Source organism: Trichosurus vulpecula, chromosome 2 (genome assembly GCF_011100635.1).
Source record: "Trichosurus vulpecula isolate mTriVul1 chromosome 2, mTriVul1.pri, whole genome shotgun sequence".
NCBI classification, from domain to species: domain Eukaryota; kingdom Metazoa; phylum Chordata; class Mammalia; order Diprotodontia; family Phalangeridae; genus Trichosurus; species Trichosurus vulpecula.
In genome coordinates this window covers 96,441,169-96,681,851 of record NC_050574.1, presented here as the reverse complement: position 1 = coordinate 96,681,851, position 240,683 = coordinate 96,441,169, and the positions used below count along the sequence as shown (strand labels likewise).

At 39.2% G+C, this 240,683-nt stretch overlaps 2 protein-coding genes across 3 annotated transcripts; one reads left to right on the top strand and one right to left on the bottom strand.

The window, feature by feature from the left end:
* Nucleotides 1-73,175: 73,175 nt before the first annotated feature.
* Nucleotides 73,176-111,488, top strand: SERPINE3 (serpin family E member 3). Its single transcript, XM_036746759.1, has 7 exons — nt 73,176-73,434; nt 76,925-77,158; nt 79,023-79,220; nt 83,922-84,120; nt 88,714-88,814; nt 110,524-110,610; nt 111,352-111,488. Exons 1-7 carry the CDS (start codon nt 73,176-73,178, stop codon nt 111,486-111,488), a joined length of 1,215 nt encoding a protein of 404 aa, XP_036602654.1.
* Nucleotides 111,489-115,401: 3,913 nt separating this feature from the next.
* INTS6 (integrator complex subunit 6) lies at nt 115,402-198,930 on the bottom strand. Of its 2 annotated transcripts, XM_036746757.1 has the most exons (18): nt 198,475-198,930; nt 198,028-198,105; nt 196,981-197,130; nt 174,063-174,152; nt 145,707-145,890; nt 137,455-137,580; nt 136,836-136,990; nt 129,816-129,968; nt 129,568-129,700; nt 128,617-128,711; nt 124,863-124,973; nt 123,412-123,627; nt 122,702-122,828; nt 122,038-122,180; nt 120,672-120,906; nt 119,051-119,425; nt 117,571-117,664; nt 115,402-116,080 (listed from the first exon to the last, which is right to left on the bottom strand). In XM_036746757.1, the coding sequence occupies exons 1-18, from the start codon at nt 198,583-198,585 to the stop codon at nt 115,987-115,989; spliced, it is 2,670 nt and encodes an 889-aa protein (XP_036602652.1). In that variant the 5' UTR covers nt 198,586-198,930; the 3' UTR covers nt 115,402-115,986. The 2 variants fall into 2 exon arrangements, with proteins under 2 accessions (XP_036602652.1, XP_036602653.1); XM_036746758.1 differs by lacking the exons at nt 174,063-174,152; nt 196,981-197,130; nt 198,028-198,105; nt 198,475-198,930 and adding an exon at nt 164,505-164,677.
* Nucleotides 198,931-240,683: the final 41,753 nt, after the last annotated feature.

Sequence of the window (240,683 nt, the reverse complement as noted above, 5' to 3'; positions counted from 1 at the left end):
GTTTCTGATGTTGAAACATTTGAGAGTGCCAGGGACTTTGGCTGCAAGAACTGTTCTTTCTGGGTCCTCAGGAGCTGTGGCTACAGCAGCTAAAAGAAGAAATTTCAGGCCACATCTCCATGATGCCTATGGGACCTGGGCTGGAAACAAGACACATTAAAAATTCTGGCTATCTAGTTCAGTGGGTGGGGGATGGTGCTGCCATTCTCAAGGCCTGTGATTTCAAATTCTGAGCTATCTCCTTCCAAGTCTAAAAAAAAAGATGTTAGTTGGAGGGGTTGGTGGTGTTTCATTTTGTCTGGCACAGGCCACCTTGTGTCTCCCTCAGGATGCCTTGTTGCTCCAGCTAGGCTGACTTGTCTGACCCAAAGGTGATGACTGGTCAGTAGTTGGTGGGGATGGCTGGCCACAGGAGTCATGTCTCCAGATGATGGCTGGCTAGGGTGGGGTGGGGTAGGTTGGGGCGAGGTGGGGGCACAAAGTAGGCAAACACAATTCAGTTGCAAAAACCAATGGGACACAAATGAACCAAATGCCAGGCTATCTTCCCTCCCATTTTCCTGCTCAATTTGTACCAACACGCAACATCAAAAGTGGCTTTCCCACCATCTGCCACACACGGGTCCTACCCTTCACAGAGCACCAATACCAACCTTCTGATACCCCCAGAGTTGCTTAAAGCCAAAGATCCCTAAGTATGAGATCATAGGATTGTAAATATTAAGCAGGAAAGGACCTCAGAGGTCATTTAGTCTAATTTTACAGGTAAGAAAACTGAAAACCAGGGGAGCTAATTGACTCGTCTAATACCCCATGGACAGCTAGTAGATAGAGTGATGGGCTTGGAGTCAGGAAGACTCATCTTCCTGATTTCAAATCTGGCCTCAGACACTTACTAGCTGTGTGACCCTGGGCATGTCACTTAATCCTGTTTGCCTCAGTTTCCTCATCTACAAAAATGAACTGGAGAAGAAAGTGCGAACTACTTCAGTTTCTTTGCCAAGAAAACCCCAAATGGGGTTACGAAGAGTCAGACACGAAAGAAATAACTGAACAACAAAAATATCCCATAGGTAATAAGTATCAGAGGTGGGATTTTAACCCAAGTCTGACTTTAGAACCCCTTCTGCCCACTACTTGCCAAAGGTCTGTCTTTTGCTGGAAAAAAAATCTAGGTTATATACCATAGAACCATGGAATCCCAAGAGACGAACTGGAGCTCAAAGGTCACCTGGTCCTGCCCAAATCCAACAGAGGCCATTCATTCTTTCTTTGTGTTTAATGGAGCTTTACTAGCCCAGGGTCACATAGCTCGTGCATAGCAGACCTTAAGACTGAATAGGATTCTTCTGACTCCCAGCCCAGGGCTCATTCCCAAAAGAGGTCACCGAGAGTCTGCTCACAGACTTAACAATGACTAGGAGCTTGGGACCTCCCCAGTAGCTCATCCCACTTTGGGACACCTGCCTGAATTGTTAGGAAAATTTTCAGGATCACAGACTCTGCCAGGTGATCCGAGCTGCATTCTCTGGGACTTTCTCTTGAACAGCCTGACCAGTTAGGTTCATCGTCAAAGCCCAATGTCATGTGTACGGTCCTCACGAGGGTTAATATTCTAGAAATTCTGCAAATGTGGTCAGAGGCAGCAGACGTTTCATTAAAATCACCGAAGATATAAATATGAACAAAATACATGGATATTCTCAAGTGGAAATTGTTTTATAAGTACAAAGAATACTTAACAATGTATTATGTGTTTATGGCTCCGAAAACCGTATTTACTGATTAAGTACTATGTAAATTCATCTGCCTTCTTTAGCGGCTTATTATCACAGATTTAGAGTCATGATTACAAAATGCATTTTAAAAGCTATAATTTCTGACTATAACAACTGAAGCATTAAAAATTTATAGGTATAAAAATTTGGTTGTCATGAAGGAGTACTTGGAATGGGAGTCATGACATAGGTTAAATTCTAGATTTAGCACCAGCTACGTGATCTTGGGCAAGTCATTCACCTCTCCAGGCCTCAATTTTCCCAACTATAAAATGAGGGGGTTGAATTAAATTATTTTAAAGGTTCTTTTCAGCTCCAATATCCTATGATTTTATAAACATAAATAACATTTTTAAGTTTCTATTTTAGCAATAGTAAAAGCTACTGTGGAATGAAAGCTGCTGACCTGAGGGTTAATTCACTATTTAAGAGGAAAATGAAAAGAAATAACTGGAAAAAATTATTTCTAAAGTCCCTTCAGACTCTTAAGAACCTATATTCCTATGCTCTAGTGTGTTAGCAGAGTGGGAAACCTAATCTCCCTTGTATTGCTATATTTTACTGTCTGGTTGTTTTGTTTTTCTTATTATAATAATTTGTATAGTAGTTTAGGGTTTATAAAGGACTTTATATACATTATATATTATTTGATATATTGAAAATTATTACATGTATAAATAATATATATTCTATTATTTATATGCTTATAAATAATATATGTTCTGCTATTTATATGTAAATGTTATATTATTTATATGCATATAAATAATGTGTATTATTTATATGTATGTAATTTGTTATATATCAAATATATTACATATGTGTATGTACACATATAATGGATTTGTGTGTGTATATATATATTTTTAAATCTTCACAGCAATCCTGAAAGATAAGTGGCATATTATTCCTATTTTAAAGATGAGAAAACTGAGGTTTAGGCAAAGTGACTTGGCCAAGGTCATACAGCTATTAAGTATTTGAGGATTTGAACTCACATCTTCCTAATTCCAGTCCAATGCTCTATCCATTGTACCCCTAGCTGCTTTTTCCAGGGAAATTCCTGCTCGGGCTGCTACATTGCCTTAGAAGACCTTAGAAGGCACAGGAAATATAATATGTAGACTGTTCTCCAGCCCACTTACTACTATTCCTTCCTGCTGTTCTTTGCATTATTTTCATTTAAATCACTGATGCTCTGAATCTGAGTGACTGATAGTGGGAGGCAACCACCCTTGTTCCCTTCTGCCCAAAGCCTAGAACTAAGCTGAGGTCAGTTCTGCTGGTGACCATGTGAAGTTTTGATGGTGACTATGTGTGTGATGTGGTGTGGTATGAAATTCTGGCCCACGGAGAAGCGTCTCTTGAGATAATTTCATCCCCACAAATGAAACTGACGGAGGTCACAAGGAGACTGAGTCTAGGAATGGAGAATTATAGCCAATTGTTCTGAAGCCCTGGAGGGGCCTGGGGCAGCAGGTCCAAGGGCCAGCTCTAGACCCTCTGCTATGATGTCTCTGCTCCTATGCGCAGGTGGCCTATGGCCCAGTGCTCTCAGCCACCCCCTACATGTGATGTGTGGTTCTTTCTTGCCTCAAGAGCAAACTTGGCAGCTGACGCCATGAAAGCTCTTGGTGCCATCTGGTGGCTACTGTTCTTATAGAGAAGGTTCTATTTTCGTTAATTAATGTTGAGAGCCAGCAGTCTGGGAGAGTGCTTAACCTGGGAGGCAGAGAGTAAATTATGTTTGTCTTTTCACTGTCCAGGAGTCCCCCAACTCTAGGGCTTGGGAGGCAAAGGAAAGAATACTGTGTTCAGAGGTTTGTAGGCATAGAGCTGGAAGATCCATTAGAGGTCAATGATTCCATCCCCCTTGTTTTTCATATAAGAAGATTCTAGAGTTGGAGTCACTGGAGGTCAGGCTGGACATCTAAGAGGTGATACCACTGTTGAAGTGGCCAAGGCACAAATCAACTAGTGTCCTCCAAGGGGAGGTGATTTACCCAAAGTCACACAGTCAGGAGCAGAGCTAAGATGTGAACTTCTAATGACAAGTCCAGCATCTTTCTCTCTGTGCTACAGTGTGTCCCTCCCACCCTTAGCAATGGAAGATGGATGTCCTCAATCCACCTTTCCACTGCACCTAGAGGACACCAAGTTATATTGGTCCTACCTAAATACTCATGGGAAGAAGCAGGCAGATCTGCTCAGATTCTTCTCTCTCTCTCTCTCTCTCTCTCTCTCTCTCTCTCTCTCTCTCTCTCTCTCTCTCTCCTGTTGCCTACCTCCCCCCCACCCCGTATGTGTGTGTGTGTGTGTGTGTGTGTGTGTATATATACATATATATAATTGACTCTCTCTATATTTATATATTTATAAATTATTGAGGTGGTTCATGGAAATCTCTCACCTACCTCTCTATGCCATGGAGGACACAGGTGGTAGGTGGTGGCAAACATGGCCCTGTTCTATTCTGTGAGCTCCTGAAGAACAGAGACTGTTTTGTTTTGGTCTTTCTTTTGTATCCCCAGCACTTAGCACTGACCTGGCACACAGTAGGTACCTAATTAATGCTGGATGACAGACATTGATTCAACTGAGGTTTTCAGTCTGACATAGTGACTAGGATGATGGGCTTGGAATCAGGAAGACGTGAATTCAGATCCATTTTTAGACATTTACTATCTGCATGGTCCTAGGCAAATGATTTGACCTCCACATGCCTCAAGTACAGGGATTAATTTATTGGGTTTTCCCATGCCTAGAGTTCTCCAAGCTGATAAAATTACACATCCTTTGCATATTCGAGTATTTCTCATCATCCAATAAAACAGATAGTGCCTTCAGCAACATACCCATTGTAGAGATGTAGAAACAAAGGCTTCAGAGAAGATAGTGACCTCAGGAGAAGGTCTCCAGTCTCTGCTCTAGCTGCCAGGGGTTTTTAATAGGTGAGCCTGGAGCCTTATCTTGCTGGGAACCAGGCCTCCATGACACTTTCTGCAGTTTCCTCACCATGCCCCATGGGAACCCACACCCTCCCCTCCCTTTCCATATATGTTATCTCACTCCATTAGAATGTAAGGTCCATCACAACTGGGAATGATTTGCTTGTATTGGAATTCTCAATGCTTCGTATGGTGCCTGGAGCATAGTAAGTACTTAATAAATGCAGAGTCTAGATTTGAACCCAGCTTTTGTGACTCCCAGTCCAGTGCTCATTTCAACACACTATGCTATACACATAGTAGGTACTCAATAAATCCTCGCCTGACTGATGCTGTTTCCAAGGCACTTTGTTGGGCTGGTGGTTGGGGAGACCTTAAGAATGCCATCTCAATTCTTAGATCTTCAGAGGGAGGTTATAGGAATCCCAACCTTGTATCTCTAACCCAGAAATGCATGGGTAGGCCTGTGCCCTGTTAAAGGAGCTGTACTTCTACCCTCAGACTAAAGAAAAGGGCTTTAGGATACACCGAGCTTCCATCATTGATACCTTATGTTCAGTTGTTTTTCAGTTGTGTCTGACTCTTTGTGAGTCCATTAGGAGTTTTCTTGGCAAAGATACTGGACTGGTTTGCCATTTCCATCTCCAGCTCATTTTACAGATGCGGAAACTGAGGCAAACAGGATGAAGCGACTTACCTAGGATCACACAGCTAGTATGTGTCTGAGGCCAGATCTGAACTCACAACGATTAGTCTTCCTGACTCTAATCCCAGTTCTCTATCCACTGCACTATCTAGCTACCCATCTTCTAAGGCTAACCCTTTATAACTACTCTTTATCCATGTTTTCCTTTCTCTTCAAGGCCCTTGATCCATTAACTATTCCCTGTCTTGAATCATTAGTCTCTTCCTTTTCGGTGTCTGCTTCTCTACTGTGTCAGTGAGGCTTTCCCCTATCTAGCCTTCTCTGAATCATCCTGTGACTTGCTCCAAGCTAACAGCTGTCTTTCTCTTTCCTTTCACTGCCTAATTTCTGAAAAGATACTCTCTAAAAATACACCCACATTCGCTCTCAATTTCTCCTGGTCATCTTGAGCCTCCTGACCTCCATTTCCCACTGTCCCCCCAAGCATTTCCTACCTCTCCCTCCAAATACTATAATCAGATTGCCCTTATGATTGCCTCTGGAGAAGGTATACGAATGAACTGCCTTATTATTCCACTCCCCATCCGTATGACTTGCCAGACCATAGTTCCCTTCTGTGGTCACCACTCACACTCACACACACACACACACACACACGCACACACACTATGTATATACTGCATATATCTATGTATTCACTGTACATATACACTATATATATATATACTCAGTGTGCATACATATGTGCCTGTTATAGACATTATGTAGGTATATGCATAGATGATATGTCTATATACATGTATATATGTGTGTATACATTTACAGACACACACATTATATGCCTATACATATGTATATACTTATACATTATGTGTGTATATGCTATATGTATATATACATATGTGTAAATGCATGTATATATATATTGTATGTGTATATGTGTGTGTACATATATATATTTATATATGGTATCCAACATTAGAATGTAAGCTCCTTGTGGGCAGGGTCTCTCTGATTTTTGTACTCATCTCTCTGGCACTTAGAAGAGTACTTGGCACATAATAAACACTTCATAAATGCCTTTTCATTCACTCATTCACTTGTTTTTTGTTCCAGTTGAGTCCTCCTGGACTAGCACTCCATGGAAGGCAGGGACAACATCTTATTCATTGTTGTAACCCTTACAGTATAGCTTATCCACAAATATTTGTTAAATATTGTCCCCATGACAACACCACTCAGTTGGCCTGAATGGAGCCTTAGGTAAGACGCTTTTAATCTTCCAAAGCCTAGTGCCATGAAACTGGCCAGGTTAAACATTCAATGTTGACAATGCAAATGCATTAAAAGGTCAGTCAAAGAAGTGACCAAAAGGAAACATTCTGTGCCTTCCTCCCCTCCCAACAAGTTCATGTTCGCCCTCTCCATGACCAATCACAATCTTTAAAATTTTGATCAAAACGGCCTTCTTATTTCCATATTATCAAAAACTCTCCTCGTACCAGGAAATGAATAAATGCACAGACTGGCTTCCAGGAGCATGTAATCTTGGTCATGGTGTTTCCTACTGTAAATTTCAAAGGTGATATTTTTGAATAACTGATGAATTCTATTCCCCATGATCACGTTCAATGGCTTTTCCCAGACCTTCATCAATTTATATATTCTGGAACACGGTGACAGAAACTCTATGCCATATTCCTAGGGCAAATATACCATGGTTCCATACAAACAGAAGATGATGATGCCTGTAATGTTTCCAAACCCTCCTAGCATTTTCTATTTGCTCTTTAGGTTTTTTTTTTTTTTTGGTTTGGTTTGTTTTTGTTTTTGGCTTACGGACAAAGGCTTGCAAAACCTGTTTTCTCAGCTAGACCTTATGCTTACCCCACACAGCTACATTCCCTGCAGCTTTGGGCAGGGTTGCCACGCTGCTTGGGTAATGCCATTTTTCTTGACCTTCACCTATAAAGCTATTGGCAAAGAGCACAAGCTGACTTGGGTCCAAAGAAAACCAGCTTGATTCCACTTGTTTGAAACAGAACATAAAAATCACCTACATGCACTAATTTGCTCTTAATTCATTGAAAATGTTAGATTTGCAGAATTTTACAGCTTTTATGGTACCCTGGAAAGGACATTGGGGTCAGTAGAACTGGGGTCAAACCCAGTTTGCCCACTGACTAGCTATGTGAACTTTGGGCCAATTGTTTAATCTCTTTGAGCTGCAGGGAAAAGTCTGGATTAAATTCTCTTTAAAGGTCCCTCACAACTCCAAAATTCCATGATTTTATGGTTCATCCTGTTTCCAAGTACCAGGACAGGAAATCAATTTTCATCATCACCTTCAGCATTTTCTCTACAGGCTCTCTTTTTCTTAACCTCCAAAGCCATCTATAAAACTTAGAACAACATTAAGTTGACATGTATTTTGATGTGGTTACACGGAAGAATCTCGCTCTTGGAGCACAGTGACTTCATAGAGGAAATAGGCAAAGTTTATATTAACAAGACCCTTTGGTCTAAGTGATTCCTATCATATTTGTAGCACTCTGGCTTTGCCCACAGAGCCCTGGGGACCTCACAGGCAGTGAGTGTGAATAACGAAAAGGCAGATGGGACAGGACTTTTCAAAGGGACCTGTTTTGAATATATAGGGGAGAAAGAGCAAAGAGCTAATCTTGCCATAGTCCCTGTCTTGCTGCCTGGGCAAGCCTGTGATACACGGTCAGTTTTCACCCTGTGGGAGACAACCTCCCATCTGTAACATGTTGGAAAGATTCACTTGTTAGGAAATACACTGCCCTTTTTAGTGGTGATGTGATGAAAAGATGACGGGGTGGAGACACTGGCAAATGACTTATTAACATCCTTCCCCCTTCTCTATTGAGATCCCCTTGTGTTCAGATTTCTCAAGCTTCTCCGGTTGACCTTTCCTATATGCTAATGTAAACCATCATGATAGTTTCTTTGTGTACATGCCTGGACTCCCTACTAGATTGCATGATTTTTAGGACGGAGACTTTATCATATTTTCATCTTCATAAACCTTCTCCCGCCTTACCAGCCCCAGCAGAGAGGAAGCAAATCCTGCCTTAGACACTGAGCTACGTGACCCTGGGCAAGTCATGTAACTTCTCTGTCTCTCAGTTTCTTCATATTTAGAATGAAGGGGTTGGATTCAATGGTTTCTAAGGTCCCTTGCAACTTTAAATCTCTGACTATGGCTTGTACCTAGTCTAGTGTCTAGGGTCTTACATATGAGTTCAAATCCAACCTCAGATTCTTGGTAGGTGTGTGACCCTTGACAAGTCACTTAACCTCTGTTTGCCTCAGTTACTTCAACTGCAAAGTGGGGATAATAACAGTACTTACTTCATAGTGTTATTGTGAGAATGAAATGAGACAATATTTGTAAAATGTCGGCTCATAGTAGGTGCTTTATGAAGGCTTATTCCTTTTCTCTCTCTTCCCTAATGATTTAGGAAATGTTTTAAACAAAATTTTGGTCTTACATTTTACTGTCATGTCTCTATACTCTTGGGACTAATTTTTCAGGCCCCCAATGTTGAGATCAGCTCACTCAAGGGTAATCAGGCTTCAGAGATAACTATTCTACCTGCGCCATCTTAGGGGAGAGATAGTCAAGACCTACCATGGGCTATGACTCAGTGACTGTTTAGCATTGCCTGAAACTTTCCCACTTTGGGGCAGGGGGAAATGTTGTAATCCAGAAAGATTCTCTGCAGATCCAGAGGCCAGAGGGATCTTGGAGGAAATGCCAAGGTCAGTTTCTGGGATCTAGGTTCAGAGTCAAAAAAGCTATATCAGGAGTCAGATCAAATCTGGATCTCATTTTGTAGATAATCTCTATTCTTTGGGCACATACATGGCTGATTTGCCTTCTAGCTTCCTTTAAATTCACTATACACTTAAGGCTCTTGTTGTTGGCCTAATTGGTCCCCATATGGATGGCAATGTCTGTCTATAAGTGGCTGCAGGCAGGAACAAAACTGAGTTATGCTGCTCAAACGTAAGAGAGTTCTACCTGAAGACCATTTTTTTCAAACTTATAATAAGAAATAGGGCTGTCAAGCACACTGGATACCCTCAGCAGCCAGTGCATTCCATTCATTTCTCAGTAAGGGAACTGAATTAAGAGAAGTTGAACTGATAGGAGAAAATACACAAAGGTAAAGGGGAGAAATGTTGGGTCAGCTTTTACATTTAAAAATATTTTTCAACCAAAGAAATGTCATCATCTTCAACACCAACAAAAAAATTATAAAGTATCTACCAGTTGGATTTTGGATATTTCTTTTTGCTACAGGGAAATCTATCAAGGGAAAATGATGGTGTCAGTTCAAACTTGCCGGACAGCTTTTTCGAGAGCTCTAGGCCATCCACATCCTTTTATGTATTGCAGGTACTCTTTATGGTTCATTGGGTTCCCTTGTATATATAACTGGCGTGTACAGTATATTTATGCCCATTTTATAATACTTGGAGCACAATTTTACAAGCATTTGGAGAATAGTGGGAAAGCAAGTTGGTTGGGTATGAAGGGAGGAGATCAAATTATGAAGGGCCTTGAATATTTGTTAAGGCTAAGGATTTTGCACTTTCATTTCTTTGGAAATGGGGAGCCTTTGAAGGTGCAAATTAAAAGAGTTCATTACAACAAAGTAGATTGCATTGATGGTTTTAGGTGGTATGGGTCAGATATGATGAACAGAAGGCAGGGAAACCCCATAGCAGGATATGACAATAGTCTAGGTATGAGGTGAGAAGGATACAAATTAGGCCGGTGGCAGTGGGGGCAGGAAGGAATGGATGGTTTCCAGGAATACATTAGAGGAAAATGTGAGGATTGCCTGGCCACTGGACCCAGAGGATTCCAGAGAAGGCAACGGAAGCCCTGGCGAATGCATTAGCTGGGAATGAGTACTGGATAGGTTTTCATTTATTTGCTCCCATCTTTGTAAACCATAAAGTGCTATATAAACGTGAGTTATTATACTCCAGGCAGCAGGTTATAGAGGAAAGAAGAGGAGATGGAGAACTGGGAAGCCAGGGGGTTTTGAGTCACTGTTTTGTCACTCGTTGTTGTATGACCCTAGACAAGTCACTCTTTTTTGCCTCAATTTCCTTAACTGTAGATGGAGATAATAACAGCCCCTAGCTTGCAGGATCAATTGAGATAATATTTGTGAAGTATATGAAGCAGTTAGGACAGTGCCTGGGACATTGTAGGTGCTAGATAAATGTTTGTTCCCTTCCCCCTGTATCAGGAAATCTCCCTTTAATCTGGTAGCCAAAGTCTCAGACTTGGGAAATCTTGAATGTGAAGTTACCCACAAGGCAGATCTCAAAGCTGTTGCTGCCTGGGAAATGGTTCTTTGCTTCAAGGCTGGATTCTGGAATCACACGGCTTGAAGAATGTAAGAGCTTCCCTCCTCTACAAAGAGCTCGGGGTTCAGGAGCAACAACGCCCTCGATTTCCTTTCTCCCACTTCCATGTTGGGGTGGGGTGGGGAGGAAACAGAAAGATAGACAGAAATGGGGAATGAGGGGTGGATCAGGGAGAGAGGGACACAGAGAGAGATCAATGCTCCAAGGCCTCAGAGAATATTGACAGTTTGGTTTTACAGGCCAGAGGAAGGGTAGCTGATGGTCTTATGAGTTGCCTCCAAATAATGGTTCTTCTCCTCAAGGTGACGGGGGTGGAGGTATGGAGGGGTCACACTGCCCTCCTACATAAGCAACAGTTCGGAGATCGGGGCAAGACTCATTTGTTAGTTTTTAGCAACACCTGCCACCAAATGAGTGGGTAGGTTCAACTCCCCCTCAGAACTCTGCGGATAGACAGAGCCACCCTACAGGCCCTGATAGTCCTGCAATCCACCCCACCCCCACCCCCTTAGCCCATCCCACCTTCCAAAGCCATAACAGCAAGTAGGAATCGGTCAATCTATGTACTTAATGTTATCACCCAACACACAGGCAGGAAGGAGGTTTAGCATGCTGGAAAAGCCTAGTGGAGGAGACCACGCATACGGTCAGTAAAAGAGTTAGGTCTAGGACCCAGGTTTCAATATTTTCAATTATTTCCAGGGTGTCATAAAATTCTCCCTCCAAAATTACATTTAACTCACTTTAAAAAACAAAAGGGGGGGGCAGCTAGGTGGTGCAGTGGGTAGAGTCTTAGAGTCAGGAGGACCTGAGTTCAAATCTGCCCTCAGACACTTGACACACTTACTAGCTGTCACTAGTCACTTAACCACAATTGCCCCGCCTTCCCCCCCCAAAAAAAACAAAACAAAAAATTAATAACAATAAAAGGGGGAATCTAAATCATGTGACACTTTGATGAGTATCAGGTGTTGGTAGTGAAGGTGACAGCTGGCAGCTCATCCCATTGATCACCACCCCATGGATTTCACACTTTAGGGAAGGATGTCTTAGACAGATCAGTGCCAGATGCAGGGTTCCCTTCCATCATGGAAGTCTGACATCCCTCTAATTCATCAAGTGCAATCAATAAGAACATGAGAATTTGATTTTGTATAACCTGAGTACAATCTTTCAAAACACAAATTCACATCTGTCTGAATATCTTTATCGTTTAATTATGCTGTCTGAGATTCTTTCTTGCCGTGCGTCACCTCACATCATAAAGGACAGCGTACCTATTGGCATCAAGAGCTGTGACAGTGTCACTGATCTGTAAACGTCTTTCCTTCCATCTGACAGGTGTTTCTACAGCAGAATGCACTATGAGCCGTCTTGGCTCACCTGAAGGGAGTAAGAGGTAGGGAAAGGGACGATTATAAAGAAGATTTGGAAGAAATGGAAAAGGCCAGGCCAGATGCAAGATATGAGTTGTGCAAAAAAAAAAAAAAAAAAAAAGGAGGCTGGGCAGAATGAGATACAAGAACAAGAAGAATAAAGGTTTTTTCTACATCTCTGAAATGTGGTGAAGGGCAGTTAGGTGGCACAGTGCATGGAGCACATGGCCTGGAGTCAAGAAGACCCACCTTCTTGAGTTCAAATCCAGCCTCAGATACTTACTGAGCTGTGGGACCCTTGGGCAAGTCACTTAACCCTGTTTGCCTCAGTTTCCTCATCTGTAAAATGAGCTGGAGAAGGAAATGACAAATCACTCCAGTATCTTTGCTAAGAAAACCCCAAATGGGGTCACAAAGAGTGGACACGACTGAAAAATGCCTAAGCAACAACTGAAGGGAGGCGAGGAGCAGCACAGAATTTAATGCCCACCTATCCTTCTCTGTTACATCTGCTCCCAGTAGTTACAACACAACAGTACGAGGCAGGAAGCTGAGTGGTAGTAAGCAAAGCATTGCCCCCAGAAATATTGCCCTGGCCTCTCAAGAGACCCGGCATTTCTGTTTGCTGCCAGAGAATTTCCTGAGGCTAATTTAGAGAAGTTAGTGCTCAGGTTGGCCCCGGCATGGAATAAGTCAAGGCCCACCTGGTGGGATGACAGAGGTACCACTCTTTCAAACAATTGTGTTGGTAAGCAAAATGGGCTCTTAAGCACTTAGTTGGCCTTTGTTTCCTTTGAGTAATTCAGTGTATTTCATTGAGCCTTATTAGGTGCTAAGCCCCAGGCCCAAACCCCTATTAGGTGTGGAACCTATGTGGGTGTGGATTGGTGACTGGGATGGGGCCCAAGGTGGGGCTGGCTGAGGGGAAGTGCTAACTCCAGAGCCATGCCCGTCTTGAGTCTTACTAAGTGCTAAGCCGTAGGCTCTAACCCCTATTAGGTATTAACCTAACCTATGTGGATGTGAACCTCCCAGAGTCCTGAGGGGAGGGGCTAACTCAAAAGCCAGTCATAGCAGCCTAAGTTCTGGTCATTCAGATGATGTTTGATGACATCTGAAGCCCTATAAGAAGAGACGACAGGGCCACTTGTGCAAGGGCTCTCACTCGAGATGGTGTTGATGTGGAGACTCCAGGCAGCTGTAGCTAGGGGCCCTCCAGCTTGTAACCTGGATGCTGGGACTTTGTGAAACTCTGGTAACTATGCATTGGGATTTGAATCAGACAAGGTCTGTCTGTCGATGTTTGTACTTTGTTTGTATTTGTTATGAAGTTCAGGGTACTGGTCTTTTCCCCTGAACTAAATGAATGATTTTTGTATGCTGAATTAAAGTAAGCTTGTCAACCCCTTCACGTAGCTTTCCTTAGTTAAGCAGATCAAAAGAACCTGTGCTTTTGCAGTGTGTTGGCAGCTTTCTGGGTGCTGGTTGTTGGTGGATCTTGCACCCCCACAGAAGCTGCTAGCTGGATTGTTGAAACAACAATGTAAAAAATTCTCCACCTCCTACTGACCAAACAGGAAGCAGCAGGCACCATTTTTTTTTTCTCTAGGCATTTGCAAGCCGTGCCTTGGCTTCTTCTGCATAGAAGTACTCTGAAATCAGAGTAAAGCTAGACAAATATGCATGACCCCATTTACCTATGGCTGGCACATTTTTTTCCCTCCTGTAACTAAATTGGATTGGGGAACTCTCAGTGTAGAAACTCCCTCCACCCCTGCAAACTAAGTTTTAGAGAATTGCCTGGGGCGTTGAAATGCAGAATAACCAGCTCAGGATTGATTTGTGTCAGGCCAGGATGTGTCAGGGATACACACTTGGAACCCGGATCTTCCTGCCTAGGACTATTTCACAATGTCTCTCAGCTAGAACACACAAATATATTGTAGGGCCTATTACACTATGACTACTGAGATTCATTTCATGATTTCTGGCTTGTGGGTTCAATGACCTTTCCTGTGATGAGTGTAAGGAAATGTTTCCTTCTTAGACTTGTAACTGCAAGGGCAGTTACCTATCTCCTTTCTCTGGAGACTGCAAATGAATTGATATTGCTTACTAGAGAATGTGTGCATGCATACAAATTAAACGTGCAATGCTGTATTTATCACCGAGGCCCTTTCTGCCATATTGGGATCAGTTTGTACTCAGATTTCATTTCCCCCATCTCTAAAGAGTATGAGTTAGCATTCGTGTGCAGAGACTCAAGGCGGAAAGGTGTATTAAGCACCTTCCACATCATCGTCGCAGCCAACATTTCATGACGCTTTCTATATGCCAAGCACTATGCTAAGTGCTTTATGATTATCGTTTCATCAGATCCTCGTGACCGCCTTCTTATTAGTCCCATTTTATAGATGGGGAAATTGAGGCCAAAAGAGAGTAAGTGACTCGCCCAAGGTCACACAGCTAATAAGTGTTTGAGGCTGGATTTGAATTCACGTTTTCCTGACTCTAAGCTTGGTGCTCTATCCACTGGGCCACCTGGCTGTCTTAATCGTCACATGAGAGAAATATCCAAGGACACCATCCTCCTGGAACTCACTGTGCACTTTAAAGTCAGGGATTCCCCGGGAAGACATTCATATATTAATTGACTCCAATCTTTATTTTTTTATCAATTCAGTTGTATTTGTTTCCCACTTTCTTTTGTTTTTACCAGACCAGATGATCTCCTTGTCTTCCGAACTCTGACATCATGAATAAGGGTCCACCTGGGCCTAAATGACCCCATAGCGTCTGGATCATAAACAAGATCTTCCGTAGCTGCCTTGTTAACTAACCTGTAGTAGATGGGTGGGACATTCCAATTCCATGATTCTTGCCCTCCCTCAAGCAAATATAACATTTAAAGATCACAAAGTGGGACGCTGAAAGTATAGGTCATGGGATAGTACCTTATTCTTCATCGATCACTGCCCTGGAATTCTAGATAAGGAGAGAGCGGGTCTTTTCTGGTACAAAAAGAGAAGTCCAGAAAGCCATGGGGCGAGGCGGGGGTGGGGGGGGGGAGGGGGGCAGGTCATACCACAGGTGGATCTGAAGGACCATAGTGACCACCACCCACCCCTACCACCTCTACCACCTCCCTGCTCCAGCCCGCCTGAGGCCTCCATCAGCTCTCCACAACCTCCTTTCCTAACAATACTTCTGGTGAGGCTCGGGCTGGCCACCAGCAAGGGTGCTTACCTTGCTAATGACACTGGGAGACTAATTTCTCCCCAGCTTGGGAAGAGAGGAGAGAGGAAGCAAATGTGAGATCGGGACTGGAGGGTGGGGTCTCCCCTCCCTCCTACAGCAAGAGTTTTTGGAGGATCTCTCAAAAGGAAGAGGAAAGAGGACAGGAAGAAAGAAGGGAAGTGCTGGGACTTTCCAACCCACATACACAAATACATGTACATAGCAGCAATATTTGCAGCACCATTCCTCAAACCCAAGCCTGCAAGGAAAACCACAAGAAAATTAAAAGGGCAAGTGACAAAGTATAAGGCTGTTTTTTATCATAGCACTATCTCAGGTGGCCAGAGTACGGATTAAAAAAAAATACAGAGGAACTGGTGATCCTTACCTTCTTCTTTCTCTTACCTCAGAGGGATGTGTCTTTTAATTATGTCCTTATATATTCAATTGAAGACTGCATCTGATTAATCCCCTCTTATTTCTGATAAATGCCTACAGTTATCTCCTGTCCTTGCATTTCACTGTGTTCCTTTTTGCCAGACATCTCTTGGAACCACACAAGAGAGAATGACCTTTCCTAGCCCAGGGCTGGGATCCCAATTCCTCCAGCCCATTGCTAGTTTTTGCTCTGCAGCTGGGGGCCTTATCATGGAACTATTCATATTTCATAACAACTTTTTTTAGGTTTAATGCCATCATTTTATTTTTTTAATTAATTAATTAATTAATTTTTAGTTTTCAACATTCACTTTTATAAGATTTTGAGTTCTAAATTTTTCCACCTCCCTTCCCTCCCCTCTCCCCAACACAGCATGCAATCTGATAAAGGCTGTACCTGTACAATCATATTAAACATATTTCCACATTAGTGGTGTATAACAACCATTTCAAGAGCAGAACTACTATGAAGTTAGGATCTTTAAATTTTCCTTCAGATCAGGAGCCTAATCTTATTGTAACCTCTAGTGGTTACACCTTAATAAATCTCATTTGGACATGAAAGACGGGCATAGATTTTCTCCTTTTGCCTTCCCTGGGGCAACCTCTGATTTTATCACATCATCACTCACTTGGAGAGGCCTTTGATGGCAAATGAAGGGAGAGGAGAAACTGACCAGGTATCTTCATTTTTGTAAGGACCACAGATTTAACGATCAAAGGAATTTTAGCGGCCATCAAATCCAACACGTTTATTTGACAGATGAGGAAACTGAGGCTGAGAGAAGTCACATAACCGGTAAGCATCAAAGGTGGGTCTTCTTAACCTCCAGGCCAAAGATCTCTTCACCATACCACCTAACTCCTGGAATTTACAGAGTCCTCATTTGAACCGTTGCCTACTCGCCCTAATTCATATTCATTTGCTGAACTCCTACTTGCTGAAAAGAAAGGGCCTCGATATAAAAGATTAATAACAAAGTACCATATGGCATCAAATGAATGCTTCAGAGCAGGAGTGTGCAGGAACCAGCTGCAGGGCTCGAGAGAGACCGTTGTTAAAGTTCCAGTGTGAACATTTATACCTCAGGAAATTAGGAAATGCTACAAATCAAGGCCTGATTTAAATCATTTAGACTGAAGAAAATGTTCATAATACAAATTAAATTTAAAAGTGCATCTATTTACATCACAGCTTTCCTTTCTAGCTCTTCTGTCACTTTGGCATGCCTTCTGTTTCTTGCCCCTGCCTCCCTTGGTTTAGTTAACTAAAAGCCTGTCAGCTCCTTCCCCCATCACAGGACATCACTGTTGCTGTTTGAGGTCAGGATGTAGTGATTGTCCATTAACTCTCCACCCTGGCAGGAGGAGTTAGCCAGGCATTCTCAAGAGGTGATAATTGAAACCACAAGTGTAGATGAGATCTCCCAAGGCAAGAGTGCACGGTATTGTATCACTTATGTGACCTTGGACAAGTGCTAAGAGCTAGTCTTTCTATGGCACCTACTATGTGCAGGGCACGGTGCTAAGTAAGCACTTTGTTGTTGTCGTTCAATCATTCCATTGTGTCTGATTCTTTGTGACCCCGAGGACCCTAGTACACCAGTACTGTCCCTGGGGTTTCCTTGGCTGGAGTGGTTTGCCATTTCTTTCTCCAGAGGCAAATGGAGATTAAGTGACTTGCCCAGGGTCACACAACTAGTAAGTGTCTGACACTGGATTTGAACTCAGGTCTTCCTAACTCCAGGCCCAGCACTCCATCCATAGAGCCATTTAACTGCCTCACAAAGCACTTCACAAGTATTATAACTATGGGGCAGTTAGGTGGCGCAGTGAGTAGAACACCGGCCCTGGAGTCAGGAGGACCTGAGTTCAATTCCAGCCTCAGATATTTGACACACTTACTAGCTGTGTGACCTTGGGCAAGTCACTTAACCTCAATTGCCTTGCCTTCCCTCCTCCAAAAATAAAAAAACAAATATCATAATTGTATTTGTATTATATTGTGTATACAACTACAAATATTATTTCAATTAATCCTCATAACAACCCTAGGAGGCAAGTGGTATTATTATCAGATGAAGAAACTGAGGCAAACAGGGTTAAGTAACTTGCCCAAGGTCACACAGCTAGTATGTGTCTGAGGTTAGATTTGAACTCAGGTCTTCCTGACTTGGGGCCCAGCCCTTTCTCCACTGCACCGCCTCCAGGCCCAGCACCCTATTCACTGTACCACCTAGCAGCTCACGTTTCCTCTCTGAGCCTCAGTCTCCTCGTCTGTAAAGTAAAGGCTTTGGACTGGATGTTCCCTTAAATCCCTCAAAGGTTCACTTACAGCTTTAAATAGAGGTTCCCTCATAGCTTTAAATCTACAGGAACAGAAGGTTGGAAACTCGGCCCTTGAGTATGCCCACAAGGATGGAGACGTAATACCAGCAGTGAAGATGAAGAAGGAACGGCTCAGGGGTTGGTTTAAAAGAAAGAAAACTGAGGAGAATGCAGGCTTGTGGATGTCGACTCCTTGGCATTCGGGACACTGAGGATGAAGTTAAGTGAATGAGGGACAGGCAGGAGAGTCAGATGCTGCAGAGAGGCCGGAGAGGACAGCTCACAAGATGCTGCTGACTTGGGAGACTCAAAAGCACAGCCGACTTTGGAAAAAGCACTTTCAGCAGAGCGGTGGGCGTGCGGGCCAGGTTGTGAGGAGCTAAGGAAGAAATGGTGGCGGAGGTGAAGACCACTCTCTTCAGAAGCAGGGAAATCCTCTGTAACAAGGCCCTCTGCCTCATTCCAGTTACAGGATGTAGGACATTCTCCAAAGAAAAATGGGATTTTTGGGATTTGAAGTTTTAAAAACGAGTGTTAAAAATTGTTTTAACATGCAACTGGGAAATAAGATATACAGGCAATGGGGTAGAGAAATCTACCTTGCCCTACAAGAAAGTAAGGGGAAAGGGTATGGGGGAAGGGGGGTGACGGAAGGGAGGGCAGATTGGGGGAAGGGGCAATCTCAATACATGCCATCTTGGGGTGGGGGAGGGGAGAGATGGGGAGAAAACGTGGAACTGAAAAGCTTGTGGAAATGAATGTTGAAAACTAAATAAATAAATAAATAAAATTTTTAGAACCTTAAAACAAAAATGTGATCTTTGAGAAATTTGCTGAAAAGAGAATCTGCCTATGAGGCGATGAATCTCCATGCAAACCACCCCCTCACACACACACACACACACACACACACACACACACACACACTTTCTCTGCACCATCAGCACTGGTCTCTAATGCTTAGTTAATTTATTTATTTATAAGTGCTTAATAAAGGTTCAGGAAAACGTCTCCAGGAAAAATTTTATTAAAGGAAGAAAAAAATTTTCTTTTAAAAAATATTTGTAAGAGGCTTTAAATGGCTAGTGTTGGGGGAGGTCGTCCAGTCCAACCCCTTCGTTTTACAGACGAGGAGACTGAGGCCCAGAGAGGAAACGTGAGCTGGGGTGCTGGGCCTGGAATCAGGAAGACCCGAGTTCAAATCTGACCTTTGACACCTACTAGCCCTGTGACCCTGGGTGAGTCATTTTAACTTCTGTCTGCCTCAGTTTTCTTCTGAGGTAAAATGAAGATAATGATAGCACCTACCTCTGAGACTTGTTTGCTGTGGGGCAAGAAAAGACTAGAGAGTTCTGCAAGCCTATCGAGGCAAACAAAGGATGCTCCAACAACACCAGCCTCGCCTTTCCTCTCTTTGTGACACAACTCCAACCTGTGGATCAATAAGCACTCTGTGCTCCCTATGTGCCAAGGCCTATTGCCAGAAGTCTGAATGCCTTCATATTCTCCCCAAAATCCTTCTATCCCCTGCTGTCAGGTCCTCACCCTGAATTAGGAGTCACTGATAAGGCTTAATGTGTAGTGTTTCCCAGGGAGAGTTTGCAGTTTTATGGAAAACAAAGTCTTGAGCCAAAAGAATGAATCTCTAATTGTGGAATTTCAGGTATTTCTTAGCATCTAAGAGGCAAGTTATGGAGGGGGGTGAAGAATTAAGGGGAAGGTGAGAAGTTCTTGACACTATAAAAGCTAGGATATCTCAGCTGCCCTTGAGGCCCACCCACTATCCCCACAATGGCTGAGTTACAGGTTTGTAAAGACGGGAAGGCAAGAGATACAGGTGAGACATTCTTCACAGCAGTTCACCTCCAGGGGCCTAGTGTTCCCGAGTGACTTTTCCTGTGTGTCTGTGACCTCACGTTGTGTGTCCCTCTTGGGAAGGCCTAAGCACTGAATTGTATGGTAAACTTCCATTTCTTGGTCTCGGACACAGGGAACACAGAAGAGTTTGGTAATGATAACTGACATGGCACAAAGTTAGTGATAAAGCAGACCCCATCCCCTATTCTCTCCTTCGTGCCCCTGTTAGAAGTTTAGGCACCTTTGGGATCAGAGGTCATAGGACTGTGTCAATGACTGTTGGAAAAGTGGGGGAAGGGGTCTAGAACAGAGGACTTTCCCAGCATCCCTGAAATCCCCCCAAACAGGTATCTGTCTACCTGCCGTTGAGTCTCACCCTCTGTATATATTACACCATCGCTTCTAAAATTTTTTCATCTTTGGAATTCCTTCAATATGCCTGTTCCGTGCCCAATTTAAGAACCTCCAGGGCTCTGAGACTCAGATCGGGCACCTTTTTTGCATTCTGGTTTTTTCAGCGTGACCCCCTGAGGAGAGGGAAAATGCATTTCCAGCTGTAATGATGGGGAGGGGAAGGAGGAGCTCCAGCCTTTTCCTTCCCCATTAAAGCCCTGATTGGGAGCATAAAATGCCATCTGTAATTCGGTACCTGCTGTGTAGAAGATGTGCATTCAGAGCAGGGAATCCATTTGCTTTTATGAGAGAGAGAATTTTCCCCCCTGAAAGTCCTATTATAAAAGCAATTAGTCTCGTTGAAGAATCCTCCTCTCAAAAAGAACTAATTCTGAACACAGCTGCTCAGCTGTATGAGATGCCTAAATGTTGCGGTGGTGGATGGGTCCTGTCTGTGAAGCTTCTCTGCCAAAGGACCAGCCCTGGCTTTACCCTGGGCTGGACAAGGGAAGGGAGGTCCATTTCTCTGCCCCTTGTCCCCTACTACCCTCGCCGATACACCCATATTAAAGTGCCTAGTACTGGTAGAAGAAAGGGGCCCTCAACAAAATCTAATCAGTATTTTATTAAGCACCTACTATGCGCTGAGTGTGGAGGCAGCTAGGTGGCTCAGTGGATAGACCGTTGTACCTGGAGTCAGGAAGACCTGAATTCAAATTCAGTCTCAAACACTTATTAGCTGTGTGACCTGGGCAAGTCACTTAACCTCTGTTTGCCTTACTCCACTGGAGAAAGAAATGCAAACTACTCCAGTGTCACCAAGAAAACCCTGTGGACAGTATGGTCTACAGGGTCATGATGAGTCAGACACAATTGAATGAAGTGCTGGGGATGCTGGGAAAGAAATGGAAAAACATTTTCTTCCTTCAAGGAACTTACAGTCTAGTAGAGTTGGGGCAGGGCTCACCTATACATAGAGAAGCAAATAGAAGAGAGCACCCTAACTACTGGGCCATCCAGCAGGAGGTGAGGCCTGAGCTTAGCCTTAAAGAGGCAGAGATGAGGAAGGAAGGCCTTCCAAACATGCGGCACACCCTGGGGAAAAGCATGGAGGTGGGAGATGGAGCGGAAAGGGGAAGTGTAGGATCATCAATTTTGCTGAACTATAGGGTGTGTGGGGGGAATAACGTGGGATCCGTTTGGAAAGATGAGTCAGACTGATTGTGAAGGGCTTTTCAGACAAGTCTATATTTTATCCCAGAGGAGCCGCTACATCTTCTTGGCCAGGGGAGGGATATGGTCAGACCTATGCTTTAGAACGTCAATGTGGAAGTTGTGTGAAGGACAGTTTAGCCAGGGAGATCAATTAGGAGGCTACAGCAGTAGCCCACAAGTAAGAGGTGAGGAGAGCTTGGCCTAGGGTGGTGGCTGTGTGAGTAGAGGGGAGGAAAGGTATAGAAGCGATGCTGTGCAAACAGAATCAGAGAATGTGGAAACTGATTGGATAGGAGAGTGATAGTTTGCAGAGCTCATTGACTGGAAAGATGATGGTACCTTTCCCAGAAATAGGTAGGTCTGGTGTAAGAGGGAGGGGAGGGGAGTTCAGGAGAGAGATGAAGGACATATATGCAGATTTGAGTCATCTACATAGAGATTATAACTGAATACATGGGAGCTGGTAATATCACTGGGAGAGTATGCCCAGAGACACCTCACTTCTCTTCTCTGACACTGCTACTACCTTGGTCCAGGTTTCATCACCTCACACCTGAACTATTTTGATAGCGCTCTGGCTGGTTACCCTGCCTTAAGTCTTTCCCTATTTCAATTCATCATACTCAGCTGCCGAAGTGACCTTCTTCTAAAGCAATAGACATGACCATCTTCCTACTTAATAAACTCCAGTGGCTCCCTATTACCTCTAGGATCAAATACAAAATCCTAGAAGCTCTTCATAATCTGGCCCTTTCCTACCTTTCCAGTCTTCTTACCCTTCACTCTCTCTTCTACGTCCTCTAATATCCAGTGACATTGGTCTCCTTGCTGTTCCACACCCAAGACATTCCACTGCATGCATTTTTACTGGCTGTCTCCCACACCTGGAGTACCAGGAGATTGCAAGAACTCATCCAAGAATACTTCCTGTAATAAATACTTGCTGAATTGAATTGGAGACCCTGGAATCTCATGGCCTTACCTTTTTCAGCCAAGAGAATCTCACTTCATTCCCTTCCCTCCCTTCCCCGCTTCTTTATCCTGCATTGGCAGCATTGCAAAGAGGTGGTGGGTTTACAAATCAAAGCAGAACCATTGGCTGCTTCCCAACCAGCTGGCTATTCATTGTCTCGGCCCTGCTGGAGGTACATTACCTCTTCTTATGCTGCTAACAAAGTTGGCATATAAAACAAAGTTTTACAGATTCTTGGTTAACTTGCTCCTAGCTTGGCCTAGGTAGCTCATTTGTAAGAATAAGGAAACATCATTAAGAAGGAGTTTTTCTGATGAAAACATCCAAGATCACTATGGCCCATCATCCGTGCTCTCAAATATTTTCCTCAACTGATACAGATTCTCACGAGAGAATGAAGACATAATGTTGTAGATTTAGAGCTGGAAAGGACCTTAGAGTCCACCAAGTCTAACACCTCCATTCTGCACACGAGGAAAGTGAGGTTTTCTTGGCCCAAGTCATACAGCTAATAAATGCCTCAGGGAGGATTTGAACCAAGGTCCTCATGATTCAAAGTCCAGAGTCCAATCCACCATACCAAATTGCCTCTAAATGTTTTTCGTTCCTTTTCCGGGTAGTTCAGATAGCTGCATTTCATTACTAGCGATTCCATGAATTTGGAGACATTACACATCTCTGTAACCTCTATTCACATACTTAATGTCACAGAAATTGTTCAAAAATGATGAGAGGCCTATCTGGAAACTTCTACCAGCTGCTATTTTCTTTTAAGGCTGAAGTACAAATCAAACTTACATTTGTCTCTTGATTGGTGCCCTTTAGAAGGGTACCATATTTGGCCCAAATCAATCAATCCCTTCAAAACTTTACCTGATGATGTGAAACACCTAGTGATAGAATTGAAGCAAGTCTAATTGCAATCAGTCAAGTGCTGTCTTCTCAGCTTCAATTAAACACATTGTATTGGTCACCAAAAGTGGAACTGACATCAAGACAAATAGAGAAAACCGAGTAGCCTGGCATCCTTAATAAACAACACGAGGGTAGAAATAGGAAGTCAGGTCCTTGAGTAGATTGGGAGTTCGCTCTGCTCCCTTAATTCCTTTTAGGACACTAAAAGGAAAGACCTGGAAAAGATAGAACTCACAATTAAGGAAAAATCAATGTGGCCCAAAGAAGTGGTGCCTTTGGGTGTAAGACAAGAAGAGCAGAGACCCTGATGGCAAATTCATGTACCTTGGCCTACACGACCCTCGATGGTATCCAAAATGAATTGTATTTCACTTTACTTGGGAAGGGAAAGAGAGGCAAGGCAGGTAGAACAGTACTGGGGTTTATAAGATGGTATCATTTTAAATTCTGTTATTCCAGCTGGTGGAGATTCTAAATACAACACAACAGGCCCATGGAGAGAGAACACTGAAAGAAATGACTACTTGCATTATAAAAGCTACAAAGCTCTGCTTTCTAGGTACAGGGAGGAAAACCCTCAACTCCGAGTCAAGACTCCTAGCTCCATTACTATACCCATGTGACCTTTGGCAAGTTGCTTAACCTCACTGGGACTTCATCTGTAAAATGAAGGTGTTGGACTAGGAGTGGGGAGCCTGCAGCCTCAAGGCCACATGTGGCCCACTAGGTCCTCAAGTGTGGCCTTTTGACTGAATCCAAACTTCACAGAACAAATCCCCTTAATAAAAAGATTCATTCTGTAAAACTTGGACTCAGTCAAAACGTCATACCCGAGGACCTAGAAGGCCACATGTGGCCATGAGACCACTCCTGGGATGGTCACCGAGGTCTCCTCTAGCTCTAGATAAATAATCCTACCTGATCACATGTGTATGACCCTATACTGCTCCCAAAAACATCCCATGGTACTTTGGACCTAGTTTCCCTTGCAGCAAGCAGCTTCTGGTCTGGACATGGTCCCCACATCCTACCCTTTTCTGGAAATTTCTGGAAGGAGACACAGAATATAGTGGCTAGAGTGCTAAGCATGTACACAGGAAGGCCTGGTTTCAAAACCTACTTTGATTGAAGAATTCTGATCAATGAAGTGACCAATTAAAATTCCAGAGGACCCATGAGGGAACATGCCACCCAGATCCTGACAGAGAGCGGATGCCTATGAGGCCAGTCTGCCGAGGGTACAGATTGAGATATGCGTTTTTGGAATGTTGCCAATGTGGAAATTTGTTTGCTTTTAATTAATTAATTATTGGTTTTAATTAATTTTTAAATTAATATAAAATTTTATTTTTCTCCAATTATATGTTAAAACAATCTTTTTAAACTTTTTTTTTTAAGTTTTGAGTCCCAAATTCTGTCTCTCCCTAGTCTCCCACCTCCCTGAGATGGTAAACAATCTGATATAGTTTATACATGTGCAATAATGGAAAACAGTTCCATTATAGTCTTTTTGTACAAGAAGACTTGAATGAGGAAGAAAGAAAGAAAGAAAGAAAGAAGAAAGGGAGGAAGGAAGGAAGGAAAGGAAGGAAGGAAAGGAGGGAGAGAGGGAGGGAGGGAGGGAGGGGAAAAGAAGGTGAAAAAGAAAAAAAGAAAGAAAGATAAAAATAGCATGCTTCAGTCTGCATTCAGACAGCCTCAGTTCTTTCTCTGGAGGCAGATAGCATGCTTCATCATGGGTCCTTTGGGTTTGCCTTGGATCATTGTATTATTGAGAATAACTAAATCAATCATATTCTTCACTGTAAAATATTGCTATAGTGTATACAATGTTCTCCTGGGTCTATTTACTTCACTTTACATTGGTTCATGTAAGTCTTTCTAGGTTTTTCTAAAAGGATAGTGCTCGTTATTTCTTATAGCATAATAATATTCCATCACAATCATATACCACAGCTTGTTTAGTATTAAGGGGGACATTGATTGTATTAATCGGGACGTGGGGAAGTCCCTAATTGATGAGCATCCTCTCAATTTTGTTTTGTTTTGTCAATGGAGAGTAAGGTGGGAATGAGAGAATATAGATTTTTGTTCAGTTTAATAAATTAAATTTAACTTAAAAATCCTACTTCCAACACTAACTGTGAGGCCTTGGGCAACTCACGTAACCACTTTTAGCATCGGTTCCCTCATCTGTAAAATGGAGTGTGTGTGTGTATGTGTGTGAATTAAATGACTTCTAAGGGCCCCTCCATCTCCAAATGTATCATCCTATAATCCCAGGCTTATAGAGGGAGGGTTTCCCCTGGCCAGTCCAAAGTACCACCTTGGAGTGAAGGGAAAGGAGTCAGGGGCCACCACTCTGTGACTTCAGAGAAGAAAACCAATTAAGATTTGCCTGAGTGAGAACCTGCCACCTCCCCACCAAACCCATTGTCCTTGTCTGCATCATTGAGATGTCCTAGTCTAGGAGCTACAAAAGAATCCCCTCTTCCCCAAACCCCTGATTGATTAAGAGGAAGGATAAGATCTTGGTGGAACCCATGTAGACCAAATCTGAAGTTAAACACTCATAAGATCATCCCTGACCCCCTTCCTCCTCAAGGGGAGGGAGGGAGGGAGGGAGAAAGAAAATAGACATTTATTAAGTGCCTACTATGTGCCAGGCACTTCCATCTAATTCGTATGACAACGTCATGGGGAAAGTACCATTACTATTATTTCCATTTTACAGCTGAGGAAACTGAGGCAGACGGAAGTTAAATGTCTTGGCCAGGGTCACTCAACTATTGCCAGCACCTGACTTCACCTCTAGGATCTGATGTCCTTTGCCCTCATCCCCTCCTCCCTTTCCTCTGCTTGCCCAGGTTCCAATTAATACAATTACTGTTCCCCTTAATGCTAGTGCCTTTCCTCTGTTGAACAGTTTCTGATTTATCCAGCATATAGGTTGTTTGTACATAGTTTGTATGTTAAACCCTCCCCCTCATTAGAGTGTGAGCTCCTGGAGAACAGAGGTTGCCTTTTGCTTTTCTTGTATCCCCAGCCCTTAGCACAGTGCCTGGCATGTAGTAGGTACTTAGTAAATATTTATTGTCTGACTCTGCTCACCCCTGGGTGGATGGAGGGGTTGGGGACATCTTATGTTGAACCTTAAAGCAGGAATTAAAACACAACGTATTACTGGCCTGTCCAGATTTTCTGTGAACCTCCTCCGAGACCTCAAGCTAGTGTTAACAGACCAGAATAGCTACCATCTTGAAAGTGGGGAAGGCAACAAGATGATCCTCACCCTCACATAGCTCACAGTCCCAGAGAGGATAAGACAGGCCCACAAATAACTACAACACCAGATAGACTTGAAAGAAATAAAGTGGTTAGAGGAAGAATAGATCTTTCCATCTGTGAGGATCCGAAGTGAATTCAGGACATAAGGCAGTCACACTCAACAAAACTGAGTGTCTGCTGTGGTCCATATTTTGAATAAAGACCTAACTTGACAGAGAAAACATCCCTGTTGCTGTGAAATCCAGGGTGGCAGAGTAAAAAGAGAGCCGGGTTTGGAATCAAGGACACTGAGGTTCAGATACCACCTCAGCCTCCCACTAGCTTTGGGACTGGTCCTCAGTTTCCTCATCTGTAAACTGAAAGGGTTGGACCTGAAAACCTCTAAGATCCATTCCAGCGCTAAGTCAATGATCCTATGATAATATTTGGTGAGCACCCACGTGGGACTTTGGCAAAGAACAGAGTTTCTTCTGCAACGTTTTTTTAATCCCCTAAAGAAGTATTTGTTTCTGTACCACAATGGCCCATTGACTCAGAATGCCCAGTTCTGTGTCTCTTGAGCAGAGGGGGGGAAATGTCCTTGCTCTTGGTGCCCATTCAAGCCTAGAGAGAACTGTGGTGTCACCTTACTGGTGGAGGTGAATCGAAGTAGGTGTCAGTGGGTGTAAATACACATAAAAACACGGCTGTCGGGAGGTCTGTATGGACAGAGGGTAAAGATATTTTAGGCTCTAAGGCATAAACCTCTTGGGAACTGACTAAGAAGCTATAATCGGTTCTTTCTTGTACTTTGACGGGCCTTAAGGAAAGGCTATCACATCTTTCCTTATTTCTCAGTTTAATGAGGTGTTGGGTTTACCTAAGGAATTCAAACGAACATTGATAAAGCATTTAAAATTCTTCGAGCTCCTAAAGAGCAAAGGCAAAGTGAGCAGTCCAGAGATAATTGAGTTTGACAATGTCCTGACTCTTATTGTTTCTTGCCTTGGGAGTCCAGGAAGACTAAACTGTGAAATAAATAGAAAAAAAATCTTCAACATCAAGTAATAGAATAGAAATAATAGAATATATCGGCTCCTGGGGGCTTGCGAATTAAGAAAAATACCTGAGTGAAAAGAAAGAAGCTTGAGCTCAAGGCTTCCTTGGAAATGGCCATTTCTATGTGGTGGAATAAGGAAATCAGGAGGCCATGAGCCCAGAGGCAAATTGCTTTACTTATGTGAATTTATATGAGCTTATCCTTATAGAGTGCCAGGATTGGAGTCATGAAGTCCTGAGTTCAAATCCAGCCTCAGACACTTACTAGCTACGTGACCCTGGGCAAGTCCCTTAACCTTTGTCTCTCTTTTCCTCAACTGTAAAATGAAGATAACAACGTGTACCTGAAGGATTGTTAATGTGAAGATCAAATGAGATGATACTTGTAAAATTTTTTTGCATAATGCTTGGCACATAGTAAATGCTTAATAAATACTTGTTTCCTTCCTTCCTTTCTTCCTTAACATGAAAGCACAATGCAAATGTGAATTATTTCCTGAATACATTATGTTATTTCCTCCACTAAAATAAAAATCTCTGAATTAAATGAAAAGATATGTAAACACCAAACAATGATCCATGTATTTCTGGTAAAAGTCAACAGAAAATCTATTACAACAAAATAATTTAGATTGTAAATGGATGTTTTGATATATTTATTAGTTCACCGATGGGTACTCTCCTCCATGTTTGAATACTGCCTTGGACACGTATTAGCTGTGTGACCCTGGACAAGTCACTTAAACCCCCCTGTTTGCCTCAGTTTCCTCATCTGTAAAATGAGCCAGAGAAGAAAAGGACAAGCTACTCTAGTATCTTTGCCAAAAAAAAAAAAACAAATGGGGACTCAAAGAGTTGGACCAACTGAAACAATTAAACACCAAAAATGGGAATAATAGTAGCGTCTGCCTCACGGGGTGGTTGTGAGGGTTGAATGAGTTAATGTACATAAAACACTTTGCAAAGGAGTTGTTATTCGTATCTTAAGAAATTCTTTCCTTTGTTTTTTCCCAAAAATTCTCTATAGATCATCCACCTGGAGTAGCAACATACAGCTCTGGCCATCCATGTGTTACCCATCATTCTCACTAAATGACTGGCCTGCTTCCTCTTCCAGTCACCCCCATCCTCAAGAGTATTATTTTATGCCCCTTCCTGAATGCAAGTCAGTGTTAGTAACATGCCAACACCTAATTAGACTCATCATGCATCTTTCTGTTGCCTTTCGGTTGACTTATAATTTTAATTTTTCCAAGCTCATAGTGTTTCATGACTTACATTTGGTTAAACGGTCAGTTGGTCAATGATCATTAAGCTCCTCCTATGTTCCAGACACTGCAAAGCTCTAGAGATACAAAGAAAGGCAAAAGACTGTCGTGATTCATAGGACCATCACTTTAGAGCTATCAGAGACCATCTAGTCTAACCCTTCCTTTCACAGATGAGAAATTCGAAACCCTGGTTGATGAAGAGACTTGCCTAATATCACCCAGGTAATAGGATCCTACCTAATCTATTACTATCATGAGCCCAACTTGCTGTCCTTCTGCTTCGACTACCCAAGATATACCCCCCACCATTTAGCACAGGACCTAGAATATAGCAAAAGATTAATAAATCCTTACTGATAAACTGAGTAACTGAAGAATGGATTTGATGACTGACCACCCCATTGCATGGTAATCTGGGAAATAGGTGGTTTTTATCCACTTTCTTTTTCCAGGGCAGACAGCTAGACCAGTTTCTTTTCACTGAGGTTTTGTAGTAGCCTGTGGCTTGGTGCAATTAGTACAAAGCTAGCTTTGAATTTATCTCTGTATTCTCCATAGCACCTTGAATTGTGCCTTACGTGAAAGCATTTAACGAATGTTTGTTGAATGAATGAATGAAAACTGGCCAAATTTTATTAGGAAAAAATTTAAATGGAGTAGGCTGTCCCTTGACAATTTCTCTAATGAATTTTGAGCTATATTCATTCTTTTATTCATCAATTATGTATTCTATGCCTTAATAATGTTATTTTAAAAAACCAGTTCCTCTCTAATCAAAAAATTAATAAAAGGAAATATAAAATTCCCATAACAATAAAAGGCATCATCCCAGATTCTTAGAGTGATTCAAGGATGAATGAGACAGGGCATAACTCTGCATTGGTGAGGTGGGATTTTCCTTACTGTTTTAGAATGATAAGTTAATTAGGTGTCTTTGATTGAGCCTTACTAGGTGCAAAGCCCCAGGCCCAAACCCGTATGTACCAGGTACTAAGCTGATGTGGATGTGAAGCCTTCAGGGCCCTAAGGGGAGTGCTAAGACCAGAGCCAATTGTATGTGCCTAAGTTGTGGTTGTACAGATGATGTTTGATGACATCCAAAAACTGTATAAAAAGAGAAGAAAAAAGAGGTATTTGCTTGGGGCTCAGAGCCACAGGAGGAGTGTTGATGTGGAGACTCTGGGCAGCTGTAGTTAAGAGCCCTCCAGCTTGTGAACCCAGATGTTGATGCCTTCTTGGTAACTATGAATTGTATTTGGTCTGTTTATAATGTATCTTTGTAATTTGTTTGTATTTGCTCCGAAGTTCAAGGTGCTGGCTTTTTTCCCCGAAGTAAGTGAATGATATTTGTATGTTGGATTGAAATAAGATTGTTAACCCCTTAACGTTGCTTTCCTTAGTACTGACAGCAGATCAGAAGAACCTGTGCTGGCAGCATTCTTATTGTTGGGCTTGTGTTGGTCTTTCACCCCCACAGCAGCTGCTAGCCAAATTGTTGAAACAAGCTCTCATGGTGCTCAGCCTTATAGAGAAAATAATGATAGTTGTCATAATAATAATAACACTTACGTAGCACCTACTATGTGCCATATATACACAGTGCTAAGAACTTTACTCTCGCCTTATCTCATTTGATCCTTACTGCAGCCCTGAGAGGTAGGTGCTATTATATCTCCATTTTACAAATGAGGAAATTGAGGCTGAGAGATTAAAAGTGACTTGTCCAGGATTACACAGCTAGTAAGTGTCTGAAGCCAGATTTGAACTCGGGAAGATGCATCTTTCTGACTCCAGATAAGACTTCCTGACTCTATGCACTGCGCCACCTAGAGGCCCAGTAGCATTTAACCCCTTCTCTTCTCCATATGGAAATGGGTCTGTTCAGCAGGGCAGGATACACTGACTTGGGTACTTGGGTGGTCTTCAGTCTTCTACCAAGTTGGAGCACCCCCTCTCCACCTTCCTCTCCATCCTCCCTCCTCCGTCCCCCATGCACAAATGCATCTATGTGACCAAGAAGCTTCAGGGAAGGGAGGCAAGAACCAATCAGCTCCTGGGGACAGTCAGTCAAAAAGCATCTATTAAATGGCTACTATCTGCCAGAAACTGTGCTTCAGGCTGGGGAGACAAAGAAAGACAACATATCTATGCTCTTAAGGAACTTATCGTCTAATAGAGGGAGACAACATGCAAACAACTATCTACAATCAATCTATACACAGGATGAATTGGAGATAGTAGAGGGAAGGCACTAGACTTAAGGGGGTTCAGGAAAGGTTTCTGGTAGAAGGTGGTATCTTTGCTGAGAACTGAAGGAAGCCAGGGAAGCCAGGGGGTACAGATAAGAAGGAAGAGAATTCCAGGCTTGGGAGACAGATGGAATAGCAAAGCACCCAGTGTCAATGGATTTCAGAGTACTTGAGCAGTGAGTAAGGTGTAAGAAGACTGGAAATGCAGAAACAGGACAGGTTAGGAAGGGCTTTGAATGCCAAATAGAGGATTTTATATTTGATAGGGATCCATTGGAGTTTATTGAATAAGGTGATGATATGATCATACCTATGATTTAGGAAGATCAATTTGACATGTGAGTGGAGAATGTACTGAAATAGGGAGAGACTTGGGTTTTCCATTAATTCTAGTAGCCTCTTGGCTTGTCCTTCATAATCTGTCTTGACTACAGTCATATGCATGCCAAGTATGTGTAAGGCATGGGGGATGATTTTGTTGCCTTTTACAAAATACTAATCCCTATTGTGGATAAACAGGGAAACTTTGGACCTGTCCCAACTGGGTATTCAGGATAATTATTTGTATTTATGTTATTGTACCTGCCAATTAATAATTATGATGCATAAGCCACACACTGTACCTGTGCATTGGGTATTATTTGCCTGGAGTCATTAGGAAAGAATGTAGGGGGTACAGGAATTTGTTGGCAAGGGGAGGTGGGAGGACAAAAGTCACTAGATGCATGGTAATGGTTTGTAGAGAGGGAAGGACAAAGGTCACCAGCTCCACTCAACCTCTGAAAGTCTTGCTTCTAAAATAATTAGCAGGGACTCAGGCTAATGATCTGGTATATTAAAAGAATAGAAATTAAAAGATTTTTTGACCATTATTTAAAAAAAGAATTTACACTAAAGTCAGTTCAAAAGTCAGATTTAATGCCTAAGGACAAATTACAAAAAGCTGAAATAGCCCCTAAGGCTATGAACTAAAAGAGTTTAACATCTCTTCTGCTCTAGGAAAGAAGGGGCCTAACCTCTAAAGACTCGTGTAGTCCTAGAGAATAGCTGGTAGAGATAGACAACAGTAGATAATAAAACCAACCGAGAGACTCATGCTTAGTGGAGAAAGCAGCAGTTTACCCTTTACAGACCAATGATATCTTCAAGGTCATCCTGTGGATATCCCACAGGGCATTGTCCCTGCCCACTTCTATTCTCCTTCTATAGTGTTTCACTTACTGATCTCATCATCTTCCATGGGTTCAAGTATCATCTTGAAGATGGTTCTCAAATCCAACTTTAACCTCTCTTCTGACCTAACCTTTCATATGTGGCTTTGGATGATGGAAGTGAGCAAATAATTATAGACAAACAACATCTTGAGCCAAAAAATGCCTCCTTAGAGAAGCCATAGAGAAGCTCCCTACTGTAATCTTAAACTTTCTCCTACTTCCAGAACTTTGGGTGGCGATCACCCTGGGCCAGTCACCAAAAAAAGACATATCAGAACTGGAATTAACTTAATTCTTAGAACACTTGCCAAATAAAGGTGGATGCCATGCTTTCTGTTGGCTAAAATGTAACACTCTCTCCCTCTCTCTCTCTCTCTCTCTCTCTCTCTCTCTCTCTCTCTCTGTCTCTCTGTCTCACACTCACATTCACACTCTGTACTTTCCTCCCATTCTTGGCAAAATCTGCAAGTGACATAAGGGGACAGAATACAACCCAACCCAATACAACCATTGTTTGAGAGGACTACTGTAGCTGGTGAAAACAGGAACAGATGCTGTAATTCCACCTGAGTTATAGACATGTAAGTCTGTGGTTTTCTGTTTGGAATATTGATGTTTAGAGGGCAGACACAGGTTAACAACATCTCCTTCTATGTACAGAATTGTTTGATTTAGAAAAAAAAATTTGCTGGGATGAGCAATGAAATATTGAGGTTGTAATGTGGCAATATAAACCTTGGATTTGGGGGGTCAGAGGGCCTATATTCAAAATACAGCTCTGCTCTGTCCTATCTGGGTTACTTTGGGCATCTTGCCAACTTAAGCCTCCGTTTCCACAATTATAAAAGGGGAGGGAAGGTTGGACTAGATGTCTTCTGAGGTCCCTTCCAGTTTTAAATCCATGATCCTATGAATTACTTGGAGAAGGAAATCCCCGATGGGGTCATGAAGGGTTGGACATGACTGAAAGGACTGAAAAACAATAAATCAATACAACAGATATTTATTAAATATACATTTTGTAGACTATACTAGCCATTAGGAAGAATTTTGCTTCATTCACATACTCTGTATATTATGTGAGATAATTTTCAGGAGAAGCTATAAGTGACATATTAAAATAGACTCTCATGAGCCCCTTCCCAACACAGGAGTGGGAGGAGGGGGAATAAATAAATGTGCAGGTATAAGACTGTGTAGGTGACTAAGAGAGGACTGGAAGGCCTGTCCTTTAATAGGGCAAAAGGGAAGAGGACTTTCCGGAGTTTGAGAAAGAGGATGGGAAGATGTGGCCAAGGAATGGCAGAAAAGACAAGGCCTGTATTCCTGAAAGAAGCAAATATAGTAGAGAGTAAGGGAAGATGTGTGGATAGAAGACAGCCTTTGCAGCAACATAACGAAAAGGTCATTCACAGCACAGTCAGGAAGGTTGATGTGTCCCCTACAAGCTGAAACTCATCCAGAACTATGAAACCAAGGTTCAGGTTGTTACCTGAACAGCCAGTTACCAAGCACAACTGCTTCTAAAATACTCCCCAGCATTGCTCATTAGGAATAGGCCTATTTACTATTTAGTAACAAAGAACTAAAAAAACAAAATATATGTCCATTATGTTGTTCAGTTGTCTCCAACTCTTTGTGACCTTCATTTTGGGGTTTTCTTGTCAAAGATACTGGAATGGTTTGACATTTCTTCCTCCTCTAGCTCATTTTACAGATGAAGAAACTGAGGCACACAGGGTTAAGTGACTTGCTCAAGGGTCACACAGCCACTAAGAGTCTGAGACCAAATTTGAACTCAGTGCTGGGCCTGGCACTCTATCCATTGTGCCACCTAGCTGCCCATATGACTATTGGGGAATGGCTAAACAAGTTACGGTCTAGCCAGGGGTGGGGAACCTTTGGCCTCGAGGCCACATGTGGCCCTGTAGGTTCTCAAGTGTGGCCCTTTGACTAAATCCAAACTTCACAGAACAAATTCTTTTATTAAGGGGGCTAGACCCTAGACTCTGATTTTCACTGGCTGTCCCCCATGTCTGAAATTCTCTCCCTCTTCATCTCCTCCTCATGGCTTCCTTTAAATCTCAGCTAAAGTCTCATCTTCAAGAAGTCTTTTTCATTTCTCCTTTGTCTTAATTGGTACCTTCCCTCTGAGACTACCCCCAGTTTGTCCTGGCTGCATCTTGTTTGCAGCAATATACTATATATACAATATACAGCAATACCTCATTTTATTGTGCTTTGCTTTATTGCACTTCATAGGATTGCATTTTTTTTTACATATTGAAGGTTTGTGGCAACCCTGCATCCAGCAAGTGTATTGGCTCCATTTTTCCAACAGCCTGTGCTCACTTTGTGTCTCTATGTCATGTTTTGATAATTCTCACAATATTTCAAACTTTTTCATTATGGTTATATCTGCTATAGTGATCTATGATCAGTGATCTTTGATGTTATTATTGTAATTGTTTGGGGGCATCATGACCTGCACCCATATAAAGTGGGAAACTTAATTGGTAAATGTTATGTGTGTTCTGGTTGCTCCACCAACCTGTTGTTCTGAGTCACTCTTCCTCTGCTTGGGCCTCCCTGAGACACAGCAATATTGAAATTAAGCCAATTAATAACCCTACTTAGGCCAATTAATAACCTAGCTTCTAGGTGTTCAAGTGAATGGAAGTATCAGTCGATATAGCAAACTTCATTCTTGTCCTATTCTAAGAAATTGCTGCAACCACCCCAACCTTCACCAATCACCACCCTGATCAGTCAAATAGCCATCAATATGGAGGCAAGACCTTCTGCCAGCAAAAGGATTACAACTTGCTGAAGGCTCAGATGATGGTTAATATTTTTAGTAATAAAATATTTTAAATTAGGGTATATACATGGGGGGTTAGACATAATACTATTGCATACTTAATACACTACTACAGTATAGTGTGAACATAATTTTCATATGCTGGGAAAATAAAAATTCATGTGACTCACTTTATTGTGACATTCACTTTATTGCAGGGACCTGGAACTGAACCCACAATATTTCCAAGGTATGACTGTAATTGTTTGCATGGTGTGTCCCCCATTAGATTCTGAGGTCCTTGGGAGCAGGTGTTGTTTTTGCCTTTCTTTGTATCCCTAGCACTTAGCACAATGCCTGAAACAAAATAGGAAGCTCGATAAATGCCTGTTGACTTAGTACATAAAAGTAATGGGACATTGCTCTGCCACAAGAACAATGACTATGATAACTACAGAGAAGTATGAGAAGAATTATATGAACTGATGCAAAGTGAAGTAAGCAGAATCAGAAAATGATATGCACGATAACTACAACAAAGTAAATGGAGAGGAAAGTAGAAATAGAATGGAATGGAATTATTCTGACCACATCTGACCCTTCTTTTAGGAGATCAGAGAAAGGTCTATGGATGAGGAGCCCTGAATATACTGCCAGATACTGTGGATGTGGTTGTTAGTTTTCCTTAACTGATTTTTAATAAGGTTTGCTCTCTGAATGGGGGAGTGGGGGGAGAGAGGTATTAAGAAATAAAGGTGATTTTAAAAAGCAATAAATATTAATAAAAGTTTTCTAAAGAAATAAAGATATTTAAGACAGAGTTGGAGGTAGACTTGATGATGGGAAAAACAAATCAATTTATAGATCAGGGTACCTAGGCAGGGTAACAGATGCAGGGAACACAAACAACCCGATGTGTGAGTTGCTGTAATGCCCTAGGGATTCCTTTCATAGCACTCAGAAAGTATGGGGGGAGAGGGGAGGAGAACATCCTTATGCATCTTTCTTGGGGGGTAGAGAATAGAAATCATAGGGAAAGCAAATTATATTCTCAGACTTCTCTTCTTATAGATGGAAACATCCTCTGATATGAAATGGACCACGGTTCTTCAAAGTGCTCTGAAGGGACTAAGCTGAGGTATTTCTGGCTATTACCAGTAGAGGCAATGTCGAGCTAAATAAGCAGTACAGAAAAGTGTAAGGTATGGTACAACAAAATGCTCTGACTTTTGTAAATGCTCAGCACATGTCACTGTCAAGATAACAAATGGTTTTTAGTACTTGAACTTCGCATGAACTTGGGGTAGTCTGATCCTATGCCCGTGGGCAGTGTGTGTGTAGCATGGGGACTCCCAAATCTAACCTCTATGTCATTTGTATCACATATAGAAACCTGGCTATCACTGTAAAACATAAGCATCTCTCTTACACAAAGCCATCCACTTTAGGTCTGTGCTATCTTTTAAAATTAAATTCATTTATCTTCTTTTTTTGCCTTAAACCACGCAGATTATGTTTTTATCCATTTTTCAGACATGGAAACTGAAGTGGCTAGGGTTAACGAAAGCTCTGTCACTGACTGTGATCTTGGACAGGTCAAGTGACCAATTAATCAACCAGCAAACATTTCTAAAGCATTTACTACAGATCAAGTACTGTGCTAGGTACAGAGATTCAGATATAATCAAGAAAGAATCCCCACTCTCAAAGATCTTGTCCCCTAATGGGAAAGACAACTAATGCATATATAAGCATAAACAAAATAAATACAAATGAATAGAAAGTAGTTACATACAAGAGACTTTGGACAGAAGGCATTAATAGGAGGTTTTTGGGGGGGATAATCAGGAAAGGCTTCATATAAAAGGTGATGCTTAACTACATCGTTGAGGAATAGAGAAATTCGTGAAGTAGAAATGAGGAGGGAGCAAACAGAGATGGGAGATAGTTTGTCATTTGTGAGGAACAGAAAAGGACAATTTGGTTACATAGCAAGGTATACAATGAAGATGGAAAGATAGATCAGATTCAGATTATGAAGGACTTCAAAAGCTAAACAAAGTTTATCATTTATTGTAGATATAATAGGAAGCCAATGAAGCTAATTGAGTAAGAGAATCACCTGGTTAGATCTGTGCTTAAGGAAAATCAGTTTGGTGGCATTGGGTGGACTGGAGGGTTGAGCGACTTGAGGAAGAGAGACCAATCAGGAGACTTTTGCAGTGATCTAGGTGGGAGATGATGAGGGCCTGAATGAAGGTGGTAGTTTTGTGATGGAAGAGAAGGGGTTAGATGTGAGAGATATGCGAGAGAAACCTCTGGTACCTGATTAAATATAAAGAGTGAGGGAGAGTGAGGAGGTGAAAATGATGTTGAGATTACAAACCTGGGAAACTGGAAGGACAGTGGTGCCTTTAACGGAAATGGTTTGGAGAAGGGCCAAGTTTGGGAAGAAAGATGTTAAGTGTAGTTTTGGACATGCTAAGTTTGAGGTATCTCTGGGACATCCAGTTTGATGCGTCCAATAGGCAACTGGCGATGTGGGACTGAAGCTCAGGAGACTAGGGCTGGTGAAACATATGGAACTGTGAGTCCCCTACAAAGGGATGATAGTTAAACTCATAGGAGCTGAGGAGAGAGAAGAAAAAGAAGAGGAAGAAGAAGAAGAAGAAGAAGAAGAAGAAGAAGAAGAAGAAGAAGAAGAAGAAGAAGAAGAAGAAGAAGAAGAAGGAGGAGGAGGAGGAGGAGGAGGAGGAGGAGGAGGAGGAGGAGGAGGAGGAGGAGGAGGAGGAGGAGGAGGAGGAGGAGGAGGAGGAGGAGGAGGAGGAGGAGAAAGAAAAAGAAGAAAAAGGAGGAGGAGAAAAAAGAGAGAGGGAAAGAAAGAAATAGAGAGAAAGGAAGGAAGGAAGGAAGGAAGGAAGGAAGGAAGGAAGGAAGGAAGGAAGGAAGGAAGGAAGGAAGGAAGGAAGGAAGGAAGGAAGGAAAAGAAAGAAAGAAAGAAAGAAAGAAAGAAAGAAAGAAAGAAAGAAAGAAAGAAAGAAAGGAGACAAAGAGAGGAAAAATTGAAGGAGAAGAGGGCTTAGGACAGAACCTTGATATAAACAAATAATTAGGGGTGTGATATCAATAAGGAGCCAGCAAAAGAGACAGAGAAGATAGGTAGAGAGAATAACCAGAAAAGAGTAGTATCCCAAATGCCCAGAGAAGAGAAAGTATCAAGGAAAAGAGGGTGGTGAACAATATCACATGCAGCAGAAAAGTTGAAAAGGATGAGGACTGAGAAAAGACTGTCAGATTTGACAATTGAGGGATCATTGGTTACTTTGGAGGGAGGCAGTTTCAGATGAGTGATAAGGTGGGAAGTCAAAATGCAAATGGTTGAGTAAAGAGGGAAAGGAGATGAAGTGTAGGGAGTGAGTGTAGATGGCTTTTTCCATGAGTTTAACTGGGAAGGGAGGAGAAATGTAGTATGATAGCTTGAGAGAATGGTAGAATATAGTGAAGAATTTTTTTGTTGTTATTTTTGCTTTGTTTTTAAGCATGGGGCAGGGGGAGCGAGGATGAAGACATGCATGAAGACAAAACAAATTAGTTCAAGTTAAATTTTACACAACAGCATGCAAAATGTGATTGTTCACAAGTCTGGCATTTTCTCCCTGGGGCCAAGCTCTCCCTCTAATAGGAATTGTTTTTAAGTATGGGGAAGATTTGGCAGTGTGCATACTGAACATGAGTCAGAAGACCTTAAGTTCCCTGGGTTAAAATTTCCTCATTTGTAAAATGAGAATAATAATACTTGTAGCCCCTATTTGGCAGGGTTGTGAAGAAACTGCTTTGTAGACATTACAGTGCTATGTAAACAGGAATTATTACTATCAGTCACTTCTCCGGGGCCCCATTAACTTCTCCATAAAAAGAGTGCTGGACTCTAGTCCATAAGCTTCCATAAGGAAACTTCCAGCTAGGACTATGAAGAGTTCTGGATGATGTTGTCCGCCAGCAAGAGCAACTAACGCACATGAATCATCTCTCAGCGATCCTTCTGCAATTTGGGATTTCCTTGGGATCTTCTCTATGATGGTGGCAAGCACTTTGGACATAAACTCTTAGGGAAACTTGATGTTAATGAACACATGGCCATCAAACAAGTTTATCTCAATTGCTCTTTTAAAAAGTACCTTTATGGTTATATTCTCTTTCTACATCACTTCATTTTCAGCCCCACCCCCATTCCTTTCCTTCCCCTCTCCCCAAGAAACATCCCTTAGTACAAAGCTTTTTTTTTAAAAGAAGAGGAAAAAAGAGCCAGCAAAACAAATCAATATATCCAAAAAAAATTTGACATTATATACAATTGCTGCATCAAAGGAGTAGGGGAGATATCTTCTCATATCTCTTCTTTGGGGCCAACTTTGTTCTTTGTAATCTTTTATCATTGGGTTTGTGTGTGTGTGTGTGTGTGTGTGTGTGTTGTTCTTTCCATTTGTGTTGTGTATATTGTTTTATTGGTTCTACTTACTTTCACTCTGCATCAGTTCATGTAAGTTTTTCCATGCTTCTCTGTATTCATCATGTTTGTCATTTCTTATACCTTACTAACAGTCTATTATATTTGTGTGTCATGATTTGTTTAGCCATTCAATGGGTCTCTTCTTTGTTCCCAATACTTAAATACCATAAAAAGTGCTGCTATGAATATTTTGGCACATATAGAGCTTTTCTTTTCTCAGTGATCTTCTTGAGGCAGAATATTGGTGGTGAATCTCATTAAATTGTGAGCTTCTCTAGCACAGGGACTTTTTTTTACCTCTCTTTGCATTTCCAGCACTTAGCGCAGGGCCTAGCACATAATGACTTAGTAAATGATTGCTAATTGATTGACTATGTCAAAATGTTGTAATGGTAATGTAAATTTGAAGATCTCCCCATCCATTAACAGGCTCATGTGACACACTTATATCACAGGAAGCCTAAGTCATATGTGGTAGGAGGAGCTTGCTGAATGAGACGAACAGGAAAGGGTGGAACAGGAAATGCTCAGAGCAGTTGGAGCTGAGGGACAGAGCAGATGCAGGTGAGCTAGCTGTGCTGTGAGTGTGTTTGTGGGAAGGGCCCACCACGGGGGAAGGTTATGGGATGGAGTGGCTCTCTGCTGTGATATTGTATATTAACCTCTATGCTACTTAGATAGATTGGACTTACTGGTTTGGGGACTGGGTTTTCTGGTGTCTGAATAAATGTTTTGCTTCTGTCTTCCATATGGAGAGTCCGTTATATTTTGCGATTCAGAACCATTCTGGCACACTCATAACAGTCACAACCATTGTGAATATTGCCTCGGTGATATAACTGTATGGGAAGTTTATCCATTTAGTTGCATAATTTTAAATAGCTTTCCAGAATGGTTATAATAATTCACAGCTCCACCAAAAAGGTGCTACTATGACTCTCTTTCTACAAGCCTTCTGACAGGGACATTCCTAGGTTTTGTTGACCATCGCTAATTTGCAGGGTTTGGGGTGAAACTTCAGCATTGCTTTGATTTGTGTTTCTTTGCAGCATTCTTTCATATGGTTGCTAATTGTTTGCAATTTTTTTGAGAACTATTCAAGACTACTGCTGCTATATCATTAAAGGAATCTCATATGCAAAAGAAAATGGATTGGTTATGCATCAAGAGCAAGAAATCACTAATTGACTGAGCCCATTTGCTCCACTGGCATCATGTGATGTTGAAAGGACGAGAAGGAGGCTTTGGCACGTTGGTTGGGAATACTGAGGTGAAATAATAAAATGACATGGACACTTTCTACCTATGTGAACCTGGGCAAGTCACTTAACCCTCTTTGCTTCAGTTTCCTCATATGCAAAATGAGTTGGAGAAGGAAATGGCAAACCACTCCAGTGTCTTTGTCAAGAAAACACCAAATGGGGCAGAAGAGTCAGATACAACAGCAATGGACAAGAGAGTTGGTCATATGGCCCAAACCCAGGCCCAAATGAGTTGCAATCAGCATCCGTGGAGGAATTGTCCCTGTTGAAGGGACCTCTTTGAGTTTAAAGAGTTAGGAACAAAATTCCCCATTAGCTCCTCTGACTACAACCCCTCAACCCTCTTCCCTGGAAAATAAAAATAGGTTTGCTAAAGAGACTCCTTAAGCTTCGGCTGGCTAAGCCATAAGTGCTATCATGCTCACACCAGGCACAGGTTCTCACGGCACTTCTCATCCCCAATCTTAAAAGCAGAGAATTAATTACCGAGATTTAATTTGCTTTGCGAGATCACCCACTCAGTTCTGCTGCTGAGTGACACACTCTGAAGCTTTATCTAAAAGAATGAAAATTAGTCCAGGCTGGCAGAATTGACCCTGAGGATCTTGGGTGAAACTGCCACTTTCCTTTTTTAATCATGTGGGGGTTTCTTCCCACCTACTGGCTAATTTGCAAAATCCAATCATTCTTAGCAAGTCTTTCCACCAACTCTCTGTTCAGTAGTTGGCCTTTTGAATTTAGTATAAACCCAAGATCTCTGATGGAGGCCAGGAATACAGAAATCATTAACCTTCTTTTCTGCAGATTTCAGGAAACCACATCACAAAAAAAGAGACAGATGCAGAAATATGTCAGGATGACTACCAATATATTTGCCAGGGGGTCAGTAAGTAGTCCAGAGATATCTGGGGGCATAGCATGAAGTTGCTTCTTTCCAGATCAAGATAAAAAGAGAAGGGCTGCACAAATTGGGGGATCTTTTATTTGATTGCTGCTTCTGCTAAAAGGCTACTACTAATAGAAATGGATTTATATTTTTCATTTATTTGGGTTCTACATTTATCAAGTCTTTTTTCCCCACTATAGGATTTAAGCATAAGATCTTGAATATTGAGCACAAAAGAATCATAGAGATCATCTAATACAATCACATTTTACTGAGGAGGAAACAGACCTAGAGAGGTCATGAATTACCCAGGGTCACAAAGATACTCACAAGAGACAGGATTCCCAAATTCTTTTCCTTCAGCAACCTGAAGTTTGCTTAGTGTCTTCCATCTTGAAGGTAGAAGCCAGAAGCACCTGAAGTCATTCCAGAACCTGAAAAAACCTAAAGCAGCTCCAAAGACTTAAAAACACTGAAGGGATTCCTTTCTCTCTTTCTCTCTCCCCTCTCTCTCTCTCTTTCTCTCTGTCTCTCTCTCCCCCCCTCTCTTTTCTCTCTCTCCCTATCTCCTCTCCTCTCTTCTTCTCTTCCCTTCCTTTCCCTTCCCTTCCCTTCCTCTCCCATCACTTTCCTTCTCTTCTCTTCTCTTCGTTTCTCTGTTTCTGTCTCTGTCTCTCTATCTCTTTCTCTCCCCCACTTTCTCCCCCCCCCATCTCTGTCTCTCTGTCTCTCTCCATCTCCCCCACCCTTTCCAGCTCTACCCCACTCCTTATGCAGGTAAGGGACATTGATTTCCACTAATGAAGACAGAGTCCCATACCAATGGGTTTGGGGGCTAAGGTTACACACAAGATTTTTCAGGTACACATACAACACAAAAAGAACACATAGAGTCTCAGGGAAAACAAGTCAGTTTACCAGATGCCACAGAGTTGCCCTGCTTTGCCTCAAAAAGCTTTCACTGGGCTTCATTCTTTTCTTTTCTTCTTTCTAACCTAATTTGCTCTGTAGTCAGAATATAAGAGACAATTTGGGGGGTACAGCCAAGGGGTCTGGGCCCTCTTTGATTTTATTTGCTCCTTAGAGGAAACCTCCAATTTGAAGAGAGACGTTAATGTTGTCATTAGGGTTATTGGCAGTTATTGGCAGTGCCTTCCCTTTCCTATATTTCAAGTTAGTTCTCTGTCCCCCTGATTGTTAACAATTTGGGTGACATCGATGAACTGAACAGAGCTTTGATGACAGTTTTGATCAATTAATTACTACAGAATGGTCTTAACATATTTATATCGATTCACATATATATATACACCTATATATCAAAAATATATAGGGATCTAAAGGCAGATAAAATTTTATCAAAGATATTTGCCCAAATAGCAAAAGGATCTTTTATCAAAGGTAAAAGATAATTTCTCTTTTCATTATAACAACAGATAATAGATAATGTAATTTCAATATAATAGTTGTTCATGCAAAAGCTTTTAAAATCTTGTGTTATCAAATTGTCTTTCATATTTTGTAGTTTCCTGTATCCTTTGTTTGAGTAAATGTAATTCTCTTTCCAATATGCCAAACTGCCCCCCAAAATTTTGTATGGGCATATCAACCACAACATTATGTTCTGTTCTAAAGCAAAAATTTATAGCAAGGACCTGATGGGGCTTTTCACAGCTATGGATACCCAAGATGGAGTGATAATAGTACCATACTGTGTTCCAATTGATTTCTCAGGAGGTCATCAATGAAACACAAGAAAGATGAATTTGATGGATATAAAACTCCAAAACAGTCAGTTACTAACTAAGCAAAAATATTGGGAAATTAGTGAGGGGTAGAGGGACAAAGAGGAAGAAAGGAATATGACATGGAACTTTAGTGTTTGTCTCCCAGAATGATATTGTGAAGATTCCTCTAAGAATCATTACTTGAAGTAATTCCAAACCCAATTTGATGTCAATCTTATTTATTTTACTAGGCACTAAGTCGCAAATTGGTCAGTATGAAGCAGGACAGTGGGCCAGCGCTAGATTCCTTCTGCCTGGATACTCCCTTTTTCTAAAAATCCTTTTGGAAGCTGTTTCTATACTCATGGTAGCAGAACCATTATGGTTAGATTTTTGTCATATTGATTTAAAGACAACGCTATTGGAAGAGGGAAGTATAATGGCGGACTAGACAATGAGGGCTCAGTCCTGACAGATTGACAAGTCTATTTCTGAAAGTACCTTATGATGAGGAATCGAGGGACCCAGTTCTGCACTTTAGAGCATATATAGTTGTTCTACGAGTGTGTCCGGTCTGGTGAAGAAATGGCCTTTTGATTAACTTCTGAGCTAAAACTGAGCCTTCATACAAAAAGCACTAATGACTTGGCATTGTTCTATTCCCCACCTGGTTACATTTGAGTCAGGAGGCAAGGGCTGCTAGTACAAGTGTCCTGCATTTCCCACCAATGTCAACAGGAAGCCAAGGGCATGTGGCACTGCTATTGCTTCTGTCCCTGATGTGTCTATTCTCTTCTGCCTTAGGTGAAAAGGTATTAGAGACAGAACAGACTAGGTGTGATCTTGAAAGCTTCAAAAGGTCAGGAGAGCACCAGGGATCCAGGGATGGGTATCTATGCCAGAGTGTGTGGGCATCCCAACCCATGGAGGAGTAAAGCCTTGTTTGATCCATTGTAGCAGTAGATTGAAAGGAGCCAGGAAGAAGCGACTCAGCCCTCATCTATGCTGCAATCCAAAGGGAACTTGGTAGGGGTGAATGCTTTGTAAGCAACTATTTTAAATTGGAGTCTACTTTCCCTAGGAACTGAAGTGGCATAAGGAAGATTGTGCCCCCGGGTGTTGGGGGAAAGTATACTTGTGATCTTACTCCATCTTCTCATTAAATATCACCTGGTAAAAACTAATGCATGTTAATTGGTTAAAAGACAGTGGGGTGCCAATAAAGGGCAATTGCCACTTGGAAGAACAACTAGAATGGGAGCTTAAGCCAACAGCATCAGAGAAAGATGCCCCTTAACCCCGCCCCGCATGGCCTAGAACTCTGAAGGGACCTTGTGGTCAGCAGCCTTCGGGGGACCTGATTCATTAGGGAGAGTGAAAGTTGGGTTGAGAACCCCCAGAGCTGATATAAGGGTTACCTATGTAAGGCTTCTGGTTATCTGGCAATCTCACTGCTGTGTAGATAGACCACAGATGATAAATCTGATCCAACATTACATTTGGCACAATTCTGCAGTAGCAGATCGATCACTAAATATGTGGGCAGTCTTAGTAATAGTGGTTACTGTGGACAGCTGAAGCCAGTTTTAGATAATGAGCTCCCTGAGGACAAAAACCACGTTCCTTCTTTTTGTTAGGCTGAACGCTCATCACAGTGACATATTCTTCAGTCTGGAGTGAGTTGAACAGAAGTCTACCTCCTTGGAATACTTGGATACTTGGTATGACATCCTTAAGATGGAATAGGTGGGAGCAGGTCAAAAGAACTTAGATCCATAGTACATTGGGAAGAGTGTTGGGTTTGGAGCCCACAAACTTGAGTTTTACTCCTTGTAAGTCATTTCGCCTCTCATCTGTGAGATGAAGGATTTGGACACTATGACCTCAGGTCACTGCCAACTCTAAATTATTGACCCCATGACTGGGGAAACAGGGCACATATATGAAGAGCCAAGATCATGGCCGTATTGGTTTAAAGACCACATAGATAAACCAGAATCAGGCAAGCTCAGCTAACAGAGGGAGGAAGACAAGTCCTGGGAATTGATGAAGCAAAATAAGTTTGATGTTCAAAATTCCAGGAAGGTGGTGGTAAATGAGGGAAGCAAAGACATTGATAGAATGGAACAAACCAGGTTGAACTCCTGTGTAACAACAACAGCGACTGTTGATTCAGAGGCACGTGATGAGGGGTCAGTTCCTAGCTCTGCCACTCGCTAACTAGACATCTTGTGACAAGTCACCTAACTACTCTTACTTTCAGCCTCCTCACCTGTAAAATGAGAAAATTCAACTAAATGACCCCAAAGTCCCTTGCAACTTTAAACTTGTTTTTTGTTCTGTCGTTTTAGTCATGTTCAACTCTTTGTGACCCCATTTTGGGGTTTTCTTGGCAAAGATACTGGAGTGGTTTGCCATTTCCTTCTCTAGTTCATTTTACAGATGGGGAAACTGAGGCAAACAGGGTTAAGTGCTTCGCCCAGTATCACAAAACTGGTAAGTATCTGAGGCCAGATTTGAACTCAGGAAGACCCACCTTCCTGATTTCAGGGCAGATACTCCATCCACTGAACCACCTGACTCCCCTAGCTTTAAACTTATGATCCTCTGAACAAAGAAAAGACATCATCACAAAAATCCCAGAGTTGGAAGGGGCCTCAAGGCCCTTCAATCCAACTCCTACCCAAACAAAAATCATTAGTTAGTGTTCATCCAGTCTCTCTTTGCTTTAGATCTCTAATAAGGGAGAACCTACTACTTGTCAAGGCAGCCCATCAGGGCCTCAGGACAATCTAATCACAAGGGAGTTTTTCTTCATATCAAACCTAAATCTACAATAGGCATCCATTGTTTCTAGTTACAATGTCTGGGTCCAAGTAGAATATATGGCAACTTTTCAAATTCTGGAAGAGAACTATTATTTCATTTCCTCCCCGTTCTCCCCAGGCCTTCTCTCTCTCTCTCTCTCTCTCTCTCTCTCTCTCTCTCTCTCTCTCTCTCTCTCTCTCCCTCTCTCTCTCTCTCTCTCTCTCTCCCTCTATCTCTCTCTCTCTCTCTCTCTCTATCTCTCTCTCTCTCTCTCTCTGTCTCTCTCTCTCTCTCTGTCTCTCTGTCTGTCTGTCTCTGTCTCTCTCTCTCTGTCTCTCTCTGTCTGTCTCTCTGTCTGTCTCTCTCTCTCTCTCTCTCTCTGTCTCTCTCTCTCTCTCTCTCTGTCTCTCTCTCTGTCTCTCTCTCTCTCTCTCTCTCTCTCTCTCTCTCCTCTCTGGGTTAAGCGATTTGCCCAGCTAGTAAGTGTCTGAGGTAAGATCTGAACTCAGGTCCTCCTGACTCTAGAACCAGCACTCTATCCATTGTGCCACCTAGCTGCCCCAGGCCTTCTCTTCTTGAGTATGAACATCCTTATTTCCTTTAAGAGATCTTTCTATGACATAATCTCGAGGTCTATTCCCATTCTAAGCATGTTTCAAGATCATTAATGTTCCTTCTAAAGTGCAGCACCCAGAATTAAAAAATAATTCTCCAGATGTTGTCTGAACACAGGATCAGATGTGGACCAGCAGGACTACTGCCCTCTCCGTCCCCACCCTAGAACTGAACATTATACTTCTCTCAATGTAGCCTAAGAGCTCATCTCGTTAGCTTCCTTGTCCACTGTACCACACTGATGACTTACTGAGCTCAAGGTTCCTCCTGGCTTCTGTATGCCAATTACCACCTGGCCTTGCCTCTCTCTCTGATCCTCCTGAAGTCTATTTTCAAAAGAGAGAAGAGAATGGAATCGGTCAAGTATAGGTCAGTTAGGAAGGGGAAGAAAAGCCTCCATCAGTCATTCTCAAAGTGAGGTCTGCAGACCCCTAGGAGTCCCAGAGGCCCCTTTGGGATGTCTGCAAGGTCAAAACTCTTTTCATAATAAATAGCCATTTTGTGCCTGTTAAAATACTACTTTCCCTTTTCCAACTGCATAGGTGCATGACATCAGTTTTCTTCAACCAAAACAATATATAGCCACAAACCGAGTGCAGAAGCAGACACGAGAATCTAGCTGTCTTCTATTAAGCTAAGCATTAAAGAGATTTGCAAAAATAAGTAAAACAGGGTCACTCTTCTCACAAATTTTTTTGGTTTGGAATATACATTTTTAAAAATATGTGTTATTTGTGTTAACATGTAATAGTATATTATTGTAATTTCATGAATTAATAAATTTTTAAAAATTAGTTTTAATTTCAATATAGTAAATATCAATAGATCTCACCCACATAAACAAAAGCCCTTTGGGGGAGGTCCTCAATGATTTTTAAGAGTGTAAACAGAACCTGAGGCCAATAAGTTTGAGAACTGCTTGTCTACATGATTCCTAAAGCCTCTTCTCTGATTTTCCGTGTTATTTTCTTTCTTCGCTTTTTTTTTTTTTGAAAAAGGTAAATTTTAACAAGAGTCTCCATTTAATAATGAGGCTTCTCCTCTGGGTGAAGATGACCTGGACATTGCTCTCTCTCAAATCTGACGATAATGATCTGCAGAAGCAGCACTAGATGCAGGTGGTGACTTAGTTTTCTCCTTAAAGTCTGTAATAATGACCCTCGGATCTCTAATTGTCACTTCCTAATGCTGAGCGCTACTCCGATCCACATTTTTCAGTCATGCCCTGATTTTCTTATGACTGTTCTTTTTGCTAGTTGTTTTTTTTTTCCTTTTCTAATTTATCTTTTTCTCTCTTTCTTTGATTGTAGGGGAAAGGGGCACAAATTGCTGGGTAACCCTGTGCAACCAACTGGGACCCAGGTCGAGGTTTCCCACACATCATGCATGTTTCGCAATATATAGAGTTGACTGAGGCACTGGGAGGTTAGGTAATTTGCCTTGGGTTTCACAATTCATATGAGTCAGAAGAGAGACTGGAACCTAGGCCTTCCTATTGAGACTTGAAGACCACCTTCCTATCTAAGACAATACTCAAATCTCTCTCTCTCTCTCTCTCTCTCTCTCTCTCTCTCCCTCTCTCTCTCTCTCTCTCTCTCTCTCTCTGTCTTTCTCTCTCTCCTCTCTCTCTCCTTCCCTCCCTCCCTCTCCCTCTTCCTCTCTCCTCTCTTCTTTCTGTTCTCTCTGTCTCTGTCTGTGTGTGTCTCTCTCTCCACTGTCTCTCTCATCTCTCTTCACCCCCTTCTGCCTCTCTCTGTTTCTCCCTCTCTCCTCTCTTCTCTCTCTGTCTTCTCTGTCTCTGTCCCTCTGTCTCTTTCTCTCTCTTTCTTTCTCTCTTTCTCTGTGTCTGTCTCTCTGTGTCTGTCTGTCTGCCTCTGTCTGTCTGTCTGTCTCTCTCCCTCTCTCCGTTTCCGTTAAAATTTCAGTGTTAAAGAATGTCAATGTTAGACTGGCAGCACTAGCTGATATTTACATCACATGCCTAGGTTGGCAAAGCACATGAGATATATTTTCTCTGAATCCTCACAACAACCCTGCTTGGTTACTGCTACAGGCATTATTATTACCTTATTATCCCCATTTTACAGAAAGCTAAAGGTCAGTGAATTCAACTGACTTGCCCCAGGTCAAAGTTCAAGAGTAGAAGAACAAGGCAAAGATTAACAGAAGCCCCTAAAGGCCTTTAGAGATCCAGAAGACTCTGACACACTCCTGAAATATCTTGTTATCTGGCTTTGTGCTAGTATAAATCCGTTTGCTTTATTTTTAGCATCTGAAGTCCAAAAATAAATGAGCACAGTCAAAAATGTGTCTTCCACCCCCGAAGCACAAGGAAAGTCCATAATTAGCTGTTGAATTAATTAATTGATATATGAACAGAGGAAAAGTGCTAAGGAACTGAAAAGAAAATGTTGTGAATTTCTTCTATGTGGAAGAAAAACAAGGGAAACAACATTGACACAAAAACTAATGAAACTTTTGGGAGGTTTGGAGAAGCAGTGGATAGAGGGCCAGCTTTGGAGTAGGAAGGACCTGGATTTAGAAAGGCCTGGATTCAAGTTCTGCCTTTCATTCGCAGTAGCTTCGGCATCCCCAGGTACCTCTCTAAGGCTGTAAGTTACAGGTGAGTTGTTCAGAGGTGGGGAGAAATTCAATCTACACCGATGAAATGACTGGTCTGGACTGGGAAAAAACGGAAGGACCTAGAAACTAGGTATGGCTCTGATTTCTTCTACACCCCAAGGACAGGTTAACTTTGGCAGTGTGTCAGTGAGAGAGGGTGATATATCTATTGATCGATGATACATTTTAGAATCAGAGTCAAAAGAATGAATTGCTAGCCCACCAGGGTGCTGTGGCATCAATCCATTTGAAGATGCCTACCTATGAGATACGCACCCCAGTTACTTATGAGACAAGGACAATAAGTAGAAACTAAGCAGAAATTAGAGAATTTGGCTTTATTTAGGATTTCTGGGGCAGTCATGTCAACTTTGTGTCTTTAGAACATTCCTCTTGCGTTAAATCAGGAGCAGAGAGGGGGAAGAGGAAGAGAAAGAGGAGGAGATATTTAGCCTCCCTAGAGGGAAAGAAAGGGGGAGAAAGAAAGAGAAAAGAAGGAAGGAAGCAAGGAAGAAAGGAAGGAAGAAGAGAAAGAGAGAAAGAAAGAAAGAAAGAAAGAAAGAAAGAAAGAAAGAAAGAAAGAACGAAAGGAAGGAAGGAAGGAAGGAAGGAAGGAAGGAAGGAAGGAAGGAAGGAAGGAAGGAAGGAAGGAAGGAAGGAAAGAAAGTCATCAGATCTCAGAAGTGGGCTTGAAGAAAATCTGTCATCTAATTGGAATCCAGATGATAAAATCAAAGATGAGCAATGCTACTCTAAAAGTCTCATTCCCTGTGATACCAAATGCAATCAAATGATATGATATTTGTAGAGCACTTAGCTCAGTGCCTGGCACATAGTAGGCCTTAATAAATTTATTCTTTCCTTTCCCTCCCCCGTTCAATAGTTCCTTGGTGGGAACTTGTCATAGCATCTTCTTTTGTCTCCTCAGACTGCCTATTCTCACTGAACCCACATAACAAATGACCTTATACCCCCAACTCCAGGTTACTCTATAGCTCCACAGAGTAAATGATTAGTAGTGGAGATTTTGACCATTTTGGTAGGCTAGAGTACCAGAAACTTTTTGAATGGGGTAAAAAAGGCCTTTAGGGTCCTTTCTGCTCACACCACAAAAATAGCTTTCTCCTCTGCCTATGCATAGGATTAGCCCTGTATCTCAGCTTTACAGGTGACCCTGAAAAAAATATCTAACCTCAAGGTCACTGGCAAGGGCATGAGAAAGGAAATTCCATTTGGGTATGTGGGCTAAAGAAAGCCGTACCAAGAAAATACTATATCCAGTGCCTCCAATACTGTAAATAACACTAAAAAGCAACTGAACTCAGATTAAATGCAATGACCATTCTTAGTCCCAGTGAATGGATGGAGAAAAATATTTCCCTTCTCTCTATAGAGAGGTGAGAGACTATGAATGTAGAATGCTATAGATGACATCAAAATGAGAGTTTAACAACTTTTTTCTTTGTTAGAAAGGAAGTTTCTTCAGGAAAATGATAAATGTTGGAGAAGATGTGGGAAAATTGGAACACTAATGCATTGTTGGTGGAGTTGGAGAACAATTTGGAACTACGCTCAAAGGGCTATAAAATTGTGTATACCCTTTGATCCAGCAATACCACTACTAGGTTTGTATCCTAAAGAGATCAGAAAAAAGGAAAAAGGACCCATATGTACAAAAATATTTATAACAGCTCTTTTTGTGGTGGCAAAGAATTGGAAATTAAAGGAATGCCCATCAATTGGGGAATGGCTGAACAAGTTGTGGTATATGAATGTAATGGAATACTATTGTTCCATAGGAAATAATGAGCAGGCAGATTTCAGAAAAACCTGGAAAGACTTACATGAACTGATGCTGAGTGAAGTGAGCAGAACCAGGAGAACATTGGACACAGTAACAGCAACATTGTGAGATGACTAACTTTGATAGACTTAGCTCTTTTCGGTAATGCAATGATCTAAGACAATTCCAAAAGAGTCTTGATGGAAAATGCCATCCACGTCCAGAGAAAGAACTATGGAGTCTAAATGCAGATTGAAGCATACTATTTTCTTTTTTTTTGTTTGTTTTTTCTTTCTTGTGGTTTTTCCCTTTTGTTCTGATTCTTCTTTCACAACATGACTAATGTGGTAATACGTTTAATATGATTGTACATGTATAGTCTATATCAGATTGCATGCTGTTTTGGGAAGGGAGGAGGGGGAAAATATAGAACTCAAAATCTCATAAAAGTAAATATCAAAAACTAAAAATAAATAAACAAATTTAATAATTAACAAAAAGAAGGGAAATTTCTTCTTCTCCTCCTCCTCTTCCTCTTCCTCTTTCTCCTCCTCCTCCTCCTTCTTCTTGGCAAGGCAATCCAGATTAAGTGACTTGCCCAGGGTCACCCAGCTAGTAAGTATAAAGTGCCTGATGCTGGATTTGAATTTAGGTCCTCCTGACTCCAGGGCTGGTACTCTATCCACTTCGAGAAAGAAAGTGTCTATAGGGAGGGGAAGTAATCAGAAAATTGCCATAGTGCAAAAAAAAAATCAATAAAACTTTAAAACTTGAGATCAATTCGATTTGGTTAGATCTACCTCCTGACAAGATCACCAAGGTATGTGAAAAGAGCATTGTTTCCACTTTTCAATTGACCTCAGCCAGCAGGTGTGTGGGACTTCCAAGCTGAATACCCTCTTTCATGACTGCTGCAGACATGGCACTGGGCCTGGGAGTGGGTTTCCCCAGCCAAGTCAGATGAGGAGGCCATGCTTCAGTGTGCGAGCCAAGCAGCTGTTGAGCACTCAGCTCATCCTGAGGAGGTCCATCAGCAGGAAGCCCCCAGAATTGTGGCCGCCACCGTGATCCAACCTAAGCTCCCTTAGGGACAGGGGCGAGTCAAGTGCTCTAGAAAACAATCCCTCCTGATTCCCTGCTGCCGAGTCACCCTTCTCTCCCGTGCCCTTCCATGCCCCGGGCGTGCTCTCTCTTCTCATTTTTCAGTCTCGCTATTGTAGACCCCTTTACTAGGAAGGGGTTCTGGCTTGGTGAAGCTGGTCATGCAGACCCACTTCCCTCAGCAAATCTGTTCAAATTCTTTAGCCTCCATCTGCGTGTAACCTCAGCTGTCTCTGCTAATTAGATAGAATGAATATTCTGCACAGGCCTGCAGAGGAGACCATGTTTCCTGTGTAGAGAGAAATCTCACTGAAGAGTCCACTGGGAAAGTAGAACAATGTTGTATTTGTGAAGGAGAGGGGTGTGTGGGGGGGGGGGGGATTCTGGGACTCACAGGTCCACCTGCTCGTTTGCATAAATTTGCATAGCCTGCTGAGGAGGTCTTAACTCTCAAGTACATAAAGTGAAATTAATAAAAGCTAACACAATTAGGTACATTTTGCCTGCATGTTTCTTTGGCCTCATATGCGGGCATTTCAGATCAGAAAGATCTGAGAATTAATCTTCAGGAGCCCAGCTGGACCCCGCAGAGAGCTTTAGGGAGTTTATCAGCTGGCCTTTGCCAGGAAGTGCCCGGGGAGCTCCAGGAAGAAAGCCTTAAAGGGATTTGCTCCCACTGCCGCACTGAATTAGCCAGTGCATAGTAAAGGTGCTATCCTAAGTAACTGAGTCACACAGTTTTCCATTCACCAGAGAAGACAGCTGGAGCCCTGATATTCCAAAACAGAACTGAGTATTCAGAAATTATCATTCTATGACTTTTCTTAAGGAAACCGACCTTCCTAATTATATTATTTTTCTTACGTTCTTTTTCAGACTGGTTCAAGTCTGCAAGTTGGGAGAAGATACCCAAAAACATAGTGGCATAGGAAGTCATCTTGGAACTTCAGATTTTCCACAGGGAACCCACCATTCACTCAACAAATATTTATTTTAAGCACCTACTATGTACATAGTGGGCAGCTAGGTGGCACAGTGGATAGAGCGCTGGCCCTGGAGTCAGAAAGACCAGAATTCAAATCTAGCCTCAGATATGTATTAGCTGTGTGAACCTGGGCAAGTCACTTAACCCTGTTTACTTCTGTTTCCTCATCTGTAAAATGAGCTGGAAAAGGGAATAGCGACCCACTCCAGTATCTTTGCCAAGAAAACCCCAAATGGGGTCACAATGAGTCAGATACTACTGAAAGGACTCAGCAACAATGTTACCTTGGTCCTTTACTGAGCAATACCAGAGGGGCAAAGTAGAACTAAAGACCTTTATCCTGAATTCTTGCAGCAACAAACAAATCACTGCCTCGCCACCCCTCATACTTATATTAATTACAATTGTTTTCTCTATGATACTTTGAGAGGCAGTACATTACTGAAGCAATGCTGGACTCGGTATTGGGGAGAGACTTGGGTTCAAATCCTTCTTCTGGTACTTATTGCTTATACAAAGCCCAGAAGATAAATCTATAATTGCAGAATTCCCAAAGATGGTGAGTTTTTTTTTAATAGGCAGATTTCCCAAGCCACTAAAATCTCACCACGTAATTCAATAAGCATCTATTAAGTCCCTGTTATGCATCAGACATTGAAGATATAAATAAGAAAAAGACAGCCCCTGCCCTCAAGGAGCTTATAATCTAATGGAAAAGGAAGCTGAAAAGAAGCGGCCACCAGGGGGCACCCTGTACCTTAGTGGAAACCAAACAGAGGTGCTAATGGGAGATGGAGAGAAAATGCCTTGTCATGAGCCCAACCCCTCCGGCTATTGAGGATTTGTATAGTAAGTTGTTGTGATAACCTTAACTTTTTGACTTTGGATTCCATGTTAAGGAAGGAAATGAGAAAAAGAAAGCAGTGATAGTCTGTTATCATCAGCAAAACGACCCAGTAGTCTTGTTCTGTGGAAATGTACCTCAGTCAGAGATAAAGGTTTGTTTTTGTTTTATCCCCCCAAGTCTGGTACCTTTCCTCCAAAAAAGTGAAACCTAGATTACACAATTATGAAAGCAAACATACCTAGAACTACACCCCCAGACAAATGCCAATTCTGGGGGAGGAGCAAAAGGCAAAGGAATAAATGTGCATTTATGCAAAGGGTGGGGAGGGAACAGCAATTCTGATCTCCTAGTAGGAATGAAGGACAAATGTCATCAGCTTCACCCGTTGTCCTTCTAATATTACGAAACAGGAACTCTTGCTGTGCTAGCTGAATTGCAGCTGCTGGGCAGCCTGTTTCTGGAAGAGCAATGTTAACTAATACCTCCTTGGTGAGTGAGCCCATTGTCTGAAGGGTTATTCAAGCTATTTTGTGAGTTAGATTCACAGCCTCACCTAGCCAGCACAGCAAGAATGACTCAGACCAAATCGGTCTTTTTAATGGATTCTGCTTCCTCACCTAAAAAATGAGAACCGTTAAAGTTCTGTCTGGAGGAGCCTATGCTTCCTTCATCCCACTTGATGTTTTAGTGGGAATTAGTAAATTCATTTTAATCCCCATCATGCCCCTAGTAGCTTGCACCATGTTACCTTGGTACTTTAGGGAGCAATACAATGCTGGAGGGGCAAAGTAGAACTAATGACCTTTATCCTGAATTCTTGCAGCAACAAACAAATCGCTGCCTCGCCACCCCTTGTACTTGTATTAACTACAGTTGTTTTTTCTATGATACATTGAGAGGCAGTTCATTATTAAAGCAATGCTGGACTCGGTATTGGGGAGAAACCTAGGTTCAAATCCTTCTTCTGGTACTTATTGCTTATACAATCCTGGAAAAGCCACTTAAACCCAGTGAGTTTCTTGATCTTTGAAATAGAGATAATAAACTACCTACTTCACAGGGCTGTGTGAGCAGCAAATGAGAAGACTTATGCAGAGCTTTGTATAAACCTGAAAACGCTATAGAAATCCTCCTGTTATTATTATTATCGTAACCAGTGTGATTGCAAGATCTGCCGGTGTAGCCAGACACAGCGTAGCATCTGCCTTGTTCTAGAGACAGTCTTATTCACAATTGGGCAGTCAATGGGACAGACCTGGAGAAGTTCCTAAGTCTCCATAGCTACATCAACCCTACATGCTGGATTTTATCAGGAAATCATTTCAAGAAAGGGAAGTATAAATTTAACAAGGGTATACTAAGGCAATATTCTTGTTAATAAACTTGTGTCCCATATTTTCTTTTGGAAAGTCTGGTCTAGAGTAGATTCAGGATGGCAGAGTGGCAGGAAGAAGTACAGGATGCTTCTTTCCCTGTCTCTCTCTTCCCTACCCCACCTCCTTCCCAGATGCCTCCAAACAGATCTAGAAAAAACACCAGACCATAGCCTGATGGGGAAATCCAAGAAAAAAATCACAGTGAGCTATGGAAGAAAGAACTGGAAAGCCAATTAACACCTTGGCACAAGAGCTGCAAAACCTTTCTCTTCCCCTTTCTCAGTGCCTAGTTCAGTGACTTGAAGATGGTGGACATTTAATAGATAATGCTTATCAAAATGGAATACATATACCTAGATGGTCCCATTCAGTGGAGTATGTATAATGTATACTTGGCATGAAAATCCAGCATGTGATGGTTTGTATATTTCCATGTGGCCCCTTTGGTCTACTGTATACAACTCCGCCTTATGCTGCTGGATATTATGCATTTATAAGGGACATATATATTTGATCAAGTGTATGCCTCTTTAAATAGAATGTTATGAACTTTACACCTATAGGATAGTTAGGTGGCTCAGTGGATAGAGCTTTCAGCCTGGAGTCAAGAAGATCTGAGTTCAAATCCGACCTCAAGCACATAATAGCTGTTTGACCCTAGGCAAGTCATTTAACTTTGCCTCAATTTCCTCATCTGTAAAATGAGCTGGAGAAAAGAAACAGCAAACCACTCCAGTATCTTTGCTAAAAAAAAAAAAAAAAACAAACGGAGTCATGAAGAGTTGGACACAACTAAAAACAACTCAACAACAACATATACCTATAAGCTATCTATGCATCTGGGAAAATTGCCCATACATAAGCTGTATGTGAATTACTGTATATTTTATATGGACCTATGGCCAAGAGGTAGGGTAACAACTAGACAGAATGTTTAACTTGGAGACAAGAAGACTTGGGTTGAAATTCTACCTCTGACACTTACTGGCTCTGGGGCCATGAACAAATCACCTATTGCCTAATGTCCCCGTTAACCCTCTAAGATTAGAAACTGCAAACAGTAGTTGATCTGCTTCGTGTGGAAAGGAGTTTCCATACAAAGAGTTCCAAGGACTATACGAAATTACAGTCCAGATGTCTGGCCATAGATGGACACTCAGGGTGATTTGTTGGGATGATAGTTTTTTTTTTTTTATTGGAAGGGGGAAAGGATATAAGTATATATCCCAAAGAAAAGATTACATTTCCCATGATGCTCTTGGCCTCAAGGACAAGCTTGGCTGAAACTCCCAAGACTTATGTTCGGTTCAACAAACATTAAATAGATATTAAGTACCCACTATGTACGAGGCACTGTGCTAGATGCTAGAGAGACAAAGGGGATGAAGGAAAACATGAGGAGGAGAGTGGCACAGAAACAGATGAGAAGGGCAACAATTTCACAAGTTGCAAAAAATCTTAAAATTTAATCCTTCTCTTCTGTACCAAATACAGAATATTCAACCTTTTCTTCTTATCTGCCTTCCATTAACCCTCAACCCATTTTTGGTTTAGATATTAACTCAATTCTATTTCTCTTCCATGGTTTTAACAGACCTGGTTGTTACTTCTCTAGCCCTCACCTAGGTATGCTGGAGTCTAGATTTTAGACACATCCTTTCTTCCTTCAGCCTCCTAGCTCAGTCATTCTACAGTGACCCTGACTTATCCATTGGCCACAGCCTGAGAAATTACTTTAATTTAATTCAAGTTAAAAAATTAATCACCTACAATGTACAGAATGCTATATGAGACACTGGGGATATATACAGTTTAGATAAGATGAAATTCCAAGCCTTAGGGAGTTTACAATCCAGTAACCATCTTTATTCCTACTGAAAAAAGGAACTTCCTTCTATAAGCTCGAAAATTATCTTCTACCGTAGACTTCAGACCTGGGCACTTCCCCCATCCTGGCTTGGGGCCATCTCATTCCCCGCCTCCCCAACCTCCCCTCCCTCCCTCCAAGTTGGTCTTTTTTGCCCTTTCATACGCTCTATGTTCTCTGGCTGGTTCACCAGAGGCAAATCCTCTTAGGCAGATCTTTCCTGGCTTGCTTAGCCCTTGATGGTGAAATAATTTCTTCCACCTCCACCATGCCTTAGGCCCCAGAGCGTTGGCCTGGATCCCCCTGCTGCTCATAGCACAGCTTTTCACTCTTGATTCATTGGCTAGGAAGAATAAAATGAAAATAATTAAGGTGGAATTGAAGCATAAGATAGGTAGGGAAATAATAAGAGTAACATACTAATGAGTCCATATTTCCTAGCCAGAACAAATTACATCCCAGGGTTAAGAAAGAACTTGCAGATGTGAAAATAATAATAGCTGAAATATATAACCTTTGAATTTTACAAAGTAATTACAAACAGTGTCTCATTTGATACAAAAAACATCCTGTGAGGTAGGTTCTTCAAGTTTTATTATTTTCGTTCTACAGGTGAAGAAATTGAGTCTCAGAAAGATTAAATAACTTACCCATGGTTACCAAGCTAGTAAACAGCAGAAGTGTGAGTCATTTTTTTAGGATCTGAACTTACACTAAAAAAAAAAGAGTATTTTCATAAACACAACAGAATAAAAAGAGAGGATTTTATATGAAAACACGAATTTTATTTTTTTAAAGATTGCTTTTTTTAAAAAAAGTATATAATAATTGCCCATATTATTTTCAAAATTGTTCTGCCTGTCTTTACTTCCTTTTGAATTTCTTCTGTTCCCTTCTGTGCATTTCAAAAAAAAAGTTTCAAGGGTTATTTCTTGACATCACTATTACTACCCTCCCTCAGGTTTCTCCAACCCCACTTCCAGTTAAAACCAAGAAAAACAAAGGGGAAAAATCCTTGCAACAAATAAGTATAGCCGAGTCAAACAAATCCACATGGTGGCCATGTCCAAAAATATAAGTCTTTGAGTCTATCACCTCTCTGTAAGGAGTTAAGTAAGATCATCTGTCCTCTAGAGAAACAGCTACATTTCAAGAGCAGAGTTCTTTCGAAACTATTTTTTCTTTACAATGTCGCTGTCTTTATATCAATTGCTTTTCTGTTTCAGCTCAATTCACTCTGTATCAGTTCAATTACTCAGGCTTCCCTGAAAACATCTTTTATCATTTCTTATGGCTTGACAATATTCCATTCCATTCCTATGCTACAATTTGTTCAGCCATTCCCCAACTGATGGATATTCCCTTAGTTTCCAATTCTTTTCTTTTTTTTTCTCTTTTAATCTCCTCTTCAAGATCATGAAGTTTGTTTTGCTTGTAGCTATTCTTTCCCCAGTATTATTCTTCCTCTTAGCACCCCTTCATCCCTACCCAGTGAAATTTATACTGATTTATACTGATCCAACCATTCTGGAGAGCCATTTGAAACTATGTTCAAAGGGCTATAAAATTGTGCATATCCTTTGACCCAGCAATACTACCACTGCTAGGTACTAGCCCAAAGAGAGCAAAGAAAAGGGGAAAGGTCCCACGTGTACAAAAATATTTATAGCAGCTCTTTTTGTGGTGGCAAAGAATTCAAAATTGAAGGGATGCCCATCAACTGTGGAATGGCTGAACAAGGTGTGGTACATGAATTTAATGGAACGATGAGCAGGCAGATTTCAGAAAAACCTGGAAAGATTTACATGAACTGATGCTGAGTGATGTGAGCAGAAGCAGGAGAACATCATACACAGTAACAGCAACATTGTACGATGACTGACTTGGATAAACTTAACTCTTCTAAGTCATGCAAGGTTCTAAGCTCCAAAAGACTCATGATGGAAAATGCTGTCCACAACCAGAAAAAGAACTATGGAGTCTGAATGCAGATTGAAACATACTATTTGCGCTCTCTCTCACTTTTTTTTTTGTTTCTTCTTTCTCATGGTTTCTCTCATTGGTTCTAATTTTTCTTTACAATATGACTAATGTGAAAATATGTTTTTCTAAAAAAAAAAAAAGGAAACTAACCCCCCCTCAAAAAAACAAGTTCACAGACTCCAGGTTAAGAACTCTTATTCTATGGTGTCTCAGGACAGAGTTTTAGGGCCCTTGTAGATCCTGGACCTTGAGCGTCCTTATCTTAACACTATTTGTCACAGAACCTCCCAAGTCCCCTCCCTGGGCCTCTCTGATCTCCTAGAGTCTTTTCTGGGAAGCTCTCTTCTTTTGTGGCTTTCTGACACAGAACTTCCAAACTACACATCTCTGGATTCTGGCCTGTCCTAGTTGATCTATAAAGCTAGGTTTGCTTGCCCACACTGGTACTGGCTTTTGCAGGTAACCCACTTTCCTATTGCCTGCCAACTTCTGGCTAACTTTTTGTTCAGTTTTGGGGGTGGAAGGAGTCACTTATTGTAGTTTCTAATTGATTTCTTGATCATTATTTGATTTGGTATGAATTTCAGGTTTCTACTATCATAGTCATGTGGAAATTGGATGGTTGGCCTCTATGCTACTTAGCTTTTGTTGGTAGTCCTTAAAGGAGAATAGCAAAGATGCCATAGGTTCATAGAGGACAAATACAGTCTTAATTTTCCCAAAGGGAAATAAAAAGATGAATTCCATAAAGTTCAGGCTGGTTAGCATGATATTGATCCTTGGCAAAATTTTAGAAAAGATTATTAACTTCCTAAGTTAGTGTACATTTAGAAAAGGAAGTGACAATAAATAAGAACCAAGAAGGATGATTCCCTAGGGCTAAGTCATGCCAGACTAGCCATTCTCTTCTTTGCTGGAATGCTTACCTAATGGAAAAGAAAGACCCAGCAGGAGGCTACTGACACAGGATATCTGGGTTACAGCAAAGCTTTGGCACCCTCTGTAACAACAATGTTCTAGCAGCTACTGTGGCTGTGTAAGACCAATAACACCAGTGTGCAGAAGGACTGCCAACACAGGTTCTTTGATCTGCTTTTCTAAGGAAAGCAACTTTAAGGGGTTAACAATCTCAGTTTAATTAAACATACATATATCATTCACTTAATTCAGGGGGGAAAGATCAGCCCCCTAAACTTCAGGGCAAATACAAACAGAAATTACACACAGATTATAAACAGAGTACATAACACAAACCGGTCTATCCATAGCAGTACGTAGTTACCAGAGAAGCACCAACATCTGGGTTATCTATCAAAGCCAGGGAGCAGGGGCACTGTTGCAATGGCTTGCCCAGAGTTTCATCACTCTTTCAATGAGTGTGCCCCCCAAAGTGAAGTAAGGAAACTCAAAACTTTGTCATCTAATTTAAAGAAACTGGGAATTTTTTAGCATGAGGAAGACCAGCTATATGGGAGTACATGATGGCTCACTTCAAACATCTGAGGAGCTGTCACGTAGAAGATGAGATTTGTTCTTCATAGATATAGAAATCAGAACTGGGACCAAGTGGTAAACATCACAGAAAGGCAAATTTCAGCTTAAAATAGGAAAGAACTTCCTTCAATACAGTTGTCCAGAGCAACTTTGTGATATGGGTCCCTGTTGTGTGGAATGTAAGACCCTCACCAATTAAAAGTTAATAAGGAGCCATCTCAGGGTGGAAACAGAAATAAATTTTATTCAATTCTGGAGAATTGGGTATCCCCCGCTAGAATGAATCCATCAAGGGAGGTGCTTTACAAGAGGCAAGGCAACCATAATTATACCTAACACAAGAGAATTCCAGCCCACCTCTGACCATTCTCACCATTGGCTGGGAGGTGGGCTTACAATCTGAACACAAAAGCTAGACAAAGAACCAGGAAATTGAGGCACAGAAACTCCAATTCCCATTCCCTTAGTTAATGTTTACAACTGAGGTGACATCTATAAATCTAAAGAAGGAGAATAAGATTAGGGGAGGGGGGGACCCTCTCCATTCTTTACAGTAGAGAAAAACAGGTCATTATGACCCTGTTCTCATTGAGCAAATCTTTAAACCAGAACCAGAAGAAAGAACAAAAAGTTTCAGGGTAAACTTTCCCAGAGGCTGAGCCATCAGACTCTCACGGCCTCAGAATCTCCCCCTTCCCTATATCTTGATTTTTAAACACTCCTGTATATATATATATATATATATATATATATATATATATATATACACACACACATATCCTCCCTGTGGTCTTCACATTTTATTTACCTCACGCGCTATCCTTAGAAGTGTACTACCTGTCAGTTAACAAAGATTTATTAAACACCTACTATGTTCCAGGCACTGTGCTAAGCACTTGAGATACAAATACAAATAAAAAGAAAGATGGCCCCTCAAAGAGCTTACAAACTAACAGGGGAATATAATACATGAAAAGAAGCTGGAAAGGATGGAATCAAATGAAGGGGAAGAAAAGAAGGGAGAGGGCAGGGAAGAAGGTAATAGGCACAAGGGCATAATAGGGAAGTCCAAAAGCAGTGTAGCTGGTGGCAAACAGGGAGAAGACTGTGCTGAGCCAACTCCATCAAATAGAGACCCTAAAGCCCATGGTCCTGCTTTCCAGTCAGAGGGTCCAATCAGAGGGGGAAAGGATACTGAAGAGATGTGAGTACCTGTTTGATTCAAGCAGAGATTCAATTCAGCAGAGGCTGGATGGCTATTTGGAGGGAAGTATTGTAGAAGGAATTGATGAATTGAAGAGGAAGGTGGACTAGATAAATTGTAAGGTTCTTCCAACTCTGACACTCTAAGATTCTATGAATTGTAGTCAAGCTTCTAAGACAAGGTTCAATGAATGAATGAAATGCAAAAGTAGTTATTAAGTAAGTGCCTACTATATTCAAAGAATTGGGGATACCAATAGAGAAGCAAGATAGTCTCCAGTGTCAAGGAGTTTATATCTTATTTAAGGAAGACAACACATATGGGAGGTTTCAGTTGCAAGTCAAATGAAAAGACAAGATGGTCCTTAGGGTACAGAGGCAAAGCACACAGTGATGCATCTTCTTTAGTGTCATCTTGTCTTTTCCACTGATATAACTCCATTCATTGTTGATGTTGAGCCACTTGACAATGCCAAGGACCTGGATGCTAAGAACTTTCTTTTTCAGACTCCTGAGGAAATGTGGGATGCAGTACCACAGAAACAGTTGCTAGGTTGTACTTCCACAATGGTTGCTCTCTTGAATGATGGCTGTAAAGCTTACTTGCCAATGGCAGTTGTTTGGTGGTTGGTATTGGTAAGGATGTCAGGCTCCTTTAACCATAAAATGGGAGTAATAATGAGATTTACCTCACAGGGTTGTTGTGAGGATCCAATGAGGTATTGGCAAAATGCTTAGCACGGTGCCTGGAACACAGTAGGTGCATAATAAATGCTTGTTCTCCATTCCCCACCCTCCATCTCCATCAGAGTTTGAGGGAACATGGTAGTTAAATTAGTGCTGGTGGTGGTTTGGTCCACCTGACAACTTTCGCCTCCTGTTTCTCCCTCAGGATGCTTTACCACGTCAGCTTCGGAAGTTGATGGTGATCAGAGCAGATAGGTAGAGCAACCCATTGCTGGCCTAAACCATCATAATGATCTCTTCATGTTACTTATGGGCTTGTGTCAATCCACCAACACTCTCCTAACCCCCTTGTGACCAACAGCCTGCATTTCTGATATGTCTAGCCAAGGTTAGGCATCTATAGCCAAGGGATACAGTAAAGCTTGAGAGAGGTGAGGAAGATTTCAAAATAAACCCTCCTTCTATCCTACTCAGCCAGGAACCCTGACTCTCCTTTTCCCCAACCCATTAATTCTCTACACTCTCTACAACTCAGTGCTAGCTGGAGAGCTCTTTGGGATATTTAGTGCTAGGGCTCACACTTTAACTAAATCCTTCAATTCTTGGGGATTGTACTGCTGGCTTTCTGCTGAGAAAATCTGTTTCTAACTCAGAGTACTCTTAAAAGCCCATTTTTTTTTGCTTCCTAGACATTTTAAAACAGCTTTTATGTAACAGAATAGTTTTAAAACATTTAAGGAATGATCCTTCAGTTACTTTGAAAAGAGATCTAGTTACATGATGGAGACTCAGTGGAAATTTCCTTTTCATTGCTATTATTTTTATTTATTTTGTTGAATATTTCCCAATCACACATGAAAAATTTTTAACATTTTTAAAAATTCTGAGTTCCAAATTCTCTCCCTCCTTCCTTCTCTCCCCTCCTTGAGAAGGCAAGCAATTTGATATACATGTGAAGTCATACTAAACATCTTTCCATATTAGCCATGTTGCAAAAGAAAACAAACAAAATAAAACAATAAAAATAAAGTTTGAAAAAGTATGCTTCAATCTGCATTCAGAGTTCATTAATTCTCTCTTTGGATGTGGATAGCATTTTTCATCATGGTTTCTTTGGAATTATCTTGGGTCATTGTCTTGATCAAAGTAGCTAAGTCTTTCAGAGTTGATCATCCTTACAATATTGCTTTTACTGTGTACAGTGTTCCTCTGGTTCTGTTCACTTCACTTTGCATGAATTCATATAAATCTTCCCAGGCTTTTCTGAAATCATCCCGCTTATCATTTCCTTTTTTTATTACTAATTTGCTTATTTTTAGTTTTCAACATTCATTTCCATAAGATTTTGAGTTTTACATTTTCTCCCTCTCCCTCCCTTCCCCTCTCCCCAAGACACCATGCATTCTGATATAGGCTCTACATGTACATTCATATTAAACATATTTTCACATTAGTCATGTTGTAAAGAAGAATTAGAACCAATGGGAGGAACCACAAGAAAGAAGAAACAAAACAAAACAATAATAACAAAAAGAGAGGGCAAATAGTATGCTTCAATCTGCATTCAGACTCCACAATTCTTTCTCTAGATATGGATAGCATTTTCCATCATGAGTCTTTTGGAGTTGTCGTTGATCCTTGCCTTGCTGAGAAGAGCTAAGTCTATCAAAATTTATCATTGCACAATGTGGCTGTCACTGTGTACAATGTTCTCCTGGTTCTGCTCACTTCACTCAGCATCAGTTCATGTAAATCTTTCCAGGTTTCTCTGAAGTCTGTCTGCTCATCATTTCTTATAGCACAATAAGATTCCATTACATTCATATACTACAACTTGTTCAGCCATTCCCCAATTGATGGACATCCCCTCAATTTCCAATTCTTTGCCACCATGAAAAGAGTTGCTACAAACATTTTTGTACAGGTATGTCTTTTCCCCATTTCTTTGATCTCTTTGGGCTAGTACCTAGTTGTGGTGGTATTGTTGGGTCAAAGAGTACATATAGTTTTGTAACCCTTTGAGCATAGTTCCAAATTGTTCTCTAGAATGGTTGGACTAATTCACAACTCCACCTACAATACATTTGTGTTCCAATTTTTCCACATCTTCTCCAGCATCTTTCATTTTACTTTTCTGTCATGTTAGCCAATCTGATAGGTGTGAGGTGTTATCTCAGAGTTGTTTTAATTTGCACTTCTCTAATCAGTAGAGATTTAGAGCATTTTTATGTGACTTGATAGCATTGACTTCTTCTTCTGAAAACTGCCTATTCATATCCTTTGACCATTTATCAATTGGGGAATGGATCTTATTTTTATAAATTTGACTCAATTCTCTATATATTTGAGAAATGAGGCCTTTATCAGAGAAACTTCCTGTAAATTTCCCCCCATTTTTCTGTTTTCCTTCTAATCTTGGCTGCATTAGTTTTATTTGTACAAAAGATTTTTAATTTCATGTAATCAAAATTATCGATTTTATATCCTTGTGATGCTCTCTGTCTCTTTTTGGTCATAAACTTTCCCCTTATCTATAAATCTTACAGGTACATTTTTCCATGCTCCCATCACTCACTTATGATATCACCCTTTATGTCTAAATCACTTGTCATTTTGACCTTATCTTGGTATGTAGTGTGAAATGTTGATCTTTGCCCAGTTTCTGCCAAACTGCTTTCTAGTTTTCCCAGAAATTTTTGCCAAGTTTTGAGTTCCTACTCCAAAATCTTGGATCTTTGAGTTTACCAAACACTAGATTATCATGGTCATTTGCTACTGAATATTGTATACCTAGTCTGTGTTACTGATCCACCATTCTATTTCTTAGCCAGTACTGGATTTTTTTTTATGATCACCACTGTGTAATTTAGTTTGAAATCTGGAACTGCTAGGCCACTTTCTTTAATTCTTTTTCATTGATTCCCGTGATATTCTTGATCTTTAATATTCTTGACGATTTGTTCTTCCTGATGAATTTTATTCCTATTTTTTTCTAGTTCTATAAAATAATTCTTTGATAGTTTGACTGGTATGGCACTGAATAAAAAATTAGCTTAGGTAAAAAATATCATTTTTATTATCCAACAGTAATTTCTTAAGATGAATGATGGCGAATAGAGGGGAAAATGTAAGAATTCAATTCTACAGTGTACCTTAGTTGTTAGTAAGGAATAGTTTGAAGATCATAGATAGAATAGATGTGATGGAATGAGATTAAAGCAGTCTTCAAAGTAAAGCATTCCTCTCTATTTCTAAAGTAAATCAATTAATCAGTAGGTATTTATTAAGTACCTACTATGTGCCAGGCACTGTGCTAGGTGCTAGGTATAGAAATACAAAGCATGAAATAATCCTTACTGCCAAGGAGCTCATATCCTATTGAGGAAGCTGACATATACATACATAATGGGGGAGTGGCCAATGAGATCAATCCTTATGAGCATGTGGAAAGTTGCTCAGGAGATGCAATCACTTTATGGATTTGGAGCAGGTTCTGGTCCAGTTCCATTATATCTGGTTCCATTCTGCTAGCTGTGTAATAAAGAGGAGTCTTTTTAATTGGCTTCAAAGCTGAGACTGTGGGCATTTGAAAGCTTCTAGTCCACCAGCATCAAGGGATGGCCCCTTTAATTAGAAAAAAAGAAGAAAAAATCAAGCTGGGAGGGGAAGGCCCTCCTTTAACTCACTTCATAAAGAGGCCTATTCACTGAATAGGCATTACCTCACTCTAAGATCTTAGCCTGAAAGGGGCAGGGTCTCCCATTGTATCCTGGGCCATCTCCAGTCATCCTGATGAATATCAGGCCACTGGATCCAGATGGCTCTGGAGGAGAAAGTGAGGCTGGTGACCTTGCACAGCCCTCCCTCACTCAAATCAAAGTCAATTGCAAGTCATGTCATCATCTCCCTGATATCATGGTCCTCTTTGAAAACGAAGGACAAACACAACAGCAACAAGTCCACCAGAACTGGTTCTCTTTCAGGGGACTGCTTCCTACTTGGTGGCATATTCCAAATAGAGAGAAGAAACAATGAGAGGAAAGGCCTTGAACTGGCCCCATCTGAGGCCAACATGTGGCTTGTGAATCTAGGCCTCTGTTTTTTTCTTTTTTCTTTTTCTTTTTCTTTTTTTTTTCCTTACTTTCATTTTACATGAGGAAGATTGGATTCTATGACTGTGAGTTTTGAAATAGCCAACAGGGAGCCTAATGGAGTCTGTGTCATATCTGAGGAACAGAGAAAAGGCTGGTTTGGCTAGATGCTAGAGTGCCAGAAGGAGAATAACACATAATATGTCTGTAGATAGGTTGAAGTCCAATAGTTCACAATGAGTTGGTCTGGCTTCAAGACTCCCAAAAAGCAAGCCTGAGGACATAATTCAACTACAGCTGAGTCAAGGGATCATCCAAACAGAGATGCCATATGAAGATGTGAACTTAGTGGGACTCAAAGCTGTGTTAAATCTGAGCACACTGTCCTCAGAGACCGAGGTGGTATGGAGGAGAGCAGGGCCTTCGGGAGTTGTGGGGTAAATGTTTGTATTTCTGTTTTTGATATATCTTTATCTCTTAATAAGGGTTAATTGATTCTAATTGTTTATGTGGAACCAGAGTGCTAGTCACCAGAGGTGAGTAGTTGGGGTAATACATTGTAATGGGGTGTTAAGTCAATAGCACTAGAGAAGAACCCACAATCCATTGGTGATAGTTCCACAGCCCTGAAGGGAAAATGTAGCTGGTCTCACCTGGAGGGAGTGAGGCCAGAGTACTCACTAGATGTATATAAGTACACACAGAATAAATCCAAGATGGTTAGAGAAGCTAGGAAATTGGGAGAATCAGAAAAGACATGTAGAAAATAGTGCTTGAGCTGTTTATTAGAGGAAATGAGGGATTCTATGAGGTGGGCATGAGGAGAAGCTTCATTCCAGGCATAAGTGATGACCAGCACAAAAGTGTGGGCAGGAGATGGCGTGCCACATGAGAGGGACAGAGAAAAGGCCATTTTGGCTAGATCAGAAAGAGAATAACGCATAAGAAAATTGGAAAGATGAACGCACCTCCAATAGTGTCCCAGAGTTGAAAAGGAACCAATTGTCTCAGTTCACTCATTTTACAAATAAGGAAACTGAAACCTACAGGGAGGTCAAGTGACTTGGCCAGGGTCATATACCTAGAATGTGTCTGAGGCCAGATCTGAATTCGAGAAGATGAGTCTTCCAGACTTGAAGCCCTGAACTCTCTCCACCGCATCCCCTAGCTCCCTTTATGGGTAGTCTCCCCCATTAGAATTAGAGCACCTGGATAGCAAGGATTGTTTTATTTTTCTTTTTGTATATCATACTTAGCACAGTACTTTACACATAGAAAACCTTTAATAAATGCTTTATTTATTTATTCATTCATTCCAAGTTTAGCGCTCTATTTATCACCAAACTCTCCCAATATAGTATTATTGTATCCTAAGCAACAATGAATATGAGGAATACCGAAAAGTATGAGGAGACTTATCTGAACTGATACAGAGAGGATAAAGAAACCAGAGCAAAAGTTATAGGACCATAGATTTAGAGCTGAAATGGTTTTAAAATAAAAAATTAGAAACTAATTTAAATTGTGAATCAGAGTACTCAATACAGAATTAGTAAACATAAGTAGCATAGTAGGAAGAAAATAGATAAGAGATGAAAGAGTTCCCATAGCCACGCCCTTCTTCAGGGTCTCAGGAGCACTGAGTGAGTTGGGAGGAGAGACACTGAATAGGACCTCTAAAATATTCATGATTTTTTAAAACCTTAGGTCTTCTTGTGGAGTCAGCTGTAATTATTCTATAGCAAATAATACTTTTTGACATTTTGGATTGTTGGTGTTGGGGTAACTTTGGGATCTTGGGTATCTGATGCTGTATACTTCATTTCCATCTCATTAGCATCCCAATGGCTACCACCAATTACCTGGGAGCATTTTTTTAAAAGTTTTTGCTCCCCATGACTATCATCATCAACAATGAAAATGGTCTGTGTTCGCTTTTAGTTGTTGTTAGATGGAGTTTACAGCCTAAGGCTGACTCCTGAGGAGTCAGGGCTCACAGTGAACTTACACACACATTGAGAAATAAAAGGGACTCTAGTAATATTTACTATAGAAACGTAATTCATAGGATCCTAGGCTTCGAATTAGAAGGAAACTCAGAGATCATCTGGATCAGGGGTGGGGAACCGGAGGCCTTGTGGCCTAGAGGCCACAGATTCCCCACCCCTGATCTAGACCATTCCACTTATTTATGGATAATGAAACTAAGGTGCAGAGAGGTTCCTTGACAGGTAGTAATAGAACCAGGACTTGAACCCAGCTCTCTAACTTCAAATCTAACATTCTACTATTCTGGTAATCCCAAGACCTATACCAGTCAGAAAGCAGAAACTGTGTGCCTTTAAAAACAAAAGCAAATTAGTCCATATCTTTGGTTCCTCAGATATATTTTCTATTTTACTTGAACTAGGTGAAGGAGTGAAAGTTTAAGCCTAAGGAAACAAGAGACTTTAATTTATCCTCACTTCCATGTCACACAGTTGAATGATGTATTATCTTCTCTAGCCTGGGGATGGGGAGGAGGGGGAGGGGAATCATTAGGTGCCTGGTACCCAGAAACCTTGGTGACAGGAATCAACGGAATTCATGAAAAAAACACAACCAGAGAGAGATAGGGGTTCCTTGCTGGGTACAACTGGGTCACAAGTCTAAGAAGGCTTGAGCAGGGCTTGAACAGGAGTTGTCGGCTCCATCCCCGGATGTACCTTTTGGTTCCTGCTCTTGGCTTTCCCGGTCAAAGCCATGTCCCTCTGCTCGGTTCTCTGCAGAACCTCCAGCCTCCAGGAATTTGGGCAGAGTGGCACCGACATCACCAGCAGAGACTGCAGTCACTGACGCTTCCTTCCTAGGCAATCTTGTGACTCGGAGCAGACCCTGCTCCACTTTTTAAAAGGAAGCAACACTGGAGACCCACAGGAGCACAGCAGCTGGAACATAGCAGTAGGTGAGTAAAGGCAAGGGGTATGAATGAGCTCTCCCTTCAAAGAAAGGGAACAGAGACTCAAGATGGGCTTAAGGACAGGAGGGGAGGAGGGTAAGCCAACAAAAACCTAATTCTGAAAGACTGAGGGCAGGATCATGTGCAAGGTCATACAACATTATGACTTAGGGAGTTCCTGAGAGAGACCCTGGGCCCAAGGGGGCCACTGGTTTCCTAATCCCCTGAATACACACAGGCAGGTCTAATGCCATCCCAGAATCAGGTGCTCCACGTGGTATTTGGGTTGGACTGCCAGGAAGGAGAAGCGGCTTAACATCCTATGGTCTGGGCACAAATAGCAGACACCACAGTGCCAAGTGGTTGTACGTAGGAAGACTCCTCGGCACATGGCATTTCCCTGTACCCCTTTTATATCAACTGAGATCAAAGAAACAACAACTGGGGGAATCTGATTTTGGCCATTTATATAGTTTGGGGAAACCCACTTAGGTTTGTCTTGCTTTTCATTGCACTGTAGTAAAGGAGTTTGTTACAGAGAAAAGAGCCGGAGACTTGGGGTCAGAAGATCTAGGTTTCAGTTTTGCCTTCTCTGTTCACTAACTCTGTGACTTTGGAAAAGTCACCTAACCTTTTACCATCATATTGTGGCTGTTCTTGCTCGGTCATTTCGATTGTGTCTGACTCTGTGACCCCATTTGGGGTTTGCTTGGCAGAGATACAGGAGTGATTTGCCATTTCCTTCTCCAGCTTAATCTACAAATGAGGAAACTGAGGCAAACAGGGTTAAATGATTTGCTTGGGGTCACACGGCTAGTAAGTGTCTAAGGCCAGATTTGAACTCAGTTCTTCCTGACCCCACACCCAGTGCTCTATCCACTGAGCCACCTAGCTATCTTCTTTACCATTTTAGTATGTACTAATATAAGATGGCATTTATATAGTATTTTAAGGTTTGTTAAGCATTTTACATATATTATCTTATTTGATCCTCAGAATAACCTTATGAAATATCATCTAACACTAATATCATCCTTATTTACAGATGAGGAAACAGAGGCAGAGAGTGGTTAAGTGACTTGGTCAGAGTCACACAGCTAATAAGTGTCTGAGGTCACATTTGAACTCAGGTCCTCCCGACTCCAAAACCAGTACCCTAGCTACTACACCACTTACCTACCAACTATGGGCCAAGACCGGCTGGAATAAAGGTTAAGGAAAGGGAAGCTCTGAGAAGAGGTGACAAGATCATAACGGTGGCAGCGATAGGGAAATCAGCAAAAGGAGTTGGTTTGGGAGGGAAGATGTCAGGTTCCATTCTGTAGCACATCCAGGCCGACGTGGCTGGCTGGGAGTAGGAAATGTAGGCCGTGTGCCCAGACCGAGGTGCAGGTACCTCCTATAGACTAAGGATTCATCCAGGTAGGAGAGGGGATTGTTGAAGTCATGGGGCTGAATGAGCTCGTCAACAGAGACAACAGAGAGAAAGAAAAGAACAGGATTAAGGACACTTTGGGGAATTACCCATATTACCACTTTGTAGGAAGGAGCCAGGGAAGGAGCAACTGCTAACGTCCACAATCAGCAAATTAGGTTTGGGCACATTCTACCTACAGTAGCATTTCTGTTCTTAATCTCACAGCTCATTCCAGGGAGGGCTGCTGTCCTCATCTACGTCTGCGTCCCATCAGAGTTTGCCATTGGACCCCCAAAAAGTAAAACCTTATACTTGCATGTATTTTATTATCCCTAAGATGAACTCTTGGGTTGTTCCATCATCTCTAATTCTTAAAAATCAGATCGAGACAAGTGTGAGTTCTTAAGACCCTGTAATAGGCTAGTAAATATTAATTAGTTGCAGTCATATATAGTACAAATGTGTGTGTGTGTGTGTGTATGGTGCTGTTTTTTATCTCCATTTATCAGACAAAAAAGAAATGTTTCTAGTTAATTATGAAGTGAACTGTGCTATTTTTCAACCACATGGCTAAGTATTAGTTGGGGAGGGGAGGTACTTATGAAGTATACACAGACACAGACACCACACACACACACACATGCACACACACATGCACACACATATGCACACACACACACAGTACTCAGAATAAATAATTTGACCAAGGAATAGAAAATGAAAAGGAGTAATTTTTTTTTTGTAAGAGGAAGAATTTGAAGGCCAAATAAATCACCTTCTTTCCTACTATGGTATAAAAGGTGATAATAGTTCATTACTTATTTTATCAAGCTAGTCTACAGTGTTCAGGGTACTTTCATATAAATCGTACTGTTTAATCCTCACAGTATTCCAGCTTGGTAGGTCAGCAGGTAGGATAGGATTTATTCAAATTTAACAGATGAAGAAACTGAGACCCAGAGAGGTTATGACTCAACATAAGCGGCTGAGCAAGAACAAGAAACCAGGTCTCCTGACTCTTCACCCACTTCCATTCTCTCTATATTCCATTACTTCTTTGTGTGTTTTCAGTGAGTCTCCACGAGGCATGTGTGTGGCGGCTAGAGGGCCCAGTGGTTAGGGCACTGGGCCTGGAGTCAGGAAGACCCGAGTTCAAATACATCCTCAAAAACTTATGAGCTCTGTGACCCATTTAACATCTGCCTGACTCAGTTTCCTCATGTATAAAACCGGAGTAATCATAGTACCTCACTCTCAACATGGTTGTGAGCATGAAAAGTGCTTTGCAAACCTTTGTGTTATATAAATGCTAGCTATTATTATCATATGTAAAAACAGGCACAAGAATTGTGTGAACAAATATATTGTGAAGCAAAAAATAAGTATGAAATGAAGGATTCATGTGAGAAGTAGTGTGGGGAGGGGAGGTTCGGTGGGAGGGCATGGGGAAGGGAGGCCCATCTGGCAGGACCTGGAGAGGCACTCTTCCCATTCATTTCTGCACAAGCGCTTTGGTGTCCAACTCGACCCTCTATGTTCCCATCAGCAGGCTGCAGAGCCTCTTCCTGCTTCACTGAGGCTGGCCCCCTCCGCCACCATGCTGCCTCTCACCTTCATCCTCTTCCTCCTCCACTCTGGCCACCTCCGGGGAGGGAACAGTGACCTCCGAAAGGAACTGAAGGGGTTCAAGACTGGATTTGCTATCCGCCTCTACCGGAGCTTGACGGGAAGTGGAAATGGCACAAACCTGGTCATCTCGCCAGCCAGCGTGTCTATCCCTCTGGAGTTACTCCAGTTTGGAGCCCGAGGAAACACCTGTTTGCAACTCGAAAGGGCCCTGGGCTATACAGTTCATGGCAAGTACTGCTTGAGGCCTTACTATATTTATTTCCATAATTTCCTTCATTACATTTTCTCCCTTATCCCCTGATGAAAAGAAGCACATTGTGTCCCCCCTCCCCCTCCTCAGATTCCTAACTTTGGCAGTGGGCAGAAGGCACTAGGCCTTTGAGTTCACACTTCAGCACTTTAAGATCCTCAAGAGATGATTCTCAAACTACGCAGAGTTCTTGAACCTTGTTTTGCCCCAGAACAGTCCCAACAGTGGCTTAATCGAGGACCATGTTTATGCTTTCTTAATGCTAAGCTCCTTTAGCTTTTATACTAATCCACTATTTGTTGAAAAAGTCAGTAAGGACCGAAAGAACACACTCATAAAGTCATGAGCCGGAGTCTTAGGACAGTCTTGTTGTTTAATTAGGACAATTAGCCGGTGTGATAGCTCCTGGGTAAGTCACTTAACCTCTCATAGTGGAGCCTCACTTTCCTCTTCTGGAAAATGGGATAATAATAGCACCTGCCTCACAGAGTTGTTATGAGGGTCAAATGAGATAACATGTGTGTGAAGTGCTTTGTAAGACTTAGTGCTAGGGGCAGCTAGATGGCTCACCGGCCCTGGAGTCAGGAGGACCTGAGTTTAAATCCAGCCTCAGACACTTGACACTTACTAGCTGTATGACCCTGGGCAAGTCACTTAAGACTTAGTGCTATAGAAATTCTAGCTGTTTCATCATTTAATATTATTATTTATTATATATTATTCATATTATAATATATTATTATATTTATATGCCATTATAATACATTTTATATATTATTATAATATTATATGCTATTATATTATATATATATTTAGATACTATTATATATATTTAGATACTATTTATTATTTAATATTATTATTTTAAAAAAAGACCTATCCTGACGCAAACTGCAGTTCGTCTGCATTATTTTGTTCTTGGCTTCCTGTCAGCATGGAAACCAGATCTCTTGAGGGTCCCTCATGTAAATACAGAATGAGTCCTTGGGCACACAGCAGCATTCCAGAGCAATATAGCTAATACAGGGGTTCTTAACCAAAGGTCAGCAGATTCCCCCCCAAGGGGTCCATGGAAAGATTTCAGGACATCTCTGAATTTGCATGAGGAGAACAAAGTACATCTCATTCTGATCTCAAAGAAGTCTCAATTTCCCAAAGTTTCAAGTTCCAGAGACTCTTTTTATTTTTTTCTTCACCCAAATTTGTCCTTATTATGAATCATTTGGTAAATGGTGATTCTTTAAAATTGATATTCTGGCCCAGCCTTCAGGTCATTAATCCAGCTGCTGTGTCACTCATCTTCTGGGCAGACATGTATTTACCCTCTGTTCCTCCATCAGCCACTGACTGATTTGCCTTTTCGCCTCAACCACAAACCTGGCAAATAACATTAACATAACTGTCTGCTCCCGTTGCTTCCCAAGCAAGTATGATAGTGGTATACTGGAATGGTTTTACCTATTATATGGACATCTTCCATATGCTACTAAGAAGGACCTCAAAGCTCTGTAAGATCTTGGACTCCGGCCACCCTTTCATGTGCAAGCAGTACTGTCTTTGCATTTTCCTGAACACAGAGAAAAAATCTTCCCTATCTCCCTTCCTTTACTGTGCTGTCATCTTGATCTCCAAGGAGTAACAGAGAAAAGTCTAGCTATGCACAATCAGTTCATGTCTATACTCCCACCAAAAATTCTGGGAAAGAGTTAATTGATGAAAATATAAACAAGGGTACTCAGGGAGTTTCTTAATCAGAAGACCAGCATGGAAGGAAGGGAAACAGAATAAGCATGTATAAAGTGCCTGCTCTGTGCCAGGCACTGTACTAAGCATTTTACAAATACTATCTCTCAGAAGAAAATATCCTGCCCAAAATTTGCTTTGAAGCAATTTATGCATCGGTTTTAGGCTCAATAATTGTTGGCTGTCTGGTAAATAATCAGGTGACATAAAGACAAGAAATTTAGAGTTGCAAAAGACCTTAGAGATCACGGAGTCCCACACTCTCATTTTATAAATGAGGAAACCGAGATCTTGAAGCCCTGTTACAAGATTGGAGGCCTATCTTGGCTGTGATGTACTGGCAAGGTATTCACAACCACTCCACAGGGTGCTTGGGAGAGAATTAAGCTGATCACGTCTACTGAATAAACATGGTGAGAGGAGTGCAATATTGATTTTGGGAATAGGGATGCAATCTTCTACGACGAGTGTTCCAAAAATCAGTGAGGTTTTAAGCTATTAAAGCTTAAAATCCTACCCTGTTTAAATACTAGTAACTAGAAACCGAAATTTAAAGATGCAAGAAAATAGAAACTATTGACTTTTAAAAATCCTTATTTTGTCAGCATTTTTCCAAACTGTTACTGATATTAATAACATGAACTATCTCTAGTTAGAAGTAAAGGCTCTCTTTTTTCCTGGCATTTCTAAAACTGGAGATTTTCATTGGAAAACTTGAGGCATCCAATGTCAGGTAGACTTACACCATGAAATAATCTGTATAAGTTGACAATCCAATGGAATGTGTAAAGAGAGACTACTACATCAGCATCCCAGCTACCTGCCTGTCATAACTGTTTATGTGATTTGGAATAATTTTCAGAACATCTCAATTTTAGAAAGTCACTAGCCTACCCTGAAATTTTCCCCAGCCTTGCTCACACTTGCCACTAGTATACTTTTGAGATAAAGAGTATGTGTAATCTGGGGCAGCTAGGTGGTGCAGTGAGTAGAGCACCAGCCCTGGAGTCAAGAGGACCTGAGTTCAAATCTAACTTCAGACACTTGACACACTAGCTGTGTGACCTTGGGCAAGTCATTTAACCCCAATTGCCCTGCTTTTCCCCCCTCCAAAAAAAATGAGAATATGTGTAATTTTAAGGAGGACCTAGTCGTGCAGATGACACTTTCTACCTGACTTGGCCATAGCTTGATTTGTTTTTTTAATTCTGGATTTCTGGGTTTACGCTAATTTTCTGTCTAGTTTGGGTATAATTTTGAAAAACAATCTCATTAGTGAAACGAGGTGTCAGAGTAGATAGAGGCCTGACCTTTGGATCAGGAACACCTGGGGTCAAACCTGCCTTTAGTGCTCTATGGTCTATGAGGAAGTTACTTAATTTCTCCATGCCATAGGCATCTGTGGAAGACTATAAATTAGAGGCACCTTATAGAGCAAATTTCCATACTTGGTGTTTCTACATCAATGAAATTGAAAGTCTAGATTAAACAGCAACAAAAAAGAAGTTTTAATGACTTTTCTTCAAATCAACAGGATGAGGCAGCTCTCCCAGGAAACAAACATGGAGAATGTTGAGTCCTATTTCAACATTAGGCTTTGCTCTAAAATGATGCTTCCTCCCCAGTCCAGGGGTTTGCATAAGTTAAAACCTGAATCCACCTTTTTTCTGCTCAGCTACTTTGTTTATGTATGATCTTTCCCCTCCCTCTCCTTCCTCCAACAGACAGAAGAGTGCATGATTTCCTTCGAACTGCTCAGGCAGCAGCTACTACTTCTGGCCCAGGAACCACGATTCAGCTGGCATGTGCCTTTTTTGTACAAACTGGAACACATCTCTCCTCTCATTTCACTGAGCACATCTCCCTGTGGGCCAACAGCAGCCTGGAGACAACCAACTTCAGTGAGCCTAACAGGACGACAGCTCAGATCAATAGATGGATCTCTTGGTTTGTTGCAGGTAAAACAAAACAAAACAAAAACAAGGACTCGACCAACTAAAATTAATAACAGACAGCTGTTAACACAGCATCTCAAAGGGCAAGGTGTGACTTAGTGCCTGCATACGTGTTAACACTTAACTAAAAAAAAGCAACTGATCAGCACTCTGGCTTCTCTCTTCACTGTCTTGTTACCCATTGCTGTAGCCAAGGTCTGCCATTTTGATTTAGTGATCTCTAGTCATGGGTCTGTTTTGTAGGTAGGAATGGAGCCAACCACAGGTCAGATTGTAAGGTGATGTGCCTACAACAAGTCATTCTTCGGGGCCAATCCTTATCATCTTCCCAACTTTTCAGGGCCCTAAAACTAGAACTTAGCCTCTTTGTTTCATGCCTCCTTCCTCCCATTCAGACTGACCTGTCTCATTCACTTAGGCATTGGGTTACTGACCTTTAGGGTTAAGAGGTGTTAATTAAAGAATGTTAAGAGGGTCTGAAGAAGAGCTCACTTTGGGAAGGGTGGGAAGGGCTGGGGAGGAAGGCAAAGCCCATGTTCCTCAGAGCTGGAGACCATTAGAATAGTAAGTCCAAAGGAAGCAGGAGGCAGGATAATTTAGGTGAGGATTCTTAAGCTGGGGAGTCAGCAAGCAGTTTGTCAGAACAAAGGGACAACAAAGAGATATGGTACTGTTGGAGAAATAGCACCAGACTTGGAGGCAGGAGACCTCTACGTCCACTTCTGATACCTAATGCTTGTGTTACTCTAAGCAAGTCATGTAACCTCTCTGAGCCCCAGTTTTGTCTGCTGAAAAATATAGATAATGATACTGGTGGCACGTAGTCAGTGGCTATTGGGAGGGTCACATGGAACGATGTTCATAAAGCCTCTTGCCAGTCTTAAGATTTCAGACATGTCAGAGTCTGATCATCTAAGCCAGGGCTTCTTAACTTTTTTTGTGTCCTGGGTCCCTTTGGCAGTCAAGGGAAGCCTGTGGACTCCTTCTTATGATCATGTTTTAAATATCTGAAGGAAATGCTCAATTCTACCTAGAAGTTAGTGAAAATAAAAATAGAATTGTATTCCCATCCTGTGGACTCCAGGTTAAGCTCTAAGCTAAAGTACTAATAAAAACCAGAGTTAAAGACTGATACCCTGCCCAGGATAGTCCTAGATAACATTTAACAGTGGCCTTTTAGAGACAATATTCCCCTTTCTTGTCCAATCAGTAGAAATGACTCTCAGGGAATTTCAGGCCTGGTAGGGAGGGCTTGGGATACTTTTGTTGGCTAGTAGGACTTGGCAGCATCCTACAAATAAGACCATCTAAGTGGCTATTAGTTGCACCCATATGTAGAACTAACCCTGGAAAGAACATTACTGAAAATAAAATAAAATAGAATTTTTAAAAATCCCGTTTCCCTAGACTCTTTAAAAGGAATATAAAGGGGGAAAATTAGTTATTGGGATAAGACTAGAGACTGGAGCTCTGATTTCATTGGCTTAGAAAGCTGTGGGATAAGGAAAATCCTTCTGCTGCTTCTTGACTTACAATCTTAGAAAATTGGCTAGACTAGGGATGAGAATTAACACACAGCTGGTATATGTCAGAGGCACTACTTGAATTCAAGTCTTGCTAGCTCTTAGGTCAGCTCTGTATTCATTATACCATATTGCCTCTCACTAGTTAGTAATCATACTTAATTATGAGCATATACTGATTTGTTAGCTCCCCTGGTTCTTATGAGGTTATAGATCTTACCCCCTTGATCTCCTATGGAATTCCCCAAAACCCAAACACATATGCGAGATTTCACTGGACAAGTTAGGTCTGTTTGTTTTCGTTTCCTATTGCCTGACCTCCTTACGGTTCTCCCTCTGTGCAGATGAAAAACCCGGAAATGTCTCCTTGAAAAGGATCCATTCAGCACTTGCGCAGATTGCTCTGGTGAGCACCATGTCCTTCCGAAGCATTTGGCAAAAGAGATTCTCCTTTGCAGACACCCAAGTGTTGTCCTTTACCAGCACAGAAGGCCTCATACTCAGAGTGCCCATGATGTACCAAACTGCTGCTGTCAACTATGGTGAGTATTTTCCACATATGAATGTCCAGGTGGAACAATGGATAGAGTGCCAAGCCTGGAGTCAGGAAGACCTAAGTTCAAATCCAGCCTCAGATGCTTAATAGCTGGGTGGCCCTGAGCAAGTCATATAACCTCTGTTTGCCTGTCTCCTCATCTGTAAAACGGGGATAATAACAGCACTTACCTCTCAGGGTTCTTGTAAGGATCAAATGAGATAATAGTTACAAAACATTTAGCACAGTGCCTGAAACATAATAGGCACTATGGAAATGTTAGTAACTATTATTAGGAATAGTAGTAGCAAAATTTCCCTTTATTTTTTTTGCCTCCCACTCACTAAGCAATCCCACTGGAAAGAAGAAAAGCAAAACTTTTGTAACAAATGTACATGAACAAGTGGAACGAATTCTCCAATTGGTCATATTGAAAAAAAATTTGTCTTACTCTTAACTCTTTGTCAAGAGGTGGGTAGCATTCTTTATCTCGAGTCCTCTGGAATTGTAATAGGTCATTGTGTTGATCAGAATCCTTAAGTCTTTCAAAGTTATTGGTTTTTACAGTACTGTTGTTATTATAAAAATTGTTCTCCTGGTTCTGCTCTCTTTCCTTGGCTTCGGTTCATACAAGTCCTCCTAGATTTCTCAGATATTGACCCTGTCATCATTTATTATAGCACAACATTAGCATCACAGAATTGTAAAGGAACCGTTACTTAGGTCTCTGGAAAAATCATGTTCTCTCACTATTGCATGAAAATGCTTTTGTTCTTCCTAGATTGACTTTGTACCTCAACAAAGGCTGTCCTAAATCTTTCCCTTAAGCCCCCGTGGTCAGTTTCTCATTATCAATTGTCCACTGGACATCTCCCCAGATGTCTCTTAGGTATCTCAAAGGCAACATGTCCATAATGGAAACAATCATCCTTTCCTCTAAATTCTGTCTTTCTCCCAGCTTTCCATTTCTGTTGAAATAAGTGATTTTTTTAAGGTTCATATCCTCTTCCCTTTCCCATGTTACCTCCCTTCCATGTCCAATCAGCGACCAAGTCTTGTCAGTTCTACCTCTAAAACTTCTTTAGCATTCGCCTCCTATTTCGTCCTAACACAGACTTTGCTCTAGCATGGAAACTGATTTCTACACTTATCTATTGTAGCGTCTTCCTAATTGATTACCCTGCTTCCACTCTCCCTTCTTCAATCCACTTTCCACACAGCTGCCAAAATAATCATCCTAAAATATAGATCTGACTGTGCTCAAAAATCTGCATTTACTCTCTATTACTTCTAGATGAGATACAATCTCTTTTACCTGCCATTTGAAGCCATCTACCTTCCAGCTCCAGTCTGACTTTTAAGCTTTATTTCACATCAGTCCTCTTTATATTCCAGCCAAACTGGACTACGTCTATTCTCTAAAGTCAATGCTCCGTATCTCACCTTCATGTACTTCCACAAGATGTCCCCTATGTTTGGAAGCCTTCCTTATTTCTACTTCTAAGGGTCTTTTTTTTCCTTCAAGATTGATTTCCAATGCCATGTTTTCCCCCATCACCTAGAAAGTCTTCCCTGATTCCCTCCAGTTAGTAACTCTCTCTCTCTCTCTCTCTCTCCCTCTCTCTCTCTCTCTCTCTCTCTCTCTCTCTCTCTCTCTCTCTCTCTCCTCTCTCCTCTCTCTCTCTCTCTCTCTCTCTCTCTCTCTCTCTCTCTCTCTCTCTCTCTCTCTCTCCCTCTCTCTCTCTCTCTCTCTCTCTCCATCTCTCTCTGTTTCTATCTCTCTGTCTCTCCCTTCTCATCGCCCTCCCTCTCTCTCCCCCTTTCCAATTATATTACTACTTATACATATTGTATCTTACCACTAGAATGTAAGCTCCTTGAGAAGAGGAACTATTTCATTTTGTTTTTGTATATTTGGTTCCTAACTCAGCGTCCGGCACATATTAGATGCTTAATAAGTGTTTAATGAATAAAGCTGAATAGGGATCATTCAGTCTTTTGTCCTCTTAGTTTGCAGGTGAGACAATTAAGCCCCAAAGAGATTCAGTTATTTGCCCAAGGTTACACTGCACCTTAGCAACAAAACTAGGAATAGAATCCAGGTTTCTTGACTCCCAAGCAAATGTTTTTAATCCAGCGTGAAGAATTTAAATCAACCCTTCATTTTATCTAGTGAGTTAAGTCAAATTACCACCATGCATAAAAATGTTCTAAACACAACAAAGAAAAAAGTAAATCTCTTGCCAGCAAAATCAAACACTTTTTTAATGAATTTTCCTTCAGTTACATTAGAATATAGGCAATCTTACTTGATAACTACAAAATTTTCTTTGCTGACAAATCTCATATCAAAAAAAGTAGTGTGTCAGCACCATAACATGAGTTTTCATGACCACAGTTTAAAAATGATTCAGTTGAGGGAACTAAGTCTGTCTCTTGACAAGTCGCAACAGCAAAAACTATTCTGCCTAAAGGTAGGTCAGACTCATTTGGGTTGCCTACCAGCACAGTAGCAAGACCTGCGGCAAAGATCCTCTTTGTTTCATCAATCCAGAAATCATCAGCTGAAGGTGACACAGGGACATTGTTCTACCCCATGGCATGCCATTTCCTAAGCAGTCCAGAGGGATAGAAAGCATATTCTTATCAAAATATTGACAACGGATTGTGAAAAACCCTGTCAAGCTCTGTCTGACATAACTGAATAAAACACAAACCTAACAGCTGGGAATTATCCTCATTTGACAATTTTATAATACTAGCTATAGCTCACGACATTTTTTGCAATGCTAGTCACAAAAATTTATTAAGCATCCACAGCGTTTGCAACCCTGGCCTAGGTGCTGGGAAAGCTACAAAGTCCTTGCCCTCATGGAGCTCCCAGTCTCACAGAAGTATAAGATACTAAACACAGACAGTGATGCTAATGGACATGGTCACATCACAGTGGGCGACGCATGCTGAGTACATGAGAGAGCAGCCAGACCAATTGCTCTTAGCTATCCAAGGATAAAGTCTATTGTCTTTTTCTGTTGCTTCACATGCTTTACAATCTGTGAGACATCCTCAAAGTTCAGACTGTCACTATTTAATGCCTCCTGAGAAAGGCCTCTATGTACATTCCACCAAAGGGCAGACTTGTAAAGCAGAGCAGAGGATGAGGTCTCACGCTCTTTCAGGTTTGACATTTCCCATTGCACTTTCAAAAGTAAGGAGATATTTAATAGGATGCCCAGAACCATTGGACCAAGTCAATCCTCATGGACTTCCATAACTTTTTAAAGGGATCAATTTCACTGATAAACTATTTACCATAATGGAGGGTGAGAGAGCTGAGACCTTGGGTCATTCTCTTGACAGAACATTCCTAGATTGAAATCCTAGTGACTGTATTGGAATTCTAACACTCTCTAACTGACATAGCTGGCAATGATTCATCTTCTGTCTTGTGCCATTAATCACCTTCACTTTCATATTATCTTCAGTTATGGAATAGGCAGCCCCAAAGGTTAAGTCCAGAACGATTGTGCTTGGGGATGCACATTCTCCCTAGTAAATCACTGAAATATTGGAACATCTGCTGTCCATTCTAATCCTATGAAGCAACCTTTTCCTAAGGACAAACAGCCCACACTCCTTGTTCCTCAATGCATCAGCAATGTAACAAGAAGAGTGGTCTGTTTGGAAATCAATCAAACGACAACCAGTTTTAGAACACATACTATGTGTTAGGCACTGTGCTATATGTAGGGAATCTAACTCTAATCTAAAGTTAAACAATCCATGTCCTCAAGGAACTTACAGTCTAGCTAGGATAGACAATATTTGCAGTATTTTGTATATGTGGACAAAAAATAGATGGGAGGTAATTTTGGGGGGAAAGCTCTAGAAGCTAGGGGGTACTCTGTTTGAAGTGAGCTTTGAAAGAAACTAAAGATTCTAAAATATAGAGGAAAGGAGATAAATAATAAAAGCAATTATTAATAACAATTATAATTTTATTTATTATAATTAATATACTATAGTCAATAACACTTTAGGATTTGCAAAATGCCTTACATATGCTAAGGCACTGTGCTAAGCACCAGGGATACAAAAAGAGGCAAAAGACAGTCCCTGCCCTCAAGGAGTTACAATCTAACGGGTGAGGCAACATGCAAACAAAATATATACAAAGCAAGCTTATATACAGGGAAACAAAAAATACTTAACAGAGGGAAGGCACAACAACCCCATGAGATAGGTGCTATTTTTATCCCTGTTTTACAGATGAAACTGAGGCTGAGAGAGGGTGAGTGACCTACTTGCCAAAGGTTATGTAGCTAGAAAGTATCTGAGGCAACATCTGAACTCAGTTTTGCTTGACTCCAACTGCAGTATTCTTACCTACGTGTCAGACATGGAGGGAGATCATAAAGTGTCTTACACGAGGACATTGTGAAGACTAGTTTGCTGGACTATCGTGTGCCTGAAAGAGAAGAGTGTGTAAAAGTTGAGAAAAATAGGTTAGGATTACATTGTAAAGAACTTTAAATATCAGGCGGAGGAGTTTATATTTAAACCTAGAGGTAATAGTGAGCCACTAGAATTTACAGAGTAAGAGAATGACAAGGTCAGACCTGTACTTTAGGAAAAGTATTTTGACTTTTGGGAGAAACTAACTCAAATGTCTGGAATGGACAGTAACCTGATTCAATGAATCTCTCAGGCCAGTTCCAAGTCACAGATAAGCAACCAGTTGGGGTACTTGAACTACCTTATCAAGGAAGCTCAGTGAGCCTATTCCTGGTACTGCCTCGGAACAAAGCAACCCCTCTGGCCTTTCTGGAGCCATACCTCACAGCCAGTGCCATTCACATCTGGACAAATAACCTGAAGAGAATAAAGATGGATATTTTTCTACCCAGGTAAGTGATATTGTTCTAAAAAGGGGTTGGGGGAGGGAGTGGGGAATCTATAACAGACCCTGTCCATCTGAGCCCTGTGGGAAATTTGATGCTTTCTAAAGCCTAGTCACACATTTCCAACTCCCCAGGGCACCATCTAAGCTTCTGCCAGGGAAGTAACCCATATGTTAGAACCACCATGGCAGGAGGGGAGAGACTTCATGTCTTTCTTTTGATGTTTTCATTAATCACCTTCACCTTCATATTATCTTCAGTTATGGAATAGGCAGCCCCAAAGGTTAAGTCTAGAACGGTTGTGTTTTTCTTGTTGCTGTTTTGAAAGAGAGCAACCAAAATTATAATGACGAAGCTTGGCCCAATGAAAAGATAATAAGAATTCACCTTTTTCCCTTCTTTGCGGAGGTGGGGAAGCTATAAGGGTAGGATGCTGCACATAATATCAGACTTGGATAGTGGGTTGCTTAGTTTTACTGAACTGTTTTATTTTCCTTTTTTTTAAAAGTCTTTGTTTTAAGGGCTGGCCCTCTGGGAAGAGAAGGGGACAGACATTAGGAGATGAAGATGATGTCGAAATAAAAGATAGCAATACTGCTATGTGTTCATATAGTTTGGTATAGACACAAAACCTGATTTTAAAAAATTTGTCAATATTTTCAGCTTTATATATATGAATAGATCAGCAAGAGGAAGGTTCACCTGGGAAACCTAGAGATTTTTAGAGCTAGAAGGGACCTAAGATTGTAAAATCTTTCTCATTTCGCAGATGGGAAAATTATGGATCAAGGAACTTACTTGACTTGCCAATAGACTATAGATTCCTTGACCTTGAGGACAGAGAACGTTTTTACTTTTGTTTTTGTATCCCTACAGTCTAGCACAGTGTCTAGTGTTTAATAAATGCTTGAGGAATTGAATTGATATGCTCAGTAACAGATAATGAGTTAACAGAAGAGCAAGTTTCCTGAGTTCTAGAAGTCCAGTTCTCTTTCTACTATGTCATACAAAGACATACTGGAAGTAACTTATTATATGCCTTCATTCTTACCAGAGGCCAATGTGAGTCAAAAAAAAAAGTCAGTCAATTAATCTTTATTAAGCACCTACTATGTGCTAGCCACTTCTAAGCACTGGGAATATAAAGAAAGGAAAATAAAGAAAGGAAAAAAAAGTAGCTCACAGCCTAATGGGAGAGACAACAGGAAAACACCTACATGCACACAAGTTATGTGTGGGATAAATTGGAAGAAATCAACAGAGGGAAGGCGCTAGCATTAAGAGAGACAGAGAAGGTCTTGCAGAAGGTGAGATATTAGCTGGGACTTGAAGGGAGCTAGGGAAGCCAAGAGGCAGAGATGAGGAGGAAAGATAGGGGGTCACTGGAGTTGATTGAGTAGGGAGGTGACATGGTCACATCTGTGCCTCAGGAGGCTCAGTCTGAAGGCTAAAATAGAAAATGGACGGGAGTGGGGAGGGACCTGAGGCAGGAACTAGTCAGTGAACACTTTCTAATGCCAACTATGTGCTAAGGCTATGTTCAGGCCTGAGGTGATGAGGGCCTACTCCGGGCTAGGGTCTGGACTTGAACCCAAGTCATTCTGTTTTCAAGGCCAGCTCTCTGTCCAAATCATAGAAGAATAAAAGAGGTTAAACAAATAAAAATAATTTATAAATACAAAAATAATTTAAAAGTACCTTCCTTCTGTGGATTTTTTATCCTTTTATCCTGTATATAGATTAACTGTACCTAGTTGTTTGCATTAGCTGTCTTCCCCATTAGACCATGAGAGCAGGGACTTTTACCTTTTTTTGTATCCCCAGCATTTAGCAGAGTGCCTGAAACAGAGAAGCTGCTTAATAATTGCTTCTTAAATGACTTAGTATTCTCCACTGCAGCCCTCCTCTGACGACTGTGTGTTCTTCTCCTTTAGGGGAAAGCAGAATCTTTTGGGGCCTTGGCAGTAATCTCTTAGAAGCTAAAAATAAGACCATGAACTATTGCAAAAACATACAGACACATAGGGAGTTAAGCCTTAAGGTCTAATGTTGAGTTAGGCACTATTGGTACAAAGGGTAAGCCTAGCTCTGAAATAAAGCTTTCACTTGCCTCTCAAAACCAAATGTACATGCCACAAAATCAAAGCAAAAACCCTGGTATTTTGGTAAATCTCTCAAGAGGTCCTCTTGAATGGAACATAAAGGAGTTTTGTCCTACATGTGACAGGGAATCAGAGCAGTTGGTAGAAAAGATTTTGATGCCAGAAACTAAGAGAAAATGTCCCCCTCTGTCCAGAATCTTCCATAGTAAATTGAATACCAGAAATGGAAACAAAGCAGAAGGCCTTCAATTGGGGAATGGCTAAACAAATTGTGGTACTGAATATAATGGATTATTACTGTACTGTAAGAAATGATGAATACAGAGAAGCTTGGAAGGATTTATACTATCTGATACAGAGTGAAGTAAGCAGAGATCAGAAAAAAATACACAATGATTACAAAATGTAAATGGAAAGAATAACCACAAAGCAATCTAAGGTGAATAATGCATTAAAATTACAAATAAGCATGGCTCCAAAGAAGAGATATGAGCTAACACTCCTAACCTATGCCTTTGCAGAGGTGGGAGGAGAACAGCTGTGATACATTACACCTATTTTCAGAGTTTTTAAACATATTGATCAGTTTTGCTAATTTTCTCTTCTTTTTCTTTGGTTTTTAAAAAAATATTATTGTATGAGATGGCTCGGGGAGGAGGGCACTGGAGGAAATTTTGGTGATAAAATAAACAAAAGACATCAGTAAAATTTATTTTTAAAAAAGTAAGTTGAATTTGAAATTGGCGATGGGAATGAGCCTGTAACCACTAAGCATAGGGAGGAACCCCAGGGGAATGTAAAGTTCCAAAGAGCCCACTGGCTTGACCTGATTTTGGTGCAGCTTCAGCAAAGCTGTACTGAAGACTCTTCTAATACTTCTAGAGCAATCCTGATAGATAGGAAAGGAAACCTGAGGTACTGGTGTTCTGGGTTTGGATCAGCAATCTCTCTATTTCATCTTAATGAGTTACTCTTCAAAACAGCATTTTCCTCAGAGACCAGGACCTTTAGCACAAGAGCAGGAACAAAACATGCTCATCAATTTTTTTAAAGCAAAATGGGTCTACTTCTCACACAAAAATCAACCAAGTATAAATATTAACTCTAAAGTGGGGGAGAAAGAGGATAGTTTTATTCAAAGCTATGCTCAACTCCATGTCTCAGGCTAGTCCTAGCCCTGAAGATTTTGGGAGAAAAATTGCAAATGTATATGTCCCATTCAAAATTTGGGTACCCCTGAATCTAGGGAAAGAAATGATTGCTGTGAGAATTCAGAGAAACATAGGAAGATTTGTATCAAGATTCAAAATGAAACAAGCAGAATCAAGAGAACAATATACACTAGTACTGTAACATTGTACATGAATAGAACAGTAAAAAGAATGTGAGCCCTGAGCAATGGAAAAACCACTGGAGATAGGAGAGGAGCAAAAACAAAGCATCCCTTCTCCCTCATGGTGGAGAGGTGGTTGGTGACTGGGAAAGAATACTGTATATATTATCATTTTTCTTTGTAACAGTGTGGGGGTCCATCTGGACAGGGCGTGGAACATGAAGAATGTGATAGAGAAGTGACAGTCTGGTTAAGACAAAGGATAACAATCAGACATATTTTTTTAAAAAGTAGGAAAAAAGTCAATCATGATTCCAGAGGAACAATGATGCAATATGCGGTTACCCATCTCCTGACAGAGAGGAGACATTCTGGGAGTATATGTTGAGACATATTTTTTGGCCATGGCCAATAAAGTGTTTTTCTGCACCCTGCATATGTCACAAGTGTTTTGTTATGTTTTCTTCACTGTGGGTGGTGGAGTAGTGGAAGAGAGAAAAAATAGATTTTTATTAATTGAAAAAAAAATTTAAGTTAAAAAAACACTATATGAAAAGCCCTAAGAATTACAAAGACAAAAAAAAGACAGCTGGCCAAAGAAGTGAGATTTATTGAATATAAATAGGCAAACAAAATTGAGCATTCCGTCATTTATTCATTCAGCAAACATTTATTGAACATCTACTCTGTGTTGGGTACTGAGGGAGATGGAAATGTAAATAAGACACTGTTCCAAGCAGGATACGATTCACCTAGAACTCACAGTAACACAAAGCAGAATGTGATCAGTACTGGAAGACAGGTACAAAACATTATGTGAATTCAGAGGAAGGAGAAGACATCCAGTTGGATTGACCAGGTCTCATGACGTAAGTAACACTTGCGGTGAGCCCTGAAGGATAGGTGGAATTTCAAAAGCTAGAGATTCAGGCAATGTCAAGGGGAACAGCATGAGCAAAGATGTAGAGGTAGGAAAGAACAAGAGAATGACAAATATTTGAGCCTGGCTAGAACACAAAATGAATTCATGTAGAGAAGGCTGTAAAGGTAGTTTGGGGCCAGATCATGGATAGCCTTGAAAGCCTGGCTAAGGAGCTTGATTTGGTAGGCTATTTGGGATGTAAGATGAGAATATTTTTAAATAAAAGTTGCACTTTGTTTTAGGTTCAGGATCCAAAACCACTTCAATCTGAAAGAAGTCTTAAGTTCTTTGGGGATCACAGATCTGTTTGATCCATTCAAAGCTAACTTGAAAGGAATTTCAGGTAAGAAATATTCTTTCTTCTGTCACTCCTAGGTTCTGAATAAGTTTCAGAATATTTTGATTTGGGGTTAGCACTGTGTTATAGCAGAGCCTTCTATGTTAACCAGATATTGTATAACTGGAAGAAATGTGTCCTATGGGTTGTCACAACCTACTGATAATATGCTGCCCATCCTATGCAAAAATTGTGTTTATTGCTTACAAATTTGGGGTTTCATTTGAGGGGTTAAATGTAGCTCTACTGATCTTCACCCTCCTCCTGGAAGGATTTTTGGAGGCTTCTTCCTTTTCTAGGTCAATGGCCTTAGGTACCACTATAATTCACCTCTATATAATTGAAGTCATACAACAGAAGCACTTGTAAAATACCAGATGATTTTTAATGCTTTTTTCCCTGATATCACCCAGCTCTCACAGTCTTTCTTTGTTCCTGTCCCTTATCCCCTCCCTGCTGCAGCTATTCAATCCCCTTAATACTGTAGGCTTGAAACTTTCATTTATCTGTTAACCTTCTCTCTCAACACAATAATTGTAGTTCTTGTGACCTTTCCCTAAAAGATTCTGTTTCCCAACTAAATAAGTGGATTTCCTTATTCATCTACATCACCATAACTTGATCAATAGATTCTTGTCATTTGGTGAGGCCTCATTCTCTGCCATCTCAAGATGGCGCTAGACTACCAAGACCTAGTCAACTAGGACCTTAATTCCTCCCTTATGAACCTGATGACCAAACTAATTCTCACTTTTAAGAAGCCGTGTTGTTGTTCAGTCATTTCGGTCATGTCCAACTCTTCATGACTTCATCTGGGGTTTTCTTGGCAAAGATACTGGAGAGGTTTGCCATTTCCTTTTCTGGCTCATTTTACATATGAGGAAACTGAAGCAAACAGGGTTAAGTGATTTGCCCAGGGTCACATAGCTAGGAAGTATCTAAGGCCAGATTTGAATTTAGGAAGATGTTTTCCTGACTCCAGGCCTGGCACTTTATTTACTATGCCACCTAGCTGCCCCTTTTAAGAAGCTTTAGAATCAGAGTATGTTAGATCTGGAAGGGACTTTACAATTTCTATATTGAAGTCCACCTCATTTTACAGATGAAGAAACTGAGGAAGATAAATGACAATTTAGGCAACTCAGTGGTGGAGCCAAGAATATAAGTTTGGCTTCCTGTCTCCCAGTATATGGTGCTTTCCACAATACCACAATGCATCTGGAGAATATATTTTCTACGGAAAGAAGTCACAATTACAGGCGTTTCCTTTGTCTTTGATGCTAACCGTTCCCAGTGAAATTTAGACTAGCTGGACATCAGCATATCTGAGAGAAGTTCTCCCAAACTTTGAAAACCAGTCTTCAAGTAATTTAAAGACAAAATGCTATACTCTCCTAGGATAACTTAAGAAGGGTCTTTAAAATCAGTACCCAAGGTAAACGAAAGCAATAGATAATAGCAGAGAGTGTAGAGAAAAGACTGGACTTAATGCACTTGGCACACAGTGAGTTGTTTAATATTGTTGACTAACTGACCAATCTAACCAGTGGTTTGGTTTTGTTTTAGTCCGGGTGAGGCAAGTCCAATCGTCTGACAGCAGAGAAAGAGAGGCAGAAAGGGAAGAATGGTCTATGGCTAGAATCAGACAAGGGAAAAAAATTTCTCATTTGTAAAATGAAGGGGTTGAATAAGATCATGTAAGGTCCCCTCTGAGTCTAAGATATTAAAAGTCTCTGAATCCCAGTACATTCTGACATTAAATTAATGACATGCAAATGATATTCAAAGGTCGGACAAGTAATTTATTCTAAGTCAAGAGCTTCTATATAAATGCTGTCCTCAGACTCAGCTACTTATGTCATATGGGACCAAGCAATCATATTCCGTCAGCAGAATGTAATCTCCTTGAGGACAAAGGCTGTCTCACTTTTATACTTGTTTTCCGAGCACCTCTAGTACAATGTCTGCTAACAAAAGACCCATGTTCAAAGTTTTGGAGACCTACACTGGGGTTTTTTATTCTGGAGATTTAATCTGGGATTTATTAAGCAGGTATTTAATAAATGCTTAATAATTTGAAATTGGTCAGTCTCTGTATTTATTGAACAGTCACAATAGATGAGGGTCTGAAGCTTTCAATTCTGACTTTTTTTTTCAGCCTTTAGTTCTAACAAAGGGCTTCCATAGAATAGATGGCTAAATGACCAATAGGGCACCATGTTCTAACAAAACAATCTTAAGCCCTATAGCTCATCCCTAATAAAATAAAATCTTCTTCCCTAATTCTTTTTTAATATCCCCTCTTTAAATGTAAGTAATCGATCAACAGGATTCAACTTTTGTGTCCCCCAATGACAGTTAGTTACCTTAAGTCCAGAATCCTCTGCACTCCCACTATGACATACCTACCCTTCCCTCTGGCCAGGATCTCATAAAAATCAGTAGCCCTAAATAACCAGGGCCTGTACAGTATGATGGTTATGACAAACACTAATCCTCAGTTCTTTGGGGTTTGGTCCTGCGGAGGATTGTTTCTCTTCATTTTCTCTATCACCCCAACATGTTCTTACAGCTCAGTTACCCCTGGAGAGGCCTCAGTTGTTGGTCACAGGAGCTCAGGTCTCAGGTGCCTCCCTCAGTTTCAAAGAAGTGCCAGTTCCAACTTCAAGCTGCCCCTGCCTCCCTGATGCTCTCCAGCATTGCCTGAGGGAGGCAGCTGAGGTAGTTAAAACAGCAGCAGGTGTGGGGGACGGACCCATGACAGCTAAGGCCCCTTGGGAACTAATCCAACCATCGCCTCTGCTGGAGAAGCTATCATCTCAAAGCCCATTGTTCCTACTGAGACATGAGAACACAGCAGGTGCATCTTTGAGCATGGAAAGAGCTCACTCTTTTTAAGAAAACAAAACTCTCTGGTTCCTTGCATACTCTGAGATTTCAAATAATCCCCAATGACAGCAGTTTCCCAATGCTTTTAGATTATGGGTCATTCTGGGGTGAAAGACCTCAGAGACTACTTGTTGCTTACCACCACATACAAAAACAGGGGAGGTTCGGATAGCAAGTCCTGACATTTCTACCTTTATAACTAACATCTCTCATATACTCCCCCTTCTCTCTTCTGACATTGCAGCCCTCCTGGTGCAGGCCCCTATCACCTCACACCTGGATACTGCAGTAGCTTTCAGGCTGATCTCCCTTTCTCAGGTTTCTCCCCGCTTGAATCAGCTGTCAAACTGATCTTCCCAAAGTGCAAGTCTGACCATATCACTTCCCTGTTCAGTAAACTCCAGTGGCTCCCTATTGCCTCCAAGTTCAAAAATTAATTCCTCTGTTTGACTTTTAAGGTGCTTCATAACCCGGCCCCTTCTTACTTTTCCAGGCTTTCAAAACCTTATAACCCCCCCACATATTATATCACCTAGTGACACCGACCTCCTTGTTATTCCTCACATACAACACGTCAGCTCCCAGTCTCGAGTATTTTCTCTGACTACTTCTCATGCCCAGAAGGTTCTTCCTACTTCTCTCCTCCTAGCTTCCTTTGGGTCTCAAACAAAGTCTCACATTTTGCAAGAGGTCTTTCCCAGTCTTCTATCATCTTGATGTCTTCCCTCCAAGACTACCTTCAAATTATCCTGTATATATCATGTTTATACATAGCTGTTTGCCTGTTGTCTTCCCCATAGACTGTGAGCAACTTGAGAGCAGAGGCTGTTTTTTGCCTCTTTCTGTGTCTCCAGAGTTTAGAATAGTGCTTGGCATTTAGTAGGTACTAAATAAACGCTTTTTGACTTGACTTCTAGTCACATAGCATTACTAGAAGGATATTCGGGCTAAAAAGATGGTTTTTGGCAATAGCAAGAAGGTTGGAATCACTAAAGGAACTGCATATATTATTAAATATAGCAAATAAGTAACTCCTACCAGAGATAAAATATAGATAATAATATATTAATATTAGAAATGACCAGCACCTGGAAAAAATGGATGATTCTTAGAGCTCACTGCTTGTCCCAGGATCACACACTGAAAATCGCTTTCATAGAACATACGGCTAAATTATCTGTGGGGGAACCATGACAGCCTTTTTGAGTAAGCAGCAGCAAAATGTATACTAACTGTGGTAGTACCACTGGCCTCAGAACCCCAGTCACTATAGAGACTACTTGACTATTTCCTTTCAAGAAGGTTTCATTTGGGATTTCCTTTCTCATTTACAACTGGATCATTCATTTCTTTTCTTTCCTTTGTTCTGCCCCAAAGACCTCACTCAATATTACTTTGAAACTCCACAAGGCACTGGTGTGTCATTTTGCCCTAAATTGCCTTTAAACCCTTGAATTATTGTGTTCTCAAACATACTATCCTAATACATACATGCATACAAACACACATACATACCTTCATTTTCCTAGGTGTCCTCCAAGTCTAAGAAATCATTACATCTAAACATGCTTGAATCTCCCAAGAGACAATATCAAATGTTTAAATTTAAAAGTGCATGATTAATTTCTAATTCCTACCCACTGAGGAAATGTTCAAAACTTCATCTCTGTTTCCTATAACTTCAATAAACAGCCCATCCACAGTTGGTTGTCTGGATTGTTGAGGGAGTTAACAACACTACTGTTCGCACGTCTGATGGCTTTTGAAATGGGCGGTGGTGGGAAAGGAAAGGACTATGGCCTGCCTTTAGACAACCATGTTCTATGCTTTCTTAGCAGTTCATCTCAGTGTTATGGTCTGGGTGGTACATGATTCCCTTTCAGGGAATAAGTGACAGGGTAAAGACAGGAAGGATAAACTAGAAGCTAGTTTTGGCACTTACTTAAAACACACACATATCTTTGAAAATTTAAAAATAATTTAAGGAAATTGAAAGATAAAAGTGACATCCAGTTCTGACTTTATCCTTCTCCTGGAGATAGTTGAAGATTACATGAAAGGACTGTTATGGACACAGGATCCAAATGTTAAAAATCTTGTGTTTACATGCTATTTCATCTGAAACTCTCTTATACATTATGCAATAATAGATGACAGGGTTGGAGTCTTCCATTGACAAAGGAAAAAAGAAGCATTGAGACAATTATCTGGAGAAGAGCCAGTAGAGACATATTCTCTGTGTTGCTCAGCTACAGCCAATTCCAGAATAGGAACAGCTACACAGCATAAATTGTATAAGTGAAATAAGGTCACCTATAGGTAAAATCAGGCTGAAAGGAGCATTAAAAATGTAGGGGTTTGGGGTGGAGGTCTGTTTTTAATTTTTGTTTTATCATAATTGAAGGTAGAAAGAAGGAATATAGGAGCAACATCAGGAAAGGTGTGGAAGGGAGAGGGAAGATTCTACCCTTTTGCTTCAGTGATGATGCAGCATTATGGGTTGGTTGGATACATATGTGCCCAGGAAGGTGTAATAGAAGAATGCTGAACTCCAAGAGAGGAGGAGATCTGGGTTCAGGTCCCTATTCTGGTGCTCCTTAGCTTTGTAACTTTGGGGCAGGCTGGTATAGCAGAAAGAACATTGAGTTTGAGTAAAGAGGACCTCAGTTCAAATTCTAGTTCAGCCACTAACTGTGATTTTGAGTGAGTCGTTTCATTTCTCTGGGTTTTAGTTTCTTTATATATAAAATGAGGGGATTAGATGAGATCACTGTAAACCTCTCTGGTCTTACCACAATTTATACTGTTGACCTCCTTTTCTTGGGAGGAGAATGCTTTATAAACCGGCTCGCCAAATAAATGGGAGCCATTACCATTATTTATCACCAACTAATGGAGCCACCACTTCCCCAGCTCGGTGGCTGACTATCCTCTTCCACTAGGTTAGTGGACAAAAATGGCCAGGCTGGGTCTTACCCCCTTTAAGCCATAGACTTTTCCCTTTTCTAGACTAGGGGCATTTGGGTTGGAGCATGAGAACCAGATCAGAGCCAAATCAGTTCTGTGCCTCCACCTAGCCTTGGAGTCCAAGCTCACTTTGGGACTTACCATGAGAGCCAGGAGCGAGATGACTGAGCAATGGGTTTATGGGGCACAGTTAACAAGCAAACTTCAGTCTTCTGCAATGTTCACAAAAGGCAAGACTAGGAAGAAAAAGGTGAAATGCAGACCAAAAAGTCACATTTCCTTGTTTCTCATGAGATACTTTCGATAACTAAGAATCAAGAGGTGAGATGCAGCCAAAATGCTGGGATAGGAGGAAGCAGTAAAGGAGAAGCTACAGCAGGTAATCTTTTCAGCCCAAGATCACCAACTTAACCTACAGGCAAGCGGCCAGGGCAGGAACTGTGTAACAAGTGTGGGCTAAGATCAAGGACTATATCCAGAAAGCCTATCTAAGCTCCTAGCACAGGACATCCAGAGCAGATTTTTAGATTTTAAACACAGACCTAGCCCAAGGCAGAAGTTTAGGCCCTGGAGCATGAACTCAGTACCCAGAGCACCCAGTATGTGGTCACCTAGATGACCCCAGAGCAGATCATGGATGCAGTTCCCTCCCCTGGAAAGTAGCACAGTGTTCTACCAAAGAGGCCAGGATCACAGATAGCGCCAAATGAGCTCCTATCTCTGGGCCATCTCTGGAAGAATGAATAAACAACAGTGAAGAGATAAAGGATTATTATAAGGGCAGGACTATCCAAAAGCACAAACCCAGAACATGAGAATAACTCCAAAACACTCATAAAACCTAAAACACACACACACACAGAGCTTGACCACAAGATCAAATAGAATTTCTAGAAGAAATAATGCGAGAGTTAAAAATGGGTTTTAAAATGGTACTATAAATTAAATGAAAGCCACAGAAGAAAGAATTTGAAAATAAATGAAAGCTATGGAGAAGAGACTTGGACAATTAACAGCTTGGCACAAGAGATAGAAAACCTTTCCCAAGTAACAGACTCCTTGAAAATTAGAATGGAACAGAATCCAATAACTCTATGAGCCCATAAGAAATATAAAACAAAATTAAAAGATTGAAAAAATAGAAGAAAATGTAAGACATCTCACTGAAAACAACTGACCTAGAAAACAGATCAAGAAGCGATAATTTAAGAATCATTGCACTAACTAAAAGTAATGGAGAGAGAGAGAGACAGAGAGACAGAGTGACAGAGACAGAGAGAAAGAGACAGAGAGAGAGACAGAGACAGAGAGAGAGAGAGCCTGTATTTTATATTTCAAGAAATCATAGGGGGAGAAAAACCCTGCTCAGTACTCTGAGAATCAGAGGGCAAATTAAAAATAGAAAGAATACAGGTATCACCTTCTGAAAGAAAACCCAAAATGAAAACTCCTAGGAATATCAAAGCCAAAATCCAGAGTTCCCAGGTCAAGGAGGGAAAAATGCAAACTTTCAGAAATAAAGAATTTTAAGTACCGAAGAACTGCAGAGACGATCAAACAAGAATTAGCAGCTATCTTTATAAAGAAAGGAAACTATGTGATATAAAATTCTAAAAGACAAAAAAAGCCTAGATGTTTACAACCAAGAATAATGTCCTCAGCAAAACCAAGTATAATCCTACAGGGCTAAAAATCGAGCTTTAATGAAATAGAGAACTTCTAAGCATTCCTGATGAAAAGACCAGAACTTAGTAAAAATTTGAAATATAAACATGGGAATAAAGAGAAACATAAAAAGGTAAATACAAGCAAGTAATTAAAAAGGACTTTGTAAGCATGAGGTGTTTGAATTTTAATGGGTAAGGAGGAGGATGATACAGCATCCTCTAAGAACCATGAAGTCAGCATAGAAGAAGTCAAATAAAATAGAAAGCCTGGGCATGATTTTTGTGATGTTTGATTGTCTTAAAAGGAGGATTTAAAGGGAAAGAAAGAAAAGATACATTATGGAAGAAAATTAGAGGAAGGAAAGGATTTATATCTCATATTATCAGGTCGGGATATGAATAAAAATCTATACAAACAAAAAAAGGGGTAAGAAAAGTTGGTATCACTTGAATATCACTTTGAAATGTTGCAGAAGTGAGCAGAATCAGGAAAGCAATTTATACTATAAAAACACTATACATTTTTGAAAGACTTAAGAACTCTAATCAATATAATGATCAACCATGATTCCAGAGGTCCAGTGATTTAGAGTACTGCCCATCTCCAGAGAGAGGGGGGTGATGGACTAGATATGAAGAGTGAGACATACATCTTTGGGCAGAGTCAATGTGAGAACGTGTTTTGTTTGACTGTGGTTTTTGTTACAGAGGTTTACTTTTTTCTACAATAGAGAGGAAGGAAGGTGGGAGGTGAGAAGAAGAGAGGGCAGATACTTATTGATGAAAACAAATAAAATTTAATGTGTGAAAAAAAAGACTCGAGAGAAGGATTCCATCTTTCTGTCTAGTTATAGCAGCAAGTACATGATTCAGTGAAAACAGGGATTGAGAAATGGAGCCTTTATCCTGGTTCTAACTGTACCAAATAAGCTAAAGCTTACTCTCCCAAAGCAAGACTGGTTCCATCTCTTCCTCAGGGTGCTAGGGTATCCTGAGGAGTTTGCAGGGTCATCTCTTTCTTTATTGACACCGGCTTAAACTCCCACCAGCTGTGTCACCATTCCCCCATTCTACCCCCACTCTTAGGGGCCAGTGATTTGCAGCCTACTTCCATTTAACCATTTAACGTTGATCAGCTTTTACAAATGGATATTTACTTCATAGACAGAGCAAGAACAAACATACAGACATTTTCCCAATACCTCAAGGGTATCCTCTTCCCACACCACCTTGGTCTCTGAGGGGAAATGGGCTCAAAACCTAGTCCAGTTCCTACATAACACTGGTCCCCATCAAAGTTCATGTCCAAAAGTGGCATCTCTGCTGGAGGAGTTCTTGTCTCAGCTATCACTGGGCTGGGCTCCCAAAGGTCATTCCTTGCTTCTTGGGGCATCAGTGTTGCCCTGGCCCTGGACCCCAGACTCTGGATGCCAGAGCCCTTTTCTGACCTTTTAAACTCACATGGTCAGAAGCTCCAATCTCCTTCTCCTAAAAGGAAAAACAAAAACAAATGCAGAGGTCAAAGACCAAAGCACTTTCATAGGGCCCCATAGCCACAGAAAGGAGAAGGCTCCATAGCTTCCCCTACCCACCCCATACAGCCTTGTTTCACTGGCTGCTATGAAAGGCGTCACTGGATGAGGTAAACAAAAGGTAGGTGAAGCAGGGAGGCCGTCCTTTTTGAATAACTCTAAGATTCATCAAAGAACCTCTTCTTAGACAGGTGCCCACCTGCACCAGTTAAACAATGTCTCTGAATGCTCTGAAATCTATCCAAGGTACTTTCCTTACGTGTTATTATGACTATCCCAGAAGCAGTCTCCCAGCCTCTCCATGTGAAGAGATGACATCCAAAGCATGCTGTATATGTGTCAGAGCCCAATGGCCCAATACCCACTGGGTCCAGTTAGTATTTCAGAGGAGAATGAGACCTTGTATTTTTTTGATTCAAAACATGACAGAACAAAACTGGTAGCAGGGGCAGTTGGATTCTTGAAAGGACCTTGTAAAATTAAGGTACCTCTTTTCAACCCAGAATCTGTTCCTTATGCAAGATTATCTTAAATTCCTATCTAAATACAAATATTCACTAGAGTTAGAAGAAAATGGAGAGATTGTCTGGGGTCTTATTACTCCCCTCTGATAATTTTTTTCTGTACTCGGCAGTCAAAATGATTTTTCTTAAAATGCAGGTCTGATCATACATATTATTCCCCTTCCCCCAACTTAATAGATTCTAGCGGTTCCTTATTACTTCAGAGATGAAATAAAAAAAAAATCTTCTCTTTGGTATTTAAAGCACTTCACAACCCGGTCCTTCCTACCTTTCCAGGCTCCTTGTACTTTATTCCCCTCCATTAACTCTACAATTCAGCAACACTGGTCTTCACCTGTGGCATTCCATTTCCTAGCTATGTGTATTTTCACTGACTGTCCCCCATACCCAGAATGGTCTCCCTCTTCACCTCCATCTATTGGCCTCCTTGATTTTCTTCAAGACTCAAATCCTACCTTCTGCAAAAGGTCTTTCCCACCCTCCTTCTACAGCTAGTGCCTTCCCTTTGAGATCACCTTCCATTTGCACAGTACATAGCATGTTTTTATAATCTTTTGCACATTGACTCTCACATTAGAATAGGAGCTCCTTGAAGGCAAGGACTGTGCTTTTTTGTCTTTCTTTTTATCTCAAGTGCATAGTACAATGCCTTACACACAGTAAGTGATCAGTAATCTCTTGCTGACTGAGACCGCAGGGCTAGAAAACGGAACCCAGATCCGGGTGGAGAATTTTGAGGCCATGTAGGTCTTAATTTGACACTTCCTCATTTAGCTGACTCCCTGCATTGCTGCCTAGTCACTCATAGTTATTGAAAGGGGAGGATGAGACAGCTACATGGGCAACTTCCTGTAGGTGGAGACCAAGAAACTAGGTAAAAATAACCACAGAGGTGCTGGGTAGTACTAACTTGTACTACATAAGATAATGAGGAAAGCCGGGGATAATTGAAAACCATAGTAAATGAAGCAATCCTCATTTTAAACATAAATTTCAGCTGGCAAGGAAGGTTCTCAATGAAGGGAATGTAGGAGGAATTGTTCATAAGGAGATTATCTTGTCAATACCCTCAAGTGCAGGACCTTAGTGGTCCCCTGTTCAACATCGAGGCATCACAAAGGATAAAGCAATCCTGATTGGCTTTGTCCAAAAAGTTGACTTTCATCAGTATTGTTGACTTTTCGGTTATTTAGAGATGCAAAATAATCACTTCTGCCTTCCATGGGAAGAGGTTGTGGCAGAAGAACCAAAGGCTGGAGCAAGAGCAGGAGAAGGCTTGGGGTAAAATAGGGAAGGAATTGCAAAGGTGATTTGGAAGCCTTCTAAACTGTAGCTGAGGCTAGACACTGAATGTAAGGAAAGGAAATGTGAGTAGACTTGAGAAGTTGAAGGATAACAGCTAGAGCTGAAGCAGGAAACAGAACTGAGCCGCTGGAGCCACAATCATTACATCAACATTTATTAAACACCTACTATGTGTCAGCATTGTGCTAAGCACTGAAGAATTCAAGGAGAAAGAAAAAAGAAATTTAAGCAAAAGGATCTAAGGAGAAAGAACAGAAGAGCTGAAGGACCTGTGGAGAAAGAGAAACAGAGGAGAATGAGAAGAACTTGATTGGAAAGAGATGTGATCAGTGAGACTTAATAAGACTCATGCCCAGACTTTCTCTGGAACAATAGACCTTATTCAAAAAGGGACAGTGCAGATGGGAGTGAGGAGGCGTGAGGGAGCGATTGTATCTTAAGGAGATATGCTTATTCGAGGAAATCCAGGAATCGATGGTAAGATCAGATGGGTGAAGACCTTCAGAGAGACAGAAATAGAAGCAATATCATCATCTAAATATCAAGCAGACCACTTGGATAGACAGAAGAAATAGACAAGTTTGGGAAACAGAGGGAAAATCTGGCATGGAGGCATGTTTTAGTAGTGATGGAGGGCTTCTGTTACCTAGACAGCTGCAGAAAGCAGAGCACTTAATCATTTCTTGTATTGCCTTAATGAAAATTTTATCCTTCCAAAATTAAAGGAACCAAGAAAGGGAAATTCTACTCTGGATCTGATTCTGTACAACAAGGAGGAACTGCTTGCTAGGGTGGAAATGATAGGAACCTTCAGAGGAAGTGACAACACAATCTTAGAATGTGTGGCAGAGAAGCAAGAAACAGTCTGATTTACACCGTAAATATGGGGAGAGCAAATTTAAAAGGATTAAGAGAAAAGATAGGTAGAAATTCCATGTCTCAAAGTTCTACAAGATATTAGCTCAGGAGGTATGGGAAGCTCTCGAGAATGAAATGCTGAAGACACAACTTATTTATTTCCCCTGACCTACCCCTCCACCCACCTCGGCTACTCACAGAGATGGTTGAACCCTTGATCTTGCCGTCACCCACAAATGCACCACTTCCATGTTTACCTGACCACAATCTGTTGTTATTCCACCTCTCCCTTAACCCTGTCTTCATTCTCACTGTGACCTTCAATCCCTTGACCCCTCAGTCCTTTCCCACGCCATCACTCCTGTACTGGCTTCATTCTCTTCCCTTCCCCATCTTGACCCTTTAGTAAGCCAGTTCAATTTTATGCTCTCTACTTCTCAAGTCCCTTGCCCCTTATCTCACCATTGATTTTGCCTTGGCAAACTTTAGGCTTAGATCACTCCCACCTGCTGATGGACACAAATAGAGCAAATCATGAAACTGTGATGACTGGTTCCACTGAGCTCTCACTGCAACAAGACAATCCTTTTACGACTCCCTAATTGACTCACTATCCCACTTGCCACAGCAGCTTTTCCAAATCTTCTCATCCTTCCTCAAACTTCTCATAACTCCCCTCCCCTACTCTCTCAGCCAAGAGCTTTGCCTTATATTTCATCGAAAAAAATTGAGGCCATTTGCCAAGAGCTCCCTCTTCTCCCTGCCTCCTTATCGGTCTCAGATGCCTTCTGCAACTATGTCCTTCACTGTTGTCTCACATGAAGAGGTGGTCCCTCTCCTTGCCAAAACTAACCCTTCTACCAGCACATGTGACCTTACTCTATCTCATCTTCTCCAGCAGACTGCCTTGTCATCCCTACTCTCTGACTTATCTTCAGTCTTTCCCTGTCTCCTGGCTGCTTCCTGACTGCAAATGAACATGTCCATGTCTATGTTATTCCAAAGAAACAAAAACAAAAACCAAAACCAACTTGATCTGTTCATCCCCACTAGCTATCCCATATCTCCTCCTTTCCGGGCTAAAGTCTTTAAATGGGCCATCTACAACCAGTGTTTCCGTATCTTTTCCTCTCCATAAACTCTCTGTGATCTGCTTTCTAACCCTATCATTCAATTGAAACTGCTCTCCCCAAAATTACCAATGATCTCCTAAATGCTAAATCACATCCCCATTTCTCAACTCTCATCCTATTGGTCACCTTCTTCTTGATACTCTCTTCTCTCTAGGATTCCGTGATATTCCTCTCTCCTGGTTTTTTCTCCTATCTGACCTTTTCTTCTCAGTCTTTTTTGTCAGGGTCACGTTCTCTAATGATAGATGTCCCCTACGGTTACGTGCTGAACCTTCTCTCACTTTATATGGTTTCACTTGGTGATCTCGACAAATACCGTGGATTCAATTATTATCTCTATAATGATGATTCTTTGCCCCTAACTTTTCTTTCAGCCTTCAGACTTGCATCTCCAGCTGCCTATTGGACACCTTGAACTGGATGTCCTATAGACATCCTAAACCTAACAGGTCCAAAACGATACTCATCTTTCCAGTTAAACCTTTTACTCTTCCAATCTTCCCTATTACCATCAAGAGCACCACCATCCTCATAGGCTCATAGACTAGGTGCTATAATCATTCCCCTCCTCTCATCCTCCACTCCTTCCCCATAATCCAATTTGTTGTCAAGTCCTGTTGATTTTGCCTTTGTGATCTCTTGTATATGCCCTGTTCTCTCCTCTGACACTGCCACCACTCTGGTTCAGGCTCTCATCACCTCACACCTGGAGTCTTGCAAAAGCCTTCAGTTTGATCTCCCTGACTCAAGTTGTTCCCCACTCCGTTCCATCCTACACTCACCCATCAAACTGACCTCCACAAAATGCAAGTCTGACCATGTTACCCCTTCCCCAGGGTAATAAATTTAATATCATAATTTAATAAATCTCAGTAGCTTCCTATTGTCTCCAGGATCAAATATGAAACCCCCTGGCGCTCAATGCTCTTTATAACCTATCCCCCTCCCACCTTTCAAGTCTTCTCACACCCTACTTACCCCCCACATACTCCACCATCCAGGGATACTGGACTCCGTGCTGTTCCGTGAACACCACACTCCATCTCCTGACTCCCAGTCTTTTCACTGGCTGTCTCCCAGGCCTGGAATTCTCTCCCTCCTTCTTTCTGTCTTCTGGCTTTCCTGGCTTCCCTCAAGTCTCACTTTCTGCAAGATGCCTTTCCTGGTCTTGTTTGATCTTAGTTTCTTCCTTCTGAGAGTATCTCCGGTTTATCTTGTGTACATCTTGTTTATACATAGTTGCCATTAGACAGTGAGCTACTCGAGAGCAGGGACTGTCTTTTGCCTTTCTTTGTATCCCCAGCACTTGGCACAGTGCCTGGAATGTAATAAGAGCTCGTTGACTGACACAAAGAGAAATTTTCAGTAAGAAGGAAAAAAGGAAGCTACCTAGAGAATCCAAAATGGCTGGACAGGGAACAAACAAACTTATATTTTTGAATATGTAGGCAATAGAATCAAGGGCAGGTCATGATAATAATAGCTAATAGCTAACATGTATAGAGTGCTTACTATGTGTCAGGGACAGTGCTAAGCGCTTTACATTTATTATTTCTTCTGATCCTCACAAGAACTCTGGGAGGTAGGAGCTCTTATCATCCCCATTTCACAGATAAGGAAACTGAGGTAAATAAAAATTAGATGACTTGCCCAGGATCACACAGCTAGGAAGCATCTGAGGCTGGATTCTGAACTCAGATCTTCCTGACCCCAGGCCTGGCACTCTAACCACTGTGCCAACCAGCTGCCCCTAAGAAGTACGACCTTGGGACATAATTCTGTAAGAATAGTGTCAGAACTACTAAAGCTCAGAATGAGTTGAGATTGGTGAGGCGAGACAAACAAAAAGGCTGGTGTTTTTTTTTGTTTGTTTTTATGCTACTTGGGTGTGGGTGGGAAGGGGATCAAAGAAAGAATAAGACCAGTGTTTGGGGAGAATAGGATATCATAAAATAACCACTGTTGAAAAGTCCTATTTACCCTGCCAAGGAGAATGATCTTTGGACAGGACAGGAAAAAAAATGTGTAATAGGAAATTAGGAAATAGAAATGTTGACAGGAAAGATTGATGCAATTACGTATACCTGAGTTGGCATAAATTTGGTCAGAGAAAAAGACAGTGATCCAGCCTAACAGACCATGTTTGGCTGGAGCCATTTTGAATTATACATTATATTCATTTTACTTTTAAAAAATGCTGTAGTAATAGATCACTGGTCATTTTCAGTCATGTCTGACTCTTCATGACCCCATTTGAGGTTTTCTTGGCAGAGATACTGAAGCAGTTTCCCATTATCTTCAGCTCATTTTACAGATGAGGGAACTGAGGCAAACAGGGTGAAATGACTTGCCCAGGGTCACACAGCAACCGTCTGAGGCCGAATTTGAACTCAGGTCCTCCTCACTCCAGGCCCAGTGTTTTATCCATTGCACCACCTAGCTGCCCCTATAGAGCATATACTACCCCTGAAGAGTTCTGAAAGTGTTCTAGATGAACTACTTCCTAGAACACTGAAAGAGCTAATAAACGTGATGGTTGAGCCGGTGTAAGTGATATTCAAAAGGTCATGGACAAATGCGAAATGTACCTCCGAAGGTTTGGAAAAAGGTATCTGCTTTCCCAGTTGTCAAAAGAAACTACAAACTATAGCCCCGTGAGCTTGATTTGATTTCTGGGGGAAATTCTAGAACAGGGTACTAAAGAGACGAACAAGGAAGCTGTAACACAAAAGGCTAGTATGGCTTCATCAAGAACACATCATGTTAGACTAACCTTATTCCCCTCTTTTGATAGGATTTTTATCTGGAAGAAAAGGGGAATACTGTAGCGATCACCCTTATTTTAGCAAAACATTCAATATTTGTGCTGTACTTGAGGAAGACATGAAGAGATGTGAACTACACGCTCGTACAATTAGGTAAATTTGGAACTGAACCCAAAAGTTAATCATTCACAGTTTGGCATCACCTTGGAAGGATAGCTCCAAGGGAGAATACTTGGGTCTGTGTTGTTTTATTAGTGACTTGGATAAAGGGATGTATATAGCATGATGACACACAAGGGTAGGATAGCTACCACAAAATGAAAGAGCCAGGATTCAAAAAGATCCTGACACATTAGAACCTTAGGCCAAATCAAATAAATTGAAATTTGATCGAGATAATGTCTTTATTAGTTTTGTTTTTTTTTTTAAATCAGCTTCGGGGCAGCTAGTGGCACAGTGGGTAGAGCCCTAATCCTAATCAGGAGGACCTGGGTTCAAATAGGCCTCAGACACTTGACACTTACTAGCTGTGTGACCCTGGGCAAGTCACTTAATCGACTGCCTCACCCCCCCAAAAATCAATTTCACAAGAAAAAGCAAAGAAGGTATAGACAGTTGTTCATTTGAAAGAACAGACTAGAAATTTTATTAGACTGCAAACTCAATCTCAGTCATTAGTGTGATATGGCAGCCAAAAACCCCAACACCCTAATATAATTTTATGTTGTATTAAGAGGTAAACTATGGAGCAAAACCATGGAGCTAACAGGCCTGCTTTTCTGTATCTTGGTTTAGACCACTTCTGGAGGTACTGAACTCAGTCCTGGGCCCCACATATTCAGAAGGGCATTAATAACCAAGTGAATGTCCAAATTAATGCAGAGAATGGTAAACAGAATTTGTTTAGTTGTTTCAGTTGTATCTGACTCTTCAAGACTCCATATACGGTTTTCTTGGCAAAGTAGTTTAGTGTTTTGTTTTTTTCCTGGAGTGGTTTGCCATTTCCTTCTCCAGCTCATTTTACAAATGAGGAAACTGAGGCAAAGAGGTTTAAGTGACTTGTGCAGAGTCAGAGTCAGTAAATTTCTGATACCAGATTTGAACTCAAGTCTTTCTGACTCCAAAACCCAGTACTTTATCCACTGTGCCACCTAGTTCATGCCAAATGAGGATCATGGGGAGTAAATAAGAATATTTAGTCTGGAGGACAGAAGGCTTAAAAGAGAATGTGATTGTCAAGCATGTCAAAAGCTTTCAAGTGGAATAAATCTAATTTTGTTCCGATCGGCCCAAGTGGGCAGAGCTAGGAATAGTGGGTGGAAACTGTAAGGAGAAATGAGGCTTGTTGTAAGGAAAAACTCCCTAATGATTAAAATCCATAGAACTGCCCAGGAAGACAGTGGGTTTATCCTGATTGGGTATCTCAAGCAAAAGCTGGATAGCCACTTGTAAGCTAAGTGGGAGAGTGGGTGTTTGTTCAAAAGTAATCTGGTTGGACTAGACGGTCTCAGTTCTCTATGCTCAGGTTGCTTATTATTAGCCTATGATAATTCCAACCTTCTCCTCCCCCGAAGTTGTACATGGTAAAGGCCTCAACTGGTAGAATAAATCGCAGAATCTTTGGTGTAGGGGAAAGTAAAGGATTACTTCAGATACAGATGGGAAGAATGAAATTGGGAACAACCTATGTGGGAGCTGGATATCTCTTAACAGTGAAGATAAATCTGGAAGAATGACTCCTGGGAGCCATTATATAAGATAGAGGTGTCAAACTGAAGGCCCACAGCCACAAACAAGTCACCTACAAAATTCCCAAGCGCCGTGAGAACCAGATTAAAATGTAATTGGGAAGTGTTTAACAAAATAAATAAAAATACAATGCAACATAACATTTGTGGGTTTTTTCCAAGTCAAGCTATGACCCTGTTTCTGAGTTTGACACTATTGACAAAAGGAAATGAAGGGTTCTGTTTTATATATCATCATTTAGATTTCCACTTCAGTGGCAATTTCCTTAATCTGTACTCTTGCATTTACCAGACTAGGACTGATTTAAAAAGATAGTACTCTAACTTGTCTATTAATATTCCATTTCTCGTCAAACACTCTAAGTTCCCTTTTTTTTATTTCTAAACTGAAGTCATTTTCCTGGTGATATAAAATAGTTGTTATGAGATAAGAGTCATCTCTCAAATGCCTATGGATCTACAACATGGATTATATGTAATATATGTTAAATTCTAGGTTATCAGCTTATTGTTCACTCTTACTTCTGTCTCCTCATGCCATGCACAGGAAATACATAAACAAAATATTAGCCAAAGAAAAACCTAAAGAAGTAAAACAGCTCTCTTCCCCTAAACCAAATAGTGGGTTCACATCTTGAACCTGGCACTTAATACTTGTGTGACAAGTCACTTTACTGGTTCTCAGCTTTTCCATCTGTAAAATGAAGTGATTGGATGGGACAGAAGTGCCTTAGCAACTCAAATCTATTATTCTAATGCAAACTAAAGCCAAATACATTTGGGATTATCCTGGTTTACCTTATCAGTGCTACAGTTTCTCTTTAATAGCATGGATTGGGTTAACTAAAATCACATTTTAGTGGTTTCCTAATATTGTATGACATTTGAAATTCCACAGAGTATCTGCTGTTTAGCTAAATCATCAAGAATAGGATTTATTTCATTTTAGCTACAACTGGAAAATGAAAACCCAAACAGCTAATTCTGGAGGGGGAGGCAGGGGTGGAGGAACTTTGATACTCCCCTCAGATACTTCCCTTTCAGCATATTCCCAAGGGTAAAAGTCTCTCCCTAGGACACTTCTGGTATACCAGATCTGGTCCATGTGAGACCAACATGGTATTCAAGTCTTCTTTAATAGGGGCCAACATTAAATCCAAACCCATATTTAAGTTTCTAGTCTCCCAAGAGAATTGAAATGACATAGCTTTTGGACTAAAAATGACATATTGAGCTAGTCCCTCTCTCAACTAGATTGTCATGGTTTCGAATTCAACCCATTCCAGATTCACACCTTCTGGGCTTTGTCAGATTCAAAATGACCCTTAAGGATGGAGGAGATAGCTTGCTACTGGCTTCAACATTTAGCCCAACATTGTATTACTAAAATTAACATGTAGTATAGCTCCATTAAGTAGCCTTACTGTTTACTACACTCTTCCCTCTAAAAAAAAACCAACCTTTCATATTTCTACTTTTACTGTTTCCCTTATCCATTTGAGAGGATCAGATCACAGAATTCAGCAACTTTACGAAGATTCCCAACAAGTCTGTCCTTTGACTTTGAATCATTCCTTGCCCGTCCTGCTTTTCTTACTTCCTTGATACTTAATTCTATCTTGTTTCTCTCGCCCTCTATCCAATCTGTTCTACTCCTATTGATTCTACCTTCACACCTCACACCTGTTGGCTTTCTTAAATTCCAATAATCACACTTAGTTCAGATCCTCATAACTTCCTTGCCTGGACTATGTTAATAACCTCTTTTATTTTCCATGCTCCCAGATTCTCTCAATGAACTGATCTATCAACAAACATTTATTAAGCTCTGCGCCAGGCAGCTTGGTAAAGTCTGGAGACAGAAAAGCAAAATCAGTCCCTGCCCTAAAGAAGTCTACATTCTAGTTTAAGAGACATGTAAATAATTAGGTAAATGTAAGGTACACAGAGTACATGTAAAGTAACCTTGAGAGGAAATGGCTCTGTAAGTTGGGGCGGGGAAGGATGGTGATGGGGAGGAGGGCCTGATATTAGGAAAGACCTCATACAGAAGGTAGGAGTTGAGTTGAATCTTGAAGGAGGTGAAGTAAGAGACATTGCAGGCAGGGAGGACAGCCAGGGCAAATGCACAAAGGAGTTATCGCATGTAAGGAAGAGCAATTTGGACTGTGTGCCCGGAATATAGTGTGGAGGGGAGTTAAGTGGAAAAGTAGAAAGGGGCCAGGTTGTGGAGAGCTTAAAATACTAAACAAAGAACTTTTTATCAGATCCTGGTGGTAATAGGAAGCTACTGGAGTTTCCTGAATAGAGATTGTTAGATCCATACTTTAAGAAAATCACCTTGTCACCTATGTGGATGATGGCAGGGAGAACAATAGTCATTGCTAAGGTTCAGGAGAGAAATGATAGAGGAAGGGTGGCTATGTACTCACACAGCCAAGGGACATAAGATAGATATTGTGAATACAGTCAAAAATAGCACTTAGATGACTGACAAAATGGTGGTGCCTTTAACAATAACAGGGAAGCTTAGAAGGACGAAGAGAGAAGAAATGAGTTCTGGTCGTTTTAGACACATTACAGATGCCTACAGGACATCCAGTTCAAATGTCCAATAATGTTAGTGATGCAAGGCTGGAGCTCAGGAGACAGACTAGGGGTGGTTTGGGAATCATCTGCAAAGGATGATAATTAAACACATGGGAGCTAATGAGATCATTAAGTGAGATGGCATAGAGAGAAATGGGAAGAGGGCCCAGGACAGAGCCTTAGGGGGATATCCACAGTTAATAGTCCCGATATGGATGAAATTCCAGCAAATGAGATTAAAGAGCAGTAAAGCAGGTTGAACCAAGAGCACCCTCATGAAAACTCAAGAGAAGAAACCCCTCTCTAATCCTTCATATAGCTACCAAAATAATCTTCCTGATGCATAACTCTGACCATGACTCCTATTTTATTGGTTCCCTATTGTCTATAACGTGAAATATAAACTTCCTTGACTAATATTTAAACCCCTGTAATCCAACTGTTATCTACCTTTTCAGCCTTATTTCATATTGATCTCCACATGCATTCCAGTTTCCTGCAAAACAATACTACCATTTACTGAATTTAATAGATGTTCACACAAGGCATCTCCCAATTGGAAATTTACTTCTCTTTCCATCAAGGAATGCTTTTCAGAATCCCACGCTCAGCTCAGGTGCTAGCTTCTCCATGAAGTCTTCCCTGATGGCTCCTGAGGGTTCTTTTCCCTGCTTCCATCATATTCTACCTTAAGTAACACCTTGTCTAGGTCATAACCATCCCCAGACCCAGGAGAATTTTACAATTCTTTGTCTTTGTATGGCTAGACCCTAGTATAATGTCTTACACGTAGCAGACTCTAAATTTTGTTGTATAACATAGTCATACCCTGATACATAACATCTTTAGATGTTTGTAAACTAATTGGATTATATTTTGAGGCCTACAGTGTCAACTCATGGGCTTTCCTCTCATAGGATTCATAATATTCCGAATGGATATTCAAGGTTTAGGGAGAGAACACTATCATTGGCTAATATTCAAAGCTTTTTGGCAAAAGGCTATAGAACAATGGATCCTTGTTTTCTTGAAATGATTTTGGTAACGAATTCAATCAAGCCAAGGGTATGATACTGTCCAATCCCTATCCATCCACTGAAAGCTTAACTTAAAAAAATGTATCTCCATGAAACCTTCACTGATCACCTCTCTTAAATACACTTATGTGATACTCACCTTATAGGGTTATTGTGATAAAAGCCCTTGGTAAATCTCAGAGCACTATATAAATGTGAACTATTAGAATTCTGTATTAGTGTTCTGTGTGCATCATGTTTCTATGTTAAATTAAGCTCCATGACAAGGGACCACGTCTAATCTCAACTATTTCTTCTCCTAGAATCTTGCCCAGTTGCACAGAATTGGTACTTAATGTGTTAAACTGAATTATATTCATGATCATTAAACATCTTTTACTGAAATTACATAAATTGCTTTATGCAGCGGATCTACTTACTGCTGGGGGAAATGCAGGAACCATTTTTTCAGTGCCTAGTACTTTTAGTTCATCATATAAAATCTCAACCTCAGCAAATGGTAATAGTCTACATTTGCTGAAAACTGAGGTCACCTTTCAAAAAACAAGCTCTAAATGAAAATCCCATGACAGAGCCAAGACATGTGTGCACCAGACAGCCCAAACAGATTATTTCATACACTTTTAAATATTAAAACCCTTATACCAAACTTAGCCACAACACAATAGGTAACCCACAGCTTTGTCTTTTCCTGCAAGTAGGCCGAGATGACCTTTATGTTTCTGAAGCAATCCACAATGCCAGGATTGAAGTTCTGGAGGATGGTACCAAGGCATCTGGGACAACAGGTATGTTTGCATGAGGTATAGAAAACTGAGAATTTGCTAGTGGCACATCTACTTTTGTAAAAGACACCAAAGTTCAGATTATTATGCCTTTTTTGAACTTTAAACTTTATTTGAACTGTCAGTGTGGTAGTCTATGTTCTCTCAATGCTGGCTATCCATACGTAGGGATAATTGCAATGCAACTCAGTGCCACAAGCAATGAGTTTTCAAAAATGAAAATGAAGTTAGGAAGATATAGGACCATCTTTTTAAAAAACTTTATGATTATTACTACCTAAGAAGAGTGCGTATTGATCCATTTGGAATTTAGTTTCAGCATAAAGCAACTTCCCACTGGGAATCTATTACTAGAGCTAGGAGACCTTAGCTCTCTTATCACATTCCTGATACCGACTTACTGGCTGGTCTTCTCCAAGTATTAGGTTAATTTCAACTTTTGTAAATATCACGAAATTAATGTCATTAGAATGTGTCTTATCTTTAAAGAACTAAAGATGTATTTTATTTATTCAATTTAAATGTAGCCTTTCTCCTGAGATGCTTTGGGAGATAGCAAGTTTTCATTCATTGGACATCTCCAGTTGAGGCTTAGACCTGTTAAGGGTATTACATTGCAAAGATTTCTATACTGGGCAAGTGGAATACCTAGATGACCATCAGCTTATCTTCCACCTAGTTCCAATAAAATCATAAGAACAGATTGTCACATTAATTTCTCTATTTTCCCCCATTTTTCTGTAGCTCTAGTGTTACTGAGAAGATCTAGGACTCCAATTTTTAAGGCAGATAGACCATTCATCTTTTTCCTGAGAGAATCCAATACAGGTATTTCAATAATTTCTTTGGTGGGACTCATGAGGCAAATTACACACAAATGACTGGGCTCTCCTATCTAAATAACGGCTCACCTGGTTTTATTGTTAGATTTAACCTGTCACACAATTAAAATGACATCTCCTATAGTTTATGAAATAAGATAACCCATCAACATTCACTCTTATTAGTCAACAGTGAGGCTTTGACTGTGCTGTGATTGTGGTTCTGAGGAACCTCAACTACATCTGCTCTCAACGGCTATGCTTACAAATTACTGTAGGCACTAACCCTGACGATGACTGTGTGATCAAAACAGTTCAGTGGCGTACTGACTGTAGCTTATACTTTTAGAATGAAAAACATAGGAAAGTATGTTAAGAAAATTTGCTCACTCCATTGGTGGTTTGCCAATACTAAGTTGAACGCCTTAGGAACTGAGGCTGCTTTTAGCCCACTAGAGTGCACCACAGTAATTCTTGACTGACTGAAGGGGACCCCTAACATCATGAAAAGAAAAGTATTAACCCAAGGAAGGCACTTTGTGAGGTGCATTTAAGATCATTATTTATTTATTTTCCTGAATTTTCTATACTGAGTTTCAGCCAAAGAGCTGGACCACCCAATCTTACATTTTCCATACTCTTGTTGAAATTGCACAGGAAACAAATAATCTTTCCCCTAAGCACTTTTGGGCACCACATAGCTTTACACAGGCAAATTTACAATATAAGGCCTTGGCAAGTCAGAAATAAGAGGTAGAACCTCTCGGATTTGGCAAAATTGAACAGTGTTTTGTTTCTCTTTGCATGCATAGCTTACTGTTTGCTTTTTCCCTCCTTTGGCAATCTTTAACATCCCAAGAAGGAAAAGGTATTTTCAGCAAAGATTGGCATTGGCAAGTAAAAAGGAACAGAATGGACTAAGACTTTAATAAGTCAGGCAACTGATTTAATAAATCTAACTGGACTAAACAATAGGCATGATTTTTATCAAAAAGGAAAATAATATCTAAGAGTTAAAAAAAATCAAATAGGTATACTTAGGGAAATGTTTACTACACAAATCTGCTAGGGAAATTCTGTCAACAGCATTTTCTCTGAGAATTAACTGTATATTGTACCTCAGACTGAAAGTAAAAGGAATATTTTCTAATAAAATAATGAAGCTAATCCTTCAGTAGAAGACAATATCTGTAAGAAGAGATTCCTAAATATAGTTTTGGAGAGTGGGGTGGTAACATGGAAGGTTAAGGAAAGATCATTAATTCCTCATAGGCAAGCATTTAATGAACCCTCCATTCATCCCAAAGACCATAAAGCTAAAGTAATTTTAGGCTCTCTCTCTCAAACAGCAAAATATAATAGGGCAGAAATTGATCAGAATTATCCTGGCCAGAGCACAGCTGGCTATCAGGGTATGTTTAAAGCCAGAGGTTCCCTTTGGAGGAATGTAACCTCTTTGGAAAATGACTCCTAAACTCAGATCCAGAGGACAGACTGTTGCCTCAAGTGTCTGATGAGCTGCCAGAATCACTACCTTAGTCAGGAATTGGCATGTGAAACATAAAAGTCTAATCAAAGACAATTTCCCTTCAGAGTTTAAATGGTCATTTCAAAATCCCAAATAACTATGAATACATACTGAAGCACTTTTAGGTTCAATTTCCCTCTGCCCCTAACAATGGCCTCTAAAAAACTAAATATGAAGGTCTTTGCTAGTGCCTCAAATTGGTAGGTAAATGTTCTCATGAACAAGGTAACGAAGGTGGTAGAGAATTTGCCCTGGCTGCATTGTTTTAGGTTAAAAAGAACAACATTCTAGATAGAAGTACACTAAGCTGATCTTTTTTATCAGGGCTGTCAAAACTGAATTCCAAAAGGAGGCAACGGGCAAGATGGCAAATGGAATATAACAAAAAGGACTCAGGCGTTGGGGTAATTTAACTTGAGAACAATAAAATCTTTGGGGCCGGTCTTACAAATAGATTTGAGGGGCCAAAATTACTTCTCTACTGTTCCATTTGCTGACAATTAAAATTGCACAATTAAGAATCTACTCCTTTGGCTTAAAGGATTCCAGCTTGTTAAAATACAAATATCCCTTCAGGAATATCTTCAGTCTTGTAAGACAGAACACAGTATAAATGAATTTATTCAGTTCTCTCCTGATGCCATTGAGAGACACAACAGAAAGGCATTGAGACAGCAGTATGAACACTGGAAGCAGGAGGACACACTGACTGCACTGACCTCGAGGGACAAGCAGATGACAAGGAGAGTACGGGGGACTGGGAAAGAGAAAGAGGACCTTTTGCTAGAGACAGTCCTGGGGAGCTAGCTAGTCTAATTTAAATTGAGTGTGGTGACCCACGGATCTTCCAACAGATAATACAAAAGCAGAACTGATGTGTTAAATATATGGAAAAAAAATGTTTTGATGATCAGTTATTGAATACCAAAATGAAGTGAATCTGTTCCCCAGGTATTCTGATTAGGTGTAGTCCTACCTAGAAGGACTGTTAACTAAAAAACCTCACTTAGTCTATCCACCTCACAGTCTGCACTTACAATTGAGACTTACACAGCAAGTCAACTACTCTATATGCTTAGTTTTCATTTTGCAAATAGAATTTTAAATGACTAACTTCTCAGCCTACTGAATGAGATGCTACTTTACTGATAGGCATTTTGCATAGGCCAAGGGTTTTTAAATGCCTAGAAAGACAGTAAGTAGCATTGTATTAAGTATTGTGTTTTTATTCACAGGTTCTGTCCTCTGTATTGGAAGAGTTACAAATCCCCTAGAATAATAGGTCTCAAAGGTGGTTTCTTCACTTCCTTCTGTGCATTGAGCTTTCTCCTCAACAAAACCGTGACTGTACTTTTATTACACCTCAATCTCCTAGGGTTAAAGGCATGTGATTTATATGAAGAACCAAAACACACTTACAAAAACTGCTTACATGTTATCATGCACTGATTTTTTTTTTTTTACCATCAATATCTTTTTTTCTTTCAGTTTATTAAATACACATGGGGACCATTAGCAGTGAACCACAGTTTTAGTGGCCACCAAACTTGAGTGTAGAGAAGAAGTAATAAGACTGAGGCCAGAGCAGTGCAACACAAAGTCATGTTAAGGCCCCAGGAGTCGAGCATACTCTACCTCCAGTTAGCCTTGACTAATTCATCAACTGTTGACTTCTACTACTTATTAGTAGCCTAGAAACTTTATGCAAGTTACTGAATTCGGCAAGGATATGAGCCAAAACTATGATCCAGAAAACCAAGTTCCATTCTTCACTTTGTCATTAAGATCTTGAAACATGGAAAAGTAATCTTAAAATCTGTCTCAATTCCTCTAGCATTCAAGCTTGGTATTTAATAGGCTGGTAGGAAGACTAGATCCCTTTCTTGACTACACCAATCTTTGAAGCTCTTGTCTAACAAACAGTTGGAACCTCCAGTCTTCAATTCAAAGGATTGCCTAGATATCTGAACCAACATATGGTGTGTGATACATCCCAAATACGTGCTTCCCAGCCTCTAATATCATCAGTTTAGTTATTATTGCCAAACTCAGAGGAAAAGTAGCTGAGGGGAAGGAAGTACAGGAGCTAGAAATTAACGCTCTACACTTTTTATTCCTTGAATGCCTTCAGACATTCTTTCCAGTGCTACATCTCTCTGGTCCTATCTAGCTTTCTGCCTGTGGGCCACAGATATAGTTTTTTCCTGTAATCTGGAGATGGAGTAATATGGAAATATGTTTAGGCCAATATCCTAATGAAATAATCAGATTATGTAAATATGTTGCAAGGATTTTGATAAGACTATGTTGAACTCTAACAAACACAAACTTCAAAGAGTATAATATTTCTAATACTAAAAAGGTGATGCCTTAAAAATTATGCTGTTCAAGAATTTTCCTTGAAAGGATTATTTTAAATTTGACTACTTCCTAAAACACACAAGATTAAAATAGAGCATTTATTGATGGAATAACAAAAGTGCTTTTCTTAAATATTCTTCAAAATACATTTGTACAACTTACAATAATATATCCAAAATAACTGTATATACAAAACATTACCTTGTTTTTTATGTATGTGCTTTTTCCCCAAAAAATTACAAAGTAACTTTTTTCTTTTTTGTCTTTTTCTTTTCTTTTTTTCTTTTTTTTCCTTTTTTGGCAAAATTCAACCTTAACAGAGGTGACAATTTTGAAGGTTGGATTAAGAAAATAGAACCTGAGGGAAATTGACACGCAAGAGTCAATGACAAGCAAGAATTTCTATGAGATTTTTTGTGTTGTAGTTTGTTAAATAAAAATGTTCTTGAGTGATACTTTTCACATTACAAAAATAAACCGAAATGAAGAAAGGTCACTGTAAAATGATGGAAACAGGATCTGTAGACTTGCTGCTTTTAGTATTTCAAATAGCCAACAGTGCTTGTCAAAAACGAATGCAAAGATCACAGCAGTGTACTCCTTCAGTCATATTTTTACTTTGTGTTTGGGGGAAGGGAGGGAAAGAGGTGGCCACATTCTAGTTTCTTTTTAATTGCTATTAATATGGTTTATCTGATTGGATCTGCGATGAATTTCTTCCAAGAAGCCCTCCAATTGCTCTATTAGCATTCGCTTTTTAAACCTGTATGGAAAAAGTAACAATTAGAAAAATATTTTTCAAAATGGCCCATTTTAGGATTTCAGAGGCATGAATTATAAAAATAAATCTGACAAACTACTGTGAAGATAAGACATACTTTGCAATGACCAAATGATCATCTAAACCTGGACACTACCTTAACAAAAAACAGATAAAATTAGATAAATGTTATTTCTAAGAGTATGGCATAATTTAGGTCCCAAAGCAATTACTGAAACATCAATCTTTTCGGCATACTTCAATGACATGAACATAAACAAAACAACAGCATTAGTATTTTAAAAAAAAAAAACCTGTTTCTAAAGACAGCAAAGTTAATCTAATTAGATCAAACTACAACAAATTCAAATTTTCCAAACCATAAGGGACCCATTATCATCTTTGTCTTAAATGATCTATAAGCCTGGGATCACAGCTGCTGTAAGGAATCAGATCATCTCATCTGCAGATGAGCAAAAATGAGGCCAAGTGAGATCCTTGACTTGCCCAAGGTCTCAAAGGGAGCAGGGAGCATAAGAGTCAGAATGTGAATATAGGTACTTCAGCTCCAAATCCAGTGTAAACTCCAAGTCCAGTTCCCTCATTTTCTAGATAAGGAAAAAGTGAAGAAACTTGGCCACAACCAGAGTGAGAAAGCTGGAACCAGAGCCAGGGCTCTTGGACTCCTAGGTCCAGTGCTGTGGCAAAACATGACCTATGCCCCTGACTCTACAAGTAAGCTATCTTCCAACAAAGAAAAGATGGTCTATTCACTCTAAAATCATTGTCTGGGCAGCACAGAGGTTGCTGTGAAACTAGCTAAAGTTTATTTGTATTATTGAGGAAACTGTACTAAATTATCTCTAAGGTTCCTTTCAGCTTTGAAATGCAAAGATTTTTAAGATTAAGTCAACAGCTCTACTTTATTCCATTCATACAAAGTTATCACAACAGCCTGATCTAGATTTTTCTCACCCCTGTTTTTAGGCATATAGATCAGCCAGAATTTTAGCTATACCACTATTGGTCCACTTAATTTTGAGAGGTTCCTCCCACCTAAAAACATATTCCATTCAATGTCTTATTTCTAATCACTAGCATTTATCATGATCTAACTACAATGACTAAGAAAAATCAAAGGCTGGAGAAACAAAGATAACAAACAAAGCAACAGATTGGGAGAGATGAGACAGTCCAAATTCCTCATGTTTGCTTACATAAAAACATTTATCCCATGGCTTCTGAGTATGAAGGTTTTTTTTTTTTTTAACTAGTGAAATGTTTATTAAAAGCAAAAAGATGTACATAAATGGGGGTCTATGTGTAGGGTGGGACATGCATATGCCTAAGTCAATACTCCACATAGAATACTGATTACATGCACTAGGTTAGGGGGTGGGAAACCTGTGGCCTCAAGGCTGCAGGTTCACTACCCCTGTACTAGACAGTCATTTTATAACGTTTGACAGTTTTGTTGTTCCAAGATTACATACCTTGATGCTTCTTTAATGACATTCTGTAAAAATATTAATCTTGTTTGCAAACTGCCTTGCACATGCTTCAGTAATGTGAAGATTCTTTCATATTCTTTAAAAAAAAAAGATGAAAAGCAGCATTTAAGTAAGTGGTTTTCATGAAGGTAACCCTTTTGCTAAATTATCTTTTGTAGGTGCTTGTTATAAAAAGAAATATTGACATGTTAAAATATGAAGATAATTCTGTATAAGTTTAACACTTTGATTTGTGATTTATAATGCATGCCAAATATATATGGTTAAAGAAAATAAATGTGAAGAAGAAAGTAATTTATACAACACTAATACTTTGAGACAGCTCCTATATCAAAGTAACAAATATAAAGCCATCAATTTTGTAGATAGTTTTATATAAGTCCAACCAAAACAAGATGTAAATAAATTTCTTTACTCAAGAATTTCTTGATCGTTAAGAAAAATTTTTAAGTAAAATTGACTGTTTATGAGAGAGGGGTAGAGAACTGATTTTTAAAACTCCACTTCGAGCTTTATGTGTTAAGATTTAGAGGATTTCAAATGGTTATATTATACATTATAAGTGTCTTGAGGGCAAGAATTATATTTTATTCATTTTTGTACTTCCCAAAGTTTTAGAAATAGCAGGTTACTCAATAAATGTTTACTAAATAAGTGAATAAAGTTATTATAGTGAATTGAAAGTTAAAATAATTTCCAATAAATAGCTATGTACTGTCTTTGGTGTGGTGGATAGAGCTGTGGGCCTTGAGTGAAGAAGACAGAAGTTCAAATCTGGCCTCAAACATTTACATGTGAACCTGAGTAGGTCACTTTACCTCTTTGCCTCAGTTTTCTCAACTATAAAAATGGGGATCACAACATCACCTACCTCTCAGAGTTATCAAGGGGATCAAGTAAGACAGTAATTGTAAAGTGCATAATACAGTGCCTGGCACAGGGTAGGCATGTAATAAATGCCTCCTTCCTTCCCCGCACATAACTGTTGTTAAGCTCATAACACTAAATACATCCCTATGCTCATGCTTAATCATGGTATTCAACTTCAAGAGACATTTATTAAATGGCTACAATGTTATACAGCATTATGCTATGGGAGACAAAAGGATTAAATAACATAGGATCTTGGACCTAATGGAGGTGATAAGCATATGAAACACTATCCTAGGCACAGTTAACCCTCAGTAAATGCTTGCTCATTAACTGAAATTAAAAGTATATACAGTGCAAAATCACAATCTTGCTACGGTTATATCTGCACGCTGTGAGAGGAATTTCAACTCCTGGAGAGCTGACTGTAGTCAAAATGGAACTGAGAGGGCAACGAAGGTCACTAAGCTCTGACTCAAAAATTGTCCAACGCTGAGACAGATTTAGGTCTGTATCACCAGTAGATTATACTCCCTCTATGGCCATGTAAAACAATCAATCGAATTTAAGGTATATCTGTACTAGCACGTACTTCTTCCTGGCTTTCGAATTTCCTTCATTATTTGTGCTTTTAATTCAATGTTGACCTCCTCGTGGCTTCTGCAATGCATCAATTTTTTCCCTTTATTGAGTGAAGATGCTGGTATGTTATCCTCAGCACATTGTTCTTTATCTCTTGGTTCCTCATGATTTTCTAAAAATCCACCCACAGTAAGGTCATTAGTTCCTAAATGATCATGGCCAAGAGCCTCTGTGTGATTGGTTGGTCGCTCCAGTAAACTGACTGGAGAAGAGGATGTTGAAAACTCCGAATCCATCGCATTCGGTGCAATGTCTGATGACAGTTGGTCTGCAACATGATTCTCAACCACGTCATCCACTGCCATATCATTAGTGGTTTCTGAAGCTAAAAACAAAGATGAGATAAGAGATCATAAAGACGGGGCCAAATGGGATGCATTTAATCAGAGACTATAGGAACATCATCTAAGACATATCGAATGATACAACTACAAAGCAACAAGGGTTGTGGTGATTATGTTTTCTTTAAAATAAATGTACAGGCAGTGGTTTTTAATTTCTATCATGTCCTGTACCTTTTAGATAAGGTACATTCCCTCATGTTAAAGAGAAATAACCCACATAATTTGTTTTCACGTTCAGCCCTTTGATTATTTTAACTTAGTGGAATACATGTTTACTCCTGGCATCTACCTCACTCAAGGGGATGGGCCATACCTGCCTCTCTCATTCCATCCTCCCTCAGGCATGCTAAGGAAGAACAATTAGACTTTACTAGCTATTATGATTTGCAAATGAGAGGTGATATTATGAGGCTTGGAAACTAAGAAGGTTCATTGTCCCCAAGTGTGAATCTCAGCCCTGGCTCATACTACCTGCCTGACTCTGGGGCAAATTCCTTGACTTCTCTCAACTTCAAAGGGTTTGGAAGAAATAGTCTCTGAGGTCACTGCCACCTAACAGTTCAGGCCTTGAATTCCGATTTAATAGAATCTATGCCACCCCACACACTGTCTGGTTCGAGATAATATTGTTCTGTGGACCAGTGGATAAAATGCTGGACCTGGAGTCAAGTAGATTTGAGTTTAAATCTTGCCTCACGAACACATTACTGAGGTTCCAGGCCTGTCTTGTCACTTCTCTGGGGCTCCAGCTGTCTCTTCTCTAAAATCCTTACCTCAAAGCTAAAGCTATAATGTGTGTAAAATGCACTGCAAACCTTACAGTGCTATGTAAATGTTAGCTACTATTCTTCCCAAATTTAAAATAGTAAATTCCCAAATTTAAACTGTACTACACCACAAGAATCACTTTCTCACATGTATAGGTTTAGATACTGTCATATTTTATAGACCTATGATTACAACCCTTGATAAATTTACGAGTCACAAATGACATTTTGAAAATGTCAAATCCCCTAAAACAGTAGCATGAATATACAAATGCTCAGTAGAGTTTATCCTTGAGGAAATGAAAAAAGAATTAATATGTACATGTAGACAAGTAAAATCATCTTTAGAAATATCTGATTCCTAATCAAATCACTATATCCAATATACAATAAGAAATAACTGAAGAGTAATCAAAAAGACAAAAAAAAGGTAGAAAAAAGATCAAAAAGTGTAACAAACTTTTGTGAAGAGGAAGAGGCTTAATAAGATCTGGCTGTGCTTGTGCAGTAGGTACAGGAGGCCCTTTTCCTCCAATATGATTGTTTGCAATTGGAGGACTCTGCTGCCTTCCTCTTAGAAGTGGAGACATACAACGCCGTCTTTTGGGGATCCCTTGCATATTTGGTTCTCCGGGTCGTTTGTGTTTATTCTGAGGTCCAGATACAAATTCATCTGCTTCATCTATCATCATACCCTATGAGTAAAATTGATTAGTCAGTCACAGTCAACAAGCACTCATTAAGCACCTACTCTATGCCAAACACTGTGCTAAATGCTAGCGACACAAAGAAAAGGCAAAAGACAGTTCCTTCCTTAAGAAACTCACAGTCTAATGGGGAAGACAACATGCAAACAAGACTATTTCATAATTTATAATAGATCACATCTGGCAAAATCAAGGTTCCAATTAAAAACACACATTATACACCTATAAGACCACTTACTACATATTCAATAATACAGCCAGGAAAAAAATCTGTTTAGTCCTCGGATGAACAAACTGAGATAACGTACAAAACGGAAAATTGAATACCTTTAAATTCATTTTAGTTTAAGACAATGGATGCCAGTAACTCTCAGTCTATTGCTTAGAAACATCCTAATCTTCATAAGCTTTAGAAAATATTAGTCCAGATTGGACAAAATGCCAAATAAGGAAATGAGGAAGGCAGAAAGATATGGAAGCTTTTTATGCCTAGTTTATGGGAAGGTATTGAGAAACAACTAAAGAAAACTGAATACAAAATCAATTTTTAAAAACTTCCCAAATGAAAGTTAAAAAAATAAATTGGAGAGAAGCCACCATAATGGTACTGAGGTTGATTTATTCCTGGAAAAACATATAGAACTCCTAATTACTTAAAGAATTCATGCTAAAAATACATGAAACACGCACGGCTTCTTAGTTTTGTTTTATAAAGCAAAAGTTGTTGAGTGTGGGGAGGCAGAGGAGGTAGAAGTGGGATTTTCCCTTCATGCTGAAGTCAGTACTAAATACACTCACTATATTGCAGTCTGTGGGGTTTTTTCCCTTCTTTTAGACAAAAATATCTTCAGTGTCAGATTTTGTCCCAGTTGCTATGCTAAACCCTGGTTCCTTTTATTTAAAAAGGAAGAGAATGAGGGGAATCAAACACAATTTTCATTCTGCCTAAAAGGTATGCACTGCTATTACTTCATTACTATTGCTGTTTTAACTTCTGTAATAAAAAATTACTGACTTTTTTGGTTCATGTTCCAGAAATTAGTTATTTTTAAATTATGCTGAATTTACTTTTGAAAAGGACTCTCAGTCATATTAAGAAAGACTTAAAAAAACAGTTACCTTCTTGTCTAGCTTGAAGGGGTTCCCAAATGTATGTAGCCTTCGAGGCTGGTCAGGGTCAAGCTCTCTAAGAGGAGAGGGTATCTGCTTGAGGTACTCTTGGTAGTTCCCCATTTGTGCTATAGGAACACTGTGCACTTGATCTAACAAAACAGAACCAAAATAAGAAATTCTGCAAAATTAATTTCATCAGACTGTATAGATAATCAGTTATCAAACTTTCATCAGGATAAATTCCAACTGAAATTATTAGTGTGGAAATAAAGTCTTTAAAATGTAAAATATGTTGGCATAATTTCTATTATAGTGATTTTGCTCCAACTTTTCAGAATACTATAAATATTCACTGGCATAGATTGAAGTCCAATGAGAAATCCTACTATGAAAATTCATGTTTCTTCCACTACACCTGCTATCAACACAACCTTCTAGAAACAAGCAACAAATGTTACTTAGTAAAAGGAGAGAATGCCTTGGATCCACGAGTAGAACTTCCTGTAAACACTGGTGTTCTATGGTATCAATGGTACCTTAGCAGCATCACTTAAAGTGCAAGTCTTTAATTCAGAGAAAATGTACTAAAACTTCATGTAAGCTTGGTAGTAATGGTATCATGTTTATACGAACCACAAAGAAAATACAAATAATTAATCAGTAGTCTAACCTTCATCTTGACCTTTAAGATATTTACGGGTTGTCTTCAAAAGATTAGATCTCATCCTTGTTAAGTGATCCAAAAGATTTCGTCTGGGTATATCATAAGCATTTCTAAAGGTCTGCGGCTTCAAATCCTAAGGTTAAAGTATTAAGAGGGAAAATTTAAATCAATACTTTCACAACTGGAATAGAAATACAGTAAACTCTCTTATCTGTGAAATGGTTAGAGAACAGAATATTCTACTTAGCCAGTTTAGCCTGCAAAAAGGGGAAGAATGTTCTAATAATCAGAAGTATACAATAATGGAATGGGTTGTCTAAAGTAGTAAACTTCCACCACTGGAACCGCTTGAGCAGAGTCTGGGTGACCACTGGTCAGAGGCCTTTATAGCACACCTTTAAGGTCTTTTCTATTGGTACACCTTATGAAATATATGGTTAATGGAACTCTATGGTATACACAAATTATCAGTTTTCAAAGAATCAGAATAATTTATTTCAAACACAAATGATACTAATCTTGAATAATTGAGGAAATATTTCAGAACTGTGCAGTGCCTCGGGTCACCATTATGAACACCAGTGACTACCATACTGTAAACATGTGGAAGTGTTCTTAAAGAGTTCTGATAGGCAGAACATCAGATAACAGAGAGTTTCTTGTATTGAACAACAAAGGAGCATATTGGAGGTGGTACTATTATGTACAACAATTACCTTATTCAGCAAAGCAACTTGGAACCCAGTGTATTCCTTCATGTTGAGGTCTAGAAGTCTGTGAGGAACTTCCTCATTAATTCCCTGTAGCAGATGTTGAAAATCTTTCCTATATGCCATTGACAGATTGTGTGATCGGCTTCGGACCTTAATTCCAGTTTCCTGCACTACTTTTTTGCCTACAGATCCGATGACTCTATCAGATTCTATTTTGGCCTTAATTCAAAATAAATAGAAGTTGACATGATATATTCTAAACATTTTAATCAGATTATAAAAATAAAAAAGTTTTAAATCTTATGTAAAAGATTCAGTAAAAATGTGATACACTATGAAAAATCATATATAAGAAACAAAAATCTCATTCACATGGTTATGGATTACCACAATTCTAAGTCATCTGAGCATGGTAAAATTTCACATAGAGGAGCTGAATTCACTACGTAAAAATTTTTTTTTATTTCTTAAGACTCCCATGTTAACAGCTACTATACTACACTATGGCAGCTACAGAATGTCACTGAACCATACATGATAATATATAATCACACTCCGGAGTGAAGAGAAGGCAGGGGGAAAAAACCTCACCAATATTTACCCATAATGACTTCTTATCCCACACAATGAAGTTTTTAGACAAATACCAAAAAGCAGAGTGATATAGTTTTATAAAGATTATTAGAGAGAGAAAAAAGGCATTAAACAGAGGAATTTTTTTAAAATAGAAGTAAATAGTCTTTTGACTTTTCCTACTGGTCCATTAGCATTTTAGTCAACAGCCAATTTCCAATGGGAAAATGTCCAGTTCCCAACTGTCAGAAGTCCTAAGCATGTACTATACGTCATAGCACACTAATAATTTGGTAAGATAAAGCATCATTTGTTGACTGTTTTCAGTCCCTACTTCACTGACACAATATCTTCATTTACTTTGAATTATGGCCATTATGATAGAACTTGTTGCTTTTTGGGTTTTTTTTTTTTTTAGTGTGCCCAAGAAACTTTAAAAAAGAAAAAAGAAAACCCACATATTTTAATATATACAAAAGAAAATAACGCTACTTCCAATAAAAACAACCTCCAACAAAAACTTCAAATCAAATATGCAATGTCTACCTCAAAGAAACTAGCATGAGATCACAAATAAGGAATTATAAAACCTTAAGACTATAAATTCAGTGCATACAGACCACATGTACATCATCTTATCTAAGATTTATTCCATGAATGATTTCTCATTTTCTTATCAATTTTAAAATTACTAAAATATAAAAACTTTTAATATCAATTTGGGATCTAAGTACTGAGCCATCCTAATGATAACTGAGTTTAAGTGAAGCCAAACTGTCTGAATCAGTAAGACTGGCTCCAGTCTTATTCACTGTCTTAAATCCCAGTTCAAAATTTTTAGTAGTTTCCTATCTAATGATACTTCTACTTATTAACATTACCTGTTGACTCAATTTTTTGAGGTATGAAATGACACTATAACTAAGTCCATATTCCACACTGTCTGCTATAAGGTTAGGTGCTCCCATCATTCTAACAGCTTTCTTCAGGGGCTAAGAAGAAAAAAGAGAGAAACCATTTTTCAGTATTGAATCTTGACTTACCATTAAAATATTAAAAGGACTTTTATGCATGAGTTACTGGATGAGAAAAAGTCATGTCTGAAAACGTAAAGCAGTTTCTTTCTCACCTCAAATATTACAGTAAGAAAATGGAACTGCAGTAGCACAAATAAAAGGTAAAATAATCAGCCATTTAACTATTTAAAAAACATAACACTGGAGATATTATAAAGGATAAAATCAATCCTATTTTCATCTTTTCAGTTATGTTTCACTTATATACTGAATAACCATTATTAGTATCTGAAAACAAGAGACATCATTACATCAAAGCCCAAGGGAAAAAACTGTTGAGTCATGCCCGACTCTTCATGAGTGGTCTGCATTTCCTTCTTCGGTTCATTTTTACAGAAGGGAAAACTAAGGCAAACAAGGTTAAGTGATTTGTCCAGGGTCATACAGTTAGTAAGAGTCTGAGGCCACATTTGAACTCAGGTCTTCCTGTCTCCAGGCCTGCACTCTATTCACTGTGCCACTTAGCTACCTGCAGGAACTCATTTGAATTAGATACTTTTGAGAAATCCACCACTACTACTACTAGGGAGTTTGTAGATCAGTGCTCTTCCCACACCATTCAAATTATCCTGTATTTACCTATAGAAATGTTGCATTCCCTCTCCCTCTCACCCACCCATGGAAACAGACTCATTACTTTTTTTTTCCAAACTTTTCTCTTCTCTGAGCCTTAGCACAATAACTTGTATTATTCATTATAAGTACATATAAGTATATATATATATATATATATATATATATATATATATATTATGTAAGTGTATATATAAGTCGTATAAGCAGGCGCTGAATAAATGCTGGTTGAAGGACAGAATATTACCAATAATAAAAACTGTTAAGCTCACAAAACTTGTTAAATATAATCCTTTTTATTCATCTCTCTTTGCCTCTCAAGCACACTCCTTTACAATCCTCCCCTAGATGGGATGTCCTAGGATTCACCAGGGTGCAGTGGAAAGAATAACACTCCTCGGGTCATAAGATGTAGGTACGAATCACGACTCTGATACTTACTAGTTCACTGTAACCTGGAATAAGTCACTGGACTCGTCTAAGCTTGTTTCCTCATCTATAAAACAAGATGAACAGTGGCACTACCTACTTCAAAGGGCTGTTTGGATGGTCAAGGGAGACAATACGTAAAGCATTTTCTACCTTTAAATGACCATATACAGGTAAGCCATCATTATTACCATGTCACCTTCTTCACAGAAAACAAAGACAGCTAGCCAGCTCCAGCAAGTATTCCTGTCATCGTCGCCTCAATGTATCTTTTGCCCTTCTTTGTGTCACTAGCATTTGAGTTCCTAGCACACAGTAGAGTGTGTTTAATAAAATGGTTGTTGATTCACTCTCCAGTGAAAAATTCATCCTTCCTTTAGGGCTGTTAGATGACAGTTGTGCTGACTCCTAAATCTCTATCTTTAATTCTGACCTCTCACCTGCACACAATTTCTCTCCAACTATCGACAAGATGCCTACACCTGGACGTCACGTCAACTCAAAATAAACACATCAAAAGTTAATTCATTACCATATGTACAAGTGCTCTCATCCCCAATGACTATTTCTGATGATAAAACTCCTATTCATTTAGCTTCCCTATCTCTCAACCTTTTAATATCTGATTCTTCCCATTCCCTGATTCCCTATTACCCAATCTTTCAAGAAATCTCATTGTTCGTTCCTTAAGAATGTCTCTCACATCGATACGTTCTTCACTATTTCTCAGACTCATTTGTTCCTTTCCATTTCTGAAATTCATTCAATCCTCACATTTCACTTTAGACAGGTCCTTCATTACACTTATTTCTAGACAACTGCAACAACATATTAGCTGAATTCTCTTACTCAGGCTCTCTACTCTTCAAATGAAGCTAATTTTAAGACATTATTTTCAACATTTCATTTCTTTGCTGCGATCTGGTCCAACTGCTCTGGAAGATAGTTTGGAATGATGCACTCCTAGGTATGCGTATATGTACACACACACACACACACACACACACACACACACACACACACACAGAAATGAAAAGTCCTATACATAACAAAATATTCAACTGTGGTATGTGAATGTGACACAATTACTGGGTGAAGAATTCAGAGAAACATGGGAAGATTTTGTGAACTGACACATTGTGTGTATAAAGAACCAGGAAAATAACATACACGATGACTATGACGATGTGCAGCCCAACCCCCGACTGTTGCTATGGAGAGTTGGTGGGACTGGTGGTATCTGCTGCATCTATGCATTATCAAGAGAGCCTCGAATCTCTAAAGGCTTCTTTCCAAGGTCAAAATCAAATTGCCTCTGGAGACTGAAAACTTGGGTTTCGAATATTAATTCTGTCATATACTCCTACTTCTGTCACTTTGGCCAAACCACAACTTCTTCAGAACTGGTATTCTCTATGATACAGCCCAGATGAACCCTTTGGTCTCTGCTATCTCTGGAGCTATGGTCTTATGATTCTAAGTTACAGATTTTCATGTAACTGGGAGTGTTATCAGAAGAAAAGATAAACTGGCATCAGAAAAGGTTAATTTTAGTTGCCAAGTGGAAGCATAAAATCACTGGCATTACACAGTAGCATTCTGGCTATCTATGTTGCTGTTTTTAAATGACATCTAGCAATGTTTAATATCAATTTGGGGAGATTCCTGATCACCTAAAGCTTTGGAGTGGAATTCTCTTCATCCATGTTTTAAATAACCTGAACAAAACTTAACTGAACCACTCACTTGAGCAGTTATCCAAGGCTCTGTGACAGTATTACTGAAATTTTTTCAATACAAATGAACTATCTGCCAACTCCATAGAAGGATCAGTGGAATGACCACATATCCTTTGAGTATGCTATGCCCAAATTTCCTAATTTGCATAGGCTATTGAGCAGTTCCAACACTCATTTTCAAAGCTCTGATAAAATATTTAGTATTTTAGATTAGTGTTCATTTAGGTACAACTTTTAACACATCTAAAATTATCTATAATAGAATTCCAGCTAAGAAGAATTTAAGTTCCCATTCTACATAAATCTACAAGTTCCTATTTGCCATAAGTGGACCCTTATTTATTCTACTCAAGAGACCTAGTTCAACTTATTGCCTTCCATTCTCATTTCACCAATCCTAGTATGGAATTTCCTAGATAACCAAGGCAATTTTGTATAAATATAGTCTGCTTTATGAAAACTCACACTCATTCACCTGAGAGATATTCTAAAAGTATTAGCCAACTGTCTTTTCTTACTGTGGAAAGTAGGACAAATTCTGAGGCTCAGAGCTGAGCGACGTGTTCATGCATGGTAGCATAGCTAGGAAGTATAAGAGCTGAGAGCTGAACTCAAGCATCATAACCCCAAGTCGAACATATCGATTCGCTGCAAATTTCTGAATACTCTCCTTTGCAGTAACTACACAATGGCCATCTAAATATATGATAGTACAAAGTGATGAACTCAAAAGGACAAACTTTCATTATAACAAATGAAACAAATATTAACTATATGACTGATCCTCTATTTTTAAAAAAAAGTGTTCACAATCTTACCCCAAGATAGTAGGGAGGCATGGTCTTCAAATAACTTTCAAATGACTGTCTCCATTTTATTGTTGGCTTTGCTTTATGCACCTTGAACAAGTCATCTAAAAATATATAATATGCAGAAACCACCACAATTCAGTATTCAGAAACAGAAAAGTCAGTTTCAAATTTATTAAAGTCATGTACCTTTAGATTTGTAAAAAGGTAAATCAGATGTAAGCCTGAACCAGTTACCAGTCAATGAAATTTCTGATTTCTAGTCTTTTCTCTTAGAAAGACATTTCAAATGCAGACTGAAATATGGGAGAAAATTCTGAATAACTATAAGCTAAGGTTTCAAATGAAATTTCGTAAAAAGAAAGGTAGGGTTATAAAAATACAGTGAAAACCCATTATAATACATCACCTAAATACTGAAGATCTAGATATAACAGATCCCAGGAGTTACCAACATGAGAGAGAGGGTTCGCCACAAAATATAGAGATAACAGTGCTGTAACCACCATTATTTAGCCTGAGATGATTGTAGGGGTAGTAGGGGGTCATCTCTAATAGTTGTGCTGCTTAGCATCAATATTAGAGGTGTCTAGAAGCCAACAATTTTGAATGTTTACTATATCATTATTTTGGGTGAAATAACACTTTGACTTTTAATATCTGTCAGAGAGAAAATAAGGCAGTTAAATTCATGCAAAGAAAAAACATTTCCAAATTAAAGTACATACACATATGTATACATACATATATATATAAACCTTTTCATTTTATAAAGATACAAGCAACTGTTCTGGACTCCCTTTGATTAACACATTTTCAGTAATGTACACACTTCCAAAACATGATCAAACATTAATGTTAGAAAAAAAAATTACTACCAAAAATAACTCTCAAAATTTGTTTTTCTAAAATTATTTTTTCATACACTGAACTACAGGAAATTTTACAAGTATTACTTACCTAAAAGAGGAAGGAGGACTGGATAATTATAAGGCATCACAAATAAATTGACACAATTCAATGCTGTACTAGCTTTCAAGTAACCAAAAGGATGACCAAGTTCACTATATTTTGCACTATTGCTCACATATACCTGTTAAAAGAGTCATAAAAGCTTGGTAAAACTGATAATTGCTACTAATGATTCATCAATTAAAAATTTCGTAAATTTATAATTTATTTCTAAATCACTATAATGTTTAGCTTACCTGCCAACAGGTTTGAGGGGATTTCCTTTCCAGGATAAACTGAGTCAATGGTGAAGGTTCTAACTCATATTTGTCAAAAGGCAGTTTATCAATAACCATTGGTTCACAGTCAGTACAAGAAAACTTCACCACAGGGTGTGATGTCCGAGGTGGCTAAACAGAAAGATATGATGATCATCATCAAAATGCTTCAACAACTCTTATCCATTCTTAATGAAAAGACACCAAGAACAAGAAGGCCCCATCAACTACAAAATAATGAGGTTGGAGTGGATAACCACTAATGGTCCCTTCTAGCTCTAAATTTACGATCGATCTTATAATTTATTTATGACATTTAAGAATGCAATCAAAAGGCATATCCAGAGTAATAAAGATAATATTCCTTTCCTTTTTCAAACATTTAAGCTTCTCTCCTTTCACTATTATTAATCCCTGTCCCCTAAAAATCCTGGTATGAGAAAACTTAAATTTCACAGAAAACTTTTTTTTAAATTTGCATGGGGGCAGGAGGAGAGGTGGGCAGGGAAGGAATCCTTCAGGATACTTAGGCTGGCTTTATTATATTAAAGAAATCACTATGATAATTTCTCTGGAATTGCAGTCACAAAGCTGACTACAATTAAGGGCTATATTATAGTATATAATAAATGCTTATTAACGATGGACAATTTAGTTGGACAACAACATGGTAAATAAAAATCAACCATATCCTGAGGAATATTCCCCTGTAAGGTAATGAAAACCACAAAGCAAAATTCCTACTGTTTGTGTGGTGGCAACAGTGACCTAATCAGGAAAGTGGAATCTAAGGGGTAACTTATTACAAAGTATTTGTTCCTGATAAATTCAAAACACTGACTTATGGACAAAGCAGGATCTATTCATTATCTCATTGTTAAAGATCACTTTTCAACTACTATCAAAACCCATGAAATCTCTCACTGTGATTAGGAGGCATGAAATGATCAAGAAAGCACTTGCTTTACTAACAACCAGGAACAATGGAAGTTAAGACATGGACGATCATTGTCAAAGGCAGTAAATACACACTTGTTATCTAAACCAAAATTATTTTCCTGAGGCACATAAAGGCATTGACTTTTCCTTGGGGCATACTCTTATAAAACAGACTAAATAGTGCACTTTCTATTTTAATGCCTAAGTGTCTTCAGCGACATTACTGAAATCTGTAAATGACTTAACTGCAATCTTTTTTCCATGTCTAATAAACCTGACACAACTGTACACTTCTGGAGGGCACCTAGTACATAGCAAGTGCTGAATAAATTTATTTCTAATACAGAAACAGAAAACAGCTTCTTGCCTCAACTCCCCTCCTTACTCTGCCAATCACATCTCTCAGTTCTTGTAGTGCCTAAGAATGTATAGGGTGTCCCTAAAGTCTGGACACATAAGCAAAAATATATGTTTTCATTTAATTGGAATATAACAGACCTTAGCTCCCTTGACTTCTTTTTCTGGGGAAAGCTAAAGGAGAAGGTGTAATCAATGAAAATCACAGATGCGACATGCTTGATTGAACGCATAAAGAGTGAATGTGCTAAAATTGACAGCAATGTGGAGTTATTGCATTGAGTTCATGTGAATCTTGCAAAGCGCATCAATCTTTGCATCACAAATGAATTGAAGATGTTATCTGTTAATATTGCAATTAAGTAAAATGTTGTTGAAAATTTCATTCATTTCATTTCTTGAAAATATGCATTTCTGCTTGTGTCCAGACTTTAGGGACACCCTGTAGTTCACCTGGACCAAGCAAAGAGCAGCAAGTTGCTCTCATTAGAGCTCCTTGTTTATCTTGAGTAGCCTATCTCCCTTTATCAGCCATATTTATTCTATCCTTCCCTGTCCTCCCTCTCAATAATTAACATATAAAATCCTCCAGCTTAAAAAAGAGGTTTTCTCTTTTTACTCTCTAACTAAAAAATAAACTTAAATGGCTTCTCAGTACCTACCAAATAAAGTCCAAACTCCTTAGCCTTTCACATTGGGTGTCCATATTAACTTTCCATCATAATGCCTCACCAACACCTCCATACCAACATAAAACCCATTCACCTACCAAACTGGTCTCACCATTCCTAGAAATAACAGTTTTCTCTTTCCAGACCTTTGCCCACACTGTTGCTTCTACTTGGATATTTTGCCTGAATTCTGCCTGAGGAAATAGTAATTCAAGTAATTCAAGACCCAACTTAAATATAATTTGATTTACAGTCATCCCTGATCAACTCCAACAGAAATGCTCTCTTCTCCTTCTTCTTGCCTCCCACTGTATTTTGTACTACTCTTATGGTACAAGCTAACTCAAAACTATGGTTGTGTTTTATCTGGAAAGAATATTGAGTGTAGGTCTAGGCTGTGCCACTAACTTGCTATGTGACCTTAGGCAAAATGATTTATTTCTATGAATCATAGTTTTCCTCATCTAAAAATGAGATTATGATAGCTCTTAAAATTCCCTTCTCTCCTTTCAACTTTGAGATTATATGACTTTACTAAATTATATGCTTCTTGAGCACAAAGACCTTCATTATCTACTCCCTAAGCACAGATCTGCCTTTGATAAGATTTGGTATCCCTGTTGTTACCCTCCATATATGAACTCAACAAATATGCCAGTTACGACTGACTTTGTAAAACACTATAATGCAACCAAAATACAATAGTGCATATATTTCTGGTTATACCACATGAAAAATGCAATAGATTCATAAAAGGTCTAGAAAGCACTTAACATAAAATAATCAAGGGCAACTGAGGGACTTTCCTTTTGAGAACTAAAATAATTTGGAAGCTTAAATGTTAGCAATGCTGGGAACGGACTGTACTGAAGTCACCTGTGATCTTATAATGACCAATACAGTCCCTCCCAGGGAGACTAAGTAGTGTACTGGAGAGGGCTGGTCTCAAAATTAGGAAGAGCAAGTGTTCAAATCCTGCCCCTGACACATACTAGATTTGTAGGCATGAGCAAGCTACTTAGAATTTCAGAACTGCAAGCAACTCTCTAAGGATATACATTGTAGATCTGTGTTTGGTAGTTTCCACACTGAGATCCCAATGGGAAAATTTCAGGTCCGGATCTACCCCCAAATTAACCAGACATCCCCAAATCTAGTTTGCACATCCCTATATTCAAGATAAGAGACTATGCAGAATTATTTCTTAGCTATTCACAGTCTTGTTCCATGCTAACTTTCTATCTTCTCATCCCACTCTCTCAACACATAACCATCTTCCTACCAAACAGGTTAATAAATGAATATGTAATACAATAATATATATAAAAACCTCTCTACACATCGAAGATATTTCTAAAGCAATGTAAAAACATGTCTTCATTTCGGTTTACTTATTACCCATTCATTTTATGGTGGTATCAATTAAAAAGCAGAGCTCTATGACAAATTCACACCTACGCACTTTTTCAAACACTAATCAGACTTACATATTAATCACTAATACTATTATATGCTCATTTGGGGATGTCATGGAGGGAATTCTCAGTTGAGGACTGAAGTATCCTGTTGCACTAGGTGAACTGTAAGGTTCCTTCCAACTTTTTTTAAATTAAACATTCTAGATTAAGAGTGAATTCCTGACAGAAACTGAAGCCTAAATACTGTCACATTATAAATGCCACAAAAGAAGAAGAGAAAAATAGGATGGGCACAGAAGGATAATGATACTATAAAAGAGGATAGAACTTGGGAGTTAGAGGAGAACCTACATTCAAATATAGGCTCTGCTACTTTTTTTTTTTATTAATGTGAACACGGAGAAGGCCAACCTCCCTGGTCTCAGTTTCTCCATTAAAAAAAAATAAAAAAAGAGGGCGTTCAACTCAAGGTTTCTTCCAGAGCCATATCCTCCATCTTACAGACGTCAACTCCATAATCTTAGGGAACTTAACTCCTCCCACAATTTCTCTGTCTCAAGCTGCCCATTAATAACTACCACTAACATTTGTTAAGCTGTCACTGTAATAAGCACGATGAATCAAGGAGATCTGGCTGGGTTAGATGGCCTCTAACATCATTTTCAACACTAAATATGCTTCTATGATGTTCCAAACAGTGACTCTGTTCCTCCATCTTGAAAGATTTAACTATTCCATTCATACATCAGTTATGTGAAAAGAAAATGTTAGGAAATGGGAGGGATCATCTAACCTCATAATTTTATAAATGAGAAAAATGAAGCCCAGAAAGACCAGCAGAAAAGGAACTTGACTAAGATCATACAGTTAAGTGAATTAAAAAAGGGGGGGAAGGGGGAGAGAGAGAGAGGAGGGACCAGACTTCCAATTCCCAATCCTGGAATATTTCATTATACTGGTTCCACTAATACAATGACAAGGAAACCTTTTCCTGCTACGGGAACCTAAACAATGGGTAAAGAAAATGATGGCGTCTTTCCACTAAGTATAACTTTTAAATCACACAACTTCTCATTTGATGAACAAGAGTTCTCATTCAAATATTCTCCCTTACTCACATACAATGCTTATAAAGAAGTGGTCACCTGTGCTCAGGATGGTATAATGGAATGAATACTATACTGAAGGAATGAAGTTTTAGTGCCAAATAGAATTTTCTGGTGCTAGTAGCTCTGCTACGAGTTACTATGTAATCTTGGGTAAATCACTGAACCTCCATAAAGTGAGGCAGCAGGTTTCTCTTTCAGTTCTGATAGTCTATCATAGGTGGTACATAGACTATACAAGACTGAAAGGTGAAAAGTGCAGAACTAAGACAATAAAAAAGAGGGTATTCAATTCAAAGTTTCTTCCAGAGCCACATCCTCCATCTTAGAACATAGAATACAGACTAGCTATAGAATAAGAAACCACATATGATAGGAAAGTGCCTGCAACATTGTATTTGTAAGACATAACCTTTATTCTGGACCTTTTAGTTTTGATTTACTTACATTTTCTTTCAAGTAAAAAAGTATTTGAAAATTTGAACCAAGTAATTCTTCCCAAATAATGTCTTTTCTTTTTTAACATTCCTTTTTTAAAATAATTTTTGAGTTCCAAATGCCCTCCCTTTTCCCGTCCTTGGGAAGGCAAACACCTTTATATGATTTGGTTTGGGCTTCATACAGACCAAATCATATAAATCTCAACCTCTACACATAAAGCAAAAAGAAAAAAGGCAGCAGCAGCTAAATGCAAGGCTAGCTTGCAGGTTTCCTTGAAGAGGCACATTTATGAGTTGATGGAGATGGTTTCATTAGGTACCCCCAGGTAAAAATAAACATCATTTCACAGGACACTTGGTCATCTCCTATTACATTATTCATGATAAACATCTGCAAAATAACCACTAGGAAAATAATTGCAGCTTATGTAGCAACATCTATTGCAGTATCCACATTTGGACTCTAAAATTACGGTCCCTGATGTGCTATACAAGGAAGTATAAACAGAACTAAAAAGAAGGATGGGAAGATGACAAACTGGTCTAGACCAGATCTTCAAGGGTCCAAGCTGGAGGCAATACAATTGAGAGCATCAAGATAACTGAAAAAATGGGAGTATAACAAATTCTTGGAACTATCACAGACCTTTCCTCAAACAAGGTACATGAGAAAATATCATAACTATTAACTCATATGCTTATCTTCCAATTTCTACATAATGATCAGTGCCTGGTCACCAGCTTCAAACTGGGCGGTCTACACTCTACCCACCACATCCTCCCCGCCCCCTATACTATATACTGCTAATGAAAATGGAAATTGTACCTGCGTTGCCTATTTATATTATATTTATACTATACTATTCAGCTGGGGGAGGAGTGGAGATTATTTTGGATTTAATTGAATCAATAATAAGTTAATAGAATTTCTAAGGTACTAGAGAATACTCAGAATTATTTCTTTATTCTTCTTTAACTTACTACGTCAAACACAGGTTCACACCCATACACGTGTCCCCAAACGACGTGTCTCTGAAGAGTATATATGTGAGTAGACAGAGATATATATATCTACATATGTTTGTTGTTCAGTCATATCCAAATCTTTGTGATCCTCTTTTTGGGTTTTCTTGGCAGAGACACTGGAGTGGTTTGCCATTTCCTTCTCCAGCTCATTTTACAGATGAGGAAACTGAGGCAAACAGGGTGAAATGACTTGTCCAGGGTCACGCAGCCTGAGGTCACATTTGACCTCTCGAAAAGGAGTCTTCCTGACTCCAGGTCCAGCACTCTATGCACTATGGCACCACCTAGCTGCCCTGTCTCTCTACATATATAAATATATGCACACGAATATACAACAAGCAAAAACATCTACAGCTATTTATCAGTCTTGGCTTATTGTCTAGAAACTCTTCCTAACAATGAGAACATCAAGAACGGGAGGTTCTCCCTCAGGAGGTTGCAAGTCCCACTGCCCTGGATGTGCTGCACAGGGGAGGTTTGGACCAGATGCTTCTGAGGTACATTCTAATAGAGATTTGGTGAAACTTTAAAAATATGTATATCCACTCAAAAGTAAGTTTTGTTCCTTTATAGCATCACCACTATCTTCATTTTCATTACCTTAATTGTGAACTCACTCAAGTTTTGTACAAGTTAAATTTGGTAATGTAGATGAGGGGAAACATAGACTCTTTTTAGAACAAAACAATAAATACTGACATCAAGTCTTTGTGTTTAAAATCCAGAGATCCTTATAAGGAGAATACATTTGCATTTGTGGTCATGTATCCAGATGTCAAACGTAAAAATCTTAAGTATAGTTTTAGATTCTAAAATAAAAAGATTACTCTTTCCTACAGTTACTTTGTAATGAACAATTTGGTGTACTAATTATCCTTCAAGATCTTATTGTAAAACTTTGAACATCCTCTAATAGAATGTATTTCTCCCTCAAAGAGAACACACGCTTTACTTGTCTTGATTACATATTGACCACTGCCATGATGCAACAAGAAGAGATTTGTTTTCATATGCTTCTCACCACACTATTTCTGACACTTACTAGTGTTGGAGAATTTTGATCTGGCCAAAAGGATTCTGGAACAGGCCAGTGACCTATTGGAACCCCAGTTTTAGGGTTTGGTCTGACGTAGATAAGCTTATGACAGCTGTGCCAAGGTTGAGATCCAAAAGGTCTTGATAGTTCTGTCTGTCCATCTGTAGTTAAAGAAAGTATAAAAAATGCATTTATCATTAAATTTTTGACTCATGAATTTAAGCAGGAAAATCAAAGTTGACTATGAATCCACTAACAATTTTTGTTACAATGTAAGAAAATACTCAAAACCAACTAACCTGTGAAACACTACCTCTCTGATAGCTTAAATTCTTCACTGCAGCATCAAAGTCCTATGGTTACCAAACCTACAAAGTATCTATCATCCTCTATTCCTAATAGATCACCTCTGCTAGCAACTTTCAAACTTTTGAGATAGACTCCTTAGAACCTCAAAGAACACAAAGGTAAAATTTTGCCTGTTGAGTTTTATCTCTTCACCCACTCTCTCAGTCACTGTTAAAGTTTTCACATCTCAATATACTGCCATATCAAAATAATTTCTCAGTTCTAATTTTACAACTGATGGTGTTTACTTTAAAATTCTACTAAGAAATTACAGTACCTTCTATGGGGGAAGGATCTGGTCCTGCTTTTTCAAAGTTTATCACCACCCCACTTTGCACCTTTTGCACCAAGGACTCCAAACATTGATTAAGCATTCTTGGAGAACACACAGAATATGAGCGACCTAAAATACAAAAACAAGACAAAAGGCAGTTAGTCATCAAAGTCCTTGCCTTTACTAGACAGATCGAGAGCTATAAATTCTACAAGGGCAGATGAAAACTTTCCTAAAATGCACTCTTCCCAGAGTTGAAACTCCCTACTCCGACCATCCCATTCCCAGCTAAATGTCAATTTTAACTCATTCCTTTACTTATAAACAATCAGCAATACTCCTACAACATGAATTTTAGAAATTTTTACTAACAATTTTTGGACCAGCAACTGTGATATCTCCACACCACAACCCTATCACAAATTATATACCTAATGCAAATTACAATTATTACATGTTATATAATACATATTTCCTTTAATGGCTATATAATAATTAGATTACTTCTAATTCTTTGAAATATAAGCACAACAAAACTTGAGATATACCCAAAGCTAGGAATATTCAATTCAATATTTACCATGTAAACTATATGCAAAGCACGGGGGGAAAATACAAAGTTAGCAACAAATGTGATTACATAACACCATGAGGTACACAAAACGCTTTCCTTACAAAAATCTGGCAAGGTATAGAGTGGAACTATCTATCTTCTTTGTGCAGATGAGGAAACTATAACCTAGAAAGATAATTACTTCTACTAATAAAAACTTACGTTGACATGTTTTAAGGTTTGCAAGGTGCTTTCTGTACATTATGTTATTTGATCCTCATAAGAACTCCTAGCATAAAAATCAGGTCTCTACATTCCAAGTGCAGTGTTCTTCATACTACATCAAAAACCTCAAACAGAACAAGGATCCCAGGTTTAGAGGAAGAAAGCACTCCACAAGTCATCTATCACAATCCCCTCACTTTACAGATGAGAAAACTAAATCAAAGAAGCCATGTGCCTAAGGAAGCTGAGGAAACGTGTGATCTGGGTGGGATCTGACCCAGGGACTCTTTCCCTTATACTGCCTCATCTAAGTCCTTGCACTCACACACCTCAAAGCTCACAGGAAAACCAGCAAGTAACCACAATAACAGACCAACATGCGAGCATCAGAGAGGCAGACAGAAGGAAGGGAACAAACATTCATATAGTACCTACTATGTGACTGGCACTGTGCTAAGTGTTTTACAAATATTATCTTCATTTGACCCTCCCAACAACTCTGGGAGGTAGGTGCTACCGTAACCCTCATTTTACAGTTGAGGAAACAGGTAGACAGAGGTTAAGTGTCTCGCCCAGGGTCATGCAGCTAGTGTCTGAAGCTGGATTTGAACTGTCTTCCTGACTCCAGATCTAGCACTCTATCCACTATATTACCTAGGTGCCTCTCATTGAAAGATGTAACGGAAGGAAAATTTTTCAAGCCATTAAAACTACTGTGAAGTGGAATGTGCTGCCTCCAGAGATGAGTTTTTATCCATATTGATGGTCTTTCAGTGGAGACCAAATGACCACTTGTAGCAGAAGAATTTCTTGTGCAGACATAAATCGGACTGCATGGACCTTGAAGTCTCTTCCAGTTTTTAGATTCTGTTATAAAGCTAATAATAAATGATAATAACTAAAATGTGTGTTAATGAATAAAAACAGCATTTATTAAGCACTTACTATATGTGTCAGTAACTGTGCTCAGTGCTGGGGATATACACATAAGCAAGCAAGAGTCTCCTGATATTTACATTATAGTGAGAAAAGAGAACACATAAAAGGGAAGCTGGACATTAACGCTTACAAATGATTTTCCTTACAATGACCCTGTGATGTAAGTAATGCATCACCTCCATTTTACAAATGAAGAAACTGATGCTCAGAGATACTGGGACCTTCTCAGAGTTGGGAATGAAGCTCAGGCCTGCTTCCAAGGCCAATCCTCTCTCACCATACCATATTCAAAGGCTCTTAGATTTTTATGTCCTCTGGTGAAGCTAATGGACCCCCTTTCAAGATGAGGTTTTTAAATTCATAAAATAAAATACATAGGACATAGAGGGAAGTAATTATACTGAAATACAAATATTAATTATTTTTTAAAACAAGTTCACAGACACTAGGTTAAGAACTACTCCATAGAGGACATTGAATGACGAACTCTTTTATTCAGCAGGTCACAAAATCATTGAAGGGTATGTGGCAGGCATTCAATGGTATTTCTTAAACCAAATGGCAGCCACCCTGTGTCTTACAGCTGGCCTTTCCTCTGAATCCCTTCTTCAGCTCCTGCTTCTATCTTTTCCTATGGAACAAACTGTCCTCTATGATGTCATTTAACCTTAGGATGAGTTTACATGTGAATAATTAATGTTAGCTGAAGCACACATGCACAAATACTTGTATATACATTCTCGGGAGGATTTTTTGCCCCAACTGAGATGAGATTTAAACTTCAGCCCTATTATCACAAATAAACTCCCCCCCCCCCTTTTGCATTGTTAATGGGTTCTTTGGATTGAATTACTTGAAACTCCAGGAAAACCTAAAACATAATAGCAGAAACATAATAGCAGATCAAATAATGATCAAGAAATCCAATAAAGAACTACAGAAAGTTGCTTTCCTTGATCTCAGAATTGTACAAAAATATATGTTCTAAAAGTACACAGGCAACAGAAGACAGGTCACCTCCAGAAAAGCCAGTCCTCCTCACTCAAACCAACCATGTAACAACCTTCCAGACCGGCCAGACACATGTAGCCTGCAAGTGTCTACATCCTGAATCAGTGGGAGCAGAGTATTCTCCCAAAAAAAGGCCCATGGTGTTTGGAAACCTACAAGGTTGGATACTGGAGGAATCTTCTAAGGGACCAGTAGAGGCAATAACCATAAGAAGCAGAGGCCAGTCTGGGCACGGCAGCATGAAGACCAAGACACCCCAGACGCTTAGGACTCTGAACCTCAAATTTTCAGGTAGGTCTAATCTTGGGAGGTAAAGGTTAGCAAAGAAACCTAATACAAGAAGAGGCAAAAGATAGAGGCTTAAAATTTACATACACACACACACACACACACACACACACACACACACACATATATAATATACCTTATAAAACTAAGCATAAAAAGTTAGCTTTTAAAGGAAGAGGATTTCAAGCATTCCTGGGGAAAAGACTAGGATTTAGTAAGAACTGGATGATTATAATAGGCAGCATTAGTAGAGCACTTTAAAGTTTGCAAAGCACTTTACAAATATCTCATTTTATTCTCACAACAACTCTCGGAGGGAGGTACCATTATTATGATCCCCATTTTACAGATGAGTATCCTAATAAGGGGAGAAGCAAAGGTCCTTTCAGAGGCTTAGTGCTTTCAAAGTTTATCTAGAGAGTTAAATAAGAAAAAGAGGATGTAAAGGGGTAGACTGGTTCAATTCTGAGAGTTTTAAAGGTGGAAGAAGAGAAGGTGAAAAGAGGAAGAAAAAGAGAGTATAACTTACTTCTCATAATTGAGGTGCATGAGAATTGTTCAGTGATTTCAGTAGTGCCCAACTCTTCATGACCTCATTTGAGGTTTTCTTGGCAAAGATATCAGAGTGGCTTGCCAGTTCCTTCTCCAGCTCATTTTCCAGATGAGGAAACTGAGGCAAACAAGGTTAAGTGACTTGCCCAGGGTCACACAGATAGTCAGTGTCTGAAGCCTAATTTCAATTCAGGTCTTCCTGATTCCAGGCCTGACACTCTACCAGGGGTGGGGAACCTGTGACCTCAAGGTCATATGTGGCCTTCTAGGTCCTTGGATGAGGTCTTTTGACTGAGTCCAAGTTTCACAGAACAGATTCTTTTAGTAAGAGGATTTGTTCTGTCAAGTTTGGATTCAGTCAACAGACCACACGAGGCCTCAAGGCCCCAGGTTCCCCAGCCCAGAGCTATCCATGTGCCATCTAGCTGCCCTGCATGAGAATAAGAGTATACAACAAATATGGATGAAAGGATGGTGAAGAGGGTAATCAGAAGAACCTCACTCATCTGAAATTCAGGATTCAACTAGGGATTAAAATGGGGAAAAAAAACCTGAAATAGCTGAACAAATTGTGGTAAACGAAGGTAATGGAATATAACTGTTGTAAGAAATGACAAAAAAGATGATTTCAATGACTCCTGAGAAGCAGGATGTGAGGCAGAGTAAAGTGAGCAAGAGCAAAATAACAATTTATACAATGATGATGCGCCGTAAAGTGCTCCGATCAAAGTGATGACCAGCCGCATGTCCAGAAGCCTGGAATGTGACACACTGGCTTGGAGAAGCGATAGACTCACAGTGCAAAGGGAAATACATATTGTTTCACTTAGCCATTATGCGATCTGCTTTGACTGTGCTGATGTGTTACAAGTTTTGTTTTTTCTCTCTCAGCTTTAAGAGAGAAGGGGAAGACCTTGGAGGGCAGTGATGGTGATGGGGGGAAAAAAGAGAAAGAAAGAAATTTTAAAAAGAGAGCCACTGAAATATTTTTTAGAAGTACATGGGAGAACAGAGGGTAACACAGGCAAGCAGGACAGTTTTGAAAGTAATGGACAGAACTGAATAAATTATTTTTCAAAGCAAGCAGTGTGAAATAAGAGTGTTCTGCCATGTAGATGAAAATGGTCATTCTTTTGGAATTTAGCTCAATATTAACAAACTAGACACCAAAAGGGAGATTCTAACATACATTTCTTAAGTAGATATTTGCAGGGTAAAATTATTGGACCATAGTTCAAAAAGCCCAGGAATCTGAAAATCTGCCCAATAATTATTAATCCAAACCTTATTATTTTAGTTGTTATAAAGTCAATAGAAGCTGTGTCCTTTCCATAAATGCAGTCAATATTAGTTGAAAGACATGTTATTAAAGTTCTCAAAGTAGTCATAACCTATGCATTTATCATATATGACCTTTAGCAAAAGGTTATTTTGAAAAACACAAACATAGCAGTCAATAATGAAACACACACTCAAAGACAGCTTTGCTTAGAGGACAAAGTATAAAGAGGCCTGGCATTAGCGTAGTTTAGAAACTACATCTGTGCTGTGCCTTGTTCATTAAATGTCACGGTGAAAACAAGTTAATAAAATTAACTTTACAAAACTAAACTGATCTGGAAATAGAGCTACTATAGTCAAATGATGGTATTTTTGCCCAAAATATATGGGGTCCACATGTGGTAGGGAAGGAGAAGGACTAGGAATATATATAGCACTTAATAACAATTAAGCCTTGTACTATATAGTGACATCAACAGATGTTGCTGAATTCATATAAGGCCTCTTTACTATTGTACTGTGACTTGTTTCATCATAATTCTATATGTATTAGTTAACTATCGGTTCTATAAACTACAGATTTGACTCCCCTACAGTCTCAAAGTAATACCAGTCACGAGAGATGGGTAAGCAACATTTTACTTTTACAAATGTGCCAAAATGCATTATACTACATTAAAAATGAGCTTTAACCACCTGAAAATCACCATTTGTCTTATGACAGCATATTAAACCACATTTCAAATAAAACTTGTCTTGATACACTACAACAGTAGACCAAATTTAATCAAAATCAATTAAAATCTTTTAAAGTTATGGAGAAATTTTGACAAGAACACATGAAATCCTAAACCCTAAAAGTTAAGCCTTCATTTGGTTTGGTCAACGCTTGCTCTCGTAGACCAAAGCAGACACATGCACACAAATGCATAGCCCAGAACACGGCCCTCTAAGTGTGTAAATTCTAGAGTAGCACTGTAATTAAATCTAGGAAAGCAAAAGAAGAAAAATTCTAATTTTTGAAATGAGCTAACAATGAAAGGTTAAAAGATGAATTTATCTAACCTAGGAAAAGTTAGGATTAAGCCTTTTAAAACCTTCCTATACATAAAAAGGTGATAAAGAGCAGCTTTCCTCTACTTCCACTACTGTCAGTATAACTAGAAGGATCTGTTATGTTTTAAATATAATTTTCTAACATCCTACAGTTCCTGAGAGACTAAAATATAGGACCAGGAAAGGTTGCAGACTCATCTGTTTTGGAGGTTGAACAAATATTAAACCAAAAACAAAAGAGTACAAGAGATAGCTAGTTAGCAAAAATTGTTTTGATATAGAACTGCCTAAAGGGGGTGGGAATATGTATTTATTAAGAGACTGTGTGCCAGACACTGGGTTAAGAGCTTATCTCATTTGATCTTCACTACAACTTTGTGAGGTAGGTTCTATTATTATCATCCCCATTTTACAGCTGAGGAAACAGAGGCAGAGATATTAGGTCATTTCCCCAGAGTCACACAGCTAGTAAGTGTTTGAGGTTACATGTCTTCCTGACTCCAGGCCCAATATTCTGTCCACTATGCCAGCTAGCTGCCCAGGTAGAAGAGATTTATTATTAGATAACCGCAAGCTTCCTTCTGGTCATTCTATGATTATGCCATTTTATTATACAATCCTGAATCTTGCTGCCCAAAGTCACTCTTAATATTCATACAATTTTACACAATTCTGCAAAAAACAAAAACAAAACTTAAAGAGAAAAATGCAGAATTTTCAACCTGTATACATGGCATATGTACAACTCTGGGTTTTTCAATCTAACAAGCAAAAAAAAAAAACCCTGAAAAGTTATGTACATCTGAGGTAATATTACAAACATAATGAGCTGAAAAAAGAAGAGGCTGGACTGTATGATCTCTAAGGTTTCTTGAAGCTCTAAATTCCATCACCTGAGGTTTCAAAAACTGTGTCAGGCCTGCAAATGGCATAACCTGTAAGGGAAAAACAGGATGAGGCATGTGGCAGGCAGATCAAACTGCCACACCACCACTCCCCCAATCACCGTTCAAGCACGCCCAGTGGAAGGGTCATCAGCAATAATATCAACCAACTGCCACTGATAGAAAAGCTAATGATAACAACAGATAGGTCCATCCAATCAGCTCCACCCCCCAAACACTGCTTCCAGCCTGAGTCTAGGGAAGCAACCTTTGTAGAGGTTAGAACTGACAACTACCTCTTCAGGTGCTATAACCCTTGCCTTCTCTTCAGCCAAGTACTTGAAAAACAGAAAAGAAACTTGCCACCAAAGTCTTTGCAACCATCAGAAACTGAAATGTTTTTATTCACGGAAATGACATGAAAGATGATACACACTAACGACTGCTGGGCCTTGACATCTGACTTACAGAAGAAGCTTCCTATGTATGTTGTCTTTTGCCATGACAAAGGTTTCTTGAGAGCAAAGATTCTTACTTTCTCTATTTGTATTGCCAGTGCTTTGCACTTAGTAAATGTTTAATATTTTTTTTCTATTCATTCACCCATACACACACACACACACACACACACACACACATACACACACACGAGCACACATACAATTTCAGACACCCGTGGTCAAGGTGACAAGGGCGGTGACAACAGTATACCAGACTTTACATCTGCATATCTCAGATAAATTGGTTCGTGACACAGCTTGCAAACATCTCCTGACTCCTCTGACCTTTTGAGTTATTTATTAATATCCACTGAGCATAGTAATTAAGTAGTCTGATTTTTAAGTGGAACACAAGGTTGAAAGAGATTTTTACCTATCTCCTTTGTCTCTAAGACAAACTGTATGTTTATGTCTTTGGATATCCTATTCTTAAAACATTTTCAAACAGAAGCATTCTGCAATCTTCCTCAACGGTTCAGTCCAATAAACAGCCTTTACAAGAAATTCTTCTAAATCTAACTTCAATGCTTCCAACTGATGTGGGAAGGCCTCTTCCCCTTTAGACAGATCTAGATCTGGAGGTACACTCAGAGGCATCTAATTCAACCCTTTCATTTTATAGATGAGAAAACAAAAGCCCAGAGAAGTGAAGTGACTTGCCATGATCCCCTGGATAGTACTGGAGAAGGGACTTTTGAACGCAGGGTCTCTGACCCCAGAGTCAGGTTCTTTTTACCATACCAGTCTAATAACTCTACATTGTAAATCTCATACTAGTTATTCAATACATATGAGAAACATCTAAGCAGCTTTGAATACTTCCATTTGCTAGTTAAGGATCATGAAATACTGCTATTCAAAGTGTCCATGCAAGCCAGAGGCCCTCAGTGACTAGAGGAATTTTTAAATGCTCTTAGGTTAGCACCAACTAAGGGTTTGTTTTTATTTTTAAATCAAAAACCTTACCTCCTGTCACCTCACACATTGGTGTGATTGCAGAATCATCTAGAGGTACACCTGTCAACTGCTCTGATTCAACAGCCATGGTGCCAGGCAACCGCAACACTAATGCAAAAAGTCTCTGATCCCAACGGAAAGGTTCCTTGGTCAATTCACTTCCAGGCAAAGGTGAATTAAGAGGTAAGTGGAGCTAAAAAGAAAAAAAGAAAATTACAGTTTTACATCTCAAATTATATGTTAACATAACATTAAGATACTCAAAACACATAGTAAAATAGAAAATTAAATACCAGGGGGAAAAATGCTTTGCAAGCCTGACTTTGAGGACCTCTGCTGGGAAGTCTGCATTACTACAATGCTTTTGCCACCAAACAAATGTATCTCACTTCATACAATTACGTTCCTGAACTATCTGTGTAAATTTCCTATTTTTAAAGCCAATCATGCATTAAATACACTAAGGTAACTTATTTACTTAAAGGAAGCGTGTGGTAAAGATTGTAAACATCAAGAATTCTTCTATGCTGTAAATAACCATCTTCTAAATTTATCTGATTTTAATTTTTTCACATTTCAAGAAGCAATACATATGTTTACTATCCCTATAGATAATCTTTGCTAAACCAAAAGTAAAGGACTTTTGACCTTACAAAACTGGTCATCTGGGGACAAATCTGTTCTACATTGTTATAAGATTCAAGCTTTTTCTGTTAATTTATCAATTCCTGGAGAAGGATAAGCTACAAGAGAGTGACAAGAAGCCCATCCCTCCCTGATAACATCTACACCTTTCAAAATGCCTTATTTTAAGAAAAGAGGTCTGTTAGAAGTTATTTTGTTGCTATCTTTCCCCAAATACCCATGATAGGGAGATAATGCCAGCAAGACATTTCCCTATGTAAGATCAAAAGGCTGCTACTCCATTATTGTCAGTTAGTGGCTATTGGATGGAATCAAACTTTTGCTTATCACCATCTGGCTGAGTCAGATGGCAGTGGCAGTGGGGAGCAATGTAGAAGAAATATGGTCCAGGGTATACTAGTTAGATCCTTGACTCCACAGGCTCTTTGCTACTTCAAAAAGCAGTCAAAATCAATATGCCACTTTGGTCATTCCCATTCTGGGTTATCCATGCATGAAAATGCTACAGGTGACGCTGAGTCCTGACCCTTCCCCTCTTCAAATACCATCAATTCTGTAATTTGGAAAGAATGTGTGCTATATTCACAAGTCTTTTTCTTTGTAGCAGCACAGACTCTACAAAATTACAAATATAGGCAAGATGCACTGGATAAGTACAAGGCCTATACCGACTAATATAGTTAGCTGCTCAGAGCACACAGTGTCTAGGATATGAAACAGACTTGATAGTCGATGGTCCAGGACAAGGGCAGGAAAAATACCAAAACAAGAAAGATAGCAAAAGCAATTCTGGCGTATGATATACAGGAGAAAAATGGAATCAAGTCTACATAAATATTATAATATAAAGAAAAGTCAAAGCATAAATAATCCATAATGCAGGTAATATAAATGAAAATTATTAGGTTGATACAATGCTAAGTCTCCCATAGACTACATATTCAAATAACTGAAAAGCCAGAAAGGTCTAAAGAATACTTCCAAATAATAAATATCCACATAGACTGTATAGTATAACCTCAAGCTTTTTTGAAATTTTAAAGATTTACTCATCCCAACAGTTGTCATTTCTTGGTTTTTCTGACTTCTATGTGCTAACCAGAATTCCCAGAAGTTACGTGGGCAGTCCAAAGGAAATAGAGTCAAGAAAAGAGTAAAGGTCACACCACAAATCTCTGCTAATCAATCCTCAGGCATCTACTAAGCATCTACGGCATCCCAGGAACAACAATAAGACAAAAAAAGAAACTTTTTTGCTGATCTTATGGAGCTTACGTTTTATTGGAAGAGATGACAGGTATATAAACTGAAGTATGTAAATTGTAAATAAAAGATCATAAGAGAAGAAGGGAGAAGGCCCCAGGAACAAGAAGGAACAGGAAGAATCAGGAAAAGCCTCACACAGCGGATGGTATTTGGGCTGAGTTTAGAAAGAAACTAGTGTTTTTAAGAGGTGGAAATAAAGGGAAGTGCATTCCAAGGCTAGGGGAGAGTCTATATAAAATAATGGCACAAAGATGGGAGATGGGTTGTCTTGCATGAGGAACATCCAGAGTCCCAGTTTGGCTGGACTATAGAAAAAATAAAGAGGAACAATGTGTAAGAAAACTGGAAAGGTAAACTGGGGCTAGATTTTAAGAGGCTTTAACTGCCTGTCAGAGGTGTTTATATTTTATCCTATAGGCAAAAAGACTTGTAATTTAGGATGGAGAGGGAAGAGATCTGAAGGTAGGGAGATGAATTAGAGGATATTGCAATAGTCTGGGCAATTAGGGCTTGAACTAGGACGATGACTGTGCAATTAGAGAGAAAGGGATGGATAGAAGAAATTTTGTGACAGTAGAAACATCAAGGAGGTAGTGAGGTGTCTCAGAGGACAGAGTTAGGCTTGGAGTCAAGAAGTGGTGTTGGGTCATTTTCAGTTGTACCCAAGTCTCCATGACTCCATAAGAGGTTTTCCTGGCAAAGATACTAGAGTGGTTTGCTATCTCCTTTTCCAGCTCATTTTACAGATGAGGGAACTGAGGCAAAAAGGTTAAGTGACCTGCCCAGGGTCACACAGCTAGCTAGCAAGTGTCTGAGGCCACATTTGAATTCAAGTCCTCCTGATTCCAAGGGAGTCTAGCCACTGTGCCACCTAGCTGGAGTCAGGAAGACCTGAGTGCAAATTTGGCCTCAGACACTTCCTAGCTATGTGACCCTAGGCAACTCACTTAACCCTGTTTGACTCAGGTTCCTCATCTATAAAATGAGCTGGAGAAGGAATGCAAACCCCTCCAATGTCTTTCACAAAAAAAGTCCCAAAGGAGTCATGGAGAGTCAAACACAACTAAATGAAAGAAATGTCAAGAGTCGTTAACTGACTGGATACGTCAAAGGGTGAGAGACAGTGAGGAGTTGCGGATGGCTTTAAGGCTGCAAATTTGGGTGGACTGGAAGAATCGCAGTATCCTCAACAGGAATAGCAAAGTTTGAAACAAGGGTGCATCCCAGACACAAAAGATGAGTTCTCTTTCAGATATGTTGAGTCTGAGATACCTATAAGATGTCAAGTTTTAAATGCTCAATGGACAGCTGGGGATGTGCAATTGGATCTAAACAGAGATACTATAGTGCTAGGTCAATATCTGTGGAAGTCAGCTTTGCTAGGTCACTAAGGACCCCTAAAACAGATTTATAACAATGTTTCAGGAAATTCAAATTCCCCAAATCTTCATTTTTAAGCACAAACATTTCTTAGGTCTTAAAAATCAAAAGTATCTCAATGTCCACAATTTTGTATACATGGAATCCTGGGCAGACAATTATCTGGACCAAGCTTTGATACCATTCAAACAGCTAGTCCTTAAGTAGCAGAACCAAATCTCTTAAGCCCAAGTCTAGACACTCTCTATCCCAGCATGTGGCCATTTTTGAAAGCTGTTTGAAAACACAAACTTCAAAATGATACCACTGACTATATATTTTAACATTTAAGAGGGAATATCATCTTAGCTTACAGCTTTGCTCATAACTAACTATCCTAGAGACATAACTTCTATCCTAGAGAGCTAAAGAAGGGACAATTTAGAATTTTTGCTCTTTTACAACTACAGCATTTTTAAGGTTTAACCTTTGGTGTAATTAAGTGATTTCAATGTGAAATGAGTCAGATTCATACAAAACCCTCCAACTTCCAGGGACCCCAGGGGCCACCTAGTTTGCTCCAAAATCTCTTCCAAGAAGGCATCCATTGCCTCTTGAGGTAGCAAAGGTCTTTTAGGCATTTTCAAGTGTATTAACCAAGGTTTTCCCCTAACAGTAAACATACACTTACCTCTTCGTAACTTCTACTCATTGCCTTCTGAGACCAAGAACAAGTAAAATCGCTCTTCTTCTAAGAGACAGTCCTTCAAATAATTTAAGTACTGTTGCTCCTCTCCCCTCCCCACTACTCCCACTCTTAAAACCTATCCCACCAAGTCTTCCATTTCTCACACTAAACATAATCAATTCTTTCTGATGACTCTTAGGAGGCATGACCTTGAAACCTTTCATCCATTTGGTCATCCTCCTTCTGACACTCATCAGTGGATCAAATGCCTTTCAGTGCCCAAAGCTGAACACAGTACTCCAGATGTAGTCCAACCAGGCCAGAAGCTGGTTCTGTCTTAAAGCCCAAAGTTGCAATGGCTTTCTCAGCTACTCTATCACTCGGCTGACTCAGACAGAGCTTACTCTTCACTTAAATTCCAAAATCATTTTCAGATGAATGACTGCCCACCCATACTTTCCCCACTCATGGTACAGGTTTTGAAGCCAAGTGTAATGTTAATATTTATCACCATATTTTATCTTAATTGATTTACCCCAATGTTGAGATCTTTTTGAATTCTGATTATCGTCCTATACATTAATGAGCCCTCCCAGCTTCATGTCATCTGCAAATTTGTTAAGCATGACATGCCTAGACCTTCAGTACAGGGCCAAGCAACATCTAGACCCCTGAGGCCCTCCTGGAGACATTCCTCCAAGCAATGAAACATTAATAACTCCTTCTTTAGACATGGTTGGTAATTCATACAGTTCAAAATTCATTTAACTGTACCATTAACCAGCCCACATCTCATTATCCAGAGTTTCCACAAGAATAGTAGTATCATTATCCAGAATTTCCACAAGAATAGTAGGATAAGAGACTTTTTCAAATGTTTTACAAGATCGAGGTAAACCTCATCTAGAGCATTCCCTATGACTTACTAGTCTACTATCAAAAAAGGAATAAGGTTACTCAGTAAGGCATGACCTAGTTTTGATGAAGTCATATTGGTTCCTTGCGGTCTCTACTCATTAGATGCCCACTAATAATCTAATAACACATTCTAGATTTTTATACATCCAGTATTATCATTCAATGTCAAAAATGAACATTTTAAATTTAATTTTTAAGTAATTCATAAATATATTTAGTAAAAATAAAGATTTTTTTTAAAAGCAAGGCTATATAAGATGGGCATACCAAATCTAAACCAACACTGCCCTTCTTCAAGAACTTTAATATGTTTAAACTGATATCTCTAGTTACATATACATCTAACTGTATTCACAGTGCTCAGAAAAAGAGATGGTTGAAAGTTATTAAAATCACTGGTAAATTTTGGTTTGGTTCTATAAACCCAAATCCACCAAGTTAGCACTTTTCACTGAAGCAGTCCTTAGAGCTAATGAAAGAAAGGAAGGGAAAGTAAGTATTATGCTTCCTCTTCCTTTCCTTACTTACTACAAGTGTCAAGGACCACAAGGAAGAGAAAAGATGGTATGTATGAGTTTAGGATTCTAAGGACCATTAATCAAATGACTGAAAAAAAAAATCACACATGATTCATTTTCAAAATGCCCACATAAGGGATAAAATTGTGTTTTAACTTTCATCAGGTTAGCATTTTCATCAACCAAGCATATAGGTGCTGACACATAAAATTAAAACACTATTTTAAAAATTAATTTGACTCCAATTAAGATTTCCTATGTGGGTATTTTTAAAAGGGTAGAGACATGTTAGGATCACCAACCCATATTATCTTCGATTAACATCATTTCCACTTTAAAATTAGGCAGAATGGCTCCATTCTCCTCTGTAGGTCACCTTAACCCTCACCTCTCCGCCCCCCCCCCCAAGCCTTCCTTTCTTCCCTTGGAATTTACTGCATGTTTTTTCTCTTCTCTCCCCCCACCCCTCCACCTCCCCATCAGAAACAGATTTCCCTCTACAAGGAAATTTCCCTCTACGAACTCACACACACATACAGTAGAACACATTTTTAAATTTCAGAGACCTTAGCTGATGACAACTGTATTATTAATATACCATCAACTGAGAAAACACATGAAAGAAGCTGCAATTAATTCCATTAGCTTGCATTTTCCTCAACAAAAAACACAAAATCCCCTGGTTTGGCATTTAAAGTCCCTCAAGCACTATGGGGTGGGACCGGGGAAAGGAATAAGCATTTATTTATATGGTGCCTACTACCGGCCAACCACTGTGTTAAGTGCTCTGTAAGTATCATCTCATTTGATCCTCAGAACAACCCTAGGAAGTGGGTGCTTTTATCATCCCTGTTTTACAAGTGAGTAAAATGAAGCAGACAGAGGGGTTCAGTGATCAGGCCAGGGTCACACAGCTAGAATGAGTTTGAGGCTGATTTGAGCTCAAGTCTTCCTGACTCCAGGCATTTTGTTTGACTTTGATCTCATAGCAACCTTCAACCAATGCCAACCAACAACTCCTTTGTAACTTACAGTCAATCTTAAGAAAGCGTACAAGCAATTAATACTTCAGTGGAAAACAATCCTCTCATCTATGTCTTGAGGCAAGTTGGACCCGTGCGTTACTTGGTTACCATGAGTTTGTGTTATTGTATAATGTCCTCATGAATAAAACATTTTCTATAAAAAATACTACAACATTCACATATCCTAATTCAGCTGACCTTAATCCTAATTTCTTTGAATCAGAGGGTGCTACTGTGCATCATTTCTAAACTCTTCTGAACAACCATACATAAAATATTGAAAATTAACAATTCAATTCATAATGTAAAATATGTAGAATAGTATACACACATGCATGGAATTGCAGGGTTAATTTACACTTCACTAGTATGAGTTTTTAAAACAAAAACCTAACTCTCTAGAACCTACAGGGACTGAGTTGCTCAGGCAAGTCAAGTTTTCAACATAACCCAAAGTATATTCCTTCACATAACCAAAGTTCATTAAACATAATCTAACCTTTTCTTAGTGGTCATCAAAAAAAAGATATACATACATATATATTGATACTCATATACAAAAAGGAATATGCTTCTCTCAACCTCAGTTTCCCCATCAGTAAAAGCAGAAGGGGATGACTAAATGAGAATTCAACCACTCAAAAAGTTCAATAAAACATTATTATTTACTATATAAAAAATGAAGGGTGCTTACAGACCTTTTATCCCCTCTTATTCCTAGTTCTCAAGTGTTTCAAATATCTCAATCCCAGACATGACAAACAAAAAATTCAAGACAAAAATAAATGATTTGAGGCCAGATACGCTTAGACAAAGTCTGATTTTCTGAGTCAGACTCAGAAGCTTTTAAATCAAATGGGAACTTGGACATCACTGAGTACCAACTCATCATATTCTAGATGAGCAAAGTCAGGCCCATGAGTTCTGAGAGCCCATGCTGTCCTGCCTCCTAGTGCAGAGCTTCTCCACACTACTCTACACAGCGTCTTTTTCAAGGGAGGACAGTAGCATCATTCCTTCAACAAGTTTGTTGATGACTATGTACAATGTATAGCATCTTCAGAATAACACACTGTTTTACTAGCAGTAGAGATCATACAAATTTCTCCCTTACAAACAGGAGCAGAGTCGATTACAAATCATTTATGAAGTACTTGTAGCACCCAGCATTGTGCTATGTGCTGAAATATCAATAAATAAAAGACATCACACCCTTGCACAATAATTGGGAGAGACAGTAGCACAGACGAAGCAGAGTGGTAATAAATGACAATACAATACTTAAAGGTAAGATTCTGTGGTACATTAAAAATGCACAGAAAGCAAAGATCATTGAGCACTAGAATAATAAAGGGCAAGTTTCACAAAGGGGCTGAAGCTAGAGCTAAGGAGTTCAAAAGGTAGACAAGACTAGATAAGTAAAGAGGAATGGAAAGTGCATTCCAGGCTAAGAAAGCTTTGTAACCAAAGTCTTGGAAACCAGGATTAGCTAAGGGTGGAGTTGGAAAATAGAAGCAGAGAACCAGGAGCATAAGGCACATATCAAGGCACAGTCAAGAGATGAGGAAGCACCGGCAGGGCAAGGCAGACTATGGACAGTCTTGATGAATTAGATGTGAATTAGCATTTCATGTGACAAGACAATTAAACACACCTGAGCAGACTTAACATAGTAAGAACAAGAGGGAAAAGAATACAGAATGGATTTTGGGAGTAAGCCAATGGGTAGAAGGATAACAGAAACCCATGATGACCAACTGAATCCAATCCAATCTGCAGTTACCAAGCAAGTAGATGATTCTGGAATATAAGGGCAAGGACTAGCTGGCAGCTGGGGGTGCAGTGGAATTGACACTGGGCCCAGAGTCAGGAAGATCTGGGTTCAAATTCAACCAGAAATACGAATTAGGGCAAGGTACTTATCCTCTATTTGCCTGTTTCTTCATCTGTAAAATCGGGATAATGATAGTACCTCTCAGAGTTGTGAGGATCAGATGAAATCATATTTGTAAGAAGTGCTTAGAATGGTACCTGGCATATAATAGACACTATATAAATGCTTATTCCCTTCCTTCTTGTTCTCTTGAAATAGGATTAGAAAAACTAGGACAAATGTATTTAAAAGTAAGAACCAGAGGCCAAAGTATAAATGGTAAAGCGTGCATGGTATCAATGTGTTGAGAAACTGTTAGTTTGGGAATAAAGATAATGACTTTAGTTTTGGACAAGATGAGTTTAAGCTATAAAAACATTTTGATGGAAATACCTTCTAGGTATTTAAAATACGAGGTCAGAAGACAAGTCTGACTAAAAGATAAAGAATTTTTCATTTTAGTCATGGACAAAAGCAAGTACATCTGCTACAAACTTATTTCAAAGCTGGTAGTGAAACCACAAGATTGAGCTCTTGCTGCGATTGTTATTAAAAGAGAGAGAAAGAGAGAGAGAGAGAGAGACAGACAGACAGATTGACAGATTGAATAAGGTTATTTCTGTCATAGCTTTCCAAGAATCTTAAATAATTGTGATATATACCTAAGAAACGTTCTGCTGGAAGACAGCCTTTAAAGGAGCATTTGGATCTACCAAAATCACATGCTTTATGATAATCTAAAATACACACAGTACTACCTTGTACTCTTTTCTGCCTTTTAGGTAATTGTAAGATGATGAAAAACATAGTCCACCACAGATTATTACTTTAAAAGCTTACCAGCTCCATATCCATACCTTTAAGTGCATATATGCCTAGTAATATGCTAGGCCCTTATGTTTCACTGATTACTGACTGATCCATACACACACACACACACACACACGTGTAGATGAGTTTCATAAACATTTTATAGGGATGAGAAAATGGCCATGTAGTTAAGCAGCTCATGTTTTCAATTGTATTTCTGGGGACATTAATAGAAGTTCAAGATTTTTCCCAAACCTTCAGTATTTTCTTGGCTTTAGACACTTGGTGAATCAATACCAGGATGCCCTAGCAATTAGGTCACCTTCCATACAGATATGCATTTGTTCTAATCCAGTCGTTCTTCTCATCTTTGTTCTCTTTATTTGTTCTCTTTCTACTTTCTCGCTACATCTGGCAGTGTGGTGTGGTGTCCTTGGTGGTGAAAAAAGTTGCGACAAAAATGTTTACAGATCTTTTTCATTTCACTTGATGGTTTTTGTGAGGTCGTCCCCTCATTTTCATCCTTAAATGCCCTCAGAATGACTTCGCTTTGTTGAGCCCTGGCCAAGCTTTCTTTAGACCTGTTTGACCCTCTGTTGCTTATGAGCACAATCTTCCATCCTTCTTCTCTATGAGACTTTACAAATGGCTTAGCATTTTAAGCCAGTTGTGTCATCGGCTACCATCTCCCTCTGCTTGTTGAAGGTTTGTTAACACTAAAGCATTTATGAAAATTATTATAATCAGTCACTTTTCTTTCTCTTGTCTGTTGGCAATAACTTGTTGAATGTCAAGAATAAACTGTTTCCATTTCATGCAATGTCGTTTTCACATTTTCATTCTTCTCGTTTTGTGCTCGTTTTAATCTGTTCTAACATGAAAGTAATCTGACTGTACAACTGATTCATGAACCACTACCGTATCAGTTAACACATCATTTCTGTCTGTCAAAATATCATTAGTTTCTTTTTTGGTGATGCTATCCTGTCCTCTCAATGTGCAATTCTTTTCTCAAAGAAAATATTAATGCTATTAGAGGCATGAGGCTTCTGCACAGTCTAAGTCTTTGGTCTCTCTCAATCTTCATTACAGACCTGTGTTTTCCAATTAGCTATGTGTTGAAGTCACTAAGCATCAAAGGACATGTTGATGTATTTTGGAGGGGTTTTTTTTTTGAGATCTTCATCCTCTGCAACAGATGCTGGTGCATTAAGTGCAATTCTTTTAGTGGTGGTCTTTCTGCAAATACTTATCAAAAGTACAAGATAACAATATGTCCTATGAAATTATGTGTCTTATAGTCTTCAGGTATGAAATAAAAACTGCCAAAAACTTTATTTACCCCTCCAAGGAAAGCCTGTCAACCATCCTTTAATTTGGCAGCAACTTCCTTCTTTTATCTGTCTTTGTTTCTATAGCAAGAATGTCAGGGAGATTACGGACCTACAGGCAATGATGTCAAAACTCATTTTACAGCCAAGAAACTTGAAGCCCACAGAGATTAGGTGATTGTCCGAGGTGGTTCTAGTCCTATAGTCACATGGCTACTTGATGATCACTGGACAGGGATCTCAAATTGATAGTACAAATAACAAAATCATGTATTTAGAGATAGTATGAGAACTGTGATTCTTAGCGAGAAGGAGACTGCATGTAAAAGGCTGAGGGTCATTTCCTATCTTTGTTTGATGGGCTGCCATGACCAAAGAATTCATCAACAATCCACCCAACTCCTGGTGATGAACTTCTCCCTATGCAGGCAGCCTCACCCTCAAAGCAGACTATTTGTTACCAGGGAAAGGGGAAGAGAATGGAATAAGTATTTGTTAAGCTGTTAATTCCGGTGCCTGGCACTGCGCTGAGTGCTTCCCAAATACCAGCTCATTGGATCATCACAACAGTCTTGTGAGGTAAATGCTTTTACAATCTTCATTTTATAGATGAGGAAACTGAGGCAGATAGAGATGAAGTGACTTTCCAAGAGGTTGGCTTTGAACTCGTCTTCTGGACTCTAGGTCCTATGCTCTACCTACTGCAGGACCAGTTGCCTACGATTTAACTAAATGCCTTTCCAGCAAGGCAGGCCCTGTCAGAGCATATGATCCACTGACAGTTTTCTTTTTCTTTTTTTCAAAAATTTTATTTTAAACTTAAATAATAAAACTTAAATACGAGAAAAGAAAAAGAAACAAACTTAGATACAAAATTAAAAAAGCACTGACATATGCACAGCAGAGTCTTCCTGTATTTTTCTAAGTCCACCAGCTCATAATTTCCTGCACCACAGCAATATTCCAACCCCATACTGTCTAGTTATTTTAAATATTCTAAAACAATATTAATATGGTTGACATATAATGTAGTTTCCCTATTTTTCTCTTTTAATTTATTTTAGCTTTAACTTTGTCTGAGATCATGATTCCTACTGTTCCTTTTTTTCCCCTAACAAATTCTACTCCTGATCTTCATTTTATATTTGTGTCTCTTATTTCCTATCTCTCCTGACTCCTCTACTTTATTTCTACCCCCTACCTTGCCCTTGTATTACTTAACCTATCCTCTCCCCCTCCAAGGACTCCTCCTTTATCCTCTTCTCCCTCCCTATCCCCTTAGCTTTTTATTTCTTTTTGAATTTAGAAGATTTTTATACCTTTCTAAATATATATGTATTGACACAGTTTTCAAGAATCCAGTTTCACCTTCATACCACGATGAAGCTTCATTCAGAGTATGATTGTAGAAGAAAAGTAAGCCTGGAAGCTTTTAACATATCTAAAAGAGCCTAATATCTCTTTCTGGCTATGAATCTGTTAACTCAGGCTGACATTGCAAGCCATTAAAAACACAAGATCATTTTCAGAAAAATGACAGCTACGCTTCTCCCATCTTGTGACTCTAAAGTTGATTTTTTTAAGCCAAGTGTAAGTCTTTTTACATTTATCCCAGTTAAATGTCATTTTTATTAGGCTCAGCCCAATGTCTGCTTGTCAAAATCTTCATGAATCCTACCTTCAGTAAGGAAGCTGCTAGCTATCCTTGCAGCTTTCTGTCACATGCAGTGCATTGCACATAGCGGATGGGCACTTAATAAGTGTCTACTGGATCAATAGTTGAGTTTCTAGAGTACAGGGCAATGTTTAGAGTACTATGGGGTGGGTATAGTACGGAGAAGAGAAAATGGCCCCTGTACCTATCTATCTTAAACTGGCAGCACATCACATAACTTTCAAAGCTATTTCACCTATAGCCTCACCTAATATTCACAGCCCTATGGCTAGACAGGGCATACATCATCCTCATTTTATAACTGTGGAAACAGACCAGAATGCAAGTGACATAAAGAAGGGATAATTTGAACTAGAACTTAGGGTTCAATATTCCAGTGTGTTTTTTTACCCATTGTAGCACAGAAATAAGAGGAAATTGTTAATTTACAGAATACTAAATACAAATTGTACGACTACATGAAACAGGTGAAGAAAGCACACAGATTTAACATTTGGAGGAAGTTTTACACTGTCTATATAGGTGGGAAAAGCACTAGGGTCTAACATGATAAAGGTTTTGGCAAGTGTTTAAAGGAAGCTCAGTGAATGGAAAAAGCAAAGGTGATGTGGACAGCCTGAGCAAAGCTTATACACCCAACTGAGGATGGAATGCACACTAGGCACTCCAGGAGACCAGATCGTCCACAGCATACCGTGTGCAGCTATAAAGATCTGAGAGAGTAAACTCAACAAGGACTGGCTAAATAAGAGGCTCAAAGACCACAGCCAAGAGTTCAGAAAAATTTGAATGCTAATAAGAGGTTTTGGTAAACATATTGAGTCAGCATGGAGCATTGAAAAGAATACAGAATTTGGAGTCAAAGAATGGGTTTACAAATCCTAGTTCTACCATTTAATAGCTTCACTTCTGTTCACCTCACCTCTCTTCCTCATCTGACCAACAAGGAAGAAGAAGTTGGACAGGACATCCTGCAGGATCTCTTACAGCTCTTTCCCTTATCATAATCATACGATTAGGAGATCACGATGACATTTTTGCACATCAGGAATTAGAAATGACCAAAAAGGAAGCAAGGCAAGAAGTGGGCCATTGACAATCAAGTTCCAGTAATTCATGAGGAAGATAGTGAAACCTATAACTGATTTTCAAAGACAGAATAATGGGTAGAAAGATAAAGAGTATGAAAGGAAGGGAAAAACCCATGATGCTTTATAGTCACAGGGGAATCAAAAGACAGAACAAAACCAGGGATAGCTCTAGGATTCTATTCTTATGAAGAAAGAGGTGACAACAAAACAAGTAAGTTAAAGCAAATGAGAATATTTAGGCACAATGAATTAGATAAGAGTGCCAGGCCTAGAGCCAGGAAGACCTAAGTTCAAATCCAGCCTCAGACACTAGCTGTGTAACCCTGGGCAAGTCACTTAACCCTGTTTGCTTCCGTTTCCTTACCTGTAAAATGAGCTGGAGAAAGAAATGGCTAACCACTGTAGTATCTTTGCCAAGAAAATCCCAAGTAGTGTTATGAAGAGTGAGATACAACTGAAACAACTGAACAACATTAACAGATTAAAAAATAAGAGATTTTGTTTTCCCATGTTGATTTTTATGACGAGGTTTTGCATATATGAAGAAATCCAATTATCAGTAAACTGTGGATTTGGACACAAGGGAAATCAAGTAAAGTTGGGCAAACATAGGCATCGTTCACAGAATCCAGAACTTAAAGAACAATCTCCCCTATGAAGAAGTAAGGTCCAGAAACATCCTCCAAGTTAAATCAACATATACTCTGATACTCAGTGACCTTAACACAAAGGCAGCAATTGTTGCGGAAAGGAAGAAATGAACCGGACAGGTGGCATGGACAGGACCACAGTGGCAGTAAAACAGCAGAGCTGGGATTGGATTCCAGGTCCTCTAATTCAAAGGCTAGGGGTCTTTTACAGAACACCACACACACCACAGGAGCACCAATCACAAAGACCAAGGGGCTCCCCTAGAATGTACCCTTTTTTGGTAATACACAAACATTCCATAAAATACTACAAGTGTTAAAAAGGTTTTCACATATAAACAGCAGCCTGAACTTCTCACCTGGACAAAGGCCACACCACCAGACCTGTTCTCAAGACACCAGCTATACTCACGTGGGGTAGACCCTGCCTGAGTGGCACAAGGAACTGAATCCGAGCTCAATCTTCCCACCAAACTGTGCTCTCCCTTCTTCCACAGTGCATTAGAGTGCATTCCACCACAGGTACTCCCCCTCACAACTACTTACACATCTTCTTTATATTCCTTCCTATTTCTCGTTCAACTCTTAGCCCTACTACATCAGGAAAATCTTTTTCAATTTCTTTCTGGGTACTTTTAATCATGGCTAACAATCTTAAATGGAGCATCTAGGTGGTGCAGTGGATCGAGTGCCAGGACAGAAGTCAGTATGACCTGAATTCAAATCTGGCCTGAGAAACTTAGAAGCCGTGTGATCCCAGACAAGTCACTTAACCCTGTTTGCCTTAGTTCCTCATCTGAGCCCGGAGAAAGAAATGGCAAACCACTCCAGTGTCTTTGCCAAGAAAACCCCTAATGGATTTACAAAGAGTCAGACACAACTGAAACAACTAAATCACAGTAAGTAATCTTAAATAAAGTTCTCTTACAGATGTTCCTTTATAAAGGAAAAGTTCTGAAGCAAAATTAGACAAATGACTAGAGTTATGAACTTCTTAAGTCTCTATCTTCTTCAAAATCTTCACAACAATCATAATGTACTTTCCCACAAGTCCTTACACTAAAAATCCTACTTTGATCCCTTATCATGAAGTGACAGTGACCTAGGCAAGGAAAATTTGCAAAGGCTTCAAATACTGGCAGCAAGACACAGATCAGCTTAGCTAAATTTGGAGAGATTCAAGAGAAGGTGAGCTACTGAATGAGATAAATTTTTTTGATCATAGCAACTCATGAAATCATCTATTAAGCCATGAAGGGATTGTAGTCTTATGTAGAGTATCCATACAAGATGAACTCGCCCTCAAGTAACATTATTCAAAATAATCTTGGGTAACATTACTGACTTTTTATGGAGATGTCCAATTATTTCAGGTGTATCATGGGTTTAGTAGGCTTTCTGTATGCTAGTCTGAAAACTTGTGCACCACTTCTAATGTTATTACTAATATTTAAATGGATTGTAAATTCCAAACTAATTTTAAAACAAACTTCTATAACACAATTATGAAGTAGTTTGTGAACTGGGGACTTACATGATCTACTATGCAGCTGTTCAGACTAATTTACCATATTTCATAGACACAATGTTTCACTTCATTAATGAAGAAATGGTCTATAATTAATTGTCTGTATGGAAGCAAAGAGTAAAACTCCAACAAATGGTTTTCAACTCAACAAATATTAAATGTCTCCTATGCACAAAGCTCTCCACTAGAAACCAGGCAATAAAAAGATAAAAAATGATACTTTTCCTTCTAGGAGCTTACAGTGTAAAATGATGCACACTATGTGTACACAAATAAGCAGATACAAGATAAAGTATCACACAGGCCAGTAAGAACCAAGCAAACTTCTGAGAAATTTGACAAGGAAGAGATCACTTTTACTTGGGGGAGATGGAGATCAAAGCATCCAAGTTGAAACTCCAAATGTAAGATTTTAATAACAAGAGGAATGAAGAGAATAATTCATAACAAACATAGGAGAAATGATATGTATCGAAGCACAAACATAGAAGAAAGAAGGATGAAAGTGGACTAGAGAACAGTTCAATTTCACTGGGAAAACAATATGTTCAGGGGAGTACTAAGAAAGCACCTATAAAGATATACTGGAGAGCAAGCAATGCCCAGAATACAGAACTGACAGATATGACTGTTGAGCTACTGTCCAAGAGAAGGAAACGATTATCAGGTACCCACTATGTGCCAGGCATTGTGCTAAGCATGTTACAAACATTATCTCATTTGATTCTCACCACAACCCTGGGAGATAGGCGCTATTATTATCCCCATCTTACTGGTTAAGGAAACTGAGACAGAGGTCAAGTAACTTGGCTCAGGGTCACACAGCTTAGTAAAGTATCTGAGGCCGCATCTGAACTCAGCCCACTGCTCTATCCACTGTGCCACCTAACTACTTCTTTTACTGTCATCTAAATATATCAGTAAAAGTTTTTGGAAACCTAAAAAATAATTACATGAGAAGGGTAAGATAACTGAGAATTTATTAATAGGAAAACAACCCCTCTCCCATCATTATTTTGTATTTCCCAGGTTGTAATGTTTTTGGTAAAACTTTCCAGGTTAACAATTTTGATGGAGGTTAGAGCAATAGAAACTCAGGTTTATCTACCATTAAAATTATAATAGTTTCAATTCTTATGTGACAGGATAGGGGTTTTTAAGGTTTACTCATTTCATGTGAAGAACCTATGTGAAGGTCAACATAGCAGGGAAAGCAAGTATTTTAAATACTTCCTATTTTTCCTATTGTTAAAAACATGAATGCTGTCCTAATCATTAAGCTCAAAGAAAGATGATAAAGTAAAAATCACAACTTTTGATGTAGACTTATTCTTCATCATAATCTTTATTTAAGAGATACTTAACTACTTATTCTTCCAAATTATTCTGTGCCTTAGTAGCAATAGCAATTCAAAAACAAACTTTTATTTTTCTCTCCCAACGTGTCCTTTAGGAATATAAACAAAATTTGCAAATAGAAACGTATTTTTTAGGGGCAGCTAGGTGGTGCAGTGAGTAGAGCACTGGCCCTGGAGGACCTGAGTTCAAATCCAGCCTCGGACACCTGACACACTTACTAGCTGTGTGACCTTGGGCAAGTCACTTAACCCCAATTGCCCTGCCTTCCCCCCTCCAAAAAAAAATGTATTTTTTTTTAAAAAGTCAGTAGTTACAAACAAAAAGGCACCCAATTCTAACTTCCTTTAAGCCAAAAATCTATTTAACCTATTTTCTTTAGCAAATATCTCTTTGAAGAAATTAAGTAAACCATCCCTAGGACATTTAACTTTGTAATACTCTAATCTAATATAAACAACTAGAATTTTTTTATTTCAACCTGATCAGAAAAGGAATATAAGAAACCATTAAGATGCCAAGTGACTTACAATCCAGTTTATCCCCCTTTTAAGGAGAAATACAATTTCCTTTCTCATCCAGTTGGCTCCAATTGGGAATGACAACTTGTTTTACCAGTCCACTTAACACTGATGGACTTGATAAGACTCCCTCCTTAAGTATTCAACTGCAAAACTATTGGATGATTTCTAGACATTACTATATGAAGCCTCCCCTTTCCTTGCTACCTTTACAGGTTATAAGAATACACAGACATACTTCAAAAAATGAAGTGTTAAGGAAAGTACTCCAGGAGCCACTAGTTAGACATCGTCTTCAAAAATGAATAGGTCAAATGGAGAACTGTGAGACTGTGTGCCACTACAGGAAACACACTACTTTCCATATGTACTGATAATATATAGTCCACTTTGGCAGACCTCTTCCTACTCAGTTAATATTGAGTTTACTCCAAAGTGAATAATCACCTTAAGAATGGCATCATTAAAGTTGCACTCCCACAAATCTTAAAAGTAAATCTATCTGCCTTTCCAAGGCTAGTCAGAAGAGAATCCATACCTGGAGATACTGGGCCTACCTCTAGAGAGAGAGAGAGGTAGGAAGTGTTTGGTCAATAAAAAACCATCATTCATTCAGTTGTAAGACTCAACCACTATCATTCAAGCTCTCACCTTGTCAGAGTAGAAAGTTCATTTTAAAGATTCTGTTAAAAGTCCATCCTAGTAATTATTAATATAGGTTATTATGGGTTATTATTAATAAAAGTTATTAATATAGGTCATTATGAAGTAGCTGGGAACTGACACTTATTCTTTGTTTCTATTCCCAAAAGTCTTAATTCAGACCATAGATTCTAGATGTTTAAAATGCAAGAGAAAAGTTGACCTTTCTCTTCATTCAGAACAATGGTCAGGAATTTAAGAGCCCATTTCACCATGGGAATTGCTAGTGTCTAAAGGCTCATTATTCTAACAACATAGGTATAGGGAGACATATTCTTCAAGAAGCTATTCTTAAAAAAGTTGGATCCCTCAATATCCACATGATCCTACTATAAACTGGAACTGATTCAAAGGAGGCTGTGTTGAAAGGTAAACCTACCCAAACCAAACAACAATGTACTACAAAAGCTCTCCAACTGTTGAAACTTGAAAGTCAACAGCCTGAATAGAACTGGTAAATATATATATACCAAGTTCAGGAGGTACTAGAAGTGTTATAGTTTCTTAAAAGGCCATAACCAATAACTGAGTTAAAAATTATGTAACCAGAGCACTGGTCAATCCTTGTTGAGCTGGACATACCTAATTAACCCAAAGAAAATTAGACTTAATGCCCTTAGAGCCCTAGAGTTGAAATTCTGGAGGCATACCAAGAGCCCTTCCTTTAAATGGGTCTTGAACTTTGGGGGGTGGTTCTAATACCTCAACGTTGGAAATGAAACATCAGTTTGTAAGATCAGATTGGATTTTCTAATTCAACCTGGTTCTGCTGGGTCAAGTTTGTGCTTAAAAATGTATTCTCCAACATATATTCACAGCCCCCAGAGAGAACTACACTCTACTCTGCTCACCTTTAGGGCTTTTTCTGAGGCCTTCTGTGATGACTAGCATCAGACTTTTGAGAAGAACTGAGGAAGACTAGCCATTAGACAAGGCATTTCCCCCACGATCTGACTGCTTGAAGTGACATCCAGGATCAGGTCGATCCTGTATCCAGGAATCATGACCCTCCCTGAGGCACCAGTCATCATGAGACAGTCAGTGCACTTTGGCACTTCTTGAAACCACTGGACTGCTCCTTCAGCTGAAAGGAAAGAAAACATCAAAACCACAACAAACAAAACAAAGGGGAAAAAATCAGTGACTCAAACTGAGAAGACAAGATGTGGGGTATGGGAAATAAACCAAAATAGCCTTGTCTAGATACAAATATAGCCTTGCTTTGATACAATGACCAAAACTCCAATACCCTGTTGAAGTTGAACAAAAAATTTCTTAAAATATGGCTAAAAAGTAAAACTGCTATCCCAAATCAGAAAAGAATGGAATGGGAAAAATAGGAAGGAGAATATCAAAATAGCAAGAGCCTAGAAAGCTAAACTAGTCATACCAAGTACAGTACTAGAAAGACTTCTATCCTACGTATTCCATGTGTCCTTCTATGTAAAAAACACAAAGCCTAATCACAATAGGAACTCACATTAGCATAGTGTTTAAGGTTTACAAAGTACCTAACCCAGTCAAGACACACAAGAAAGGCCCAAGGCAGTTAGTGCTACAAAGAATGCTCATGAGAATACGTTCTTCCTGTTGGCAGAACCAATGTTCAGTGTCAAACTCTTTCTCAGAGGAAGTATGAAATGCACTAAAACTGAATATAATTCCAGAATTTTTCAAGGACATACTAAAATATACATAAGCTTAAGAAAAATTACTTCCCAATCATCAAATCTGAATATTGCATTCCATGTAACTAAGACTGTCACATGCCATTTTTTACATCCCTGTTGCATTCCTAACTATCGTATAATAATAACCAACCATAGATGAACTAGGAAGGTCTATGTCTTTAAAACTGTACACCCATTTCCACTAACCTACAATATATGTATTAAACATTCATTTATTATTCTGATGAATTTCAATTTTAAAATTTGTGATTAGATAATTTAAAACACTTAAGCCATTAAATTATCTGTAAAAAGAAAACTCCAAGACTAAATTAAAAAAAAAATTAATCCAACTGTTTCTTAAAGAAAGATATACTGTGGCCAAGGTAAATTTTTTATTATTTCAATAAACCCTCATAGATATAAAATGCTTTCCCAACGTGTTATATTATCAGGATGAAATTAATCCTTTTAGGCTGTAGCTTTAGAGTAGTTAGCCTAGGATTCCTTATCAGATATTCTTAATAAGAGGAAAACAAATATGAATCTCTTATAGTATCCTAATAATTTTCAAATTACTATTTTCCTTTCTACTTTCTAGAAATGTTTCTATATAATTTACTACTCTGCACAAAAAAATTAGTGGTTAAAGGATAATCTAGAATTTTCTATTATGGACTCTAAGTCTGAATGACTGATTCTTAAAATAAATACCTTTAACAACACTCTATAAAACAAGTACCCTCACCACTACTGGTTCATCCGTTATAAAGTACAAGTGCTTTAAAATGCCTTTAAGAAAGTACGACTTTCTGGGCAGGTAGGTGGCAGAGTGAGTAGAGCACCGGCCTTGGAGTCGGGATGACCCGAATTCAAATGTGACCTCAGACACTTGACACACTTACTAGCTATGTGACCTTGGACAAGTCACTTAACTACAATTGCCCTGCGTTCCCTCCTAAAAAAAAAAAGTATTACTTTCAAATATCATGTTTGGCCAAAAAGATGCTGGAATGTGGAATTACTATCCAGCAGGGATGTTAGGACATCATCTAGTCTTTTAAGGCAGGAACACCTGAACCATATAGGGCAGTTAGGAATTTATCCTATTTTAAAATACTATTCTGAAAGAAAATTCCTCAATCTCACTTGGTAACCCACTACAGGATTTAACAATTTTCCCAAGGCTGAAATATTATTCATTTTATCTAAACTAAATTCTTACTAGGCTTTGTTGGTGAAAAACATTTCTCTTAATACTCAAAAAGATTATCTTGGGAATTCAAATGTTCTTATATTTAATATTACTCATTTTCACATTTTTTATGTAGTCTTCTATTTGTAATTATACTGTGTATATTGTTTTCAGTTCACCAGTAGTCTGTGTGAAGCAAACCGTGATGGGAGAGAAAGGAACATTTCTAAATGAAATTTTCCTTACATGCGCAATCTCTTATATTTATTACTTATTGGTTCTGACAAGCCAATAAATGCAAGGCCAAAGTACTTTCATCCTCTGGGGGAAAAAATAATTTTCCTAGAAAATCACAGAAATGCTTAATTCAATTGTTATTACATTTCTAATTTTTCTTTAATGAGTAATAGTAGCCAGTTATTCTATAAATATAATTTCCAAAAAATAATATCTGTGCGTGTATATATATATATATATATATATATATATATATATATATAGAAACATTCCACTTCAAAATCTGTTCCCAAATGACCTCACTGAAAAGCATGAAAGAATAAAGGGGTGGCATTATGGGAAAATAAAGGTATCCTACCAGAGAAACATTTTCCATGTAATTATAAATCATTGGGAATTTACCAGTAGAATGAAATTAAAAGGCTTCACCTACCTAAAAACAAACTAAGAAGGCCACCTTTTAAACCATGTATTTCAAATATGAAAAATTACTTTCACAATATGCTCGCAATAATATGTCAACTTGTACTCCACCCCAAAAGGGTAAAATACAACCAGATAGTAAGCTGAATAAATGTGGGCAGTCTGGATAGAGGAAGAAATTACCTGAACACAATGGACATTAGCTAAATAAATACTGTTGAATAAAGAAGGAATAGATGCTCCAGGACCAGATCTGACACCTCTGGGGCAATTTTGGATGAGTTTTTGGTTATTTGATGAAATAAAAACTATTCTTGTAAAAATCAGGAGAAAAGCACTAATTACCTAATTTTGGATAACAAAAATACATAGTAGTACTCATATTTCTATCTGTATGGATCCTTAAGAGAGACCTTTAAAACAGAAATTCTGACAATGCCTATAACCAGAGTTATCAGATGTTGTGTTAGAAAGGCTATGCCCTAAAAAACCTCAAATTGTAATGGGGAGACAATATGCAAATAAATATCTAGATACTAGGTGGTACAGTGGTTAGAGTGCTGGGCCTGATGTCAGGAAGACTCATCTACCTGAGTTCAAATGTGGCCTTACTTACTAGATGTTTGCCTCAGTTTCCTCATCTATAAAATGAGCTGGATAAGGAAATGGCAAACCACTGTACTATCTTTGCCAAGAAAACCCTAAATGGGATCACGAAAAGTTGGACACAACTGAAATGACTAAACAACATACAAGGTATATACAGGGTAAATAGGAGACACGGGAAAGGACTCATGCAAAATGTAACATTCAAGATGAGCCCTGAAAGAAGACAGGAAAACTGATAGTTACAGAGGAGAGTACCCCAGGTATGGAGAACAGCTAGTGAAAAGGCATAAAGATGGGAGATGGGAGTATCCAAGGGGTTAAAAACAAGCCAGAAAGCCAGCGTAGTCGGGTCAAAGAGAACAGGGGAGTGAAGTGAATGAAGCCAACAAAGGTATGGAGTGGCCAAGTAGTGAAGGGCTTTGAATGTCAAACAAGGGAGTTCTATTCGACTGTGACAGGAATAGGGAGCTCCTGGAGGTCGGGAAAGGGGTGGACTGGTTTGTGAGGGACATGTGGCGGTGAGACTGGTCAGAAGGCTCCTGCAACCCAGGAGAGGTGACAAAGGCCTGAGCCGGAATGGCTTCTGTGTAAGTGGGAAGGAGCTCATGTAGGAGAGACATTGTAAAGATGGAAAACAGACTTTAAGAAGTGGAAGGGAACTAAGGCTCAGAGAGGTTAAAAGTTGGGTAGTGATAGAAATCAGTAACTTCAGAGAATGAGAAAAAAAGAAATCAGTAAATCAGAAACTAATACCTGACACTTGTAGCTAGAGGTAGTATAAAAATGCACAGTGTAATTACAGATCTTTGACAGTTAAGTTTTTCAGAATAAAAAAAACCCCACCCGAATAACTTGAAATGGTCTGGGGAAATCAGCATTAATGACAACATAAAGTTCTAAGAAGCCTAGTTTATGTCCTTTCTTTCACCAAAATAAGATCCAGGATAAGACACTGATTTAGGATCACTGTAGATATTTCCTGTAAACCTGTATCGTAATTAAACATCTACTTTATAAATTAATGCACTGGGCCCTGTGAGAAGGTTAGAAATAGAATCTGATAAAGGAGTTTTTAGGCCAAAAACACTGGCATACCTAATCGACCTGAATAATATTTACTGGGCAAACTAATGAGAAACGATAGCCTTTAATGTCAACAGCAAGCATAATACATGTTTTTTCAACTGTAAATTTCATCCAAACAATTTTGGTAAAAAAAAAAATGTTTGATTAAAAAAAAGCAATCCTAACATTAATACACACACGCACACACGCACACAAAATTATGGACACATGTCTTTGCATTTCAAAGATAAACCATTATTGCCATCTATGAGAATTTTTTAAAATGCTAATTGGTGTGCCTATCATGGAAGCTCACCACTATGTGCTAATGAGAAACATCTAGTAGAGCTTCTGGACTGAATACTGAACAGTATCTTAACTACATCCTCCTAGATGCATATTGTAGTTATAATACGCTTCTGCGGCAATGGTATTTATCAGTTATACGAAAGGATTTGTTATCAACAGGACAGGCAATGAGAAAAGTGTGCTTGGCTGCAAGGGAGCTCATCAAAATCTTAGTTGACTACCATATTCTAATTTGACTGGTACTGGTTGTGTGAGAGTTGGTATCTTTTCTGAGCTATACTAATCACTCAGTGAGAGGACTGAAAACACAAAATGTAAGTTTTACACAATTCTGCCTGAAAATGTACAAAACCTATACTATACTACAACTAGAAAACTATTCCAGTAGATTTTGTGTGTCACCCAAAGTTTAAACATAATTATATGTAAATTGCTAGATTAACATTCTAGAGAAACATACAACACGCTTGAACATCAAATGAAATACAGATTAAAACAAAACAATCACATATATCCCAAGTTCTTGATCTGAGATACAAAACAAGGTACCACTCAGCTCCACCACCTTGGCAAATGGTTTTACTACTTAATGTCACAGAAGACATGCCTTTTGTCAAACAAGATATTGCCTCATGTGGATCATTATTCAGATCAATTATGTAATTTACTAAGCCAACAATAAAGAACGGTCTTCCATAAATGGCTTGTTTTGTAATGAGACTTTGTAAATAATGACAATTTAATAGAAAACTGGTTCAAGGTAAAAGATAAATTATGGCTAATCAACTAGAAGTTACAATAGCTATAATTTTGTCTTTGAGTAATGTGCACACCTCTCAAATCACACAAATGAATTGTATTAAAGTCTTACAAAACTTAACAGTTCACTTGCTTCAATGCACAGGTGTTTCTTTCCTCTGTATTTAGATATAGATGTATAGATATATAGAGACATATCTATATGCAGATATATGTGTGTGTGCCTATTAAAGAACACTACAATTTGTATGGCATTTACATAAAGTCAAAACTTTTCCTTAATTTGTGAGATAAAGGCATGAACTTGCTCTCATACAAGAACCATATAGCTTCCCATGAGCTTATAAATATGGTCATCTTTCCTCTAGATGCTCTGTCTAGAAGGTAAACAAAAGCAGCATCACAGATAAATGGAGACAGTCAATTTAAAGCTCACAAGTACAAAGTGTGCCTTAGAGGTTACTGGCCACCACACTAATTTGTCTAGGACCAATCAATCCAGTATTGACCGAGCCCATGTTAGGAATCCAGCACTCTGGTAGGTATTGTAGTGCAAACTCTAAATGTATAATGGCTGTTGGTGTCTAGTGGAAAAAAACACTAGTTTTTCTTTTTAAACTTGATTTTCTACCTAAGAAGACTGGATTCAAGTTCAAAAGTATCACATTCGTATCTCAGTTCTATCACACAAACCATGAGACCCTGGATAAGTAACGTAACCTTATGACTGAGGTTTGATTTTCCCAGTGTTAAAATAGGGATAATTAAATTTTACTACCTGTATAACAGGATTATTTTAAGGATCAAATAAAATAATTTTAAAGCCTAAAAAACCATGCTAATTCTTATTGCTGGAGATGCAGATTCTTAAAGATGTGTAAAAATTTACAAAGGCTTGAAGGAGAGAGGTGAATATTACAGGGTTGGGGCATAGCACAGACAAAAGTTTGAAGGGGGGATCCGCATGACATGCTTTGGACATAGCAAAGATTCTTTGACAGCAAGTGTGTTGGGGAAGCATAGAAAATAAAGTTGGACATAGGTAGGATGTGGTGAGATTATAGAGGCCATTGAAAAGGAACAGGGTTTAGATCCAGGCATAGCAGACAAAGGGAAAGTATCCTAAGTTCTTGAACAAAGGACTGGTATGTATTCCAGGAGAATGATTCTGGAAGTGGTGTGCTGCTTCCTTGGAGACAAAGAGATGAGCCCGAAAATTACTTGAGTGATAGGAACAGAGAGAAAATAACAAATATGGAAGATGTGACAAAGGAAGAATCAACCCAATGTACTGTAGCCAGTTAGTGTTCACTAATAAGAGAAATTTCAGTGAATTCTTAGTCTTTCCAGGAAATATTCAACATCATTTGTATTACACATCTCTCTTTCGATTATCAAATAGCTTCCTTTTAAAATGTGATCTGAAAAAACCTCCACCTTTCCCTTTTTTCATTACTCATCTGGAAATAATCAAGCCAAATGGTTTCTTAGTATAATTAACTAAACCACATGCAGTGAAGAAGCTCCAAGGGAACTTCAGCTACTTTAGGAGTACTCTGGTCAACAGAAGTGAATAATCTCTTCAACTAATCAAAATATATCACACTGTATCTACTGAAATCAATTACACAGGTTTCATAGTTTAAAAAAACAAACACATATCCCATTAGACCATAGTATCAATATAGTTGCAGGGTCCAAAGAGGCTTCTCAAAAATGGAGAAAATCTCAATCCTGATGGAAACAAACCAAATATTTCATCAAAGAATAGCATAACTATAAAAATCTGGTGTGATAACCAACTAAATTCTATTAGAAGAAAACACCAATTTTCCAATCTTGAGTTTAGAGAATACCTCAGCTTAGTGTTAGTAATGCATTATTACAGTATTTTCATCACCAAATTTATTAAACATATCACTGACACTAACAGTCTACCTTAAGTAATCAAAAGCATCAGATCTCTGTATTAGCAATCATTAAATTATTATACAGAAAGGGCAAGGATAAATGAAATATGAAATGTTATACACAAAATAAGTTTTTATGTCATGATGTATAAAGAATCAGTGTGTGACTACTAAGCCATTTGTTAGTATTTAACAAATCACATCTGTCACATCATTATGCAGGGGAAATTATGGATCCTTCTACTTTGAACCACTACACCTAGATCTTTCACAGCATTACAAGATTATCTGTGATCACTTCTGGATCCTTTTGACCTTTTGGTAAAAAATCTCCCAGTAGAGGGGGAAAAAAATCCATGAGGCCCTGCATAACTCATACTATTGCTTATGTAGCCCCAAAGTATCCCTACACTCAGTACATCACTTTAGATACTGCCAGGAAAAAAGATGATGAAAAGGCAACAGGAGTCAGAACTACATCAAGCAACAAAAACAACACAACTCAGCCTCTTATAGCCATGTTAACAGAACTAAGAACAAATAACATTTACAAAAAAAGAGTTCAGAAACATCAAGTTTATTTTCCCACACAAGTATATACATATTTCCAAAAGTATAACTCATCAGATGATACTGACACTGGGCACCTTTCTTGCCCTTCTCCCACGTAATGGCTCTCAAACTTAAGTCAACAATCAGACTTCTCCCAATATTTCTCCCAAGAAAACAACAAAATACATCCCGATGTCAGCTCACAAATCAAAATACTGTACAATATATAAATACATGAGAAAAGGGCTAGAGAAGACCAAATGACAATAGTCCAAACAAAGCAGAGAGACAGTGATTTGTCAGATAAAACCTAATTGTGTGCCCAAAAGATATTTTATGAAAGGCAAAAAGTACATATATATGTGTATGTATACATACATGCATATATGTATACACATATACGTGTATGTGTATATATATATAGATGTATGCACACAGATACATATATGTATATGTACACTGAAAGGAACTCCTCACAAAAAGTTAAAAGTAGAAAGCAAAAAGAACAATTTTTTCAATTATAATATGAAGTCAACCAAAAAGGTTAAAAACAAAATCAAGAAAGAGCTATTAATTTACTAAAACTAAGGAATAATGTTTAAAGAATGCTTATCACACCAAAACGATCTTCTCCCATTTTCTGGCTATTTCATGTTTTCATCAAATTTCCCAAAGAAAGTCCGATAAATAGAGAAGGAAACAAAACTCAAACTCAATCTGACTACTTAGTAACAGCTATCAGAAAAAGATAGGTAGAAAGAAGTTTAAAATGGAAAGATAAGTAAAATGTATTATCTGTGGGTTAAATTTACACATACCTTCTATTCCCCCACATTGACATAAATAATGACCTACATGTCAATTCCTGCCAGGAAAGGTGAACAGTTCAAAATTTTGGCTAAGGAACATTTTTTAAGTACTAATATGGACCCTTTAATTTTGGACTGTAATCTAAACAAAATTTTAACTTCCATGGTCTCAGGTCCCTGTTCTCACTGTAGACTGATAAATTCAGAAGAAAAAAAAATTAGCAATCCTTTCTAATCAATACCATATGTCCATACTCTGTGGTAATTTCATTAGTTAATGTGACTATGAAGCTAGATGTCTAACATTACTGAATATGCTTTAAATATTTACTTTTTCTCTTCTTATTCAAACCCTCATACAGACAATAAATAATCTGAGGGTTAACGATTAAGATTCTCAAGCAAATGCTATATATAACTAAGAAGACCATAGTTTAAAAATATTTTTTACCTAACTTCTTTCCCAAAAAAAATAAGCGATTCATTTTTGGAGGTTAAAAGGAAATCCAAGTTACTTCTGTATAAACATCTTATGCCAAAAAGAGATTCAAGATGCTCATCCTACTAAATTGCATACAGTCAACCCTCAATTCTCCCATGCTAATGGAGATGACAAGATGCAAGGTGATAAAGAGTTTATGCCACATTTGGTTTTAGAAAGCAGTTTCCACCTGCCCCTACCAACCGCCCCCCCCAACACACACACCCTCCACTGGCTTTTAGCAAACAGGCAATGGGAAAGAGATGGCTTTGGATTATCACAAACTGAAAAGATTATATAGTCCACTAGAAGACAACCAAGAATTGACTGTATACAAAAATTGTTTAAAACTGCATTTGTATTATGAATGCCGAAGTAAGCAAAGCTTACCTCCTCCTGGACTCCACTGGTAGTAGTCAACTTGCTCCCATCAGTAATTGTTATAATTATTGCTGGCTCCAGGAAAAAAGGGTTTCTTCCCTAAAGGAGTTAAAAAAAAATTATGATTATTATGTACAATAAGTTTTGAATAAATCAGGCTTTAGTCTAAATTTCTGGCTTAAAATCAAATATTTAAAAATCTTGCCATTCTTAAACACACACGTAAACATGTAGTAAGATCTGAGAGATCACTCTATCAACAAACATTTACTAAGTACCTAATGTGCCAGATGATATGAGGCAGTAAAGACAAAAAGACCAAAATGACCTAGTCCCTGCCCTCAGGTACATTACATTTTCTCAAGAGAGGCATTACATGTACCTAAGTGTATATAAAATAAATACAAGGTAACTGGGGGTGGGGGGAAAGACAATGGCAGGGGTTGGGGGCGAGGAGGAGCTTCAGGAACATGAATACAACTATAAATACAAGGTAAAATGTAAAAGTGCAATAAAAGTAGGACAAAGTGTTAAATTTTAAAGAAGGCAAAAAGTATTTCTGGCTGTAGGGAATCAATAGGTGCTTCAATGAAAAAAATTCCATTTGGGAAATAACCACGTGCTATCTGTCCTAGGTACCCAAAGAGTGTTTGAGAGAAGAGGTGGAAGGACAAAAGATAATTGACTCCCTGGAAAAACACTAGGGCTGCTGAATAAAAGCACAATTAAGAGAGCTCAAGGTACTGAAAACTAAGTTTTAGATGGAAATTAACGGCAACAGGAAAACACTGTCCACAAGAAGAAGAATACATATAGAAACAAAATAGCAACGTCAAGAAACAATGGAAATGCTACAATAAGTAGATTAAGGGCAACTTTTGATACAATGACACTTATGCTTCATTTTAAAATTCTATAAAATAAAAATTTTGTAGTTGAGATACAATTTAGAAATGGTTTTTTGTTAAAAAATTATAGATCATTAATGCCTTATATTACTCATATAAAAATAAAAACAAAATGCAGATTCTCCTTTAAAAAGCCTCATTGTTTATAGTTGGTTTTTTCCTGAATTAGGGTCTTCATAAACACCTAAAACAACCTTCAACACGCAGAACATTCAAATTTCTTTAATTGGACTTGTGTCCAATATACATCAGCATAAAGACCTCAGTAAGGAAATGCTCTCTTACCTTTGCACTAGGTGCCCCCCCATCTGGGGTGCTTTCTCCTCACTTTCATCTCTTGGAACCCCTAAATTCCTTCAATATTCAACTCAAGTACCACATTCTGAAAGACCTGTACTGGTCCTTCTCAATCCTACCCTTTAACTGCCGGTGTCTTTCTTCAAAGATTTTCTGGTTATCTATTTTGTACTTATCACATCTACACATGTACATCCAAGGTTATAGAACAAATGTGCCAGGGACAGGATTAGAACCCAGGTCTTCTGATTGCAAAGTTACTACCTCTCTGTGTAGTACACCATATTCCTTCTCATTACGTTCTTTAACGCTGTTGCAAAGACGACCAATTCCTTTAAGGAAAAAGTTTTGGTTTTTTTAATTCAAGACTTTTTCCATTCAACTTTAATAATAACCATTAAAAACATATTGCTTTTTAAGGAATACTTCAAAATGTTTATTTTGTATATGTACACTATATGTGTGTGTATATATGTAGGTGTGTGTGTGTGTGTGTGTGTATATTATGTGTGCGTATACATTTGTTCTAAACATACATTTGAATTGGGACTACAGACATTATCATCCCTCATTTTACATCCAGAGTTCAGGCACAAAGTTCATACAGATATGGAAACAAAATCTAACTCATGACTCCTGTTAACTACTCTATATTTTAGGCCAAATGGCAACTTTATAAACAGAATTTGGAAAATCTCTCATAAAACATCTAACTCATTATGAATCAAAAAAGAATTAATCAAACATAATTAAAAGGTGTTATTGTATAGACACCAAATCTATTTACTGTTATTTTTAGCAAAACATAATTTAAACATTACTACCTCATTTTAAAAGCCTTGACATTAGTTTTAAAGACACACAGACACAGACAGACACACACACACACACACACACCTCTCCCCCTAATCTCTGCCAGATACTTCCACTTGGATGTTACACTATCACTTCCAACTATTTTCAAATCAAATTCATCCTATCCCCCAAAACAATATGTTTTCAAATTCCCTGACAAGTAACTTCATTCCCCTGTATCTTCTGTACCTTTGGCTCATTCTATTCTTTCACTTTAATCATTATACATTGAGTAACCAATTCTTCCAAGGACACACCTCATTTGCATTCTTGCTACCATAATTCAAGGACAAGTCTTTTAGGTTACTTCAACAGTCTCTCAACACATTCCTGAAATCATCATCTGTATTGTTATCAGTTCATATCTTTCATGACTTTCATATCATTATGTGGCTCAGAAACTTTAGAATTCCTATTTTTCTACATCAAATTACATTTATCTGTCAAAACAATCCAATCACAATCCATTTCTCCAACAATTCCTACGATAGCTTAATTTTAGAGGCAAAAGAAAGAGACCTGAACTTGGATTCAGCAAGACCTAAAGAAGCTCAAGGCCTCACCTCAGGCACATTGAACACAGACAATCTTTTTAGCCTCTCAGATCTAAAAGTAACTCTCTATTTGTGGTCTGTAGCTACAACCTGCCTTAGCGTAGGGATTCCAACATACTGATTTCCTCTAACCTTTATCCTATTCTAGGCTGGTCAGTTCCAAAAGCTGGGCACTCATTCCTCCCTCTTTGGCTTTGCTCATGACATTCCTCTTCAACGAGATCTTCTCTATCTCCCCAAACCGCTGCTTGTGATTAAAAGTTCAGGTCTAGTCTTTTGTACTCCATGAAACTTTCACTGAGTACCCTAGCCTTCACTGACAATTCTCTGAAATTCTACATTTGGAGTATGCCACAGAATTCAGAATTTAATTTTATGTTTTCTATCATGTTATTCTTTCATACATTCATTCCATTCCCCCAACTAGACTCAATACATAAAACATACAAATGTATATGCAAAAATCAGCCAGTCTCTTCTTCCCTTTACTATATATTTTAGCCAGGAAAAAAATAACTTCTGAAAGAAATTATTTCTCCTGCCTTTCAAAATGATCTCAACAAAGTTCACTATCCATCTAAATACCTTACATATAAAATACTTTTAAAATGTTGAATTTTTATATTTTTAAAAATTAGTAAGCATTTATTTTTCTTTTCAGAAATAAGAAAAAAAACCCTTTTAATAAACAGTCAAGTAAAACAAATTCCCAATATAACTATATCCAAAAATCCTTTTAATAAACAGTCAAGTAAAACAAATTCCCAATATAACTATATCCAAAAATCCAATCTCACTTAGACCATCATCTTTGATTCATTTGTTTGTTTAATTTACATGAATTAAAATAAAGCTTAAAAATTGCTTAGGTTATGTTGAAAAACTTGTCAGGAAAAAAATGAAATCTTACTATAATGAATCTTCAAAGGACCATAACATATGACCACCTTATGAATTAGACCACCTATAAAATTCTTCTGGTATTAACTGAACCTTTTCAGAAGGCATTCAAAACTGACCTCTACAACTATGTTATAAGGTTCTAGTATATATGCTATTTAATGAAATTATACTAATGCCATATTATTTAAAGTGTATGTCATGTCAGTGCTTAACCCCATCTGTTCTTGCTTTTTTTTTTTTGCCTATCCCTTGGGTCAATATCAAATTGCAAAGCAAAAACTTTCCACCAGTCTGCTCCATTCACCCAAGCACAATTTCTCTAGGATACAGTAAAAATTAATGAACCTAAATTTATAACTTATATTTACACATACATATATGTATATGGGTACACACAGGAGGTATATACATAAAATGAACATATACCTAACACACTGAATCATTAAGGGTATACTTTGATGCAAGATAATAGAATAAAAGTCTTTAGTAGATTCAAATATTTAATGTCTGAAGATACGTATGAAGAGAAGAGATGTAGATCAATACCTTTCCAAAGCGAAGATTTGATTTTGAATATATCTATTCAACTAAACCTGAATATAAACCCACCTAAATAACTACAAACTCAAAAGTCTTAATCAGCAACCAACCTTCCTCACAAAAACAGACTTTTGTTTCATGAAACCTACACAAATGACTGTGATCCTTCCAGGCAGTACAGTGGAGTCAGAAAACCATGGGTTCAACTACTGCCCCAAATATTTACTAGCCGTGTGTCCCTGTATAAGCAAAAACACCTCTGTGTCTCATTAACCTTATTTATAAAATGAGGGGGCTGGACTTCATGAATTCTAAGATCACTTTAGAGATTTAAATCTATGAGAAGTATTAGGTCAGATAAACAGATTCTCCATAAAATGAAATCATTTTAAAATGTTGACTTATTAAGAGCTTAAGCATACAGGATAAATTACTTCAAGAAAATTAAGTTTTTCTGCAATTTCAGGAGTCTGTCCATAAATTAATTCATGACATGCTATTTTGACTTTCATATTATTTTCTCCTAGTGGCAAATCAGAACATTTAAAAAATAGGTACCATAGGATCAGTTTTTTTAAGAAAAATGACCCAACATTCAGAAAGTCTAAGCTACAGTTAAAATTTGATAAACCAAATCAATACTGGAAGACAATGGTGTTACCTCCAAAATAACAGGCTGTTTGATAAGGTCTCAAAATCTCTGTATTTGAGACTAATAACATTTATATTTTAAAATGAAGGCTTTCTAATTTCATTTAACGTGGGATACTGGAAACATTTTTTCTACTAAGTTGTAAATAATCAGAACCCAAATGGAATATAAGCTGCTTAAGGGCAGGGATTATTATTTTGGTTTTGCATTACCAGTACTTAGCACAGTGCCTGACACATTAATAGATTAATAAATACTTATGAATTAATAACAACAGAAGAGAATCCCCCCAAATTAAGCTCTGCTATTAAAAAGTTTGCCAGTAGAGGGACTAAAAGTTAACTTACATCACTCCTTGTTCTCTACTATCATTCAACAGGGCAAACTCTCACATGTTAGAAGAGATTTCTTGACAAAAAAAAAAACAGTCCATGCAAGTTTTGGTTACTATGTAGGGTATGATCACATTAACTTACCATTCTGGTTATAGCTAGCCCCATTAGATTATTTACTAGCATTCCTTAGTATACCTTAGAGCTATCATTTCATCATGTGAAGAAATACACAGAACTCAAGGAAAAGCATACAGGAAAAAGTAAGGGTCTTCATTTCATTCAAAGAGCTGCTAGGGAATTTCTTAAGAGTAGTAATGTTATCACACTGTTAAATAATTAAAACATTTAAATTCTAAGTACATGAAATTTTTCACTATATTCAATTAGCTGACAAATGTTCTACTTGTTCACATAATGCAGCCATAGTATAATTATGGCACATTATAAAATTGAATTGTATTCCATTATAGAAGTGGAGATGATTCCCTACATAAATGTTTTCAAATTTTTAGGTCACATAAAATAGATATTAAAAATGAATGAAAAATTAAAAGGAACATGAGAAAACAATCAGGCGCTAATAGTAATGTCATAACTGTGAGATGAAATTTCTAATTAGTTACAAAAAGAATAAAAAGTAATAAAGCTAACTCAAGTATCCTTACTGATAATACAAATAAAATTAAATCCAGAGATAAATCTCATACCTCAATTGAGCCATTAAGCTTTGCTTCCTCTGGTATCAAGCCTTTACAACTCAACTGCTAAAAGATGGCAGTTAACTGTTGCACTTGATAGTTTTCCTTTCCAAATGAGTATAACTAAGAGTTAATTTGATTTTATGAGTTATTCTAATTTTTTTAAATGTGGGTCATAGGCATACAGAAGAGTACTAATTCCCCTAAATGCCCCCAAATGTCAAAAGCTAATAAATTGTATTCTTGATTCATTCTTTAAACCACATCACCTGAGGTAAGTTGTTTCATACTTTAATTATGGGGAATCAATTATATTTTTTATCATTTAGTTAACAGGCCTTCTGTACGAAAAAGAAAAAATTTACCTAAAATTTGCTTTTTAAAAACAATCTTTTCAAATTCCTCACTACCTCCCCCCTCCATAAACTGATTCCAGAAAAAGATCATCAGAAAATTTTTTAAAAGTAGCTTATGAAAGTAAAACTTTTTAACTTTTAAAACTTTTTAAATAGGGGCATAATTATTAAAAATCCTAACTAGTTCTTTTAGCTCCAGAAGGAGACCTATCCCACAAAATTCTTGCCAGTATGAGAGTGTGTGCGTGTATATAAACAGGGACTGTTAGGCATGCTACTGTCTTAAAACTTACAATGGAAACGTAGCAGTTGTACTATCTCCAAGGAATCAATCACTTCCATTGCTGGAAAATGATGAAGATACTTGTTCTACCTGCTTTAGATAACTTGCGAGAAAAGTCTCCTGAGAACTGTAAAGTACTATGTAAATGCCATTTATTAGTATTTCCATTTGTCCAACATGCCTACTAGCCTTAGTACTGAAGAATGCCTACAGCACTGCAATGGTTCTCAACATGTTCCATGAAATTGGTAAACATAGTTTAAGACAAAGGTGCCAAACATGCCACCTGCCTGCCACAAGGGCTAGGAACACTTGAATGTGGCCAGAACTAGATTTGCAATTCAGTCATATTCAACAAAATAATTTAAAATGCAATAAAATATATTACATTATATTTAAAAACTAAGTCAACATGTGGCCCACAAGATTAGCGGCCTTCAGTTTCTATATGAGTTTGATACCATTGGGTTAAGGCACCACTACTACCAGTGCTACTATTACAAAGATTCAAGGATTGGCACTGGCTAGGAAAAGCTGTATTCAAGGGGGCAGGATCCCCAGTTTACAACCCCTCCCACGTCAGACAAACAGGACACATACCACACCTTCCCTCTCTCCTTCCATCTGGTGGTCTTGGTCTCAGCAAAGAGGAAGGAAGGTACTTTCTACCAGGAAGACTGATACCTAAGATACTAACAGATATGTTCTTCAGGGGCAAGTGTGCAAATCAGAAAAACAAGAACTTGGAAAAATTATCAAGTTTCAAAAGATTCTTATTTCTATATTAAAAAAATCTTCTCCAGCTTTCAAAACACCTAGAATTATGAGGTGCTCCCTACCACTCTCATCTTATGAAATGAAGTTAAATTAGATAAAACCTGTTTCATGCTATGTGACTTGGATGAGTTTCTTAACTCTTCTGCTAAGTGTCTATTGTAATTCAAAGTTTCCACCATGGGAAGATTAAATAGACCAGGAGGGTTTTAAGAACTAGTGTACTCAGGTATCTGTTATCTGTGATTTATGAAATAACTTCTTTAAAATGATTTCAAACACTGCCAGGTTAATTATTTGGGTTGGGTGGTATTTTAAAATTTTCCACTGTTAAGTAGCAGGGGGCACAATTAAAACCCAGATCCTGACTCCAATTCTGGCTCTCATTTTACTATGCCACACAGTCAGGGTTTCCATATAAAATTCACACTGCCTTTCTACTATTCAAAATTCATCACCGAATACCACTTTGTTTTTTCTCATGTGTACAAAATTTATCATGAGAAAAAAAATTTCAGGGTAACTAGAAAATGATGGTCCATTTCCAATTCTTATTTAATAGTTTACCTAGACCCACAGTCAATTTCTAATACCTAGCATTTCTAGTCATATCCATGACAAACCTTGATTTCACTGAGCACTTTAGCTCTTCTGTTAACAGTCTAGAATTGTTCATTCCTACTCTAATGAAGCCTACAGTCCAGCAGGGCCTGAAACGAGATTTACAATTCCCTTGATCCTGGCTCTGCTACATATTATTTATGTCATTTTGGGCAAGTCATAACCTCTCTAGGCTTCAGCTTCCTCTTGAGTAAAATAAAGGAGCTTGATTTTCTAAGCCAGGCCCCTATAATTGCTATGATTAGGGGAGGGATTATGAATAAACTATCAAAAATTTCTTTTAAACCAAAATATTTAATTTCCCTACACCCAAGAAAGGTAACCCATACATAGGCAAGCTTAGGAGAACTTGACCTAAATTAGGTGCTTTTTATCAATCTGAGATAATACTAACCCCAATATGAGAAGGTAGTAGAGGGTGGATGATTAATTGGATGGACAGGTTTCCAGGTCCTCCTGAGTGAAATCTTCAGCTTGGCTTCATTCTTCATTAATTTGTCGTATACAAAATCCCAAGTTACAGTGTATTATATAAACCATGTATATATGTGACTTGTGCTATCCATACTTGCACTATGCTTGGCCTAAAATAAATAATGAAGAGGTGCATGCATAGTCCTCCATGTCAAACTCTATGGTTTATTTAATTACTAAATTTTGAGGCTTTAATTCCTTATACAATTTGGCAAAGCCCAGAATCCAGAAGCAGATGAAAATGAGGGCGTAGCCCAGATGATCTCTAAGGCCATTTTTATATAGATAGATATTATATATACAGATATATATTATATAGAGAGAGATATAAAATATATACACAGATGTATATATACATATCCATATCCATATATATACACTAACATTTTCTACTTCAAGTTTTTATTTAGAAATACTAACTTATTTATAATATTCAATTTATTATAAGCCAACAAAAGTCATAATTGAAAAGAATTAGGAAAAGACAGAAAGGATGCTTTTGTTTTAAGTTAGCATAGCAAAAACAAACCAATAAATATAAGTAATCCAACCAGCAGTTTCTTTATAGGACAACAGCCTTAGCAATATAGATTTCAAATTAAAAACTAAGTTGGTGTGCTTAAATCAAAGGAAACTTTAGCATATTTTTGGTAGCAACCATAACACAATTTTAATATCTGTTAAAACCTTAACATATATATTCTGGTAGCAAACATAACAAAAATTTTAACTAGCTAAGTTAAAAAGCAGCCTAAAAGGTTGGTCCATTGAATGGAGAGGGGTTAGAAAACATGAGAATGCTACTGATAAGCACATACTCTAAAGTAATAGTTAATGAGCAAACCTGTTGATGAACCAAAAATATAAAGGAGATGGTTCTTCCCTTCAAACAGAGCATCTAAACTGATTATGAAGTAGACCTCCAAAGCTCAGCAAATAGTCTAATCTACAGTTGGGCATTACTGTTAGTCCCCAGAGATCATTTATAGACAGCAGCATAACTGCTACCCCTTGATTTTCTCTAATACTTTTTAAACAGTATACTCTGACAGACTCAACAGGCATACTCCTTAGCTATCCAAATCCCAGGCACAACTGACAGTCATAAACAGATGAGGCACAAGAATTTCTACTTCATAACTGCATTTTGAGGTTATAAGACAAAGAATCAAAAAGCAAAAAGGAACTTAATATTTACCTAAAGCATCTGCTATGTGTAAATGGGTTCCTTTATCCAAAAAAATAAGAGGGAATATCCACACTTCCTTTAGTGAAATTAGCATTAGGTCTCTGATGGGTTAAAAAGTTTTTGTTTTAATCACAAAACATCTCTTCCAGACAAGTTTCCACCTCAACAAAAGATATGTCATACATCTACCAAACATGTTTACAAAGCTATGTACATATTTAAGATGGGAATTACACCATATCAAACTGCAAGTTTTATCTCATTTTGCTAATTGTACTAGTTTTCCACATAGAATTCCAAATATCTATGAATGTACAGGCTTCAGTATTTCATTTAGGCATCAATTATTTCTGTAGTCTCTTTTAAATTGAAACAATGCCAACTATTAAGATTATTAGGAAAACTCGGTCAATATGAATTAAAAAGGGCTCTAGTGAGGTTGGAGTCAAAGGGGTTCAAATCCCAGCTCTGCCATTTTTTAACCTGTGTGACTCTGAACAAGATACTTCACACCTCCTTCCAGGTCTCAGTTTACTAATCTGCAAAATGAGGGTGTATGACTATCCCCCAAAACAAACATCATGAATTCTAAGGTCCTTTCTACCTCTCTAAGTCTAAGATCCTATGATTTTGGTATAAAGATAAAATAACTAGAAAATGTCAACAAAAACAATCACAAGTGTTTTTAGGTCTGTTTCCTCAAATTGCTAGGGATTCTATACATAATGAGTGGGCTATGAAATATGGAAAAATATTTTTAGACATATGTACCACCACTGAGATCTAAAAAAATCAAATAATTCATTTGACTACTTTTCTGTTAAGAATCATGTCCATCATCTTGCCAAGAAATTAAGGGATAAGGGGATGGCTGGGGGGGGAGGCGAAGAATGGGGTGATAGAAGGGAAGGCAGACTGGGGAAAGGGACAATCAGAATTTATGCCACATTAGGGTGGGGGGAGGGTAGAAATGGGGAGAAAATCTGTAACTCAAAATCTTGTGGAAATCAATGTTGAAAACTAAAAACACTTTTTTAAAGAAAGGTCAACAACAACAACAAAAAGAATCACGTTCATGAGACGAACAGGAAAAAAAATGTTGATTTCATTCATTTTATCTATGTATATGCATGGGAACAACATTGGTGATTTTTTTCTACCTATTCTATTTATAAATTTAAATTCGTACGCTATTAAAAAAAAACAAACCCAACCACTGTTTTATCACTATGTGTTTTGTGGTTCTAGCACTAAGACAAATTTATAACGAAAGCATTCTCTAACAATCTCTGAAATTTTACCTACAAAAGCAATCAGGATGGAAAAGTGAAAACAAAACACAAATAATAATGTAAATCTGGCATGTATCTGACCATAATGTATACAAGATTAAAAAAATCTTTAAACAATGACTTTGTTTGGATATGCCAAAAGACAAAGTTGTTAACTAATAAACCTCGTGTGGGAGAATAGATATTCATGCTGGCCAGTGGGTAAGGGAGGAAGAAAAAGAAATTCCAGGGTATATATCCATAAACTGTTCATAGGGATCTAACAGAGGTCCTTAACCTGGAGTCTATGATCTTGTTTAATATTTTATTTTGTGTATTTCAGCAGTTTCCTTTGTAAAAAGGGTCCACAGGCTTCAGACTTCCAAAGGAGTCTATGACACACACAAAATTAGAATCCCAAGATAAAGAGTTTCCCCAGTAGAAGGGTCCTCAGAGATGAGTCATATAGTTCAATCCCTTAATTTTATAATTATAGATGAGAAAACTGAGGCTCAGGGCAGTTAAACGACTTTCTCAAGGTTACTGCATGCATCAGACAAGAAATTCAAACAGGATCCTCTACTCCAGAGCCTCAAATTCAAAGCTCCTTCTACTGCACCATGCTGATCTGACAACTTTTAAATTTAAAAAAAAATCTGAAAATGCATACACATAATACTTAGTAGTTCTCTTAGAAGTACTCACTTTTAAAGAAAGAAAATATTTTTAAAAATCAGATTTACCTTAGAAATTTACATTTCATCATTTCTAATCCATCTCACTCCTGTTCCCTTACAAAAGGGAAGAGATTAGATACCATTAAATTACCTAACAAATGTTCATTTTTAATTCATGAAAAACTAAAGCAATTTCCAAATACATTATCTTTCCAATAATATGTGACTGCCCATAGAAGGTGCAACAATATAGAAATCAAACTATTAAGCGAAATTTTTTTTAAGAGTCAGAAGAATTAACTACATGGATTCAAACATATCGCAGATCAATAACACAGAACATAACAATTACACACAGTATTAAAACTCACAGACACAACTATTGCATGTGTTCATTCTATCTCCCAAGACTAATACTCTTGTTTGCACAGATCATTTTCCAATATTCAGTAAGTTTTAAGTTTTTGTTTTTGCTAAAACCTGTTTTAAAACCAAAAATAATATTACAATAAGAGATAGTATGGTACAGTAAACCAAGATTAACCTGAAATGAGGAGGACCTAGGTTCAAATCTTGCCTCTGAAATAAACCAGCTTATCACATGACCCCTGGACAAGTCACTTACTATCTCACACTGCCCCAGTGACTCTCAGTAATAGAGAGCCCTCAGAAGGCTTCCAGCCCAAATCTCTCAATTCCTCTCATTTCTAAACCTATGATCCTTTGAAATCTTACAAAGATTAAGTTTTAGGTAATTTGTCTTAAATCAAGCCTTTTAAAATTTTGATTTCCACTCAAAGTGGAGGGGGAGAAGGGAGAAATTAAATGTTAACATTTAGAAATCCAAGTAGTTGGAATACATTTAAGAATTTAAATTATATATTTAAGCAATTTACTATTTCTTTTAAGTGAATATTAAATGAATAACAATCAATATCTAGGTTGGATACCATTACTCCAGTACTGAAATGCTTTCTTTTGGAAATGGCATTTTAGACAAGAGTGGGCTAAGAGGGAGGGAGGACATGGGGAAAGGCAGGATTTGGGGGGCAGGGGGGTGGGGTAATAGGGAAGAGAGACACACACTTAAGATAATGTCCTAGAAGTGACATTCAGGACTTTTTTTAAATAATGGATCAAACATTAAGCAATCTAAGTATAAGAAGGATTAAAGAATCATTCATGACTCTGTGGAAAAAAATTAATAGTAGGAAACTCAATAATTGATAGTGTTAGTATTAATGCATCAAAGTAAAGGAATGGAAATGACTAATAATTTGAAACATCTTAAAATATTCACTTTTAAACTGAATCCTGATAGCTCTGGAAACAATTACCATAGCATGGACAGACTGCTAGACACGGCAGTAAATGAAAAAGTACTGGGAGGCAAACAGGTCTGACTTCCAATGTGGAGTGAGACGGATTGACACTGGGAAAATATCAGTGGATGATAACTAAAATGTTATTTATGAATAATTATTAATCATAAGTATAAATAAATACACTTATAAAATATATTAAATTAGGTGGATAGAGAATCCTAAATTGAAAGGAATCCAAATCATGAAATCGCACAAATGACTAAGAAGTTAGTAACATGGCAGGGAAAAAAAATGGAAAAGTAAAAATAGCTCTGCAATAGGCATGGGAAGCTAAACAAGTATCAAAAGACCAGATTCAATTTCTGCAAATCTCCATTTACAATGTCATTAAAAACTGATCCATGTTATACATTACCTATTTACAATATGGAAGGCCCATGTCATCACAAACAAAATATTATGGTTGAACTGCACCTTTAACTCAACTACTAGTCCCATTACTGAACAGGGTAATAACAGTGAGATGGCAAGTACAACTGGCTCAACAGGGCATATGAAAAAATTAAAATTTTAAGAGGAACTTCCTTCTAAATGCATTCACTAAAATCATCAAAACAACTTACATAAGAAACAACTGAGTCAGCACTACGTATGAGATGGGAAATCTGACACAATTATTTTTTACTGTATTAAAGAGGATTGTACATGATTCACAGGAGACAGGAACAGTAACAGTAGTGAAAAGCTAGCTGGACTTGGGGGTTAGAGAGATAAGGGGTTCAATCTTCTCCCGACGCTTACTGACTGTATGACCAACAGCCAAATCAATAAACCACTCTGATCCTCAATTCTGATTCTATAAAATTGGGGACACACTTAATTCTATGAGGATAGTGCATTTTGAGCATCAAAATACGTATGCAAAGCTCAAAGCGCTATATAGTAATCAGCTATTACTACTGTTGTTGTTGGGCAGATAGGGGGCACAGTGAATAGGATGGCAGGGCCTATAGTTAGCAAGACTGGAGTTCAAATCCGGCCATACTAGCTGTGTGATCCTGGGCAAATCACTTGACCCCCTAGTTGCCTCAGTTTCCTCATCTGTAAAATGAGCTGGAGAGGGAAATGGCAAACCACTCCAGTATCTTTGCCAAGAAAATCCCAAATGGGGTCACAAAGAGTGGAACCCGACTGAAGCAAATGAACAACATTACTATGGAGCACAAAAACAAAGGATGGGAAAGATTCTAACTGGAATTTCATAAGGACAACTTCAAGACTGATATAAAACTCATTTTCAAAAGTTGGTGGTGATGCAATTTCTATTATTTTTAATTTTGGAAGAAATACTGGTATTAGTTTTTCCCCAAACCATAACACACACGCATAGAATTTGGCAAATATTATCAGAATAGGTTGCTGGATTATTAACTCAAAACTGGGTCATGGTTTGAAAAGAAGCATTCAAATTGAAAATATTACTTAAAATAACACTGAACCCCCCCCCTCAAAAAAAGCAACATACCCAACAACTTTATCTTTGAAATGTGCTCAAAAGCCTTGAAGTCAAATCCTTATCACGAGTAGGTAAATTGGATTTTGGTTATTCCACAAACTATTATTACATACAATTGATAACTTACAGAAATGCCATCATATTCCCATATTGCAAATACCACCTTTGCTATAATACTGTGGTAAAATAATCCCTCTTTCAAAACTTGCCTCCAAAATCAAAATACTTCCTAGCAGGGAGTACCTTCATGTAAATTTTGAGATATCACTAGTACATACACAAGTGCATACGGACGTATGTACACACAGACGTTTATGTCAGTATGTAGCAGTCCTATGTGCAACATGCATAAGTGGTTGTAAAATTGATACAAAGTACTCAGTAGATGAAAATGACTACTTCAGATTCAAGTTTAGTAACAGGGTTTAATCAAGGTTTATAAATATACTTCACATACTTAGATATTTCACAAACTAAACAATCTAAAGAGGGGCACTCTTGAGGAATCAAATTTCAGTTATACCTATAATATATTTTGACTACAGGTAGTATCTAGTTATTTCTGATGAATCTCCTTCATCACCTAGGAACACTGATAAGCAAACTACAAAATGCTTATTTTTGATATAAAGGATAATCTAATAACTATAGTTTTCAATCTTAGATATAGTTTGAATCCTAAATTCAAGACTCTTAAATACAAGAAAACTAAATCTTTCTTTTCCTCCACTCATTTGATTAGTCATGTATGGCTAATCATTCATTAGTTACATTTTTTATTACTAGCTAGAACAATCTCTAAGATACTTTTCAAGTTGTTTCTCACACACACAGACTTCTTTTAATTTCCAAGTTTCTTCAAGAGAAGATCATGAAGACTTTTACACTTCACATGGGATTCCCCACTTAATTTAAGGAACCCTGAAGTTCATCTATTTAATATTCTTTCAGCTCAAGATGCCTAGTACAAATCCACTCAACAAAAGCATCTTTTGATTTCATAAAGCAATCCATTTAAATAATTTAAAAGTTTCTGAAATACATGTTAGTCTATATACAAATATGGTGGTAAATTTATCATGAAACAAATACTTTGCTATACCGATGCAACACTACTACATTCCTGCTTACTGCTACTAGACTTTAACCAACATAACTGTATGTCTGAATGTCTTCATATCTACTACATAATAAAAAGGATATTAAAAGTTGTATAACTGTAGTAACAAATCTTTGACTTAAACTCAAATTTTGAGGGGAAAAAGTTATTCTCACAATCACATCATACCTACAGCTAGGAATATGAAGCTTATAAACTAAGAATGGATCCCAAGTATGATGATGCCTCAAGGTGGAAATCTCTTGTAAATTTCAGTTGTGAAACTTCAATCTTAAATGAGACCACTTATTTGCAAAGCACTTTAAAGTCCTACAATTCAACACCCTTGCCTAAATTATGTCTAAGATCTAAATATACATGTGGCAAGAGATTCTATCTTCTACCTTCAAGTGAAGATTTCTTCTGCCACCATTCAGCAGCTTATTACAACTTCCTACAGAGGCTCATTTTCACATGGATATTATCTTCTGAGAATCCTATTCTGCTACTCTCACAAACACCTTCCAATTAGTAACCTCTTATCCCATTAAGAACTCAACAATATCCATGAAATCATTTCAAATCTGGCTTTCCAATGATGAAATCTAAAATACCATGAAAGAAACTAACTTCTGAGGCCAAAAACACACACAAAATATGTTCTAATACTACTATAATCCAGAGTTATCACTACTTTAATATGGTATGGATTTCAAAGAGCCATGGTTAGGCTTCTTTTTTGAAGAAAATCAAATATTAAACTCCTAGAGTTATCATTCATAAATCCAGCTGTTCTATTTAGCATATGACTTTGAGAAAAGTTAAAACTGTCAGCTTCAGTTGAAATATAGGGATGTAACTTCCAAACTTTGAAAAAAAATTATTATATCATATAACGCCCTCAAATATGCCAAGTTCTTTTAAAATATTTAAAAGACAATTCAAGATTATCTATACATCTTAAACCAAAATCACCTCAACACACGCCTCACTGAAAAAATTTAACCAAAATAGACAAAAAAAATTGTACTTAATGTTACATAGTAAAAAAAAAAAAAAAACAGTGCTACAATAGCTAAAATATTACATATAGGTTAATAGTTAAGGCAAGCAATTAATACGAAAAGATGAGTAGTACTCTTTTTCAGCAAAAATGTTTTGCTTTCACAATATAAAGTGGTACAGATGTTATAACGGTGCCTTTCAACTAAAAAAAAAACCCTTCATATCACCTAATAGCCACAAGTCTTGAACTGAGAAATTCACCTGGGGTTGGTATAAAAGGCTGAAATAATCTCAAATTCTACAAATTCATAAGCATGATAAAATAGAGAATTCCTTGAAAAAACACTTTTTTTTCAGTAATGTGTGGAACTTCTGTATACATTTCAAGTTAGGCATTGTTGTTTCAACATGTCAATGGGCAATAATGAGGTTAGATGGCCTGAGCACTTGCTCCCTCCCCCTCCCCCAAAACCAGGCCCATACACCAAAATCAAGGTGATTCAGAATCACAAAAAATGTAGTTGAGTTATTTAAACTACAGAGATCAAATTACAAAACAGTGTACAAGAAACTTCTATAATTAAAGCTTAAAATGTAAAATTTATCCCAAGCAATTTTATCTATTTCTCCTAACACCTTGATTTTTCCCCCAAAAAAGTTTTAGAATATTCCATTTGCTTTCATTCAAATTTAACATTTGACCTTCTGGCTTGACTTTTTAATACTTCAGTGTCTAATTACATAAGCTTTCTTCCCTTGAAATTGTTTACAGTAATAAACAGTAATGGAAAAGTAGTATCTTTGCAAAGAAAGCCTAATGGATAATACTGGCATGCTACGGTCCACAGAGTCACCAAGAGCTGGACAGGAGTGAATGACTGAACAAAGGACATAGTAAGTCTAGCATCACAGCCATTATAGGGTTAGATCTTATCTTTGTTACAAGTGTATCTCATTTTAAACACTGTGCTGTTAAAAGTGCTTAGGGGCCCTCCTAAGAAAACCATTAACAATCTATAAAACAAAGGATATGTTTGCAACACAAAAAGTCTCTAAAATATGTACCTTTAAATTTCCATATACTACATATGTGTGTGTATATATACACATATCTAATGTATACACACACACACACACACTCTTAATAAAGCAGGAAAACCTTTTTTATTCCATGCTTTTAAGGAACAAACTTCTTTGGCAACACTTCTTATCATTTATTTTTTATCAGTGTATTACTGTTATGCTGCACAAAGCTTCAATAAAAGCTTGTGCTTTCACGCAATTCAGTAGTAAAACTAAATATTTTTCAGGTATACGTAAAGCTACGTAAAGCAGAAAATGTTTCCTGCTTCTGTTCATAAATTTAAACCAAAAAAAAAAAAAATCAGACAACCAGTGGGTAAAATCACTTATAATAATAACCACTGATTCCACTTCTAATTGGCAATGGAACTAAATTTGGTAGCAATAACGTGTCCATCTATAAAGCCTGATGACCTCTAGGAACTCCTCTATGCCTTATCTTAATGACCCAAGCATGTCAGTTTTGCAGTTATTAGAACTGGGTGAAATTCCAGCTCAGCTACTTGCCAAAGTGTCCTCCTGTTGCTAAGCCTTAGTGTCTTCATACGTATATGAGATGAGGGGGTTAGAGATGATTTCAAAAATCCCTCCACTTCTAAATCTATGATCCTGCCTTACATCTGTATAGCATTTTATGCTCTGAATTAAATCCTAATTCTCCCATGGTTCTCACAACTCCATGAGGTGAGTAGAACAGGCTGCATCCTCTCCATTTCAGTGGATGAAATTGAGGAACAGAAGGGTTAATTAAGTATCTTGGCTAAAGTCACACAAATCAATGAAAGTTGGGGCAATAATCCAACCTCCAAAGCCCATGGGCACAATGCTCTTCTCACCATACCAAATGACTAGTAGCAGAAAAATCTACATTCTAGGGAAAAAATTTTGGAGAAAATGTATGCAGCTGTTTTCAAGGAAAATAACTGTGTTAAGGGCAGTGAAAAGGTACAGAGATAGCTCTATTCACCATTACACTAATGGCTTAAACTCTTTTCACGAACATAGAATATTTGATTGTCTCCAATTATTTCCTTTTGGGAAAAAGGCTACAGCAAAAGAAAAAAAATAGAGACTTTCAGTACTTCAAAAAAGGAAGGTATGCTGACAGAAGTGGATACTTGCTCAATGTTGAATTTCATGGATAAGAAGAGATAAAATTATCCATCATTTAAATGGATTTTTATATCAAACAGAAGAATAAAATGTTTAAACGAGGTAATTCAACCTAAGGAGCCTTCTTTTGAGTATTCTAAATTCCATCACTTCATCAATAAATGGAAAAATATTGCAATAATAAAAAGTAAGGCATTTTTAGGCATTGAAGGCACCAGGCACATACCCATGTCCTTTTTTACCCCTCAAATGGCTAAATTTTAAAATGGAATTCCACATTATATACATATAGCCTGGATAATCTAGTTTCATCTTCATTTAAATACTTGAACAATTACAAGAACTAGGCATTCAAGATTATAATCAATTTATATAAAAAATTAATAGGACTATCAAAGCTTGTAAAAGTAATTTAAAAAAAAAACCTGTGATTTCTACAGTGAGTAAATTCCTTCCACTAATGATGCATCTTAAATTTATATAGTCTTAAAAGTTTCTTGGATACAAAATGAGATTAAAAGGTTTGCCCACACTATGGATTAGAGGTAAAATTTGAACCTGGGCCTTCCCATTTCCAAGGCAGACCAGAGACTCTATCTACTAAACACATGAATTTTAAAATTAGCCATTGAATAAAGTGTAAGCATTACCCTTTTAATAGTGTAAGAGTTAAGTAGGCAAATTTTACACAGCATGTGAATGTACTAATTTTTGTACATCACTAGTTAAGGGAATGAAAAAAGATACCAAGTCAGGGATAAAAATGACAAGTTTCAAATGAGAATAGCCTCAAAATAAAGGATAAAAAGCTAAATAAATATAGCTTAGAAATTCTTTTTAAAATCTGTTTCACTAACAAGTGACACTAGAAAATTGAAAATTAAGGATTAAAGTACACTTTAACTTAACCTCCTAAGTTTTAAACATGTCCTAATTTCCTACATAAAGGCAGAGATTCAGATATTTAATAGGAACATACAAAGAGCATCTTCTGAAAGCATATTTTTGAATATTTTAAAATTGATCTCCAATAGTAACTTAATAAGAAGCTTTATGTAGCATTTGTGTAATGTATCATCACGCTTTCAATTAAGATGTTGCTATAACTAGACAAGAAAAATTTGGTTATCACACTAGTTTCACATTGGGAGAAAAATATCTGAACCGAAAAATATATTCATGTGATTGAATATTTTTTAATCAAATACATTCAACTGTGGAAGGTAGTGGTGCTTAGTACGTACTATTGTAGAGGACTGGGCAGAGGTATTTTTAGGGACTATCAATAAGAAACACTCCACTTTCCCTTAACTTCAATTCCACAATACATGCCTGTAGATTCTGCCAATGGTCAACACCAAAAATGGTGTTTTGCTTGTACAACTAAAAGATTTCCAATAAGGCAAAATGGGTTGTGGTAAAAAAAATTTTCCAGAATTTTTTTTGGTTCCAATCACACATTAAGATATAGCACATTTTTGCTTGAATGTATATGTGCAGATACACAAGCACTGGCTTTGTTATCCAAAAACATGTTAGAATTCTGTTACTGTCACCTACTGCCTTATGACCACAGGCAGCTCATTTTGGGATCTGTGTTGCTCATCTGTAAAATAAGTTTGGAAAAAAGATGATCCCAAAGATCTCTTCTGGCTCAAAATCCTATTAATTTATATATTCAGTTTAAGAGAAAAGTAAAATACCAGAAGTTTGACGATATATAGAGGAATGCAAAAATATTTCATAATGGACTTCACCATCTAAGATCTCTCAGTTTACTTATTATTTTCCCATACTTCACCTAGTTAAGACTATTTACACACCTGCCTAATATAAGGTTTGCTAGAATTCCAGGAATCTTAGAATTTCTCCTTGGTTGACAAAGTCCCTCAGAATATCCATGGGCTCACTTGACTTCAGGCATAATAAAGGTAGCTGGACAAAAAGGAAACCTAGAAACTTCACTTGTATAGTCTTAAATATTTAAGTCAGGATTTAAATGTACCTGAATCTTTTCAGTAGCTATTTTATTTAGTCCATTACTCCTTTAAATTGAATTATGTAAGCTTTCATTTGGAAATTTTTTTCAGTTAAATAGAAATGTCTCAATTTTTTCCTGTACCAGTACAGCACTTAAAAGTATTTATATAAACTTCTTGAATCCAAGTTTAGTTCAAAACTCCCAGATCCATTTTATCAATAGGGAGAAACCCTCCATAAATTAGATGAGTATCAAGTTTCTTTTTGAGTTGATGTGGCACCAAAAAAAATTCACCATTTAGTGGCCAACTTCCTAGTGATGGCTCTCTCTGAACTCAAGGTTGACTTTTGAAAATGAAAAATACAGTCCATCACTTAGCTAGTAGTCAAAAGCCTTTCGATCCTGATAGGACCTGTCACAGCTTATGATCAAACTGGAATAACCATTGAGGGGCCAAGCTGACCTTCACATCATGATGAATCATCTTGAGTATGAGCACTTTAGTGCTCTAAATTCATGCTTTTCTTCAAAATATGACTACAGCTGTACTACTCAACTACATCAATCCCCTACATCCCTACAAAAATTCAGACATGCTAAAACTCAAATCATCATCTCAAGGGCTCTTCCCCTACCCTAGCTATGCTAAATACAACAGAACCATCATACTCCAAAAACTTTTACCAAGTTTGGGTTTAAATGCTAGTGTATTCCAGTCAAGAGCTTCTATCTGGAAATTGCAAGATAGAAAATGAACACAAGCCCCTCCACACTATTAGTCTATTTCTTATGTATAAGAAACTTAATATGCAAAAAACTTATTCATTTGAATTAATGAAATATGATGAATAAGGGATGTTAGTTTTTCATACACTAACAACTTTAAATATGTAACAGGGAGTGATATATTCAATTACATGAATTTTGAGTCCATGAAAGGGCATGTTATGTTTTACCATATGAGAAAGCAAAAAAGAAAATCATTACCCTTTCACAGCACCAACGACAAATTCACAAATTCTTTAGCCAAAAAGTAGTTATTAACTGAAGAGAGCTAGCAGAAAGTGAACTGGGAAGTTGGGGGTGGGGAGCAGAGAAAAGACTGGACTGGAATAGATATAAAGAGAAAAAACAGACAGAATACAAGTAGACAACACTAACGCAGCTATGTAAAGAGAAGACCCTCAAACGGTACATTACATCGAAAGCTATATTCTCAGAATTCATCTTGAGGTTCATCTTTTCAATAACTAGCATAGTAGCCTTGTGAGAAATGCATATCACTTTTCCCTACGGGAATAGAAAAAAATATTTATCTCAACTGAATTCAGGTATGCTCCTTCTCCGAGAGTAAATTTAGTTTGTAAGAAGCAAGGTGGGAGAGAACAGTCCTACTAACTGGCAGTCATGGTTCATGGGAGTTCATGGGAGCTGAATGGAGCAAAGGCAGATATTTAACTATAACAGATCCCTGTGGTAAGAGTGGAATGCACTTCCAGGTAACAACTGAACCTCTTGGGTCTTAGGCAGATCTTTTATTTCTCAGGCCAACAGTCTCATGGAATGTTTTAATGGAGCAACTTGATTACTCCATATCGAACCATCACGCTGATTAGAGAATGATGTTGCCAGGCTCCAAAAGAGGTCTTGTCTGATCCTCAAACTGATGAGCAGCAGCTGTAATACAGGGACTTAGGGGTTAAGGGTTCTTCCATAGCTTCCAGAGAAACCCAAGGGGTTAAATGGAAAAAAAAAAAGCTCTTAGGAAAGAGCAAAAGCCTTTTTGTCCTCCGGACCTAACATTTTTGGTTCATTAAAACCAGTAGAATCCAATTCTGGATCCTTCAAAAAGAAATCCTAATGTATTCAAGAAGTTGTTTGAGATGTCTGCACTTAGGTGAGCGTGTACTTCTCTTACCCTTCAGACAAGTAACACATGGAACAGATAAGCACTGGTGCAGGAGAGATCGAATTCCCTATCTTTTTTTTTATTGACTAACAGAATGAAGAAAGTCACTAAGCACCTAATAAGCCTGTGCCTCAAAGTCAGCGAAACAGTTGTACATATGATCACAGTGGAGCACTATAGTAAGCAGCTGAACGTTAGGACAACACAGATTTCCTTCTCTTAATCACAAATTAATTTCAGTACTCTTAAACTGTATTAGGGCAGTAAAATGTCAGCTTGTTAAATAAGGAATTGAAGTTCAGAAAACAAATGCTTTTTCAAGAATAACATGAGGGGGACAAAACTATTCTTAGGGTGCCCCTAATGTGTGTATGTTTCCCCCCAAGCTATATCTGCTTTGAAGAGTAGGTACATTTAAAAATGTTATATTATGAAGTTTTTGAACTGGAACTGTTTCTTCAGAAAAAAAGGAAAATGAACTAGTTTCCCCACTTGAATATTCAACCTACCTGCCCATAGTTGTCTATGCCAGTTACTAATCTATTTAAATTTAATAAATCAAAAGCTGTCCTTAGGGATTGGCCAAGAGTCGTAAGTCCTTCAGCTTGAAGGTTTTTCAGTTCATTCATAAACGTGGCGTGGTTTTCTTTCCATCCGGCCTGAAAAGAGAAATGCAAAATTGTTTATTTTTCAACTATTCACAGCGGGCGGGCGGGCGGGCAGGTACACACAGACGGCCCACAGTGGGCTGCTCCCCAAACAGCTGCTCCGCTTCCACCACGGAGCCAGTCCTTCACTGAGCACAGCAGCCGGCAAAACCCAGCGAGCCCCTCCGCACCCCCCGAGGCGCCTCCAGGGGCTCCTTCCTGCAGCCGGGAGGAACGCCCGGACCCCCCAGGAAAGGCCGGGCCGAGTCCCCGGGGCATTCATTCGGGTCGCAGCGGCTTCCCGACGCTCACGAAGCGCTCCCTGCTCCGTCCCCCCAAACTTGCGGAGAAAGAGGGGGCGCACGGGCTCTCTAGCTCCGGCGGCCCGACGGGCACCGGAGCCGCCCCGCGGGGTCCTACAGGCGGCTCGAGACCCCATTTCCCTTTAATGCCAAACTTGAGCCCGAGTTGCCGCCGCCGCCGCTGTCACTTCTCTAACTTGAATAAATATCCCCCACAGTGCCTTGCTGCCGCTGCCGCTGCTGCTCACACCACACAGGGGGAAATGTCGGCCATGTTGATAGCAGCGCCGCCGCCGCCGCCGCGGGCTGCCCGATCCGGGCGGCGTGCAGGAGGTCGCGGCCGCGGCCGCGGCCGCTCCTCTTCTCTCGGCCCCAGAAGTATCGAGGGCAGGGGGGGAAGGGGGCGGGGGCCGAGAGACTGCGAGAAAAAACGACGGGGGGAAAAGGGCCCAAAGCCACGGCGGATGGGGGAGGGGAGCATAATGAAGGGTGAATGGGGAGGGGGGAGGGGGAGCAGGGCGAGAGAGGAAGGAATAAGGAAGGGAAGGCAAGGCAAGGCTCTGGCGAGAGCGAAGGAGAGGGAAGCGGGGAGGGCGGGGGCTGTTACCTTGATAGCGTACGGAGGCTCTTCGAAAGTGACCAGCATATACCTGTCTCCTCTGCTGGCTGGATCCCGGGCACGGAGCTGCGAGGAAGCGGGAGAAGGGGGGGAAGAGAGAGAACAGGGCGGGCAGGGGAGGCACATAGCCTGGGTTACGAGGCATCATCGCAGGCAAACCGAGCACCCCCGTTCCCCACCGTACAGCACATATGCAGGGTCCACCCCGTCCTCCCCCCGCCTCCGGCTCCCGTCTGCGCCCGGAGCCCCCCGCCCGACCCCAGATCCCCAGCGCCCGCTCGCCCGCGGGGGTGGCGGGAGGGGGGGGGGTCCCCACGCCTGGCTCTTCCCGCAGCCGGGTCTCCCCCACACCCTCGCCACCCCCCCCACCCCTTCCTCGTCCGCTCCCCGGGTCCGCCCCGGCCGTGTTTGCCACCGGGCTCGGTCAGTCGGTACCTTCATGAAGGTCTCTACCGCGCCTTTGGCCGTGTCCAGGTAGGTGGTGCCCAGATGGCTGCGCTGGTTCATAGAGGCGGACGTGTCTATCAGGAACAGTAAGATGGGCATAGTGCTGGCCGGGGACACCGGGGCCCGAGGTGGTGGAGGAAGAGGAGGAGATGGTGGTGGTGGTGGAGCTGGTGGAGGAGGTGGAGGCGGCGGCAGCGGCGGCCGCCGCTACGTGGGGCGGGGGAGCGCGGCCCCCGGGAGGAAAACACGGTCGGGGTCTCTCCTCCGGCTGAGGGGAGTTTCTCCCCTTGATAGTTGAGAGGAAACTCCCCTCGCCCCTGGCCGCCCCACCAGACCCCCACCTCCTCCTTCTGCCTGCCTGCTGGGCCGGGCGCCCGGCCGTCTGTCTGTCCGCCTGCCTGCCTGTCCGTCCGTCCGTCCACCCGCCTCGGGGGTCCCGTCCCCGCTCCCGGCCCCTGTGTGTGTCCCAGCGGGAGACGGGCCTGGCTCCCCACCCCACCCCCGGCGCAGGGAGTGGGGACTCGGGAGCTGGCGAAGAGGGGGTTGGGCTGAGGGGGGGAAATTGGCCCTGGGGCTGTTGGGAGAAGTTTCAGGGACTCCCCCCGCTCGCCGGCGGTGTCACCACTTTCTCGGCCCCTCTCGCTACTGAAGCGCTTTTCTCTCTCACACTCCGGTTTTAACTCGGGCAGGGGCAGCTCGGGCTCCGCCCCCCTGACACGTCCCCGTGCCATGTGACAGGCTGCCCCGCTCCTCTATAGGCTGAAGGCTGCTCCCTCATTAGAATATTCAAACAGCGGAGGGGCGGGGGAAGTGAGACGGTCGGCTCGGGGGACAGTTATTGAGCACGCGCGGAGGCGAGGCGCCCGGGTGCGCGCGAGAGCTAGCGAGAGAGCAGGCGGGCTGGTGGGCAGGCGCGGAGGCGGGCTTCGGGCGGGCTCCGGGAAGGGGAGGAGAGGGGTGGCCGGGTGGGGGAGGGGGAGGGGGAGGCGTGCTGGGGCTGGCCGGGGCTGTGAGCCTGCGCGGCGGGGCCAGGCGGCCTCTCTCCTTGGCTGTTGGAGGTGATGGGGGTCGGGGGAAAAAAATGGAGGTTGGGCTGAGCCTCCCTCGCCCCCTCCCCCTTCTCTGAGGTGACTTGAGAGCAGCCCCGAGCCTGGGAGGCGGGTGACGACGGGGGGAGCGGAGCGGGGCAGGCCCACAGGGAAGGGAGGCAGGGCCGCCGCCGCTGCCGCGGGAGGAGTCAGGCTCCCCAGGGCCGGGCCCCAGCGGCAGGCGGATCCCGGGCCTGGGGGAGGGGATCGCGGGGCTTGTTTGTGACCAGCCATCAGTCTCCGCCCCGAGCCCTGCTCTTTCTCTTCAGGCGCCCCGTGCCCGTCGAGGGGGCCAGACACCCGGATGGAGCCCGGGGCTCCTCTCCGGCGTCGGGTAGCTGGCTCGGCGAGGTGGGGCCGGGCCCCGTCGGGAAGGTTTTTGGGGGCTGACCCTCGTAGACTCGCCCTATTGTGCATGGTAAACACCCCTGCGGGGAATGGTGCCGAGCCCGAGCTTTGCCTCCCCTGCGCCTCCACCCAGAGGGAGGAGGGTAGGTAAAGGGGAGCTCCCAGTGGCCGAGCTAGAGTTCATGCATACCAGCACGGGGCTGGCGTGGCCTTGTTTACCTGGTGGGGCGGACGCTCCCCGGGCCTGCCTCGGGGCCCACCTTGGAGGACGGTTAAGGACCGACTGGCCCCGATGTGAGCTGGCCAAACGCGTCCCGTTTCCCATCCTCCAGGTAACAGTAACAGCCGGCCCAAATCTAACCCAAGATAATTTCCTCCCTTCGTAGAAAAACCCTTGACCCAAGTCCCTCGTACGGAAACGTGACTTTTCATTTGGTGACATGGATATTTTGTATATACATCAACTCAAAATTCTTACTGTGGAGAAACCGCAAAGAAATTTTTCCCAACTATGCCACACGAATTGGATTAAAATTGGAACCTAATCTTAATGGCACCTCTTTTTTGTTACTTAAACAGAAGCTTTAGTTTTTAAACTTTTTTCTCTTCTCTCTAAGATTTGGCCCTCAACTATTTTGTTAATTTACTGTGGAGCTCCTTGACCATTTGTACTGCACCATTTTGGTTGTGAACTGTACAGAGATGAAATAAAAATTAAACTTTCCCTCAAGGACCTTAGAATCCAGTGGAGGAGATGAGGCTACACAAATCACTATAATACGAAGGAATGTGACTGTTAGTACAAAGCAGAGGTTCAGTCTATGAGAACATTTCTCAAGGGGTGGTTGCTGACCTGAGTCTAGAAGGATTTCAGCGATGGGCCTAAGGGATAGAATTAGTCTCAGACACGAGATAGGATATGAGCAAAAGCAAAAGCACGTAGTTATGAAAGTATTGGATGAGATTAGGGAATGGCAAGAAATTCAATTTTGTTGGAATAATAACGGCTCATTTATATTGTTTGAGATTTACTAGGCACTTTCTTCACAACCCAGTGCAGAATGTAGGCAATGTGGAGAGCATTCTGAGAAATGACTAAAAATTATATGAAAGTGTTAAGGGCCTTCTCATTGTGACTTTGCGTTGTAATATACAATAGCTATACTATAAGCATAAAATCCAGAATCCAAATTCTAGAGTTTGGCATCACAGAAGCCATATGTCTTAATGTTTCACCATCCCCCAAAGATGTCAGTCCCTCCTGTCTTAAAACCTATAATATTAAGAGCTAAGAACTGGAGATATTTTTTAAAAAGGCAAAAAAAATGGCAATACATTGGTAAAGGAGGTCAGAGTGAACAAAGTGAAATACCGTGGTTCCAAAACCAGACATCAGTGTAAAGAGCAGCCCAGGCAAAGATTGTTTTCAGTGCTCTCTCCCATTTCAGAATCACTTTCCTTCCTCTTGCTCATTCAGTGTCCCAAGCCTATTCTGAGCTATCCTTTATCCCATTCTTAATCTTAGCCTTGTGTCAATGAACCCTTGCTGATAATACCTTAAGGAGTGATGGGGGGTGGGGAAGAGAAGCTTGTGAGGAGGACATGTGCATCTTAAAAGGATCAGATTTGGCAAAGTTCTAGAACCAGTGGTATGAGACTATAATAGTGGAATGACAAGCAGTGGGACTGATATTTTGGGAGCTATCTATTCCCTTTCCTGGTCACAGTGACTAAGGTTTTAGAGAAAAGCCAAGTATAAGAGCCTACCCCCTAAAACTGATGAGCTAGTTAAAACTCATGGATCGTAAGGGAGTAAATTAATAGCAACCTGGTGTAGTACTTCTCTAAGAACTTGCTGATCCCTGGTCTAAGTGATATTCTCAATTATGGAAATAAAGTTAGAGTTATGATGTAATGAATTAGACTTAACCTGCAAGAATCAACAAGAGCCATTATAAATTACCTTAAGTCAATTAAGTAATGAATTGGGAAAAGCATAGGTGCTTAAGATCTGGGTTCAGTGGCATTGGAACATGACATCAGAATCATAAGAACCTCAAAGTAAGAGACCCCAGGCCATTTAATTCAACTCATGCCTGATTAAGAAACCCTTTCTACAAAATTCTCAACCAGTAGTCTTCTAGCTTTTGTTTGAAAACCTGTGAGAGAGAATTCTCTACCTCCTGAGGTAATCTGTTCTACTTTCAAGTAGCTCTAATTGCTAGGAAGTTTTTCTTTAAAGGGACCCAAAATCTGCCTTATGAAATTCTTATTGGGCCTAGTTCACCCCCTCTGAGGCAAAGAACAAGTCTAATCCTTTTCGATTTAAAAAAAAAAAAATTCTGACCTTAAAAAAAATTCCATACACAGCAGAACACAGAAAGGGGGATTTATATGAATCTTCCGCTTGCTTTAAAAAAAAAATATGATAAATTTAAAATTTTCAAAACTTCCCTTATCAGTACTTCTCAACTTCTTTCCGTTCTCTGTTCTCTACATTTGAAAATGTTACAAAGGCCCTTTTTTGGCATCACCATTTGCTAAACCTCCATGCCCATGAGTTTCCCACCACCACATTAGCCAGAGAAATAAAAGGGGAAAGAAAAAAAATATTGTAATCAATAAGGATAGTCAAGCAAAACAAATCTATGCAGTGTCCATGTTTTAAAAAAGTATGTACTTTGAGTCCGTCACCTGCAGGCAAGTAGGTAACATGCTCCATCATAGGTCTTCTGAACATGTGGCTGTTCATTGCATTGAACATAGTTCTTAAGTCTTTCAAAGTTGTATTCCTTTGTAGTGTCTGGCCTTGTTTAAATTGATCTCCTGGTTCTCCTCACTTCACTGTGCACCCGGGATATCTCTGAAAATATTCCTTGTGTAATTTCTTATAAAACAATTCATTAAATTCATATGCGTCACAATTTGCTCAGCCATTCTTCAATTATACAAAGAAAATCTAAGGTAGAGGTGTCAAATTTGTGGCCTGTGGACTGCAAGTGGCTGCAAAACTCCCAAGCTGCCTGAACCAGATTAAAATGGAATTGGGAAATGTTTAACAAAATAAAAGTATAATGCAACAGCGATGATGTTAATTTGTGAAAGGATTTTTTAGTCACTGTGGCCAGTAGGAAATCCTTTCTATTTTAGTTTTACACTACTGATCTAAGGTATTAAGAGTCTATTTCTTTGCTTCCCCTTTTGGCCCCCCCCATGAATCAGTTCATTTTGCTTTTGACTATTCCTTCCCAATTATTAACCTCCCTGAACACCCTTTCTCGATCCCTGCTTGTCTGTTTAATGGTTTCTGCACCAAGCCTTGTGAGTGTGTGTTCAGACCTCTTTCTTTTTTCCAGTTAAGTGAGGTTCATCTGATAACCACTGCCCTCACTTCTTCATGTTTGTATACTTTTCTTACCCCAGTTTACACCCCTTCCTCCTTGTTCCGCTAATGCATTCCTTCTTTTACCTTCCTTTCACCTCTTAGAATGCTCAAAACAGGATCAATCCACTTCCAGGATGAGTTTTTTCATTTAACTGTCTTACTCTGCTTTAAAGACATTGATGTTCTGAAAGGACACTTGTTTCTATTCCCACATCAGAATATTAACACTACATCTTTCCAATTGCTTAACTGAATTTCCTTTCTAGCTTTCTTTGGAGTTTTTATTTTAAAGTTCCTATATAACTCTGGTCTTTTCATCAGAAAAGCTTAAAAAGTCCTCTTCCATTAGAAGTGTGGGGGTTTGGGGGGGGGTTTGGGGTTTTTTTCTATTGCTCTGTAGGATACTCAGTGTTCCAGAGGAAATTCTTTGTCATGAACATGTCTCTTGTTTTTTGGAGTATCATATTCTAGGATTTCTCATTTTATAGTAGAAGCTGCTTGATTCTGTATGAATCCTAACTATGGTTCCTTGGTATTTAAACTACTTATTTCTGTGTGCCTGCAGTATTTTTTCCCCAAACTCTTTGCCTTGTGTCCTTCAGTAATCTGAAGTCACATCTTGTTACACACGTGCAGTGTAGCATATAGCACCACAGGACTTACCTTCAGGGAATTACCCCACCTGCAATGGGTAGAGATGTTGTAGATAAAACTAACATGCAATTTGAGCTTGAGACCAGTGGGGTAGGTCTCCAGGACCCCTGGACCATAGATGTAGAGGCTGAAAGAGACATCATTTCTTCCAGTGCCTTTGTTTGAGACCTAGGCAGATGAAGTGCTCAAGGGCACCGGGCTAGTAAGAGTCAAAGAGATTATTTGAACTCAAGTCCTCTGACTCCAAAGCTACCATGGTCTCCAGCTCAAAAATTTTATGATTCCAAAATGAGCTTCATGTCTCTAAACTGGCAAAGGTTTCTCTTTGTTTTAACCATGACCTCTATTACACCCTTCTTGTGTGGATTATGTGGTTCAGTAATAACCTTTCATGTTTACATAGTGCTCTACAATTCACAAAAAAACCTTCCTCACATTGTGGGAGGATTGGGACCACAGACTCAGAAAAGCAAAATGACTTTCCCATAGTCACAGGCTAATAATTGGCAGAACCAGAATTTGAATGTAGGTCTTTTGATTGCCAGGTGCAGTGCTTCTTTCCACTATACTACTCTGCCTTTTATGGTAGGGGTGGTTTGAGAAGGAACAAAAAAAAAAATGGAGAAATGAGAAGCATACTTACACATCAATATTTAATATTGATAGGATAGGTGTAGTTACTCCTTGCAGTACAGATTACAACTCCTACTCTCCACTTATATTATGTGATTATTGCCTCCATGTTCCTCCTTAAATCCTCCAAGATCCAGGCAATGGATCTTCTATGTTTTATCATTGGACAGGTAGGTGGTACAGTGGATAGAGTGGCCTGGAGTCAGGAGGACCCGAGTTCAACTGTGACCAAAGATGCTGAGCTGCGTGACCCTGGGCAAGTCACAACCCTGTTTGCCTCAATTTCTTATATAAAATGAACTGGAAAAGGAAATGGCAAACCACTAGTATCTTTGCCAACAAAACCCCACGTGGGGTCACGAGGAATTGGGCATGACTCAACAACAATACATCAATATTTTGTGGCTGTAATACAACACTCGGGCTGTTATCCCTCCTTGTCCTTTTACAACCAGAACAGTTAGGGGCACAGTGGATAGCATGCACGGCCCGTAGTCAGGAACACCTGGGTTCAAATATGACCTCATATCCTTATTGGTTGCACGACCTTGGGCAAGTCACTTAACCTGTTTGCCTAAGTTCCCTCTGTAAAATGGAGATAACACCTACCTCCCAAGGTTGCGAAGATCAAATAACATTTGTAAATCACTTGGCTCATTACCTGTCACAGAATTGGCACTATAAATGCTAGTTATTGTTATTTTCCCATCAGATATGCCCCTCATGTCTTCTTTATCGTTCCTTGTGAGCGAGTCCCTGGGAGACAAAGGGCCTGCATTCTGTCTCTGGGAACTTACTACAAACTGACTACCTTGGCAAGAGTAGTTAGCTCACAAGATGGAGGCTTGGGACTTGTCTGTCATCGTTTTCAACTTTGGAGATGAGCTGAGCCCCTCCCTTGCAGAAGTGATCTGCTCAGGTTCTGAGGAGCTGGTGGAGGGTAGCAATTATTCTGGGGTTCCAACGAGAGCAGGTCATCTGCTGTTTTCTCTTCTACTGAAGGTACTAGTGCTGGTGTGCGATGGCAAAGTTTTAACAGCTACTTGGGGTGGGGGTGGGAGAGGGAGGGAAATGTACCCATGACTCACTTTTAAGTTTAATTGGCATAAATAACATTTTCTCCATCACTTTAGACAACAAAAAAATTATTCAATCCTTGATTTGTAACCTTTGCTGATTTTTGAGGTGTAAATCCTCACACTGAAAATTTAGCAATCAGCTTTCACAAGCTTGTATGAGATGGCTCCAGCATGCTACTATTACTAGTGCCCTGTATACTGGTGAACTCTTCCCAGATCTGCCCACTTAAGACTCTGTATCCAGCACTAGGAACTAAGCACTCTCTTCTTATAGTTATGACTCCTACTATTTTCACAGCTTCCCCCCTAACAGCTCACCCCAGCCACCCACCCACCTTCACCAATGGAACCAAAGTTCTAGGATAGAAGGGGGGAGGGGAAATAATACTGTCTGGGAGTTGCCCCTAGGTGTTCAAGTATGGTTCCAACTTGCAGCTTCTTCCCTTGAATAATGAATATTTTTCATCATGTAAAAAAAATTAGGCCTCTTTTTTACATGCTATAAAAATGTTTTTTGTGCCCTTTGGGAAGATTTAAGTTACCTCGTGCATATGATCAACTGAAATGCAAGGAGACCCACCTCCTACGTCAAGGAAATCGTGCAGCTGAATGAGAGGAAGCAGCTCTTCTACAGCAATCATGAAGCCAGAGAGCTTGTGGAGAAAATGGAGACAATATAAGATGAAACAGCAAAGGCCAGATGACCCCACTGCCTCTTTTTTTGGAATGATTTGGAAGGAGATTCAGGATATACAACTTGTATATGTTCATTTCAGCCTCTCAGTAAACAGAGATAGAAAGATAGATCCTCATTTGTTTTTCTTATTTCTAATCTTCTAAATCAGTTTCTGGAACTTTCTCATAATAAAGTCATTATTTCTGCTCTAGGAAAGAGGAAAAACAGACAAGATATAAAACACGTTGCAAGACTAAGTTTACTCAGACTTTTAACTCATTTTGAGATCTTTGCAACAGTTAATTTTTTACCTTGTGTTATTAAAAAGAGAAGTCATTGTCAAAGAAATTAGAACTGGAAGGAACTTTTAATATAATAATGATAGCTAGCATTTATATATTACCTACTACGTGCCAGGCACCACCTAAGAACTTTACAAATATTCTCATTTGATCCTCAAAACAACCCTTGGGAGGTAGGTGCTGTTATGATCCCCATTTACAGATAGGGAAACTGGGGCAGACAGAGGTTAAGTGACTTGTATCACTTAAATGTCTAATAGCAAATGTCTAGATAATAAGTCTAATGCTAAATGTCTAAAGCTGCATTTGAAATCAGGTCTTCCTGACTCCAGGCCTAGAGCTCTATCCCCTGGCCATCTAGCTATGTTTTACGAATAAAACTAAAGCCTAGAGCAGTTAGGTAACTTGCCTTTCAATCTGTATTTGAACCTGTGCCTTCTGATTACAGAGCCAATGTTCTTTCCACTTCACTACGCTGCCGGAGTTATTTCTGAGTGTCCTTTAGATGGGCATCAAGTGAGGTTTTACAACCTGAATTTAAAGTTCACTAATCAATATTACCACCAACAAGTGGTACTAGAATTTAATTTAAGGGATTTTAAAATTATGTATTGTTATTATTTGTGCCTCTGTCTCATCTTTTTCAGCCCTGTGAAGATTTTAAGAGGCTAGGGGTTTTCCATAAAATGGGACAGCAGAATTTTTGAGATACACCACCAGAAATGAAACTGCTTTGATTCCATGATAGAGGAAAGTAGATGCTGTCCTGCCCCAAATGTCCTATGAAGCAGGAAGAATGATAATTAGCATTTATATAGTGCTTTAAGGTTTGCAAAACACTTTACAAATATTTTATTATCCTCCTATCCCTGGGGGGTGGGTGCTGGCATGGATATGACTACATAGATTATAAAGGACATACCAGGAAGATGCTAGAATTAATGGAAATTCCTATTTCATAGATGAGGAAACTGAAGTTGAGAGGTTAAATGGTCTTCCTAAGGGCACACCACTAGTAAGTATCTGAATTCAAATCTTCCTGACTCTAGGTCCAGCACTGAAGCCACACTATGATCTTTGCAGGTTAGAAGTAGTTCAATGTGGAGAGCTTCTGAAGCAGGAGCAGAGATGGTGAGCTGAGAGTGTCACAAGGAAAACAGATCTTGCATTTCTCCAAAAAGCTGAGAACACTAATATATTGCTGGTCCAACATTCTAGAATGCAATTTGCAATTATGCTTATTTAAAAAATGACTAAAATGTCCCCACCCTTTGACTCAGAAATCTCTCTGCTAAGCGCATAGGCCAAGATGATCACACAAAGATATACACAAAAAATATTCATAGCAACACTTTTTATGATTTAAAAAAATGTCTCAAAACCATGTAGATGCCTATCAATCAGGGAAATAGCCAAACAAATTGTGGCATAAAAGTTGAACATAATAGTACTGTTAAGCATGGAAAGGCATATGAACTGATGTAGAGTTGAGTAACTATTACCAAGAAAACTATATATGCAATAACTCTAGCAATGTAAACAGAAGTGCAACAACAAAAATTTATTAGAGTGTAATTATGATGATCATTATATACAAAGTTTGTCCCTGAATAAAAAGTGAGAAAATTCACATTCTTCTCTTCTTTGTAGAGGCAAGAGACCATAGGTTTGCAGCATCACATATACTGGCAGACTACATATGTTGGTTAGCATTGCTGAGCTTCATTTTTTCTGTGCTTTTTAAAAATATTTTTAAAATAAAATAAAATTTAGCTTATTGGGAAGAAAAGGGGGAAGAATATGTTCAGAAATTAAGATAACAAAAAAGATGTAAATAAAAACTAAAATTTTTGAAATAAAAAGATCCAGAGTATCTAAGACCATCAATTATTAGGAAACCTGTTCATCAGGGGGTGCTGAACTTTCAATGGAAAGTGATAGATTCTCATCATCTTCCCCACTTTTTTTGTCCATGATCCTGTTACAGGGAACAAACTGCCTTTACCCTTATTCTTTTTCCATGACAACGAGGGTTTGTGGTTATATTACCCCTTTCCATACACAAGTCTCAAAGAGAAATGGGAGAAGGGCTAGTAGGAATGAATGAAAGAATAAAAAGCATTTAAATCCCTGCTATGTGCCAGGCACTGTGCTAGGGGACTGGGGATACAAATACAAAAAAAAAAAATGAATTCCTGTCCTCAAGGAGTTTACATTATAATGGGGGCTGGGACATAGTACATATAAGGGAGTGTTGATCAGGGAAAGGAGTTTTGGTCTACATAATAGTTCCAAGGACTAAGGCCAGTTAGGTGGCACAGTGAGTAGAGCGCTGTCCCTGGAGTCAGGAGGACCTGAGTTCAAATCAGACCCCAGACACTTGACACACTTACTAGCTGTGTGACATTGGGCAAGTCATTTAACCCCAATTGCCTTGCCTTTCCCCCTGCAAAAAAAAAAAAATAGTTCCAGGGACTAGGAATAGAGTCTTAGGATAGTCAATTGTCACGCCCTTTTCCAGTATTAATGGTAGTATTGATTTAACTACTATTCCAGAACAAGAAGACCAAGGTGTGTAGGGCAGTCTTCATGTGGCAAGCATGGCAATTAACTCTTTGAAACTGTTGGGTATAGTTCATTTTCACTTTATTCTATGTACAATAACCACAGCATGAACACAATATGCAGATAGGCCTATGAATCACTGAATGTATTGGAAAGTGACCTGAGAGAGTAAAATCCATTACAGGGGGCTCTGAGCTAAGAATAGATGACAAATTTCATATTCTAAAACTTTCAGCAATATTTCATTATTTCCCTAGAAAAATTTGGACCTGACTAATGAATGGTTGAGCAAGGCTGTTTTGGTGCTGCAATAACATGGGCTTGGCAATAGAGGGGCAAGGTAGGCCTTTGTGGGCTGTGTCCATTGCTGGCCAGCAGGTTTACTGTAGACTTCTAAGAAAGGGCCATCTTGTGCAGGAATCAGAGAAGGCCTGACCTGGTAGTTTAGGTAGAGTGCCACCTGGTGTGCAATTCAGGAAGTGTACTCTTGTAGTTAAACTCCCTTGCTGGATCATTTAATAAAGTGACACTATGTGTTTCTATAGGTTGATGAAAGTATGATGGTTTTATTTGTATTTTAAAGTTGTTTGTTTCTGAAGTTAAACTGCTTAGATTTCAAGGAAGGAGTGATATAAAGAACAAAATCTAACTGTGTTGATCGTGGTTCTTAAAAAAAAAAACTTGTTAAAAGAAAATGTCTAATTAAATTTTGTAATCCATCTAATATATCCACAGGGAGATGTGGACACCAAAAATGTGCTTGCCATTGTCATGGAGAATGATGCATAGAGAATTCACTGATCACTTAGATGTCAAAAATGCATTAATAGACAGTGGAATCAAGGGCACTTAACTGAGTATAAAAAGAAATAAGTGACACAGTTCTATAAGAATAACATTGGAGTATTAAAGCTCAGAATGCCCTGAAACTATGGATAAATGTTAAGAATGACAAACAGAACTTTCTTAGCTACCCCCAAGAACTAGAAGATTAAAAAAAAAAGTTGGGACCATCACTTGGATAGAAAGGACAATGCTAATGGAAAGAACTACTCATAACTATTTAACTCTTATTTTGCTTTTATTTTCTCTATCAAAAAGAATAATCTTTAAATGACTTAACAAATTGTGGTACGTGGATATGATGATATATTATTACATCATAATGAATAATGAGTCTGACAAATTCAGAGGGACCTAGGAATATTTGCATGAGTTGATTCAGAGTAAAATGAGTATAGCCAAGAGAGCAATTTACACAATAGCCCTGGTAATGTAAAGGAAAGCAAGAATGATATGTACATTTTCAGATATGACCAATATATTGAATTATTTTGCTTGACTATATTTATTTGTCACAAAGGAAAGTGAGTTAGAAAGTAGTACTAAAGATAAAAAGTAGAGGAAAGAGTGTCAGTAAAACATTTTTTAAAATACAGAAAAGGAACCAAACTAGGAATAGAGAGTATCATCAAAAGTAAAATGGACAATTTTGATTGTACGAATTTTAAAAGATTTTGTGCAAACAAATTTAACATAGTTAAAATCAGAAAGGAAACAGTTAACTGGGGAAAATTTTTGCAGTGATTTCTCTAATGAAGGTCATATATTTAAACATGTAAGAATAAGAGCCATTCCCCAGTAAGCTACATGGTCAAAGAATATGAAGGTAGCTCTCAAAGGAAGAAATCCAAGCTTCACATCACTAATAAATTAGAAGAAAAATCCTCAAAATTAATTGTAATTAGAGAAATTCAAATTAAAACAGTTAGGTTCCACCTTATATCCATCAGATGGGCAAAAATGACCCCAAAAGAGAAAATGACAATTGTTGGAAATGATGATTATAGAAAAACAAGCATATTAATGCACTGTTGGTGGTACTGTGAATTGGATCAACTATTCTAAGAAGCAAAATGGAGAGCTGTGGGCTGGGTGATGATATAGTTAACTGAACTTAGTATTGGTTGAATGGCCAGATCCAAAAGTATGGTCACTAGTGAATTCATGTTAATTTGGAAAGATATCACTACGAAAGTGGCTCAGAAACCTATTCTTGGCTTTGCACTGTTCAACACTTTTGTCAGTGACTTGGAGGAAGACATTGGTGGCCCACTTACCAGGTTTGCAGACTGAATGAAAGTGGAAAGGATAAGTAACTAAGGAGGACCCAGTAGGCTAAAATAAGCTAAGTCTAATAAAATGAAACCTAATGTGGGTGAGCATAATGTTCTATGGTTTATAAAGTGCATTTTACATACACTATCTCATTTGAGCCTCACAACACTTCTATGGTATATGTATAGTGAATATTTTTATCCCATTTTATAGGTGAGAAAACAGGCCAAAAAAAAGGTTAATCTACTTACCCACAGTCCTAGAGCTAGTAAAGATCAGTATATTTCATGTCTAGTATTCTATCTACCCTACCAAGAACAACTAGACCACATAGTTCATATGAAGAAGATCTGGGGTTTTGGGTGGCTATAAACTCAATATAAGTCAGCAGTGTCATATGGCATTCAGAAAAGCTAGGCTGCCATATACAAGCAGTTGAAGGAACTGAGAAACTAAAGCCTGGATAAGAGATTTAAGGGCTGAACCATTTTTGTGCACAGGCAAGTAGTCCTCATTTGAACAGCAGAGGATGGAAGGTAGGAGGGAAAGGAATCAGACACTTGCCTTTTGAAACCGGCCTTGACACTAGAATGAGACAGCTTCCGGGGAGGCCATCACGTAAGGGAGGGGAAAGGAGTTCATTCCTGTCCACCATCTGTTTCCTTTTTCAATGAATTTTCTTCCCAAATAGGCACTAGTGAGAGACTACAAGGTATAGTAGATAAAGGGCTGGCCTTAGAGTCAGGAAGACCTGATATCTTTTTGCTGTATAACAGTGTGCAAGTTACAACCCAATGCTCCAGGCGAGGCTACAAGTCTGTAAGATAAAGAAAAGGTTCAGGAATTCCCCCACACTGATGAAAGCACAGGTTTTGATATTGGGAGAAGCACTACATACAAAGTTCTGTTGTTTTTATTGCTGAATGACTATAAATGTTGTCGTTACTAACCTAAATTTTGTGTCCTGTGGAAAATACTAATCGCCCCACCCTAGTGGGGGACCTAGCCCTGCTTAGGAAGAGCATGGAAATGGTCTTAAAGTAGTTAAATAGATGTTGAAGAGAAATCAAGCTCTTTCTGTTTGGCAAGTTGAAGAGACAGATTTTGGCTCAATGTAAAGAAAAATTTCCTAAAATTTGGAACTGTTCAAAACCAGAAAGACTACTTTTGGGAAAGAGCTGCTTTTCCTCATGTGGACACTGCATGATTACTTGTCAGGGATGTTGTAGACAGGCTTCTTTATGGTGAAAACCCCTAAAGTCTTTTTCCGTTCTGGCATGCCACGATTCTGTGATTCTAAGTCCTAATAAAATAAGGTCTTCCTGATGACAGAAGTTCTACTGATGCTACTCTGGTAGATTACCCTCTACTGAGCTAATGAGCAGTATAGGTCTGAGTTCCAGAGTACTGTAGGTCTGTCTTAGTGGATAGAGCACCAAGCCTGGAGTCAGGAAAGACCAAGTTCAGATCCAGTCTCAGTTACCTACTAGGTGTGTGACCCTGGGCAAGTCACTTAACTTGTCTTCCTCAATTTCCTCATCTATAAAATGGTGATAATGTCACCTACTTCTCAGGGCTGTTTGTGGGGGTTAAATGAGATAATAATTGTAAAGCACTTGGCACACAGTAACAGTATATAAATATTTTTATATACCTATATGTAGATACTGTAGATTCCTGTGGTGTTTCAAAAGAGATCAGCCTAAACACCCATACAAAAAGTGGGATAAAAAACTCATTTTGCAGAAAAAGGAGAAAAAAACTATTTTGCAATCTAAGACAATTTCAAAAGACTCATGATGGAAAATGTTATCCACATCCAGAAAAAGAACTATGGAGTCGGAATGCAGTTTGAAGTATACTATTTTCTTTTTTTGTTTTGGTTTTGGTTTTTCTTTCTCATGGTTTTTCCCTTTTGTTCTGATTCTTCTTTCACAACATGACTAATATGGAAATGTGTTTAGTATGATTGTATATGTATGGCCTATATCAGATTGCATACTTACTTGGGGAAGGAGGAGGGGAGAGAGGAGGAAAAAAATTTAGACCTCAAAATCATATAAAAGTGAATGTTGAAAACTAAAAATTAAGTAACTATTTTTTTAAAAAACCATATTGCCCAGATAGTGAAATGCAATTGGATAGGCAAGCCATTGAGTTATTCCATCAATACTAGGCCATTTGGGACAAGCAGTACTGATAGCTCTTGAACTGCACCCAGAATTTAATAAAAGGAAGAGATTAGGCCGTTCACATTTTAGGAAATTTAATAGTGCTTTCAATGATCTTAAACTACTTCCTGCTGCAAAAGCCCATCATTTTAACATCAGTATTTTCCCAGTGATACTATATGATTGTTAATCAGAGAGCACCAAAGTCTCAGAAGGATCAAAATTAAAGGTGACCCAATATGCAATGGGAAAATGCCTTGTACAACGCAGCATGCTCAGCTGATGCCTTCCCTTGTGGAAGAGATCGGAGGGTCTGACTCTGGGAAAGCATGATGAAGTGTAATAGAATCGCCCTTCTCTCTGATTTAGGGTGTGCACAGACATTCTGCTACTGCTAATCAAATGCTAAAGAGAAGGCACATTGATTGGCCACATACCCAGGACTAAGATACATTCAAAAGGAACCCACTAGACAAAGCAAGTCAGGAACCATCCCTTCCTGGCCATGTTCAAGTGAGAAGTCAAAGAGGAAGCTAAGCTCTTGGCAGGAGAGAGTCCTTGCTCCTCTCTCTCTCTTCCCACTGGGACCCGGTGAACCTGGGAGTACATGACTAAGCTATTGCTTCTGCCTCCATTATGTCCATTCTATCCTGCTTTTAGGTGTAAGAGATTGGGAAAACGTTCATAGATAACTATGACCTTCCTAGCTTCCTAGGTTTAGGGGAATGAGCCAACACAAATCTGGGATCTAGAATCCATGCCAGGATTTTCCAGAAGTCAGAGGATGAGAAGTAAAGTCCCTAGTGACCTGCCTCACCCTCTCCAGCAATAGCAGAGAGGTAGAATCACCCATCTGCCAACTATAACACATTCGGAAATGAACTGGTGTGGGTGAATGCTATTTAGAAATTAAGTTTGAGCCCACTCTCCAGAGACCTGGGGGTGTGTGGTAAAGGAAACGTTATACTCCCCAGGCGTTGGGAGGAAGATGTTTGTACTTTTCTTCTTGCCATATTTTTATAGTAAATATCCCTTTGCACAAGGTAATTTATATAATTGCTTAAATGGAACTGAGGAGCTCATCACTGGTAGTTAACAATAGAGGGGACACACTGGAGAGGTTTTCACCTGAAACTCGGAGCATTAGAGAAAAGTTTTCCCAATCCTCAAGGGTGCCACTAGCACCCTGAGGGAGAGATGTAGCTGGCCTTGGTCTGGAAGAGCGAGTCCAAAGTCTTGCTACAGGTGCCTCTCTGTGTAATTTGTAGCATGTTACTAAGGGATGTCAGACATTGTCTCTGTATCTGATATTTATGATTCTTTCTCTTTTTTACAAGGAAGAGTTCAAATCTGGAGGGGAATGAGAAAACCTAAAGAAAAAAAGAGATTAGGAAAAAAACTATTTCAAATGTGAGAGATGTAGATGGTATGCATGTCCTATATTTTTGTTAAACATTTTTTAACAATGACAAACACATACACATGCATACTCTTGGAGCAAATAAACCAAGAAAACCTTTTAAAAATCGAAATTCAGGACAGGAGAATGTATATTACATCATTATTCCAGTAAACAATTTAAATTGAAACCAGCTATATGTCTGCTTATTCTATTTCCAGAAGACAAGTATTTTGTGATTCTTACATATTCTCAAATTTAGGATGACTTACATATTTTAACTTTGAATCATGTATATATGTATATACATACCTACCATAAGTAAGCTTATGAGGTACAGTACTGATTTTAAGGCTCGTCTTTATTATTATAGATTGATGGTATAATGCAGATTCATAAAATTTTTGAGTTGGAAGGAACTTTAGACTAATCTTTTAGTTCAGTGTTTCTTAACCTGGAATTCATGAACCCACAGATTTAAGGGAATCTGTTACCTTGAATGGGAAAAAGATACATCTTTATTTTCACTAATCTCTTAACTGAGATTTAGTATTTCCTTCAGTTGTTAACATAAGTAACAAATCATTATTCTGAGAAGGGCCCACATCTCCCCTTTCCTGAAAAAATCCTCACATGATCCTTCCATCCCCTGCTAACTATTGTCCTATAGCTATTCTACCCTTTGTAGCTTAATTCCTTGAAAAGGCAGTCTACACTAGGTGCCTCCACTTTCTCTCCTCTCACCCTTTTTTTAGCCACTTACGATCTGGCTTCCGGCCTTATTTTTCCACCGAAACTGCTCTCTCCAAAGTTACTAATGATCTCTTAGTTGCCAAGTTCAACGGTCTTTCTTTCTTGGTCTTCATTCCCCTTGATTGCTCTGCAGCCTTCGACACTACTGATCACCCTCTCCTCCTTGATACTCTGCTCTCTCTGGGTTTTCTGGACACCACTCTCTCCCAGTTCTCCTCCTACTTCTGTGGCTGTTCCTTCTCTGTTTCCTTTGCTGAATCCTCTTCTAGATCAAACCTCTAAGTATAGGTGTCCCTCAAGGTTCTGTCCTGGGTTCTCTTCTCTTCTCCCTCTATACTATTCCACTTGGTGATTTCATCAGCTCCCATGGATTTAATTACCATCTCTGTATTAATGATTCTCAAATCTGCCTTTCTTTTCTCAGGCTCTCCACTGACCTCCAATCTCACATCTCCAACTGCCTTTCAGATATCTCAAACTGGATGTTCAGCAGACATCTTAAACTCAGTATGTCCACAACAGAACTCATTATCTCTCCCCCACCCCTACTTTCCTTATTACCATCCTCCCAATCCCTCAGGCCCAAAACCTAAGAGTCATCCTTGGCCCCTCCCTATCTCTCCCCTACCATAATCCAATCTATTGACAAAGGCTGCTGATTTCACCTTTGCAGCATCTCTTAAATATGCCATCTTCTCTCCTCTAGCCCTGCCACTACACCCTTATCAATTCACACCTGGATTATTGCAATAACCTGCCTACTTCAGGTCTGCCCCAGCTCTAATCCATCCTCCCCCAGAGAGATTTTCTTAAAGCCCAGGTCCAACCGTGTCACTTCCTTACTCAATGAACTCCATTGCCTCCCTATTTCTTCCAAGATCAAATGCAAAATGCTCGGTAAGGCATTCAAAGTTCTTTATAACTAGCCTAGCCCCCTCATACTCTGATCCAGTGACACTGGCCTCTTTACAATTCCACAAACAAGGTGCTCCACTTTCAGCTCTAGACATTTTCTCTGCCTTTCTCCCATGCCTATAATGCTCTTTTTCCTCTACTCCACCTGCTGACCTCCTTGACTTCCTCTAAGCTCCAGCTAAAATCACATCTTTTACTGGAAGCCTTCTCCAATCTCTCTTAATTCTAGTGCCTTCCCTTTGTTAATTACTTCTTATTTATCCTGAATATATTATGAGGTGGTTTGCCATTTCCTTTTCCAGCTCATTTTACAGATGAGGAATGGAAGCAGACAGGGTTAAAGTGACTTGCCCAGGGTCACACAGCTAGGAAGTGTCTGAGTCCAGATTTAAACTCAGGAAGATGAGTCTTCTTGACTCAAAGCCTGGCACTTTATGCACTGAAACGTAGCTGCCTGTCTGGCACGTAGTAAGTGCTTAATGAATGTTGAGTGAGTGATTGATTGAGGTCTATAGGCTTCACCAGACTGCCAAAGGGGTCCATCTCTCATCTCTCTCTCTCTCTCTCTCTCTCTCTCTCTCTCTCTCTCTCTCTCTCTCACACACACACACACACACACACACACACACACACACACACACACGTACACACACACACACATACACACACATGCACACGTTAAGATCTAGTTTAACATACACAGTTTGCAGATGAGGAAATTAAGGCTTGGAAGGTTGAGTTTCTAATTCAAGACCCCATAGTGATTTTTAAAAGAGATCATCTAAGAAGCTGAGAATCAACATGGCATAGTGGGTAGAGAGAAATCCTGGGAGTTAGGAAAATATGGATCCAAGTCCAGGTTCTGTCTCTGACACATAGAGGTTGTGTGACCCTGGGTAAGTCGCTTCTCATTGCCCCAGGGAACTCACTAAAACTGTAAGTTACAGAACAGTTGCTTATCTTCATTGGTAGAGGGAATTTCCTTACCAGGAGTTCCCTATACTAAAGAAATCAGAGGTCTGGGCTCCTCCCCCTCCCCAAAAATAACATCAGAATAGTCACTCTTAGAACACCTAGCACACTAACTTCTTTATTGGTATATACTAAATAAATATTGTTGATTGATTAACATTATACTGATAAGCAAAGAATCTCAAAACATTTTAATATTATTAATATTTAATTAATTAATTAATATTTGAAGTAGCTATCTGAAAAATACAGTAGTCGGTTAGCATTTGAAAAGTGAATATTAAATGACTAGAGTTATACAGTGAATTACAATGGAATGATGGAATATAACAGCATATTAAAATGTGATTTTTAAATTATGGTAAAATTATATACATCATCTTTCACACACACCTCTTCCCAAAATATTCCCTTATTCCAAATTTTTCTGTCAATGTAGAGAGCATTACCATTTTTCCAGTTCCCGAGGCTAAAAACAGGTGTTATACTCAATTCCTCACTCTCTCTCGTATTCCTCATATATAATCTGTTGCCAAGGCCAGTTGATTTTACCTTTGCAACATTTCTTGTGTTCACCCCTTTTTTTCCTCTGACCCTGGTGCAAGCCCCTATCACCTCCTGCCTAGACTATTGCAATAGCCTGCTGGTGGGTCTGTCTACCTGATATCTCTCCCCATTTCAATCCATCCTCTATTCAGCTCCTGAAGTGATTTTCCTAAAGCCCATGTTATCCTCCCTTACTCAACAAACTCCAGTGGCTCCCTAGAGCCTCCAGGATCAAATACAAAATGTTGTGTTTGGCATTTAAATCCCTTCATTGTCTAGTCCTTCTCTGACGTTTCCAGTCTTCTTACACCTTATACCACCCCCACTTCCCACCAAGTATACTGAGACCAGTGAAACTGGTCTTGTTCCGCAAATTAGACTCTCCATCTCTTGACTTCTAACATTTTCATTGGCTATCTCCTATGCCTGGAGTGCTTGTCTTCCTCATCTCTGCTTCCTCGCTTCCCTTTCTTCAAGTCTCAGCTAAAATATTAACTTCTACAAGAAGCCTTTCTCAACCTCTCTTAATTCTACTACCTTCACTCTGTTGATTATTTCCTATTTATACTGTATATATCTTTTGTGTACAAAGTTGTTTGCATGTTGTCTCTCCATTAAATTGTTCACTTCTTAAGGGCAAGAACTGTATTTTGCCTTTCTTTGTATTCCTGGTGCTTAGCACAATGCCTGGCACATAGTAGGTGCTTAATAAATGCTTATTGACTGACTGACCTTTAATGATTGACTTCTTGCACATAAGTTTACACAAGTAATGGATATCAAAGGTCATATTTTCTACTTATCAGCCATTTGGAATTTAAAAACTGGTATGACAACTTCAGAAATAACTCACCAGGTTTGTCAAGTTATATTTTTGAACAATAACTTATCAAAGCATACCATATTATCAAAAAGCCTTAAATGAAGGTAGCACTCGGATGTGATTATTTTTAACAGGACAATTTTAAAAATATAATTCATGGTTTTATAGAAGATATCTCTGACCCTCCCCCTCAAAAAATTCTCCCTTACAACCATCTTTCTTTCCTGCACAGAGATCCTAATCTTCTGTTTATAGTTCCTGGTTGCCATTAGAAATTATTATCTTGTCACAACTAAAGCATGTTCAAGTTGGAGTAGTGCTGAGAAAGTGACATCTTATATGATGGATTATTGAAAAAGGGCATTATTCAAAAAGGGCAAAAATATCTGTATTATCCATATCTGGCCCTCAGAAGTGATGGTCTCAGGGATCTTGGCATTCCTACCTGTAATTGCAAGGATTTTTCATGTAGCACACATGTTCTGGGGCTCACTCTCCAAATGTAGTCTAATACAAGCAGGTGGGGTCCCCAAAGCTTGCCTATTTCTCCCCTCTGGATTTTAGGGGCAATAATCCTAAAGGGCTGGGGGCAATTTTTTAGAACCATCAAGTCCCTATCTGTCGTATCTCTTCTAATATCAATCAACCACTTACCATCTCCTCAATATCATCTAACCAGTGATTATCACCCAAATATAAATGTACCTATTGATCTCAATATCAATTAACCAATTAACATCAATTAGCTTTTATAAAGGGATGTTGACTAAGAAGATATAGCAAGACTTGAAGTACAAAACCCTTCAAAACTTGGAGAACATTCTTTGCCACCTACAATGAGCCCGTGGACTCCAACTTAAAGTGGTTGCTTCAAACATTCCTCCTATCAAGTTCACTTCTAGGTATGGCATAGCCAATGGACAAGTCTTGCCTTTGCTTGCTGGACATGGCATTTTGGTGGCCGGTTCACTTTACTGCTGGCTTGTTCCAAGCAGTTCACTCCTTAGGGAGAGCTCTCCTCCTTGAGTTTGGCTACTGCAACTGATAGACTCTCATTGCTGGTGACCCTTCTGACATTTTGAAGACCGCAAAGTTATGGCTTCATCTATTTTGTCTCCTATAGACATTCAACTAAGAATAGGAAAACAAACACTAGGGGGACAAATGAAACAGTGGCACCTGAAGCTGAATCCCCATTGGCTTGGTTTTCCTCCCCCGCATCCTACCCATTACACTTACATACTACTGGATAAGAAATGTATAAAAAGTAAAATTTATGTAAAGCAATAAGGAGATGGAGAGCAAATGGATATTTTAGAAATAAAACTGAAAGTATTCCTTCTCATCATCTATGCACATAGACATACCACATATATAGTGAAGTAGTCTTCCCACTTGAAAAAACTACAAACACATAGATGTATAGTCAAATAGGAAGAAGTAATATATTTTGTTTTCCTTATATACATATGAAAACATATGTAGATATTGAAATAGATATATAAAACTTTGGAATTCAAATTTACCAGACACCTAGAAGTGGCATCTAGGTCTCATTTTGCAATATTTAAATCTGCTTATGAATTTCTGATGTTTCAGATGTGTTCATTATAGGTCAGATCCCATTACAAAAAACTACAAAGCATTGACCAATGCATGCATTTTTAACGAAATTTTGTTTTATATATATACATGACAATCTGGGACCTAGGAACTCTGCTACACAGGATCTTTCCATCATTGGTTACTATTTCACAAGAATGTTACAACCTAGGGTACATGCTTCACAAAGCATTTTGTGACTGTGAAGATTAGTTGTTTTCTTTTTAATTTTCATTGTTGTGAAATGCATATTTCTGGTCTTGAGCTTTATTTTCCAAAATGTAACCTGAGTCAACATAGGCAAAGCAGTAAGGACAGTTATCAACATAGAGAGCTCACTGAATATTCTCCTACCAGTTTGACTACTCCCCAGTTCTTTTTGCTAGATCTTCATCCAGGCTGTTCCCACTGTCAGTGTCCCCCAAGGTGCTGTTCTGGTTCCTCTTCTTTTCTCATTCCATATTATTTCTCTTGGCGATTACTTCAGTTCCCAAGGATTCAGTCACCAGTTCCACTCAGAGCATTCCTCTCATGCCTCCAGTGTCCCATCCTCAACTGCTTCTTGGACATCTCAAACCAGAGGTCTTATAGACATCTTGAAGTCAACATGTGCAAAACTGAACTCATCTTTCCCCTTAACTCTCATCCCTTCTGGATTTTTCTTGTTATTGTTGACGTTATGACCATCCTCTGGGTCACACAGGCTTGTGACTCCTCACTCTCCCCTCTCCCCACCACATCCAATCTGTTGCCAAATCCTGTTAATTTCCATCTTCACAGGCTCTCCCCTATGCGCTCCCTACTTTTCTCTGACATGGTCACCACTCGTCACCTCCCATACTCTTTGATCTGTCTCCCTCCCTCAAATCTCTCCTTACTCCAGTCCATCCTTCACTCAGCTCTTAAGGCACAAGTTTTCCCAAGTCACTCTTTTATTCAACAAACTTCTATAGCTCCCTATTGGATCAACTATAACATCCTTTGTCTTTTAAAGCTTTTCATAACCCGGTCCCTTCCTAACTTTCCAGACTTCTTATACCTTCCTCCCCTCCATGCACTCTGTGATGCAGTGACACTGGCCTCCTTGGTGATCTTCACTTATCCATATCCAGACTCCATAGCATTTCTACTGGTGGTCAACTAAAGCTGGAATTTGCTCCTTCCTCAAATCTGCCTCCTGGCTTCTTTCAAGTCTTAGCTGAAAACCACTTTGTGGAAGAAACCTTTCCAGTCCTCCTTAATGTCAGTACCTTACCTCTGGGACTATTGCCAATTTATCATGCCTATGTAAATAGTTGACATCTATTCTCTCCCCATTATATTGTAAGGTCCTTCAGAACAGGGATTGTTTTTGCTCCTGTGTCCCCACAGCTTAGCGTAATGTCTGACACATGTTGCTGTTGTTCAGTCATTTCAGCAGCATCCGACTCTTTGTGACCCCATTTGGGGCCATTTACTTCTCTGGCTCATTTTTCAGATGAGGAAACAGACAAACAGTGACTTGCCCAGGATCACATAGCTGGTAAGTGTCTGAGGCCAGATTTGAACTCAGAAAGTTGAGTCTTCTTAACTCCAGGCCTGGCACTCTATCCACTGTGCCCCTCTGCTGCCCCTTTGATACATAGGAGGTACTTATTAAATGCTTGTTCTCTTGACTCAACCAAAGAATACCTCTTCCTTAATAATGTAAAGCCACATTTATTCAAATAATAATCAACTCTGCAATTCTCTTTTCCTGTGTATACAGCTTTATATTTAAATTTTTTCATCAAGACTTAGTAAGCTTTTGTTTTGAGTCTTTTTTCCCCTAGGTATGTGCTCTGTCCTTCATTTTATATCATTATTTATAGTTTGATATACTTTTGATCAAGTAGCCCCATTTTCTCCCTTCCTTGAAATACTTTGAATTAGTCCATCTATTTGGATTTTCTCCACTCCGCTCCTCCCCACACTCCCTACACAGGCCTCATTTGGCCCATCTCCTGCTCCAACCTGTTGTAATTGTGTCAACATTATCATTTCAATAGCAACATACTGTGGACCCATAAACAGAGGATTACAATTTCACTGCAGGAAGGCAGGCTCAGTTGTGAAAGCGAATTTGTTCAGGCATAAATATCTTCAACAATCACTGTGAAATAAGATACATATAAAAAAAAATAAGATACAGATGTTTAATTCTTTTAACAATTTGTCTTTTAAGTCATCCCTCTAACGTCTTGCCTCTTCTGGTTGATCTTTTCTGAATTTCCATATTTTAGTTTAGTTTAAGATTCTTCTTATTTACTTCTCACACATTTCTTTGTCAGCGTGTCTTTTGCGAGTGCTTAGGAAACAGCATCATCTTGTTTGCCTTCTGCTTCTTTCATTTTGATAGGAATTGTATTATGTTCTTAAGATGCTTTCCCCCATATTACTAAACACTGCCTTCCTTTTCAATATGCTTAAACCTGTGCTCCCTTTAGGTGCTGTTCTCCACAAAGATATCCCTTTTAATGGTTAATTTAAATAACCTGTAACAAACTCCCAATTCAATTCAGCTACACTCATATAAATGCAGTTTTTGTCTCCTAATGTTTCATTTTATTCCTATTCATCGTTTGCACATTTCCCTTTTACCTTCCAGATCATGCAAATTATTTTTGCTTAAGCAAAGCTTTCTCTTTACCTCACCCAAATAAAGACACTAGAAAAATTTCATACATGGTGAACTTGAAGGAATATTATTTCTGCCTTCAAGAAAACTGCTGAAACCAAACCGTTACCTTGTTAATCCTCAAATCCTAGGCTGCCCTTTGACATTAGGCCTTTCCAGGAGGGGCTCTTAAGGCCATTTTTGGCAGTCTTGTGAAGCACGAACCTGTGGCCTTGAGGCCACATGTGGCCCTCTAGGTCCTCAAGTGCAACCCTTTGACTGAATCCAGATTTCACAGAACAAATCCCCTTAATAAAAGGATTTGTTATGTAAAACTTGGACTCAGTCTAAAGGCTGCACCCAAGGACCTAGAGGGCCACAGGTTCCCTACCCCTGCCCTAGAGCCTTTCTGAGAATAATTCTTTCAATGAACAAAATAAAACACATGGAATTAAGAAGAATACAATTTTATCAAAATACAGTTATCGAAGTATTTTTTAAAAACAAATTCACAGACTCAATAGTAAGAGTTCCTGTTCCAGACTTCCAGGACTTCATTACTTCTACTTTATAATCTTAAAAAAATGCAGAAAGTACAACTTATCTCAAAAGTCCCTGGAGAGATGTCTGATTGTCCTGTAAGGTGCACCAACCTTGACTCCAAGAAACCAAGACTATCCTTGGCAGTGTAACCAAAAATATCAGAATTTTTAAAAAATAGTCCTGATGGCTACATTTCTTCCTGAAATATGAAATATGTCCAAGTTTTCTCTTATATAAAAATAATTTTTTAAAGACCAGTTTTCAAAAATCAGATGCCAGCAGATTGTTAAATAATTTTTTGTGGGTTGCTTTCATTGCATTTATATTATGTGATGTGTACGCCAACATCCCACCATGCTACCTAGTGTGTAGGTTGGTTTCTCAGATTGCAGTTATCAAAGAGAAATTCTTATTTTAAAGCTTGACATCATTAGATAGCTCTAAGAATAAAAGGCCTAATTTTTATGCCCCTCAAGGGACCCCAGAGTGTCTCATCTACTGTGTTGTTCAAGCTCAGGCTTCTTGCAAAACAGCTATCTATGTAGGTGGGTGGCACAGGAGAAGAACAAAGACCAAGTATTGCTACACTGTGGTTGAAGATATATAAGAAGTAGAACAAAATTACAAAAACATTTCTGCCTGGGACTCAAGTGCTGCGATTTTATTTAGTTTTTCAGTTACCTAAAGGAAAACTATTTAAGATCAAAGGCAATTCTATTTAAAGCAAGGATTCTTAACCTTTTTGTGTGTCCCAGACCCCTTTGGCAGTCTGATGAAGCCTATGGACCCTTTTAACACCAACACAAACAATTAGTATATATATGGAACTTTGCAAATATTAACTCATTTTATTCTCACAACTCTGTGAGGTTCTCAGAATAATGCTTTTAAATACATGAAATAAAATACATAAGTTTACAAAGGAAACCAATATAGTGAAATGCAATTATCAAAATATTTTTCTAAAAAAAACTTAACGAACCCCAAGTTAAGAATCCCTGATAAATTATTTTATGACAGACCTGAGAACTAGTTTTTTCCCCTTTTTTGTGAATCTCAACACATAGCCCTAACACAAAGGGTGGTGAAGCCCTGAACAACTAGGTACTATAAGAATTCTCTGAGTAACTGTACAGATGTGCCAGGACAGGATGACCTGCCCTCCATCTTTGTAAATATACCCAGATTTTGACCCAACCTGGCTCATTTTGAGTGCTGCTATGTGACTTCTGGTTGTTGGAAAGAATGAATACTGATGCTATGCTGCAGACCTGGCTGAGGGATAGAGAGAGAATATGCACTCTCTGGGAGAGGGATTTGTGTAGTTGGAGATACTCTTCAGGAGAGAGACACATACAAAGCCTATGGAAGCTATAGCTACATAGGGGACATGACTCCTCAACATCACCCTGATCTCCAGTTTGTTCTAGAGTCCAGATACTTTCCCCAGGGCTGGGATTGGGGCTTCTTTCTTGGTTTGAGCTGAGGTCTCACATCAATCCCAAGAAAGAGCTCATTCACTTTTGTATTTTCTGGTGTATTTTATTATGTAGAAGTCCTCCTATTTCTATTTGCTAGTTAGCGCAGATAAATAGGCTTACTGATTTGCTATTGCAAGGGTCTTATCAGCTTTTGGGTGGGAAGGGGATAAACCAGTGGGTGTAAACTTGGGACTATCCACCCCTGCCCTTTAAAAGGGACTATGGAAGTGTCTTTTGCATGTCCATAAGAGTGATCATACCCTTAGGCCAGAAATATTTAAGGTGGGCAGATAAACATAATTCAAGTCTTTTACTCCTCTTGGAGTCCACAGAAAATAGCATCCAGCCTCTAGGCATTCCAGAGCCCGGCTGGCCTTCTCTTTCACCTCACCCTCCCCCCAGTCTCCCTCTCTTTTATAGGTAGTCCAGACCCGAGATCATATCTATCCATGGATTCTCTTAGATGGGCACACACATCTTACATAAGTTTGTTTAATTCTGGGGTAGCCTTTTGAATTTAGGAGGATTTACAGACAAGTCTTCTGTATGGTGCACCTTACCTAGCTCAGAGGGCCCTACCAAAACTAGACCTTTAATTTTCTCTGAAACAGAATCTAACTCTGCAAAGTTAGATCCAGAACTAAATCATCTTAAAACTCAGTGGTCCTACCAAGTGATCCTAGCAGTGAGCATGATTAAAACCAAACTAGACATCCCAAAGTCATGCTGGCTGAATTCTTCAGCATCCTTCTAATCCAAGCTCATATTTTCAATGATGCACCACGTTAAATTTCTGGGGTACACTTTGTGTATCATCATTCTACTTGCTTCTCTTGGCAATTATAACATCCTTATTCTGCTATTTGGAATAGGCCGAAATGAAATTTTTCTCTATAGGTATACATCACTGTAGGAAAAAATCTAGATGGAACAGATCTAGAAGGAAAGGGTAAAGTTTGTTTCCCTTTCTGAAACCCCATTCACTTTATTACTGCATAATATTGAGCCATAAGAGGGAAATCAATCAGATTTTCAAGTTTGTTAAGCAAAAAAAGATCTGATTAATTCAGATAGGATTAATTGAGGATTTATGAACAATTAGACACATATTTACCTATGAGCTATTAAAATGGGTTTGCTACTCAAATTAATGCAGTACATAATGGAGAGAGTTTAATTTATTTAAATTCAAACGTCAAACTTTTAGGCACTTTGAATAGCACTGTTTGTTTAGATGTAGTGGCACAACCCAGTAGAGGCTGAGGATGGTGGATCACTTGAGCTCTGGAGTTCTGAGCTGCAGTAGGGCTAAAACCAGGAGGAAGTCTGCACTAAGTCCAGCACCAGTAAGGTAAGCTCCTGGAAGCAGATGGACCACCAGGCTGCCTAAGGAGGGGTAAACTGGCCTAGGTCAGAAAAGCAGAGACATAAGGCACCAGTGGCTGTGCATTTCTGACCTGGGCAAAATAGGGAGGCCTAGTCTCTAAAAGGAAGGAAGGGAGGAAGGAAGGAAGGAAGGAAGGAAGGAAGGAAGGAAGGAAGGAAGGAAGGAAGGAAGGAAGGAAGGAAAAGAGGGAGGGAAAGGATGGAGAGAGGGAGGCAGAGGGAAGGAAGGATGGATAGAGAGGGAAGAAGGGAGGAAAGAAAGAAAACCGCTTATTAACGGCATTGTTGTTCATTTGTGATTTAAAAAAAAAACTAAAACCTGTGATTTCTTTAGCATAGGGAACACCTGATGATATGGTTGAGAGGTTCAGGGAGCCCCCCCCCCCAGCCCCCCTCCCCGCTCCACCTGCCAAAGACCGGAATACTGGACAGGCTCATCTGGAATGAATTTACTGACTCAAGCAATCTTTAAGTCAAGTTGGCAAAGGTTGTTACACTATTATAGTGGGCAGAGCTCCTTAAGGAACTTGCAACTTAACAGGAATGATGCTAAAGCTTATTTAGGAAAAGTAGTGGATTATCTGGCAGATATGCTAATTAGGTGATAACTTACAACCTTGGTCATAGGAGTCATTCATTACTGGAAACCAGGGGAAGGGGTTTCTCAGGGAAGTATTTTCGGTTTGTTATGTCTCTAGCAAGATAGCTTTGAGAGTTGATGTCTATAGCTTGACCTCCAGATTGAACATGATAACTTTGGGAATCAATACATAATAATTCTGTGGTTACAAGATAGTCCTGTTTTTACAGGAGAATTTCTTCAGAGGTCAGCTAGCTCTTGTGATGGGGAAAGATGGTTTGTTTTACTGGGCCCAGTCATGAGTAATTGTGGGGAAAGGTAGTTTGTCTTACTGGGGGCCCACTCATGTGTTATTACTAGGCATAGTGTCCTTGGGCTGGGGAGAAAACTGTCAGGGATAGTGTTTTTTGAAGCTAGGGAGAAATGTGATCTTGGAATTGGGGTCCAAGCACAAGCACCCAAGCACCCCATCACTGAGAAGGAAACTCCCTCTCTCGATGCAGATCCCCTATTGATCTGCAACTTACTGAGTTAGAGAGTTGCAAGGGGGGGGGGAGTTGAGAGGCTAAGTGACTTGCCCAAGATCACACAGCCAGTTGTGTGTCAGATGTGGGACTTGAGCCCAGGTTTTCCTGATTCCTAGTCTAAATGTCTTTCCACTATTCCATTTGCCTATATATTATTTTTACCTTCATATTAAAGGAGTTACAAGTTTCTCTAGAATGTGTAACTTGCTTATTTCAAAACAGTATTTTTATGTGCTTAAAATCATAAAAACTATGTTTTTATTTTAAAAAAAGATTCTGTAATTTAGATTTTTTTATTGTTAGACTGACTTCTTTAATGAAGATAAATAAGTGAGTTTTTACTGAATATAAATTCACAATCAATCACAATAATTTTTTGATATTCAATGAGCTTCGATGCATCCATGACCAGACCAGCACATAAGAGTCCTCCAGTGGCACCAGTTGCCATCCTGCCATGTCTTCTTGTCCTTTATCCTTCCTGTTTGCATTTTTCCGTAATTCCTCTATAGAGATTTTACCTAATATGCACAAGTAATTCATTTTATTAATTTAATTTTTTGTGAGCAGGAGAGCAAAATGTAGGTTATCTTCCTATTAACCTTCACTTTTCCTCCATGATGAAGCCCCATGCTTTTCCAGTCATCGAGTCCTTGACGATGCCTTTTACCTAATTTTTCATGCCTGCCAACTCAATGCAATATGATAATATCTGATAATATCCTGAAGCTTGCATATACTCATCTGCTTCTTGAGGAGTTAGGTGGCATAGTAGTTAGAGTGCTGGGACTCTTGTCACCGAGATCTAGATTCAAATCCAGCCTCAGATACTTACCAGCTGTGTGACCTTGGGCAGGTCACGTAACCTCTGCCACAGTTTCCTCCACAGTAACATGGGGGTAACAGTAGAACGTAGGGATCGATAAGATCTGTGGTAGGATTCAGCCTGTTCGCATCGGTTTGGTAGAACTTGACCCAATTTTAGGTTGAGTTTGGGGAACCAGTTGTTAGTGGGGGCGGGCACCCGCTATGTCAGCAGCGGGCAGCATCTCAGTCTGTGGAGAACCGGTTGTAAATTCATTTGAATCCCACTGCTGAATAAGATAATATTTGAAAAGCACAGTGCCTGACCCATGGAGGGAGCTATAGAAATAAAAAGCTAGCTGTTATCATTACTAACCAACCTTGCCGTTGTCTTTTGGGTCACCTGCAGTTGTGACTTTTCCGAGGTGGTATGTTCCATAATGCACATAAGCCACACACAACAGCTTTATTGGCTAATGCCAATAAAGGAGAGTGCTTCCACTTGTGCGCACTCCTAATTGTGCCAGTCACAGCCCCTCTGCCCCTTATTGTCCTACAGGAGCCTTACCTCAGTTGTCCCACGGATCACTCACAGACCGTCTGCCCAGTGTTCTATAGCACTTCACCAATGTAATGCAGCACACAAGTAATCCATGCCTCTCAGTAAAGGTGAGGTGTGGAACACTGCATATACTTGCAAACTCCATCGATGTATTGGTTAGCTTTGCGAAACTGCTTTATTTTTCTCTTTCTACATTTTATTGTTTGTCGTAAGGGATGGCTCATTGTATAGGGAAGGGAAAAGAGATATATTCAGAAATAAAGGTAATGTATAATCAATACGAACCATAGAAACATATTTCTTTGATATTTTAAACTTAGAAAACTAAATGTTTCTTTCAGGTTCATGGTAGCCTTAACTCATAGATCACAGGGTTTAATTGCATGAGAATAGGCCTGAATATTTAAAACCCAGAAGGGTCTGTTAAAGATGATGGCATGAAAGGGAGCTAAAGAGTCCAGCTCTCCCACATGTACTTCAACAATGGTCTAAAAAAGGCACCAGATCAGAAAGAAAAGCTCAAAACTGGGGTGTGCAAGAAAAGTCCACAAATATAGAGGTAAGGATGGGGGAGTAGGCACTGCAAGAACCTAGTGCTTATTTGAATGGTACAAGGAGGATTTAACACATACACATAGAGTTTGTATATTAAATTTGATAAGGTTTATATTCAACAGATAAACAGAAGGGATATAGAAAAGGGAGACTTATGAGAGGATGTAGAGTCGGGGAGGGGATAGTTACAAACAACAAACCACCTTCAGAGAGTAGATTGTAAAAGGGGATTAAAAGAAAAGAAAGTCTAAAAATAACAAAAATAATTTTTTAATTAGATTTTTTATTTTTAGTTTACAACACTTAGTTTTACATGTTCTTGAGTTTCAAATTTCAAAAATAAATTTAATAAAATAGTTTTAATTATAAACAGATACACATATGGAATTAGCTTTGAAATGAATAATTTTATTCTCTTCACCAATTCTTACTAATTTTGTTCTTTTTTTCCTCTTTCCTGTTAATAGCTTCAAAGCAAAACAAAGCAATTCTTTTTATTCCATTGTCTTACCTGTTTAACTCAGTATTAAAACCCTGAGGTTGAAGTGGAGTCCAGCTCTGAGTTTATATTATAACTTGTGGCTATAATCAAAATCTTTTAAAAACGTGTTTAAACTTTAAAAAAAATTTTATTTAAACTTATAAGGGAAGCAGGTAACTGGCCATAAGCCCCCACCAGTATCCCACCAAATGAGCAAAAATATAAACAAAAAAATAAAGCCTTGAGTAAAATAAAGCGTGTGTAGTCTGGCAAAACAAGTTCCTACTCTGGCCACATCTAAAAACATGTCTTCTTCTGCATAAATTTATAAGTTCTCTAGCAGGAGGTGCATGGCATGTTTCCTTCATTTTGGGGGGTTCCTTTTGTGTTGATCAGAGTCCTAACATCTTTCATATGTGTTTTCCTTTATGATGCCTTCATTCTATAAATTGTTCTTTTAGCTTTGTGCACTTTGCTCTGGATCAGTTCATAAAGGTCTTTCCAGTTGCTTCTGAACCTATCCATTTCATCATTTTTTGTGGCACCATAATATTGAATACAATATTGAATAATATTGAATACAATACAGTCATATATCACAATTTGTTTGGATTTTCTTTTCATTTAAATTTTATTCAATTAATGAAAATCATCTCTTTCCCTACCCCTTACCCCCATATATCAAAATTTGTTTAGCCCTTCCCCAAGAGGAAGTTACCCTTTCAGTTTCCATTTTGGGGCTACCATGAAAAGAATTACTATATATATATATATACACATACATATATATATTATATATATTACTATTGATTTTTTAAAATTTCTTTGGGGGTCTAAGCCTAAGGCATGCATAGTTTAGTAAGTTTCTGGGCAGAGTTCCAAATTACTTTCTAGAATTACTATAATTCCCGGCTCCACCCAACAGTGCATTAATGTACCCTGTTTTCCCACATGCCCTCCGACATTTATCATTTTCCTCTTTTGTCATCTCTGCTAGTCTGGTGGGTATAAGGAACAACTTCAAAGTCACTTTAATTTGAATTTCTCTAATTATTCATGATATGGAGAACTTTTTCAAATGGTTGTTGATAGCCTAAATTTTTTCCTTTGAAAAGTACCTGTTTGTATCCTTTTGATCATATATCTATTGGGGAATGGTTCTTAGTCTTGTAAATTTAATCATTTCCTTGTATGTCTTGGAAGTGAGACCTTTATTAGAGAAACTTGCTGCAAAGATTTCCGCCCCCCCCTGTTTCCTGTTTCTCTTCTAATTTTAAATCACATTAGATTTATTTGTATAATAACTTTTAAATTTTGTATACTCAAAATTGTCCATTTTATCTTGTATGACCCCTTCTATCACTTGTATAAAAATTATTTTTTTTCTTTTTTTAAAAATTTTCCATACTTTATTATTTAATATTTTTTAGTTTTCAGCATTGATTTCCACAAGATTTTGAGTTACAAATTTTCTCCCCATTTCTACCCTCCCCCTGACTCCAAGATAGCATATATTCTGATTGCCCTGTTCCCCAGTCAACCCTCCCTTCTGTCTCTCCACTCCCACTCCCTGCCCCCCATCCCTTTTCCCCTTACTTTCATGTATGGCAAGATAGATTTCTATGCCCCATTGCCTGTATATCTTATTTCTCAGTTGCATGCAAAAACAACTTTTTTTTTTGATTATTTGCTTTTAAGACTTTGAGTTCCTGTATAAAAATTATTTTAAAAATAAAGCAGAGGAAGTCTTGCCTATGATCAGTTGAGACCTGGTTTCCAGCCTCCAATAATGGAGACCTTGTTCTTTGTCAGTTTTCCTCTTGCCTTCCAAGCTTCTATTTTTCCTCTAATTGTTTACTGTAAGAAAAAGAAAAAAACAAAAGAGGAAAAAACTTGTAGGAATAGCTAACACATTGAATTAAAGAAGAATATAAAAAAAATTGGTGGATGAGAATAATCAGCCAAATCTAACAAATTCAGATTTAGTAAGGATAAATGTAAAATTTTACACTTGGGTTTAAAAAATCAACATCAAAAGATGAGGGAGACATAGTTTGGCACTTAGTTCCTGAAGAAGAAAAGACCTGGAGCTTGGGAGTGCTGGTGAGAGAGGTACCTGGTCTTAAATATTCACATCTTTAAGGAGCCGTCATGAGAAGGTGAATGAGATGTATTCTGCATAGCTCCTGAGGGCCCAGCACTATAGACCAATGAGCAGAATAAGCAATTTTTGGGGCAGCTAGGTGGCGCAGCGTTGGGCCTGGAGTCAGGAGGACCAGAATTCAAATCTAGCCTCAGACCCTTACTGGCTGGATGGCCCTGACCAAGTCACTTAATCTTGGTTGCCTCGGAAAAAAAAAATAATAATGGTTATCATCTAAAAGTGGGATGGTGTGCTTCAGAAAGAGATTAGAGACTAAATGAATATTAATTGGGAAGTTAGTAGAGGGGCTTTCAGTTCAGGTATGGATTAGACTAGATAAGCTTTGAAGTCTCTCCTGAATCTAGGATTCTGGGAATCAGATGAGCTCCAGGAACAAGAGACCTGCCCCACTAGTAAATTCAGTGTCACCACCAGCATGTGGGGGTGATTTTTAGCTCAGATCTATTAGGGAGGAGAAGAGAGAGGCATCTCAGTGGCAGTGGGACAGCCTGTGATCAGGCTATTCAGATACAGTCAAGGCCACGTTTCTGACATCCTACAATCTCCCTATCATCCTAGGGGCATGTTTGAGAACTCCATGTGTAGCAATATAATCTCAAAAGTGTCTTCCAGAAGAAAAACAGAAACAAAACAATGAAACTGAATGTCGTTGGCCCCTAAACAGAGCTGTGAGAATGTACCTTCCTCCCTTCTTTGCAGGGTGGGAGACTATAGATATGGAACACTGTGCAAGATTTGGTTCATGTGTTGGTTAGTTTTGTTGCATTCCCCCACCCCCTTTTATCTTCTTTGTTATAAAGGATAGGCAATATAAAAACAAAACATTACAAAATTTTAAAATAAAATTTTAAAAAGAAATTATCTTCTGGATCTAAAATTCAGTGACTGTAGATAAGACTGTAGGTAGCACTTTATGTACTATCCCATGCCTAGGTAAGACTAGCTTTACATAGAAAGAGAATGGCCCCATTGGTGGTGGGTCTAAAATCTTCACAGGGTGGGGAAAATGTTTAGGAAGAAGAATACTTTGGAGGACCTCAAAATGCACGGGATCCTCACCCAGTTAAAGCCCTATTACTATGAGTTTAGCAAAGCATCAATACTGTAAGGTGCATCGTTCAACCACAGTGTGATTACTTTGACTTTTGAGACAGGTCTGGACCTATGATGTCATTTTTATGGCTACTCCCAGACTCCATGGTGCCCTCATGCCTGTCCCTGCTGCTAGAGAGGCTAAGGTGTCCGCATTAAGTATAACACCAGTATGGTAAGCCTCTAGGAGGGCCATTAGGCTGCCTAAAGCAGAGTGGACCAGTCCAGATGGGAAAAATGGAGAAGGCTAGAGCTTCTTTGCTAATCAGAGTTGAGATCCAGCCCATGAGGAGCTGCTGTTCTTCCAGCCTGGGCAAGATAGAGAGAACCAGCCTATAAATAAGTAAATAAATAAATAAACAAATGAACAAATGAATGACTGAGTGAATGAATAAATGAATAAGTAAGTAAATAAATAAATAGAACAAAAAAGACTATGCAGCCTCTAGGATAGAAAAAACTGAGTCTAAGGTACAAGGTAGTTCTGAAGATATTGATGGAAATTTTGGGGATCTGATAATGCAGAGTCACAACATAAGCAGGACAAGCAACATTCTGAACATTCTGAATTGCTGTTTTCTAAAGAAGGCAAAGAGCAACCTTCTTGCTGTATAGCTAAATCCAGGGTTTATTATTTCAGGGATAGGCATTTGGGGCAGGGTAGGGGGTGTTAAATGTACCTTTATATAACTTGCTTTATCAACTTCAAGTCTCAGAGTCTCTTATGCGGGAGAGAGAAAGGGCGTGATGCTTTATACAATGTGGCCAGAATCATTTCCAGAAAAGGGAGGGAAGACAAGAGGGAGACTGACAAAGATAGAAGGTATAAACCATAGCATTGTCTCTGCTGGAGATCCAAGAGTAGTGAGTGAGGGCTAGCTGGTGGGAGATTCATTACATAGAGAAAAAAAGGATCTCTTCTCTCTGCTTTTTACAGAGGGGATTCTTTTTCAGGGATGAGATGGGCCAGAGATGGCTTGTGAGGCCTCTTCCAACTCTGTGAATCTATGAGTCTAGTCCCCAAATTTAGTGACTCAAGTACAAAGCAGGGAATTTGATCACTGAGTGTAAGGAGGGACTGGAGTACATGATAGGAAAGTTGTTCACAAAGTTCAGAGCAGGACCAACAAGGCTGACTCAGGGATGAGTCGGTGAGAAAATACCACAGATGTTCTTATAAACTAACTTTTACCTTGTGCCAAGATCTGTTCTAGGGCAGCTACATGATGCAGTGCATAGAGTGCTGGACCTGGAGTCAGGGGTTCAAATCTGGTCACACAATTAGCTGACCCTGTGTAACAACAATGTTGCTAGCAGCTGCTGTGGGGGTGTAAGACCAGCAACCCCAGCACACAGGAAGGCTGCTAGCACAGGTTCTTTGATCTGCCTTTCTAAGGAAAGCAGCTTTAAGGGGTTAACAATTTTACTTTAATTAAACATATATATAATTCGCTTAGTTCAAGGGGAATATCATTCACTTAGTTCAAGGGGGAAAGCCAGCACCCTGAACTTCAGAGAGAATACAAACAGAAATTAAAAGCATACATTATATAAACAGAGCAAACACACACAGAAATCAACAGATAGGCCTCTATCTGTCTGACCAGGGAATTATATAGTTATCAGAGAGAGAGGCATCAACATTTGGGTTTTCAAAGTTGGGGTGGGGGTGGGGAGGCTCCAACAGCTACCCAGAGTCTCCTCTGGCCAAATCACCAACACTCTTCCAATGAGTGTGCCCCCAAAGGCAAAACCTCAGAGCTTTTATACCCTGTTCAGGGCCCTGAGGGCTCAGAGCCTACTTAGCAAAAAGGTGTGGGGCATGGGGCCTCACACCTAGTTAGTGAAAGGGTGTGGGCCTGTCTCTAATCAGGCCTCCCTTTGTTGGCCCCACCTGAGGCCTATTCAATGGGTGGGAAAGATCTTTCACTTACAGATTGGCCTTATGCCTTGGGCAAGTCTTTAAACCCTATTTGCCTCAGTTTCCTCACTTGTAAAATGAGCTAGAGAAGGAAATGGCAAACCACTCCAGGATCTTTGCCAAGAATAACTCAAATGGGGTCACAAAGAGTCGGACTACGATTGCGCTCAGTTTGCAAGTGATGATATCTGGTCACTGGGCCCAGATGGCTCTGGAGGAGAAAATGAGGCTGATGACCTTGCACAGCCTTCCCTCACTCAAATCAAAGTCAACTGCAAGTCGTGTCATCATTTCCCTGATGCCTTGGTCCTCTTTGAGAATGAAAGACAAACGCAACAACAAACACAATGCTCCTGGAGTTAGAAGAAAGCCATGACAGGAGCTTGGTGCTTATTGACTGTCTATTACTTCTGTATATATACTGTACATGAAAGGTAGCATGGTGTAGTGGGCAGAAGGCAGTATCAAAGTCACTAAGGTTTTGGTTTAAATCCTGATACCTAATAGTTGTGTGACCCTGGGCAAGTCACTTACCCTATTAGTAACCCAGGTGACTCTCTGAGACTAAGTTGCTGAACAGCTGCTCTTCACAAGTAAGAAGAAATTTCCTCACTGAGTATTTCCTACAAGGACGAAATCATAGCTCTGGATCTTCCCCCCCTACCCTACTCACTCCATATCACCTAACAAAAAACCTTATACAAAATAGGTGTTCAATAAATACAGGTTAAAGGAATGAATGAGAAAAGGTTGTTTGACAATATTGGCTCATCAGAATAACAAAAAATCAAACAATGGACAAGATAATACCATTATTATAATCAACGACCCAGGACTTACAAAACAGAAAATATTCTTTCATGATTTGCAAGATCATAAATATGAAATTGGGTGGTGCGTGCAAAAAGAGATCTTCAGAACAAGTTTTCACTGACTGGGCCCATAAAATGCTTAACAAATGCTTTGTTGACTGACTAACCAAGTAAGGAGTTCCAAAAGTCAGTGAATTCACTTCCCTAGGGACTAGAAGTATAACATCTAGAGGTTCTGGCCAGGAGGACTAAAATTAAATTTTGTTAAATGTAGAAGCTTCTTGACAGAAAGGACTATTTGGAAGGCTTTTTTGTTTGTTTGTTTTGATCTTTGTACTGCCAGCTCTGAGAACAGAGCCTGGCACTTGGGAGGCACTAAGTACATATTTGTTGAAGAAAGTTAAATTCTATGTATTTCTTTAATCTACCAATATAATACATCTGTCAAAAAAAAAGGAAATTAAGTTAATTTTATTAAACCTGTAGGTTCTCATTAAACCTATGCTGGCTTCTAGTAATCATTGCTTCCCTTTTTAAGTGTTCACAACCTACATATTTAATAATTCATTCTAAAATTTATATCAGGAATGATCAGCAAATGGCCCTGAAAACCAGCAGACAATAGAAGATGCTCAGGGACCACGAGAGAAAAACCCCCACTCCCCAAAGCAGAGAGCCTCCTGCTGTCCTACTCCAGAGACATGCGTGGCCAGGGTGCAAATATAACTGGGGCAGCTCATGTTTTCAATTCTTTCAGAGCAGCAAATGTCCTCCGGTAATATCATCATGCAGCCCTCTGCTGGTCACTGAATTTCCATTCTCTGTTGTAGTATCTTTCCCAGTATGTATGCCCCTTTCACTCTTATTCTCTGGTTACTAATATTCTTTTGGTTACACATATTTCCTACATGCATGTTTTCCATGCACCTGACCTGTATCTACCCCCACCCCACTGGTGGTTTAATAACCTGTGGAAACACGAACCTATATTATAAGAAGAAACTCTTGTCATTTGTAGTATTCAGGTAGAGATGTATTGGTGTGGTGGGGGAGGTGGAGGCTCACCATAGGTCCCCAGGTGGGCTTCTATTAGCTCAGGGGACCTTGAGGATGTTAGACGAGAAGCTACAACCAGCTCTGCATGCTACCAGTACTGTAAGGAGAAAAAGGAGGTGAAGGAGAAGGAGGAAGAGAAGGAAGAGGAGGAGGAGAAAGAGGAGGAATGAGAAGAAGAATGAGAAGAAGAAGAAAAACAAGAAGAAGAATTGTTATTATATTGTATCTACTATGTTCCAGGCACTTTACAAGTATAATCTCATTGATCCTTACAATAACCCTGGGAGTTGGATGCTTTTATTATCCCCATTTTATAGTTAAGGAAACTGAGGCAAACACTGGTAAAGTGACCTACCCAAGGTCACACAAACTAGTAAGTATACGAGGCTGAATACGAACTCATATCTTCCTGACTCTAGGTCCATTGCTCTAACCACTACACTACTGAACCGCTACCCTTTCCATATGCTCTTCACTATCCCCTCCAGTCCCTTGTTCCCTCATCCTATCACTAATCTTGCCCTACTAAGCCCCAGTTTTGGATTACTCCCACCACCCACTGCCTTTGCTCCTATTCATGAGCTAGAGAAAATCCTAAAACTATACTGACTTAGTCCACTACCAGATTATTGTTACATATTCTCGACTGGGTCTTCATTGCAGCAAGGCAATCCTTTCCTACCTCCCGAATGAATGCTCTATCCCACTCATCATTGTGGTTTTTCCAAACCTTTTCATCCCTACTAGAACCTCCCATGGCTCCCCTTCCCACCGCTCTCTCAGCTGAGAACGCTGCCTCCTATTTTATTTTAAAAATTGAGGCCATTTGTCAGGACCTCTGAATTCTTCCTTCTTTATCTCACTCCACTCAACTGACTTTCCCTAACATCTCCTCCTTCATTTCTGCCTCATAGGAAGAGGTGAGCCTTCTCTTTGCCAAAGAAAATTTCTCTACGTGCACAAGTGATCCTCTTCTATCCCAACAGACTGTTTCCTCTGTCGTCCCTACTCCCTCTCCCTAATCTTCAGTCTCTCCCTGTCTCCTGGCTGCCTCCCTGTTGCCTAAAAACATGCCCATGTCTCCCCCATCCTCTAAAAACTTTCACTTGATCCATCCAACTCTAATAGCTATAGACCTCTTTTGGATCCTGCCTTCTTTTCCGCTCTGACACTACCAGCACCCTGGTACAGGTTCTCACCATTTCCACACCTGGACTAACATAGCCTGGGGTTTGGTGCTCCCTACCTCAAGTCTCTCCCATTGCAGTCCATTCTTTACTCAGCTGTCAAAGTGAGCTCACTTCCTAAAGTACAGATCTGACCACATCATACCCAATTCAATAAACTCCAATGGTTCCCAATTGTCTCCAGGACCAAATATAAAATCCTCTAGTTGTCTTTTGTAGCCTTTCATAATCCGGCCCCTTCCTATAATTTCTTTTATATATTTTACTCTCCTCTGACTACTCTACAATCCAGGGACATTGATATCTTTGCTATAACTTGAAAAAGAGACGTCATTCCTCTACTCCAGACATCTTTACTGGCTGTTCCCCATGTCTGGAATGCTCTCTCTCCTCATCTCCATTTCCTTCACCTCCCTGGCTTCCTTCAAGTCTCAATTACAATCTGATCTCTCACAAGAAAACTCTCTTGACTCCCTTAATGCTAGTGACTTCCCTCTTTTTCCCAATTTTTCCTGATATATTTTGTTTGTAAGTAGCTGTTTACATAATATGAGAGCTCCTTAAAGGTAAGGACTGTTTTTCTTTTTTGGTATCCCCAGAACTTACCGCAGTGCCTGGCACATGTTTAATAAGTGCTTGTTTACTCAATACACTCTAACCTTACTAATTCAAGAAGAAATAAAGTTCAGGGACACTCTAGTATAAATTTATAGCTAGGCATATACACTCAGGAAAATCATCTGAAGTAATAACATATGTGGCCCCCATATCCAATTTCCACTTGAGGTGTGAAGGTGGGTTTCCTCTCCCTTTAAGGGAAGAGTTCATCTCTCTCCCCCTCACACTTCACATTCAAGGACTTGTATACAAATCAAAGTAAAATAAACCAGGGTTTAATTGAAGATTTAAGTAACAAAGGAAAGAGATATGCCTAAGTATTTAAAAGGAAAGGATTCCAATTTCAGGCTGTTGTGATATCTTTGCAGGAAGAATGAGGGTCCCTCTTTTCTTCTTTTCCCTGTTATCTGCCTTTCTCTCATTCTCAGAGGGAAGAAATGAGAAAAAAGTACTCAGATGGGCAGTAGAGAGGAGGCAGAGGTCTATACGGACTAATAAATCAGTAAGGGGAAGAGAGAACTACGCAGGCTTTAGATTAGCCCTGGACACCTCATCCCAACATACCTATTGCTTCCTTCCATCTGTACTCACTAGTTTCTAGCTTGCGTTTGATCAACCCACTCCTCTTAGCACCCGACTATCAATAAAAACTCCCAAGGGCTCTTCCCCCCAGCCCCCATCAGGTTGCTATAACTGCCACTTCTTTTGGAAAAAATGGAATCACACACAACTTGTCTCTGCTGGATTCTTTTCAGTCTCCTTAGAGACTCCATATCTCCGTGGAAGTTTGTTATTCTCCTAAGCCATGAAGAACTGAATGACCTTGAGACAAGCATGCCTATGCTTTCCAGCCCTGTTTAGTCCTCCATTCTAGTTGACCTGTTCCTAATGGATGGTTAGTCTCCACCTCAATATAAGGATTACATCACTTATGTGCCTATGATATTTAATTTGTTTGATTAAATATCTTTTGCATTAAACTAATTTATCCTTTCTGGCTTTCTCACAGAAGTAAGGCTTATTAGCTATGATTTTTGAATGAATGCTGACCCAGATCCACAACATACCTGACACATAGCGAATGCTCAATAAATTCTTGTTGGCTGACTTTGAACTTGGGATAGTATGGAGGGAGAAGGGAGAAACACTATAAGTATTATCCACATTTCACACGTGAAAAAACTGAGGTTCAGAGTACATCTACATCTTCAAGGCCAAACAATTAAGGAGAGTGCCAGAGCCAGGAGCCAAATTCAGATCTTCTCACTCCAAATCCAGTGTTCTTGCAAAAATGCCATGTGGTTTTTCTGCATAATCAATCCTTTCCTGGTTAAGTGTCCCAGTTTCCATCTTTTGTAATGTTCTTTGAAAAGCTCATTAGAGAACTCCCTATGAAGCCTTGTTGAGGCTCTTTAAGTGTTTACTGCTTACTATCCTCCACAGCACCAAGAGGATCACTTGTGACCAGCAGCAGAATTTTGGTTCTCACATCTACTTTTACCCCTCTCAAACCATCTTCCCTTTTAGAGCTTCAGACCTATCTTTTCTCTGAACTTTTAAAAATTTGCTTCCTAAAAAATTTAGAGGGAGAGGAAACTCCTAGGAGAAGGCAGAGGGAAAAAAAGCTCCTCAAGCCATCCCTCAAAAACAACCATGGAAATGCTAACAGGAAATGTGATTTGGGGGAATTTTCAAAAGAAAATGAAAACTCACAGAAAGAATTTCAATAATGAACAAATGAAAGACGAATCCCAATTTAGTAAA

Bases quoted from the DNA above. Each gene is read 5' to 3' on its own strand.
- SERPINE3 (XM_036746759.1), top strand. From the start codon at position 73,176: ATGCTGCCTCTCACCTTCATCCTCTTCCTCCTCCACTCTGGCCACCTC. The intron at 79,221-83,921 runs GTGAGTATTTTC...TGAATCTCTCAG, and splicing joins AACTGCTGCTGTCAACTATG to GCCAGTTCCAAGTCACAGAT. The intron at 84,121-88,713 runs GTAAGTGATATT...ACTTTGTTTTAG, and splicing joins ATGGATATTTTTCTACCCAG to GTTCAGGATCCAAAACCACT.
- INTS6 (XM_036746757.1), bottom strand. From the start codon at position 198,585: ATGCCCATCTTACTGTTCCTGATAGACACGTCCGCCTCTATGAACCAG. The intron at 129,701-129,815 runs GTAAGCTAAACA...CTCTTTTAACAG, and splicing joins CCCCTCAAACCTGTTGGCAG to GTATATGTGAGCAATAGTGC. The intron at 124,974-128,616 runs GTAAGATTGTGA...TTTTCTTCTTAG, and splicing joins TGCCTCCCTACTATCTTGGG to CCCCTGAAGAAAGCTGTTAG.